Source organism: Pogoniulus pusillus, chromosome 23 (genome assembly GCF_015220805.1).
Source record: "Pogoniulus pusillus isolate bPogPus1 chromosome 23, bPogPus1.pri, whole genome shotgun sequence".
NCBI lineage: Eukaryota > Metazoa > Chordata > Aves > Piciformes > Lybiidae > Pogoniulus > Pogoniulus pusillus.
The window spans coordinates 22,572,437-22,851,124 of record NC_087286.1 but is presented as its reverse complement, the minus strand read 5'-3'; the positions used below and the strand labels follow the sequence as shown (position 1 = coordinate 22,851,124).

General features: G+C 50.0%; 6 protein-coding genes and 4 long non-coding RNA genes across 46 annotated transcripts; 5 read left to right on the top strand and 5 right to left on the bottom strand.

Annotated features, from left to right (window-relative positions):
* Nucleotides 1–4,556: 4,556 nt before the first annotated feature.
* On the bottom strand, nt 4,557–79,593 carry LOC135185778 (protein disulfide-isomerase TMX3-like). Of its 28 annotated transcripts, none has more exons than XR_010306598.1 (15): nt 78,011–79,592; nt 72,902–73,078; nt 47,413–47,568; nt 46,834–46,937; nt 45,929–46,107; nt 41,592–41,834; nt 40,294–40,406; nt 39,272–39,401; nt 38,416–38,484; nt 35,892–36,454; nt 31,795–35,135; nt 30,099–30,275; nt 5,889–6,044; nt 5,310–5,413; nt 4,557–4,572 (listed from the first exon to the last, which is right to left on the bottom strand). XR_010306598.1 is itself a non-coding variant. In XM_064162907.1 (7 exons), exons 1-7 carry the CDS (start codon nt 73,002–73,004, stop codon nt 5,398–5,400), a joined length of 798 nt encoding a protein of 265 aa, XP_064018977.1. In that variant the 5' UTR covers nt 73,005–73,078; the 3' UTR covers nt 5,180–5,397. The 28 variants fall into 28 exon arrangements, 10 of the variants coding, with proteins under 10 accessions (XP_064018984.1, XP_064018983.1, XP_064018977.1 ...); XR_010306601.1 differs by lacking the exon at nt 4,557–4,572 and having other exon boundaries at nt 5,179–5,413; nt 35,892–35,929; nt 36,342–36,454; nt 78,011–79,591; XR_010306603.1 differs by lacking the exon at nt 4,557–4,572 and having other exon boundaries at nt 5,179–5,413; nt 35,892–35,929; nt 36,354–36,454; nt 78,011–79,591.
* On the top strand, nt 42,559–43,222 carry LOC135185780 (uncharacterized). The gene is made up of 2 exons (XR_010306615.1): nt 42,559–42,943; nt 42,986–43,222. It is a non-coding gene; the product is annotated as an uncharacterized LOC135185780 (long non-coding RNA).
* A 4,977-nt stretch (nt 79,594–84,570) lies between the features above and the next one.
* On the top strand, nt 84,571–93,300 carry LOC135185777 (uncharacterized). Its single transcript, XR_010306596.1, has 2 exons — nt 84,571–85,326; nt 90,318–93,300. It is a non-coding gene; the product is annotated as an uncharacterized LOC135185777 (long non-coding RNA).
* A 4,569-nt stretch (nt 93,301–97,869) lies between these two features.
* Nucleotides 97,870–134,806, top strand: DLEC1 (DLEC1 cilia and flagella associated protein). The gene is given in 46 exon segments (XM_064162920.1): nt 97,870–97,943; nt 98,066–98,206; nt 98,358–98,514; nt 99,105–99,215; nt 100,002–100,186; nt 100,428–100,648; nt 100,877–100,958; nt 101,323–101,410; nt 102,199–102,372; nt 103,151–103,287; nt 104,213–104,305; nt 104,803–104,893; nt 105,822–105,984; nt 107,717–107,909; nt 109,739–109,797; nt 110,292–110,466; nt 111,454–111,547; nt 111,775–111,905; nt 112,194–112,352; nt 113,479–113,618; nt 113,843–113,996; nt 114,757–114,867; nt 116,307–116,437; nt 117,419–117,604; nt 118,118–118,185; nt 119,536–119,687; nt 120,237–120,340; nt 121,214–121,284; nt 122,069–122,286; nt 123,448–123,582; nt 124,083–124,169; nt 124,171–124,206; nt 124,808–124,832; nt 124,835–124,901; nt 124,988–125,048; nt 125,050–125,073; nt 125,515–125,694; nt 126,535–126,696; nt 127,694–127,781; nt 127,784–127,822; nt 127,825–127,845; nt 130,974–131,094; nt 133,835–133,859; nt 133,861–133,932; nt 133,935–133,981; nt 134,797–134,806. Coding segments are annotated over 46 exon segments (5,058 nt in total). The 5' UTR covers nt 97,870–97,874.
* Nucleotides 134,807–134,964: 158 nt separating this feature from the next.
* Nucleotides 134,965–135,950, bottom strand: LOC135185776 (uncharacterized). Its single transcript, XR_010306595.1, has 2 exons — nt 135,803–135,950; nt 134,965–135,466 (listed from the first exon to the last, which is right to left on the bottom strand). It is a non-coding gene; the product is annotated as an uncharacterized LOC135185776 (long non-coding RNA).
* A 1,815-nt stretch (nt 135,951–137,765) lies between these two features.
* On the bottom strand, nt 137,766–143,536 carry ACAA1 (acetyl-CoA acyltransferase 1). The gene is made up of 8 exons (XM_064162905.1): nt 143,308–143,536; nt 142,408–142,487; nt 141,944–141,986; nt 141,444–141,542; nt 140,987–141,067; nt 138,960–139,150; nt 138,694–138,873; nt 137,766–137,939 (listed from the first exon to the last, which is right to left on the bottom strand). Exons 1-8 carry the CDS (start codon nt 143,448–143,450, stop codon nt 137,815–137,817), a joined length of 942 nt encoding a protein of 313 aa, XP_064018975.1. The 5' UTR covers nt 143,451–143,536; the 3' UTR covers nt 137,766–137,814.
* A 2,219-nt stretch (nt 143,537–145,755) lies between these two features.
* On the bottom strand, nt 145,756–223,293 carry LOC135185774 (mitogen-activated protein kinase kinase kinase 3-like). 8 transcript variants are annotated; one of them, XM_064162899.1, is made up of 18 exons: nt 223,148–223,293; nt 201,309–201,388; nt 201,131–201,179; nt 186,937–187,046; nt 177,246–177,286; nt 176,154–176,253; nt 170,671–170,784; nt 169,058–169,172; nt 162,148–162,281; nt 159,394–159,467; nt 156,852–156,919; nt 155,524–155,616; nt 154,360–154,554; nt 153,391–153,539; nt 152,664–152,795; nt 150,027–150,156; nt 149,252–149,429; nt 145,756–148,438 (listed from the first exon to the last, which is right to left on the bottom strand). In XM_064162899.1, exons 4-18 carry the CDS (start codon nt 187,018–187,020, stop codon nt 148,210–148,212), a joined length of 1,836 nt encoding a protein of 611 aa, XP_064018969.1. In that variant the 5' UTR covers nt 187,021–187,046; nt 201,131–201,179; nt 201,309–201,388; nt 223,148–223,293; the 3' UTR covers nt 145,756–148,209. The 8 variants fall into 8 exon arrangements, with proteins under 8 accessions (XP_064018969.1, XP_064018966.1, XP_064018973.1 ...); XM_064162896.1 differs by lacking the exon at nt 201,131–201,179; XM_064162903.1 differs by lacking the exon at nt 201,131–201,179 and having other exon boundaries at nt 154,402–154,554.
* A 14,010-nt stretch (nt 223,294–237,303) lies between these two features.
* Nucleotides 237,304–255,404, top strand: LOC135185773 (cryptochrome DASH-like). 3 transcript variants are annotated; one of them, XM_064162892.1, is made up of 14 exons: nt 237,304–237,620; nt 237,744–237,916; nt 239,479–239,572; nt 240,589–240,719; nt 241,518–241,666; nt 242,041–242,129; nt 244,021–244,094; nt 245,746–245,835; nt 247,114–247,193; nt 248,473–248,532; nt 249,650–249,807; nt 252,530–252,649; nt 253,625–253,801; nt 254,783–255,404. In XM_064162892.1, the coding sequence occupies exons 1-14, from the start codon at nt 237,555–237,557 to the stop codon at nt 254,891–254,893; spliced, it is 1,572 nt and encodes a 523-aa protein (XP_064018962.1). In that variant the 5' UTR covers nt 237,304–237,554; the 3' UTR covers nt 254,894–255,404. The 3 variants fall into 3 exon arrangements, with proteins under 3 accessions (XP_064018962.1, XP_064018965.1, XP_064018963.1); XM_064162895.1 differs by lacking the exon at nt 237,744–237,916; XM_064162893.1 differs by lacking the exon at nt 253,625–253,801.
* A 1,397-nt stretch (nt 255,405–256,801) lies between these two features.
* Nucleotides 256,802–268,128, top strand: MYD88 (MYD88 innate immune signal transduction adaptor). Its single transcript, XM_064162891.1, has 5 exons — nt 256,802–257,561; nt 261,137–261,268; nt 263,658–263,838; nt 264,787–264,878; nt 267,706–268,128. The coding sequence occupies exons 1-5, from the start codon at nt 257,198–257,200 to the stop codon at nt 267,858–267,860; spliced, it is 924 nt and encodes a 307-aa protein (XP_064018961.1). The 5' UTR covers nt 256,802–257,197; the 3' UTR covers nt 267,861–268,128.
* Nucleotides 263,813–269,669, bottom strand: LOC135185772 (uncharacterized). The gene is made up of 3 exons (XR_010306594.1): nt 269,149–269,669; nt 267,378–267,986; nt 263,813–265,382 (listed from the first exon to the last, which is right to left on the bottom strand). It is a non-coding gene; the product is annotated as an uncharacterized LOC135185772 (long non-coding RNA).
* Between the last annotated feature and the right edge of the window lie 9,019 nt (nt 269,670–278,688).

The following is a 278,688-nucleotide window of genomic DNA, read 5'->3' as shown; positions in this document are numbered from 1 at the left end:
GGGATGTTCCTCAGCATCTGCTCCTCCCGCATGAGCTGGTGCTGGGCTGAACCCTCCTGCTGCCTGGGGAACGGCCATGCTGCTCCTGCTGCTCCTTCAGCTCATGCCGTGCTTGCTGGAGAGAGCTGCAGAACCCAACGGCAGCACAGATTGACACGGAGGGGCTCTGGCAGCAGCAGCTTGAGTGCAGGCAAATCCATCCCTGCACTGATCACAGTCATTGCTTTGGCCGAACAGAGCCGCCTCGCAGTGGCGCCTGGAGGACCTCGGAGGCCTAGAGCGGCTTTGACCAGCTGAGAGGAGCTAGCCCAGAGGTCGCCTGCGCCGGTGCACCGAAGTGGAACGGCACGGAGGCAAGATGGCGGCAGCGGCGCGAGCTAGGCTGCGGCTGTACCCAGCCCCGGGGGGTCATAGCGGAGTTGGGGGGTTCCCGGGGAGGGGTCCGAGAGGGCTCGGGGGGGGGGCGGGGGGAACGGGGCTGGGGGGTTTTGGAGAGCCCAGAGGGGCTTCGGGTGGGCCCCAGGGGGGTTTGAGGAGTCCCGGGGGGGGGATGAGGTGGCTGGGGGGGTGGGGGGGGATAGGGGGGGGGGGGGGGGGGGGGGGGGGAAGGCAGTGGGGGGAGGGTTCTGGGATGAGCAGGGTAGCCAGAGGGCAGCTTGGGGGGGTCCGCAGGGGGGATTTGGGGGGGGGCGAAGTGGCTGAAGGGGGTATGGGTAGGGTCTGGGGGTTGTTGTAGGCGGCCCCGGGGTTGGGGGGTATTGGGGGCGCCTTGGGAAGGGTCCGAGGTGGCTGGGGGGAGGGGCAGGTTGGAGCAGAAGGGAGGGTCATGGGGGTGTTCATAGGGGGTCCCCGGGTGAGGTTTTGACGGGGGGTCAGAGTTGGCTGGGGGGTAGGGGAAGGGTCCTGTGGGTGCCGTAGAGAGTCCCAGGGGTGCCTGGGGGGGACTGGGGGGACGCTGGGAGGTGCTGGAGTCCCTCCCCCGAGGCTCCTTGACCTGCCCTGCCAGGGAGGTGCTGCTGCCGCTGCCTGCTGGCCTGGCACAGGTGGCACTGAGGGCGCTGGGCCCAGGCCTGCAGCCCCCAGCCCGGCCCTGGGGGAGGCCTCAGCAGCGCCCCCAGGCCAGGCTGCAGTGCTGCGGGGACAAGCTGAGGGCCTGAGTGGGCACTGGGGGGCGCTGGGCGGGGACGGGGAGGGGCTGGGGGATTAGTGGGGGCATACAAGGAGGTGAGTGGGGGTCTCTGGGAGGCCAGTGGGGGGTCTGCGGGTCCCTGGGAGGTCCCTAGGAGGGTCTGGGGGTCCCAGGGTGGGTCTGAGGGTCCCTGAGAGATCCCTAGGAGGGTCTGGCGGTCCCTGGGAGGCCAGTGGGCGGGTCTGGGGGTCCCTGGGAGGTCCCGGAGAGGGTCTGGGGGTCCCTGAGCCCTCCCCCTGCAGGCTCTGGGTCTCCCGGGGGGCTGGAGGCCTGCGGGGGGAGGTCTCCTCCTTCCTGGAGCTGCTGGGGCTGTGCTGGAGACCATCGAGCGCTTCGGAGGGGCGGGGCAGGGGCAGGCCCCGCCCATGCCAGAGGCCGCACCAATCAGCTGCTGACCCCTCCCCGTCCTAACCAGTTCCCCCCCCCAATAAAGCACCAAACTCCACCAGGTGACCCTGCCTTCATATATGCAAATGAGGGGGGCGGGGCACAGGGTGACCATGCCCACAGCCCCCACAGGATCCACCAATCAGCTGCTGACCCTCCAGGTAACCCCTCCCCAATCCCCAACACATCTCCCAGGTATCACAGGCATAGCCTGATATTGAAATTATTGCAAATGAGGGAGGCAGAACAAGCGGCATACCACGCCCACCACAATCCACCAATCAGCAGCACCTACCTGAACTCCTCCTCCAAGGAAGCTCCAAATCTGTCACCATATTATTAGTTACTGGGGTGGGGGGCGGGGCCGAGGAGGCGGGCCAGGCACCGCAGGGGAGAGGGGGGGGGGGCGTGGCCTTGGAGGGGGCGGGACTAGACACAGCATGGGGAGAGGTGTGCCCATGGAGGGGGCGGGGACTAGACACAGCATGGGGGAGAGGGCGTGGCCAAGGAGAAGGGGCGGGGGAACCGAACACAGAACAGGGAAGGGGGCGTGGCTCAGAAAGGAAAGGGTGCGAGGGACTAGACAGGCAAGGGGACAGGGGGGTAGTGGCTAATGCAAATAAACAGGCAGCAACCAGAGCCAGGCAAGAAAGGCCAGGGAGTGGGCGCGTGGCTCCGCAGCCCCTCCTCCCGCAGCAGCAGAACCCCCTGCAGAGCACCAGTGCCTCTAGATACAGGCTCCAGACTCCTGCAAGCAGGACCTTAGACCTTTCCAAGGGCTCTGCAGACCCTTACAGACCCCTGCAAACACTTCACACCCCTAAGGACCCTCTAACACAGCCACAGCCTCCTCTGCAGAGCCCTTGCAGCCCCCTCACACCTTCAATGGATTCCTGCAGACTCTCTAACAGATGCCCTGCAGAGCTCCACAGACCCCTGCAGACCTTTACAAGATGCCTGCAGACACCTGCGGGCCCAGACCAGAAACCTCCACACACCTGCAGATGCTACAGACACTGCGCACACCCCTCCAGCCTCCTAGAGACCTCTAGGGACCCCTCCCGACCTTTCCATAGAGCCCTGCAGAGACCCCTGCATGTCTTTAAGAGGCCCCTAGAGACCCCCACAGACCTCTACAGACTGCCAGAGAACCCTGCAGACCCCTACAGACACCTCGAGACCTTTGCAAGGCACCTCAAGACCTTCACAGCCTTTTGAGACACCTACAGCACCACAGACACCTCTACCGACCCCTAACCACCTCCACAGACACCCAGAGAGCCCTCCAGGCCCCTAAGGGTACCTACAGATGCCTCCAGACCCCCGCACACCTCTGCACACTCAGAAAAGCCTCCAGGCCTTTTAGAAGACCCCTGCAGACACCTACAGACCTGGGCAGACTCCTACAGCTGCTTGCACAGCCCTGCAGACACCAACAGGCTCCTCCTGGCCTGCAAGCTCACACCATGTGCTCGCACTCAGCTTCTCCCCAGCACCCCCAGGGCTGCTCTTTATCGCCTCGCCCGCCAGGCCCGCAGGCACAGGCAGGCTTCCTCCCGCCCCACCAGCGGCAGCTCCCTGCCCTTGCTCTCGCTGGAACCCGGTCTCACAAGCGTCGCCTGGGCCCAGCTCGCCCTGCCTGCCCAGGTTTGGTTCCTGGATGCGCTCGGCGCCCTCGGCGTGCGCTCGCAGCACCACTCAGCTTGGGGCCACCTGCAAACACGCTGCAGTGCACCTCTATCTCATTTGGGACAGTCACACTTTAGGAGACACTGGACAAAAGGTGTCCTGGAGCCAAGAGAACTCCTTCACTGAATGCAGACACCTACAGGACCCTCCACACCTTTAAGCAGACCACTGCAGCCCACACTCCTGTAGAGCCCTCCGACCTCCACAGACCATTATAAAAGGCACCTCCCAGACCCAGCAGACCTCTACAGAGACCTAACAGAGCCCTGCAAATCCCTACAGGCATCTACGGACCCCTGCAGCTGCCTGCAAACACATACAGGACCCCTACAGAGCTCCCACACCCATCCAGACCTCTCCAGATATTTACTACAGACCCCTGCACACATCTACAGACCCCTCCAGAGCCTTCCACTGATGCCTGCAGCACCTACAGACCCACACAGAAACCTCCAAAACACCTACTCAACTCTACAGACCTCTGCAGACTCTCTCAGACCCTGACAAACAGCATACAGACCCCTTCACACCTCTGCAGACACCCACACTCACCTACACACCACCACAGACATGGACAAAGCTCAACAGGCACCTGCAGACCCCTCCACACCTTTAAAGCTGCCAGAGACTCCTACAGAACCCTGCCAAAATCTACAGACCCTGCCTGAGCTCTACAGACCCCCTCCAGACATTTGAAAGGTGCCTGCTGACCTCCCACCACCCCCCTAGAGACAGCTGCAGGCACCCACATTCCTCTACATAGCTCTAGAGACCTCTACAGACAGCTACAGACCCCCCTCCAGACATTTAAGAGGTGCCTGCAGACCCCCTGCAGCACCTAGAGACATCTACAGACAACTTCAGACCTTTCAAAGGGGTCTGCAGACCCTTAGAGATCCCTGCAAATTCTTCACACCCCTCCACTAACTCTAACCTGTCAGCACCTCCCAGCAGCAGGGAACAGAGAGAAGCACTCCACAACCCGTTTGCACGAGAGGCTTTCTGCTCATCCAGCTGCTCTGTTAGCATCTGCATTGGACAGAATCTTCGAGCTACTAGGTCAGAGCTCTGACTGAGCAATCTCCTTTTCAACCCTTCCCTCCTGGCAGACAACAGACAAACCCTACCTGGAGCCCACAGAGCCGAGCAAAGGAAGATCACCCTGCCAGGCTGCAGGGCCAGGCTGCAGCGGCACCAGCGTCTGTGCTGAACGGATTCACCGCAGCAGCTGGGGCCCTCGTGCCCATCCCGCTGCTGCTGCACATCTGGCTGGCTTGGCCAGTGGAGTGGAAAGCAAAAGTGCAAACCTGCCAAGAGTGAAACAACCAAGGACAAAGCTCAGTTACTCACACTGTGAAGGTGAGGGCACGCTCCTATGCCCCCCAGTAAAAACACCTGCCAAAGCATTTCATTTTCCACTGCCATGCACTGACCTTGCAGACCCTCTGAGCTGATCCCACTCCAACACTCCACCTCCAGTGCACACAGTCCAGCTCTGACTGCCAGCCGTGCTGCCATGTGGGCCATGCACACACCAGGAGGGATGCCTGGCCCCCAGCACTGAGCCCAGCAGACATGCTCCTGAGCTGCCAGGGACACGTACCAGTGACAGCCAGACAGAATAAAGCACGTCAGAGCACCCCACCAGAAGATGGGAAAGCAACCCCTGACACTTGGTTGCCTTTTTCACACACACAACAAATGAGCTGCTCCGAGAGCCCTAGACAAAGGCTTTGCTCTTTGGCAGTGGCTGCTCAAGCCATGCAGATCAGGGCTGGAAGTGACACTGACTGAACTTTTTTTGGTAAAGCTTCATTTATGACAGAAAAGGGATTAGTGAGAATCAGAGACGGCCCAGATGCTTTGGCACCTGGGAAAAAAACAACCAAACCCAAACCAACCAACCCAACACAAACCCACCCTCAAATTAGTCCTCAGTGCTGCAGTCCCCAGAGGAGCAGTGGATCTGAAACGTTTGGCCCCACTGGAGCACGGAGAGGAGCAGGTGCTGGTGACAGCTGCACTCTCACAGCCACGCCCTCACCTCTGAGCCGAGGCTGTGCTTAGCTCCGATGGGCAGCTGCTGAAATGCAGGCACTGCTGCGGGGCCTGTGCCTCTCCGTGGCAGGGTTTCAGACCTGCTCGGGCCTGTGGGAAGAGTGAGATTTGTCTCAGGGCCACTGCTTTGCATTTCCTCCCCTCTCTCGGCATGGCTCAGTTACTCCACTGGCATGACAAGTGCCAGGACAGCTGCCACATGGACGAAGCAGACAGGAGGAGGCTCCACGCTGCTCTCCCTGTGTCTGGGAGGCAGACACCATTTGATCCTCCTGCAGCAGCTCCAGCACGCTGCGGAGCTCTGAAAGCTGCTCTCTAGCACTGTGGACGAGCAGAGACAGCTGAGCTCTCCCTGTGCAGGCAGGCAGACCCCCAGCTCCCTTCACACCTCCCACAGATGCGCTCTACCAACCAACACCTTCCCAGGGCTGCAGAACGCAGCTGGATGGAAGATGCAGCACAAACCTTCCAGAGCTGCTTTCTCTACTTTAACTGCACCAACGCTGCAGGAAGACTCCAGATACTCACAGCAGCTGCTCTGAAAGGTGTCTCAGATCCATCTCACCTGCTCAGCTCACCTCCCGAATCCTTGCAGGCACCCCAGGGCTGCTCCCAACCCTTCCACACGCTGAGTCTTGGGCTCCCGGGCCGCGGCTGCCTGCAGCCACCACAGGCCATTGGAGCAGCACTGCAATCCAGGGACCTGTCCTCTGAGCGTGTGCTGGCAGGAGAAGCAGCAGCTCTGCAGTGACTTCGGCTGGACAGCCAGCACACACTGGACTGCACCCCAGAGCAAACCACACCTAAGCACACACACACAAGCAGCCTTGCACAGCAAGCACAGCCTCCACCTTTGCATCTCGCCAGACCCACTCTAGGTGCCCACGGACCCCTTTGCGAGGGTCCCTGACCCCTCTACATGGCCACAGGCCTCCTTTAGATACCCACAGACCCCCTTCAGCTCACCCCTGATGCCTTTAGATGCCCCCAAAGGCGCTTTCGATACCCCCAGACCCCTGGAGCCGTGGCTGGGGGGGCCGAGCCAAAGGGGACACCGAAACCCAGAGTGAGACCCCCCAGAGCCTGCCAGAGCGCAGAGGCTGAGCGCTTCCCGCCCAAACGCCGCTGGCCAATCAGAGCACGGCCTGGCTTTCCCGCTCTTTCCCCTCACGGCGCCGGGAGGGAGGGGGGAGGGAGACAAAACGGCCGCAGGGGGCTCCGTGGCGGCTCCCAGCGCCTCCAGGTATGGATCCCAGTACCTCCCAGTGCTCCAGGACAACGCACAGTGCTCACAGGATGGCTCCCAAGCTCTCCTCTGCTCCCAGGCCCACACAGATACCGCCCGGACCGGCCCAGTCCCTCCCAAACCCCTCCCAGTCGATCCCAGCCCCGTCCCTATCCCTCCCAGTCCCGCCCAGATCCCCGCCCGGTCCCTTTCGTTCCTCCCCATCCCTTCCAGTCCCTCCCAGTCGCTCCCAGATCCGATCCCTGTCCCTTTCGTTCCTCCCCGTCCCTTCCAGTCCCTCCCAGTCGCTCCCAGATCCGATCCCTGTCCCTTTCGTTCCTCCCCATCCCTTCCAGTCCCTCCCAGTCGCTCCCAGATCCGATCCCAGTCCCTTTTTCCTCCCCGTCCCTTCCAGCCCCTCTCAGTCTCTCCCAGATCCAATCCCAGTCCCTTCTGTTCCTCCCCGTCCCTTCCAGCCCCTCTCAGTCTCTCCCAGATCCGATCCCAGTACCTCCCAGATCCACTCACAGTCAATTCCAGTCTCTTGCGGATCCCCTCCCAGTCCCCGACCGTTTGCACCCCACACCCTGTCCCTGCCAATCGCACCCAGTTCCATCCCAGTCCTTCCCAGTTCAGTCCCAGTTCCTCCCAGTCCCTCTTAGTTCCCCTCCCTGTGAGTGACTGGCAGGGAAATGAGATGGAATCCGGAAGGACTGGGAACGACTGGGAGGTGACTGGGGGGAGCAGGGAGATAGTGGGATGGAAATGGGAGGGGACTGGGGGGAGCTGGGAGGTAGTGGGATGGAAATGGGAAGGGACTGGTAGAGACTGGGAGGCAGTGGGATGGAAATGGGAAGGGACTGGGGGGAGCTGGGAGGTAGTGGGATGGAAATGGGAGGGGACTGGGAGAGACTGGGAGGCAGTGGGATGGAAATGGGAAGGGACTGGGAGAGACTGGGAGGCAGTGGGATGGAAATGGGAGGGGACTGGTAGAGACTGGGAGGCAGTGGGATGGAAATGGGAAGGGACTGGGAGAGACTGGGAGGCAGTGGGATGGAAATGGGAGGGGACTGGGGGGAGCTGGGAGGCAGTGGGATGGAAATGGGAGGGGACTGGTAGAGACTGGGAGGCAGTGGGATGGAAATGGGAGGGGACTGGGTGGGCTTGGGAGGGAAGTGGTCCCAAACTGGGACAAACTGGGCCCAAACTGGTAGGAACTGGGCCCAAAGTGCACACCAAGTGGGGGAATTGGGCCCAGCGCAGCCAATGGGAGCGCTTCCCGCCTAAGCCCCGCTGGCCAATCAGAGCGCAGCCTGGCTTTCCCTTCTTTCCCCTCACAGCGTCAGGGAGGGAGGGAGGGAGACAAAATGGTGGCAGGGGACACAATGGCGGCGCCCCGTTCAGCTCCCAGTGCTTCCAGGATGGCTCCCAGTGCCTCCAGGTACGAATCCCAGTCTCAACAAGTCCCCTCCCAGGCCCATTTTAGACCTCTCTGAATCCTGCCCAGTCCCTCCCAATTCCCTTGCAGTCCCTTCCACTTCCCTCCCTCTGCATCCCAATTCCTCCGCAGTCCCTTCCAGTTTCCTCCCAATCCCTCTCAAATCCCTCCAGTCCCTCCCAGTCCTACCCAGTTCGCTCTCACATCCCTCCTGGCCCATCCCATTTCCATCTCAGTCCCTCCCAGTTCCCTCCCACATCTCCCAGCCTCTCACAAATCCCCTCCAAGTCCCTCCCAGTCTAATCCCAGTTCCTTCTGTTCCTCCTAGATCCCCTTCCAGTCTCTCCCAGTTCCGCTCCCCGTCCTGCCCAGTAACCCCCAGATCCTCTCCCAGTCCCTCCCAGTTGCCCCCAAGGGCCTTTCAGTTCCACTCAGTTCCTCCCAGTCTCTCCCAATCCCCAGGCAGTCCCAATCGGTTCCCTCCCTGTGCCTCCCAATTGCCTCACACTCCCTCCCAGTCACTCCCAGGTCCTCTCCAGTCCCCCTCAGTCTCTCCCAGTCCTACCCAGTTCCCTCTCACCTCCCTCTTGGTGCATCCCATTTCTATCCTAGTCCACCTCCAGCCCCTCCAAGTCCTTCCCACATCTCCTCCCAGTCTCGCCAAACCCCCTCCAAGTCCTTCCCAGTCCTGTCCAGTTCCCCTCCATTCTTCCCAGCATAGTCCAGTCCCCCTTCCAGTCCCTCCATCCCTTCCCAGTCCCTTCCAAATCCCCTCAGCAGACTCTTCCAGGCCCCTCTGAGTACCTTTCAGACGCTCCACTCAACTTCCCCTACCTCCCAGTCCATCCCAGTCACTTCCAATCCCCTCCACTCCATCCCATTCCCTCCAGCCGGAGCCCGTCCAGATGCCCTCCCAGTCTCCTCCCAATCCCTCCCAGTCCTATCCCAGTCTCTCCTATCCCCACACACGTCACAACCTGATCCTCCCAGTCTCTACCAATTACCCTCCCAGTCCCTTGACAATCCCTGACAGTTCTGCACCCCCTGTGCCCTATCCCTGCTGGTCAAACCCAGGTCCATCCCAGTCCCCTCCCAGTTCCACTCATGTCTCAGGCTCCCTAGGATTGACTGGGAGGGAATATGAGAAGGATTGGGATAGAAGTTGGAGGGCCTGGGGGCAGTGGGATGGAAACGGGAGGGAACTGGGTGGGCTTGGGAGGAAAGTGGTCCCATACTGGGACAAACTGTTCCCAAACTGGTAGGAACTGGGCCCAAAGTGGACACCAAGTGGGGAATTGGGCCCAGCGCAGCCAATGGGAGCGCTTCCCGCTTAAGCCCCGCTGGCCAATCAGAGCGCAGCCTGGCTTTCCCGCTCTTTCCCCTCACAGCGCCAGGGAGGGAGGGAGAGAGGGAGACAGACAGAATGGTGGCAGGGGACACAATGGTGCTCCCAGTTCAGCTCCCAGTGCTTCCAGGATGGCTCCCAGTGCTTCCCAGATGGCTCCCAGTGCCTTCAGGTATGGATCCCAGTCTCAACAAGTCCCCTCCCAGTCCCATTCTAGACCTATCCGAATCCCTCCAGTCCCTCCCAGTTCCCTTGCAGTCCCTTCCACTTCCCTCCCTCTGCATCCCAATTCCCTCCACTAACTCCCAAGCCCCTATCCCTCTCCTCCCAGGCCCTCCACATCCTCTCCCAGGCCCATCCCAGTCCCTCCCAATCCCTCCACTCCATCCCTCATCCTTTCCCCCTTCCCTCCCACGACCTCTCAGTCCCGCCAAGTCTCCGCCCACGCCTCACCAGTCCCGTCCAAGCGTCCCTTCCCACTTCCATTCAGTCCTCCCATTCCTCTCCCTGTCCCATCATCCAAGAGCCTCCCGAGGGCTCATGTCCCCTTGCCGTCTACACCTCTCAGGGGGGGCCCCTTACCAGTCTCACCCTTCCTTCCCAGTCCAACTCACGACGCGTCTCTCAGTCCCCTTCCCATCGTCCACCCTCCACTCCCGGAGTCCATCTCAATGCCCTCCAGTCTCCTCCAAGACTCCTTCCCAGTTCCTCTCAATCCCCTCAGTCCCTCCCAGACCTTCCCCAGTCCTTCCTGGCCTGCCTCCGTCAGTGGTCCGTCACAGTCCAGGCTCTAGTCCCCTCCCAGTCTCTCTCAGTTGCTCATCCCAGTCCAACTTCCAGTCCCTCAGTCCTCTATCGAGCTCCCTACCCAGCACCCTCCCAATCCTTCCTAGTCCATCCCACTAGCTCCCAGAATATCCCAGTCCCCTTCCAGTCACCTCCCACTCCCTCTCAATCCCCTCCAAGTCCCTTCCAGGCCCCTCCAACTACCTTCCCATTCCCCTCCCAGTATGCTCCCTCTGGCCCAGTCCCCTCCAGTCACTCACAATCCATTCCAGATCCCTTCCCATTTCCTCCCAATGCCCTCCTACTCCAGCCCCAGTGCATCCATTCTCTCCCAATTCCCAACAGTCCTCCATTACTCTCCCTGACCCATTCCCCTCTCTGTCACCCTCTCAGTCTCCCTTCCAGTCCCAACCACCCTCTCTCACTCCCCTCCTAGTCCCATCCCAGTTTCACATAATCCAATTCCACTCCTTTCCCAGTACATCCCACTCCCCTTCCAGTCCTTCTCTGTCCCTTCCAGTCCTCTCCCACTGCCCTCCCAGTCCTAATCCAGTCCTTTCCAGGTCCATTCCAGTCCCATCCCAGTCCCAGTCCTTCTCCCATTTCCTCTCAAGTTCCACTCCTCAGTCCCACCCAGCCTCACCCAATCCTTCCCAGTCCATGCCACATCAGCCCCAGTATATCCCACTCCGTCCAGTCACCTCCAAGTCCCTCCCAGTCCGCCAGTCTCTCTGCCACTCTGACCCAATCCCCTCCCAGTCCTTTCCAGGTCCATCCCAGTCCCTTTCCAGTCTCTCCCAGTCCCTAGTGCCATTCCCAGTCCTCTCCCAGTCACTTCACAATCCATTCAGGATCCCTCTCCCTTGCCCTCCCAATCCACTCCCAATCTCTTTCCACTATCTCCCAGTATATCCCAGTCCCCTCCACTAACTCCATGCCCCATGCCCCTATCCTCGCTCCCAGGCCCTCCACATCCCCTCCCAGGCCATCCCAGTCCCTCACAATCCCTCCACTCCATCCCCTCATCCTTTCCCACTTCCTCTCAGTCTTCTCCTACCACTCCTCCCCAGTCCCCTCCCAATCCCATCCCACTTCCCAGCTCTCCCTCCCATTCCCCTCCCTGCCTCTCCCACTCACAATCACCCTAGTCTGGAAGGGGACTGGGGCATACTGGGAGACACTGGGATGGACTGGGAAGGACTGGATTGGGACTGGGACGGTCTGGGAGAGGACTGGGAAGGAATGGGACAGGACTGGGAGGGACTGAGGACTGGGAGGGGACTGGGATGAGTCCTTTCCCAGTCCAACTCCAGTCCCTCACAGTCCTCTCCCATTTCCTCCCAGTCCTCTATCAGTCCCACCCAGCCCCCTCCCAATCCTTCCCAGACCATCCCACTGGCTCCCAGTATATCCCAGGCCCCTCCCACGCCACTCCAACCACCTTTCACACACTCCCCCTACCTGCCCAGTCCCCTCCCAGTCACTCACAATCCTTTCCAAATCCCCTCCCTGTCCCATCCCAGCACCTCCCAGTCCAATTCCCCTCCCTGACACCTCTCAGGCCCCTTCCCAGTCCTCTCCCAGTTCAGCTCAATCCTTCCCAGATCCCTTCCCAGCCCATCCTACTCCCTCCCACTCCATCCCCATTCCTCTGAATCCCACCCACTCCCTCCCAACCCCTTCCCAGTCTCTCACTATCCCATTACACTCCTTTCCCACTACATCTCACTGCCCTTCTAGTCCTTTTCAGTCCTTTCCAGTCCTCTCCCTGTCCCAATCCAGTCCTTTCCAGGTCCACCCCAGTCCCCTCCCACTCCCTCCTAGTCCCTTTCCATTGCCATTCCACTCACTCACAATCCATTCCAGATCCATTCCCAATCTCTCCCACTCCATCCCACTATATCCCAGTCCCCTCCACTAACTCCTGAGCCCTTGTCACTCTCTCTCAGGCCCTCCACATCCCCTCCCAGGCCATCCCTAGTCTCACAATCCCTCCACTCCATCCCTCATCCTTTCCCACTTCCCTCCCACTACCTCTCAGTCCTCCAAGTCTCCTCCCACCGCTCACCATTCCCTCCCAATCCCATCCACTTCCATCAGTCCCTCCATTCCCCTCCTGTCCCATCCCAAGGGCCCTCCAGGCCCATTCCTCCTCCTCACACCTCTCAGGGCCCCTTCCCAGTCTCACCCAATCCCTCCCAGCCCCACTCACTACCTTCCCAGATCCTTCCCATCCATCCCACTCCCTCCCAATCCCCTCCCAGTCTCTCACAATCCCATTCCAGTCCTACCCCAATCCCTCCGGTCTCCTTCCAGTCCTCCTCAGTCCTTTCCAGGCCTCTCCCAGTCCAAATCCAGTCCTTACCAGCCTCTTCCCACTCCCCTTCCCATCCCTTCCCCTTCCCCTCCCAATCCCCTCCCAGTTTCTCTCGTCCCTCCAGTCTCACCCAGCCCCCTTCCAATCCTTCCCAGTTCCATCCCACTAGCTCCCAGTACATCCCATCCCCTCCCAGTCCCTCCCAATGCCTTCCAGGCTCCCCAACTCACTTTCACATCCTGCCACTACCTTCCCAGTCCCCTTCCCATCCCGTCTCAGTCCACTCCCAGTCACTCACAATCCCTTCCAGTCCCTTCCCATTCCCTCCCAATGCCCCTCCCCAGTCCACTCTCCTCCCTGACACCTCTCAGGCCCCTTCCCACTCCTTCCCACTCCCACTCCATCCCAATGCCCTCCCCCGTCTCCTCCCAGTCCCTTCCCAGTCCCTTTCCTGGCCTCTCCCAGTTTCCCGCACAGTCCTCTTCCAGTCCCCAATCCAGATCTTACCAGGTCCATCTCAGTCCCCTTCCAGTCTCTCTCAGTCCCTCCTTGTCCCTTCCCCAGTCCAACTCCAGTCTCCCTCCCAGTCCCCCCCCCCCTCTCCCATTTCACCCCAGTCCTCTATCACTCCCAGCCAGTCCCCACCCAATCCTTCCCAGTCCATCCCACTAGCTCCCAGAATATCCCAGTCCCCCTTCCAGTCACCTCCCGCTCCCTTCTAATCCCCTCCCAGTCACTCACAATTCATTCCAGATCCCGTTCCATTCCCGCTCATTCCTCGCCCACTTCCCAGCAGTCCCTCCCATTCTCCTCCCTGTCCCAATCTCAGCACCTCCCAGTCCCATTCCCCTCCCTGACACCTCTAAGGCCCCTCCCACTTTAGCTCAGTCCTTCCCAGTTTCCCTTCCCAGTCCATCCTCACCTCCTCCCACTCCTTCCCGTTCCTCTGAATCCCACCCACATCCCTCCCAGTCCCATCCCACTCTCTCACAATCCCATTCCACTCCTTTCCCCCAGTACATCCCACTCCCCACCCCCAGACCTTTTCAGTCCCTTCCAATCCCTCTCCCATTTCCCTCCCAGTCCTCTCCCAGTCCCCAATCCAGTCCTTTCACACGTCCATCCCAGTCCCTTCCCAGTCTCTCTTAGTCTCTCCCCAGTCCCTAGTGCCATTCCAGTCCTCTCCCAGTCACTCACAATCCATTCCAGATCCCTCTCCATTCCCTCCCAATCCACTCCCACTCCATTCCACTATCTTCCAGTATATCCCAGTCCCCTCCACTAACTCCCAAGCCCCTACCCCTCTCTCCCTCCACATCCCCTCCCAGACCATCCCAGTCCCTCCCAATCCCTCCACTCCATCCCTGATCCCTGGGGGGCTGGTCCTGAACTGGGACGCACTGTTCCCAAACTGGGGGGGGCTGGTCCCGAACTGGGACGCACTGTTCCCAAACTGGGGGCCTGGTCCTGAACTGGGACACACTGTTCCCAAACTGGGGGGGCTGGGCCCGAACTGGGGCGCACTGTTCCCAAACTGGGGGGGACTGGTCCCGAACTGGGACGCACTGTTCCCAAACTGGGGGGGGCTGGTCCCGAACTGGGACACACTGTTCCCAAACTGGGGGGGACTGGTCCCGAACTGGGGCGCACTGTTCCCAAACTGGGGGGTCTGGTCCCGAACTGGGGCGCATTGGTTCCCAAGACTGGGGGGGACTGGTCCGGAACTGGGGTGAACCCTCTTGTTCCTAAACTGGGGGCCATAGGTCCTGAACTGGGACACACTGTTCCCAAACTGGGGGGGCTGGTCCTGAACTGGGACACACTGTTCCCAAACTAGGGGGGCTGGTCCCGAACTGGGACGCACTGTTCCCAAACTGGGGACCAGGTCTTGAACTGGGACGCACTGTTCCCAAACTGGGGGCCTGGTCCTGAACTGGGACACACTGTTCCCAAACTGGGGGGGCTGGGTCCTGAACTGGGGCGCACTGTCCCAAACTGAGGGGGACTGGTCCCGAACTGGGATGCACTGTTTCCCAAACGGGGGGGGCTGGTCCCGAACTGGGACACACTGTTCCCAAACTGGGGGGGACTGGTCCCGAACTGGGGCGCATTGTCCCAAACTGGGGGGGACTGATCCCGAACTGGGTGCTGCGCATTGTTCCCAAACCTGGGAGGGGCTGGTCCCCGAACTGGGGCGCACTATTCCCAAACTGGGGGACTGGTCCCAAACTGGGATGCACTGTTCCCAAACTGGGGGCTGGGGCCCAGCGCAGCCAATGGGAGCGCTGCTGCCCTGAGCCCCACTGGCCCAATCAGGAGCGTGGCTCTGGGCCCTCCTGCTCTGTCAGCGCCGGGAGGTGAGGGGAGGAGGGGGGAGGGAGACCAAACGGGCAGCAGGGGCACATTGGAGGCTCCACCAGCGCCCCCAGAGCAGCTCCCAGCGCCCTCCAGGTAAGATTCCCAGTCCCATCAAGCCCCCTCCCAGTCCCTCCCAGTTCCCTTCCAGACCTCTCCAAATCCTTCCAGTCCCTCCCAATTCCTCTGCAGTGCCTCCCAGTTCCCTCCCAGACCTCTCCCAGCCCCTCTCTAATCCCATCCCTGTCCCTGCCCAAACCTGCTCCAGTCTCTCCCAGACCCCCTCTCAATCCCTCCCAATCCATCCCAGTTCCTACTGGGATCGCTTTCAGTTCCCATCCAGGCCCTTTCCCATGCCCTCCCCTTCCAGTCCTTTCCCAGTACAACTCACAGTCCTCACCCAGTCCCAATCCAGGTCCTTACCCAGGTCCATTCCCAGTGCCTGCTCCATTCCCTCCCAATCCCCTATCAGTCCCATCCAGCCCCCTCCAAATCCTTCCCAGTCCATCCCACTAGCTCCCAGTACATCCCAGTCCCCTCCCAGTTCATTCCAGGCCCTTCCAACTACCTTTTAGACCCTCCCAGTCCCTTTTCATTCCCTTCCCAGTCCCTACTAAGTCTCCTCCCTCTCCCGCCCAGTCCCCTCCCACTCACTCACAATCCATTCCAGATCCCTTTCCATTCCCCTCCCTGTACCCCCCACTCCCTGTCAGTCAATCCCATTCCCCTCCCTGTCCCCTCCCACTCCCTGTCAGTCAATCCCATTCCCCTCCCTGTCCCCTCCCACTCCCTGTCAGTCAATCCCATTCCCCTCCCTGTCCCCTCCCACTCCCTGTCAGTCAATCCATTCCCCATCCCTAGTCCCCTCCCACTCCCTGTCAGTCAATCCCTTTCCCCCTCCCTGTTCCCCACCCCACTCCCTGTTCAGTCAATTCCCATCCCCCCTCCCGCCCCAGGTCCTGTCCCAGTTCCCTCCCATTTCTTCCTCAGCATATGCCCAGTCCCCTTCCAGTCCCTTCCATTCCCTTCCCACGTCCTTCCAAATTCCCCCCCCCTCACAGACTCTTCCAGGCCCTGCCGAGTACCTTTCAGAACGTTTCCACTCCCCTCCCCTACCTCCCAGTCCATCCCAGTCACTTCCAATCCCTCCACTCCATCCCTGATCCCTTCCCACTCCATCCAATTCCACTCCTTTCCCTGTACATCCCACCCCCCCTCCTAGTCCTTCTCTGTCCTTCCAGGTCCCTCCCATTGCCCTCCCAGTTCATTCCAGTACTTTCCAGGTCCATCCCAGTCCCAGTCCTCTCCCATTTCCTCTCATTCCACTCCCAGTCCCACCCAGCCTCACCCAATCCTTCCTAGTCCATCCCACTAGCTCCCAGTATGGCCCGCTCCCCTTCCACTCACCTCCCAAGTCCCTCCCAGTCCCCTCCCACTCCCTCCTAATCCCCTCCCAGTCCCCAGGCCCCTCCCAGTCACTCACAATCCATTCCAGATCCCTTCCCATTCCCTCCCAATCCCCTCCCACTCACTCCCATTCCTCTCCCACTTCCCACCAGTCCTTCCATTCCCCTCCCTGTCCCATCCCAGCACCTCTCAGTCCATTCCCAATCCTCTCCCACTTTTGCTCAGTCCTTACCAGATCCCTTCCAGTCCATCCTACTCCCTCCCACTCCATCCCTCCTCATTCCTCTGAATTCCACCCACTCCCTCCAAATCCCCTCCCAGTCTCTCACAATCTCATTCCTCTCCTTTCCCAGTACATACCACTCCCCACCCAGTCCTCTCTCAGTCCCTTCCAATCCTCTCCCATTTCCCTCCCAGTCCCAATCCAGTCCTTTCCAGTGTCTCCCAGTCTCTCCCAGTCCCTAGTGCCATTCCAGTCCTCTCCCAGTCACACACAATCCATTCCAAATCCCTCTCCATTCCCTCCCAATCCATTCCCAATCTATTCCACTATCTCCCAGCATATCCCAGTCCCCTCCACTAACTCCCATGCCCCTCTCCCTCTCTCCCAGGCCCTCCACATCCCCTCCCAGGCCATCCCAGTCCCCTCACAATCCCTCCACTCCATCCCTCATCCTTTCCCACTTCCCTCTCAGTCTCCTCCCACTCCTCCCCAGTCCCTCCCAATCCCATCCCACTTCCCAGCTCTCCCTCCCATTCCCCTCCCTGCCTCTCCCACTCACTCACAATCACCCCAGTCCTGGAAGGGGACTGGGGCATACTGGGAGAACACTGGGAGACACTGGGAAGGACTGGATTGGGACTGGGACGGTCTGGGAGAGGACTGGGAGATGAATGGGGACTGGACTGGAGGGACTGAGGACTGGGAGGGGACTGGGATGAGTCCTTCCCCAGTCCAACTCAGTCCCTCACAGTCCTCTCCCATTTCCTCCCAGTCCTCTATCAGTCCCACCCAGTCCCTCCCAATCCTTCCCAGACCATCCCACTGGCTCCCAGTATATCCCAGGCCCCCTCCCACGCCACTCCAACTACCTTTCACACACTCCCCCTACCTGCCCAGTCCCCTCCCAGTCACTCACAATCCTTTCCAAATCCCCTCCCTGTCCCATCCCAGTACCTCCCAGTCCAAGTCCCCTCCCTGGACACCTCTCAGGCTCCCTCCCATTCCTCTCCCAGTTCACCTCAGTCCTTCCCAGATCCCTTCCCAGCCCATCCTACTCCCTCCCACTCTATCCCACTCCCTTCCCGTTCCTCTGAATCCCACCCACTCACTCCCAACCCCTTCCCAGTCCCTCACTATCCCATTACACTCCTTTCCCACTACATCCCACTGCCCTCCTAGTCCTTTCCAGTCTTCTCCCAGTCCCAATCCAGTCCTTTCCAGCTCCATCCCAGTCCCCTCCCGCTCTGTCAGTCCCTCCTAGTCCCTTTCTATTGCCATTCCACTCACTCACAATCCATTCCAGATCCATTCCCAATCTCTCCCACTCCATCCCCCTATCTCCCAGTATATCCCAGTCCCCTCCACTAACTCCCGAGCCCCTATCACTCTCTCCCAGGCCCTCCACATCCCCTCCCAGTCCCTCCACTCCATCCCTCATCCTTTCCCACTTCCCTCCCACTACCTCTCAGTCCCTCCAAGTCTCCTCCCACGCCTCACCAGTCCCTCCCAATCCCATCCCACTTCCATCAGTCCCTCCCATTCCCCTCCCTGTCCCATCCCAAGACCTCCCAGGCCCATTCCTCTCCTTCACACCTCTCAGGCCCCTTCCCAGTCTCACCCAATCCCTCCCAGACCCACTCACTCCTTCCCAGATCCCTTCCCAGTCCATCCCACCCCCTCCCAATCCCCTCCCAGTCTCTCACAATCCCATTCCAGTCCTACCCAATCCCTCCTGGTCTCCTTCCAGTCCTCCTCAGTCCTTTCCAGGCCTCTCCCAATCCAAATCCAGTCCTTACCAGCCCCTTCCCACTCCCCTTCCCATCCCTCCCAATCCCCTCCCAGTCTCACCCAGCCCCCTTCCAATCCTTCCCAGTCCATCCCACTAGCTCCCAGTACATCCCAGTCCCCTCCCAGGCCACCCCAAAGACCTTTCACACCCTCCCACTACCTTCCCAGTCCCCTCCCAGTCACTCACAATTCATTCCAGATCCCTTCCCATTCCCTCTCAATGCCCTCCCAGGCCACTCTCCTCCCTGACACCGCTCAGGCCCCCTCCCACTCCATCCCAATGCCCTCCCAGTCTCCTCCAAGTCCTTCCCAGTTCCTCTCAATCCCTCCCAGTCCCTTCCTGGCCTCTCCCAGTTCCCTCACAGTCCTCTCCCAGTCCCAATCCAGTCCTTTCCAGGTCCATCCAAGTCCCCTCTCAGTCTCTCCCAGTCCCTAGTGCTACCAGTCACCTCCCACTCCCTACTAATCCCCTCCCTGTCCCCAGTCCTCTCCCAGTCACTCACAATCCATTCCAGATCCCTCTCCATTCCCTCCCAATCCTCACCCACTCCATTCCACTATCTCCCAGTATATCCCAGTCCCCTCCACTAACTCCCAAGCCCCTATCCCTCTCTCCCTCCACATCCCCTCCCAGGCCATCCCAGTCCCTCCCAATCCCTCCACTCCATCCCTGATCCCTTCCCGCTCCATCCCATTCCCTCCCAGTCCGTCCCAATGCCCTCCCAGCCTCCTCCCAATCCCTCCCAGTCTCTCCCAATCCCCACACAGTCACAACCAGTTCCCTCCCAGTCCCTGACAATCCCTCACAGGCTGCACCCTGTGCCCCATCCCTGCCCGTCACACCCAGTTCCATCCCAGTCCCTCCCAGTTCCTCCCAGTCAGGCTCCCTGGGAGGGGCTGGGAGGGAAATGAGAAGGATTGGGATAGAATTTGGAGGGCCTGGGAAGTTGTGGGATGGAAATGGGAGGGGACTGGGCGGGGGACTGGGAAGGAAGTGGGAGGCATTGGGAGGGAGTAGGAGAGAACTGTTAGGGACTGGGAGCGAGTTGGGAGGGAACTGGGAGGTACTGGAAAGGGATTTGGAGGGACTGGGAGGGGAGGGCTGGGGACTGGAACCGAAGTGGTAGGGACTGGGACAGACTGGGAGGGGACATGAAGGTGTGTTGGAGGTACTGGATGGAATTGGGAAGCACTGGGATGGGACTGGGCAGGAACTGCGAGGAAACTGGGAGGGTGTGGGAGGGAACTGGCAAAGACTGGGAGGGACTGGAGGGGACTGGGAAGAACTGGATGGGGAGTGGGAGGGACTGGAACAGAAGTGGGAGGGGAATGGAAGGGACTGGGAGGGAACTGGACCCCAACTGGGGCAAACTGGGCCCAAACGGGGACACACTCAACCCAAACTGCAGGGGAGTGGTCGCAGACTGGGGGGGTCTGGTCCCAAACTGGGGGCACACTGGAACAAAACTGGGGGGGGACTGGTCCCGAACTGGGACGCACTGGAACAAAACTGGGGGGGACTGGTCCCGAACTGGGGCACACTGGAACAAAACTGGGGGGGACTGGTCCCGAACAGGGATGCACTGTTCCCAAACTGGGGGGACTGGTCCCGAACTGGGACGCACTGTTCCCAAACTGGGGGGACTGGTCCCGAACTGGGACGCACTGTTCCCAAACTGGGGGGACTGGTCCCGAACTGGGACGCACTGTTCCCAAACTGGGGGGACTGGTCCCGAACTGGGACGCACTGTTCCCAAACTGGGGGGACTGGTCCCGAACTGGGATGCACTGTTCCCAAACTGGGGGGGGGCTGGTCCCAAACTGGGACGCACTGTTCCCAAACTGGGGGGGGGCTGGTCCCAAACTGGGACACACTGTTCCCGAACTGGGGGGGCAGGTCCCGAACTGGGGGGGCAGGTCCCGAACTGGGGGGGCAGGTCCCGACCTGGGACGCACTGTTCCCAAACTGGGGGGGCTGGTCCCGAACTGGGACGCACTGTTCCCAAACTGGGGGGGCTGGTCCCGAACTGGGACGCACTGTTCCAAAACTGGGGGGCTGGCCCAGCGCAGCCAATGGGAGCGCTGCTGCCCGAGCCCCGCTGGCCAATCAGAGCATGGCTCTGGCCCTCCTGCTCTGTCAGCGCCAGGAGGGAGGGGAGGGAGGGGGGAGGGAGACCAAACGGCGGCAGGGGCACAGTGGAGGCTCCCAGCGCCCCCAGAGCTGCTCCCAGTGCCTCCAGGTAAGATTCCCAGTCCCATCAAGCCCCCTCCCAGTCCCTCCCAGTTCCTTTCCAGACCTCTCCGAATCCTTCCCAGTCCCTCCCAGTTCCTCTGCAGTGCCTTCCAGTTCCCTCCCAGACCTCTCCCAGCCCCTCTCTAATCCCATCCCAGTCCCTGCCCAATCCTGCTCCAGTCTCTCCCAGACCACCTCCCAATCCCTCCCAGTCTGTCCCAGTGCTTCCTAGGATCACTTTCAGTTCCCATCCAGGCCCCTTCCAAGCCCTCTCATTCCAGTCCTTTCCCAGTACAACCCAGTCCTCACCCAGTCCCAATCCAGTCCTTACCAGGTCCATCCCAGTCTCCTTTCAGTCTCTCTCTGTCCCTCCCAGTCCCTTCCAACTACCTTTCAGACCCTCCCAATTCCTTCTCATTCCCTTCCCAGTCCCTTCTAAGTCCCCTCCCAGTCACCCACAATCCATTCCAGATCCCTTCCCATTCCCTCCAAGTCCCCTCCCACTCCATCTCAGTCAATCCCATTCCCCTCCCTGTCACATCCCAGCACCTCCCAGGCCCATTCCCCTCCCTGACACCTCTCAGGCCCCTGCCCAGTCCCACCCAATCCCTCCCAGTCCCCCCCCCCCGTTCCGCTTAATCCTTCCCAGTCCATCCCACTCCCTGCCACTCCGTCCCAATGCCCTCCCAGTCCTTCCCAGTCTCCCACAGTTCCTCTGAATCCCACCCACTCCCTCCCAAATCCCTCCCAGTCCCATCCCTGTCTCTCACAACCTCATTCCACTCCCTTCCCAGTACATCTCACTCCCACTCCTCTCCGATTGCCTCCCAGTCCCCTCCCAGTCACCTCCCAGTCACTCACAAACCATTCCAGATCCCTTCCCATTCTCTCCCAATCCCATCCCACTTCCATCAATCCCTCCCATTCTCTTCCCAGTCCCATTCCAGGACCTCCCAGTCCCATTCCCCTCCCTCACACCTCTCAGGCACCTTCCCAGCCTCACCCAATCCTTCCCAGTCACTTCAGTCATTCATAGATCCCTTCCCAGTCCATCCCACTCCTTCCCACTCCCAGTCCTCCCCAGCCCCTTCCAGGCCTCTCCCAGTTCCCTCGCACTCCTCTCCCAGTCCCAATCCAGTCCTTACAGGTCCATCCCAGTCACCTCCCAGTCTCTCTCAGTCCAACCCAGTCCCTTCCCAGCCCAACTCCAGTCCCCTCCCATTTCCTCCCAGTCCCTCACTATCCCATCACACTCCTTTCCCACTACATCCCACTGCCCTCCCAGTCCTTTTCAGTCCTTTCCAGCTCCATCCCAGTCCCCTCCCACTCCCTCCTAGTCCCTTTCTACTGCCATTCCACTCACTCACAACCATTCCAGATCCATTCCCAATCTCTCCCACTCCATCCCACTATCTCCCAGTCCCCTCCACTAACTCCAAGCCCCTATCCCTCTCTCCCAGGCCCTCCACATCCCCTCCCAGGCCATCCCAGTCCCTCCCAATCCCTCCACTCCATCCCTCATCCTTTCCCACTTCCCTCCCACTACCTCTCAGTCCCTCCAAGTCTCCTCCCATGCCTCACCAGTCCCTCCCAATCCCATCCCACTTCCATCACTCCCTCCCATTCCCCTCCCTGTCCCATCCCAAGACCTCCCAGGCCCATTCCCCTCCCTCACACCTCCCAGGCCCCTGCCCAGTCTCACCCAATCCCTCCCAGTCCCACTCACTCCTTCCCAGTCCCCTTCCCACTCCATCCCACTCCCACTCCATCCCAATGCCCTCCCAGTCTCCTCCAAGTCCTTCCCAGTTCCTCTCAATCCCTCCCACTCCCCTCCAAGTCCTTCCCAATCCCTTCCTGGCCTCTCCCAGTTCTCTCTCAGTCTTCTCCCAGTCCCAATCCAGTCCTTACCAGGTCCATCTCAGTCCCCTCCCAGTCTCTCTCAGTCCCACCCAGTTCCTTCCCAGTCCAACTCCAGTCCCCTCCCATTTCCTCCCAGTCCTCTATCACTCCCACCCAGCTCCCTCCCAGTCCTTCCCAGTCCATCCCACTAGCTCCCAGAATATCCCAGTCTCCTTCCAGTCACCTCCCTCTCAGTCCCCTCCAAGGCCCTTCCAGGCCCCTCCAACTACCTTCCCATTACCCTCCCAGTCTGCTCCCACTCTGGCCCAGTCCCCTCCAGTCACTCACAATCCATTCCAGATCCCTTCCCATTTCCTCCCAATGACCTCCTACTCCAGCCCAGTGCATCCCATTCCTCTCCCAGTTCCCAACAATCCCTCCCATTACCCTCCCAGACCCATTCCCCTCTCTGTCACCTCTCAGTCTCCTTCCCAGTCCCAACCACTCTCTCTCACTCCCCTCCCAGTCCCATCCCAGTCTCTCACAATCCCATTCCACTCCTTTCCCAGTACATCCCACTCCCCTCCCAGTCCCTTCCAGTCCTCTCCCATTTCCCTCCCAGCCCCAATCCAGTCCCCTCGCAGTCTCTCCCAGTCCCTAGTGCCATTCCAGTCCTCTCCCAGTCACTCACAATCCATTCCAGATCCCTCTCCATTCCCTCCCAATCCTCTCCCACTCCATTCCATCATCTTCCAGTATATCCAAGTCCTCTCCACTAACTCCCAAGCCTCTATCCCTCTCTCCCTCCACATCCCCTCCCAGGTCATCCCAGTCCCTCCCAATCCCTCCAGTCCATCCCTGATCCCTTCCCACTCCATCCCATTCCCTCCCAGTCTGCCCCAATGCCCTCCCAATCCCTCCCAGTCTATCCCAGTCTCTCCCAATCCCCACACAGCCACATTCAATTCCCCTCCCTGACACCTCTCAGGCCCCTTCCCAGTCCTCTCCCAGTTCAGCTCAGTCCTTCCCAGATCCCTTCCCAGCCCATCCTACTCCATCCCACTCCCTCCCCGTTCCTCTGAATCCCACCCACTCACTCCCAATCCCTTCCCAGTCCCTCACTATCCCATTACACTCCTTTCCCAGTACATCCCACTGCCCTCCCAGGCCTTTTCAGTCCTCTCCCAGTCCCCTCCCACTCCCTCCTAGTCCCTTTCTATTGCCATTCCACTCACAACCCATTCCAGATCCATTCCCAATCTCTCCCACTCCATCCCACTATATTCCAGTCCCCTCCACTAACTCCCGAGCCCCTATCCCTCTCTCCCAGGCCCTCCACATCCCCTCCCAGGCCATCCCAGTCCCTCACAATCCCTCCACTCCATCCCTCATCCTTTCCCACTTCCCTCCCACTACCTCTCAGTCCCTCCAAGTCACCTCCCACGCCTTGCTAGTCCCTCACAATCCCACCCCAGTCCTACCCAATCCCTCCTGGTCTCCTTCCAGTCCTCCTCAGTCCTTTCCAGGCCTCTCCCAATCCAAATCCAGTCCTTACCAGCCCCTTCCCACTCCCCTTCCCATCCCTTTCCCTTCCCTCCCAATCCCCTCCCAGTCTCACCCAGCCCCCTTCCAATCCTTCCCAGTCCATCCCACTAGCTCCCAGTACATCCCAGTCCCCTCCCAGTCCCTCACAATGCCTTCCAGGCCACCCCAAATACCTTTCACACCCTCCCACTACCTTCCCAGTCCCCTCCCACTCTGGCCCAGTCCCATCCCAGACACTCACAATCCATTCCAGATCCCGTCCCATTCCCTCCCAGGCCACTCTCCTCCCTGACACCTCTCATGCCCCTTCCCACTCCATCCCAATGCCCTCCCAGTCTCCTCTAAGTCCTTCCCAGTTCCTCTCAATCCCTCCCAGTCCTTCTCAGTCCCTTCCTGGCCTCTCCCAGTCCCCCCACGTCCCTTCCCAGTCCCATTCCAGTCCCTCCCAGTCCTCTATCACTCCCACCCAGCCCCCTCCCAATCATTCCCAGTTCCTCCCACCAGCTCCCACTATATCCCAGTCCCCTACCAGTCACCTCCCACTACCTTCCCAATCCCCTCACAGTTCCACTCACTCCCAGATCCCTTCCCAGTCCATCCCACTCCCTCCCAGTCCATTCCAATGCCCTCCCAGTCCTTCCCAGCTGCTCTGAATCCCATCCACTCCCTCCCAATCCTCTACCAGTCTCGCACAATCCCATTCCAGTCCTTTCCCAACACATCCCACTCCCCTCCCAGTCCTTTCCAATCTCCTCCCAATCCCCTATCAGTCCCACACAGCCCCACCCAATCCTTCCCACTCTATCCAACTAGCTCCCAGTATATCCCAGTCTCCTTCCAGTCCCCTCACACTCCCTCTCAATACTCTCCCAGGGCCTTCCAGGCCACCCCAACTACCTTTCACACCCTCACACTGCCTTCCCATTCCCCTCCCAGTATCTTCCCTGTCCACTCCCACTCTGGCCCAGTCCCCTCCAGTCACTCACAATCCATTCCAGATCCCTTCCCATTCCCTCCCAATGCCCTCCTACTCCAGCCCAGTGAATCCCATTCCTCCACCAGTTCCCACCCCTTCCTCCCATTACCATCCCTGTCCCTCCCAGACCCATTCTCCTCACTGCCACCTCTCAGTCTCCTTCCCAGTCTCTCATAATCCCATTCCAGACATTTCCCAGTACATCCCACTCCCCTCCCAGTCCTTCTCTGTCCCTTCCACTCCTCTGTCATTTTTCTCCCAGTCCTAATCCAGTCCTTAGCAGGTCCACCTCAGTCCCCTCCCAGTCTCAGTCCAACTCCAGTCCCTCCCAACCTCTCCCAGTTCCTCTCAATCCACTCCCAGTCCCACCCAGCCTCACCCAATCCTTCCCAGTCCATCCCACTAGCTCCCAGTACATCCCAATCCCTTCCAATCCCCTCCCATTCTGGCTCAGTGCCCTCCCAGTCACTCATAATCCATTCCAGACCCCATCACATTCCCTCCCAATCCCCTCCCACTCCCTCCAAGCCCAGCCCATTCCTTTCTAACTTCCCATCAGTCTCTCCCATTCCCCTCCCTGCCCCATCCCACTACCTCCCAGTCCCATTCCCCTCCCTGGCACCTCTCAGGCCCCTTCCCAGTCCCCTCCCAGTTCAGCTCAGTTGTTCCCAGTCCCACCCACTCTCAGCCCCCTCCCAGTCCCAGCCCAGTCTCTCACAATCCAATTCCACTCCTTTCCCAGGACATCCCACTCCCCTCCCTGTCCTTTTCAGTCCCTTCCAGATCTTTCCCAGTTCCCTCACAGTCATCTCCTAGTCCCTCCCAGTCTCAGTCCAATCGTTATCAGGTCCATCCCAGTCTCTCCCAGTCCCTCCCAAGCCCCTATCAGTCCCACCCAGCCCTCCCCCAATCCTTCCCAGTCCATCCCACAGTCTCCCAGTATATCCCAGTCCCCTTCCAGTCCTTTCCCATTCCCTCCCATTTCTCCACAAGTTCCCATGAGGCCCTTACAATCTCCTCCCTATCCCATCCCAGTACCTCCCAGTCCCACTTCCCTCCCTGCCACCTCTCAGGCCCCTTCCCAGTCCCATCCAATCCCTCACAGTCCCCTCCCAGTTCCACCCTCTCCTTCCCAGGTCTATTCCCAGTCCACCCCACTCCCAGTCTCCTCCCGGTCCTTCCCAGTTCCTCTGAATCCCACCCACTCCCTACAACCCCCTCCCAGTCCCACCCCAGTCTCTTTCAATCCCATCCCACTCCTTTCCCAGTCCATCCCAGTCCCCTCCCACTTCTTCTCAGTACCTTCCAGGCTTCTCCCAGTCCCAATCCAATCCTCACCAGTCCCTTCCCAGTCCATCCCAATCCCCTCCTAGTCCCTTCCAGTGCCCTCCAACTACCTTGCACACCCTCCCACTACCTTTCCACTCCCCTCCCACTCTGGCCCAGTCCCCTCCCAGTCCCAATCCATTCCAAACCCCTTCCCATTCCCCCCAATCCTCTCCCTGGCCCAGTCCCCTTCCTGCCACCTCTCAGTCCCCTCCCAGTCCTTCTCAGTCCCTTCCAGGCCTATCCCAGTTCCCTCACAGTCCTCTCCCAGTACCTCCCAGTCCAAATCCAGTCCTTACCAGGTCCATCCCAGTCCCTTCCCAGTCCCATTCCAGTCCTCTCCCATTTCCTTCCAATCCTCTATCACTCCCACCCAGCCCCCTCCCAATCCTTCCCAGTCCATCCCCCTAGCTCCCAGGCTATCCCAATCCCTTCCCAGTCCCCTCCCACTCTCTCACAATCCATTCCAGATCCCCTCCCAGGCCATCTCATTCCTCTCCCACTTCCCATCAGTCCCTCCCATTCCCCTCCCTGTCCCATACCAGTACCTCCCAGTCCCATTCCCCTCCCTGACAGCTCTCTGTCCTCTTCCCAATCCCTCCCAGTCCTCTCACTCCTTCCCAGATTCCTTCCCAGCCCAGCCCACTCTCAGTCCATCCCAGACTCTCCCAGTTCCTCTGAATCCCACTCACTCCCTCCCAATCCCCCCCCAGTTCCATCCCAGTCTCACAATCCCATTCCAGGCCTTTCCCAGTACATCCCAGTCCTTCTCAGACCCTTCCAGGCCTCTCCTAATACCCTCCCAGTCCTCTCCCAGTCCCAATCCAGTCTTTAACCAGGTCCAACCCATTCCCCTCCCATTCTCTCTCTGGCCTTCCCCCCCCTTCCCAGTTCCACACCAGTTCCTCCCAGTCCATCCCATTGCCCTCTCAGTCCCTTCGCAGTACCTCCCAGTCCCATACCCCTCCATGCCACCTCAGTCCCCTTCCCAGTCCATCCCAGTCCCCTCGAGTCTCTCCCAGATCCCTTCCCAGTCCATCCAACTCTCTCCCAGTTCCTCTGAATCCCACCCACTCCCTCCCAGTCCCTCACAATCCCATTCCACTCCTTTCCCAGTACTTTCACATTCCCAGTCCTTCCCAGTCCCTTCCAGGCCCATCCCAGTTCTCTCACAGTCCTCTCCCAGTCCCAATCCAGTTCTTGCCAGGTCCATCCCAGTCCCCTCCCAGTCTCCCAGTCCCTCCCAGGTCTCTATCACTCCCACCCAGTCCTCTCCCAATCCTTCCCAGTCTATCCTACTGGCTCCCAGTATATCCCAGTCCCCTTCCAGTCTCCTCCATCAGCTCCCAATCCCCTATGACTCTCTCCCAGTCCCTCCAAATCCCCTCCCAGTCTCCTCCCACTGCCTCCCAGTCCCTCCCAGTCCCTCATCCTTTCCCACTTCCCTCCCACTACCTCTCAGTCTCCTCTCACTCCTCGCCAGTCCCTCCCAATCCCATCCCACTCCCCATCTGCCCCTCCTGTTCCCCTCCATGGCTCTCCCAGTCACTCACAATCACTCCCAGTCCCTCATCAATCCCTTCCCACTCCATCCCACTCCCTCCCAGTCGCCTCCCAATCCCTCCCAGTTCCTCTGAATCCCCCCCCAGTCTAGCCTGGTCCCCTCTCAGCCCTTCTCAGTGTCTCCCAAACCCCTCCCAGTCTGGCTCAGTCTCTCCAAGTCCCTCCCAGACCATCCCATTCCTCTTCCAGTTCCAAGTAGTCCCTCGCAATCCCCTCCCAGTCTCTCCCAATCCCTCCCAGTCACTCATTTATTCCTTCCCAATCCACCCCAGTCCCTCCCAGTCTCTCTGAATTCCTCCCACTCTCTCCCAATCCCTTCCAGTCCCTCCCAATCTCTCCAAACTCATTCCACATCCCCTCCCACTCTCTCCCAATCCCTTCCAGTCCCTCCCAGTCTCTCCAAATTCATTCCACATCCCCTCCCACTCTCTCCCAATCCCTTCCAGTCCATCCCAGTCCCCTCCCATTTCCTCCCAGTCCCCATCAGTCCCACCCAGCTCCCTCCCAGTCCATTCCTCTACCTCCCAGTATATCCCATTCCCCTTCCAGTCCCCTCCAGGAACTCCCAATCCCCTATCACTCTCTCCCAGTCCCTCCAATTCCCCTCCCACTCCCTCCAAATCCCCTCCCATTCTCTCTCAGTTCCTCTGCAGGCTTCCCACTCCCTCCCAGTACTTCTCAGTGCCTCCCAAACCCCTCCCAGTCTGGCTCAGTCTCAGCCTCTCCAAGTCCTTTCCCAGTCCCTCCAAATCCATCCCATTCCTCTCCCTGTTCCCATCAGACCCTCCCATTCCCCTTTCTGTCCCATCCCAGGACCTCCCAGTCCCATTCCCCTCCCTCACACCTCTCACTCCCATTCCAGCCCATCCCACTCCTTCCCAGTCTCTTGCAATCCCTCCAGAGCCTTTCCCATGCCCTCCCATGCCAAATTCCCTCTCAGTCTCTTCCAATTCCTTCTGATCCCTTCCAGATGCCTTCCCACTCCCTCCCATTGCCAGTCCAGTCCCCTCTCAGTCCAGCCCAGTCTCTCTCAGTCCTTCCCAGTCCCCTTCCAGTCCCACCCAGCCCCTCACAATCCCTCCCTGTCCATTCCACTATCTCCCAGTATATCCCAGTCTCCTTCCAGTCCCCTCAGTAACTCCCAATCCCCTATCACTCTCTCCCAGTCCCTCCAATTCCCCTCCCAGCCCCTTCCCAGTCCCCTCCCACTACCTCCCAGGCCTTCCCCATCCCAATCCCTTCAGGCCATCCCTGATGCCTTCCCAGACCCCTCCCTCTCCTCCCAATCCCTCCCAGTCACTCTCAGTTCCACTGAATCCCTCTCACTGCCTCCCAAACACCTCCCAGTCTGGCTCAGTCTCTCTCAGCCTCTCCAAGTCCCTTCCCAGTCCCTCCCATTCCACTCCCAGTTCCCATCAGTCCCTCCAAATCCCCTCACAGGCCCTTCCCAGTCCATCCCACTCCTCCCACTCAATCCCAATGCCCTCCCAGTCTCCTCCCAATCCCAGTCTCTCCCACTTCCACTGAATCCATCCCAATCCCTCCCAGTCTGGCCCTGTCCTCTCCTAGTTCCCTCCCCATTGCCTTCATTCCCATTCCTGTCCTTTCCTCCTCCATCCCATTCCCCTCCCAGCCCCTCCCCAGTCCATCCCAGTCTCTCTCGGTCCCAGTCCCTTCCAGTCCTCTTCCATTTCCTCCCAACCCCCTTCAGCCCTACCCATTCCCCTCCCAGTCACTCACATTCCCTCCCAGTCCCTCATGCATCCCTTCCCACTCCCTCCCAATGCCCTCCCAGTCTCCTCCCAACCCCTCCTGGTGTCTCCCAGTCCCTCTGGACCCCTCCCAGCCGGGCAGCAGAAAGGCAGCAGCAGGAGCACATCCCAGCAGTAAAAGGATGTTAAATCCACCCCGACACAGGCACACAAAAGCCTCTGCAGGCAGCACAGCCTCGGCCCCTAGCCCAGCCCCTGCTGAGCTGCCCTGGCACCGCTGCCTCTGGGGCTCCACTGCCATCAGCCCAGAGCCAAGCAGCAAAGGCTGCACTGCGGCACAGGCTGCTGGCACAGCTGCCTCTCTGCCCAAGCACAGCCCTGAGCACCAAGTGGCACAGCTGCACAAGTGACCTGCTTTGGCCAGCACAGCAACGAGGCCCAGGCAGCTCTGCCTTCTGGCTGCCACCTCCTGCACAGTGCCCCCAGAGTGCCCCTGAGGGGAACAGCTCCCCGAGGGAGACCTTAGCTGCAGCAGCACTGCCCAGCAGTCTCTCCAGGGCAGAGGCCTCTCCCCACACCTGAACACCCCCTTCAGTTTTCACTCCCTCACACCCTGAGCTTCTCCTCTGCAACCATCAGCACACTGAAAGGCCTAAGAGAAGGCTTTAAGCAAGGCTGGCACTTGGCACCAACTCACCACAGAGACATTTCTGCCCCCACAGCCACAGGAAATCCATTTCTGAACCAGCTGCAAGCAGCAATTGCATTTCAAACAGCTCCACGGCCTGGTACCAAAGCATCCCACCCTGCCAGGGCTTGGGGCTGAGGCTGAGTGCAGATCTGCAGCTGGGCTGGGGCAAAGCAGTTCAGCTCCCTGCAAAAAGAGAGAACAAACACAGCAGAGAACTCTCACCCAGGCACAAACAACAGAGACAGAAAGAGGGAGGCAACCTCCAGAGGACCCCAGGCCAACTTAGATGCCCACAATGCCCCTTCTGATGCCCCTGAACCCTGCTGCATCACCCCAGGCCCATTTTACCTGTCCCCAGACCCTTTCGAGGGCCCCCAGGCTCACTGCAGATGAGCCCAGAAGCCTCTAGCACAGCCCCAGACCCTTCTAGAAACCCCTCCCAAATCTCTCCCAGGGGCCCCCCCATAAGGCCCCCCAAATCCTTCCCCAGGTTGTCCCCCCCAGGGACCCCCAAACTCCTCCCCAAGACCCCTCCAAAGACCCCCCCAGGGACCCCCAAATCCCTCCCCAAGACCCTCCCCCAAGGACCCCCCCCCCCCGAGACCCCCAAAGACCCCCCCAGGTCCCCCCCAAAGAGCCCTCCAGGGACCCCCATACTCCTCCCAAGGACCCCCCACAGAAACCCCCAAATCGCTCCCCAGGTCCCCCTCGAAGACCCCCCCCTGAGACCCCCAAACCCCTCCTCAGGTCCCCCCCAAAGAACCCCCCCCAGAGACCCCCAAATCCCTCCTCAGGTCCCCCCCAAAGACCCCCCCCAGATACCCCCAAATCCCTCCCCAGGTCCCCCTCGAAGACCCCCCCCAGAAACCCCCAAACCCCTCCCCAGGCTCCCCACCAAAACCCCCCCCCAGAGACCCCCAAATCCCTCCCCAGGTCCCCCCCAGGGACCCCCCCCAGAGACCCCCAAATCCCTTCCCCGGTCCCCCTCGAAGAACCCCCCCAGAGACCCCCAAACCCCTCCCCAAGTCCCCCCCAAAGACCTCCCCCAGAGACCCCCAAATCCCTCCTCAGGTCCCCCCCAAAGACCCCCCCCAGAGACCCCCAAATCCCTCCCCAGGTCCCCCCCAGGGACCCCCCCCAGAGACCCCCAAATCCCTTCCCAGGTCCCCCTCGAAGAACCCCCTCAGAGACCCCCAAAACCCTCCCCAGGTCCCCCCCAAAGACCTCCCCCAGAGACCCCCAAATCCCTCCTCAGGTCCCCCCCAAAGACCCCCCCCCAGACACCCCGAAATCCCTCCCCAGGTCCCCCTCGAAGACCCCCCTCAGAGACCCCCAAATCCCTCCCCAGGTCCCCCCCAGAGACCCCCAAATCCCTCCCCAGGTCCCCCCCAGGGACCCCCAAACCCCTCCCCGGCCTCTCCGCCCCCCCCCTCCTCCCAGCAGGCCTCAGCGAAGGGCCCAGGCCCAGGCCCCGCGGCCTCGCCCCCAACTTCCACCCCCCAAAACTCCCCCACGGCCTCCCGGACCCCCCCCCCGGGTATGTGTCCCGGCCCCTCCCCCTCCTCCCCTCCCTGTTCCCTCCAGGCTGCTGGGGACGCTCCAGGCCCTCCCCCCACTGCCCCCCACTGCCCACCGCCCCCCCCCCCAGCGGCGACCCCCACCCCACACAGACCTCTCCCCCCCCTCTCCGACCCCCCCTCACCACCTCCGGGGCCCAGACGCCCCCCGGGCAGCCTTCAGAGTGGCTCTGTCCCCTGCGCCCCTCCCTGCGGCCTGGCCTGAGCGCTCTGCGCAAGCGAGAGGGGAGGGGCGGCGGGAACCGCCCCCGGAGCCACCTTGGTGCGGTCAGCGTCGCAGGCGGGACGTCGGCGCCATCTTGGTGAGGTCACCGCCGAGCCTGCGCTGCCGGCGGCGCCGTCGTGGTGAGGGCACTGCCAGCCTAAGAGCGGGCAGCGCCAGCTCACGGGGGGCGGCGCCAGCTTGCAGAGGGTCACTGCCAGCCTGCGGCGAGCGGTGGCGACTCGGTGAGGGCATTGCCAGCTTGCTGCGGGCAGCGCCAGGACCGCGGCGTTGAGCGCCGTATTGGTGAGGTCGCTTCCAGTCCGTCGCGCTCGGCGCCATATTGATAAGGTCCCCTCTAACCCGTCGCGCTCAATGCCATCTTGGTGAGATCAGTGCCCACTCGGTGAGGGCAGTGCCAGCTTGCAGATGGCCACTGACAGGCTGCGGCGAGCGGTGGCGATTTGGTGAGGGCCTCAGCAGCGCCCCCAGGCCAGGCTGCAGTGCTGCGGGGACAAGCTGAGGGCCTGAGTGGGCACTGGGGGGCGCTGGGCGGGGACGGGGAGGGGCTGGGGGATTAGTGGGGGCATACAAGGAGGTGAGTGGGGGTCTCTGGGAGGCCAGTGGGCGGGTCTGGGGGTCCCTGGGAGGTCCCGGAGAGGGTCTGGGGGTCCCTGGGAGGGTCTGGGGGTCCCTGAGCCCTCCCCCCGCAGGCTCTGGGTCTCCCGGGGGGCTGGAGGCCTGCGGGGGGAGGTCTCCTCCTTCCTGGAGCTGCTGGGGCTGTGCTGGAGACCATCGAGCGCTTCGGAGGGGCGGGGCAGGGCAGGGGCAGGCCCCGCCCACGCCAGAGGACGCACCAATCAGCTGCTGACCCTCCCGATCCTAACCAGTTTCGCCCCCCAATAAAGCACCAAACTCCACCAGGTGGACCCTGCCTTCATTTATGCAAATGAGGGGGCGGGGCACAGGGGTGACCATGCCCACAGCCCCCCCAGGATCCACCAATCAGCTGCTGACCCTCCCGGTAACCCCTCCCCAACCCCAAACACATCTCCAAGGTACTCAAAGGCAGAGCCTGGTATTGAAATGTATGCAAATGAGGGAGGCAGAACAAGCGGCAAACCACGCCCACCACAATCCACCAATCAGCAGCCACCTCCTGAACTCCTCCTCCAAAGGAAGCTCCAAATCTGTCACCCCGAGCCGGCCCGAGCGCCGGACCGCCCCCCTGCCTGCCGCTTTTAACTCCTCACTCCAATACTTACAAATCCAAACCAGTTCTCAGCTCTCCCTCCCACCTCTCACCTTCCCCTCCTCTCCTCCCCTCCCCTCAGCTTTCAGCCACTTCAATCGTGCACGGCCTTTAGAGACGAGGCAGGAAAACGGGCGACCGCCGCGGCTGAGGAAATGCAGTGTGGACAAGCAAACACACGGTGGCAGCACTCAGCACCGGCGCCACACCGCAGCCGCTACACAACTGCAGTACCCACGAGCAAACACCGGAGGGCAGCACACACAACCGAGAGCGCCTCTGCGCCCGGCCGGGGGCAGCGCCTTCAGCCCAGCGCCGCTCTGCCTATTGCCTTTGCCAACAGCACACCGCACGCAAGGCACAGCCCACGCTCTGCCACTCCTACACACTCACTTTATAGGGACAGCTCTCAACTCCAGCTGGGGCTACTCAGCACTTCCTTGATCTACTCTGGAGGGATTTACAGACAGCAGAGGAGACACAGGGGGAGCTGCTGACACCAGAATTAAGGCCGTTCTGCAGGAGCTAGAGGAAAAACACAGCTCTTCTGCCAGATGAGGGCCACAAAGAGGAGCAGAGGACTGCAGCACCTCTCCTGGGAAGCAGGACTGAAAGAACTGGGGCTGTGGAGGCTGCAGAAGAGAAGGCAGAGCTTCGAGCTACGCTGCAGTATCTGAAAGGGACCTGCAGCAAAGCTGGAGGACTGTCTAAAAGGGCCTGTGCTGATACTCTGTGCATTTAAAAGGATTGCAGTGAAGCTGCTCCAAGAAAAACTTTAGAGACTGAAGAAATCAAAAACCAAACTGCCAGATTCCCTCACACAACTTCCTACATGACCTCAGCAAACCCCTTTCACTTCACATCGCTTCTGACACCCACTCTGGGAGCTGGACACTCCTTCTCTCCCTGAAGCCGGGAGAAAGATCTGGTGAACGTGGCAGCACGTGGCAGAGGGTCAAGACTTAAGCAGACACCTGATTGCTATCACAGCTCAGAAACGACTGAGACACATGCCCTCCTCCCAAACCTAGCAGTTAGGAAGTGCTACAGCTGCACCAGATCACACTGGGATCTGCTTCTTGCACAGGATGCAGCAGATTCTGGTCCATAGCTCAGAGAGGATTGCTTAGCTACTGCTGTTTATAAACACGAACCAAAAACAACCACAACAACAAAGGCTCAGAGCTGGAAACAGTTCTCAGCAGTGCAGCAAAATCCCTTTCTTTTATTCCATAGAGAGGTGCTGCAGTGACCTCAGGGGTTTTTAAGTCAAAAGCTGCTTGCTGGAATCACAGAATCAGTCAGGGTCAGAAGGGACCACAAGGACCTCGTTCCAGAGACACTTCACACTAGCCCGAGCCAAAACTAGAACGGTAGGAAAAAAGGCAAATCACAAAACACAGGACTGCCTTAACTGTCCTACATTGTAACTAGCAGCACCAAGTCCCAATCAATTCAGAGCCTTGGCACTGTTTCTCCTTGAAGATTTTAACCCTGGACACAAAGGAGTCCTGCTCTCAGCCATGGGATTACAATAAAAGTGACTCAAATGACTCAAAAGGGTAACACAAATGCCTTTTCCTGACCAATCTCTCTACATGTTCCTATGATGCTCCACTAACTCCCTCCTTCAGAGTGGCTAACAGTCTCCAACAGACACTGCACCAGCAGCTACCTTGAAGATCTGTAACCAGCTGAGGGAAGGGCTGTAAAACAAATTCACCTCCTTCAGAAAGCTTCTCATCAGTTACACAGAGCAGTCAGAGCCTGCTTCCATTCACATCTTTCTTTATCAGGTTCCACTGTGGAGTCAGAACACTTAAAGTTCACTTAGTCACAGGTTAAGTCGACTCTGCTGTTGGTATCCAACCCCATGCTGCTGGCTGAAGCAAAGTATTCCAGGGCTTGAAGGTGAGACTGCAACACGAGAGACCTCCTGTGCCAAGTGCTGCTTTGGGTTTCTGGGGTTGGGGTCAGGAGGGGATGGGTGGCAGGTGGCTGACTCCTGCTTTCTGCAAACAGAAACAGGCTAAGGTAATTGTGCACTGCAGGATCTCATTTTGTATTTACCTCTTGATCTCAACCCAGAGGGTTTTTCCTTGGCTGTGTTACTTTTGCCTCACTTCTGTGTTGGAGGGAAACAGGAGGCTAACCCATTACAGCACTGCAAGTTGTTCAGGCACTGGGAAAACAATTCAACAGGCCCCTGTGTTCCAGGAGGTTTATCAAGTAGCCTGCCAACATTTTCAGGTGCTAAAGAACTAATGAACATTCCATTTAGGAAACAGCTCCCTCAGCTCATAGCAAGCAAACATTCCCCACTGTCACTAATCCTAGGAGCTGACAAAAGACTTCATTGAATGGTTTAGGTTGGAAGGGACCTCAAGGATCATCCAGTCCCAACCCTCTGCTCTAGGCAGGGATACCTCCCACTGCAACAGGCTGCTCAGGGCCTCATCCAACCTCAATTCATATTCATTTACACCAAAGCTGAGAAAATAGAAAGGTCTGGGGCAGTTGTTTGGCTTTGGCATCAAACCAATGCACAACAGGTAGAATGGGACTTCTTGGGGAAACTAAACTGTCTTTAGCTATGAGGCTGAGAAAGACTTTTCCTATCTCTTCAGCCTTCATTTCACCTGACTCTGTGTTCAGCTGGGCTGTGTTAGGAGCAGTTCACCACATGCAGCAAGGCCAAGGGGCACTACCTTGATCTCGCTGGCAATGACCAATTCAAAACTCTCCAAACAGGGTCACAGAGTTGTTACCTGCAAAGCTCTTTCAGTCGCACTTGCTCTTTGTTTATCTGTTAAAGACAACCAAGAGAACATCCATGGGTTGGGGTTTTCCCCCCCCATCAATTTCTGAGGGGCCTGGAGTTACAGGCAAGCCCAAACCACCCTAACGCAAACCAAAAGGTCCTCTCTCGTGATGACAATGACCAACAAATGACTGCCTTCAATAAATAAGCGACTTGGGAAATTCCAGAGAGTACTTTTGCTAAACAAGTTAGTCTCTTTTCTTTTCCATCAGGTCTTTCTGTTGAAGCTCAGCACCTGAAAGCTCTGTACCTCTTCCCTGCCCTCCTGCCGCTGCCCTCCACCTTTCCCCGGGCAGCCCCTGCCGTCCTGCCCCCACTCTCTGCCTTCCCCCGGGCAGTCTCTGCTGCTTTCCTCCTCCTCCTCTCCACTCTACGTTACCAGCTTCTGCTCCATTACCAGTTCCATTACCAGCTGCTGCTGCTGGTCCGTTACCAGCTCCAGTTAGTGCTCCTGCTCCATCTTTGCCTCCATCGCAGAACCCAGAGCAAAACCTTCGAGGATCCAACCTCCTAGAGAAACCTCAGCCTCAGTAGCAACACAGACTTAGCACCCGTGAGCTAAGGTGGATGTTGCAGTGGGTCAGTAGCCCAGCCCTAAGGTGGCCCTAGCTAGCCAGGGGGCCAGCCAGGCCCCCCGGCCTTCGAAACCCTCCACCACGCACCCGGTGCTCACCCGTGCGCACTCACCTGGGATGCCAGGCGGAGGATCCCTTGGCCCGCAATGGGCCCAGCTTGGGGCTGGGCTCCTCCTGCTCTGCTTATAAAGGGCACTGAGCAGGGAGGGCAAAGTGGCCACAGCTGGGGTGGGAGGAGACTTCAATTGACCTCCCCTTTTTAAGCTGCCCCAGGAGAGGCAGAAGCCTTTGGCTGATCCCCTTTGCGGGGGTAGGTTGGCTGTGTCCTTTGTGGGGTGGTGTTTTGGCTGTGTCCTTTGTGGGGTGCTTTTGCTTTTCTCTAAGCCACTCCTCCCCTTTGCTCTGCTTGGGATTTCTGTTCCTCCTTGGTATGCTGTGCTTAAAACTGTGCTTGAAGTTGTGCTGTTTCCTTCATGAGATAGGTTTGCTTTTGTGCTTCCTGCCTTGCTCCTCTCTTGTTTTCACCTGTTGGGGGCCAGACTCTCCCTTCCTCTTGTTGCAGCCTGGCAGCAAGAGTCAGAGTCCCTACAGCATCTCGTTGCCTCCTTTGCCCTTTGCTTGCTGCGACAGCACAGCTCTGGCCTCTGGTGTGGCTCTGGTTATTGTGGGGGAGAGAGAAGAGAGGAGGTGGGGAGGGAGAGAAAAATGGGGGAGGGTGAAGAGAGGAGGGGTGGGAAAAGAGAGGAGGCGGGGGGGTGAAGAGAGGAGGGGTGGGAAAAGAGAGGAGGCGGGGGGGGTGAAGAGAGGAGGGGTGGGAAAAGAGAGGAGGCGGGGGGGTGAAGAGAGGAGGGGTGGGAAAAGAGAGGAGGCGGGGGGGTGAAGAGAGGAGGGGTGGGAAAAGAGAGGAGGCGGGGGGGTGAAGAGAGGAGGGGTGGGAAAAGAGAGGAGGCGGGGGGGTGAAGAGAGGAGGGGTGGGAAAAGAGAGGAGGCGGGGGGGTGAAGAGAGGAGGGGTGGGAAAAGAGAGGAGGCGGGGGGGTGAAGAGAGGAGGGGTGGGAAAAGAGAGGAGGCGGGGGGGGTGAAGAGAGGAGGGGTGGGAAAAGAGAGGAGGCGGGGGGGTGAAGAGAGGAGGGGTGGGAAAAGAGAGGAGGCGGGGGGGTGAAGAGAGGAGGGGTGGGAAAAGAGAGGAGGTGGGGGGGTGAAGAGAGGAGGTGGGGGGGTGAAGAGAGGAGGGGTGGGAAAAGGGAGGAGGTGGAGGGGGTGAAGAGAGGAGGTGGAGGGGGGGAAGAAAGGACTGGGGGAGGGGCAAGAGCGGGGGGGGGAGGGGGCTGGAAAGAAGAGAGAGAGGCCTGGGGATGTTTAGTCTGGGGAAGAGAAGGGATCTCCTTAACGTCTATACATTGCCGAGGGGCAGGGGTCAGCACCAAGGTGCCAGCTGCTGCTTGGTGGTGCTCAGCACTAGGACAAGTAACAACAGACAGAAGCTGCTCCGCCTCACCAGGAGCAGAGATTTCTTGGCTGGGAGGCTGACAGAGGACTGGGACAGACTGAAACCAAAACATTGCTCAGAACACAAAAGAACCTCTGAAGCGATGGCAAAAAGCTCAAGGAAAAGAGGTTGGATTTTCATGATTCTGTCCCTTAAAATACATCAGACTAACAGCAGAGTGAAAAATGTGACATTCCTGCAGGTGGAACAGTTAGAACTGTGGCAGACATGATTGGCTGTTTTAATCCAGAAGTTCATTTGGTTTAAGCCTAGTTCTAAATAGTGACAATAGATACACTAGGCACAGCATAGCAACAAGCTTACATCAAAGCATTTCTAAAGCCTCTGCAACTAAGTCCTTCTTGACTGACAAGAGCATCACCTCACTGAATAAGCAATGAACTCTACCATTACAGCAGCCTTGGCCTCATAGAGGACTCTCTTGCTTCGTTGCAGAAGTCCATCACCAGCCTGTGCCTGCAATGTCAAATGGAACCATGTCAAAACTGCTGACACTTTGCAGTTATGATCCCAACAGTTCATTCTTCAGACCTCCCAACCCTTAAGTCCCTTAAGAAGGAAGTGAAAAGCAATTGCTCTTGCATTTCATGCTGCCCAGACGCTCCCAGCTCCTCCAGTAAGGCTAAGCATTCCAACAGGCTCATGCCAAACTCTCCCACAGTTGTTTGAGACCATCACAGCAAACTAACAGCAAGTTGCTGCTCTGCTCTCAGACCACAGAGGCTGCCTAGGGAGTCGCCGTCCCTGCAGCTGCTCAAGAAAAGCCTGGATGAGGCACTTAGTGCCATGGCCTAGCTGACTGGAGAGGGCTGGGGCTAGGTTGGGCTGGATGAGCTTGGAGGTCTCTTCCAACCTGGCTGATTCCATGATTCTAAGTGTACAAATACCCCAGCTGTGTGCTTTGAACCTTGTCAATAAGCTTTCTGCAGAGACTGAATGATAAGAAACAGGTTGGTTGTAGTTATTAACAACCTTTGCCTGGATACCAACATTAATATTGGTTATTAATTGTGCATCACTCATAACGCACCCATTCCATGGCTCTTGGAGTTCCCACAGTGAGAACAGCAAAGGATGGCACACCCCAAGCACTCCTCACCACGTATTCACTGCCAGCACCCAGCACGGGAAGACAGCCAGGACAGGAAGATAAATCACACGGCGTAACAATCGGAGCCACCGCAGCTAAGGGGGGAAAAACCAAACACCAACCAATATATCTCAAGCCACAACAAAGACTTACTTCAGCAGCACCATCCAAGATATCCTTCATGAACTTAACCATGTCCTCTGTCTTCTCCAGGTGTCTGTCTGGCAGCAAACACTGCTGGTTGGAGGCATTCAAGGCGACGGTAGTACGGATGGTCAGCTCGCTGGCAATGGAAAGCAGATGGGTTACAGGTTTGAAGAGCCACAGTGTAAAACACTGCAAAGCAAAGAATTCCTACAGCATGTCAGAGGGCGCTCAGTGAGCTTCTCCCTGTGTGTGTTCCCTTAAAGGCAAGAGGGGAAGGGGGAAGAGAATGGTACAAAAAAGCTTCTCAGCAGTACTTTGTCCCCTCACATCCGTGCAGGCAACGCGATGGAAGCTTACTGCATTTCACACCCCCACAGGTAGCTCATGACTTCCCCAGCAGCAAGAGATCACAGACAGGAACCTTGCACATGAAACGTACTACTAAGGTAACACAGGAAGTCTTTCAGCATGCAAAGGCAAAAGCACAACCCAAAACATTCCACATGGCCACAGTCCAGCTGAAGAACGAAAAACTGCTGGAACCAGTTCAGAGCAGGACCACGAGGATGAGCCAAGGGCTGGAGCACTTCTAAGAGGATAGGCTGAGGGAGCTGGGGCTGCTCAGCCTGAAGGGGACAAGACTCCAGGGAGACTTTAAAGCTACCTCCCAGTACCTGAAGGGAACCTGCAGCAGGAAGGCTGCAGAGGGACTTTTTCCATAAGGGTGTCTAAAGACAGGGCAAGGGGAATGGTTTGAAGCTGAGGGAGAGCAGGGCTGCTCAGAGTGGATCTGAGGAAGAAGTTCTTCAGCATGAGAGTACTTTGGCTTGCAGAGACAGAAACACTGTAATGCCTGTTCATGAATTTACAGCCAAGGTCACAAGCGTGCTTCTGTCAGCAATTACTGCTTCTATGCCCACCAATCACACAGTAGTGTGTCCTTTGTGAACAAACAGCATCTGAGGCCAGCTGCACCAAGTATTCAGCGACAAAACAAAGCAAATCAACAAAACAAATCTCCTACTTACCCAGCCAAAAAAGCAAACACTTCTCTGCCAGAGAAACAGGCAGAAACATCTCAGCAGACAGACAGAAGAGCTTGCACAGGAGAAGCAGGTGAAGAAGGTCTCCTTTTTGGCACCTATAAAGCACCAGATCAGTCACATCACTTTAACTTCAAATGAGAGACAGCTGCTTTTAGATTCACTGCATTCAGGTGTTCATCTAGAGACAGCCCACAGAAATCCAGAACTTGTGCTCCCTGAGTCCCCGGGAAGCTCCTAGAATCTTCCAGAGCACAAGCACAGGATGTTGTGCATGCTTTGATCACCCAGAGAAAACTTACAGAGCTGACATCTTCAACTCTGGTTTTTCCCTTCCTTCACTCCAAAGGCCAGAGAAGAAGTAGTCAACTGCAAATGCCAAGCAACTTAACTCCCGAATGATGCATTTGAAGACAATGACCATTAAGGGCAAATGTCAAGCATCTTGTTAACCTACTCCCATGTGCCTTGTCTGTACTGAGTGCAGCCAGCATCCTTCATGCACTTCATGCTGCTTCTCTGAGGGAGCTCAGTTGTATGCCTCTCTTAAAGAAAGCATCAAGAATGAAATGGGACTCTCCTGAAATCAGAAGCACAGGCAATGCATAACCATTCTTTACAGCCCCAGTTACAAACTGGGCAGGCTGCAGAGGTGCGCCCAGGCCAACCTCATGGCATTCATCAAGGCCAAGTGCAAGGTCCTGCACCTGGGTGGGCACAATCCCAAGCACAACTCCAGGCTGGATGGGGAACGGCTGAGAGCAGCCCTGAGGAACAGGCCCTGGGGGTCTGGGCTGATGCAAAGCTCAAGAGGAGCCTGCAGTGTGAGTGCAGCCCAGACAGCAACCCTGTGCTGGGCTCCAGCAAGAGCAGTGTGGGCAGCAGGGCAAGGGAGGGGATTCTGCCCCTTGCCTCTGCTCTCCTCACACCCCATCTGCAGTCCTGGGGGCAGTTCTGGAGCCCCCAGCACAACCAGGACATGGAAGTGTTGGAGCCAGTGCAGAGGAGGCTACCAAGATGCTGAGAGGGCTGCAGCAGCTCTGCTCTGAGCACAGAGTCTGATCAGTGAGCTCACTGCTGGCTGCAGCTACCTGGAGGGAGGAAAAGTCCTACAGCTGTGCTGCTCAGGGACATGCTTTAGGGGTGACCTGGCAGTGCTGCCTTAAGGGCTGCCCTGGATGATTTGGAAGCTCTTCTCCAACAGCAACCACTCCATGCTTCTACTCCTCAGAACCGGTGCACCTGACTGCCAGAAGGAGCACAAACTCCACACAAAGCCTTACCTGACCCAGCCTCTTTGGCCACCTGCGTCTCGTGGGGGATGTTCCTCAGCATCTGCTCCTCCCGCATGAGCTGGTGCTGGGCTGAACCCTCCTGCTGCCTGGGGAACGGCCATGCTGCTCCTGCTGCTCCTTCAGCTCATGCCATGCTTGCTGGAGAGAGCTGCAGAACCCAACGGCAGCACAGATTGACACGGAGGGGCTCTGGCAGCAGCAGCTTGAGTGCAGGCAAATCCATCCCTGCAGCTGAGCACAGTCATTGCTTTGGCCCAGAGCCGCTCGCAGTGGCGCCTGGAGGACCTCGGAGGCCTAGAGCGGCTTTGACCAGCGAGAGGAGAGCCCAGAGCGTCGCCTGCCAGCCGGAAGTGACGGCACGGAGGCAAGATGGCGGCGCGGAGCGAGCTGCTGCGGCTGTACCCAGCCCCGGGGGGGTCTTAGGCGGAGTTGGGGGGTCCCGGGAGGGGTCCGAGAGGGCTCGGGGGGGGGCGGGGGAAGGGGCTGGGGGGTTTTGGAGAGTCCCAGAGGGGCTTCGGGGGGGCCCCAGGGGGGTTTGAGGAGTCCCGGGGGGGGGATGAGGTGGCTGGGGGGGGGGCGAGCAGTGGGGGGAGGGTCTGGGGATGAGTCAGTGGTTGCCAGGGGCGCTTGGGGGGGTCGCAGGGGGATTTGGGGGGGGGGGCGAAGTGGCTGAAGGGGGTATGGGGAGGGTCTGGGGGTGTTGTAGGCGGCCCCGGGGTTGGGGGGGTTTGGGGGCGCCTTGGGAAGGGTCCGAGGTGGCTGGGGGGAGGGGGCAGTGGAGCAGAGGGAGGGTCTGGGGGTGTCATGGGGGTCCCCGGGTGAGGTTTTGACGGGGGTCAGAGGTGGCTGGGGGTAGGGGAAGGGTCTGTGGGTGCCATAGAGAGTCCCAGGGGTGCCTGGGGGGGACTGGGAGCAGTGGGAGGGGACTGGGGGGACGCTGGGAGGTGCTGGGGTCCCTCCCCCGAGGCTCCTTGACCTGCCCTGCCAGGGAGGTGCTGCTGCCCCTGCCTGCTGGCCTGGCACAGGTGGCACTGAGGGCGCTGGGCCCAGGCCTGCAGCCCCCAGCCCGGCCCTGGGGGAGGCCTCAGCAGCGCCCCCAGGCCAGGCTGCAGTGCTGCGGGGACAAGCTGAGGGCCTGAGTGGGCACTGGGGGGCGCTGGGCGGGGACGGGGAGGGGCTGGGGGATTAGTGGGGGCATACAAGGAGGTGAGTGGGGGTCTCTGGGAGGCCAGTGGGTGGGTCTGCGGGTCCCTGGGAGGTCCCTAGGAGGGTCTGGGGGTCCCAGGGTGGGTCTGAGGGTCCCTGAGAGATCCCTAGGAGGGTCTGGGGGTCCCTGGGAGGTCCCTGGGTGGGTCTGGGGGTCCCTGGGAGGTCCTAAGGAGGGTCTGGGGGTCCCTGAGCCCTCCCCCTGCAGGCTCTGGGTCTCCCGGGGGGCTGGAGGCCTGCGGGGGGAGGTCTCCTCCTTCCTGGAGCTGCTGGGGCTGTGCTGGAGACCATCGAGCGCTTCGGAGGGGCGGGGCAGGGGCAGGCCCCGCCCATGCCAGAGGACGCACCAATCAGCTGCTGACCCTCCCCGTCCTAACCAGTTCCCCCCCCCCATAAAGCACCAAACTCCACCAGGTGGACCCTGCCTTCATGTATGCAAATGAGGGGGCGGGGCACAGGGGTGACCATGCCCACAGCCCCCACAGCATCCACCAATCAGCTGCTGACCCTTCCGGTAACCCCTCCCCAATCCCCAACACATCTCCAAGGTACTCAAAGGCAGAGCCTGATATTGAAATTTATGCAAATGAGGAAGGCAGAACAAGCGGCAAACCACGCCCACCACAATCCACCAATCAGCAGCCACCTCCTGAACTCCTCCTCCAAAGGAAGCTCCAAATCTGTCACCATATTATTAGTTACTGAGGGGTGGGGGCGGGGCCGAGGAGGCGGGGCCAGGCACAGCATGGGGAGAGGGCGTGGCCATGGAGGGGGCGGGGACTAGACACAGCATGGGGAGAGGGTGTGCCCATGGAGGGGGCGGGGACTAGACACAGCATGGGGAGAGGGCGTGGCCAAGGAGAAGGGGCGGGGACCAGACACAGAACAGGGAAGGGGGCGTGGCTCAGAAAGAAAGGGGCGGGGACTAGACAGCAAGGGGACAGGGGGTGTGGCTATGCAAATAAACAGGCAGCAACCAGAGCCAGGCAAGAAAGGCCAGGGAGGGGGCGTGGCTCCGCCAGCCCACTCCTCCCGCAGCAGCAGACCCCTGCAGTGCCCTAGAGACATCTCCAGACTCCTGCAGACAACTTCAGACCTTTCCAAGGGCTCTGCAGACCCTTACAGACCCCTGCAAACTCTTCACACCCCTAAGACCTCTACACACAGCCACAGCCTCCTCTGCAGAGCCCTGCAGCCCCCTCCACACCTTCAATGGATTCCTGCAGACACTTAACAGATGCCTGACAGAGCTCCACAGACCCCTGCAGACCTTTACAAGATGCCTGCAGACACCTGCGGGCCCAGAACAGAAACCTCCACACACCTGCTGAATGCTACAGACACTCGCACACCCCTCCAGCCTCCTAGAGACCTCTAGGGACCCCTCCCGACCTTTCCATAGAGCCCTGCAGACCCCTGCATGTCTTTAAGAGGCCCCTAGAGACCCCCACAGACCTCTACAGACTGCCAGAGAACCCTGCAGACCCCTACAGACACCTCGAGACCTTTGCAAGGCACCTCAAGACCTTCACAGCCTTTTGAGACACCTACAGCACCACAGACACCTCTACCGACCCCTAACCACCTCCACAGACACCCAGAGAGCCCTCCAGGCCCCTAAGGGTACCTACAGATGCCTCCAGACCCCCGCACACCTCTGCACACTCAGAAAAGCCTCCAGGCCTTTTAGAAGACCCCTGCAGACACCTACAGACCTGGGCAGACTCCTACAGCTGCTTGCACAGCCCTGCAGACACCGACAGGCTCCTCCTGGCCTGCAAGCTCACACCATGTGCTCGCACTCAGCTTCTCCCCAGCACCCCCAGGGCTGCTCTTTATCGCCTCCGCCCCCAGCCCGCAGGCACAGGCAGGCTTCCTCCCGCCCACACGCAGCACCCTGCCCTTGCTCTCCTGGAACCTCACAAGCTTCGCCTGGGCCCAGCTCCCCTGCCTGCCCAGGTGTTTCCTGGATGCCATCCTGCCCCTCTGCTTGCTCTCCAGCACCACTCAGCTTGGGGCCACCTGCAAACACGCTGCCAGTGCACCTCTATCTCATTTGGGACAGTCACACTTTAGAGACACTGGACAAAAGTGTCCTGGAGCCAAAGAACTCCTTCACTGAATGCAGACACCTACAGACCCCTCCACACCTTTAACAGACCACTGCAGCCCACTGCAGAACTCTGTAGAGCCCTCCAGACCTCCACAGACCCATTAAAAGGCACCTCCAGACCCAGGCAGACCTCTACAGAGAACTAACAGAGCCCTGCAAATCCCTACAGGCATCTACGGACCCCTGCAGGCTGCCTGCAAACACATACAGATCCCCTACAGAGCTCCCCACACCCATCCAGACCTCTCCAGATATTTAACAGACCCCTGCACACATCTACAGACCCCTCCAGAGCCTTCACTGATGCCTGCAGGCACCTACAGACCCACACAGAAACCTCCAAACACCTACTCAACTCTACAGACCTCTGCAGACTCTCTCAGACCCTGACAAATAGCTACAGACCCCTTCACACCTCTGCAGACACCCACACTCACCTACACACCACCACAGACATGGACAAAGCTCAACAGGCACCTGCAGACCCCTCCACACCTTTAAAAGCTGCCCAGAGACTCCTACAGAACCCTGCCAAAATCTACAGACCCTGCCTGAGCTCTACAGACCCCTCCAGACATTTGAAAGGTGCCTGCAGACCTCCACACCCCCCTAGAGACAGCTGCAGGCACCCACATTCCTCTACAAAGCTCTAGAGACCTCTACAGACAGCTACAGACCCCTCCAGACATTTAAGAGGTGCCTGCAGACCCCTGCAGCACCCTAGAGACATCTACAGACAACTTCAGACCTTTCAAAGGGGTCTGCAGACCCTTAGAGATCCCTGCAAATTCTTCACACCCCTCCACTAACTCTAACCTGTCAGCACCTCCCAGCAGCAGGGAACAGAGAGAAGCACTCCACAACCGTTTGCACGAGAGGCTTTCTGCTCATCCAGCTGCTCTGTTAGCATCTGCATTGGACAGAATCTTCAGCTACTAGGTCAGAGCTCTGACTGAGCAATCTCCTTTTCAACCCTTCCCTCCTGGCAGACACAGACAAACCCTACCTGGAGCCCACAGGAGCCGAGCCAAAGGAGATCACCCTGCCAGGCTGCAGGGCCAGGCTGCAGCGGCACCAGCGTCCGTGCTGACGGATTCACCGCAGCAGCTGGGGCCCTCGTGCCCATCCTGCTGCTGCTGCACATCTGGCTGGCTTGGCCAGTGGAGTGGAAAGCAAAGTGCAAACCTGCCAAGAGTGAAACAACCAAGGACAAAGCTCAGTTACTCACACTGTGAAGGTGAGGGCACGCTCCTATGCCCCCAGTAAAAACACTGCCAAAGCATTTCATTTTCCACTGCCATGCACTGACCTTGCAGAGCTCTGAGCTGATCCCACTCCAACACTCCACCTCCAGTGCACACAGTCAGCTCTGACTGCAGGGTGCTGCCATGTGGGCCATGCACACACAGGAGGGACGCCTGGCCCCCAGCACTGCCCAGCAGACATGCTCCTGAGCTGCCAGGGACACGTACCAGTGACAGCCAGACAGAAATAAAGCACGTCAGAGCACCCCACCAGAAGATGGGAAAGACAACCCCTGACACTTGGTTGCCTTTTTCACACACACAACAAACGAGCTGCTCCGAGAGCCCTGACAAAGGCTTTGCTCTTTGGCAGTGGCTGCTCAAGCCATGCAGATCAGGCTGGAAGTGACACGACTGTAACTTTTTTGGTAAAGCTTCATTTATGACAGAAAAGGGATCAGTGAGATCAGAGACGGCCCAGATGCTTTGGCACCTGGGAAAAAAACAACCAAAGCCAAACCAACCAACCCAACACAAACCCACCCTCAAATTAGTCCCCAGTGCTGCAGTCCCCAGAGGAGCAGTGGATCTGAAACGTTTGGCCCCACTGGAGCACGGAGAGGAGCAGGTGCTGGTGACAGCTGCACTCTCACAGCCATGCCCTCACCTCTGAGCCGAGGCTGTGCTTAGCTCCGATGGGCAGCTGCTGAAATGCAGGCACTGCTGCGGGGCCTGTGCCTCTCCGTGGCAGGGTTTCAGACCTGCTCGGGCCTGTGGGAAGAGTGAGATTTGTCTCAGGGCCACTGCTTTGCATTTCCTCCCCTCTCTCGGCATGGCTCAGTTACTTCACTGGCATGACAAGTGCCAGGACAGCTGCCACATGGACGAAGCAGACAGGAGGAGGCTCCACGCTGCTCTCCCTGTGTCTGGGAGGCAGACACCATTTGATCCTCCTGCAGCAGCTCCAGCACGCTGCGGAGCTCTGAAAGCTGCTCTCTAGCACTGTGACGAGCAGAGACAGCTGAGCTCTCCCTGTGCAGGCAGACAGACCCCCAGCTCCCTTCACACCTCCCACAGATGCGCTCTACCAACCAGCACCTTCCCAGGGGCTGCAGAACGCAGCTGGATGGAAGATGCAGCACAAACCTTCCAGAGCTGCTTTCTCTACTTTAACTGCACCAACGCTGCAGGAAGACTCCAGATACTCACAGCAGCTGCTCTGAAAGGTGTCTCAGATCCATCTCACCTGCTCAGCTCACCTCCCGAATCCTTGCAGGCACCCAGGGCTGCTCCCAACCCTTCCACACGCTGAGTCTTGGGCTCCCCGGGCCGCGGCTGCCTGCAGCCACCACAGGCCATTGGAGCAGCACTGCAATCCAGGGACCTGTCCTCTGAGCGTGTGCTGCAAGGAGAAGCAGCAGCTCTGCAGTGCTTCGGCTGGACAGCAGCACACACTGACTGCACCCCAGAGCAAACCACACCTAAAGCACACACACACAAGCAGCCTTGCACAGCAAGCACAGCCTCCACCTTTGCATCTCGCCAGACCCACTCTAGGTGCCCACGGACCCCTTTACGAGGGTCCCTGACCCCTCTACATGGCCACAGGCCTCCTTTAGATACCCGCAGACCCCCTCCAGCTCACCCCTGACGCCTTTAGATGCCCCCAAAGGCCCTTTCGATACCCCCAGACCCCTGGAGCCGTGGCTGGGGGGGCCGAGCCAAAGGGGACACCGAAACCCAGAGTGAGACCCCCCAGAGCCTGCCAGAGCGCAGAGGCTGAGCGCTTCCCGCCCAAACGCCGCTGGCCAATCAGAGCACGGCCTGGCTTTCCCGCTCTTTCCCCTCACGGCGCCGGGAGGGAGGGGGGAGGGAGACAAAACGGCCGCAGGGGGCTCCGTGGCGGCTCCCAGCGCTCCCAGCTCAGCTCCCAGCGCCTCCAGGTATGGATCCCAGTACCTCCCAGTGCTCCAGGACAACGCACAGTGCTCACAGGATGGCTCCCATGCTCTCCTCTGCTCCCAGGCCCACACAGATACCGCCCGGACCGGCCCAGTCCCTCCCAAACCCCTCCCAGTCGATCCCAGCCCCGTCCCCATCCCTTCCAGTCCCTCCCAGTCGCTCCCAGATCCGATCCCAGTCCCTTCTGTTCCTCCCCGTCCCTTCCAGCCCCTCTCAATCTCTCCCAGATCCGATCCCAGTCCCTTCTGTTCCTCCCCGTCCCTTCCAGTCCCTCCCAGTCTCTCCCAGATCCGATCCCAGTCCCTTCTGTTCCTCCCCGTCCCTTCCAGTCCCTCCCAGTCTCTCCTAGATCCAATCCCAGTCCCTTCTGTTCCTCCCCGTCCCTTCCAGCCCCTCTCAGTCTCTCCCAGATCCGATCCCAGTCCCTTCTGTTCCTCCCCGTCCCTTCCAGCCCCTCTCAGTCTCTCCCAGATCCGATCCCAGTCCCTTCTGTTCCTCCCCGTCCCTTCCAGCCCCTCTCAGTCTCTCCCAGATCCGATCCCAGTACCTCCCAGATCCACTCACAGTCAATTCCAGTCTCTTGCGGATCCCCTCCCAGTCCCCGACCGTCTGCACCCCACACCCTGTCCCTGCCAATCGCACTCAGTTCCATCCCAGTCCTTCCCAGTTCAGTCCCAGTTCCTCCCAGTCCCTCTTAGTTCCCCTCCCTGTGAGTGACTGGCAGGGAAATGGGATGGAATCCGGAAGGACTGGGAACGACTGGGAGGTGACTGGGGGGAGCAGGGAGATAGTGGGATGGAAATGGGAGGGGACTGGGGGGAGCTGGGAGGTAGTGGGATGGAAATGGGAAGGGACTGGTAGAGACTGGGAGGCAGTGGGATGGAAATGGGAGGGGACTGGGGGGAGCTGGGAGGTAGTGGGATGGAAATGGGAGGGGACTGGGAGAGACTGGGAGGCAGTGGGATGGAAATGGGAAGGGACTGGGAGAGACTGGGAGGCAGTGGGATGGAAATGGGAGGGGACTGGTAGAGACTGGGAGGCAGTGGGATGGAAATGGGAAGGGACTGGGAGAGACTGGGAGGCAGTGGGATGGAAATGGGAGGGGACTGGGGGGAGCTGGGAGGCAGTGGGATGGAAATGGGAGGGGACTGGGAGAGACTGGGAGGCAGTGGGATGGAAATGGGAGGGGACTGGGTGGGCTTGGGAGGGAAGTGGTCCCAAACTGGGACAAACTGGGCCCAAACTGGTAAGAACTGGGCCCAAAGTGCACACCAAGTGGGGGAATTGGGCCCAGCGCAGCCAATGGGAGCGCTTCCCGCCTAAGCCCCGCTGGCCAATCAGAGCGCAGCCTGGCTTTCCCGCTCTTTCCCCTCACAGCGCCAGGGAGGGAGGGAGGGAGACAAAATGGTGGCAGGGGACACAATGGCGGCTCCCAGTTCAGCTCCCAGTGCTTCCAGGATGGCTCCCAGTGCTTCCCAGATGGCTCCCAGTGCCTCCAGGTACGAATCCCAGTCTCAACAAGTCCCCTCCCAGGCCCATTTTAGACCTCTCTGAATCCTGCCCAGTCCCTCCCAATTCCCTTGCAGTCCCTTCCACTTCCCTCCCTCTGCATCCCAATTCCTCCGCAGTCCCTTCCAGTTTCCTCCCAATCCCTCTCAAATCCCTCCAGTCCCTCCCAGTCCTACCCAGTTCCCTCTCACATCCCTCCTGGCCCATCCCATTTCCATCTCAGTCCCTCCCAGTTCCCTCCCACATCTCCCAGCCTCTCACAAATCCCCTCCAAGTCCCTCCCAGTCTAATCCCAGTTCCTTCTGTTCCTCCTAGATCTCCTTCCAGTCTCTCCCAGTTCCGCTCCCCATCCTGCCCAGTAACCCCCAGATCCTCTCCCAGTCCCTCCCAGTTGCCCCCAAGGGCCTTTCAGTTCCACTCAGTTCCTCCCAGTCTCTCCCAATCCCCAGGCAGTCCCAATCGGTTCCCTCCCTGTGCCTCCCAATTGCCTCACACTCCCTCCCAGTCACTCCCAGTTCCTCTCCAGTCCCCCTCAGTCTCTCCCAGTCCTACCCAGTTCCCTCTCACCTCCCTCTTGGTGCATCCCATTTCTATCCTAGTCCACCTCCAGCCCCTCCAAGTCCTTCCCACATCTCCTCCCAGTCTCGCACAAATCCCCTCCAAGTCCTTCCCAGTCCTGTCCCAGTTCCCTCCATTCTTCCCAGCATATCCCAGTCCCCTTCCAGTCCCTTCCATTCCCTTCCCAGTCCTTCCAAATCCCCTCACAGACTCTTCCAGGCCCCTCTGAGTACCTTTCAGACGCTCCCACTCAACTCCCCCTACCTCCCAGTCCATCCCAGTCACTTCCAATCCCTCCACTCCATCCCATTCCCTCCGAGCCCGTCCCAATGCCCTCCCAGTCTCCTCCCAATCCCTCCCAGTCTATCCCAGTCTCTCCCTATCCCCACACAGTCACAACCAGTTCCCTCCCAGTCTCTACCAATTACCTCCCAGTCCCTGACAATCCCTGACAGTTTGCACCCTGTGCCCTATCCCTGCTGGTCAAACCCAGGTCCATCCCAGTCCCTCCCAGTTCCACTCAGTCAGGCTCCCTGGGAGTGACTGGGAGGGAAATGAGAAGGATTGGGATAGAATTTGGAGGGCCTGGGGGGCAGTGGGATGGAAACGGGAGGGAACTGGGTGGGCTTGGGAGGAAAGTGGTCCCATACTGGGACAAACTGTTCCCAAACTGGTAGGAACTGGGCCCAAAGTGGACACCAAGTGGGGGAATTGGGCCCAGTGCAGCCAATGGGAGCGCTTCCCGCCTAAGCCCCGCTGGCCAATCAGAGCGCAGCCTGGCTTTCCCGCTCTTTCCCCTCACAGCGCCAGGGAGGGAGGGAGAGAGGGAGACAGACAGAATGGTGGCAGGGGACACAATGGCGGCTCCCAGTTCAGCTCCCAGTGCTTCCAGGATGGCTCCCAGTGCCTTCAGGTATGGATCCCAGTCTCAACAAGTCCCCTCCCAGTCCCGTTCTAGACCTATCCGAATCCCTCCAGTCCCTCCCAATTCCCTTGCAGTCACTTCCACTTCCCTCCCTCTGCATCCCAATTCCCTCCACTAACTCCCAAGCCCCTATCCCTCTCTCCCAGGCCCTCCACATCCCCTCCCAGGCCATCCCAGTCCCTCACAATCCCTCCACTCCATCCCTCATCCTTTCCCACTTCCCTCCCACTACCTCTCAGTCCCTCCAAGTCTCCTCCCACGCCTCACCAGTCCCTCCCAATCCCATCCCACTTCCATCAGTCCCTCCCATTCCCCTCCCTGTCCCATCCCAAGACCTCCCAGGCCCATTCCCCTCCCTCACACCTCTCAGGCCCCTTACCAGTCTCACCCAATCCCTCCCAGTCCCACTCACTCCTTCCCAGTCCCCTTCCCACTCCACCCCACTCCCAGTCCATCTCAATGCCCTCCAGTCTCCTCCAAGTCCTTCCCAGTTCCTCTCAATCCCTCCCAGTCCCCTCCCAGACCTTCCCAGTCCCTTCCTGGCCTCTCCCAGTGTTCTCACCAGGTCCATCTCAGTCCCATCCCAGTCTCTCTCAGTCTCTCCCAGTCCAACTCCAGTCCCCTCCCAGTCCTCTATCACTCCCACCCAGCACCCTCCCAATCCTTCCTAGTCCATCCCACTAGCTCCCAAAATATCCCAGTCCCCTTCCAGTCACCTCCCACTCCCTCTCAATCCCCTCCAAGTCCCTTCCAGGTCCTCCAACTACCTTCCCATTCCCCTCCCTGTATGCTCCCTCTGGCCCAGTCCCCTCCAGTCACTCACAATCCATTCCAGATCCCTTCCCATTTCCTCCCAATGCCCTCCTACTCCAGCCCAGTGCATCCCATTCCTCTCCCAATTCCCAACAGTCCTTCCCATTACTCTCCCTGTCCCATTCCCCTCTCTGTCACCTCTCAGTCTCCTTCCCAGTCCCAACCACCCTCTCTCACTCCCCTCCTAGTCCCATCCCAGTTTCACATAATCCAATTCCACTCCTTTCCCAGTACATCCCACTCCCCTCCCAGTCCTTCTCTGTCCCTTCCAGTCCTCTCCCACTGCCCTCCCAGTCCTAATCCAGTCCTTTCCAGGTCCATTCCAGTCCCATCCCAGTCCCAGTCCTCTCCCATTTCCTCTCAATCCACTCCCAGTCCCACCCAGCCTCACCCAATCCTTCCCAGTCCATGCCACTAGCTCCCAGTATATACTACTCCGATTCCAGTCACCTCCCAAGTCCCTCCCAATCCCCAGTCCTCTGCCACTCTGACCCAATCCCCTCCCAGTCCTTTCCAGCTCCATCCCAGTCCCTTCCCAGTCTCTCCCAGTCCCTAGTGCCATTCCAGTCCTCTCCCAGTCACTCACAATCCATTCCAGATCCCTCTCCCTTCCCTCCCAATCCACTCCCACTCCATTCCACTATCTCCCAGTATATCCCAGTCCCCTCCACTAACTCCCATGCCCCTATCCCTCTCTCCCAGGCCCTCCACATCCCCTCCCAGGCCATCCCAGTCCCTCACAATCCCTCCACTCCATCCCTCATCCTTTCCCACTTCCCTCTCAGTCTCCTCCCACTCCTCCCCAGGCCCTCCCAATCCCATCCCACTTCCCAGCTCTCCCTCCCATTCCCCTCCCTGCCTCTCCCACTCACTCACAATCACCCTAGTCTGGAAGGGGACTGGGGCATACTGGGAGACACTGGGAAGGACTGGGAAGGACTGGATTGGGACTGGGACGGTCTGGGAGAGGACTGGGAAGGAATGAGACAGGACTGCGAGGGACTGAGGACTGGGAGGGGACTGGGATGAGTCCTTTCCCAGGCCAACTCCAGTCCCTCACAGTCCTCTCCCATTTCCTCCCAGTCCTCTATCAGTCCCACCCAGCCCCCTCCCAATCCTTCCCAGACCATCCCACTGGCTCCCAGTATATCCCAGGCCCCTCCCACGCCACTCCAACCACCTTTCACGCACTCCCCCTACCTGCCCAGTCCCCTCCCAGTCACTCACAATCCTTTCCAAATCCCCTCCCTGTCCCATCCCAGCACCTCCCAGTCCAATTCCCCTCCCTTGACACCTCTCAGGCCCCTTCCCAGTCCTCTCCCAGTTCAGCTCAATCCTTCCCAGATCCCTTCCCAGCCCATCCTACTCCCTCCCACTCCATCCCACTCCCTCCCCATTCCTCTGAATCCCACCCACTCCCTCCCAACCCCTTCCCAGTCCCTCACTATCCCATTACACTCCTTTCCCACTACATCTCACTGCCCTTCTAGTCCTTTTCAGTCCTTTCCAGTCCTCTCCCTGTCCCAATCCAGTCCTTTCCAGGTCCACCCCAGTCCCCTCCCACTCCCTCCTAGTCCCTTTCCATTGCCATTCCACTCACTCACAATCCATTCCAGATCCATTCCCAATCTCTCCCACTCCATCCCACTATATCCCAGTCCCCTCCACTAACTCCTGAGCCTTTGTCACTCTCTCTCAGGCCCTCCACATCCCCTCCCAGGCCATCCCAGTCCCTCACAATCCCTCCACTCCATCCCTCATCCTTTCCCACTTCCCTCCCACTACCTCTCAGTCCCTCCAAGTCTCCTCCCACGCCTCACCAGTCCCTCCCAATCCCATCCCACTTCCATCAGTCCCTCCCATTCCCCTCCCTGTCCCATCCCAGGGCCTCCCAGGCCCATTCCTCTCCCTCACACCTCTCAGGCCCCTTCCCAGTCTCACCCAATCCCTCCCAGTCCCACTCACTGCTTCCCAGATCCCTTCCCACTCCATCCCACTCCCTCCCAATCCCCTCCCAGTCTCTCACAATCCCATTCCAGTCCTACCCAATCCCTCCCGGTCTCCTTCCAGTCCAAATCAGTCCTTTCCAGGCCTCTCCCAGTCCAAATCCAGTCCTTACCAGCCCCTTCCCACTCCCCTTCCCATCCCTTCCCCTTCCCTCCCAATCCCCTCCCAGTTTCTCTCTGTCCCTCCCAGTCTCACCCAGCCCCCTTCCAATCCTTCCCAGTTCATCCCACTAGCTCCCAGTACATCCCAGTCCCCTCCCAGTCCCTCCCAATGCCTTCCAGGCCTCCCCAACTCACTTTCACATCCTGCCACTACCTTCCCAGTCCCCTCCCACTCCGGCTCAGTCCCCTCCCAGTCACTCACAATCCCTTCCAGATCCCTTCCCATTCCCTCCCAATGCCCTCCCAGTCCACTCTCCTCCCTGACACCTCTCAGGCCCCTTCCCACTCCATCCCACTCCCACTCCATCCCAATGCCCTCCCCGTCTCCTCCCAGTCCTTCCCAGTCCCTTCCTGGCCTCTCCCAGTTCCCGCACAGTCCTCTTCCAGTCCCAATCCAGTTCTTACCAGGTCCATCTCAGTCCCCTTCCAGTCTCTCTCAGTCCCTCCTTGTCCCTTCCCAGTCCAACTCCAGTCTCCTCCCAGTCCTCTCCCATTTCCTCCCAGTCCTCTATCACTCCCAGCCAGTCCCATCCCAATCCTTCCCAGTCCATCCCACTAGCTCCCAGAATATCCCAGTCCCCTTCCAGTCACCTCCCACTCCCTCCTAATCCCCTCCCAGTCACTCACAATTCATTCCAGATCCCGTTCCATTCCATCTCATTCCTCTCCCACTTCCCATCAGTCCCTCCCATTCCCCTCCCTGTCCCAATCTCAGCACCTCCCAGTCCCATTCCCCTCCCTGACACCTCTAAGGCCCCTCCCACTTTAGCTCAGTCCTTCCCAGATCCCTTCCCAGTCCATCTCACTCCCTCCCACTCCTTCCCCGTTCCTCTGAATCCCACCCACTCCCTCCCAGTCCCATCCCACTCTCTCACAATCCCATTCCACTCCTTTCCCAGTACATCCCACTCCACACCCAGACCTTTTCAGTCTCTTCCAATCCTCTCCCATTTCCCTCCCAGTCCTCTCCCAGTCCCAATCCAGTCCTTTCCACGTCCATCCCAGTCCCTTCCCAGTCTCTCTTAGTCTCTCCCAGTCCCTAGTGCCATTCCAGTCCTCTCCCAGTCACTCACAATCCATTCCAAACCCCTCTCCATTCCCTCCCAATCCACTCCCACTCCATTCCACTATCTTCCAGTATATCCCAGTCTCCTCCACTAACTCCCAAGCCCCTATCCCTCTCTCCCTCCACATCCCCTCCCAGGCCATCCCAGTCCCTCCCAATCCCTCCACTCCATCCCTGATCCCTGGGGGGCTGGTCCTGAACTGGGACACACTGTTCCCAAACTGGGGGGGCTGGTCCCAAACTGGGACGCACTGTTCCCAAACTGGGGGGGACTGGTCCCAAACTGGGGGGCCTGGTCCCAAACTGGGGGGGACTGGTCCCAAACTGGGGGGGACTGGTCCCAAACTGGGGGGCTGGCCCAGCGCAGCCAATGGGAGCGCTGCTGCCCGAGCCCCACTGGCCAATCAGAGCGTGGCCTGGCCCTCCTGCTCTGTCAGCGCCGGGAGGGAGGGAGGGAGGGGGGAGGGAGACCAAACGGCAGCAGGGGCACAGAGGAGGCTCCCAGCGCCCCCAGAGCAGCTCCCAGCGCCTCCAGGTAAGATTCCCAGTCCCATCAACCCCCCTCCCAGTCCCTCCCAGTTCCCTTCCAGACCTCTCCAAATCCTTCCCAGTCCCTCCCAATTCCTCTGCAGTGCCTCCCAGTTCCCTCCCAGACCTCTCCCAGCCCCTCTCTAATCCCATCCCTGTCCCTGCCCAATCCTGCTCCAGTCTCTCCCAGACCCCCTCTCAATCCCTCCCAATCCATCCCAGTTCCTACTGGGATCGCTTTCAGTTCCCATCCAGGCCCTTCCCATGCCCTCCCCTTCCAGTCCTTTCCCAGTACAACTCACAGTCCTCACCCAGTCCCAATCCAGTCCTTACCAGGTCCATCCCAGTCCTCTCCCATTTCCACCCAATCCCCTATCAGTCCCATCCAGCCCCCTCCAAATCCTTCCCAGTCCATCCCACTAGCTCCCAGTACATCCCAGTCCCCTCCCAGTTCATTCCAGGCCCTTCCAACTACCTTTCAGACCCTCCCAGTCCCTTTTCATTCCCTTCCCAGTCCCTACTAAGTCTCCTCCCTCTCCCGCCCAGTCCCCTCCCACTCACTCACAATCCATTCCAGATCCCTTTCCATTCCCCTCCCTGTCCCCTCCCACTCCCTGTCAGTCAATCCCATTCCCCTCCCTGTCCCCTCCCACTCCCTGTCAGTCAATCCCATTCCCCTCCCTGTCCGCTCCCACTCCCTGTCAGTCAATCCCATTCCCCTCCCTGTCCCCTCCCACTCCCTGTCAGTCAATCCCATTCCCCTCCCTGTCCCCACCCACTCCCTGTCAGTCAATCCCTTTCCCCTCCCTGTCCCCACCCACTCCCTGTCAGTCAATCCCTTTCCCCTCCCTGTCCCCACCCACTCCCTGTCAGTCAATCCCATTCCCACCCAGTCCTGTCCCAGTTCACTCCATTCTTCCCAGCATATGCCAGTCCCCTTCCAGTCCCTTCCATTCCCTTCCCAGTCCTTCCAAATCCCCTCACAGACTCTTCCAGGCCCCTCCGAGTACCTTTCAGACGTTTCCACTCCCCTCCCCCTACCTCCCAGTCCATCCCAGTCACTTCCAATCCCTCCACTCCATCCCTGATCCCTTCCCACTCCATCCAATTCCACTCCTTTCCCAGTACATCCCACCCCCCCCTCCTAGTCCTTCTCTGTCCCTTCCAGTCCTCTCCCATTGCCCTCCCAGTCCTAATCCAGTACTTTCCAGTCCCATCCCAGTCCCAGTCCTCTCCCATTTCCTCTCAATCCACTCCCAGTCCCACCCAGCCTCACCCAATCCTTCCTAGTCCATCCCACTAGCTCCCAGTATGTCCCGCTCCCCTTCCACTCACCTCCCAAGTCCCTCCCAGTCCCCAGGCCCCTCCCAGTCACTCACAATCCATTCCAGATCCCTTCCCATTCCCTCCCAATCACTCCCATTCCTCTCCCACTTCCCACCAGTCATTCCCATTCCCCTCCCTGTCCCATCCCAGCACCTCTCAGTCCCATTCCCAATCCTCTCCCACTTTTGCTCAGTCCTTACCAGATCCCTTCCCAGTCCATCCTACTCCCTCCCACTCCATCCCTCCTAATTCCTCTGAATTCCACCCACTCCCTCCAAATCCCCTCCCAGTCTCTCACAATCTCATTCCTCTCCTTTCCCAGTACATCCCACTCCCCACCCAGTCCTCTCTCAGTCCTTTCCAATCCTCTCCCATTTCGCTCCCAGTCCCAATCCAGTCCTTTCCAGGCCCATGCCACTCCTCTCCCAGTCTCTCCCAGTCCCCAGTGCCATTCCCAGTACATCCCAGTCCCCTCCCAATGCCTTCCAGGCCACCCCAAAGACCTTTCACATCCTCCCACTACCTTCCCAGGCCCCTCCCAGTCACTCACAATCCATTCCAGATCCCTCTCCATTCCCTCCCAATCCACACCCAATCTATTCCACTATCTCCCAGTATACCCCAGTCCCCTCCACTAACTCCCATGCCCCTATCCCTCTCTCCCAGGCCCTCCACATCCCCTCCCAGGCCATCCCAGTCCCTCACAATCCCTCCACTCCATCCCTCATCCTTTCCCACTTCCCTCTCAGTCTCCTCCCACTCCTCCCCAGGCCCTCCCAATCCCATCCCACTTCCCAGCTCTCCCTCCCATTCCCCTCCCTGCCTCTCCCACTCACTCACAATCACCCTAGTCTGGAAGGGGACTGGGGCATACTGGGAGACACTGGGAAGGACTGGATTGGGACTGGGACGGTCTGCGAGAGGACTGGGAAGGAATGGGACAGGACTGCGAGGGACTGAGGACTGGGAGGGGACTGGGATGAGTCCTTTCCCAGGCCAACTCCAGTCCCTCACAGTCCTCTCCCATTTCCTCCCAGTCCTCTATCAGTCCCACTCAGCCCCCTCCCAATCCTTCCCAGACCATCCCACTGGCTCCCAGTATATCCCAGGCCCCTCCCACGCCACTCCAACTACCTTTCACACACTCCCCCTACCTGCCCAGTCCCCTCCCAGTCACTCACAATCCTTTCCAAATCCCCTCCCTGTCCCATCCCAGCACCTCCCAGTCCAATTCCCCTCCCTGACACCTCTCAGGCCCCTTCCCAGTCCTCTCCCAGTTCAGCTCAGTCCTTCCCAGATCCCTTCCCACTCCCTCCCCGTTCCTCTGAATCCCACCCACTCACTCCCAATCCCTTCCCAGTCTCTCACAATCCCATTCCAGTCCGACCCAATCCCTCCTGGTCTCCTTCCAGTCTTCCTCAGTCCTTTCCAGGCCTCTCCCAATCCAAATCCAGTCCTTACCAGCCCCTTCCCACTCCCCTTCCCATCCCTTCCCCTTCCCTCCCAATCCCCTCCCAGTCTCTCTCTGTCCCTCCCAGTCTGATCCCATTTCCTCCCAATCCCCTCCCAGTCTCACCCAGCCCCCTTCCAATCCTTCCCAGTCCATCCCACTCGCTCCCAGTACATCCCAGTCCCCTCCCAATGCCTTCCAGGCCACCCCAAAGACCTTTCACATCCTCCCACTACCTTCCTAGGCCCCTCCCAGTCACTCACAATCCATTCCAGATCCCTTCCCATTCCCTCCCAATGCCCTCCCAGGTCACTCCTCCCTGACACCTCTCAGGCCCCTTCCCACTCCATCCCACTCCCACTCCATCCCAATGCCCTCCCAGTCTCCTCCAAGTCCTTCCCAGTTCCTCTCAATCCCTCCCACTCCCCCTCCCAGTCCCTTCCTGTCCTCTCCCAGTTCCCTCACAGTCCTCTCCCAGTCCCAATCCAGTCCTTATCAGATCCATCTCAGTCCCCTCCCAGTCTCTCTCAGTCCCTCCCGGTCCCGTCCCGTCCCAGTCCAACTCCAGTCCCGTCCCAGTCCTCTATCACTCCCACCCAGCCCCATCCCAATCCTTCCCAGTCCATCCCACTAGCTCCCACAATATCCCAGTCCCCTTCCAGTCACCTCCCACTCCCTCCTAATCCCCTCCCTGTCCCCAGTCCCCTCCCAGTCACTCACAATTCATTCCAGATCCCTTTCCCTTCCCTCCCAATCCCCTTCCACTCCCTCCCATTCCATTTCATTCCTCTCCCACTTCCCAGTAGTCCCTCCCATTCCCCTCCCTGTCCCATCCCAGCAACTCCCAGTCCAATTCCCCTCCCTGACACCTCTCAGGCCCCCTCCCATTCCTCTCCCAGTTCAGCTCAGTCCTTCCCAGATCTCTTCCCAGTCCATCTCACTCCCTCCCACTCATCCCACTCCTTCCCCGTGCCTCTGAATCCCACCCACTCCCTCCCAAACCCCTCCCAGTCCCATCCCACTCTCTCACAATCCCATTTCACTCCTTTCCCAGTACATACCACTCTGCACCCAGTTCTTTTCAGTCCCTTCCAATCCTCTCCCAGTTCCCTCCCAGTCCTCTCCCAGTCCCAATCCAATCTTTCCAGGTCCATCCCAGTCCCCTACCAGTCACCTCCCACTCCCTCCTAATCCCCTCCCTGTCCCCAGTCCTCTCCCAGTCACACACAATCCATTCCAGATCCCTCTCCATTCCCTCCCAATCCACTCCCAATCTATTCCACTATCTCCCAGTATACCCCAGTCCCCTCCACTAACTCCCATGCCCCTATCCCTCTCTCCCAGGCCCTCCACATCCCCTCCCAGGCCATCCCAGTCCCTCACAATCCCTCCACTCCATCCCTCATCCTTTCCCACTTCCCTCTCAGTCTCCTCCCACTCCTCCCCAGTCCCTCCCAATCCCATCCCACTTCCCAGCTCTCCCTCCCATTCCCCTCCCTGCCTCTCCCACTCACTCACAATCACCCTAGTCTGGAAGGGGACTGGGGCATACTGGGAGACACTGGGAAGGACTGGGAAGGACTGGATTAGGACGGTCTGGGAGAGGACTGGAAGGAATGGGACAGGACTGCGAGGGACTGAGGACTGGGAGGGGACTAGGATGAGTCCTTTCCCAGTCCAACTCCAGTCCCTCACAGTCCTCTCCCATTTCCTCCCAGTCCTCTATCAGTCCCACCCAGCCCCCTCCCAATCCTTCCCAGACCATCCCACTGGCTCCCAGTATATCCCAGGCCCCTCCCACGCCACTCCAACTACCTTTCACACACTCCCCCTACCTGCCCAGTCCCCTCCCAGTCACTCACAATCCTTTCCAAATCCCCTCCCTGTCCCATCCCAGTACCTCCCAGTCCAATTCCCCTCCCTGACACCTCTCAGGCTCCCTCCCATTCCTCTCCCAGTTCACCTCAGTCCTTCCCAGATCCCTTCCCAGCCCATCCTACTCCATCCCACTCCATCCCACTCCCTTCCCGTTCCTCTGAATCCCACCCACTCACTCCCAACCCCTTCCCAGTCCCTCACTATCCCATTACACTCCTTTCCCACTACATCCCACTGCCCTCCCAGTCCTTTTCAGTCTTCTCCCAGTCCCAATCCAGTCCTTTCCAGCTCCATCCCAGTCCCCTCCCGCTCTGTCAGTCCCTCCTAGTCCCTTTCTATTGCCATTCCACTCACTCACAATCCATTCCAGATCCATTCCCAATCTCTCCCACTCCATCCCCCTATCTCCCAGTATATCCCAGTCCCCTCCACTAACTCCCAAGCCCCTATCACTCTCTCCCAGGCCCTCCACATCCCCTCCCAGGCCATCCCAGTCCCTCACAATCCCTCCACTCCATCCCTCATCCTTTCCCACTTCCCTCCCACTACCTCTCAGTCCCTCCAAGTCTCCTCCCACGCCTCACCAGTCCCTCCCAATCCCATCCCACTTCCATCAGTCCCTCCCATTCCCCTCCCTGTCCCATCCCATGACCTCCCAGGCCCATTCCTCTCCCTCACACCTCTCAGGCCCCTTCCCAGTCTCACCCAATCCCTCCCAGACCCACTCACTCCTTCCCAGATCCCTTCCCACTCCATCCCACCCCCTCCCAATCCCCTCACAGTCTCTCACAATCCCATTCCAGTCCTACCCAATCCCTCCTGGTCTCCTTCCAGTCCTCCTCAGTCCTTTCCAGGCCTCTCCCAAACCAAATCCAGTCCTTACCAGCCCCTTCCCACTCCCCTTCCCATCCCTCCCAATCCCCTCCCAGTCTCACCCAGCCCCCTTCCAATCCTTCCCAGTCCATCCCACTCACTCCCAGTACATCCCAGTCCCCTCCCAGGCCACCCCAAAGACCTTTCACACCCTCCCACTACCTTCCCAGTCCCCTCCCAGTCACTCACAATTCATTCCAGATCCCTTCCCATTCCCTCTCAATGCCCTCCCAGGCCACTCTCCTCCCTGACACCGCTCAGGCCCCTTCCCACTCCATCCCAATGCCCTCCCAGTCTCCTCCAAGTCCTTCTCAGTTCCTCTCAATCCCTCCCAGTCCCTTCCTGGCCTCTCCCAGTTCCCTCACAGTCCTCTCCCAGTCCAGTACTTACCAGGTCCATCTCAGTCCCCTCCCAGTCTCTCTCAGTCCCGCCCAGTCCCTTCCCAGTCCAACTCCAGTCCTGTCCCAGTCCTCTATCATTCCCACCCAGCCCCATCCCAATCCTTCCCAGTCCATCCCACTAGCTCCCACAATATCCCAGTCCCCTTCCAGTCACCTCCCACTCCCTCCTAATCCCCTCCCTGTCCCCAGTCCCCTCCCAATCACTCACAATTCATTCCAGATCCCTTTCCCTTCCCTCCCAATCCCCTTCCACGCCCCTCCCATTCCATTTCATTCCTCTCCCACTTCCCAGCAGTCCCTCCCATTCCCCTCCCTGTCCCATCCCAGCAACTCCCAGTCCCATTCCCCTCCCTGACACCTCTCAGGCTCCTTCCCAGTCCTCTCCCAGTTCACCTCAGTCCTTCCCAGATCCCTTCCCAGTCCATCTCACTCCCTCCCACTCATCCCACTCCTTCCCCGTGCCTCTGAATCCCACCCACTCCCTCCCAAACCCCTCCCAGTCCCATCCCACTCTCTCACAATCCCATTCCACTCCTTTCCCAGTACATCCCACTCCGCACCCAGTTCTTTTCAGTCCCTTCCAATCCTCTCCCAGTTCCCTCCCAGTCCCAATCCAATCTTTCCAGGTCCATCCCAGTCCCCTACCAGTCACCTCCCACTCCCTCCTAATCCCCTCCCTGTCCCCAGTCCTCTCCCAGTCACACACAATCCATTCCAGATCCCTCTCCATTCCCTCCCAATCCACTCCCAATCTATTCCACTATCTCCCAGTATACCCCAGTCCCCTCCACTAACTCCCATGCCCCTATCCCTCTCTCCCAGGCCCTCCACATCCCCTCCCAGGCCATCCCAGTCCCTCACAATCCCTCCACTCCATCCCTCATCCTTTCCCACTTCCCTCTCAGTCTCCTCCCACTCCTCCCCAGTCCCTCCCAATCCCATCCCACTTCCCAGCTCTCCCTCCCATTCCCCTCCCTGCCTCTCCCACTCACTCACAATCACCCTAGTCTGGAAGGGGACTGGGGCATACTGGGAGACACTGGGAAGGACTGGATTGGGACTGGGACGGTCTGCGAGAGGACTGGGAAGGAATGGGACAGGACTGCGAGGGACTGAGGACTGGGAGGGGACTGGGATGAGTCCTTTCCCAGGCCAACTCCAGTCCCTCACAGTCCTCTCCCATTTCCTCCCAGTCCTCTATCAGTCCCACCCAGCCCCCTCCCAATCCTTCCCAGACCATCCCACTGGCTCCCAGTATATCCCAGGCCCCTCCCACGCCACTCCAACTACCTTTCACACACTCCCCCTACCTGCCCAGTCCCCTCCCAGTCACTCACAATCCTTTCCAAATCCCCTCCCTGTCCCATCCCAGCACCTCCCAGTCCAATTCCCCTCCCTGACACCTCTCAGGCCCCTTCCCAGTCCTCTCCCAGTTCAGCTCAGTCCTTCCCAGATCCCTTCCCACTCCCTCCCCGTTCCTCTGAATCCCACCCACTCACTCCCAATCCCTTCCCAGTCTCTCACAATCCCATTCCAGTCCGACCCAATCCCTCCTGGTCTCCTTCCAGTCTTCCTCAGTCCTTTCCAGGCCTCTCCCAATCCAAATCCAGTCCTTACCAGCCCCTTCCCACTCCCCTTCCCATCCCTTCCCCTTCCCTCCCAATCCCCTCCCAGTCTCTCTCTGTCCCTCCCAGTCTGATCCCATTTCCTCCCAATCCCCTCCCAGTCTCACCCAGCCCCCTTCCAATCCTTCCCAGTCCATCCCACTCGCTCCCAGTACATCCCAGTCCCCTCTCAATGCCTTCCAGGCCACCCCAAAGACCTTTCACACCCTCCCACTACCTTCCCAGTCCCCTCCCAGTCACTCACAATCCATTCCAGATCCCTTCCCATTCCCTCCCAATGCCCTCCCAGGTCACTCCTCCCTGACACCTCTCAGGCCCCTTCCCACTCCATCCCACTCCCACTCCATCCCAATGCCCTCCCAGTCTCCTCCAAGTCCTTCCCAGTTCCTCTCAATCCCTCCCACTCCCCCTCCCAGTCCCTTCCTGTCCTCTCCCAGTTCCCTCACAGTCCTCTCCCAGTCCCAATCCAGTCCTTATCAGATCCATCTCAGTCCCCTCCCAGTCTCTCTCAGTCCCTCCCGGTCCCGTCCCAGTCCAACTCCAGTCCCGTCCCAGTCCTCTATCACTCCCACCCAGCCCCATCCCAATCCTTCCCAGTCCATCCCACTAGCTCCCACAATATCCCAGTCCCCTTCCAGTCACCTCCCACTCCCTCCTAATCCTCTCCCTGTCCCCAGTCCCCTCCCAGTCACTCACAATTCATTCCAGATCCCTTTCCCTTCCCTCCCAATCCCCTTCCACTCCCTCCCATTCCATTTCATTCCTCTCCCACTTCCCAGTAGTCCCTCCCATTCCCCTCCCTGTCCCATCCCAGCAACTCCCAGTCCCATTCCCCTCCCTGACACCTCTCAGGCCCCCTCCCATTCCTCTCCCAGTTCAGCTCAGTCATTCCCAGATCCCTTCCCAGTCCATCTCACTCATCCCACTCCTTCCCCGTGCCTCTGAATCCCACCCACTCCCTCCCAGTCCCATCCCACTCTCTCACAATCCCATTCCACTCCTTTCCCAGTACATCCCACTCCACATCCAGTTCTTTTCAGTCCCTTCCAATCCACTCCCATTTCCCTCCCAGTCCCAATCCAGTCCTTTCCAGGTCCATCCAAGTCCCCTCTCAGTCTCTCCCAGCCCCTAGTGCTACCAGTCACCTCCCACTCCCTACTAATCCCCTCCCTGTCCCCAGTCCTCTCCCAGTCACTCACAATCCATTCCAGATCCCTCTCCATTCCCTCCCAATCCTCACCCACTCCATTCCACTATCTCCCAGTATATCCCAGTTCCCTCCACTAACTCCCAAGCCTCTATCGCTCTCTCCCTCCACATCCCCTCCCAGGCCATCCCAGTCCCTCCCAATCCCTCCACTCCATCCCTGATCCCTTCCCGCTCCATCCCATTCCCTCCCAGTCCATCCCAATGCCCTCCCAGCCTCCTCCCAATCCCTCCCAGTCTCTCCCAATCCCCACACAGTCACAACGAGTTCCCTCCCAGTCCCTGACAATCCCTCACAGTCTGCACCCTGTGCCCCATCCCTGCCCGTCACACCCAGTTCCATCCCAGTCCCTCCCAGTTCCTCCCAGTCAGGCTCCCTGGGAGGGGCTGGGAGGGAAATGAGAAGGATTGGGATAGAATTTGGAGGGCCTGGGAAGTTGTGGGATGGAAATGGGAGGGGACTGGGCGGGGGACTGGGAAGGAAGTGGGAGGCATTGGGAGGGAGTAGGAGAGAACTGTTAGGGACTGGGAGCGAGTTGGGAGGGAACTGGGAGGTACTGGAAAGGGATTTGGAGGGACTGGGAGGGGAGGGCTGGGGACTGGAACAGAAGTGGTAGGGACTGGGACAGACTGGGAGGGGACATGAAGGTGTGTTGGGGGTACTGGATGGAATTGGGAAGCACTGGGATGGGACTGGGCAGGAACTGCGAGGAAACTGGGAGGGTGTGGGAGGGAACCGGCAAAGACTGGGAGGGACTGGAGGGGACTGGGAAGAACTGGATGGGGAGTGGGAGGGACTGGAACAGAAGTGGGAGGGGAATGGAAGGGACTGGGAGGGAACTGGACCCCAACTGGGGCAAACTGGGCCCAAACTGGGACACACTCAACCCAAACTGCAGGGGAGCGGTCGCAGACTGGGGGGGTCTGGTCCCAAACTGGGGCACACTGGAACAAAACTGGGGGGGGACTGGTCCCGAACTGGGACGCACTGTTCCCAAATTGGGGGGGGGCTGGTCCCAAACTGGGACGCACTGTTCCTAAACTGGGGGGGACTGGTCCCGAACTGGGATGCACTGTTCCCAAACTGGGGGGACTGGTCCCAAACCGGGACACACTGGAACAAAAACTGGGGGGGGCTGGTCCCGAACTGGGACGCACTGTTCCCAAATTGGGGGGGGGCTGGTCCCAAACTGGGACGCACTGTTCCTAAACTGGGGGGGACTGGTCCCGAACTGGGATGCACTGGTCCCGAACTGGGGCGCACTGGTCCCGAACTGGGGCGCACTGGTCCCGAACTGGGGCGCACTGGTCCCGAACTGGGAGGGGCTGGGCCCGAACTGGGAGGGGCTGGGCCCGAACTGGGAGGGGCTGGGCCCGAACTGGGGCGGGCTGGTCCCAAACTGGGGGGGGCTGGTCCCAAACTGGGGGGGGCTGGTCCCAAACTGGAGGGGCTGGTCCCAAACTGGGGCACACTGTTCCCAAACTGGGGGGGCTGGTCCCAAACTGGGGCACACTGTTCCCAAACTGGGGGGGCTGGTCCCGAACTGGGGCACACTGGTCCCAAACTGGGGGACTGGTCCCAAACTGGGACGCACTGTTCCCAAACTGGGGGGGACTGGTCCCGAACTGGGACGCACTGTTCCCAAACTGGGGGGCTGGCCCAGCGCAGCCAATGGGAGCGCTGCTGCCCGAGCCCCACTGGCCAATCAGAGCGTGGCTCTGGCCCTCCTGCTCTGTCAGCGCCGGGAGGGAGGGAGGGAGGGGGGAGGGAGACCAAACGGCAGCAAGGGCACAGAGGAGGCTCCCAGCGCCCCCAGAGCAGCTCCCAGCGCCTCCAGGTAAGATTCCCAGTCCCATCAAGCCCCCTCCCAGTCCCTCCCAATTCCTCTGCAGTGCCTTCCAGTTCCCTCCCAGACCTCTCCCAGCCCCTCTCTAATCCCATCCCAGTCCCTGCCCAATCCTGCTCCAGTCTCTCCCAGACCACCTCCCAATCCCTCCAAGTCTGTCCCAGTTCTTCCTAGGAGCACTTTCAGTTCCCATCCAGACCCCTTCCAAGCCCTCCCATTCCAGTACAACCCAGTCCTCACCCAGTCCCAATCCAGTCCTTACCAGGTCCATCCCAGTCTCCTTTCAGTCTCTCTCTGTCCCTTCCAGTCCCTTCCAACTACCTTTCAGACCCTCCCAGTTCCTTTTCATTCCCTTCCCAGTCCCTTCTAAGTCCCCTCCCAGTCACCCACAATCCATTCCAGATCCCTTCCCATTCCCTCCAAGTCCCCTCCCACTCCATCTCAGTCAATCCCATTCCCCTCCCTGTCCCATCCCAGCACCTCCCAGGCCCATTCCCCTCCCTGACACCTCTCAGGCCCCTGCCCAGTCCCACCCAATCCCTCCCAGTCCCCTCCCCAGTTCCGCTTAATCCTTCCCAGTCCATCCCACTCCCTGCCACTCCATCCCAATGCCCTCCCAGTCCTTCCCAGTCTCCCACAGTTCCTCTGAATCCCACCCACTCCCTCCCAAATCCCTCCCAGTCCCATCCCTGTCTCTCACAACCTCATTCCACTCCTTTCCCACTACATCTCACTCCCACTCCTCTCCGATTGCCTCCCAGTCCCCTCCCAGTCACTCACAAACCATTCCAGATCCCTTCCCATTCTCTCTCAATCCCATCCCACTTCCATCAATCCCTCCCATTCTCTTCCCAGTCCCATTCCAGGACCTCCCAGACCCATTCCCCTCCCTCACACCTCTCAGGCACCTTCCCAGCCTCACCCAATCCTTCCCAGTCACTTCAGTCATTCATAGATCCCTCCCCAGTCCATCCCACTCCTTCCCACTCCCAGTCCTCCCCAGCCCCTTCCAGGCCTCTCCCAGTTCCCTCGCACTCCTCTCCCAGTCCCAATCCAGTCCCCTTCCCATCCCTTCCCCTTCCCTCCCAATCCCCTCCCAGTCTCTCTCTGTCCCTCCCAGTCTGATCCCATTTCCTCCCAATCCCCTCCCAGTCTCACCCAGCCCCCTTCCAATCCTTCCCAGTCCATCCCAGCACCTCCCAGTCCCACCCAATCCCCGCCCAGTCCCCTCACAGGTCCACTCACTTTTTCCCAGATCCCTTCCCAGTCCATCCCAATGCCCTCCTGGTCTCCTCTCAGTCTTTCCTAGTCTCTCCCAGTTCCTCTGAATCCTACCCACTCCCTCCCAATGCCTTCCCAGTCCCTTCCAGGCCACCCCAACTACCTTTCACCTTCTCACACTACCTTTCCACTCCCCTGCCAGTCTCTTCCCAGTCCCCTCCCAGGCGCTCACAATCCATTCCAGATCCCTTCCCATTCCTTTCCAATCCCCTCCCACTCTACCTCCTTCTTCTTCTTCTTCTTCCCATCAGTCCCTCCCATTCCCTTCCCTGCCATCTCTCAGGCCCCTTCCCAGTCCCACCCAATCCCCCACAGTCCCCTCCCACTTCTGCTCCTTCCCAGGTCCCTTCAGATCCCTTCCCACACCATCCCACTCCCTCCCAGTCCATTCCAATGCCCTCTCAGGCTCCTCCTGGTCCTTCCCCGTTCCTCTCAATTCCACCCACTCTCTCCAATCCTCTCCCAGTCCCTCCCAGTCTCTCACAATCCCACTCCAGTCCTACCCAATCCCTCCTGGTCCCCTCCCAGTCTCTCACAATCCCATTCCAGTCCTTTCCCAACACATCCCACTCCCCTCCCAGCCCTTTCCAATCTCCTCCCAATCCCCTATCAGTCCCACACAGCCCCACCCAATCCTTCCCAGTCCATCCCACTAGCTCCCAGTACATCCCAATCCCTTCCAATCCCCTCCCATTCTGGCTCAGTGCCCTCCCAGTCACTCATAATCCATTCCAGACCCCATCACATCCCTCCCAATCCCCTCCCACTCCCTGCAAGTCCAGCCCATTCCTTTCTAACTTCCCATCAGTCTCTCCCATTCCCCTCCCTGCCCCATCCCACTACCTCCCAGTCCCATTCCCCTCCCTGGCACCTCTCAGGCCCCTTCCCAGTCCCCTCCCAGTTCAGCTCAGTTGTTCCCAGTCCCACCCACTCTCTCTCAGTCCCCTCCCAGTCCCAGCCCAGTCTCTCACAATCCAATTCCACTCCTTTCCCAGGACATCCCACTCCCCTCCCTGTCCTTTTCAGTCCCTTCCAGATCTTTCCCAGTTCCCTCACAGTCATCTCCTAGTCCCTCCCAGTCTCAGTCCAGTCGTCATCAGGTCCATCCCAGTCTCTCCCAGTCCCTCCCAAGCCCCTATCAGTCCCACCCAGCCCTCCCCCAATCCTTCCCAGTCCATCCCACAGTCTCCCAGTATATCCCAGTCCCCTTCCAGTCCCTTCCCATTCCCTCCCATTTCTCCACAAGTTCCCATGAGTCCCTCACAATCTCCTCCCTATCCCATCCCAGTACCTCCCAGTCCCACTTCCCTCCCTGCCACCTCTCAGGCCCCTTCCCAGTCCCATCCAATCCCTCACAGTCCCCTCCCAGTTCCACTATTCCCAGTCCACCCCACTCCCAGTCTCCTCCCGGTCCTTCCCAGTTCCTTTGAATCCCACCCACTCCCTACAACCCCCTCCCAGTCCCACCCCAGTCTCTTTCAATCCCATCCCACTCCTTTCCCAGTACATCCCAGTCCCCTCCCAGTTCTTCTCAGTACCCTCCAGGCCTCTCCCAATCCAATCCTCACCAGTCCCTTCCCAGTCCATCCCAATCCCCTCCTAGTCCCTTCCAGTGCCCTCCAACTACCTTGCACACCCTCCCACTACCTTTCCACTCCCCTCCCACTCTAGCCCAGTCCCCTCCCAGTCCCAATCCATTCCAAACCCCTTCCCATTCCCCCCAATCCTCTCCCTGGCCCAGTCCCCTCCCTGCCACCTCTCAGTCCCCTCTCAGTCCTCCTCAGTCCCTTCCAGGCCTATCCCAGTTCCCTCACAGTCCTCTCCCAGTACCTCCCAGTCCAAATCCAGTCCTTACCAGGTCCATCCCGGTCCCTTCCCAGTCCCATTCCAGTCCTCTCCCATTTCCTTCCAATCCTCTATCACTCCCACCCAGCCCCCTCCCAATCCTTCCCAGTCCATCCCCCTAGCTCCCAGTCTATCCCAATCCCTTCCCAGTCCCCTCCCACTCTCTCACAATCCATTCCAGATCCCCTCCCAGGCCATCTCATTCCTCTCCCACTTCCCATCAGTCCCTCCCATTCCCCTCCCTGTCCCATCCCAGTACATCCCAGTACCTCCCAGTCCCATTCCCCTCCCTGACAGCTCTCTGTCCCCTTCCCAATCCCTCCCAGTCCCCTCACTCCTTCCCAGATCCCTTCCCAGCCCAGCCCACTCTCAGTCCATCCCAGACTCTTCCAGTTCCTCTGAATCCCACTCACTCCCTCCCAATCCCCTCTCAGTTCCATCCCAGTCTCACAATCCCATTCCAGGCCTTTCCCAGTACATCCCAGTCCTTCTCAGACCCTTCCAGGCCTCTCCTAATACCCTCCCAGTCCTCTCCCAGTCCCAATCCAGTCTTTAACCAGGTCCAACCCATTCCCCTCCCATTCTCTCTCTGGCCTTCCCCCCCCTTCCCAGTTCCACACCAGTTCCTCCCAGTCCATCCCATTGCCCTCTCAGTCCCTTCGCAGTACCTCCCAGTCCCATACCCCTCCATGCCACCTCAGTCCCCTTCCCAGTCCATCCCAGTCCCCTCGAGTCTCTCCCAGATCCCTTCCCAGTCCATCCAACTCTCTCCCAGTTCCTCTGAATCCCACCCACTCCCTCCCAGTCCCTCACAATCCCATTCCACTCCTTTACCAGTACTTTCACATTCCCAGTCCTTCCCAGTCCCTTCCAGGCCCATCCCAGTTCTCTCAAAGTCCTAATCCAGTTCTTGCCAGGTCCATCCCAGTCCCCTCCCAGTCTCTCCCAGTCCTTTCCCAGTTCTCTATCACTCCCACCCAGTCCTCTCCCAATCCTTCCCAGTCTATCCTACTGGCTCCCAGTATACCCCAGTCCCCTTCCAGTCCCCTCCATCAGCTCCCAATCCCCATCACTCTCTCCCAGTCCCTCCAAATCCCCTCCCAGTGCCTTCCCACTGCCTCCCAGTCCCTCATCCTTTCCCACTTCCCTCCCACTACCTCTCAGTCTCCTCCCACTCCTCACCAGTCCCTCCCAATCCCATCCCACTCCCCATCTGCCCCTCCTGTTCCCCTCCATGGCTCTCCCAGTCACTCACAATCACTCCCAGTCCCTCATCAATCCCTTCCCACTCCATCCCACTCCCTCCCAGTCTCCTCCCAATCCCTCCCAGTTCCTCTGAATCCCCCCCCAGTCTAGCCTGGTCCCCTCCTAGTCCTTCTCAGTGTCTCCCAAACCCCTCCCAGTCTGGCCCAGTCTGGCTCAGTCTCTCCAAGTCCCTCCCAGACCATCCCATTCCTCTTCCAGTTCCAAGTAGTCCCTCGCAATCCCCTCCCAGTCTCTCCCAATCCCTCCCAGTCACTCATTTATTCCTTCCCACTCCACCCCAGTCCCTCCCAGTCTCTCTGAATTCCTCCCACTCTCTCCCAATCCCTTCCAGTCCCTCCCAGTCTCTCCAAACTCATTCCACATCCCCTCCCACTCTCTCCCAATCCCTTCCAGTCCCTCCCAGTCTCTCCAAACTCATTCCACATCCCCTCTCACTCTCTCCCAATCCCTTCCAGTCCCTCCCAGTCTCTCCAAACTCATTCCACATCCCCTCTCACTCTCTCCCAATCCCTTCCAGTCCCTCCCAGTCTCTCCAAACTCATTCCACATCCCCTCTCACTCTCTCCCAATCCCTTCCAGTCCATCCCAGTCCCCTCCCATTTCCTCCCAGTCCCCATCAGTCCCACCCAGCTCCCTCCCAATCCATTCCTCTACCTCCCAGTATATCCCATTCCCCTTCCAGTCCCCTCCAGGAACTCCCAATCCCCTATCACTCTCTCTCAGTTCCTCTGCAGGCTTCCCACTCCCTCCCAGTACTTCTCAGTGCCTCCCAAACCCCTCCCAGCCTGGCTCAGTCTCAGCCTCTCCAAGTCCTTTCCCAGTCCCTCCAAGTCCATCCCATTCCTCTCCCTGTTCCCATCAGTCCCTCCCATTCCCCTTCCTGTCCCATCCCAGGACCTCCCAGTCCCATTCCCCTCCCTCACACCTCTCACTCCCATTCCAGTCCATCCCACTCCCTCCCAGTCCATCCCAGTCTCTTGCAATCCCCCCAGAGCCTTTCCCAATGCCCTCCCATGCCAAATTCCCTCTCAGTCTCTTCCAATTCCTTCTGATCCCTTCCAGATGCCTTCCCACTCCCTCCCATTGCCAGTCCAGTCCCCTCTCAGTCCAGCCCAGTCTCTCTCAGTCCTTCCCAGTCCCCTTCCAGTCCCACCCAGCCCCTCACAATCCCTCCCTGTCCATTCCACTATCTCCCAGTATATCCCAGTCTCCTTCCAGTCCCCTCAGTAACTCCCAATCCCCTATCACTCTCTCCCAGTCCCTCCAATTCCCCTCCCAGCCCCTTCCCAGTCCCCTCCCACTACCTCCCAGGCCTTCCCCATCCCAATCCCTTCAGGCCATCCCTGATGCCTTCCCAGACCCCTCCCTCTCCTCCCAATCCCTCCCAGTCACTCTCAGTTCCACTGAATCCATCTCACTGCCTCCCAAACACCTCCCAGTCTGGCTCAGTCTCTCTCAGCCTCTCCAAGTCCCTTCCCAGTCCCTCCCATTCCACTCCCAGTTCCCATCAGTACCTCCAAATCCCCTCACAGGCCCTTCCCAGTCCATCCCACTCAATCCCAATGCCCTCCCAGACTCCTCCCAACCCCTCCTGGTGTCTCCCAGTCCCTCTGGACCCCTCCCAGCCGGGCAGCAGAAAGGCAGCAGCAGGAGCACATCCCAGCAGTAAAAGGATGTTAAATCCACCCCGACACAGGCACACAAAAGCCTCTGCAGGCAGCACAGCCTCGGCCCCTAGCCCAGCCCCTGCTCAGCTGCCCTGGCACCGCTGCCTCTGGGGCTCCACTGCCATCAGCCCAGAGCCAAGCAGCAAAGGCTGCACTGCACCAGCACCAACTGCACTGTGGCACAGGCTGCTGGCACAGCTGCCTCTCTGCCCAAACACAGCCCTGAGCAGCAAGTGGCACAGCTGCACAAGTGACCTGCTTTGGCCAGCACAGCAACGAGGCCCAGGCAGCTCTGCCTTCTGGCTGCCACCTCCTGCACAGTGCCCCCAGAGTGCCCCTGAGGGGAACAGCTCCCCGAGGGAGACCTTAGCTGCAGCAGCACTGCCCAGCAGCCTCTCCAGGGCAGAGGCCTCTCCCCACACCTGAACACCCCCTTCAGTTTTCACTCCCTCACACCCTGAGCTTCTCCTCTGCAACCATCAGCACACTGAAAGGCCTAAGAGAAGGCTTTAAGCAAGGCTGGCACTTGGCACCAACTCACCACAGAGACATTTCTGCCCCCACAGCCACTGGAAATCCATTTCTGAACCAGCTGCAAGCAGCAATTGCATTTCAAACAGCTCCACGGCCTGGTACCAAAGCATCCCACCCTGCCAGGGCTTGGGGCTGAGGCTGAGTGCAGATCTGCAGCTGGGCTGGGGCAAAGCAGTTCAGCTCCCTGCAAAAAGAGAGAACAAACACAGCAGAGAACTCTCACCCAGGCACAAACAACAGAGACAGAAAGAGGGAGGCAACCTCCAGAGGACCCTAGGCCAACTTAGATGCCCACAATGCCCCTTCTGATGCCCCTGAACCCTGCTGCATGACCCCAGGCCCATTTTACCTGTCCTCAGACCCTTTTGAGGGCCCCCAGGCTCACTGCAGATGAGCCCAGAAGCCTCTAGCACAGCCCCAGACCTTTTTAGAGACCCCAGAACCTCTCTACACACTCACAGATCTCCCTTAGATGCCTCCAGACCCACTTTAGATCCAGCCCCACCGCTTTAGATGCCCCCAGGCCACTTCACATGTCCCCAAAAGACCTCTTGATACTCACAGACCCATTTTAGATACCCCCAGATCCCCTTTGGCCCCCTCAGAATCCCCTTAGGAGCCCCCAGATGGCCTTTAGCTGCCTCCAAAGCCCCTTCAGACGCCACTCAAGCCCCTCAGCAGCACCTGGCAGCAAGCAGCACCTTGCCAGGTCCCTCTCAACTCCTTCAGGACCCTGCAGAGGTACCCTTGGAGCACCAAAGGGCTTCCCCCAGAGACCCCCAGACACCTCTGCATGACCCCAGAACCCTTTAGATGCCCCCAGATCCCACTTTGATACCCCCACACTCACCTCACATGTACACAGACCCCTGCACAGGCTTACAGACCCTTTTTGGGGAGCCCAGAACCCCTCCAGATGCTCCCAGACTCCCTACACAAGCACCCAGATCCTCTGTGTCACCCCCAAAGGCCTCTGCACACCCCCAGACTGCCCTGACACCCCGCAGGGGGCATGGCTGCAGGTCCCAGGCCCTCAGGGGACACTGAAACACAGAGCAAGACCTCCCTAAACCCTGGGGCACCCCAAACTCGACACCTCACAGCTCCACAGATGAGCCCAGACACTGTGAGGGCTTTGCAGAGAGCCCCAAACCTCACTGAGAGCATCCCCAGCTCCTCTGGGATCCTCCAGACACCCCCAGGAGCCCCCAGGGGAAGACTGAGAGGCCTCACAGCCCCCTCGGGTACCCACAAACCCCATTCTGATGCCCCCAGACCCCTTCAGATGCCCCCAAAAGGCCTTTCGATAGCCCCCAGACCCCCCTGTCGCTCCCAAAACCCCTTCAGACGCCCCCGGATCACCTGCAGGGGCCGGCAGGGCAGTGGCTGCCAGGTCCAGGCTTGGACACTGAACACCAGAGGGGCACAGCCCCAAATCCTCAGCTCCCCAAGCCCCGAGACTGCACAGCAGAGCCCACGGACTGTGGGGACCCCACAGAGACCCCTAAAGAGCTCACCGAGAGCCACTCAGATCCCGCCCGAATCCTGCGGCGCCCACAGAGGCCACACAGCTCCAGAGACACTGCCCAGCTCCTCTGGGACCATCGGAGCCCACAGGGGACACCCAGAGGCTTACAGGCGCCTCCATGCGCCCCGCAGCCCTCGGGACGCTGCCAGACCCACTCCAGGGGCCCGCACAGCCCCTCCCGAGGGGCGGCAACGCTGAGCGGCCTGGGAAGCAGCTCCGCCGGGCCCCGCTCAGAGAGACACAGAAAACTCACCACGCACTAAGGACAATCCCTGCGGCACTGCTACCGACACTCACCGGCACTGCAAAGCCCTCCTCGGCCCGGCCCGGCCCGGCCCCGCTGCCGCTCCACGCCGCTGCCGCCGCAGCCTTCCCCCCGCAGGCCTCTCAGCACGGCCCCGGCCCCGCATGCGTAACGAGGCGGCAGAGCAGGACGCATGCGCCAGCTCCGCACCCCGCACAGCGACCCAACGCATGCGCGCAGCGCTCACTGCTGCCACCCTGTGCTTAACTGCCGGCACTGCAACTCCCTGGGGACCGTGCTCGCTGCTGCCACCCTGTGCTTAATTGTCGGCACTGCAGCTCCCTGGGGACCGTGCTTGCTGCTGCCACCCTGTGCTTAACTGCCGGCACTGCAGCTCCCTGGGGACCGTGCTCGCTGCTGCCACCCTGTGCTTAACTGCCGGCACTGCAGCTCCCTGGGGACCGTGCTCGCTGCTGCCACCCTGTGTTTAATTATCGGCACTGCAGCTCCCTGGGGACCGTGCTCGCTGCTGCCACCCTCTGTTTAATTGTCGGCACTGCAGTTCGCTGTGGACCGTGCTCCATAGCAACGAGCCGCGGCACGGCGCATGCGCGAATCTCTATAGCAACGGGGGGCGGGGCCGCAAACCCCCATAGCAACGGGGGGCGGGGCCGCGGCACGGCGCATGCGCGAAACTCCATAGCAACCGGGGGCGGCGCCGCGAACCCCCATAGCCCTTGTGCTCAGCACTGCTCAGGCCACACTTTGAGTACTGTGTCCAGTTGTGGGCTCCTCAATTCAGGAGAAATGTTGAGGTGCTGGAAGGTGTCCAGAGAAGGGCAGCAAGGCTGGGGAGGGGCCTGGAACACAAACCCTATGAGGAGAGGCTGAGGGAGCTGGGGGGGTGCAGCCTGCAGAAGAGGAGGCTCAGGGCAGAGCTCATTGCTATCTGCAGCTCCCTGCAGGGAGGCTGTAGCCAGCTGGGGTTGGGCTCTGCTGCCAGGCAGCCAGCACCAGAACAAGGGGACACAGTCTCAAGTTGTGCCAGGGCACCCAGGAAAGGGAAGAGCTCTTCATCATACTGTTTTCAGTTCATTAACACCAGATACAAGAGCAGAAAGAATATTCAACCAAGGATTTACTCACTCCATTAGCAAACTGTTCATGTGGTCATTCCCATCCATGTGGCCAAACTGGAAATCCCTGCAAGAGAAGCAGTGAAAGACAGAATGGTGGACAAGAAAACTGAACAATCATTTCCAGTGAAGGGTCTTTCTTAAACACTTTTCCTGTAACTAAGGAGATACTAAGCAATACAACCAGAAACCAGACAGTGTACAGGACAGTCAGCACCTCAGAACACATTCAGTTAATGGAATAGTCTTGTTAAATTTCAGCATATGAATACTAAAACAGGCACTGTAGCATTTGTCATGCAGAAAACAAACCAATTCCTGCTGGTTTAGGCAGGCTAATGCAGAATGTTACTGACCATGGTACCATGCTGTGCCTACCTGTGAAAACTATCCCCATAATCTCTGGCAACTTCCTGAGTGACAGATTTTAGTCTGGAGGGAACAGAAAGTTAGCTCTGAAAAACTGCTATATTCTCTCTCAAAACACAAAGAATAAACACTACAGTAAGCAGCACACAGTAACTCCTCAGCAAGATGGACCAAAAAACACCTTGCTTGGTGTCTAAGGGTTGAAAGGCTGACTCCTAGAGTCTCAGACATTCAGGCTGCTTCGCTCCGTCCACTGACTCCTCAAGAGGCAGCACTGCGGCTGAAGACAATCCAAAGCAGCCTGGGAAAACAGCCTACACTGCACTGAAAATCCTTTCTTAGTCCAAGTGTGCAGTCAGAAAGGGACAGAAGAAGGTCTTCTTCCTCTCAGTCTCTTCAGCAAACTACAGTCCGACTGAAATGCCCCTCCTTAATATAAGTTCCATAGACAGTGAATATGTAAGGCATCACTCAAGTTGTTTTTAATGCAACTGAGCTGAGGAACAGTCACTTCCTTAAGCTCACTGAGCTCATCTCAAAGTCATCAGAACTCCTTTGCTCCTGTTTGTGCTTTAAAGGTGACCCAGAGGCTTTAGAAAGCCACGTGATCATTGTTTGCTCCTGTGACCTCATTACCAAATGGCAGAGGAGCAACACAGGAGCTCCCATCACCTCCTTCAGCTTGCAGTGTGCTACAACAGAGTCACAGGCTGAAGTTCTAAGCCAGGCAACATCCACAAGTCATAAGCCAGGGAACATCCACAAGTCCACTCACTCACCCTGGCATCTCTTCAGATCTAACAAACTTCCCCAAGTTCTCTACATCATATCAGCAAACTTCTCCCACACTGTCACCAACACTCAGTTCTGTTCCTGGTATGTTCCACTGAAGAGTTTTTATCATCAATGACTGCAATAGCCACAAGTTTTCCTAAAATAAGGAATAAAATACTTGAAACCATTTAAAAAGGAAACATGCATTCCCAGCTGGAAAGTATTCCGACTTAGAAGATGAGCCTGCAGTGTGAGTGCAGCCCAGACAGCAGCCCTGTGCTGGGCTCCAGCAAGAGCAGTGTGGGCAGCAGGGCAAGGGAGGGGATTCTGCCCCTTGCCTCTGCTCTTCTCACACCCCACCTGCAGTCCTGGGGGCAGTTCTGGAGCCCCCAGCACAAGAAGGACATGGAAGTGTTGGAGCCAGTGCAGAGGAGGCCACCAAGATGCTGAGAGGGCTGCAGCAGCTCTGCTCTGAGGACAGGCTGAGAGAGCAGGAGCTCTGCAGCCTGGAGAAGGAAACCTTGGTGTGGCCTTCCAGTATCTGAAGGGGACCTACAGGAAGACTGGGGAAGGACTATTGACAGGGTCTTGTAATGACAGGGTAAGGGAGAATGGGTTTAAACTGGCAGAGGGGAGATTCAAACTAGATGTTAGGAAAGGGCTCTTTCCAGCGAGGGGGGGTCAAACACTGGTGCAGGTTGCCCAGGGAGCTTGTGGATGCTCCATCCATGGAGGTGTTCAAGGCCAGGTTGGACGAGGCCTTGAGCAGCCTGTCCTAGTGGGAGGTGTCCCTGCCTATGGCTGGGGCTTGGAACTGGATGGGCTTTGAGGTCCCTTCCAACCTAAACCATTCTGTGATTCCATGATAAAAACTACAGAGCAGATCCACTTCAAAGTTACCTGAACCCATCAGATACAAGACATAAACCCATCCAGACTTAAGACTTCTCAGTTCCCTGTAGGCACTGCAGGAGTTGATAGGTAGTTTATGCAAATCCTAAACTGCTCTCAAATTAAAAGGCCTACTCATTTTTTTGTGTGTGACTACTACAGGGTTAGACATACTCATTTTTTCTGTTGAGGAAAGGACTGGTGCAGGCTTTGGATGAGGCTTCTGTCAGTAGAGCAGGTCTCACCAACACCAAACACAGACTGGCACTGTCCATCTTAACTGTAAATAATTTCAGGGGCTTGAAAAGTTACTTCTTAGTGCTCCTCAGTTGTTACTCCTGTTCCGTAGAAGAGATGGCAAAGACTTTAGTGGCAGCAGCAGCTCACCTCTGTCTCCAAGTTCATGAAGTGTAAAGCCATCCACATGAAGATACCCTTGAAATCTTGCTCTGTTTATCCAGGATGACAAATCACCATCTTCACACTCTGACAACAAAAGAGAAAGCAAGCAAGCAAGCAGAATGTGTTCTTCTGTTGCTGCTGTGAGGTGGGCAATAACATTTATTTCAGCCTAGAGAAGCCTATTTTTAACCCTCTACTGTTTCCAGACAAGGTCTCTCACCTTTCCAGAAATGTCACTCCTAAGCTGCTAAAGCAATTTGCAGCTGTTGAACAAAAAGTGTATTAGAGCACAGCATGCAGTGCTGATTGGCTGATTAGTTTCACCCAAAGCAAGGACAAACAATCCTCTCCCAGAAGGGAATGTGACATGGGAAGGGAACTGTGACTGACAGCACTTTCCTGCCCAATGGTAAGCTGCACATAAAACAATATCCAGTCTCTTGCAGGGCCTCTGCACTGACTGGTTTACAAAAACCCTTCTAATACATTTTAAGAGAGTAAGATTTGGGCAAAGTGAATTAGGAGCCTGGATTGAAACAAGGCTTGTGTGTTTTGACAGGGGTGGCAAAAGCAGACAGGTCACACCACAAAACAGCAGTTTAAAATTGTTTCTCTTTGACAAAATTTCCTTCTCCAGGCCGCTTCAAAAGTAAAACTAAATCAAATGCAGATCAAGGAGGTCACTGAGTGAACTTTTCTTTGGTGGGTGACTGGTTGCAAGGCAATAGAGCGAAGAGGAAGGCAAGCACAGCCCTTCCATGACAGCTCAAAGAATACCCTTGAGGGCCCACCTGGAGTATTTTGCTGTGGCACCACAGAGTCACCGTGTCTGGAAGCGCTCAGGAACAGCCTGGGTGAGGCACTTAGTGCCATGGTCTAGTTGAGTGCACAGGGCTGGGGGCTAGATTGGACTGGATGAGCTTGGAGCTCTCTTCCAACCTGCTTGACTCTGAGTCTATGAGTCTGCCCTGCTCTGGTGAGACCTACCTGGAGTACTGCACACAGCTACAGAACCTCCAACAGAAGAGACAAGGACCTGCTGGAGCAGGTCCAGAGGAGGGCTGCAGTGCACAGGAGCAGTGCAGTAGCCAGCTAGGGTTGGGCTCTGCTGCCAGGCAACCAGCAACAGAACAAGGGGACACAGTCTCAAGTTGTGCCAAGAGAGGTACAGGCTGGTTGTTAGGCACTTAGTGCCAGGGTCCAGTTGATTGGTTAGGGCTGGGTGCTAGGTTGGACTGGGTGATCTTGGAGGTCTCTTCCAGCCTGGCTGATTCCATGATATGGCCAATATCCACTTTTACTTACCATCAGAAACAAAGGAAGCTCCATCTTTGAAGATCACAACAGCAGGCAACTCAGGCAAGGTCACATACTGAAAGAGGGGTTTTCAGTTAGTCCAGGGAAGATGAAAAGACTCTGAAAGACACCAGCAATATTCCCATGTGGAAATGTCATTCATTCCAGTGCAGTTCTCCTGGTTATTTTCTGTTATTCTTATTGTGACCTTCCAGTAGCTGAAGGGGGCCTGCAAAAGAGCTGGGCAGAGACTTTTCAGGCTACCAGGTAGGGACAGGACCAGGGGGAATGGAGCAAAGCTGGAAGCGGGGAAGATTCAGACTGGACGTGAGGAAGAAGTTGCTCAGCAGGAGAGTGGTGAGAGCCTGGAATGGGTTGCCCAGGGAGGTGGTTGAGGCCTCATCCCTGGAGGTGTTTAAGGCCAGGCTGGATGAGGCTCTGGACAGCCTGCTCTAGGGCAGGGTGTCTCTGCCCATCGCAGAGGGGTTGGAACTAGATGATCCCTGTGGTCCCTTCCAACCCTGACTGATTCTAGCATTCTAGAGGTGGTTGGTGGGAAGCTCTAGTTGGCATGAAAACCAGCTTGCTGCTTACATGACTGTGATCAAAGACTCTTAAAGGGGTCCAGCCTCCTTCCACTGCACCACTGAACAGTACTTTTGCTCAGCTGGGGCTCAAGTGCAAAAGGCAATACTCAAATTGATACAAGGCTTCTGGAAATCCAACAGTGCACTACTTGTGATGGAGCAAATTGAGATGGGAAAATGCAGGTGCCTAAAAAATAACTGATGCTAGTTCTCAAAGTCATGCATTGTCAGGCATGGAGGAGACTTTTATCTGTCCCACTTGGAGACAACAATACATGGAGAGACCTGCAGAATTCAACAGCAGCAAAGATTTACATGGAGTGGCTCTGGAAGCACCAGCTGCACGTTCCATGGGGTGGCCGTGCCTGGAGGTGTTGAAGCCAAGCCTGGCTGGGGCACTTAGTGCCATGGGCTGGGTGATTGGCCAGGGCTGGGCCCTAGGCTGGGCTGGCTGAGCTTGGAAGTCTCCTCCAGCCTGTTGGATTCTAAGTTATGCATGCTTATTGTAATAAACATACAACTCCTAATGAGATAAATGAGCACTCTGTGCACTCACTGCCTGACAAAGCTGATCCCCTGCTGTGCACTCATCCTTTATGTACCCACTTCAAACAAAGGTAAGAAGTTAGCTGCAGACAACAGCAGCAAGGCTGTGTGCAGAACTTGCCTCGATCAGTGCAAAGGGAAGAAAAGCTGAATTAGCTTATCCACCCCCTGCCAGCAGAGTCAAACTTCTCCTTGGAACAGCTTTCTTAGCCCACAGGCAGCAGCAGCAGTGGTTTCCCTCTCCAGGTTTACTCCAGGTAGCTGAGGGCTTTCTTTCAGGAAGCTACTCTAAGCGATGCTAAGCAGCAAGCTGGAGTTGCAGAGCAAGCAGCTTGTTTGCTTGGGGGGGAAATGACAAACTGGCTGTGCTCAGAAGAGTCACATCTCACTTGAGCAACATTTATTGCAGCTCCACACTGAGATCAGTTCCTTGGTACAAAGAAGGGAAGGGAGAAACCATAGAATCACAGAATCAAGCAGGTTGGATTGGTTGATTCCATGATCCTCACCTGGTTGATTCTGTGATTCTATGATTCCAACCTGGTTAATTCTCTGATTCCAACCTGGTTAATTCTCTGATTCTATGATTCCACCCTGGTTAATTCTATTATTCTGTTATTCCAACCTGGTTAATTCTCTGATTCTGTTTTTCCAACCTGGTTAATTCTCTGATTCTGTAATTCCAACCTGGTTAATTCTATGATTCTATGATTCCACCCTGGTTAATTCTATGATTCTATGATTCCAACCTGGTTAATTCAATGATTCTATGATTCCAACCTCTTTGATTCTACACACAACTACCCGAAGGGAGGCTGTAGCCAGGTGGGGTTGGGCTCTGCTGCCAGGCAGCCAGCACCAGAAGAAGGGGACACAGCCTCAAGCTGTGCCAGGACAGGTCTGGGCTGGATGTTAGGAGGAAGTTGTTGGCAGAGAGAGTGATTGGCATTGGAATGGGCTGCCCAGGGAGGTGGTGGAGTTGCTGTGCCTGCAGGTGTTGAAGCCAAGCCTGGCTGGGGCACTTAGTGCCATGGTCTGGGTGATTGGGCAGGGCTGGGTGCTAGGCTGGGCTGGATGAGCTTGGAGCTCTCTGCCAACCTGCTTGATTCTGTGCTTCTCTGATAACAGCCCCACATCTCTCACAACCATCTCCAGCACCTAAGTGATGCTAGCTGAGGAAGCTGGAGAGTTCTGATGAGAAGCTAACAGGATCCTGCTGGCCTTTATCTGAAGGAAGCAAAGTGCTGAGGCCAGCAGGCTCGAGGAGATAAATTGCCAGGGTTTTTTTTTCATTCCCATTTCTTTGCTGCAGGGCTGCAGAGGTGACTTTGAGCAGGAACTTCTCTGCATGCACTTGGTTATAATAAAGGGGAAACAGTGTAAAAGGTCATATCCAAGCATGACAAAAGATTGAGGTGCACTGGGAGTAAGGTTAACAAACTATTTTCATTCAATTCTGGTTTGGATGTCCTAGCAATTCTAAGGGACACTTCAGGTCATGAGTGGCAGCAGGTGAGAGAGCACTGAATTAAGGCTCAGAAACATTGAAGTCTCACTCCAGTTGTGGCACTGAGGCATCTTAACAGCAAGAGAGGTCACTGAATGAACTGGGAATGGTTTAATCCTACAATCATAGTATCATAAAATCAAAGAATCATAGAAGCATAAAATCACAGAAGCATAGAATCATAGAATCAACCAGGTTGGAAGAGACCTCCAAGATCAGCTCTATCCAATCACAGGAGCATAGAAACATAGAATCAACCAGGTTGGAAGAGACCTCCAAGATCAGCCCTATCCAATCACAGGAGCATAGAAACATAGCATCAACCAGGTTGGAAGAGACCTCCAAGAGCAGCCCTATCAAAGTGCAGAAACATAGAATCATAGGGTCACAGAATCAACCAGGTTGGAAGAGACTTCCAAGATCAGCTCTATCCAGTCACAGAATGATAGAATCACAGAATCATGGAATCAGTCAGGGTTGGAAAGGACCACAAGGATCAGTCAGTTCCAAGCCCCCTGCCATGCCCAGAGACACCTCACACTAGATCAGAGTGGCTAAAGCCACATCCAGCCTGGCCTTAAACACCTCCTGGGATGAGGCTTCCACCACCTCACTGGGCAACCCCTTCCAGGCTCTCACCACCCTCATGCTGAACAACTTCTTCCTAACCTCCAGCCTGAATCTCCCCATTTCCAGCTTGGTTCCATTGCCCCCAGTCCTATCGCTGCCTGACAGCCTAAAAAGTCCCTCCCCAGCTTTCTTGTAGACCCCTTGAAGGTACTGAAAGCTCACACTGGGAGCCTTCTCCTTTCCAAACTGAACAGCCCCGAGTCCCTCAGCTTCTCCTCACAGCAGAGGTGCTCCAGCCCTCTGCTCATCCTCATGGCCCTGCCCTGCACACATTCAACTGCAGCCCATTTCAGACCTGATCCCTGATTCCTCTCCCCTGCTCTTCCAGGCTGGCAGGGTCACGTTCTAAGCTATTTTTTGTGCCCATAGAAGTTTCTCACTGCTTTGAAGATTGTGCAAGTCAGATGATTAAAGGTAATCCATCAAACATCTACTCCTCCTTTAAAAGAGGCACAGCTCCAAGGTCCTGACCACTTGGAGTGCTTAAGCCCCAGGACTCCAAGGGCTTAGCCAGAGTTTAGCCAAGCTCTGCCCAGTGATTTCAGTGAGATGAGGTGGCTGCAAGAGATGGCAGAATTTGTCTGCTGCTTCTCTGGCCTCCTTCCAAACTGGGTAATTGCAGTCAACACAGCTACAGTTATGGTACAGGTTCAGTTCAGCTCAGTGATTTTCATTCCCTGCCTTGCAAAGCAGCCCCCATTTTCGAGGAGCCTCTCTCTGTGCTGTGTGGGTTGCAGAGACAGCACTTTGCTCTAGTTAAACAGAGATTGCTTATGTGTAACAGTGCAGCATGCTCATGGCATTGCTCAGCATCTGCCTGCACAGCAGCAAACATGGTGCTGGGCTTGAGGAGCACAGAGTCTGATCAGTGAGCTCACTGCTGGCTGCAGCTACCTGGAGGGAGGAAAAGTCCTACAGCTGTGCTGCTCAGGGACATGCTTTAGGGGTGACCTGGCAGTGCTGCCTTAAGGGCTGCCCTGGATGATTTGGAAGCTCTTCTCCAACAGCAACCACTCCATGCTTCTACTCCTCAGAACCGGTGCACCTGACTGCCAGAAGGAGCACAAACTCCACACAAAGCCTTACCTGACCCAGCCTCTTTGGCCACCTGCGTCTCGTGGGGGATGTTCCTCAGCATCTGCTCCTCCCGCATGAGCTGGTGCTGGGCTGAACCCTCCTGCTGCCTGGGGAACGGCCATGCTGCTCCTGCTGCTCCTTCAGCTCATGCCATGCTTGCTGGAGAGAGCTGCAGAACCCAACGGCAGCACAGATTGACACGGAGGGGCTCTGGCAGCAGCAGCTTGAGTGCAGGCAAATCCATCCCTGCAGCTGAGCACAGTCATTGCTTTGGCCCGGAGCCGCTCGCAGTGGCGCCTGGAGGACCTCGGAGGCCTAGAGCGGCTTTGACCAGCGAGAGGAGCGGCCCAGAGCGTCGCCTGCCAGCCGGAAGTGACGGCACGGAGGCAAGATGGCGGCGCGGAGCGAGCTGCTGCGGCTGTACCCAGCCCCGGGGGGGTCTTAGGCGGAGTTGGGGGATCCCGGGAGGGGTCCGAGATGGCTCGGGGGGGAGCGGGGGAAGGGGCTGGGGGGTTTTGGAGAGTCCCAGAGGGGCTTCGGGGGGGCCTCAGGGGGGTTTGAGGAGTCCCGGGGGGGGGATGAGGTGGCTGGGGGGGGCGAGCAGTGGGGGGAGGGTCTGGGGATGAGTCAGTGGTTGCCAGGGGCGCTTGGGGCGGTCGCAGGGGGATTTGGGGGGGGTCCGAAGTGGCTGAAGGGGGTAGGGGGAGGGTCTGGGGGTGTTGTAGGCGGCCCCGGGGTTGGGGGGGGTTTGGGGGTGCCTTGGGAAGGGTCCGAGGTGGCTGGGGGGAGGGGCAGTGGAGCAGAGGGAGGGTCTGTGTGATAGAACAGAATGTGTTTTGTTCACAAAAGAAGAACAGGAAGTTAACCACCCAGATCGAGATGGAAACCGCATGTAAATATGTTCTTGCTTAATATGTGCTTGCCCAATAAGTTTCACGTTCCAGGAACCCAGGCAAGCAAGATCCTCGAGGAAGACTGCTAGCCTTCATCATGGCGACCACCAGGAGGCAGAGAAAGGCCCCCTAGCAACACATCGCACATGCGCAGAGTACTACAGGAAGGACACGTCAGCGGGAAAGGACGTACTATAAAAGGAAGAACTGGGACTTGCTTGGGCGCGGCCGTTGGCAGAGCGGAGACTCCCCTGTCGCCCAGCGCTGATATTTGCCTATACCTTGCTATAATTAATAAAATTCTTGATTTGGTTATAGCGATTTAGCATGTTCAAAATTTATCACAATTGGTGCCATGACTCGGATGCAGCAGGCATGATAGAATTCTTGGTTCTACTTGGGAGGCGCCCCGCCTATTAATTTTTGGCAGCCCTGGTAGACCAATTTCTGCCCCAGTTGCACCGACGAACCCAAATTCAAGGTAGTAGGCAAAGGAGGCCGGCAGACCCTATAAACTTTGTGCACAAAGGTCCGGACGAAGACGCAGGACACGTGAGTATCTGTGGGGTGATCCACCCGGTCTGGGTCGGGGATCCTGGAAGCGCAGTGATTGTGTGTGTGAATGAGAGGGGGGCCGGCAGCTCGGATTCCCCAAGCGAGTGCGGACCCTCAGTAGTGCGGTTCTCATTGCCCGTGAGGGTGTGAGCCACGAACCAGGGGAAGCAAGTGAACACAACACGGTTGATTGAGGGCGCTCCAGAAGATGGGACAAGGGAAGAGCAAGGCCCAAACTCCCATGAAACTTCCACCAGTGCCCAGGGATAGTCCACTGGGGTTCATGTTAGATAATTGGGAATATTATCCCACCACAGGGGATAAGGACAAAGCAAAGATGATTCATTATTGTGTGGTGGTGTGGGGAGGAAAGAAGATTTCCAGGAGTGTTTTCTGGCCAATGTTTGGGGCATTAGAAGACTGGGTAAGGCAGAAGTTGAATATATGAGTAAATAATAAAACCCCTTTCTGTCAGGAAGAGAGTGATTATGCCAGTATATGGGTAACTAGACCTGCCAATAACGCGTTCCTATTCCTCCTAAATGAAAAACATGAAAAACAAAAGGAAAAGAGTAGGGAGGAAGACCTTCCATTAGTTCCTCCCCCGTACATACCCCCTCAAGACCAACCATCCCCTAATGCACCGCCACCAGAAGAGCACCCTGAGCCTGCAGATGAAATACAAGCACCTATAACTCGGAGACACCATGATTTATACCCTCTCCGAGAGATGCCTGTCGGGGGTCCAGGTCCAAATCCAGTTACAGGGTTCGTGTAGGTTCCCCTAAACTCAGAGGACGTACGGGATTTTAAGAAAGAAATGAGGAGCCTTTTGGAAGACCCGCTAGGGGTGGCGGAAAGATTAGATCAGTTTTTGGGACCCAGTATCTACACATGGGGAGAACTGCAATCTATATTGAACATCCTGTTTACAGCCGAAGAAAGAAATATGATCAGGCGAGCTGGGATGCGAATTTGGGACGCCCAACATGCTCAGGGACCCTTAGCAGATACCAGGTGGCCATTACAAGATCCACACTGGAATCATCAGCAACAGGATCACCGAACTAATATGCAGGACTTGAGGGTAATAATAGTGCAGGGAATTAGGGAGGCAGTACCTCGGGGGCAAAATATCAACAAAGCATTTAATGAGAGGCAAAAGAAGGATGAAACACCCACTGAGTGGCTAGAACGCCTGAGAAAGAATTTGCAAATGTACTTGGGATTAGATCCCGAGACTCAGTTGGGACAAGCCTTATTAAAAACACAGTTTGTGGCTAAATCATGGGAAGATATCCAAAGGAAGCTAGAAAAGATAAATAACTGGCAAGACAGGGGCCTGGATGAGTTGTTAAGAGAAGCACAGAAAGTGTATGTTAGAAGAGATGAAGAAAGACATCGAAGACAAGTAAGGATGATGGTGGCAGCGGTCAGGGAAACTGGGAGGTCTGAGAACCCTCCAAAGGCAGGGCCGACGGTCCAGAGAAATGGGGAAAGGGCCCCTCGGGTGGAGAGAAAGGAAGCGAATGTGTGTTTTTACTGTGGTGGTAAGGGGCATTTTCGGAGGGAATGTAGAAAGAGACTGAGAGATGAAAAGGCCTTCAAGGAAGATTAGAGGGGTCAGGGGCTCTATTTGCTGGGCACGCGGAAACATCCGGAGCCCTTGATAAAGTTGAAAATAGATCCCCACCAACAAGAATTTGAGTTTTTAATAGATACAGGGGCAGAACGATCCACTGTTCAGAAATTGCCAAGGGGCTGCAAAATATCTAGGGAAACCGCCCAAGTAGTAGGGGCTAAAGGGGAACCATTTGGGGTCTCAGTAATTAAAGATGTATTAGTGGAGACTAAATCTAAAATAGGAATGGGTGACTTTTTGTTAGTCCCAGAGGCTAACTTGTTAGGGAGGGACTTAATTATTGAATTAGGCATCAATATAGAAGTGGTAGACAAAGAAATGAGGATAAAACTCTGTCCCTTGACAATAGAAGATGAAGCAAAACTTGATCCGGAGGTTTGGTACACCCCCAATAGTGTTGGGAAACTTGATATAACTCCCTTTTCGGTCATTATTAGAAACCCTGAGGTGCCAGTAAGGGTTAAACAATATCCCATCTCCCCTGAAGGGAAGGAGGGATTAAAGCCGGAGATAGAAAGGCTATTAAGCAAAGGGCTGTTAGAACCCTGTATGTCCCCTTTTAACACTCCCATTTTGCCTGTAAAGAAGGCAGACGGGTCATACCGGCTGGTACATGACCTGAGGGAAATAAATAAAAGAACAGTGGCTCGCTTCCCCGTGGTAGTGAACCCCCACACTTTGCTTAGCAGATTGGGTCCAGAAAAACAGTACTATAGCGTAATTGATCTTAAGGATGCATTTTGGGCACGTCCCTTAGATGAAAAGAGTAGGGATTACTCTGCATTTGAATGGGAAGACCCAGCCACACATAGGAGACAGCAGCTGAGGTGGACCGTACTTCCCCAGGGGTTTACCGAATCTCCAAATTTGTTTGGGCAGGCCTTAGAACAAATCTTGCAGGAATACCAGATAGGGGAGAGGGTAACTCTCCTCCAATATGTGGATGACCTCCTCGTCGCGGGGGAAACAGAGGATGGGGTGTGAACTGAAAGCATTAGGTTACTAAACTTCTTAAGTGCTAAAGGATTAAAGGTGTCTAAGGCAAAGCTACAATTTGTAGAAGAAGAAGTGAAATATTTAGGGCATTACTTGCGAAAAGGGAAAAAGAAAATAGACCCAGAAAGGGTAAAGGGGATCCTTTCCATGCCACCTCTGAGAAGTAAGAAACAGGTTAGACAATTATTGGGCCTTGTCGGATATTGCCGGCAGTGGATAGAAAATTACAGTGCAAAGGTTAAATTTTTGTATGACAAATTGGGTCAGGATGGGTTGATGAAGTGGAATGAGGAAGACGATAAGCAGTTAGAAAAGTTACAACAGGACCTAGTCAAGGCTCCAGTTCTCAGCCTTCCAGATTTAAAAAGACCCTTCTACCTATTTATAAACACAGGCAGTGGCAAAGCTTATGGGGTGTTAACCCAGGAGTGGGCCGGGAAAAAGAAACCTGTGGGATACCTATCCAAATTATTAGACCCTGTGAGCAGGGGATGGCCCACCTGCCTGCAAGCGATAGTGGCTTGTGCCTTACTCGTAGAAAAAGCCAATAAAATCACTTTTAGTGGAGAATTGAGGGTACTATCCCCTCATAACATCCGGGGAATCTTACAGCAGAAAGCAGAGAAGTGGATAACAGATGCTAGGCTCTTAAAATATGAAGGGATCTTACTAGACTCTTCGAAGCTAACCCTGGAAGTCACTGGCTTGAAAAATCTGGCCCAATTTCTGTATGGAGAGCCAGACGAGGGCAAATTAATACATGAATGTTTATCAGTCATAGAAGAACAAACAAAAATAAGACCTGATCTGGAGGAAGAGGAGCTAGAGGATGGAGAGTGGCTGTTTGTAGATGGCTCATCACGAGTGATCGATGGAAAAAGAGTTTCTGGATATGCAATAATTAGGGGGGAGGGACTGGCAGTTGTAGAATCGGGCCCCCTCAGTAGATCCTGGTCAGCACAGGCTTGTGAACTCTATGCTGTGTTACGGACATTACAGTTGCTGCAGAACAAATCAGGCACCATTTACACTGATTCAAAATATGCCTATGGAATTGTACATACCTTTGGGAAAATATGGGAAGAGAGGGGATTGATAAACTCCCAAGGGAAAGGGTTGGTTCATCAAGAATTAATTAATGAATTACTGAGGGCTCTAAGAGGACCTAGGAAAATTGCTGTAGTACATCTGAAAGGACACCAAAGAGGGATAGATTTCAAGAGTAGAGGAAATAATGCAGCAGATCAAGAAGCAAAAAGAGCTGCATTATTGGCAGTACATTCTGTCCCTAAGAAAGACTCAGAGGTCAGGAACCATGAAGAACCATGGAAAATAGATAGTTTTACTACACAAGAAAAAGAGAAAATGCAGAAAATGGGATTGAGGGAAGACTCCCGAGGGGAATGGAGACTCCCAGAGGATAATAGAACCATTTTGTCTAAATCAGTAGCTTTAGAAATAATGAAAAGAATGCATAGTAAAACACACTGGGGAGCACAAGCGCTGGTAGATCAATTTGCTACAAATCATATGTGTATTGGGGTAGATGATTTAGCAAAGCAAGTAGTGCGGGGATGTGTCATATGCCTAAGAGTGAATAGAGCCCATCTGAGAAAGCCTCTAGAAGGGGGGCGACCTACAGCATGGAGACCATTCGCAAATATTCAGCTGGATTTTACTGAATTACCTAAGGTTGGGAGATATAGACATTTATTAGTAATAGTAGATCATTTAACTCACTATGTAGAGGCCTTCCCTACAGCAAGGGCCACAGCGCAGGTAGTAGTTAAAACCCCTCTGGAACAAATAATTCCCCAGTACGGGGTCACAGAAACCATTGATTTGGATAGAGGCCCTCACTTTGTGTCTAAGATTATCACGGAAACCATGGCAGCAATGGGAATTCGGTGGGATCACCATACCCCCTGGCACCCCCAGAGCTCAGGACAAGTAGAAAGAATGAATGGGGAAATTAAGAAACAGCTAACAAAACTTATGATTGAAACCAAATTATCATGGGTAAAGTGCTTGCCCTTGGCCTTATTAAATATTAGAACACAACCTAGAACTGATATGGGAATATCTCCGTTTGAAATGCTGTATGGAATGCCCTACAATATGGGGGAGCCTCAGGATCACCCAGTCTTGAGGGACCAGAACATGAATATATATATAACAAATTTAATGAAGCACAGGGAAAACCTAGCACAGGAAAAACTAGCACAGAGACCTCCACTGGATCTAAAACTGCATCGTGTGCAACCAGGAGATTGGGTAATGATAAAAACATGGAAAGAAGCAACTCTAAACCCACAGTGGGAGGGCCCTTACCTTGTATTGCTTACTACAGAAACTGCAGTCCGGACAGCTGAAAAGGGATGGACCCATGCCAGCCGTATTAAAGGACCAGTGGAAGGGCCAGCTCCTGAGTGGCAAGTAGTTGGAGACCCAGGGGACTTAAAGCTGAAAATACAAAGAAGAAAAGAAACTGTAAACTGAGTAGATACCAGACTCGGGCTACACAAAGGAGGGGGAGGGGTTGATCTGTAACTTAAATGTCACGATAGGACAACCCGGGTGTGATTGTTATCCTTGTAAAATTTGTGGAGACAAGTGGTAGAAGCGTTGCAGGCGGGGGATCCCAACTAGGGGAGTTTGTGGTTCTGGCTGGAATTTTTAGCGTGACATATCCAATTGAGCTGAATTCTTTAATAACAAAAGCCATTGGTGTCGAACTCGCTTGGGAAAAGTCCAGTGCAGTATACCTCCCATTAAACGACAGAATCGGAATTCTTATGTTAAGAGGCAACATACGTTGTCCCAGTGGGCTCCTGAAGAATATCCCTGCTGCCGAGAAGATGGTATCCCTCGTGGCTCAAAGCAACCAAGTCGACGAGCGAGGCAGAGGGGTAAAAGACTGTGGAAAAAAGAAACCCCAAACTGGGACACTAAAGGAATGTTTACAGAACTGCCTCGAGAATGGGATTAAAGACAGGAATCCCAGTGGGGGGGACAGGGTGCGACTTGGGAAAATGGAAAACTCCGGGGCTTTCCTCATCCACCGCGCCAATGGTTATCACTTGACTCTGCAAATTATTGTTTCATGTTTTATGCTGTTAGTAAGGAAGGGGGTAGAAGCAGATGAACACCTGCCCCACCAGCCATTTAAATGGTCCTTAATACGATGGGAAGATCAACAAGTACTGCAAACCAAGATTACCCCTGGTGCCCCTAGCTTCACCTGTTATTTATGTGACATTATACCTACTAAGCCCTGCTTAAATTTATATGGCTTTTACTTCTGTCCAAGCTCAAACCCAGGGAAAGGGTATTGTAATTACCCCGGACATTATTATTGTGCTTACTGGGGTTGTGAAACCATTGCTTTGGATTGGAAAGTTAGTAATCCAGACAACTATTTAAAGGTGGGATGGGGACCCTATGGTTGTGAACCCCCAGAACATTCAGGTGGAGGTTTTACAAAAGTAGGGACTTGTAGTTGGATTTATATCAATATTACCCAACCAGAGGACCAAGCATGGTTAATAGGAAAGATCTGGGGGGCTAGGTTGTGGGAACCAGGGACGGATAGAGGCGGACATTTTCTCATTAGAAAAGAACCAGTTCATCAAGGTTCGGAACTCATAGGCTCTAATGAAGTTTTGGAGGAAGCCAATTCCGATGTAAGAACAGGGAACCACTCGACCTGGGAATTAAAAAAATGAGAATAGCACCTCCCTCATGAATCATGAAAATATTACTACTAATACACACCCAGAATATGGCACAATGTGGAAAATAATGCAAGCCAGTTATGGTATTTTAAATAAAACTAACCCTGGCTTGGCAAAAGAGTGCTGGCTTTGTTACAATATCCGGCCCCCCCTTCTAGGAAGCTATTGGGGTAACAGCAAAAGCAAAGGGAACAAATGAAGCTAACCCAAGGGAATGCCTCTGGAAAAAGACCAAGGAAAGTACTCGGGGAATAACCCTCTCCCGGCTAACAGGGCAGGGACAACGTGTGGGTACTGTTCCCCCGACAAGAAACATCTATGTAACATCACAGTGGAAAATCCAGGGCAAAAACAGAAGGCAGACTGGTTGCTTCCAGCCTTCAACACCCGATGGGTTTGTCAGAATATAGGAGTCACTCCCTGTCTATCTTTAAAAATCTTGAATTATACCTCTGACTATTGTATTCAAGTGGCCATTATACCAAAAATTACTTACCATTCAAGGAGCTATGTCCGTGAACAACACACGACTCTGGAACATCATCTCCAGAAAAGAGAACCTTTCACTGCTCTAACCATAGCAACTCTCTTAACTATAGGAGGGGTGGGAGCTGGAACCGGGATAACCTCACTAGTGAACCAGCAAAAAGAGTTTAGAGCATTGAAGCTTTCTGTGGATGAAGATTTAAGCAAAATAGAACAACAGATTGATGGGCTAGTGGAATCAGTAAGATCACTATCAGAGGTAGCATTGCAAAATCGTAGAGGTTTGGACTTGCTATTTTTACAACAAAGGGGTCTTTGTGTTGCACTAAAAGAAGAATGTTGTTCTTAGGCAGACCATACGGGAATGGTAGTCGATTCTGTGAATGAGCTGAAGAAACAGATAGACCAGCGAAAAAAGGAAGGAGAGGTACATCAGAGTTGGTACGAAAATTGGTTTAGTTACTCTCCTTGGTTGACCACACTGCTTTCAACCATCGCAGGGCCAGTAATTTTGTTGGTACTGGGACTTACCTTTGGGCCATGTATATTCAATAAATTGATTTCTATAGTAAAGAGTCGCTTAGAAGCTGCACATCTTATGCTTATTAGAGCTAAATATGAGCAGGTACCTGAAGATGAGACACTGGAGACCCTAGAATTAGCCAGACAGGAATTGCAAAGATTTAGTGAACAAAAATGATTAAGAGAAATGGAGGATTGTGATAGAACAGAATGTGTTTTGTTCACAAAAGAAGAACAGGAAGTTAACCACCCAGATCGAGATGGAAACCGCATGTAAATATGTTCTTGCTTAATATGTGCTTGCCCAATAAGTTTCAAGTTCCAGCAACCCAGGCAAGCAAGATCCTCGAGGAAGACTGCTAGCCTTCATCATGGCGACCACCAGGAGGCAGAGAAAGGCCCCCTAGCAACACATCGCACATGCGCAGAGTACTACAGGAAGGACACGTCAGCGGGAAAGGACGTACTATAAAAGGAAGAACTGGGACTTGCTTGGGCGCGGCCGTTGGCAGAGCGGAGACTCCCCTGTCGCCCAGCGCTGATATTTGCCTATACCTTGCTATAATTAATAAAATTCTTGATTTGGTTATAGCGATTTAGCATGTTCAAAATTTATCACAGTCTGGGGGTGTCATGGGGGTCCCCGGGTGAGGTTTTGCCTGGGGTCAGAGGTGGCTGGGGGGAGGGGAAGGGTGTGGGTGCCGTAGAGAGTCCCAGGGGTGCCTGGGGGGGACTGGGAGCAGTGGGAGGGGACTGGGGGGACGCTGGGGTCCCTCCCCCGAGGCTCCTTGACCTGCCCTGCCAGGGAGGTGCTGCTGCCGCTGCCTGCTGGCCTGGCACAGGTGGCACTGAAGGTGCTGGGCCCAGGCCTGCAGCCCCCAGCCCGGCCCGGGGGAGGCCTCAGCAGCGCCCCCAGGCCAGGCTGCAGTGCTACGGGGACAAGCTGAGGGCCTGAGTGGGCACTGGGGGGCGCTGGGCGGGGACGGGGAGGGGCTGGGGGATTAGTGAGGGCATACAAGGAGGTGAGTGGGGGTCTCTGGGAGGCCAGTGGGTGGGTCTGCGGGTCCCTGGGAGGTCCCTAGGAGGGTCTGGGGGTCCCTGGGTGGGCCTGAGGGTCCCTGAGAGGTCCCTAGGAGGGTCCCTGTGAGGGTCTGGGGGTCCCTGAGCCCTCCCCCTGCAGGCTCTGGGTCTCCCGGGGGGCTGGAGGCCTGCGGGGGGAGGTCTCCTCCTTCCTGGAGCTGCTGGGGCTGCACTGGAGACCATCGAGCGCTTCGGAGGGGCAGGGCAGGGGCAGGCCCCGCCCACGCAAGAGGACGCACCAATCAGCTGCTGACCCTCCCCGTCCTAACCAGTTCCCCCCCCCAACAAAGCACCAAACTCTGCCAGGTGGACCCTGCCTTCATTTATGCAAATGAGGGGGCGGGGCACAGGGGTGACCATGCCCACAGCCCCCACAGGATCCACCAATCAGCTGCTGACCCTTCCGGTAACCCCTCCCCAACCCCCAACACATCTCCGAGGTACTCAAAGGCAGAGCCTGATATTGAAATGTATGCAAATGAGTGAGGCAGAACAAGTGGCAGACCACGCCCACCACAATCCACCAATCAGCAGCCACCTCCTGAACTCCTCCTCCAAAGGAAGCTCCAAATCTGTCACCATATAATTAGTTACTGTGGGGCGGGGGTGGAGCCGAGGGGGCGGGGCCAGGCGCAGCATGGGGAGAGGGCGTGGCTACGGAAAGGGCGGGGATTAGGCATTGCACTGAGGGGGCGTGGCTAAGGAAAAGGGGCGGGGACCAGACACAGAACAGGGAAGGGGGCGTGGCTCGGAAAGAAAGGGGCGGGGACTAGACAGCAAGGGGGCAGGGGGTGTGGCTATGCAAATAAAGAGGCAGCAACCAGAGCCAGGCAAGCAAGCCCAGGGAGGGGGCGTGGCTCCGCAGCCCGGGGGGCGTGGCTCCGCCAGCCCACTCCTCCCGCAGCAGCAGACCCCTGCAGAGCCCTGCAGTGCCCTAGAGACATCTCCAGACTCCTACAGACAACTTCAGACCTTTCCAAGGGCTCTGCAGACCCTTACAGACCCCTGCAAACTCTTCACACCCCTAAGACCTCTACACACAGCCACAGCCTCCTCTGCAGAGCCCTGCAGCCCCCTCCACACCTTCAATGGATTCCTGCAGACACTTAACAGATGCCTGACAGAGCTCCACAGACCCCTGCAGACCTTTACAAGATGCCTGCAGACACCTGCGGGCCCAGAACAGAAACCTCCACACACCTGCTGAATGCTACAGACACTTGCACACCCCTCCAGCCTCCTAGAGACCTCTAGGGACCCCTCCCGACCTTTCCATAGAGCCCTGCAGACCCCTGCATGTCTTTAAGAGGCCCCTAGAGACCCCCACAGACCTCTACAGACTGCCAGAGAACCCTGCAGACCCCTACAGACACCTCGAGACCTTTGCAAGGCACCTCAAGACCTTCACAGCCTTTTGAGACACCTACAGCACCACAGACACCTCTACAGACCCCTAACCACCTCCACAGACACCCAGAGAGCCCTCCAGGCCCCTAAGGGTACCTACAGATGCCTCCAGACCCCCGCACACCTCTGCACACTCAGAAAAGCCTCCAGGCCTTTTAGAAGACCCCTGCAGACACCTACAGACCTGGGCAAACTTCTACAGCTGCTTGCACAGCCCTGCAGACACCGACAGGCTCCTCCTGGCCTGCAAGCTCACACCATGTGCTCGCACTCAGCTTCTCCCCAGCACCCCCAGGGCTGCTCTTTATCGCCTCCGCCCCCAGCCCGCAGGCACAGGCAGGCTTCCTCCCGCCCACACGCAGCACCCTGCCCTTGCTCTCCTGGAACCTCACAAGCTTCGCCTGGGCCCAGCTCCCCTGCCTGCCCAGGTGTTTCCTGGATGCCATCCTGCCCCTCGGCTTGCTCTCCAGCACCACTCGGCTTGGGGCCATCTGCAAACCTCCATCTCGCTGCTTGGACGCCTCCAGGCACGGAGACTCCACCACCTCCCGGGGCAGCCTTGTGCAGATTCCTTGAGTGTAATAAAGAGCCATGAAGTAAATCAGGAAATACTAAGTGACACGCAGTTACTGACACTAACTGCCCTCTCCTGACTGTCATTTCAGAATCATGGAACCACAGCTCTGTTGAGGCTGGAAGAGACCTTTGAGTTCACCAAGACCAAATCCCTTCAAAAGTTTCAGGCCAACATTTTATTTCTTTTCTTATTAATTCATGCAGGACCTCTGCTTTAAAAGAACACTTAAAGTACAACGACAGAGCAGAAACTGGGTATGAGCCTCACAAAGACATGAGGTGCTCCCATCAGCACCAGCACAATGGCGACGAAGCGGCAAGGGGCTGTGTGAGGGGCGAAGAAGCCAGGGAAGTGGGGAGGCTGTCCTCTTAAGCTCGACGAGACGGGACCGAGCCTAACCCAGAGTGCATCTGCTCCGCCTCCGGGCCGCCCCCACAGGCCCTGCCCAGCGGACAGGCGCTGCCCACCCGCGCGGTCGCTCAGCAACGGCCGACGCGGCCGGGCTGAGGCGAGAGGCTGCGCTGAGCCGGAGCGACCCCCAGCTCCAAGCCTGCCATGGCCCAGCGGAGCCTCTGCACACAGGTAACGCGGAGGGGCTGTGGCCCGCGGGCATCCACAGCCCTGCACAGGCACCCCCCCTGCAACAGCCCTGCACAGACATCCCCCCTGCAACAGCCCTGCACACAGACACTCCCCCTGCAACAGCCCTGCACAGGCACCCCCCCTGCAACAGCCCTGCACAGACACCCCCCCTGCAACAGCCCTGCACAGGCACCCCCCCTGCAACAGCCCTGCACAGACATCCCCCCTGCAACAGCCCTGCACAGGCACTCCCCCTGCAACAGCCCTGCACAGGCACCCCCCCTGCAACAGCCCTGCACAGACACCCCCCCTGCAACAGCCCTGCACACAGACACTCACCCTGCAACAGCCCTGCACAGGCACCCCCCCTGCAACAGCCCGGCACAGGCACCCCCCCTGCAACAGCCCTGCACACAGACACTCCCCCTGCAACAGCCCTGCACAGGCACCCCCCCTGCAACAGCCCTGCACAGGCACCCACCCTGCAACAGCCCTGCACAGACACCCCCCCTGCAACAGCCTTGCACACAGACACCCCCCCTGCAACAGCCCTGCACAGGCACTCCCCCTGCAACAGCCCTGCACAGGCACCCCCCCTGCAACAGCCTTGCACACAGACACCCCCCCTGCAACAGTGCTGCACAGACACCCCCCCTGCAACAGCCCTGCACAGACACCCACCCTGCAACAGTGCTGCACACAGACACCCACCCTGCAACAGCGCTGCACAGACACCCTCCCTGCAACAGTGCTGCACACAGACACCCACCCTGCAAACATCCTCACACCCACTCCTGCATACAGCCAGGCACAAACATATCCCCTGTTGTACTGGTTTGGGCTGGGATAGCTCATTTTCTTCACAGTACCTGTTTTGAACTGTGTTTGGGTTTGTCCTGTTGATAAGAGAGAGACGTTTTAGTTATTGTTGAGTGGTGTTTACACGGAGTCAAGGTTTTTTCTGCTCCTCACATCATCAGTGAGTAAGCTGGGAGTGCACAAGAAGCTGGAAGGGAACACAACTAGAATGGATGATCCAAACTGACCAAAGGGATATTCTATACCCTATAATGTCATGCTTAGCATATAAATCTCAGGGAAGAATAAGGAAGGGGTGAGTGTGTTCGGAGTAATGGTGTTTGCCTTTTCTTGTTATGCATTATGGAGCCCTGCTTTCGTGGGGATGGCTGAACACCTGTCTGCTGATGGGAAGTAGTGAATGAGTTTATTTTGCTTTGCTTATGTATGTGGCTTTTGCTTTACCTAGTAAACTGTCTATTTCAGCTCACAAGTTTTCTCGCTCTTCCAGCTCTCTCCATCCCATCAAGGAGCAATGAGGGAGTGGCTGTGTGGGGCTGAGCTGCTAGCTGGGGTTAAACCACAACACCTGCACCGCACTTGTATGCCCTTCACACACACAGCTCATACAGCCCCAAGCAGGCACACCTCTGCATAACCCATGACATGCTCTCTGTGCGTGCATGGCCTCGTGAACACACACACACACACACATCCTTGCATGAATATCCTAACACCTCACTGTTCACACACACACACAGAGCATGTCCCCTTTCACGGTCCTTTCCAGGTACCTTTCCCAGCCCTTTCCCCCAGCTTTTCCTCTATGTGCTAATTCTAGACATTTGTGCAGTCCAGGAATCTCTCCTATCTCAGGCTTTAAGCACTAACTTCCTTATTATCCTTTCTCAGGACATCTCTCACTTGCTGGGTAGCATCCTTGAGGACCGGTACACTGGAGATGTTATTGGAGCAGACTTGGAGACGAACTGGATCAAATCCCAAGGAGGAGATGATGTTTGTCATGAGAGTTTTACAGAGGAGCTAGAGAAGGTACAGAAGTCAGAGTTTGGAGCTCTGTTCAGCTTTCATTGCTACTTCTTATTTTATAGATCTTCTGTAAAATAAAAAGGTGGGGGTGGTAGAGATCCTAGAATAGATCTTTATTTACACTCATTTATCTACCCACCCATGTCCATGACAGCTTCTTTCCGAGTACCAGCAACAACTGAAAGCAGCTGACACGGTAGAAGAGAATATCATTCAATCCCAACATCGAGCAAAAGCTGAAGAAGAAAGGGCCCTAAACGTGCTGAAGGCAGATGTGGTGAAAGATTTTCACAAAATAGGATTGCCACCAGGTGAGGATTCTGGAAATACTGTCTCTCCCCAGTACATGCTTCTGGTACCCAGAGACCAAGGTGACATTTGTCTAAATTGCTGTTAGGACTGACACCCGTCAGTGAGCTTCTGGGCTGGCTTTATATCAACAGAGCAACTTTGAAGTATTTTGTGCAGGGATTCAAACAAAGCAACATCTGTTTGGCGCTGAAATAAACTAAAAATACAGGTCATTTTCAAAGCATTAGATTCACAGTCAACGACTTATGACCTAACTTTTTTGAAGCTTACGTACCTGGATATATGACAGCAGCAAGCGAAGATTAAACGTTTCTCTGATAGACACATAGTTGGGTTTGAATTGAATTTAGAATTGTGGAGATGTATGTCCAAGCTTTGGCATTAAACTACCAGACTGTATCTCTATCCAAAAGTATTACCTGAGAGGAAATCATAAAATCTAGAAGAATGGCTTATAAAAATAGCATTACTTTGGTTTGATTAAAGGGCTACACTTGAGGAGGGGTTGGGGGTTTTGTTGTTGTGGGAGTTGGGGTTTTGGGTTTTTTGTTGTTTTGTTGTTGTTATTTATTTCATTTTACTGTTGCAGTGGCATCCTCTTTTAGGTGGATTGTGGATAATGAACTCCTTAGAAAAAATCATTTAACTTGCCCTGATGATTACATCACTGATAAAATACCTGTTACTAGACAACTGAAAGGTAACTTAAAACTGGGAATAATTTAGACTGTTTACAACACTCTGAGAATCAAAGCACTGAAGAATATAGCAGATCTGAGTATATTGTTATAGCTTTCTACCCATGCAGAACAGACCATAGTTTTGCAGCATAAAATCCACTAAAGAGACATTGTCAAAACAAAATGGATAAATTAACAATTATTGAGGTTAAATATGCTTAAATATGGAATTTAATGGTGGTCACACATTTGTTTGCATTTCTTTCATCTGACACAAAATTTACATTAATTGTGACTGTTCTTGCATTCAACTTCATTAGCACAAAGATTCAATATACAGAGAAGTGATTACATTAAAAAAACCTCCATGTATTTTCAGTGAAATAAAATCATACTATTTGAGGTTTAAAATTTTCCAGTTCTGGAAATATGTCAGTTTAATTTACAAAGAAAGATCAGGAAGAAAAAATTGGCAGTGTCGAGACATCTTCACTTATTTTTTTAGTGGAGTCAGTGTTTGTGAAAGAGTCCAAGAAACATGTAGACCTGGCACCTTGGGGCATGGCTTAGTGGCCATGGCAGCCTAAGGTTGACAGTTGGACTTGATGATCTTAGACATCTTTTCCAACCAAAACAATGCTATGGTTTTATGAAAATAAATAATAAACTTAAATTTCATTCTAGAAGACTTTAAGTGTACTTTTATCATCAATGTGACCAAAATTAGTTCGTCCACCTATGCTTAGACCAAATGCTTATCATTTGTGGTTTTCTCATACAGAAATAAATTTGTCTTTGAGTTGCAGGAAAATTGGCACCTGATTATGTCAAAGGGACCTTTAATGTTAGACAGCATGTTTCCTCAGTCTCACAGAACCAGCTGCCTGCATACCTGCAGAAAATAATTGAGAAACTGCCAGATGTGTCCTTAAGCACATTATCTCTGCCTTCAACTGCAGCCTATAGCCATTACATTACAAAGATAACAAAGGTACATTTTACAGATGTATTAGCTTCAGTCTGTCAGAACTGCATGGTTGTTCCTGTAACTAAGGGTGAATATCAATGTACTGTTGATTTAGATCCAGTACTGATCTTACTTGTGCTGCTAAGAGAAGAACAGTATTTCTATCTGAATTGTCAGTGCTTTAATCAGGCATGTAGAGATGCTTTTATCATTATCCTTAGAAACACTGTTTAATTTTGTACCGTGGTCTGACTGCTTTTCAAAGAAAACAAGTACCTCAGAGAAGCTAGCCTGGAAAGACAGAAAGTGCAAAGCAGAGGAAGAAAGTGAGCATGCTTACCTTGCCAGACTCGAAAGAAGGCAGAATTACTTGAAGAACCCTCGCTTTTTCCCACCAAAGTCTTCTTGTGGTGGCAAATCTCTTGTTGTTTCTCAAGAAAAGGTGGAACAAGTCATAGCCAGAGGAAAATCAGAAGATAATAATGGGTATGCACTGTATACAGTTTCTTGATTCTGAGCACACAGAGAGATCCACTATAGGATTACTGTGCATGTACACCTAGATATTTTGAGCTATATGTCTGTATAGCCTCTTAGGAAACACAGCATATCTGCATGAAAGTTTGATGTTGCAGTTTCTTTTTTTATCAGTATTCAAAGAACTAGGCAGCAAGAGACTGTCTCCATTTTTTAAAGTTATTTTTTATTTTTCAGTGATACCTCCTTTGTTCCTGTGTTTCTTGCCAATCCATCTACTGTTTTGTTTTCTGATTATGAAGTTGGACAGGCTTATGAGGTGAGAACTTCTTTGTATGGAGTTAATTCCACCACTGAGAAGCATTATGTACTGCCCTGATCTACATACTTCACCCAGTCTTTTGGCTTTCTGCACCCTAACAACAGCCTAAGTTTCTTCTTTGTACTGAATTACTGACCCTTTACCTTCCTTACTCTTTCACACATGCCACCAACACGTTAACCAGTGAAAACCAAAAGGGGACCCTTTTCAGTCTCTGTTTTGGGTGTATCTGATTCAGCCTTTATCAAATGAACTGATTTTTTTTTAATTAGATGCATTTAGTTCCTACTATCAGAGTACTAACATTATAATGAATGATAATAGTTGCAATGGAATATTTTGTTTTCTTTTTTAAATGAAGATGACTATAGAGTTGCTAAACATCACTTCAACATGTCATCATGTAAGACTTATCCCTCCCTCTACTTCAGCATTTGCCATTAGGCCAGGTAAGGGCTCTTTTTATTGGCTTTAGGATGTTAACATGTAAGAGATCTAATTTATCAGCTTGAACAAAGAGTTTTCAGACATGTGCTGTTTGGTTCTGCTATCCATAGTGCTCAGTTCTTTAGAAACTGAAAAATTACTTCTATCTGTAGGACTATTCACATGCAACTAAAAAGCAAATTTGCACGATCTAATGAGGAATTTAAGAAGATTAACATTAAAGTGTTTGAAGTTAGAGTGAAATATGGAATACTCAGATTGAGTCTTACCCAAAATTCCTCACATGTAGTTTCTACTGATATCACCAGATGGAGAGGACAAGAAACAATTTACTTCAATTGCAGCAAGGAATATTAGGTTAGGGGGAAATTAAGTGATTTAAGGAAATTAAGAAAATTAAGTAATCTTTCCAGGCACTGGGATAAGTTGCCTAAGGAGAGTATGATATCTCAATCACAGCTTTGGAGGAGTGTTTAGAAGAAGTTAGGATACCCCTATGTAAGCCTTGCTGTGTTGTTGTAGAGAAAAAATGTTTCCCTTTGCTCTGTTTTCTCTATTTGTGAGAGGCACATTTCAGATGAAAACCTTTTGAGTTCCATGGAAGATATGCACATACACAGCTTACACTGGCTGGCCTTTCGTGATCATCTGTTTTTATCAGCTTGACGTAGGCAATAAATGGGGAGAGTTTACAGGCAGGCACCTTTCCAGAGGCAGATGTGATCATAAATACATATGCCAGCGTTGGGAGGTTTTACATTTTTAATTCCCTGCATTCTTTTTTTCCAAGGAAAATTTCCAGGAAAGGGAGGAATGATTGCTCCTGGGATGACATGCCAGTACACAGTCCAATTTATTCCTGAAAATGTAGGAGATTATGAAGATTGTATATTAGTGGAGTTTCCAGCATCAAAACCTCTTCCGATCCCTATCCAAGCTAGAAGACCACCTCCAGTGTTAACATGTCAGTAATGTCCAATGTTTGAGTTTCTCTAAACTTAATGGACATGGGTAGTTTTTCACTTGATTGTCTCCAGTTTTGTGTTACACAACAAATACAGGCAAACTTGGCAGTGCACTTTCTGCATGTTTCTATCTGTCTAGTTTTCACTCCTAATAGATTTATTAGTTGTTAAAATGTAATCCTGTTAAATTTTTCCTCAATTTTATGGTCTTTCCATGTCACGCTCTTATTAATTTTCTGTTTCACTCTATTAGAGAAATGAGCAGCAACCACTCTTTTGGGTTTGTGTCTTGTCAGTTCCTGAACTCCTAATTGTAGTACTAACCCCGAATACTAAGGAATTATTATTTAATCAACTATTTTAGTACTATTAATATAATTATACATTAATTATATATGGATATGACAAAGGATTGTCATAGCCATAGGTCATGACATATAGGAGTTTCTGATATCTAGCCTCAGCTATAACAGCAAAGATTACTTTTGCAGAAACTTGCTTTAATTTTTATGTATTTTTATGTTATACTGAGCTTTAAAAAATCATCTTACTTTTTTTCATCGTTCAATAGAGTCTTTAAGGAAGAAGTAACATTACAATGTAAGATGAATGCACCTCATACTTTATACCTTTCAAATAGAAAGAATTGGACTGCGGCACTGAGAATATTCTGGTGCAGTACTGCTGTCTGTAAGAGCTATTTAGGAAGAAGCTGGCTTTGCCAGCTGCTGGCCTGCACTCTCTGTGCAGTCTGATTTTCTGTGCTGTTCGTTGCAGTGCCTGACATTATAGACTGTGGTTCCTGCCTTGTTGGAGGAGTAAAATCAATGAACCTTTTGTGCAGAAATGAAGGAATAAATGCTGGGATGTTCTGTATAATGCCAAAGCATGCCTGGCCACCTCCTAATTCCAGGGTGAGTGATTAGAAGTGGAATACTGAATATGGTATGATGTAGGTGCTCTGACGTAAGGCCTTTTGGGCTAGTCAGGGTATGTTAGCACAGACATCATAAGGCCTTGATGAGGACATCTGTACCATGCCATTCCCTCAGGGATTCAGATTTATCCTCAAGGCCAATCTGCATGAATGTCTGAAGCTTCTGCTTGTGCTCTGGCTTGCCTCTGGAAGGAACTGTCTTGCTTGGTGGTGAGGTAAACTCAAGTATAGATCAGGATAAGGACAACTGGCTTGAACATCAACCTTACCTTTAAAGCAAATAGAAATACAAGCAGTTCAAGTGTTGCTTGAGCTAATTTCCTTCTCTTCTTCACCAAAGACATTACTTACTGACCTTGCTGTACCTGTAGACCTTAAAAATCTACTCCAGTACAGCTCTGTATTTAGCTTTCCATCACTGAGCAGGGTCTCAGTGAAATAGACAAAGATGTGACTGGGCAATTGGTATTTCATGTGCTGGAGGAAAAGCTAATGGATAGCTGCTGTGCCAGGTTGACCCTTCTGAACACTTTACATTTCTAGCTCAGAGTGGGTCAGAAAAATGGAGGAACAGACAAAACTCCTATGCTCAGGCATAGCTGTTCTTCTGTGAACATGAATATTAAGGCTCATGACACTATCATCTGTCTTTGGAGACAGCATCTTCCCTCCTGCTTTCACCAAGGTAATTATAAAGTATGGAGGATTCCTTCTAATTAAGCTGTATTCATAAGCTACATGCTTTTGAGGTGTGTGACAAAAATTACAGTAAGAAGTATGACAATGATGCTGTAATACACCGCCCGTTTTTTGTAACCTTGTATTTTGAAAACAACTTGATTCATTTAGTTTATCATTTGGTGGTGGTGGTGGTTTTGTTGTGTTTTGTTTTAACATGTTAGGCTGCTGCCACTGTTGGTTTTGTGATACAAGATCCTTTTGGAATCCATCCTGATGCTTTTGAGCTCGTTCCAGGGCAGAGTACAACAGTAGAGGTTAGTACCAACAGCTGTAGAAGGTATTTATACTTTACCAAATGCATTAGCAAGCAAAATCATTTTAGAAGATCTTGGCTGGGCCTTGCAAGGGTGAATTTGTGTGAGCAAAAATGCTCAGATCCTTTTGCTCAATTATACTGGAGGAATTTCAGTGATGAGTCTTACTGGAGAGTTTGTCATTGCAACGTTGTCAAAGTCTTGCTTAGCCACCCAGAGACCAGTCAGGTTCCGAGAGAGCCTTCTATAAAGCTAACTCAGTCGACTGCTCACATCTCCAGTGACTACAAAGGCAGCTTCTGGTGTAGGTTTAGTGACACAGAAAACACCTATTTCTTCCTGGCTTCTTCTAAGGGGATGTGACACTGTCTGTTTCCTGCAAATGTAAGATTTAAATACTGATTAAATGTCCTTTAGTGAACATTTACAAATTGAAGTTTATTACTTCCTATAGAGAAATCAGTTACAGACATTGCTGTTTCACTCCTCTCTTTCAGGTAGTGTTTTTCCCTTCTTTTCTGGGGGTCTCACAGCAAACATACACCGTTTTTTGTGACAATTATGAAGTCAAGGATGTTACAGTCACAGGTTTGTTTCTAACAACTTTCAGAGATCTCATTCCTGTCATATATTCAGTTAGTGTGAATGGTGGTCGATGGCTTGAAGTGACAGAAGCGTTTTATGTCGTTGGATTAAGCAAATACTTTGTCCCCTGGTGATGTTAAATCCTAAGTATTTTTATTGTTATTACTGCTCCCAGTGCATGAAATACATGGGACCCAGAAAGTACTGAGCTCTTAACTTGCTGTAGCCAGAAATTCAAATGTAGCATGTCAACAAGTAGCAGAAGACAAAACCTGTTGTTAGGTGCAGTTCCTTAGACTTTTGTACCATTAAGATAACATGACAAGCTATAAAACATCAGTTTGAGCAGAGCAGAGTTACATTTGGATATGAAGCAAGTTTGGGGCACATGCTTGGGTCAGGGCATTCAGGCAAGGCAGGCAGTCTTTGGATTAGCTAATGAAACCACTTGAAATTCCTGTAGATATTAGTGCTTGTCCTGTACGGTAGTTATGCTATAACATTAGGCCTGACTCATAGTCTATTTAATCACTTCATTAGAGGTATTGCCTTTGGAAATTTTTAGCAGTGCATTTGCTGATGGTTTTTATTTTTATATTCTGATGAAAACGTCTGGGAGCCACATTATCAGCCATTGCAAACACTCTGCGCACTTCAGTGAAATTATGCTGATGTGAGCTGAGTTTGTGACCCCCACAACACCCTGAAATCCAAATCTGTTAAATTAGCGAAGAGAAGATCTCTGTTGACATCTATTAATAAACAAAGAACATCAAGAAGTTATTGTACAATTAGTACATTGGAGTTCTGACTCTTGAGGAAACACCAGATGTAATCATGAACAGCCATGGTTAGCGTTTGCTGTTAATGAGTAATAGTGATGATGTTGGTAGCCAGATGGTAAGCAATGATACCTGCTTCTGTCTTCAAGGGGTTGGAGAGCTGATAGATCTGGAACTTGTGTTCATCACGGGTGGAGAAAGCAAACCTGAACCTGGCGAAGTCACTGATGTAACAGCACAGCATCTCATATGGTTTGAGCCACAAAACCCACACACCACTGAGGAGAAGAAATTGCTTATAAGAAACAATCTGTATGTAGCTACTGTTAATAGAGTAATGCTCTGCACATGCTGGTAGGGATCTCATTTGTGATACCACACCCTCTCAAGCTGGAGAGATCTTCATGCAGCTGATAAACTCTGTGCAGAAACCTCACTTCTTTTTGCTCCATTGTTTTAGTAATTATGCTTCAAGGATACACTTTAAAGAGCTGAAACACAATACATAGATGAAGTGTTACAGCAAACACTAGGTTCATGCACTGCTAAGGTCAATATATTTGCTTCAGTTTAGATAAATCTACAACTCAAAAAGATTTGTAATTATGGGTGGCTGCAGAAAATAATTAACAGGATCACCCAGATGAGATTTGTCTAATTTTATATGTCTGCAACATATACTTGTGCAGCTGAGCTAAGCACCCCATACACTTTTCCCTCCGTAGTGCAGGCAAATAGATGCTTCTAAAGACACAGTTCTGACTGCAGAGATCTCCCATAGAACAAGTCATAATGTGTCCTGGACTTCACTGGATCTCTACTGAGTAAAACAACAGCCCAGTATAACTAAATCATATTAAAACGTTCTCATGAGTTCTGCTGTTGCATCCTAGCTATAAGCTTTATTTAAAGTCAAGGCAGATGTCCCTGTATACAGTTGCATTGCACCAAACATAGTGGCATCCTGATTTTGCTCAATATCAGTCAGGCAGCAGAAGTACATTAAGGTGCATGACTGCAGTATTCAGAGGCTGCAGGTCCTCCAACCACTGAAGAGGTCGGCACTGTTCTAAGATAGATTAATATAAGCTGCTGCTTGCTACAGTGAATTTCTGGGGGGGTGTTTTGTGTCCGTGCACAATACCAGGACAGAATTTTGTTTGAGTAAAGTGAGTGTGATTCAGGGAACTGGATTTTGTAAACTGAAAAGGATGGACTATGTCAATTTCCACGTTTTCTCTGTTTTTTAAGCATGACAGCAGTCCTGCACCTCTGATGTCAGCATTTGTATGAAACAAGGTTGGACAGGCTGAGACTGAACTCCAGAGAAGCAGGAAAGAGAAAACTTTCTACTGCTAGAGAAAGTGATACAAGAATTGTTTGTGTTCAGATTTGTCATTGATACTCACTTTCAAATTCCAATGTCTTTTCTCCCTTTAGTAAGGCAAAGTTTTTGAGGTCAGCACAAGCAAGGTTTCAAAATCCATTAAGATATTCCACTGGATACACTTCAGCTGGAGTAACCTAGGTTAAGCAATCTTTTCTGGATTACAGTGACTACTGCAGAGCCATTGCTATGATCTTGGCTGGAGCCACTGTGTTTGTTGACATGTTAAAAACCGCATCTTGCACTTGGATTAAATTCAGGACATTATGTAAACCTCCAGCAGTGATCTAATACAAACACACTGATATCAGCAGGAATGGCCCTGTTGATCTCAGATTCTTAAAGGAAGCATTGTAGAGTTTCCCGAAAGCTGTGTGATTTGACAAGTTAAATAAGAGAAGAAAGTGTTAATATATCTCACACATCTATAGCACTTATTTCCATATTAGCACGTTCTTTGTACAGTTTACACATTCTGACCTTACATTGCCTCTTTAGCTTGGTAGCTCACAGAGACTGGCAAGTCTAACCCCTTTAATGTACACAGAAATGAGTTCCGTACATGTAAAAAGGAATTGCAGTTTTCCTCCATGGTATTTTACTCAAATAGAACTCACCTTTTTAATCATGGTTTTTCTTTTATCGATCTCTTTGCAGCCACGTAGAACTTCCTTTTTGCTGGCAGAAAATGAAGCCTAATCTGAAACCATTAATATCAGAAGAAACTGCAGACTTTATGAAGCTCAAATGCAAGCCAGACACAGAATCTGCCTTTTCTGTGAATCCTGAGCAGGGAGTTTTGCTCCCACACGCAGATCATGAATTTACTCTCACTTACACTCCACAGGAGGTATGACTTTTATTGCTTCCTATCTACAAACTCCAGCTGTGTACTTTCATGCAAGTCATAAAGTCCTTGCTGTGCTGCTTCCTAAATTAAATTTAGTAAGCCAGTAGTACGCTCTGATAAACAGCACTCAGAATGCAGAAAGTTTGTTTTGCTAGAAGAAAGCATGTTTTGGCTACAAAATGCGAGACAGTTTCTGATCTTACCTCATTTTTTATACTGACAGGACACAATAAATTTTGCACTGAAACTGTGGACACATCCCCAGAGCTGCAGCTATGCTGACTGGTAGAGCTGCCACCCTCACCACAATATCAGCTCCTCCACAATCTCCTGGCTCTTCCCTTTCTGCTGAGTGAGTGGCTCTGGAGATGTGCCCCGTATCTGCTGCAGCCTGTGATGGTTTGGGTGTTACCCACCACCCACACGCTTAAGAAAAATCACCCAGACTAGACTCAGTGGCTGTAAATTAAAGAATGAAGCTATATTTACATCTCAGCAGGATATACAAGCAGATATTTACAATGTATACAACTATATACAGTAATATACAAGTTAAAAAAATAATACAGAAACCAGAGTCCCCAAAGGGGGCTCCCAACTATCCTTCCGCCCCCTTTCCACCCCTGTACCTTATCCCAGACTTTGCCTTACATTCGAGTTTGGAGAATCAGCCAGGGCAATTAGAAAGCAGACAGATGAGTTAGATGGATGGCAGGTTAGGGAGAGAAGGGAGGCAGCCAAAGCCAAAGAGCAACTGTGTTATCTATGTTTGCGTTCTTGTTTTCGTACGTCTCGGCAAGCCTAAGAGTGAGGTAGACATCACCACTGTTTCCTTTTCACAGCCTAGCATCTAATTCCTCTCATGAAAAAATCCCGGCTAGGCTCAAACTAGCACACAGCCTAAAAATGTTTGCTTAGCAAATAGATTTTTTTTTCCCAGCTTTTAAGCTTTTTCCGGTTCTTTGGGGCTGAAATGTGTTCTGTGAAGAGCTGTGTGGAAAATTAGGGGGATGGATAGTTAGTAGCCTTTGGCAGAGAAATAAGGGTACACAGCTGTGAGGCATAAAGAAGAGTTCAGTGATGTTTGAATGCATCTGTACCGGTGACTGTTGTTGCAGTTTCTGCTCACTGAACCTCTCACTGTAGCTAAAGAAATTCAAACCAAAGTAAGCCTAAGAATGGAAAAAAACCCATAGTGTGATGGTTGACAGACAGACGTAGGAATATCTCAAGTGACTATGGAAGAGAAACTGAGTTTTAAAATATTTTAGTGGGTTAATAGGCAACTATATTGAATTGACGTTAATATATCTCTACAAACAGATGAATCTTTTTCAAAGCCCTTCAAATTTAAGGCCTACTTCTGTGCGTCCTTCCCCACTCTCCATTAGAAAGTAGAAGGCAACCTCTTCTGATGGAAAAACAGGGTTTCTTGCTCAAAATCAGATGGACAGTAAATTAAGGTAAATACTCTGGAGTGGTTAGAAGAAAGTTCATGTTAGTACAGCAGTACTGAGTTTAATTTGGGCAGTGTTTGCAGATGCTTGTGTGTAGTATGCAATATACTAGGGAAATAATAACAGGCATGTCAAAAATGAGTATTTTCCTTGGCATCATATTCCATGAGATCAGAATCTGGCTTAGTATTTTGCCATCAAATATGTTTTCTTTTAGTAACTCTAGAGTTTAGTTGCTGTTTATCAGAGCTTAGCACTCTGCTGATGATCATTCATCCCTTACATGTAAACTACTTTTCCATCATTTTTTTTTTAATTCCCAAACATGATTGATTATTCGACATTAAAATCCTTTTCTTCTTTACTGTGTAGCTGAAGAGTTATCACAGTGTGATTCATATGGTACTGAGGGATGTCCCAGAATCACCTTGGTAAGCTGAGAAATTGCTGGTGAGATCTGTAGCCAGGTTGTAGCTATGCTATTGCATTAATTTACTGGATTTCCTCTTACTGGTGTTGATGGACAAACAATTATAAAGGATTTTATCTGCACAACTAATTGTGTTATAAAGAGGATCTCTATGATCTTCCCTCATGTTTGAAGAGATGCCTTAGCCCTACCTAAGGCCCTTGGAAAAAGACAAAACTGTCATTTTCTGTTATTTTCCAGGCTTTCTGCTGAGATTTCCAACAGGTTTCCCTGATATTACTTTTTGTCACAGCAGTCTGTGACTTACACACTTGTTCATGAACAGACTGGGACAACTGGAGTACCTTACTGAACTACTGTAATTTTCCCAGTCTTTAATGGTCCCCAGCCTAAGCTAACTGCCCACAGACTGGAGACACTTGTGATCAGGATACTGAAAGATGAGATCCAGTTTAAACACTAGTTTAAGATGTTTAATAGTTTTTCTTCCCAAAGCTTGATAAAGGAGAGGACACTTCAAAACATTCCAGAATGCAAAACAGAGGATGTAATAGCACTGGAAATAGCAGTTAAGGGATCAACAGAACCATTTCAAATTCTTCTGGAACCATATGCTGTTATCATCCCTGGAGAAATCTTTATTGGTGTAAACATCAGGAAAAGATTTAAGGTTAGTTTGCTTTTGACTTTGTTGCTATCTTGTGCTTTGTGTCACAAGATTTCATAGGTGTTATAGAAGACATCAGGCAATCTGACGATACCGGACAGTCCACGTTAGTTTAGTTCTCCTTACATATTTTTAAAGGAGGCTCTGACTCCCAGAGAGTTTGTTGAAATCCCTAGCAAGCCTCCTTAGCCCCACACTCCAGGCAGCAGGCTTTGCTCTTTTTTTTCATCTCAAGATGAAAGATCAGAAGTTTAAGTTTAGAATTTTGAAAATTGGGGGGAAAGCTTAAAAGGCTTCAAATACAATAACATTCTTGGAAAGATTGGTTAATGGATTTTCTTCAAGTTCCAGAAAGCACCTTCAGCTGTGTGAAGATAGTCACTGTGTTCAATATAGTGCTTCTGTCATCTGACTAAATACAGGGCTTTCAGCAAAGATCTCCACGTCTGAGCTACCTGCACTAAGCTTTCCATATAGACCTCAAAGACATCACTGGCAGCGTCCAGGGGCTGATTAATCTCACCTTACCGGCTAACTGATGTGGGAGGAATTGCTCCACCGCTCCCTACTTGGCTTTATTTTTCATAAAGAGAGGCCTAGGAGATAAGGCCAGATGTAGCTCCTGCATATGTTTTGCAGACATCTAAAATACAAACAGGTGAATCCCACTTGTTGTTCTTGTTTTACATCACAGAGGAGAACAGGAGGATACAGCATTTTCATGAAAATAACAGTACTTAGTACATGGCACTGGGTTAGTGCTGCCCAAGTTGGAGGTTAGATGAAGGATGAAGCTATGTGCCTTTCCACTCTCCCTGTGATCAGTTTATGGCATGACTCAGGTGAAGTATGGTGCACTTAGACTAGTGTAATAGTAGGTTGTAATGTTCAGTGGTGATCAGGATACGGTCAGGTGTAAAACTTGCAGGGTCTGGTTTGCTGTGAAAGCATAAGGTGAATTAATGGTCTCATTGATTTTAATTGGTTTAGATGTGGAATAACAGCAAATCATCGATCAAGTACACATGGGAGAAAATCCTGTCCTGTGACATCATAGAAGTTGAACCCCATACTGGCCTCATAGGTAAAGTTTCTTCTTGCAAGCATCAATTAATGACAGAAATATTTAAATTGCTATGAGTGGAAAAGTCACAGAGCACTATAATGCAAGTTGCAAAGCAAGGCCTGATCCCCAGCCCGCTGGTGCCAGCTGGAGACTTCATTTGCTCACAAGAGCTTAAACAGCAGGCTTGCAGGAGCAGGTTTCTTTGCAAAAGGGTGAGGCAGGATCCTGATTTTTTTCTCTCCTAGATTCTAGTTCATGCTGTGAATTTGAACTGGCAGTTACTGGAAGCAAACCTGGGTGCGTCAGCCATAATGTGCAGTGTAAGATTGAACACTGTCCAGAGCCAGTTGTGCTGCATGTTGAGGCTGCTTTTAAGGTAAGGAATAATTCAGTGTTGCAAGATGACTGACTGTTGGGTCTGGCCACTGTCCAAATGGAGCTAAAGGTATGTCACTTCTGAAGCAGTTATAGATAGGAGCTGGGTTTGCTGTCCAGTAACTGTTGAGGCAGTGATGATAATAAGAATTTTCCTGTGTTATGTGTGAAGCGTTTGCTTTCTGCTGTCCTCTGAAACACTGAATGTAAATCTCACATAATGTATGCTTCTTAATTAGGCAGTTCTGGCAAAAGTGTCCATTCTGACATTTGTTTCCTGGTGTCCTAGGGTCCACTTCTTTGTATTGATGTCCCATCAATCCAGTTAGGTTTGACTAAGCAGGGTGAGAGCGTGTTAAGAACTTTTGAGATCATTAATCTGAGTTGTCTGCCAGCACAGTGGAGAATGCAGGAAAGCCAGGTTTGTCTAGCTGAAAGGAACGAAGAGGTAAGTTGCTTCTAGAGTTGGCTGTGCTCCCTCTTTAGCCATTCCTTCCTTATGCTTAGATGTAATGTTCCCTCCAGAATGCAAAAGTTCTAGTTTATTAGACTTCTTACAAAGTTGGTTCTGTATATATCCATAACAGCTCAAGTTCTTCAGAGATCAAATGCTTCCTTGCATTTTTTTCCTATTTCCATTTATCACACACCCTCTGCCAGCCTGATCCAAACAGACAAGGAATATTCCCTTTATGACAGTGATTTCAGCTGGTGCTGGTAGTAAGAAAGTAAAACTTAAACAGGACTGAGGCTGCTAACCACTCTCCCCCACATCAGCATCATGAACAAGAATCTCATCGCCTACTGAACTGGGCCTCTTGGCTTTAAACAATCACTTTGAAACACACAGGTGTGTCCCAAAACAACTTTTTACCACAATGAATGTTAAAGATATTTTTTAGTATTATCTAGCCTGTGGCGTGTCAAATGAAGTCCACTCCAGTCTTGGTCATTCCACCATTTCATTTGAAAGACTAAAAGTGGCTTGGAAGTCATACTGGTGACAAAGAATTAAGTGGGAGATGCAGACCATCAAATATTCCTACAATTGAAGAAAAAAAATAAAAAGAAGAAACAAACAACAACGACAACAAAAAACTACAAAAAAGGACAAATACTGAGACCCTGGAAATGTACTGAGAACCTGTTCATATCCCTGTGAAGATCACAGGACAAGTGTTCTGTTCCTGCTTTCCTGAAACTCTCCAGTGCCCACCCCACATTGCTTTTCCTGTTTCCATCTCTTTTTCCTTGACCTTCCGTCCAAGAATCTCCCCAGCTTGTGGCACCTCGCATAACTGCTGCTCAGCCTCTCCACTTGGGAGGACACACTGCTGCTGTCTTTTCCCTCCTGATTAGCTCTCTCCATAGAAGCAAAACCCTGCCTCCTCAGCTAGCCAGGTTTTCACACAGCTAGAACTGTGCTTGCTGAAACTGGTGTGGGACTACAGGAACAGAAAGAACATGTCTGAGGGACAAACAAGACACATGCAAGGCCTAATCAGATTGTGTGGCTTCAGCATTTTTCACTTGCTTTGCAGACATCAAAGAAATTTGTGATTCTTCTCTTCTAGGTATCTCCCTTCACTATTCAACCATCTGCTGGAGAAATCCCTCCTTTGGGTATATGCACTGTGTCAGTTCAGTTCACATCATTGCTGTGCCAGCGTCTCCAGACAGTGTTAGAATTAGAGGTAGAAAATGGAGAAGGAAGGTAAGGGGGAAAGTGATGGTCTGCTTTGTTTTTTCCCCTGAAATTCTCATGTGACTTTACCAAAGAAATAAGTAGCAGGAACTCAGAGTGGAGTTGTGTAACCTATCAATGAACCATCCAATCACTAATATTGCTAAATAAACATAATCCTCGTTCTTTCCAGCATGCTGTTGTATGTCTAGCACATTTCATTAACAACAAATCATCTGTGTGTTTATTTCCAGTCATCTTCCTGTTGTTGTTGAAGTTCAGACTCCCCAAGCATGCCTGATATCTAGTCATCTAGTATTCCCTGAAATGTATACTGGAGTTCCTGCCAAAGCAACCAGCAAACTTTTTAATCAGACACTGCTGCCAGCAAGATACTTATGGGGGAAGGTAAATGAAATGCACTTCTAAGGGGTGACACATACAGCAGGGATGCAAATTGCAACTTCTATCAAAATACAAAACTGCTCTTAATGCTTTTCTGATGGATCTTTTGAGCAGTGATTGCTGTTTACCAGCCTATCAGCAGAACTTCAGCTTGAGACCAGCCTTTATTAACTAACAGTTGGTATTAATGTGCTCTTACTGTCCATGGATCATCCCCAGGACGATGGGTGGGCAGAGATGTGAGAGGAAATAGGATGCAAGCTACCAGAGTATTGAACAAGGTACCATGGCAGTTAGGGGTCTGCATTTAATTTAGTAGAGCAGAGAAGTAATGATGTCTTGTGTCAAGGAAAACCTTCTGGAACAGCTGGAGCCTAGGCGTTACATCTGCAGCATTTTGCATGATACCTGGTACTTGTTTTTATTCACGCCCTGTGCAGTTAGTGACTTAGAGAAGGTGCCATCTCCAGGATTGTCTCTGTAGCCCACTTCCCTAGTCAGCAGAAAGAGATGTGACACCTGTAGGATCCTGCTCCAGTATCAGAAAGGTTGACTTCACCCTAGAAAGATTTATGACTGTGAGAGGGATGACAGTGGCTCAGCTGCCAGCACAGGTGGCTCAGCTGAGCACCTGAAGCCATCTGGAGTGAATGCAGGCACGAGCATCTTTTCAGCCTTTGAGGAATTATAAGCCTCAACAAACTATTTGTTGCTACCTGAAAGTGTCCTAGGTCTGAGGATAACTGTCCTTCCCGTTTGGCAGCTCATTGGATGCCAGGCAGCTTTCTGCTCCATTGCTGTCTCCCCATCCAGGGGCACCTTAGGCCCAAATGAGGAAAAAGAATTCTGCATAGAGCTGTCAGCTAATATTGTGGTAAGTTTGGTAACTGCTGCAATTTTACCAGAAGAGCAACATTGGCATTCTCATCTCACTTCCACCTGGCAAAAGAAAGGTGCTCTATATACAAAATATAGTGGTCTGGGTTTTGAATAGCATCTCTGCTTTGCTTTACAGGTACATGATTGAATGAAAGTACTAGACAGTCCACAATTTTTCTAGCCTGCCTTTCAGTTTCTCAGCTATTCTTGTTTTCTTTCTCTCTTGAAAGCCTATTCAATTACTCTTAGTGCTGATTACTTTTCTTGCAGCTTTAATATCCTCACTTTGGATTATCCCAATGAAATAGAGCAGACTGGCATATACAGAATACATTTGGGTTTCTGATTGCAACTGGTCTCATTACATTTTGGTATTTCAAAACTTAAAAGGGGCTGATGGGAGTGAGAGTCTGCAAAATAGAGTGGAGATTGCAGAGGTTACAAACTTCAGGAATGCAGCCATAGAGATCATAGGGGCATTGAAACAACTGATTTAATGCAGCTAAACAAGGGAGCTTCCTATCAGTATGGTTTATTGGCTCCTGTTACAGTCTCTGGAGACCTAAGTTTCAGTTATTCAAATAAATGTAGGTTTTCATTACTATCAGAGATGCCCTAGCAGACCTTACATACCCATGAATGCCTTGCACATGTGGCACAGGATCCCAATAAACCTGAAACTTCTTCATGGAAAGCTGGAGGCTCAACAGGAGACTCTGGGGATCTGAAAAACGCTTTTGCTTATGGCTGGGCAACTGAATGCCACACAAGCCACCTGCAGGGAAGGTGAGCTAGATGCGTAATTACCATGAACGGATCAGTGGAGACACAGAACTCCTATCTGGAGTTCACTTTTTCATGTGAGCTCACAAGGGCTCACATTTAGGGAAGTTACATTTAGGAAACTGAATAGGCAGCTGAATCCCAGTCTATTATTTTATGTAGGATGCACCAATTCATACACCGATAAGGCAAAAAAGTATCAATAATCTTGAATTAGCCAGAACACTGATGTGATTGGGGCACACAATTCATCCTGTAAGTCCTGCTTTAAACCTAGGCAGATATAAAACCTTGGTTTGGGAAGATTACCTAAGCATGACTAGAAGTGATTAATGCTTGGAGCTTTAACATTTGTAATATAGGAAATATGCCAGAAATCACTACAGGTGCTGTTTCAGGCTTGTGGACTGATGTGGGCACAAAGCCAAGAAACAGACACAAATTTTCACATTGGTACTGCCTGCTAAGCAAATCTGATGGTAGCAGAAAATATGCTTGAAACAACTCAGAAAAATTTTACACAGTTGCATTGTCGCTCTAGATTTGGCCCAGTGAAGTTCGTAAGTGTTTCCTAAATACATTCCTTAACGAAGCTCCCTTTCCTCTGACGTTTGCTCCATTCGCAAGGAAACTTGACTGTTCTCCTTTCAGGGTGAGCTGAAAGACCTCGTCCTTTCCTGTAGCATAGAAGACATGGCTGAGCCCCTCTTTCTGAGTCTTTCTGGAGAAGTGAAAGGACTGCACGTCACCTACTCAGTACCTTGTGAAAGTGCAGTTGCCAGGTAAATCAAGGGGTTTCCCCTAGCTGAACAAAAACTATTTCTTACCAAAAGAAAAACATAGTAGAAAGGGGAGAAAATCCACTTATCTTTGTAAACTTCATTCCTCCTCCTGCTGTAGACAGCAAGGACAGTAAAATGTGCTGGAACAGTTCACTGCAGCTGCCTATGTGAAGAAAAATACTGGCTTTACTCCCTAGCCAAGTTCAGCATCTTCATAAGCCCAAGAGAAAACTGGGGAAGACCACTACTTCACCACTGTTTAGCAGAAACAAATGAATGACTGTGAATTCATTCGTTCATGAATAATAAATTGGTGTGAATTTAACTGCATCTTAGTGAAACTCATGTTATGCCTGGTCTCCTTTTCCCTCTTGGCACTTGCAAACTGTCAGTTGCCTTCACACTTTTGTTTAAAGAGAGCATAAAATGTCACCTTTTTCTCTGGTAATCAAAGTGTGGAACCTCTGTAGTCTCTCACATGTTTACGTGTAACAGTTTTTTTCTGGAATGCCAAAAAATTTGCAAATTCAACTCTTAGATGGAATTCAGAATTACAGAATTATACCCGAGATCCTTTTTTTGAACCATTACATTTTATAGTTACACTGTGAGACATGATACTAAAGAAAGATGAGCACACTCCTTTCAGACTTGGTATATTTGACTGATTTTGATGTCGTGTTTCTGATGTGTAGCAGGATTACTCTGATATGTACAGGATGGGTATGCTCATCTTTATATGAGTAAAACTGGCTTTAATTTGGTTGGTTGGCATGTTAGACATGATAACAGTTTTTACCCAAAATGAATCATTACATGGGTAGAAGCAGTAAATGCTGATGACAAATCACAGGCTGTATGGTCCTCTCAACTGATCACCACAAACACATTGATACTGCACATTCAAAAATCTCTTGGAATGACCTGTGGCATAAGAAATTAAGCTCAGTGTTTTGATATTGCTGTCATCTTCCCTGACAGCCATGAAAGGCAAAGGCCACAAGGCTTGTGTGATCTTCTTTTGGACTTTGGATCTGAAGTGGCAGTCAATGACATAGTAAAGCGCCAGCTAATTCTTACCAACCACACTGGGATCAGTGCTCCCTTCAAGCTGGAAGCTGAGTATTTTACTGGGTGTTTACTTGCTCCAGAACAAGGAATCTGTCTGTAAGTTGCTTTTCTGCATAATGACTCAAATGCTAATGTAGGTCTAGGTTGAATCTGAAGTCAGGACAGAGTGCTGTTGCCTCTGTCATAAGATGCACTTTTCAGTGCTCTGGTGGGCTTTTCCTCAAGCTCTTACACTGACCGTGGTAATGAAACCTGCTGGTGAACTTTCCTGCAGGAACAGCTCTCAGTGCAAGGACGAAAGATTTAACTGGTGTAAATGGCAAAACACTCTTGTAGCCAACAGTCATAAGCTGGTTTACATCAGCCAAGGCTCTGCTGTGTTAGATTGTACACAGAGTCTTAGAACTCCCAAGCTGATTCACTCATAAGGATGCTACTTTCAAACAGTGCTTTGTAGGCAGCCCTTCTTTAGGTTACAATAGCATATAACTGATGTAGGGATCAGGCAGAGCTATTACTGTAGCAGAGTCCTCATTTAACAGAATTATTGTGATTGTTTGTTTGTGTTTTAGTCTCGGGTGGTTTTGTTGTTTGTTTGTTTTTTTAAAGCTCCTCAAGCAACCTGTTGAAAAGAAGAGGACCTGTCACAAGACACACAGCCAGAAGAGCACAGTCACGTATGAGAAGATCTATTATCACAGAATCACCAAGTGATAGGAGTTAGAAGGGATCTCTGGACTAGATAGTTCAACTTCCCCTGCCAGAGCAGGTTTACCTTGAGCAGATTGCACAGGAGTGTATTCAGACAGGTTTTCAATCACTCTAGAGAAGAAGATTCCACCACTTCTCGGGCAGCCTGGTCCCAGTGGTCTACCACCCTCAAAGTAAAGAAGTTCCTCCTTATGTGTAGATGGAAGCCTTCAGTGGAGAAAAGGCAAAAGCCAGCTGAGTAATACATGCAGCACTTGGTGTACTGGTCAGGGTCAGCATTTTGTTCTCAGAGTATCTGGCTAAGACTTCACTGTTAAGTGACTTGATTTTCAGCTCGTTTCTGAGTTTGACGCGTTGTATAAGCATGAAGTCAGTCTCTCTTCCCCTCACTGCTTCTTCTTTCCCTCTCCCTCAACTTTTCCATATCTCTATTTCTTCTTGAAAACTTCCTATGGAAACAAAGATGGGTGATTCTGATTCACTCACAGGATCATTCCCAGCACACAGTGCAGACAACATGTATAGTATTTGGCTATTTCCCTCCTACACAATTGTCCGATATCGTTGCATCAGGCTTTTGTCTCTCAAACCCTTTTACCTACCTTCCCCACTCTGCTACAGCAGAGCCTATCTATCATTTCTGATGCATTGTACTGAAAAATGCAGCCCCACGAGACCCGGGGGGGGGGGGGGGGGGAGAAATGGGGAGTAAAACACTATAAAGTGTTGGATGAATCTTCTGTATCCAAATAGAACTTAGACACATTGGTACCTTGCCATAATATTTGTTATCTGTTGTAAAGACAGAGCTTTTCAGCTGTTCAATTAGTGCTTAAGACTGGAGAAATGCTGTCCTGACAGATTTCATGCAAGCTTACTGCTTTAGAAGGCCAGGTGACTCAGTGTGGAACAGCTCTGCTCTTTGTAACACATTCTCTGTGTTGGAGAGTGCACAGAGATAAACGGTCAACTGCTAATGAAACCATAACCAGTTGCACAGATTCCAGCTTATTTTTCTCAAATATGTGTTTCATGCAACCATTTTAGTGCCTTGCACAGGCCTAAGAGTCCTGGATCAGGTTATCATAAGGGAGTCCTGTGAAATAACCTCTGCAAAAATGATCTCTCTCTCAGATGAAGACCCACTGCAGAAGGGAACTGTGGATTGGGTGAATGATCCCAGGGTTTTTTAAGTCATCGAGGATAGGCTATGATGAAAGTCAGCTGAAAAACATGGCCCTATATATTCTTTGAAAGATTAACTTTGTTGCATTTCCTTCAAATTCACCAAATGCTTCTTTGCTGTGCTTCTTCAGAGTTTGCAGCAGCACTGCTGTCTCATGGGAAGGGAGTAGCTTTCCATATACAGCCTTCCACAGGAACTCTGAAAGCCTTCCAGGAGCTAATCATAGAAATAACAGCTTACAACAACATGTGGGGAGAGTACCAGGATGATCTTGTCTGTAAGGTACGTGAGGCTTCAGTTTTAAGTGAAGTGCCATCTCCTATGGCAGATCTTACACCAATGATTTTTCCCAGCTTCCTGTCTGTTTAAAAGCACTTTTGCAGTTTGTTAGGGCTTGTGTAAGAATTCAGGGTAGATATTGCTATGCCACTGCCTCCAAACCATGTGTAAGGAACAATCATTCACTCTTGCAGTGCATGATTTAGTTTTGGGGTAGCGTTTACCCTTGGGAGGTATTCATGTGCCTTTAAAATTACTGGAGCAGTTATGATTTGTAAAAGTGCTTGTTAGCTGGCCAGTACCACTCTGTTCTACCAATACAATATATTGAGTGGCATGGAGAAGTCCTAAGGAGGCTGATGAATATATGAGATACTGCATTCTACTGCTGAGAAGAGCTTTTGTGAGCTGTGTTCATTAGCATGAATTAGATTGTTCTCAAAACCAGCCAGAAAAATATTTGAAAACCCAATCACTTTTCAAAATACAGTTTTGTAACACAGAACTAAAGTTTTGTCTTGATTCTAACAGCAAAAAATTCATTTTTAATAGGTGGGAATCTTACCAACTAAATTAATTCCTATGCAAATGACTGTGAAAGGCTGTCCAATCTTCCTGCAGATGACAGGACCACAAACAGAGCAACCCATAATCAGGTATAGCACAGAACACTGTCAGAGAATTAAATAGCACTGGAGTACAGCCAACATACACACCTGTTTCCATCATTTTATGATATAATGAGAAGACAAGCAATGTGGCTGTCTATCTGCAGTCTGTGCTTCTATAACACCAATCTCTGGCAGTATAATAAGAAAAGAATCTGCATACAAGAGTTCACCCAATCCAGCCTTATTCTGATCCTGAGGTGATGGAAAATGCTGCGTGGTGGCAGTTCTTGTCATCATCCACATCTCATTTCTCCCAGCTCATTTCTCCCAGTCCCTTTTCCTGGACTGGGAGAAATGCAGCCCCAAGGTACATACAGGCAGAGAAAGGCTTAAGCTCTCTCTACCGCAAGTTGCATCTGCACATCTGGCAAAGGTTGTTTTATAGGGCCTCGGGCACTAATGAGCCAGCTGCTGTACGGCAAGACTGCTGCTCTGACTTCAGAGGAGTTAGCATTAGAATGTAACATACTACAGCCAAGAGTATTTGCAATGTCACAAGCTACAGAAAACTGATGTAGCTACAAAAAAGCCAAACCCTTATGCACCTGGAAATTGTCTGACACAGGTCACCCCACTGTTGCATTGCCATTTGTAGCTGCTGTCAGAGTCTTTCTACAAAAGCCGACTTTACATGCTTGCCCTGAAACACCCGGGACAAGTAAGAAAACCAGAAAAGAGACTGATTGAATAAAGCAACTGTGTATTTGACGGTGCCCAGCCACACCTTACCTGACAGCCACTTGTACCAGGCTACCAGTGAAGCCAGATAATGTTTCCACTTCCAAACAAATCTTTAATTATTTCAGTCATTCGCTGCTATTTTCTGCATGTGGTGACAGCAAGGTTCTCCCACCCCAGGTTTGGCACTCACATCTCTGGAGCACCTCCTGTCTTCCGGAGGATGCAGCTCAACAACCCCGCTCCCTTCGGTAAGGATGACTTTTGTACTGCAACCAACAACACTTGCACTGCACTTCTTCTGACAATGAAAATAGAAGAGCCTATTAACATATTAATTCACTATTGGTTTACCAATTAGTTTAGTTCTTCCAAAAGTCATAATGACATACAAGAGAGTGCCTAAGCTGTTTTCTGTTGCAGCTAGTCCAGAACAGAATATATATTGTCAGGGCTTTATGTGCACACAGTAGCATTCTGGCATCACTGCTGTGAGTGTTGGTTTGCTTCCCATGACAGTAGAGCAGCCAGAGCATAGGAGGCTCAGAGTGTGGTTGCTGTGAAACTGTGCATCCCATCCTGTTGTGTTTGCCTATCAAAATTATGGGAATCCAGGCTCTTCCATTTTGTCTTCGTAAATCCAGTCACCTGCTTGTTAGTGGTATCTTCTGGCTCTTCTGTGCTTAGTCTTTTTATCTTGCATGAGGTTTTAGCTCTTCAGAACAAAAGTCAGTCATTTTCAGATTTCTGAATGCCACCAAACATATTTGCTTTAAAACAAAGTGTTCATAATTTATTTTATTGTTACTAAAAGTATAGTTTAGGGCTTAGAGAGCGACCAAGCTACGATAAGAGCATATCACACATGATCTTCAATCATTTTTGCTTGAAGCAAACATGAAAAGCTTAAGATGTGCTCTAATACAATCCGTCTGCTAAACACAAATCCATTGATTGATGTTCTGGTTCTCCGATACTAAGCTGTGAGTCTTCTCAGTGACCAGAAGTAATTGTGCTTTCTCATTTTCAATTCAGACATCCGCCTGGACTGGCAAATTTACAACCAAGAGCAAGATGATAAGAAGCTGGTGGACCTGCTGATGTTCTTTGGAGACCCCTTTCCTCTTCAGGACATGGATGAAAATGAGACTGCATCAACTGGTAGCACCTTGGAGTCAGAGATCATGTTAAAGTTGGATCAAGCTGTTATTCCTTGTGGAAGCATTCATCTAGCTCCACAAACCACAGATGAGGTCAGCTGTTAGTCTGGTTTTTGTACTGCAGCTGAGATACTGATGGGTTTCTTGGCACGGGAGCTTGAAAATAATAACACATCATATACCTTGTAACTAAGAGCTGGGTTGTTAAAAGAAATGTCAGCTCTTCACACAAAAAGGTGGTAATGGGTAGATTGCTGTTGGTATCAGCCATCTGATTCCAGAATAGGCCATGAGCAAATATCTCTTCTGATAGTTGAAGAAGCTGATAGATACTTTATAAATAATGTCATTGGAAAAGTAATGCCATTTTACATCCAAGTGTTGCCATAACTAAACCTTCTTATTTGAGTCTACTATTCTAATGGTACTTTACAGTGTCAATGTGTGCTGTAGCCAGGGACCAGAATCTAGCCTGTGAAGCTCAAATTGTAGCTCACAATCTGGAGGTGTTTATCCCAGTGCTGAGGTTAGATTTGCTCTGTTACTCCATTAGATTATGGTAACATCTATGACATGTGAAGTTTGATTGTAATATGGCAATTTAAAGTCAGAGATTCATAGAATATCAGGCTGGAAGGATCACTAGTCCCAATCTTTCGGGTAGGAATACAGTCTAAATGAGATGGGACCAGCACCCTGTCAAGCTGGGCCTTGAAACTGCCTAATGTAGGGGATTTCACCATCTCCTTTGGGAGTTTCTTCCAATGTCTCATAGTTTAAATGGTGTCTTGAAGGGTTGGTAGTGACCGGGAGAAGCTATCATGCAGGATATGTCTATTTCTCACACAAATGGTTTACAGAAAATATACTGAAATCACATTTTTCTCTGAATCAGGTCAAAAGACATATTTTTTTTCTATACCTCTAACCTTTTCTTGTGTAAACAAAGGAAACAATATTGCCCTAGAGTGCTAGTTTCTCTGATGGGCCAAAGATGTCACTGCTGAGTGATCCTCCTGTAGGAACAGGACCTAGGCATGCATTTTCCCAAGGAGCTCACGGGGCAGTTTCAGGAGAGCAAACCAGTGCATGAGAAAGTTACTGTACAGGACACTTCCACATGCCCAGCTTTTGTGCCAGGAAGAAGGAATGGAGCTGGCCATCCAGTGCAGCAGGTCCCCCTGCATGCTGCACCCACATTCCCCCCCTATAGTGTAACAGTTTTAACCATTCCCCACCCTTGTGTCCCTGTAGTCTTCAAGCTCTGACAGCCAAGAGAAGGAAACAACCACTCAAGAATCTACAACACAGGAAAACATCACTATACTTATTCGTCCTCATGAAGGGATTCCTGCAGACAACCCCTACTCCATTACCCCACGACAGATCGTAAGCATTTGCATTTCCTTTGTGCTTAGTTTTAGCATGTTTTCTGTAGGATAATGGAGATGGAAAAAGAGGAGGTGAATTTGGTTTGAGGTACAGACAGCTGTACAGTGAAAGACTAGGTTGGGCACTGGGGTCTTGATGGTGGTTATCAGGAGTTTGTAAAGTCAACAGAAAAGTGTCCCACTTACATTCGAGCAATTACCTGATGACTGGAATTAAGTGGTCAGTTGTACTGGGCTCTTCAGAGTGGCGTCTATGGAGTTGTCATGGTGGAATGTGTGGCATGAGGCGAATGGCATCAATCTGAAGCTTTGGAAGCATGTGCTTAACCAGGGTAGGTTGCTAAGTAGCCCTGGCAGAACTGGGAGAGCAAGCCTGAGCATAGCCCATCCCCAGGAGACTTCATGCTGCCTGTGCAACTTGTTTTAGCAGCTGAAGGGTGCTTGTGCAATCCCAAAGCAGCTCCCTGCGCTGCTGAACTGTTGTCTCCCCCACTGCAGGTGGTTCCAGGAGGTGGCAGCGTCTGCGTTTGCATCTCTTTCACCCCATGCATCCTCCCAGAGACCGTGACTGAAGTGCAGTGTGAGGGGCTTGATGCTGGGCTTCGTGAGCCTGGACGACAAGGTAAGCTGTCTATTGCGGCAAGACTAGAGGCGAATGAAAAACAGTGCGTTCCCTTTCTGCAATTTACTACAGGATTCCTGGCTGGTCTGCACCAGCAGTCCTGTTCTGTTGCCCTGTACAATCTTCCCTAACTGGAGTGGTTCATTGTTGTGTTTGTCTTTAGCTTGGAAGCGTTCTGAGCGAGAGTGTCACCATAGTTTGAAAGGCTGTCACAACATCGGGTTTTATTGGTAACAGGGAGTTTACAATGGGACTGAAACTCAGCACTGCTGAGTCCTGTGCTTAGCTCTGCATCCACCTTCCTGTGTGGATTTGGACAGCATGTCCCTCCCCTGGGGAAAATTCAACAACTGCAAGTGCAGGTCACAGACTAAAGTGAGGGCTGAGCACTGTTTCATGAGTTGTTCTCTTGACATGAATCATTGCAAGCCCAGCTGTGCTTAGCTTTTGCTGTTCCTTGCACATTGCCACCGTGTCTTACACACAAGCAACAAATCAACAAGCAGACTCTTGTTTTGGCCAACAGCTTAGGCTGAAGGCAGGGTTTCAGTGCTAGAGCTATCGTTTCATACATCATTTCTGTTTCCCATTTTCTTGTCAGCTTGCACAGACAGTGCCCCACCAAGTGATCGCAGCCATGGCTATAAAGCTCCACCGTTACGAGTCTCCTTGCAAGCTTTTGTAGCACAAGCTCTGTGAGTACCATTGCTGACAGCCACTGTGCCCACAGAGCAAGTCAGCTTGAGAGCAGGCTCTGACCAGCTCTAATTCTTTCACTCAGGTTAAAAGTAGATATGGATCACAGCAGAGGGATGGTGTTTTATTCAGCAGCAAGTGATCTCCCTACCAGATCAACCCCCATCAGGAGTAAGTACTTCACGCACTGATGTGTTCAGCTGAGTTTGTGCTGCTGCAAAGATTTCAGAGCTGTGCATGTGGCAGCTTTCTATATTGAGCATAACAAGACAGGTCTTTATTAGACATAAGCAAGATGATCTTAGACAATACTGCTTTATATGTCTTTTGCTTTGTAAGTAGAGAAATAAGTACTTAATTTCAGAACGCAGAGGTCTGAGAGCAGAGGGGATCACTCAGAACAGCCTGATCACTCATTCACCCTAAACACTCAAGACTCCTTAAACATTATTACATTGTTTGTATTTTAGTTTTACTCAAGAAATTTGAAAAGCACAAGTAGGAAATATTGGGCTACAGGCCTTCAGATCTCAGTAATGCTGAATGACCAGACTAGCACAAACCTCTCAAGGGAGTCAAAATTGACCCTGTTTTGAATCATTTCTCCACCAGGTTTTGACAGATTCAGTAATGACTCAGAGTTTGAAACTCACAAATCACACTAAGGCTTCCTCTGTACTTCAAGCTCTTTGGCTACACCCTTTCAGCCTGTCCAGCACCAATAACACCTCACCGCAAGAAAGAGGAAATGAACAGCAACCACAACTGTACTTTACCACAGCAAACATGCTGGTTAGGCTCAGAAATAATAATCCTCTGCCAGAATAGATAGTTCAGTAATTGGTGTGTTCACATGGCCAGAAGAAACCACAAGAAAAACACATCAGTCCAGAAATCTCTTGGTTTCAGGGGAAATAGTGCCATACTAGCAAAGGCTATGAATGCAATTTTTCTGCTATATTTTGGGTACAAAATGTTTTTCCTACAGTGACCCCACTGTGCTTTTTCTTATCAACTCTGACCATTGTAAACTCCTGTAGAAAACCCTGTGGTTTCTGGAGCTCACCTAAATCAACAGCCTATGGAAACTGGGCAAATGGAAAGATTTCCCAAGACTGCAGTGCCTTGGTTCTTTAAATTAAATACAGGCAGTGCGAACGCAGGGGGAAAAAAATGGGTTACTTTTGAGTGCATACAGTGACATTGAAGGAAATGAAGTCCTGGAGTCAAGAATAGCTAGGGTGCAAAGAACAAGTAAGCAGTCGCATGTTTTGAAGCATGTTTCCTATTTGTCAGTGTTCATTTTGAAACAGAGACACATGTCTTAAATCTATCTGTGCAGAAGTCTTGCATGTCTAAGCCAGCTTTGGGGAAAGTTTAACCTAGGGAATTTAGAACCTTTGTCTTGCTAGAGGCTGTTTGTCCCCTGTGGTTCAGAGATTAGCTGTTCACCTTTACACTCCATCTCTGTGTATTGGATTCATAGAAATAGCTGTGTTTTTGTTCCAGTGGGAATTTGGTTTCTGGCATGACACCTTTGGGTTCAGTGGAAAAATGTGTGCCTGGGCCTTTGAGCGTTGTTTATTTTGGATTTCCTGCACAGAATCTTCTTATGTGATGGTTTTCTCACAGGTGAAAGTGTCATTCCACACAACTCTGGAGCTGCTTACATATCAGCATCTGCCAGATACCCAGCTGCTTCCTGGAATGCAAATGCTCCAGTTGAGAATGGAGAGAAAAAGCTTGCAGTTTAATCAAAATCTAGTCATTGAACATAGTAACAGCACGTGCCAGGTATGAGCAGAAGAAGGTCTCTGGGCCATGAGAAAGGGCTGTGTTTCATCAGCATCTCTGCCCCAAAATGCACATGCCTTAGGCTCTGAGAAGCAGCCACCCTCTAGAGTGTGTTGTGTCATGCAGCAGTAGTGGTAGGATTGTGAGCTGCAGGAGAATAGTTGGACTTGATCTCAAAGTTCTCTTCCAACCTCAGTAGTTCTGTGCTTCTATCTAAGTAAAAGTGGATTTACAAAAGGAGATGGCTCTTTGTTGAGACCACAGGTGACTCTTAGGTGTGGGGATAGCACCCTGGTGCTCATGCCAGCGATCTTCGACCAGCCTGGATCATCTGGCTAAAAAGTGAAGCACACTCAGAGACAGTGTGACTCTTACCATCCTTCTGTGAGATGGGGTCAGGCCTCTCTCAGGGAACATGCCAGTGCCTGAGTCCCTGAGCACTGCCTCCTGCAGTACCCAAGTGCTTCTCAGAAAGTCTCAGCAGTCTAACTCATGTGGAGGGGTACAGCCCACATGCATTTAATGAGCAATCTCTTCCAGATGGAAACCTATAAACCCCTCCCCCAAGCCTGCAGCCCATCCAGCACACTGCAGGCATGTATTTCTCATAGCAGATATTTCTGGAGGCTGACAAAGTCAATTTATAATAATCTTGGGAAAATCTGCAAAAAACTGAATGACTCACAGCAGGCCATGTACAGTTCCAAGGGGGCGAGATGCTGTAATGCCTGCATCTCCACAGAAAACCCTAATAACAAAGGAGAACCTTTGCTCATGTTAATTTGTTAAGACCACAGTGCCTGGTTGGAAAACCTTTCCTAAAACAGTAAACCAGCAACAGCTCAGTTCGCTCAAAGCTGTAGAATGGAGCTGATGCGATGGCAAAAGAACACAGGACAACTGCTCTTGATTCTCTACTTGAGGGTGAGAGTAATGGGGCTGCAGCACATTATTTAAAGGTGGGGGTTGTCTTCTTTCCCTTCCCTCTGTTTTGCAGCTGATCCCAGTGACTGCTTATCTCACCGTTCCAGCTCTGGAGCTATCTTGTGACACAATTGATTTCAAGACCTGCTTTGTTGCACAGACCAGACTGAACATGTCTTCCTGTGCAACAGGAGTGGCTGCAGAGTTACTGGACTGCTCTGCTAGGTATGCTGGTTTTGCAGTTGGATTTCCTTATTACAGTTCACTAGGGAGTCTTGTTAGTCAAAAAGACTGCACACACTCAGTATGTCATAGAATCACAGAGCTGTTTAGGTTGGAAGGGGGCCTCAAGGATCACCCCAGTTCCAAGCCCACAGCCATAGTCAGGGACACCTCCCAACTAGAACAGGTCACTCAAGGCCTCATCCAAACTGGCCTTGAGCACCTCCAGGGAGGGAGCAGCCACAGACCTCCCTGGCAACCTGTGCCAGGTCTCACCACCCTCACTGCTAAGAACTTCTTCTTAACATCCCCCTCTGCCAGTTTAAACCCATTACCCTTGTGCTGTCGTTACAAGACTTTATCAATAGTCCCCTCCCCAGCATTCATGTAAGCCCCCTTCAGATACTGCAAGGCCACTCCAAGGTCTCCTCCTCAAAAGCCTTCTCTTCTCCATCCTGCACCGCCCCAACTCTCTCAGCTTTGTCCTCACAGCAGAGCTGCTGCAGCCCTCTCAGCATCCTCGTGGCCCTCCCCTAGAATGGCTCCAACACTTCATGTCCTGGTTGCTGCTGGGGGCTCCAGAAACTGCCCCCCGGACTGCAGGTGGGGTCTGAGGAGAGCAGAGCAAGGGGGCAGAATCCCCTCCCTTGCCCTGCCTACCCACACTGCTCTGGCTGCAGCCCAGCACAGGGTTGCTGTCTGGGCTGCACTCACACTGCAGGCTCTCTGGAGCATTGCCACAGACCCCCCAGGTCCCTGTTCCTCAGGGCTGCTCTCAGCCATTCCCCACCCAGCCTGGAGCTGCGCTTGGGCTTGCACCCCCAGGTGCAGGACCTTACACTTGGTCTTGTTGAATGTCATGAGGTTGGCCTGAGCACACCCTCTGCAGCCTGTCCAGGTCCTTCTGGATGGATCCCTGCCCTCTAGCTTGGTGCCATCTGCACACTTGCTGAGAGGAACGCAATTCTTCTGTCCATGTCACTGACAAAGATGGCAAACAGCATTAGTGCCAGCACTGACACCTGAGGAATGCCACTTGCACTGGTCTCCAGGTGGACATTGTGCCCTTGATCACCACTGTCTGCATGCCACCACCCAGGCAATTCCTTATCCAGCAGTGCTCCACCATCCAGTCCGTGTTTTTCCAGTTTGGTGACAGGATGTCACATGGGAGAGCAGGTCAAAGCCTTACTCAGGTCCAGGTAGATGACGTCAGTTGCCCTTCCCTTGTCCACTTTTACTGTGACTTCATCTTAAATAGCCACCCAAATTTGTCAGGCATGATCTGCACTTGGTGCAGCCATTGCTGCTGACCACAAATCACCTCTGCTTTGTTTTCCACTTGCCTTAGCAGAGCCTTAAGGAGGATCTTCTCCATGACCTTGCCAGGCACAGAGGTGAGACTGACTGCTCTGTAGTTTCCCAGGGTCATCCTTTTTCCCCCTTCTTGAAGCTGGGCCTTATGTTTTCCCTTTTCTAGTCAGCAGAACTTCATGGTTCTGACAGGACCTTTCAAATAGGATGGACAGTGGTTTAGCCAACTTCCCCTGCCAGTGCCCTCAGGGTGGATCTTGTCAGGCGCCATGGACTTGTTCAGATTACTTAGGTGCTCACAACCATGATCTTCAATAGATGTGGGCACAGATCTTCCTTTTCAGACCTTACTTTTGCCCTCTGTGCTCAAACATCTGTAGGCTGGGAACCCCTGCCATTGAAAACTGAGGCAAAAGAAGTCAATTGAGTACCTCGGCCTTATCCCATATCTTTGCCCACCAGCTCTCATGGTTCCCTTCTGGAAGGGTCCCACCAATCTCTTCCAGGTCACTCCTTCCTCACTAATATACCCAAGAAGAAGTTCTTGTTCCCGCTTCTGTACCTAGCTAGATTCATTTACCAGCTGGTCTTTACCTTTCACCTAACCTGAGCTCTGGTTTGCCACAAAACCAATTCTTTGTATTTGCCCCAGGTTCCCTGTCATTGCTTCCCCTCGCACTGTAGGCTATTCATATCATTGCATCTAAGTGTGTCCAGGAGATCTCTAGTCATCTCTGCAGGCCTCCTGGCTTCCTTCTACCCCCAGCCTGGCCCTCCTGAAGAGTCTATAACAATCTATCCTCAAGCTCCAATTGTGAGATTCATCCCACTGTGTCTCCAGCAGATTGCCAATGACATCATAACCCTGCAGACTTGCACAGATTTGCAGTTCTTCCTCTTTGTTCCTCATGCTCTTTGCGTTAGTGTAGAGGCATTTCAGTGGTACCTTTTTTGGAGCTGGCTGCTGACTGATTTTCCTTACCTGATCTTTGGGAACCTCTTTTCTCGTCTGTACTCCAATCCTAGGGTCAGATTCCTACCTGTCCATACTCAGGCACCTCTGTAGCTATCAAACCTCTCTCTGCCCCTCCTGTCACCACTACCACGTGATGTTTTCCTGTTGGCAGCTACTACCCGCAGGGGATCTGGCTCATCTCTGCAAGACTGCATTATTTTGTCCTCAGCATGCTTCTGGGCAGCAGGTTGAGAGCCCTTACTAGTCCCCCATTGCTCCCACACTGGTGCATCCTCCCACGCCTTGCCACATGGAAGCCTGATGACTTTTTCCCCCTCCCTGTTCACATCCTGTTTAAAGCCCAGTATTTCCCCATCATATATGCTGCTTCTGTCTCACTTATGTGGGCCTTTTTTTCTTTTTTCATTTTTTCTTTTTTTGACATCAGTTTATCTCCACTGATTTCAAGCAGTTACCCAAATGCAACTAAAATATTTTAAACACATGCCTCAGAAGCAGTGGACATGTTTTGCTCATTTATAACATAAGCCTAAGACTCAAGAAGAGGCAGTTAGCTTCTTATGAGTTCTCTTAGAGCTTGTGCCTAATGATGTGGAAACAGATAGGCTTTGAAGGGAAAAAGATCAAGGCATTATTATTTTGATGAGGAGGCCCCTGATCACTGCTCTTGATTAGAGGATGAAAACACAAAGTGCCTACATGCACAGGAAACCTCTGACAGTGCAAGATGTGATGTCTTAGCTGGCTGGCCAGCGGGCAGGTTGGTTTGAATGCTGTGTTCTGCACAGTGTGCGCGGGTGCCCGATGGGACTTTGTTTGATACCTGTCCCTTTCACTGCAGGTGGCCAGGAAAAGAGGAAGAACGTGGAAGTATTTTCTGTCTTCCCTCCCCATGGCATTTTGGAGGCACGTGAAGGGGACTCACCAACTAAGGAGATTTTACAGATCAGCTTTACTGCCAGGTACAGTGAGCAGGACTGAAATCTTGCTGTCATTCCCTGCCAGGCCCAGAGCAGTCACTGAAAGTAAAGAGCCAGTTCTGCTCTGTTCCTGTAGCACCTGCCTGCTCCTTTCACCTCTGATGCTTACCAGTCCTGGGCTTCCAGCTGGTACTTTTCCCATATAACCCTGTTGCCTATGCTGCTCCCATGCATGAGATTTCTTCTGGATTTGGCATCCAGGATGCTCAAAACCATGTTAACAGCTGGCACGAGCACTAGAAAAAAAAAGCCCTTTCTTTAGGGTAATGCCACTGGTGTGGAGGGCAGGCTGGATATTAGGAAGCACTTCCTCACAGAAAGGATGATTAGGCCCTGGAATGACTGCCCAGGAAGGTGGTGGAGTCACCATGCCTGGAGGTATTTAAGAAAAGATTGAATCACAGTATCAGACAGTATTATCAGGGTTGGAAAAGACCTCACAGATCATCAAGTCCAACCCTTTACCACAGAGCTCAAGGCTAGACCATGGCACCAAGTGCCACATCCAGTCCTGCCTTGAACAGCTCCAGGGATGGCGACTCCACCACCTCCCCGGGCAGCCCATTCCAGTGTCCAATGACTCTCTCAGGGAAGAACTTTCTCCTCACCTCCAGCCTAAATCTCCCCTGGCACAGCCTGAGGCTGTGTCCTCTCGTTCTGGTGCTGGCCACCTCAGAGAAGAGAGCAACCTCCTCCTGGCCACAACCTCCCCTCAGGTAGTTGTAGACAGCACTAAGGTCTCCCCTGAGCCTCCTCTTCTCCAGGCTCCCTCAGCCTCTCCTCATAGGGCTGTGCTCAAGGCCTCTCCCCAGCCTCGCGCCCTTCTCTGGACACTTGGTGGCATGGTTTAGCTGATGTCGTGGTGTTAGGTCATTAGGCTGGGCTTGATGATCTCAGGTCTTTTCCAGCCTCGATGATTCTGTCATTCAAAAAATCTCAAGCCTGTAATCCAGTGCCGAGGCAGGTAAAAACAGCTGAGTCCTTTTATGCACCCAGCACTTTGTAGGACAGAGGAAGAAATGTCTCTAGAGTAAGCTCACAATTCCAGTAAAGCATCTTTTCATCATGCAGGAAAGTGCAGTGCCTTTTGCAGTCAGTCTTGGGGATCCTTCCCCTAATTTAGGTGACCTCACCAAAGAATCTTCTTTTTCCTACATACATCCAGACCACACTCCTGATGATACAAATAGAATAAAAACTTTCTAAGCAAGCAAAAAGGATGTTTGAACCCTTGCTTAGCCTGCTGCGCAATGTCTTGTCTTGCAGTCCTGTCGTTGGTTGTTTGATGAGAGGGGGGGAAAAAAAATTCAATGGTGATTTTATTGCTTCTAGTCTAAACAGGTTTTTTGGACACAACAAAGTGTGCTGCAGGCAAATGACACCAGGAGTGCAGATGACCATTACATTTAATATTGTTCTAATGATGTCTACAGGCATTTTATCCTAGCTTCCATCAAAGCTAGAGATTAGTTGGGAACAGCAGAAGTAGTGACCCAAAAACTTTCTCTTTGCTTAATTAGTGGAGATAAACTCCTGTAAGAACAATTCAGCTTCCATTACAAATTCTTTTTTGGCAAGTTACCACATTGATGGCAGAATTTTTAAGACAAGTCTAGCCTTGCTATTAGCACTGTAATAGGAGTGTCAAGCAGCAAACTTCAGGGTGACACTATATTACTGTCACAACTTCCATCTCCTTGGAACTCACTGCAAGACCTCTGTCACCAGAACCACTGAATTCTCACTGGGATGAAGCCTTGAGCAACTGCTCTAAGCTGTCCCTGCTCTGAGCAGTGTGGTGAACGACTCCTGGCAGGCTCCTGACTGCCAAATTTTTTCTGGAGTGCTTCTGAATATGCCTGAAGTGTTGCTGCTTGTGCAACAACAGACAAGACTGATCAGCATGCCTGAAAGCAAAAAACTGTGCTAGTACAGCAGCCAGCTCCAAAGAATTCCCAGTAAAGCAGAGCTCAGGACCAGTGTGGCATTAGTAATAATTATTTGCATTATATGCTTAGTGATTTTAATAATCCACATCCCCAGGTCACTGAGCTTCCTGCCGGGGAATTATATATGAGAAGGGAAAAAATGAAAGCTATCTGGCAGCACAGGCTCTTGCCTCAGGTCTTTACAAGAGCTGCCTCTTAGGTGCAGAGAAGTCCTTCAGATGAACAGTCCCCGGACTGTAGGGTACACCAGCCCTAGCTGAGTTATGCACAAGACTGCCACTTAGCACAGTGCACTTGCTGTGAGGTTTTTGATGTTCACTTAGAAACTGGACTCCACTGCTGACCCCCTTGCATTGGGGCCGGGGGGGGCTGACAAAAAACTTTTCCATTTCAAACTCTGGTCATAGGGATAGTGGTTTTCACATGCAGGCAGTGCCACACATGCTGCAAATACTGGCTACCAGCTGAGCTTTGTCTCTTGGTTTAGTGGTCGCAAGTAGGAAGATACTAAAATTCTTCTTTCAACACCAAGTTAATAATCCAAGGTCTTTACTCAGGTACAGGCTGGATCCATTCTTTTCAAGCATTGCTATATGTAGCCACGAAGTGAGATTAACACCAGCAGACCAAACACAAGCATAGAGACCAGTTACTGCTTGTGACTAGAGGCAGTTTGTGTCCTAGGTTTCCCTCAGCAGTGTAAACTAGTCTCCTTGTTCCACACAGAACTGCACCTGCCTCTGACTGAACCATCTTCTTGCTCTGTGCTTTAGGAGTGACACTGAATATAAGACTGTGGGTGGCCATTACTGGAATGCTGGGAGAGAGGCCCTGCATGCTGCAGCTCAGAGGACGAGGCACATACAATGAGGGAAGTATGAAGACCTCAATGGTTTAATTCAAGCAAGACAAGTGTCAAGGTAATGGGTGTGGCTACTGGAGGGTTGTTTTAGAACGGGCTGGACTTTTAGCAGAATAAACTTCAAAGTTATGAGGAAAAAAACACGAGGGTACTCTAGGAAAACAGGCATAATCTCATTTGGTGCTATTGTCTTTATAGCTGTGGTAAGTTTACCATCACCCAGAGAACCAGGCTTTGCAAAAATAATCAGCTTACACTGCAACACAGCTCTGGCAACAAACCCCTCTGCATATCACGGCATGTCCCAAATACACTTAAGCCTGTTCATACTTTAAAAGCAGCTTTTGTTTTGCCTCGTGTATTAGTTTGACATGAGAATGGACACTGGCATGTAATAAAAGCAGGAATTAGTGAAACAAGCCAGCATCCCCCTGGGCTGTTTTTTTGTTGCCTCTACACAGAAAGGGAAGAGCCAACTTTCCCTGGACTCCCTGGCAAATTCCCAACGTGCATGTTTTCATTGTGATGGGGTATTGAGGAACACCCCCTTTAGCTAAAGAGGGAGGAACTTTTCCCCTCCCACGTGGTTTCCATTTACACTTCTCTTTAAATGTCTTTACCATTACTTTAGCTAAAGGTCACTGAAATTCCCACTTCTGAGCCTGTGAAGTTTTCCACTCCCAACATATAAAAAATGTTTTTTAAGGGCAGTATGTGTGGGAAAGGAGGGAGCAGCAGTCCACACTGGAGGAGAACAAAGATGCACAATAGCTGCTTTCTGTCTAGATTAAAACGACTATACTGCTGAGACAGAAACCACAGTGTACTAATGCCTCCTGTCCCCTCCCAATAACTGCATCTGTTTGCTTGCAGAACTGACTGAGTGGGTAGACAGGGCCACAGCACAGGAATGTAAGAATATCAGAGGGCTCTGGTGATCTAATCTTAAACCAACAATCATCACAAAAAGCAAACAAATCTATTGCAAAAGAACCCAAATGTATTACTAAGTGCAAAAAACGTGATGCCAGGACACAAAACTTCAGACTCTGTGATTAAGCCTTTCTAGCATGTCAAAGATGATGAGTATGTTTTTTTTAAATTGTTAACTCCAAGTTTCAGTGATCTTTCTGCTTGTAAGAGAGAGAGCAGAGAATGCAGAACTTTCCAGGATGAAATACATGCTTGTAGCATCACTGAAGTAGAGTTGTCGCTGACAGTCTTGGAGTACTGGCAGGAGAAGCAATGCTGAAATGTGCTTTATGTCAGGTACATATTATTAATCTTAAACTTGTCCTCTAAGTTAGAGTCACACATGCTATTTAGACATGAGCTATAGAAGGTGGAATGGCCACTTGCAAATTCCTGGCTTCCAGCAATTCAATAGAACCATTCTATTCAGGCATCTCCTGTGGAAATCAGTCTGGTCCCTCTGACAGAAGCTTCACAGCAACTTGGTTAGAAGGAGAGTGTCACAGCACATCCTCCAGCGCAGTGGCAAGTTAAGACAGAGCCAGCTTATGCTGGGATAGGCCACACACAGCTGTAAAGGAAATGAGGGCAAGATTTTGCACTGCTTTCAAAAGCAAAAGCTGCTCTAGACTCGGGCAAGGTAGAGAAATCTTAAGGTAAACCATGGAGAGGCCTTTTCACATGCACTAATGATTTTGAGTGACTCATTTAGACAGTTTGTCATGCAACAATACTGCACCACCAACTACTTCTCTGATAATATTCACAGAATAAAGGAATCAACTAAATTAGAAAAAACTATCCATCATCACCATACAAGGGCTTGCAGCTGAACTTCAGCTGAACTAAATTATCCTGCCAGGATGCTTTTTAACTCTGCAGCAAATGCCAGGTCTGCATCTCCTACCTGCTTAGGTGATCTGTGTGACTTATTCTAGTTCTCAATTTGTGCCTAATTTTGCAGATTTAGTAACAACCCCCGGAATTCACTTGATTGTACTGTGTAAATCATTTTCTTCTACTACAGAAGGCACGGAATAAGCTGTTGTTTCAGCAGCACGGCTGGAACACTAGTTCCCTGGGTACTCAAATACTGCTGCTGCGCCCGTGCCGCGTTCCACACCATGCAATCGATGCCAACCACCGTAACGCCCTGAAACCAAGCAAAACAAAACCACACTCTGATTCACTCTGGGGGGAAAAACACCAGCACATTAAATTCGAGTACCACCCCCACCCTGCTCTCACAGCATCACCAGGAGATTCTAATTATGGAGCAGGCTCTGGTTCTTACAGGGTGTTGTATGCAGAGCACGTGGACATGTTTCTCTGTTTTGTGGAGAGAAGCAGTGTGCCAGAAACAAGCTTCCAGCCACCTGCCCAGGCATACCAGCAGCAAGGTCGAGAATAGAACTGCTTGAGTCAGATGGATTGAAACTCTTCCTCTGCTGCCTCTTACCACTGCTTCCTTCTTGTGACTTCACGATGTAAGGTTCAAGACAAATTTGGACAGTCAGATGATGTGCAGTAGGATTTGTGAAAAGCCTCATTTTCAGCTCAAGCTCTCCACTTCAGACTGAGGTGATTTAGTGGCTTTGCTTGATTTGCTTGGCATTCAACAGCCTGCAGTACACTCTTTCTCTTCCTATTGGGCTTGGGCACAGCTCACCCCTCAGGTGCAGCCCAGAGTGACACTGCATGTGCCAGCACCCAGAGGAGCCATTGACAAAGCCAGCCCACAGCAGCCAGGAAAATCCCAAGTCCTGAGCAGTGGGCTGGGACCAGACTGTCACAAAGCATGACACAGGTGCAGGACAGCCTCACAGATCCTTAGTCTACAACCGCTGCCTTGCTGCTCTAACTGCAGTGATGATGCTCTACTCCAGGGTCCTGCACCACCCTCCTGGACCAGAAGAGACATCTGAATGCCCATGGGCAGCAACAGATTACCCAGGCCTCCCCCAAAAAAAAACGTTGGGACTTGTGTTCAAAAGCTATCAAAGGGTATGAACAAAGGTTACACCCAACCTGCCAGCTGCCTCTGAGCCCAAGCTACTCAGGCACAAGGCATTAAGGCCCCAGCAGTGTTCCACTGTGCTCACCTTCTCCCTCTGCGTTTCTAACTCATTGAGCAAAGTCACAAACTTGACGAGCACCCAGTACAGCCAGTGGGTGCCCCAGTGCTAATGCTCCTTCCCAGGCGGGTTGACCTTCTCCATAGGAATGCCCCAGCTTTTCAACACCGTACACAGCCTAAGAATGAGAGAGGGAATTGTTTCAAAGATGCTTAGTAGTTCTCAGCAAAGAGGACTGTAGAGAAGACTGCTGATACACATACACAGGAGGGACAGCAAACACCTGGCAGACCACCTCAGGCAGCTCTAGAGGCTTCAAAAGATTTGTGCCTCAAAAGGTAATTTAGGCTCAAGCTACAGTTGTTTACTGCACACCAACCCATTGTGCTATGTGCTCTATGAAGTCTTAAACAGGTCATACTCAAGAGGCCTGACCTCGGTCAGATCATCTTTCCCAGTGGAAAAGAGTGGGGACTGCATGACAAATCCAAAGATAACAGGCTAAGCCTGTCAACTTCATCTCAGACTGAGCCCACACACCAACAGGCATGTCATAGATAAGTAGAAGACACAGTAGCACACATCTGGCCTTTCGCTAAGGACCTCCAAATTGCTGACAGCTTCAAATTCACCCTAACACCTCCAAGTAACAAATTATAGGCCTTGTGAAACAGACTTTGCAAGTCAGTATGAGAATACAACAATAAAACTGACCCTTGTATTTGGTGGATATATTTTTCTGTTTGTTTAATACTCAGTTGTATCAGCAATGCCCTGCTTAGTTTTCTTTGAAGGAAAAGGAAAATAGTCTGCACCGCTATTAACATTTGGCTGTGGAACAAGTTCAAATCTTCCAAGCTGAAGAGCACTCAGCTACCAAGCAACGCAGCAACTCAACAGGAAGGTAACTCACCTGGCTTGCAAAGGCTTCGTTAATTTCATAGATGTCGATGTCATTCAGAGTCAGACCTACGGTTCAGAAAAGCCAGGGTTTAAAAGGAGATTATTTTTGCCTTGTGAACATATCAAAGAGCCTTGTGAAGATTCACTCAGACCCTCACGTTATGAATTCTAGCTCTGCTCCACTAATGCTCCACGGAGAGTTATCTACCTTCAGGAATGCTTTTAGGTACAGCAGTGTCTGATGACCACAGCTCACAGTACTGTGTTGCAGTTTGCCAAGCTTCCTTGGATGCAATGTGGCTTCTCTGCAGAGATTACAGACTGAAGGGTATTTCAAGACTGCGAAGTAAAGTCTAGGTAAGCATGTGGCCACAGTAATGACAGGTGGACACAACAATTTCCAGCTGTAAAAGCTATTCAACCTGTTGAGGGTGATAAGAACGCTGAGCAAAGTCTATTCCACTGGTCATGTGCCAAAGTTGTAAGGAAAAGAAACCCAACAAACCAAACATAATCCTCACAGGCTGGTCATATTAAGGAATTAAAATCAGCAGTGCATGAACATTAAATCATTTGACAAATGTTAACTGTTTGTTGAGCCTGAGTAGGGATTTCATCCTGAGTTGCTCCAAGGTGACAACTCACACACAAACGAGTATGACAATACCCCAAGGCAGAATCTCTTGTAAGGTTTTGGATTTATGTTTGCTGTTTCGATGGCTGATACTGCACATAATAGAAGAATCTCATCTCAAATTCCAGTCCACAAAACCTGCTCTGCCTTGTGCCAAAGAGTGGCTGAACAACAGGTGGTTCTTACCTGCTTTCTCCACAGCTACTGGGATTGCGTAGGCTGGTCCTATGCCCATAACATCAGGTGGGACTCCAACCACAGCAAAGGACCTTAGCACGCCCAGGACTGGCAGCCCCAGCTGTGCTGCTTTTGAGCGTTTTGCCAGCAGAAGAGCAGCTGCTCCATCACTGACCTGGCTGGCATTGCCTGTTGAAAGAGCTTTAATTAGCACCCCTTTTTCTCCTAAGGCAGGTAAACCACAGAACACCATGAATTTAAACAGCAGGGCTGACCTGCTGTTGTGCTACCATCCTCTTTGAAAGCAGGCTTCAGCTTTGCCAAGCCCTCCAGGGTCGTGGAGGGCCTAATCCCTTCATCTTGGTGTACAGTGATTGTTTTTTGGTTGCCCTGATCATCTCGAACAGTGGTCTTCACTGGAACAATCTCAGTTTTAAACAGTCCCATCTGCTGAGCTTTTGCTGCTCTGTGAAGGAAGAGTACTAAAGGTTGAATTGCAGAAGAACTAACATCCAGGAAATCAGTTAGTAAGAGAATGAACTAAGGTGTGAGTTGATGCAAGGATATGTCATGGCTGAGTACTGGATGACAGGAAAATACTCACTTCCATTCATGGGAAAAAGAACTAGCCACCTCTAACATTGCAAGAAATACTTCTCTAACATTATGGACATTATGCCCAGAGGTGGGTCACAGGGCCACACACTTCTGAGCAAGATCCCCATTCTGTCACCTTCAGCAACTCTGTAACTGACCGACCACCACCAGCCCATGGCACAACCTTGAGCCTGCCCAGAACAACTGTCCAGTGGTACCACTGAAAGAAAATACATGAACCCTGATGTCCAAACATATCAACCCCTATTTCTGAGAGTTTAAAGCAAGGCAAGTGGGCTAAGCCTCCACACAATCCTCATCATTTCTGACAAGTTAAGCAACGGATGAAATTTTGCTCATTCGTGGCTTGCCTACGAAGGACAAGCTGAGCTTTAGACCATAACCTCCAGCTGCAATCTTCTGGCACGTAAATGTAACCTTTCAACCCCAGATGACTGCAGTGTATATTGTATAGTTCAGAGTGACTGCATGGATGGGTATCACTTAACTTAGTGGTAAAGGTGTGGTGAAGATAGGAGCTGGTCTCTGAGACAGCAACATTCAGAGTGGGGAACAAATAACGTGCCCAGAACGATATAAGTAGGCAGAAAGCAATTAACTAAATTAGACATAGCTCAGAGCATGCAATTTTTATCTTTCATATCATATTTAAAAGCCTCCACAGCAGAGGTGATTCAGATTTACCTTCCAGCAGCAGAGCACCCCTTACAGGGAATATGAGCTGGAGGCTGAAGGCTTGTTTCACCTCTAATTACTCCACACTGTTACTGATCAAATAGAAATATTTAATATTCCCACCTAAGTGATAGCTAGAGCAAAGGGCTCTGCAGCCATCCTGAGAGCAAGGCCAGAAAATCAGCCCCTCCCTCATGTAAGGTGAGAACAGAGCTCCTACAGCCTCTGTGCTACCAGCTCAGTGTCAGTGAGAAGGGTTGGCATGCCAAGTTCCCTGCAAAGAGTAGCCAGAACAGAAAGGTTCCCAGGCTTGTGCAGTGGCTTCCAGCATTAGATAAATGACTGGACCAGGGAGATGCTTAAACAGATCTCTGAACCTCAGTTTAACTCTTTGCTGGCAACAACCTTAATATACCACATGCCACTAGGCTGTCAGTATGGCCCTGTGGGCCTGGAGTCAGTTGACTGTGGCAGTAATTGAACCCAAGAGGAAGGTTATTAGAGGTAGGGTTGGACTCATTTGGAGCCAAACACTTGCAGTAAAGACAAGCCACTCTTTTCATAGGCTTGACAGCTCTCTAGAAACAGCTACATTTAAACATTCCCCTCTTAGCAAAGGTTCCTTCTGCTACTAGTCCCACATTCAGATTCAGGTGATACTGAGCCAAAGTCCCTAAGAAAATGCTACACCATATATTCATCTCAGAAACCTCAGAGAGGTTTGTGTCCTTTGGACGCTGGAAACCGGTGGGGCACTCACTACTAAAGGCCAGTATGCCTGGTGATACATGCACAAGATTGGTCACACAAGCCCCAGTACAGCTCTGAGCTCAACTTCCCCTGTCACAACACCCAGGACACACATTGCCCTTTACCCTGACCACCTCGAGCTCACTGTTAAGGTTTGGAAGACAACATGGAGGCTGCATTTAAGCACTCCTGGGAAGCATCTTCTATCTGTACATATTACTTAATCAAAAGATTAAAAAACACAACTCGAAACATTTACTTTTGTTGGGAAGCCAAGGCAAAGGCGTCTTGCTTCTTTCGGGAAACTCCAAACTTCTCTGCCACATTTTCTGAGGTAATTCTGGGGAAAACAACATCAAAGAATTAATGCAATGACATCTAATGGAGATGCAGTTGGGTTCTACTACGGCAACACAAGGCACAAGCAGTGGCTTCTGCCTTCTCCTTGGCAGAAGTAGATGCTGAATCAAATCTAGAAGCAAAATGAGGTTCAAATCCATTTTCCTTGCTCAATAACCTTAAGGCATAAGGAAATCCTTCACCAGAGTCACTGATCTTCCCTCATTTCACACAAGAAATCTTCTACCCCCACCCAAGAAGGATCCTGACACAAACAGATGCAGGCTTATCATGTTCAGGTTGATTTGAAGCAGTATAGTCACAAGGGGACAGATCATCTAGAAAACCTTTCAGCTCTGCGAAGAGGAAAGACTTACCCCATAGGAATAAGGCAATCTCGAGCCTTGCTGTTCTCCATCATGCTGGAACTGATATCACCAGGGTTATTTGTGCTTCGGAGGGACATCGTTTCAACACTAAACACAGAAGATATGAATTTGCAACCCATGTGTTTTATGCTACATTTATGGTTATTACTCCATTAAGGCTGACCAAAACTTGCTACCTTGACAACACGGTTTGCTGTTGTCCTACAGAAACACAGCAAGCTAGAGAGAACTGGATGAGGCAGAAGCTTGTCAGTCACCAGTATAAGTACTATAAATTACTAACGATTTATTAAACTAAAATGGTCCTTTTTCCACTATAACAGGACCCAATGCCAACAAGCACCTTCCTTCAGACCCTTTCAGATGACTTAATCTTCTACAAAAGCACTCAACAGCCTTAGGAAACAGACTGACATCAGAACTATTGCAGAGGGACAGTGTCGCCTTCAGGACACCTAAGGGAGTACTATATAAAAAGTCTTCCTCACCCACAGGCCAAGCCAATGTCATACGATCCATTCCGGATGCCACCTGTAACAGCAGTGCATAAACACTTTCAGTATTGTTAGGAGCAAAAGCACTTCCATTCCAGCAGTGCTTTCACAAACACTCGAGGAACCCACTGCAGCCACACCGCATGCTCCATCTGCCCTGACACACTGTTGGCAGGCAGGAGGTTAAGGAGCATGACATGACATGCAATCAGAGAGAAGAGGAAGGACCCTTCTAGAAGCCAGCTGATGTGTGAGTGGTGGTAGAATTCATCCTCAGAAAACCGAGCTACTTCTCTAGAGGTAAATTTGGCCACTCAAGAATATTAAAGTACTCAACTAACAGTGAAAATTCCTAATGGCAGAAGACATTTTTATTGCTCAGAGATTGAAGAATAGAAGAAATGAGCACTTGAAGTGGGGCAGGCATCAGCACTGATCTGAGGGCCCATAACACTCACCAGCTATATTGATAATGGCCTGCAGCCCTGAGGAGCACTGCCGGTTCACACTCGAGCATGGCACCGTCTCTGGGATACCACTAAAAAACCAGACGGTGTTGAAAAAGGCTTAGTGATGAAAGCCTCCAGCAAACCAAGCCGCTAAAGACAGCACTAAACCACTTGATTAAACTTTAACCCTCAAGTTCAAGACAGATCTCTTTATAGGATTTGTTGACACCATTTGGTCCTGTGCCAAAAGAAAGCAAAGTTCACAGATTATTTCCAACATGAGTTGGAGGCTTCAGAAGCTCCTCTGTAAGTGGGGCTCGCTTGTAGTGCCTAGTTCCTGAGCTCTCATGGGGACCAGAAATACTGGAAGGCCTGCCATGTTCATATCTGCCAGCAGGCTGGGTCTGTGCCTCTCCAATAAGTGTTGTTTGTATGCTGATTTACAGAAGCAATAGGACACTGGTGTGAAATATTAGAAACCAGGATCCCAGCTCAATCTAAACCATCAACAACCACCACCACCACCAGGAAACGAACATATAAAACTTGAGGCTGCCTACGGTTTCAGACCCTTTGCAGAGCAGAGAGAAGCACAGCTTTGCAGTATGAGAGAAGCAGCAGGTACATCTGGGAGCCCACAAAACAGGTTTTCCGTTTCAGAGGGCTCTACACAAGTAGCCCAAACAGATGAATCAGCCTCTTCTCTGCCTCCCTGTCCTTTGCCAGCAGAACTCTCAAAACCCTGTACAACTCTCCAAGTGCAGGATCAAAGTCTTAATTCCAGGCAAAGGTGATCTAATGTAAACTTCCTAGGAGCACATGAGCCTCATCGCAACCTCTGGCCCAGTGCTGCTCCTATAGCCAAGGCCTGAGAGGGGAAGAGGAACCCAGGTCTGGCTGAGAGTTTACCTCAGAAACTGTGCAACTCTTGCAATCAAAGCACCAGCTCCAGGCTGCAGCACATTTCTGAGTGCAAAGATACAATTCCAGTCAGTCGGTTGCTTTTCCCTTGCTCCTTGCCGCAGGCATTGAAGGGATGTTGACATCACCATGGCTTGGTACCATCCAGCACCCAGATCAGAACCCCACCACTTGACAGAACAGCCACAAAGGACATGCTGATTTAATAAAGCTAATGCCAGGCCACTGAACCCCTTCCAACCCCACAACACTTTGTAGTATCCATGGAACACCAGAAGGTCACCCATCCAGAGAGCTATTCTGCCTGGAAGTGTCAGGTCTGGACAGAAATTGTTCACTCACCCACACAGCTAGTCTCCCAGGGAACCTCAGCCTGAAGACTGACATCTTGAAGGACAAGCCGTCATAAACAGCAGACAGCAGTTCATCAGGTGTATGTTATCCTACAATCACTGAGGATTAGCACTGCTCATGTGCAGCTGGGAGCCCACAAAACAGGTTTTCCTGTTCAGAGACTCTACACAAGTAAGCCCAAGCAGACGAATCTGGTAACCTGCCCCTGTCTTCAGCACACCTCCAGACTGCTGAGCAAGGGTGCAATGCTTAGGCAGATTTACTCTGCTTCTCATCTCATGATCATTGTCCTTTTCCTACAAAAGCCAGGTGACTCTGCGTGGGTTTTACCCCAGGGCTCTTTCCAGCACTGCAACCCACGCTGCTTTCTTCTCTAGCTCGGTTTGACAGTGGCATGCTTTGCAGGCGGCTTCAGAACCGAATGCCTCTAGTTATCTGTGACAAGCCTTAGTAGGCAGAGCCCTTCAGTTTGAGAACTGATTTATGCTGACCCCTGAACGGGTGGGAACAACCACCAGCAAGAGGGGACCTGTGCTGAAGGACCAGCACACATACACTGGGGCCATGCAGGCACGACGCTGTTGCCTCTATCAGGACAGCGCTGAGTGGCTGTAACCGGCACTGGGTGAGACGAAGAGCTGCGCCAGGAGGAGGGCGTCTGATGAGTACGGGTCCCATGAGTACTGTGGGTGCTTAAGGGAAGGAAACACTACTTTTCCAACGGGCTCCTCTACCTGACTAAAGCAGACAAAGCAGAACGGTAGAGACCCACCGTGGCCTCAAGGGGAGCCGGGAAACTCACCGGTACATTGCCGGTTTTGGGGTGCCGGTGGGCTGCCGTACCTGGACCACGTACCCCCTGCACTAAAACCATCCGAAAAAGTTGCTGGGTGTTGCGAGCAGCCGGGTGTGTACCGAGACGAGGCAGGCAGCAGGAGCACAACGGCCCGGGGTGCGGACAGCAGTTGTGGTGAGCCTCAACCTCGATCCAGCACCGGGAGGGGTGACAGGAGGGCAGGGTACTCCCGGGACGTACCTTGAAGCCGCCGCGCTTGGCGCGGCCGATGGCAGTCCTCCGCCCGTGCACCACCACCACATCATCGGGGCTGGCTGCCCGCGGCGAGCCTCCGGCGCGGGTCCCGCACGGCGCTGCCCGAATCACGGTCCCGGGCCCCGCAGGTGTCCCGGAGAGGTGCCCCAGCACCAGCTGCACCCGTCGCACCGCCCCGCCAGCAGCGCCCGCAGCCATCTTGCCACCACCGCCCCCGAGTAAGGGCACGGCACCGAGCTGATTTGCATGGCCCCACCCCTGAGTGTAGCCACTCCCCTTCATTTGCATGCCTCCGCCCCACGGTCAGCCCGTGCCTTGGCGCCATGCCGGCGGCAACTGGGACTGCAAAGAGGGGAAGCAAAAGCGGCAAAGGAAAGCAGGTGATGGAAAGTGAACAACGCCGTGCTAAAATCAACGACGAATTTGAAAACAAGTAAATGAAGAAAAATGGGAAAATTTAAACAAAATGAAAAGGGAAAATACGAGAAATGCGGGAGGTAGGAGGGTGGTGGTGGGGAGGAATAAAAGAATAAGGATAAATGACGAAAAGGAAAAAAAGGGAACCAAAAAAAGCGAAGACTTTCAAACCTGCCTGGATGCATTCCTGTGCGGACTACCCTAGGTGATCCTAGGCAAGGGGTTGGTCTCGATCTTTGGACGTCCTTTCCCACTTCTAATGTTCTGTGATTCTGTGCCAGGCAGAGCCCGTTGGCTCTGAAAAACTGCACAGATTCATTATTTCGAGGGTAAACCCCGGGAACCATCAATTCCACCCTGCCTTTCCACCCCTGCTGCCACCCAGGGGACAGTCACACCAGGCATTCTCCTTGTGCCTCTCACCCACGGCTGCTGCCTGCTGGGATCCATCCTACTGACAAGGGACTACATTGGTGTGCAGGGGAGATGACCTGCTCCAGCCTCCTGCCAAGGGAAAACCATTCCTCGCTGGATACATAATGACGCAGCGCAGAGGGAAAGCCACCAGGCCTCACTGCAGGCAAAGTAACATAAAATAAGAGAAAACCCCAACAGACAAAAGAAAAAACAACTTTACATGGCATAATATTACATCATCTTCTAGTTTCATTCTGTACATCAGAACACTGCAAGGGTTTTAAAAACAAACAGGCAAAGGCACTGAGGAGTGAGTCACAAACACACATACAGGTTGTGTCCACATACATGCCAGCACATCACACCCCACAGACACGCCAACACATCATACACACGTGCCCACACACACACATCACACACACAAGCCGCATCCATCCATGGGAGGATTTGGGCTGTTTGAGGGCCCTGGGAGCATTTTGGGGCAGTCCCAGCCCGGGAGCCCTGTTTTGCTCTCTAGGCTTTGGGAAGGAGAGCACCCACCCACCAATGAATGGGTGAGAAAATCAAAGCTCAGTGGGTTAAATGACGGAGAAAACAGCTTTCAAATTGGTTTGGGGTTTGTTTCTTTTTCTCAGTGTTGGTGAAAACACACTTTGTTACCCTCTTCTGATAAAAATCCTTCCCAGCCTACAATAATTATTTTTATTTGTCTTATAGCTCTTTCCATCCATGCCATATTAATGCACAGGCTGATGGATTTGGTCCTATTCACAGAATATAATTCTTCATTCCCCCTCAGAGAAAGGAGACAACTTTAACTCCTGTGCTGGAGGAGATCTGCCCATCACTGCTGTGCTCAGCTGGAACAAAACACTGGTGCTGCCTCACCACAGACCTCCAGCTTCACTGGAGCACAGCTTGGGCAGTAATAGGCCTTGGCAACTTCACACCTGAATTTACAGGAAATCCTTTTTAGCTATCACTTTTAATTTGCCCATGTTTCTTTTTTTTTTTTTAAGTGAAAGAATTTCCATCTTAGCTTCTCCTTCCTGAGCTGTGGACAAGGAAGCACTCCCACCACCACCCCAGCAGTGCAAAGTCTTGATCTCTTCCACTAGGAAGAATTCACGGATATGTGAAGTCACATGAAAAACCGATTTCTCAATTTCCTCTTCAGTCAAAGCAACATTTCTCATTTTCAATTAAAAGCAGTATTAAGACAGCAACCTCCCCGTAACTGCTTATTTAACCCTTTGCTGAGCCAGGCGGAAACAGCTAAGGCAGCAGGGAAGGGGGAGGTGGGATGATGCAATTAATGTGCTCAAAGATCTGATTAATTAGCTTCAGGATCTCTGTGCATGCTCCCTTCTCAAGGTTTCTAGCAAATTAGTACTGGCCAAAGAGGCCCGAGACTGCTGTCTCTTTTTTTCCTAGAACTTCCAATATACTGCAAGGAGAAGCCTGGTTCCAGATGCCCTTGACCTTCACAGCTCTGCTCTCCTGATCTGAGACTCGTGGTCCAGCAGCTGCTCCCTCGGGCAATACCTTGGAGATGATGTCCTCCTTCCCCTCACCAGGGGCTGATTCCATGAGGCACAGAGAAGGCGGCACTGAGCCCTTGGCAGCCCAGATCTGCAGGCACTATTCTCTGCCACTTGGGGTTTACGGAGACCAACAGGGCTCTTCCTGCAGCTCCACTTCCAGAATGCACTGGCATCCCTCCAGCCTCAGCATAACAGCAGAGGCACAGGATAGCAGGGTAACAACTATGAGCAGAGAGCCACCCTCTCCAAGGCCCCCTCCAGCCCCACCTGAACCCTGAGGGCTCCCAGCACAAACTGGTGCTCAACCCTGCCCACTGCAGGGACCAACAGCATTGAAACGTCCCTCTGCACAGCCTGTGGCAAAGGTCCCAGGCATTTGTTCACGAGTGCACCCCACAGAGACCTCCTGTGCCCCGAGAAGACCTCTTCTGCCACACCTCGCACACACACACGTGCACACACACAGGCAAAGCCATCACGGCTGCACCATGGCGCCCGACCCCGTGCTCTGGGCCCAGCCAAGCATTGCTCCTGGACCATAACTGCTTAAGGCACAAACAGCATTGAACACCGCTCGTTAGAGGTGCCAGTTAGTCCCATGGCCTCCAGCAGAGTTTGGTCCCCTTGTGAATAGGGACACTCGGGTCCCCCCCCAACTCTGCAGTCTGAGGATCATCTCCTCCAGTGTGGCTGAGGCCCCTGTCTGTTCCCCTGTGAGAGGTGGAGATCATCAATGAGCATCTTATTCCTCCGCCTGTCCCGAGGATGCTGCCAGCATCACTGTCATGGTGGAGGGGGCACAGATCCCATTTTTGGTTGAACCTGCCCCAAGAGATAAGCAACACAGCAAGGCAGGGACAACCCTGGTATTGCTGGCAGCAAGGAAGTTTCTTGGTTCAAAGCCAGCACCCGCACATTCTGGGAAATCCCTCACTCCGAACACCAACAGTCCTGAGCACAGCTTGGAGATCCAGTGGCATGGCAGGTGCTGAGCCAGCAAGAAGGAACCTGTGGGGGCCACTGCCGGGACAGTCCAGGGCCAGGGTCTGAACCACAGAGCACAAAAGGCCACAGGTCTGTCGGCTGTCCCCCTCCCGCTGGCAGGGCTCAGAGCCCACAGTTGACAAAGGGATGTCTCAGCAGGTCCTCGGCTGTCGGCCTCCGCTTCTCCTCCACAAAGATCTGCTTGAGGAAGTTGCGGCAGGAGCTGGAGACACCATCAGGGAGCTGGGGGTTGGTTGGCTGAGTGGCAATTTTAAAAATAGCTGCCATGGCTTCGAACTCTGCCCACGGTGGCTTCTCCGTTAACATCTCCACCACGGTGCAGGCCACACTCCTGCAACAAGGCCGAGGACACAGGGGTGAGAGAGGGAGTAAGGGACCAGGGTGGTGGCTGTGCATTTGAAAGCCTAATGGGCTCTAGGACCAGACTGTGCAGGGAGCAAACCCACTTGAGAGATGGGCACACACCTCTGCTATGTGTGGCCCTCTGAACCCTTGGGGCTGGGCTCTGCAGTTCCACTAGGAGTGAACTTGCAAGCCGTGCCTTAATGCTGGTGGGATTTCTGCCTATGTTAACTGGCAGATACTAAGCTTTGCAAAACTGTGAGAGTCCTTACTGGAGTGTCCCCTGAGAGGAAACTGTAGCACGAGCCTAGACACCAGTTTCAGTGACAGCCTGTAGCTCCCCAGGAAGCTTAGCCAGAATGAAAGGTGTTTGCCTACATCTGACTTCACCTCTGACATGCGTCTCAGAAGGAGCACATCAGATGAGCAGCAAAGACCCTGAGAAGTTTCCCTGTGCTTGCTCAGGAGGTCACATATCAGCAGGTACCCTTTCTGCCATCTCCATTCCTAGCTGACCCTAATCCTTTCCATCAGCCAGAGCTAGAGATGGCAGGGTTCCTGGCTGCCTGCTAAGGACTCCCTAGGCTTCCTTCTCAAGCAGGGCTCTGTTGGAGGGACAAGTTTTTGTTGACCCTACTTGCTTGGGCACCCAGTGGAAAGCACACTGTGGAGACTGTGCTTCCTATCGCCATCCTTTGCAACACTCCACCTTTTGGCTGTTGTCTATATCTGATGTTACCATCACAACTTCCCAATGGGTCTGTTTAAGCAGCAGTGGTGGGATTTCTACTGTATTCCTTACCACACATCAGCTTTCCTTCCATAGCCCTCTCCACTGATGACCTCTGGGCTCATCCAGTATGGTGTTCCCGTGACAGATTTAATCCCAGTCCCAGACATGCAGATGGTCTGGATGCGTTTACTGGCCCCAAAATCTCCAAGTTTCACGTTTCCAGCAGAATCTCTCAAAATATTGGCACCTGAGGTAAAAAAGAAAAGCAAAAACCCTAAGAGATGAAGCAGCAGCCTGAACTAAAGTGGCTACAGTGAGCAGAGCAGGAAGGGCACAAGTGAAGAGCTGGACATGAGGGAATCTAAAGGGATTTGGTGGGGCTGGTTTCAGCATTACATAAAATCCCTCTCTCCCAGCAGCAGGCAGCTGCTCTCCGAGAGGGCTGACTCCCACTAGCACCTCCTCATTCAGTAAGTTTCCTAAAAGTGAGCAGTGAACAGGAGATGAAAGAACATCCTCCTCACCTGCATACAGGAGAATAGAGCCTAAGATCTCTCTGAGTTCCAACGTCTCTCAGTTCTTGGGTATGTTACACGGGGTTTTGGATGTGTAAAAGCAGTAAACAAACAATAATCTCTCTCAAGAGTGCTTCCCAAGAAGTAAGACAGCACAAGATTTCGGTTTCAGCTGCTGGTTCAAGAGCCTGGTCAAGGTCAGCAGCAAAAATACTTTAAATACCAGAGCCCAGTACTATGTTTTGCACAAGAATTGATTTTGGGGTAGGGGGAAGTTGCATTGAACAAACTCAGGCAAGCCAGAAGCCTTCTCTGCATTACCTACTCACCTTTAATGTCCCTGTGGACAATCATATTGCTGTGTAAGTAGAAGACTCCCTGCAGTATCTGCCTGGTGTACTTCCGAGTGACGTTCTCGGTCAGAGCACCGTAAGCTTTTAGCTGGTCCTTTATTGAGCCCTGTTGCAAAGAAACAACAGGCACCGACCATAAAGACCTGCAGAACCACCACCTCACAGTGCATTTGTAAACTTCCCTGGCCACTCTCTTTCAGCTCAACTTCCTCTCCGCTTTGCTGTGGAAACAGCAAGATAAACGCGAACGGAGGCACGGTCCCTGGCGTGCACCTGGTGTGCCACCTTTCACCAGCGCTACAGACCTCTTTCCCCCTCTAGTGGCTGGATGCCGTCAGGAAGTCACAGTGAAGGACCCAAGGAGGGGATCTACTCAACCTTCACTCTTTTACAAAGCCTCACCCCACAACTTCTCACATCAAGGCCCCACTGCCACGATGGACACGATCAGCCCCCCCTAGAACTGCTTCAACACCACCACCCAGGCCAGATGATCTGCAAGTACTTTAAATTCTGACCCAGGATGCAGTCTCCTTCTGGTTTGAGTTTATTTATCAAAGAGGAAAGGAAGCAGGGGTGCAGACATCTCTCACCTGCAACACGTTTAGCTATAGTTTCTGCTCACTTGGATGTCCCTCATTGTGCCAAAGATGGCTTTTAGCAGGCAGGAACCAGAGGCAGATGTGGGGTTTGAACAGAGAAGCTGCACCCAGCTTTATGTCAGGTTAGCTAGAAAGCAGGAGGGGAAACTCATCCTATTTCTGCCTGTCCTGTAGCTCTGGGGATGACTCAAGATTGCTACAGTCCTTCTGTTCTGGGAACTGTCAGCTGCTCGACGTCAGTCACTCAAACAGTATTAGCTTTTCCACATCAACCCACCTCTGCTGTTGCCCTGCCCAGCCACTGTTCTGGCCTTATTTTGGGGCTGGTGACCCTGTGGATGGACCTTTCCTTTCACAGCACTGCAGAAGTAACTCGAGCTTCTCTGAAATTAGACCCTCCAACAACTTGTATGCAGGACATTGTGTCTCCTCACCCAGTACCAAACAAGCTTTCTTATCTTGGTCTCCCTCACCCCACTGGGGGGATATTAAACAAGAAGGGGAAATAGGGTCTTCAAGGTCTGCAGTCAAATAGATCATCTTGGTTTTCAACCATAAATGAAAAAAAAAGTTATGGGCAGTAAACAGAGTCAGCTACTTAATGAGGGCAGTTGTAAGAATGCCAGGCTAATGGAGCACCTAAGCTTGGCCCCATGAAGAATTTTTCCAAGCTGTGGGTGCATTAAGTCAGCTTGGCCAGGCCCAGCATTGCAGAGCTGCTGTCCTGTAAGGTTTGGGAACTCATTCACTTCCACCAGCATTGGGAACCACAGCCCCGAACTGCTTTTGTGAAATGAGCTGTTGTTGCAGCACAAAAAGTCAATCTGTATTTAGTCAGAGCTCTGGTTTATCATTAAAAAAAACAAACATTCAACTTCCAGCCCTGCTGGACCCTGCCCCAGCATCAAATGGTGGCTTCCTGGCTGCTAAAAACACAGGCATGCTGCAGAGTAAGCACAGCATCAAATGGTGGCTTCCTGGCTGCTAAAAACACAGGCATGCTGCAGAGTAAGCAGGAAGAGGACTGCTGAAACTCCTGGGGTTTACTCCTTTGGGTCCATGTCTTGTGGCAAGGTCTGGAAGTCAGAAGCATGTCCAGAGGGAGAGAAGTGGCACCGAGATTGGAAGGGACTTTGCATGGATGTCCACCTGACCACTCACATGCAAGATGTGTTAGAAGAGCTTCTAGCACACTTACTAATGACCATGATTATTTGCAACCAGATGGCTTAGTTCCTTCTGACCTTACAAATCTCTGTATAAAGAAGGGTTTAATCTCCCACACTCTGAGGAATGAATCCAGCTGGAGAGGCAGGATTTAGGAGAACAGATCCTCTGGCAATGTAAATACCACGATGTTGATTTATACCAGCTTTGTCAGGACAGCAGATTTAATTCACATGCTTGCAAATAGAGAAAGATGTTCAGCTCATCTGTGTGCCTTCTCCAGCCCCTGCTTCGACTCTCTCAAAGCTTTCTGATCTACTTCTTCCCCTGGTCTATTTGTCCTCTATCAGCAAACTCACAAACCATCGCCACTCTTGCATGAGAGGATAATGCTACCAACAAAAAGTTCTGTCCTAAACAGAAGATTTACAGCTACCACTGTTTTAATACACATGTGCTGCAACCCATAAATAATTCGTGACAGCTGTGGCTGGACAGTTGTACTATTAGCTTTTCCTGCAAGGATTTGCAATAAATACAAAGATGGGCTCAAGCCACTGTGTTTGGAGACAGATATGGATCGTGTCCAACATTTGCCAAGTTCACATTGCAGACTGTGAACACACCCTGCTTCAGGGTTCAAACTTAAAACCTACCTTCCATGCTGAGGGGCTTTGCCATAACAGAACCCAAGCTTTTCCATGGCATCCACTGTTTTGATTTGGCTCACGAGATAAAGAGCAGTCTAGCAGTTTAACTCCCGATCCTAATTTTACCAAAGGCTAGGGCAATCTAAATCTCTTCTCTGCCACCCAGGACAATCTTCAGCAGGACCTGCACTTACCCCTGGCATGTATTCAACAAAGATAGATAGCTTCTTCTCTTCAGGATCCCGCAAGCACCCGTAGTACTGCACTATCCTGTCATGACGAAGGGTCTTCAACAGCTGAATCTCACATTCCAAGGCATTCACCTCCTGCAACAGACCAGGCACACTTCATGATGAAAGGGAATGGTTACTCTGGGAGCATCACCCAAATACTGCTCGATGCTGAGCATTCTTCCTAGCACCTGTGAAATGGTCCCCCAAGGACAACAGCCACGTGAGGCTTGGAAATGAAGATCAGTGCCCTACAAAAACAGTAATGATAAAGACAAATGGGAAACATGAGGGCTGGCTTTGAGACAGGTTTGCTCATTATCACTACTTGTGCTTGAGGAGTTTTGCTGGAAAGGTGTGAAGGAAGACACTAGCAAAGCTAATGCAGTGCCCAAACATGGAAGAAAGTGAAGGGAGCAAGAAGGTCAAAACCAAGGAAGAGCAGAGACAGAGTTGCAATAGATGATACCCAAGACAGAGCAGGCCAACTTAATCAAGAGTATTAGAGAATTAGAGTGTGCAATCTGCTGCTACAAAGTCATTTAGGATCACAGTGCAGAGTGCAAACCACATATTACCTCCACACACTGTCTTCCACCAGGGACACAGACTCCTATGCCACCTTCACCCTCAGCCTCCAGCCCATAATTCCCCAATGTGCTGCAGAACACAGTTCTGCCCTCCTACTCACTTTGCTTGTCTCCTGACTGTCGGGGTCAAAAGGCACCTGCTTCACTGACAGCTCCCGGCCAGTGTCCGCATCGTAGCAGAGATAAACCTCCCCAAAAGCTCCTCTTCCAAGCAGCTTCCCCAGCCTCCAGTTCACAGGTGCCTGCAGGGCTACACAAGAGAAGAGAGGATTGAACAAAATGCAGGACAGGGAGACTTCAGCATCAGGGTCCATATGATCCTATACAGGGTAGGGATCTGGCTCAGAATTTGCTCACCAGGGCAGGCAGTGAGCCACCCTCTCACAGGAGCACTGTGACAAATCAGTTTGAATTGCACTAGCACTACTGGTGTGGCTGTGTGGGATGTCTCACAGTCTGTACTAGTATGAAGTAGAAACCAGTCCCAGAAAATTCAGGTTTCTTTAATAGTCTTTCCTCCATAAGCTGCTTTTTTAGCCAGTGTTGGACTTTCTCTCCTCTGCTACATGAGTACATAGCAGGATACAACATGGCTGACCCAGAAACCCCTGCAAAGACCAGTAAAAGGTTTTGTCTCACTGGTCATTTCTGGGTTGTTATCCATCACTGCACAGACCCAGGATGCACCCATTTCTGTAGCATAGGCAGTCTTACAATACCAGAGCAGCCTGCAACATCATTTTTGGGTGCTGGAATGATAGCACCCAAAGCCAAGGAATGGAGCCTCTGGATGTATTTGCTCCCACCTCCTAAGTCTCTTGGAAGCTTCTGCTGCAGGAGCACACAGACACTGCAGTACGCAATCCACTTTCTGCACCTCAGCAAGTGATGAACACCAGCTGAGCTCACACATGCCCTCAGCTCCAGGCCCGGGTAAGATACAGTGTGTGTAACTCACACATGGTTAGATTAACCAATGGCCAGGAACCCAGCAGGTCACAGAAACTCAATTTTGTGTCAAGACCCAGGTGCACTGAGACCTCAGACATGAGCAGATTTGATTCACTCACAGTTCCTAGCTTTCGTAGGGGAGGTGCTGAACACCTGCAGACCTTTTTCACAATTGTTCCACCATTTGGGTGTGCACTCCTCGTACTGTAAGGTGCTGAGTTTGCTGTCTCCATTAAAGCTCTTGGTTCTGCTAGAAGGGACAAGCTGAAACAAGTTCTCCTGTGGAAAGTAGCTCCTAGGGAAAGTCCTTCGGCCTGTAAGAGAAAAGGTGAAGAGTTACTGCAAGAACACACAGCTTGGATCTACCTAACACTGCGTTCTTGCCACCCAGATCCAGAGATGCATCTCTTCAAAGTAAACAAAATGAGTTTAAACTGAAGCAGAGCCCTTGAATGTTTTGAACTCAATTTATGAGTTGTTAACAGCAGGCATTACATCTAAGGCAGACGTTTTTAGAGGGGTACACAGCAGCTTAATTACGTCAGGGGTTTTGTTGATCATTAATCACAATTAAACTCTGAACTGCACATAAGGCCTGCCATCCTCTAAGTCCACCATCCAAATGGCTATACAAGCAGCACCAGATGCTGTGATAACAGCTTTCACAAGAGTGGCATCAGTGAGAGATGAAGTTCTTTCTGGAAGGCTCAGTGTGCTGTCTGCATGTCCTCAGTGGTTTTCTTCTCAAGGGAATTTGATTCTTATTCAATTTTGGCTCCCATTACTTGCAGTTTCATACAGTAAAAGAAGCAGCAGCAAAAAGGTGATGGAGTGGTCCCCAAAGCTCAGATCTCACCAGCTTAAAACAGATATGTGAATAGACACTGCTACTCTGAAATTACTTCTCTATGAGAAACCTGCTGTAAAGGTCACAAGTCAGGGTGCTCAATTCCAAGCAGTTTAGGGGAACAGAAAGGCTGATATTACCAGGAATGAGAAACGCCAGTCACCCACGTGGCTAAGTTAAACTAACAGTTGTAAGCAGAGAAGCTGAGCACTGACTTGCACACATGCTGTAGGTGCTCAGCACTTTCCAAGAGCAGACCCCCAAGGTCTCAGAGAGGATGCTCTTCAGGACATACAGGTGAATCCCAAATTACTTGGTGGCTCTCCCTTTACTGTAAACCTCTTCTTTCCAGTTCTCTCTAATCCTAGTCATTGTCACAAGCCACGGAGATCCTAGACGAAGCACCTCCCTCCCCAGCTCTCCATTGTTCTCTTACCATCACTGTAGTCCTTGCGACTTTGGGAGAGGTGGTACTGCCTTGGGAAGGTGCCCCCTTTCCCAAACCTCTCGCAGAAGGGGATGTCAAAATCTGACAGGAGGAAAGGAGATGTGTTTGAGATCAGCACAGGAGACCATTGCTGATAGCACTGAATAATTTGAGATTAAAATATCTGTCATTCCCTCCCTATCTTTCACCTCCTGTTTTTCCTCCATCCAGCTCTAATGACACAGTCTGTTCCGATTTGTTTGTCTTAGACTGGGGCCAGCAGTTGCTCCCTGGAGACCGTTCCCGGCCTCTGCTGCATTTGAGCATGATTTCCCTATTACAGCACTGCACAAGAAGACCACATAATGGCTGCAATATGGTCAGCAAGAAAAGCAACAAGGACAGGTCAAGAAGTTTTTGGTTACCCATGTGTGAGCATGCAGGCAGGTGTCTCAAAGCAAAATGCTTCCCTTGCCATGAGGGATGCATTAAAACCTTCAGCGATGTAGACTGACCACAGCTCAATCTGGATCCTGCCTCAGGCCAGATAATGAGTTATTGCCACAGGCTGACTGCCATGTGGCAGTGTAATAGTGAAAGTCTTACAGCATTACCAGACTTTCCATGATTTAACAGACGGATGTTTATGTGAGTTTAAGCAGTAACCTATCCTTTTGAGTTACCAATGCCACTTTTCTCTAACAGCATTTGCAGTGTTGCAGGTTGTTACTATCAATGCAAGTGGGAAGGAGGTGTTAAATCCCTAGAGAGCCTGGACAGGGCTTTTGCTATGGGGGAAATGTCAGGATACTGGAAAGCAGCTCACAGGTACTAAGAGACAAAAGACAATCCCACTAGGCTGTTTCCCTGCTGGCCAGCACCTTGAAGGTGTTTACCAATACAAAAGCAAGGCTCTCTCAGCAACTTCTCCCAACACAGAACTTGTCCTTCCTCTTTCAACAGCTTCACTTGCTTGCATCCATTTACCTCAGGGCCCCTGCTACTTCGTTTGAACAGTTGTGTTGCAAATCGATTCCTGATCCAGGCCCAAAGGTCCTTCAGTGCTGCCACTACTGCTGCAGAGCCAAGAAGGGTTAACAATGATGAGAGCAACCCTGCCTGTGTTTGATGCTCTGGATCTTTTGATTTTAAAAGAACATTCATGTTTGATCACTGCAGGGTCATTTTTTGAAGTCTAACCTAAGCAATGGAGTTGGTTTGCTCGATTTGTTTAATTACTTTTCACGTGGTTTCATCTCTCTAATAGCCATTATCCAGTCTCTTTACTACATGCTTTTTATACTTTTAAGCAAACACAAACCTCAAAGAGTGCTTACCCATGCAATCAAGACTGTCTTTGGGATGGGTCTTCCTTCCAGGAACAGGGGTTTGGGTAAAGGGAGGGCTGCAAAGGCATGAAAAAAGAAATGTTTTTTAAAAAGCAAACACTTGATTATATCTGAAAGGCCATGAAATAAATTAGGAAGTGATTACAAGCAGAAAGGACTGGCTGTGCCACAAGATGCACTGAGCAGCCCCAGCTGAGCTCCCACCCTCAACCAGCACAAGGATTAAGATTGAAGGATTATTGCTGGATCGTGGCTCGTTCCCTGTGGACAACAAAAGGGATGCTGCAAAATACAGTCATCAGACTGAAACCACACAGCCACAGCCCATGGCACAGAACCACAAAATCATGGAATAGCAGGGGTTGGAAGGGACCTCTGGAGATCATCCTGTCCAACCCCAAGCTAACATAGGTTCACCCAGAGCAGGTTGCACAGAAACACATGGGCTTTGAAAGTGTCCACAACCTGTCTGGGCAGCCTGTTCCACTGTTTTATCACTTCAGAGTAGCTTCTTTTCCCTCCACATCAGCTGTTCAACCTTGCAGCTCCGCGTTTTATGAGCACTGCTTGTTTGCTGCAGATGTACACATTAGACTGCTTCAGTCACACCTGATTCATGCAGGATTTCTCTTCTCTCAAGCATCATCCTCACCATCCTCACACAGATGGTGTGCCACTGGACGCACACAGTCCCAGGAGATCAGGAGGTAAAACTTAAGATTAGTGCTTCAAGGCTCAAGGTCTTAAAACTACACTGAGAGGATGCTAAAGCCTAATTTCACCCCAGCCTCTGTAAGGGTCAATAAAAGCTAAGCAATTGGTCGTTGGAACTGGCTGCTAAGAGGAGTGGTGGAGCCACCACTCCTGGAGGTGTTCAAAAAGTGTGCAGACGTGGCACTTCAGGATGTAGTTTAGTGGGCATGGTGATGTTGGGTTGACAGTTGGACTTGATGATCTTAGAGGTCTTTTCTTCTATTGTTAATGATTCTTCATGAACAGATGATTTGGACAGATGGCTTTTATTCTCTTAACAAAATGGCACAGTAGTAGGACTCTGCTTTGTAAAGCACTCTGAAATCTCTTGTAGTCAAAGCTGACCATGGCAGGTTTGCTACAGCAAGGTGGACTTTGTTGTGTTATTTTCTTAGCATCGGACTGGTCACCGTGCTAGTGACTAACCTGCCCTCTTCAGGCCTAATGCCATCTCACACAATCGGATGCAAGGGCTCAGTTACATCTTTGCAGGACCTAGTCATACTCCTTTTTCTGTCTCTGAAGATTACAGCCCTCCTTGTGGCCCTCTTCCAGCTCCTATTGGTCCATGGCTGAAACACACTCCCTGCTTCTTCACATGCAATAATCAAAGCCATGCTACCCTCTCACAAACCTGCCCAGCACTTTCCATCTCAGCTCCCATTGATTGCATTACAACAGGCCATGACTCCTTCCTGTGGTTCTTCCTAACTAAGTCCATGCAAAGAAAAGGCTAGGAGCACAAGGAATCCGCTCCCGATAGGGCTGTTAACAATGAGTGAAATACATCACAGGAAACTATTAAAAAGCCACAAAAAGGAAATGGACCCTAGATGCTAAGACAGATCCAAAGCACACATAGCCTGCAAACCCAAAGCCATGCCACACAATGAAAACCAACACCATGCAGGAACCCAGCCTTGACGCTGCATGGCAAAAGCAGCAGGGACAAAAGAAAGGAAAATCTTAGTGCAGATGGAAAAAAAACACATATATATACACATACATATTGCTTCCCCAAAGGACATAGTGTCTTGCTCACAGCATCAAGCACACAGTCACCACATACATGTGTGAGCTTGGACCAACCAGCAGCACCAACTACTGAACTGGCAGCTATGTTTAGTACAGTGTGTCGCAGCTGCTTCCTGCTGAGAAGCTAAACTTAGCTTTCTTCCTTGTCTGGTGTCCTCAGCACCTTGACTGACACATCTATGGGCTGCTGGCAGTGTACAGGGGCTGCTGAATGTACAAGTGGTCAATGAAGAGCAAACAGCAGGGCTCAGAGGCATGGAGAGGCTAACAGAGTATTGGACCTAGTGACTGCAGAAAGTCAGAGAAGTAGGAGAGACCCAAAGAGAAAATCTGGGCACACAAAAGCCAGGCTGTATGTGGCTTTGTGCATCTCAGATCACTGCATTTCAAATCATACCAAAGATGTCCTGTGCCAGGATCTGTTTTTTAGCATTCAGGATAAATCTGGTCTTCTCAGGTGCATCCTCGTCTCAACAGAAACCCTTAAGGGATGTCACTGGCTCCACTCTCCCACCACAGGGCAGGAGCTGCATTTCAGCTTGTGAACACACAATCACAGAATGATTTGGGTTGGAAAGGACCTTAAAGATCATCTAGTTCCAACACCCTAGGCATGCACACCTTTCGCTAGACCATGCTGCTCAAAGTCCCACCCAATCTGGCTTTGAACATTTCCAGGTAGGGGGCAACGATGAATTCCCTGAGAAACCTGCTGCAGAATGATGTGACATGTGCAACTCACCTGTCCACAGATCTGTCCAGTGACTGGCAGCTCCCAGACAGCGAGTCATCAGGGCTGATGAAAGCTTCAAGCATCTGACATTGAAAATAAAGGGAAAACAATAAAACTACAGACTGTAGCTCTTCAGAGTCCAGTGCTAGCAGAGCTCTGCAGGGTCGAAAAGGCTCCACCAAAGCCACCTGATCTACACCTGCTGATGACAGCCTCAGTGAAGATGAGCTCCAGTCTAACAAAAGTTTTCTTCCCAGTTGAAATCCATTTATAATGCCCCCTCTGGATTGTTCTTTCCAACTGCTATCTGGTAGGAGGGAGATCGAGGCAAAGACAATTAGCACCCTGATGTTCACAGTGTGCTGAGAAGTCAGTGACATACAAAATGCTCAAAGTATTTGTGGGAAATGAAAATACAACACTAAATCAGGACACAAATGATGCACCCAAGGCCGAGTGCATATTGTGTGTGCCACAGCCCTGGACTCCTGACTTCCCCAGCACACACCACCAGCCTTCCTCTCCAGTGATAAGCAAAGCATCATCAAGGCTTTTGGCTGGAGCAACCGACTTGGCTCTCACTAGATCAGTGAGTCAAAAGCTGCATTTGTGTTGCTTCCTGGATGAGACATTGTACTGGATGGGGTTATTTATAGCTGGTTAGTAACAATAGAGGTTTTGTATCAAGTGGCAAACCTAGGGCCTATGTGCACTTCTACAGGCCCTGCTCAGGGCCATGCTGTGCTGCAGTTGGTATGATGCTTCCTCCTGCCCACAGACCCACTGTGTCTTTCCTAACCCCTACTCCACAGCCAGCCCCAAGTCCATCTCATTCCTGGGAGAGCTGAGCAACAAGGGTTCAGCATCACATGGAGTCGCCCTTCACTGGCTCCTGGACCCACACTGCTTCTCCATCCCCATGTACAGCAGCAGCCTCCCTTCCCATGCACTGCTCCTGTGCTGGACCTCCCCAGCTGGTTGCCATAACAGCTTGCATTGTTTTGGCAGAACAGACCCAGCTGGAAAGTGTGGGGTTTTTTTTTTGCTTCCCTGTTTTTAACCCCAAAGCATTAATCTTCAAAATGGACCAGCTGAAGAGGAGCAAGACCTCTGCTGGACCCACTCTCCATCACTACAAGCCATGCCAGGTCTCTCCCAGCAGTTAAAATAATGCTCAACAGATTCATTTCTCAATAGCATAAAACTGGGAATCTGAGCTGGCTCCAGACTCAACCTCTGTTACATCACAGGCTTCCACAGGGGCATCCCCCAAAAGCATTAAGCATCAACTTGTAAGTGGTTTTCCACAAGGCACACACAGAAGCTGCAGCACAAAAACATTCTCCAGGCAAAGCCCACAGGAGGAAAAGCACAGCTTCTCAGGGACATGGGGTAAACAAGTCCCATCCCCAAATCTCTTTTTTTTCCCTCCATTTAATATGCCAGAGAAGGGCAGCAGGCCACCGACAGTGTGATGCTGGGGAAAAATGAGGCAAGCATCTAGGAACTTTCATCAGAAGCAAGCTCAGACCTCAGCCACTGCTAATGGAGCTCCTCTCACAGACAGTGGAGCTGCACTGATTTACACCCAAGGGGGGTTTATAGGACCTCCCTCTGTGGACACACACACACACACTTCATTTTAAACCTACCAAACGTGTTTGGAAGGCATGTGAAACTGATGGAAAGCCAACTTTTGGCTGCAAGGAGCACAAGACACATCTGTACTGTGACGTTGCCAGGACTCACCCAAAGTGACTTCTTATTTTATTAATGGCTGTATAATAAACCATTGAAAACATATATTTGCCATGGAAACACTGAAAGAGCCTGCACACAAAAGCAGAGCTATTTGAGTGTAGCAAATGCACATGTTCTCAGGCAAGACTCTTGGGGGCCATCACAACAGCCTGCTGGAGTGAGCTTAGTGCCTTCTGGATGCCTATCCATGTTCCTCCTGCAAAGCCAGCCCTCCTGAAAACTGTAGATCCCGGTCCTGCCCTTCCAAGAGCTTTGCAAGAGTGCACTGCATGCCAAATTGATTTCTGCAGACCTATACTATACTCCTCTTTGGATCTACAGCTTGAGCAGAGATACAAATGGAGGGAGAGGTGTAAGCTTCTCCCCCACTGAGCCTTTGACAATGCAGAGTCTTCCCCACTGGGGGTTCAAAATGACTGGAGGAAGAGATACTGCTCATCACTGTGCAGATGAAATAGTTGGTCTTTCAGTACTGACGGATGGAACATGCAAAGTCCTTATTAAGGGAGGAAAATATATGGAGGAGGGGCAGAGATGAAACCAGAGAAAGGCTGAGGGCAGAGCCAAAAACTGTAACTGGAGCTGAGGCAGAAACAGCACAGGGGAAGCAGCAAAAACTGCTGACATCCCCAGGCTGTTGCAATCACAGGCAATCATTGCTTGGCAAGCTCCCTCCTCATCCCAGCATCCAGGAAGGCTGTGGCCACAAGGGCCTGGCAGCTGGCACGCACATGTGTCCCAGACCTACACTCCTCCAGAGCTACCTGAGGTGCCTGAGCACACAGCCGCTACCACTGCAGCTGGCGTTTAGGGTTCTGGGAAACTGGGCTTGCTGTTTCTTGAGCATGTCAAACCCAGGGGCACCCATTCCTGGAAAAAAATGGCCTGAGTCCCATGCAGAGGGCCCACTGGGGGTTCAGTGGCAGGAACGGCACTCCCAGCGCAGTTGCTCTCATGCCTGATGCTGTCTCAGTTTAACCCAAGTGCTCCAGCCCCACTTACATTCTGATCCATGGTCTCAGGGATGAACTCTCCCTCGCTGTTGATGCTGGTGTAGGATCCTTGACGAGCAATTTGCTGCTGCTCTTCAGGAACACTCCCTGGGGGTGGAGAGCTCCGGCCAGTGTGCAGAGAGCCTAGGACAAGGGAAAAGAATGGGTGAAGGGGAGGACTTGCCACATCCAAGTTGTTCAAGCAACACTCTTCCAGTGATCACAGACCTTCTGGAGATGCTGCTGGGTTTGAATCTGTGTGGAAGGTAATGCAGAAGCTAGAGATGTGACACTTTATGGGGACCTTGCAAATGTTCTGCAGCAGTGACAGTTTGTTACTGTGGGACTACCACAGCATCTAGAAGACTTGGCCTTCAACCTATCCTGGATCTTAAGAGCTGTATGCTGGATCCAGATGCTGGATGATGCCAGGAAGAAAAGGGCTCCAGAGTTTTCTTGTGCTGCAATCAATCACTATGCAAAACACAAAATCCAAACCTACCTCCCCTCTTTGACCTCTGGGGTTTCCTCCCTGGATCACATCACTACCTTGTTCAGCAATCTGGGAAACAGCCCAGGTGAACTTGCTGCAACACCACTGAAACACTTTTTCACTCAGATACTCCTCTCCTCCTTCCCTATAAAGAGGTAGGAAAACCAGCCCTCAAAACCCAGAGCCACAGGGCAGTGAAGAACCAATAAGATCAGCTTGCCCCCATCTCCTGCCAAGGGAGGGTTGTCTCCTTGGTCTGTAGCCCCAGAATCTCCATGACTGCAGCTGGCAGAGTCTCCACACCAGGCAGTGCCATCTGGATATCCCTGGGGCTTTGAAGAGTGCCCTGTGTACCTCCGCACAGAAAGGCTTTCACAGGCTCCCCCAGGGCTTGTTTAGTAGAAGAGGATTTTGGTTTAGTACTTGGGAGAGAATGTCAGAGTTTCCTCACATAGATATCCCATTCATGCCTCTTATTCCCCCAAATCTATCCTAACCAATTCCTTGTGCCTTCTCAGGCTTTAGGGAGCATTGCCCTCACTTGGCTTGGCTTCACTGATCTTTCTGCAGTCCCTCCCCTCCAATCCAGGACTGTCATCAGTTCATGGCAAGGAACTGCTGACAGAGGTCTGTGCTGCTCCGTGTTGGAGCATTAAGCAGCCGGCATTGTGCAATGCCAGCCCGCACTCAACACAACTTGTTTCTAAGCAGTCTTTTAAAAGGTACACATCCCTGAAGAGTCAGAAGGCACATGGAGATACATTTGCTTGCACTTTGCATCCATTTCTGCTGCACTCTTGCCAACTCCTTGGTTCCTCACTGCCACTGGGTGACAATATGTCCAGGCTAAGCATAGTATTTTAAGAGAAAGGTACTGGGAAGGACCTATCCCTTTGTGAACAGTCAACACTGATCAACAAACACAACACTTCTGCCTTTTCTGCTGCTATCTGCATCACAGTTACCGTGCCAGATTGATTTCTGGCACAAATCCATCGTCGTGATCAACACCACAAGTCTGAGTCCCCACCTTTCATTAATCTGATATACATCAGGAGCTTCTAACATTAACAGTATCACGCCAGCATTGAAGATCACTACATCAGGCTTCCTGGACTTATACCAAATACAGAGAGAGATCTGTCCCTTGGTACATCATCCTCCAGACTCCTTGTTTGGATTGTAAAATAAAAGTCATATGGCTTTGAGTTACTTTTTTCTTCTTTCTATTTTCTCCTTCACAGATTTCCTGCAGGATAAGAGCAGAGTGAAAAAAAAAAAGTTCAACTGAAGTAACGCCAAGATCAAGGGGAGAGAATCTCTTGAGTGCTGCAGCACTCATAATGAACTGGCTTTCCACCAGCCCTAAAAACAAAACCAGTTGGGAAGTACAGCATCCTCTCCTTGAAGATAAACAAAACAAATGTTTAACCATTTCAGAGTTCAGGCACCCTGAATAAATCACTGCACTATCATCCCCTTATTTGCTTAGCAGATGTCACTCCAGAATGCAGCATAAGGCCTTTTGGGTGGCTCTTGCTCTAAAAAGCTGCTTGAGGATTTGCTGTGGTGTAACTGCTGTATCTTACTGTTACTGCTACAAGGAGGTGTGCATCTGCTTGTGCAGTGCTGGGATCTTTTGCTGCAACAACCCATCCACTGTCCAGAATAGCTCTGACTGAGATTTTATAGTCTTGTTTGATTTTGAACCCAGAGAGTTAAATGAGATTTATCACAAGTGTAAAGACTTTGCATGATCTCATATTAAGCCCTTGCCTATAACAACTACTCTCAGTAATCAGGTCAGTTGCGTTTGACCTTCAAGAGTCACATTTCCTGCCAAACACTGTATAAAAGGGTAAGACACTAGACATTTCCCAGCAGGCAAGGAAGTTAAACAGAATGCTTAGGCTTTTGCATGCCTGGAAACTGCTAGACTGAACCAGATCTCCTTTGGCCAGGCTGTTTGGGTAGGAGAGCCATTCTGAGTAATATATGCAGCTTCACACTTTCACAAGCACTGGTTGCTGCTGCTTCGTACTCATGCGTGGGCAGCTGCCCTGGAGGAATGTGGGGAGGTGGTGGAAGCAGAGCCATGGAGCCAAGACTCTTCCTCACCTCCAGCCATATCCTGTCCCCTTAACAAAACCTCTGGCAAGCTCAGTGCCGTAGGTGGAGGGCAATGGAAAAGAGGGGTCAGAGAAAGGGAGCAATGGCAGTACTCAACAGCAAGCCTAACTCATAGTGAGGCAACACACAGCATATTGCATGTAATAACTAACGCTGCTTTACCTTCCCAAAGGCAGATAAAGGAATGGACTGACATGCCCAGATGTGCCCGTTTGACATGTCAGATGCTCTTCACACCTGACCTAACTCAAGAAACTGCAGCAGTGCCAGGTACAGAAAGCAGACCCCCAAAGGACTGTCCTTCTGAGCCTACAGGATTACATGTCAGCTCCAGTCCTCAGACCCAGTAGGGATGGGGCAGGTTCTGAGGCACTTCTTTATATAGCCAAATGCTGGACAGATGTCAGCACCTGTGCTCTGGGTTCCTGAACTAAGAGAAGCTCTGCAGGCTGGCACTGGTTGAGCATCTGACCTCAGTTACCCTTTGGACCAAGGTGCATTGGGAAGGGATTTCTGCTTCATGTTGTGAGCACTAATGTAAAGCCATATTTTTGAGACTGGAGCACAACATGTCCTGCACAGGGTGAACCAGGCCAGCACAGAGACCTACAGTTGCTGCTGGCATCTACTGGGGTCTTTCATGTTGCCTTCTGTTATTTTTATTTAAGAATTCTTTCACATAGTATGTGCAGAGTCTGGTGCTGCATGTACAGCCAGCTCCCCTGTGCCAGTTTTGCTATCCCTCTGCCTCCATCTATTCTGGCTTGATCCTTTCCCTGCCTCCCGAGGTCCTTCACAAAACTTCATCCATCACTGGTCAGCATTGAGTGATGGGCCCAGTGAAGAAGAGAAGCCCCTTAAATGTCAGAGCTGGGGAGGGTTTGCTGGCAGCTGTCTACACTCAACAGCTGCAGCCATGGACAGCCCAGCCCTGGGATGACATCACTGCAGAGCTGAATGAGGGACATGATGTCAAGATGTGCTGGTCCTCTGAGCCCTGGCAGACATAACAGGCTTAGGATGCAGTGGCACAAGATGAGAGACACCTGCAGGAAATTTCTTACTCTGTGACTGTCAAGGAGAGGTGTGAGCAGAGGGACCAAATCTCCCTCCATTTCTAGATTTAAGGCAAACTTCAGGGGTCTTCTATACTAATAAACAAAATGGAGTCCATTTTCTAGACCTAAAGCAACTAATGTTATGCACACAGACAGATTTTCCTCCTCTTCTCAAAACAGAGGGGTTCTCATCCATCCCAACTTCTGCAACAGCTCCCTAGCCCATGCTATCCCAGTTTGTACACGGGCACTGCTGTTCGGCTGAGCAGGGAACATGCTAATGATTAAGCAATCTCATCAACAGCCAGCCAGTGCTTGTGCCCTATCCCTATGACCTTAACAGTGCAAGTATCACTTCCAGACCTTTCTTCCTCAGCCATCTGGCCAGCCCATGCACCAGCAAAGTCTTTGCACTATCTCTCTCCAAAGATCTGCAATCTAATTCCTCCCAGTGTACTAGCAGGGGTTAGATGCTGTTGCACATGTCCAGACACCCATGAAACCCTGGGCAGCACAACTGCAGTGTCAGTTCTCCAGGGCAAATGTCCTGCTGTTCCCAAGGCAGGTCCATGTTTGTTAGTCCAAACCCAGACAGTACTCATGCCTGTTGTGATGCCATGGCTCAGCAGCCTGGGTGAAAAAAAAAGAGCTTTTAGCAAATGTTTCTAGTGAAATGGTGAGTCTGGAATGAGGCTCTTGAATGATTTGTGGATAACGTTCTGAAATATGTATTTCCTCAAAGTAAATAAAATCAACCTTCAGCTATCTGAAAATTCAGAACCCCAATAGATTTTAGCCAACGTTTCCTGGCACACAGCTGAACACTTGCAGATGCTAGTCACCAACAGACTGGAACATTTTCCCCTTCCTCCTCCTCCAAAAAAATACAAAAAAGAAAAAGAAAAAGAGGAGAGGGATTTCCACTGGAAACGTTTATTGGGCAAAAAATTGACTTTGCATAAGGTTTTTCAGGGACATGGGTTGAAGACATTTTTGTGTTCAGTAGAGGCAAAAATAGCCAGACGTTCCCCAGAACACCTACCCCCCCCTTCCAAAAGGCTTGTGCCAACAACAGGCAGTTTTATTATTTGTTGCTGCTGCTAACACATGGCAGAGTCAGCAGAAAAACAGAGACATTTCAGAAAACACTGAGAACATGACCTAAAGCACCTTTTTTTATAGTCACTTGAAATCCCTTTAAATATGGTTTTGAGAGAAAAGACAAACTGAGCTAAGAGCCTCTCTTGACAGCAGCAGTGAACACTGGAATACCTTGCCACTGCAAGTGAAGAATTGGTTTTCTTACAGAAACCCCAGCTTCTTAGGCTGCCTTTTGACTATTCACCAAGTTCAGTGAAATCTCTGGTTCAGGGAACCACAACACGGGATCATCTCTGTTTACTTCCTGACATTCAGATTTATCCTCCACTTAAATACTGCTCTCCCTTTCAGCTTGCTGGAGTTTCTGTCCAACTGCTAGATTGATTACCCAGTTCTTATTCAGGAGGTCAAGAAAATTAATGTGCTGGTCTGTGAACACCTCCTAAGCAAAGCTGTGGCAGCTCCATGAAGAACCCAGATAACTCCAAAGTGAAGTCCGCTGTGGTGTTGGCATGTAAAGAGTTTGCTGTAAACTCTTTTCTGACAGTCTGCATGGAAAAAAAAGGAGGAGTGTCTGCAACATAGCCTGGTTACCTTTGCTACCTAACTGTATAGCAGTGCTGAGGACCCTGGGTTTGGTGCATTAGCAGTCAGGACGCAGATCCTGTTAGTACATGGTGCATCCTGCACCTGGTGATGCGCAGTCCTCCACTCTGCTATTGAGGCATTCCCTCAAAATCCATCTGTACCTGAGGTTCTCACCCTTGCAGAGCTGCTGCATCTTCTTTCATCTACTTAAGTCTTATCTACAGGATGCTTTTCAAGGCAGTGACACATCAGTCAGTGGTGCAAAACTGGCCAGGATACTACAACGGTTCTGGCTTCAGTAGGAGTTGGGCATGGCTGCACAAGAGGCTATACTGAACCTGCCTTAAAAGACCATTTCCTATGTATCAGTAACTGAGAAGCAGCAAACCACAGGATATGTTATCAAGGCAGCACAGGCTACAAGCCAGAGAAAGGGAAAATCCTTGAAGAAAAATATTCTTTTGTCACACAGAGAAAAGAGCTTGGAAGAGGTTACTGCCATGTAAGCACAGAGGCTCTTTGGGGGATGAAGTCTATCTTCATGCACATTTGCATAGGAGGGCCCCACTTTATTCAAGGCCTCTGATGCTGTCATGCCTATAGCTGCTGAATAATTGTACAACAACAGGGATCTCCAGAATAGACATGGCAGAGGGCACAGAACTGCATGACAAAATTGTCAATCCTGCCTATATGTTGTAATATGAAGAATTATGCCCCTGCTATACAGCCCTGCGTTACCAGTTCTGCACAAGGCACTCTGATCTTGACAAGGTTCTTCTCACAAAAGCTCCTGCAGACAGAATATCAAGAGGCTCAGAGGACTTTAGAAAGTAAGCACAAACTAAGGCACAGAAAACCAAAGAAAACCACAGGAGGCTAGGCACAAACTCCACTTCCTGCAGGGCTGCAAGAAGCATTTGCTGTCCTGGCTTCCCAGGCTGCAGGTCTGAAGAAAAAGGATGCTCCCCTTCATCTGAAACATGACCACTGCAAAACACCTGTGCACATCCCTTCTCCTCAGAAACCACTAAACCAGCTACCACAAACTTCATTTCACCCCCAAGAACAAATTGGTGGTGCAGAAACATCTATTTGGTCCTTACGTGGCAAAGCTGGTCCCAGCTCAGGAGCCAAGCTCATTCATCTATGTTATTCCCTTCACTGGGAAAACAGGAGAGACAGAACAGTAGCAGATGGCTAAAAGGAGTATGTCAAGGTTTCAAAACGCCTTGGCTTTCTATAGATCCTCTTTCCACAGTGATGAAGCTCAGCAGCACTGAATTCCCTAGAGACTTTTACCAACATCACACCTCAGATCTGCCGTTCTAAGTTTTGATGCCCAATGGGACTCTGCTCACCACAACCTCATCCAACCTACGCAACCTGCAGTCTCTTCTTCAGGCTGAGGATAAGCAGCAACTGGTGGGAGACATCAGAGTGGTCATCCAGACTGCAGCAACTTCAGGGTTGTGACAGGAAAGAGAAAGGGGATGGCAGCCAGCTTGTAACAGCAGAAAAAGTCCAGCAGAGTGCTGCATTTCACTGACCTGTTGAATACTTCCTTGTCCTCTCAGAGTCTTTGTACAGGGATCCCATGATATCACCCATGGACCTGGAGATCCTCATTTCATGCTGTTTACTGTTGTTTGGCTGGAGAAGCTGCTAATCAGACAAGGGGGAAGATCAGACTCAGACAGAGCTACTGTGGGCACACCATGTGAAACCCTGTCTTTGGTTCCCCATGACTATATTGCCTAAGAACTACTTTAAAAAAAACAAGAGAAGGTGTGCACATAACCTAGAGTGATCCAAAAATCATTCACCAATAATATATGTCTGGTATTAAAATACTCTAACAAAATTAAGCTCCAGTTGACAATGGTAAATACAGACATTTGACATAAAAGACTGATTCTGCATTGCATTATCTCTACCTACACACAGACACTGATCCCTGGCCTGAGCCCAAGTCTACAATCCCAAAATCAGAGCCTTTCCTCCATGCTCCCTAGACTTCCATGGCAGCCTAGGCACTGCAGAGAAACAGAGAGGAGGATCAGGCTCTGTTAGAGAAGATAGAGAAGGAGGAGAGCAAATAAATGCATACTCAGCTGGTAACTTCAATGGTTGTGGCCAAGACATGTGCTACAGTGCCATGTCAGAGTGCACAGCAATCCTCTGATGATTTCATGTATAACCTTAGGACTGTATGCTCTTACATGCAGCATGCATGGTTCTGTGTTTCAGGAAGAGAAGGACCTCCTCTCAAAGGTATGTGTGAATCCATCCCATTCCCCTGCTCTTGGTAGCTGACTTGGAATGATTCTGTGCTCCCACAGCTGCTAGAGAAGATTGTTCCATTTCTGCCCTAGATTTAAGAAACCTCAACTGATGGCTGAGTACTCCCCTAGGACTCTGGTCCTGGCCCTCTAATTGCCTCTCAAAAGGAACAGAGAAGTTTCAGGACCTGCAAGCACCAGCATTAGTATAAGGACATGCAACTCTGTGATTCAAGAGTCCTAGTCTCTCCAGGACTTCTAGGAAACATAAGTTAGAAACAGAGTTGCAACATCTGCAAATCCCTTGCTTTGCAGCCCGTGCTTGGGGCAGCACAACATGTGCTTGGCAAGACATTCTGTGCAGTCGAGGTCAAGCTAACAGGCTTAGCTGCAAAACCACTGAGCTCAGGAGAACCAAAAAAATAAACACGCAACGACAGTCCTGCATGAGACTGAAGGATTCTCCAGTTTGCTCTTCCTGGCTTTAGTACTGCAGCACCACATGGAGGCAACAGCCCCCACACTGCCACTCAGCATGGCAAGAGCCAGAGCATGACCCTAAATATAAAGGAGAGGCTACAGAAACTCCTCTGCAGAAAGGAACCATCCTTAGGCAAAAAGCAAAGGGGTTCTCTTGGGGTTTAACCTTGTCTGAGGATCAGTGCAGTATTTAACCCTACAAGGGATGCAGGAGCTAGAGAAAGCTGAGCACAGTCTAATGACTGGAGGGTTTTTGAGCAGCTGAGCCAGAGCAGGGCTAATCTCTTTTATGGCCACCTTGCCCTCTGCCTTCACCATCAGGAGACTCATTTCCAGTCCCCAGCACAATAACAAGACATCTTTCCCCAGACACAAAAGAGCAGAGAAGGTGAAAGACTCACACTCGATTTCTTTGGAGCGCTCACAAGGATCCGCAGGCTCTTCAGGGAAGGGCTCAGCTCCAACTGTTCCATCGCTCTGTCCAAATCTTCCTGGGATTTCAGAGGGATCAGGAGCTGGAAGGGATAGAAAAACACCGGAGCACAGTTGTGTCACACTTCTGAGTAAACAGAGGAAGCCAGACCTTTGCAGTGAGCAGCTTGGGAATCAGGACATGAGGGAGGAACCCAAGAAGGTGGATGGAAAACAAAGACCCCATGCCCTCTAGCTTGCTGAGCTACAGCAATGTCTTTCAAGCTCTCATCTCATCTGTTCTCAAGGAACAGATGTAAAAAATCACAACAAAAAACATCTGCAAGCAGACAGCTTAAAGGTCACATCACCAATTCAGCTAGTGAGAAGAGGTGAAGGCTGAGATGAAACCTTAGGCTTGCTGTCTGTTTTTGTGGGGCTGCTCTGATCTTGGGAGTTTGTAGCCAAGACCAGCTGCTACCAAGCCCAAAACGACCCCACACACTTTTCCTGGGAAGATGGTCGTGCAATGGCACTCCAAGGAAGCAGTGAGCTGCTCTCAAAGATTTATTCTGATAACTTATCAGTGGCCTTCCCTGCTGCTGCAGCCTGTGCTCCTGAGAACCAACACAGTCCCCCCAGTGTTTGGGCATCGGGTAAAATGAGGGAACACCTCACAAACAAGAGCCTCTTCCCTTCTGATGTGAAAGGTGTGCACTACTCTCCCTACAGGGACCACTTTTGTGACTCCCAGGAGACAAATTTACCTCCTGTACTTTGTAAGGCAAATAGAACAGAGAGTTACAGTGCTGTGTCTACCAGGCAGCTAACAGTTCTAGTGTTTTCCTAGTGAGGGGCAGATCACTGCCCTCATATCTCCAGAAGGAATTTGACCCTGGCATTGCATGTGTGGATGCATCCACGTCCTGCAGATGGCCTGCAAAGCTTCCAACACCCACACACCTGCACTTCAGAGGAGCTTTTATGGTCTTCTGCTGCTCTGGGCTAAGATTAAAACTACAGTTTTTGCCCCCCACACAGGGGCATTCTGCCCAATCTCATAAATTCAAGCCTCAGCCTCTGTACGTTGTCTGAGGATTGGCACTGAGTCCAGCCAGCACAGCACACATTTACATTCATGCCTGCGCCAAAGTAGACAAACTATTTACCTACTGAAGGGACCAGCTTGCCCACAGCTCTTGTAGGCTCTCACTGGATCCACAGCTGCCCAGAACTCCTGAAAGGCAGCTCAGCCCTCTGGGTGATCAGTGTTCATGTGACCAGCCAGAGCAAAAATGCTTCAGATCAACTGCCAGAGAAGATGACACTAAAGTTTTGGCTACTGGCCTGTAGGCAAACACACCTCAGACTGTGTGCAGTGAAGCTAGGACTTCAGGAATGACCAGGTCAAGGGAAAACTGTGGACCTTGGCTAAATGGAGATGAAGTTTCACCCTCAGAAAACTCCTACAGTCACCTCCTCTACCCAAGGACCACATTCTGAGCTTGCCAAGCTCAATCTTGAGACATCTGTCTGGCTGCTGTTTCCACAGTGTGAGCACCTCAAAGTTTTGACTGAGTTTCATCTAAAGAATGAACCTCAGGTGGAGCTAAAAGTGCTCTGCTCTTCTGGTGTAAAGTATGCAAAGCTGGCTCTGAAATTTCTACCAAAAAAACACAAAGAGACTCTAGAGCAGAGCATTTAGCACACTCAGTCAGGAAGAGGGATAATGACAGGGTGTGCACCCTTTGTCTGAAATCTGGTTACTTACTCGTGGGTAGGAAAAATATTCCAAGAGGAACTCTTCAGAAAGCCTTGCCTAAGTATATCCTATAGGCTGTAAGGACTTGTGTTCTCCACCAAACCACACAGTACATAGTTCAGGAAAATGTCCCTGACCTTCCAAGCAAGGGACCAAACCACCTGGTGCAGGGATTGGATGTGAATGAAAGTACTGACCACATAGTATCAACCACTCAGGGCTTTCAGTAGATCCACACATTAAATGGTTAGACCACGGTCAAACTTTGGGTTCAGAATGAATCACCCATGTTCACAGCAGATACCAGACAAAGATAGCATTGAATATGCCTCCCAAGCACTGTGTAGCTGGTCTCAGTCTGCCTCCTTATACAAGAAAGAGACCTGAAGAGATTTCTCTTGGTACAATGCTTAACCGTCTTGAAGTTCACGAGAGCTCCACAGGTGCATCAAGCTGACAAGCCTTCTCTCCTAAGCTCACCCAACAGAATGGTGGAGAGTTGCTCCCCTTTCTTTCACCATCAAGCAGAATCTGACTCCAAACTGTAGGCATAGTCCCAATGCTCACCCATCCCTTTGCTGAGCTCTACACAAGTGTTCAGAGAAATCATCAGCTGCTGCTTTGAACAGAATGTTCTGCAGATCACTCCACCTCACTCCAGTATCACAACATTAATGCTTTTGCATGTCTACTTCAGAGAAGCCAAAACCATCAGGCGGAAAACTGCCCTCCTCTGAAAGGCCTGGAGCCAGTATTTAGCTTGGCTTTACCCATTGCCCACATCTGGCAACAAGATTTTGACTCAATTCGTTCCAGACTTCAGCACATATGGATATCCAGAACAGGTATCTACCAGGCATGAAACTAAACACAGACTCACACAGAACCACAGATGTAATTGCCAGGATGGATTTCAGTAACTGAGTTTGTTCTGTCTACAGAGGGAGTAGCCATAATTAATGCAAGTTTGCCTACACAGAAGTTTCACTAAATACAACTTGTTGGATGTTCTTGCTCCTCTGGAGCCCACTGGTTTAGTATGGCACCTTGATATTCAATCTACTGCAGCTATAAGAAAGTGAATGCAAAGGGTGAGATTTCTCTGACCACAACAGTACTGCATGAACCTCTGTAAGACACTGCAGAAAGCACAGAATAGTAGGAAGCAGGGTTGGGGAAAAATCTGAGAGGTCAATTAGTTCATCTTCCTGCCCAGTGCAGGACCAACTGGCATCAACAATCCTCAACAAACATTTGTTAAACATGCTTTTCCCTCCTCCCCCTCTCCATAATGGAGCTTCTACCACTTCCCTAGGGTTTAACTCTCCCTAACCTCCAGAAATAATGCTGAGGAGCAGTCTCAGAGGAAACAAGCAAGGAGGGTAAGAAGGGAACTTGTGGCACACTGAGGTTCAGAGTTCTGGCCAAACTCAAATCTCAGGTTAGTCACAGAGATAGGACAAACAAGGCAAACACCTGGAGCAGCTGTTTTGCAGAGCAAGCAGATCAGAGAGAGCACCTGCCAACTTTCCAATCCATCCCACAGTTGATGTCTAACACCATGTCATGCTGTCTATGGCCAGACTGAATTTTGCTGCCCCACTCACCAGAAAGATGAGCCAAACTCAGCACTATCACACAGATATGCCCTATGTGGTACACCCATGGCCAGGCCCTGCTCTTATCTCTACCAGCCCAAGCCCGCTGATTCCATGGTCCCACCAGGATGTGATTCATGTGTGCCCTTGCTCCACCCAGCCAGCACTGATCTTGGCTTCAGGACTTCTACTTCACTGGGACAGGGACTGACATTTAGTGAGATTTTATAGGGGCAAGTTGACTTCAGTGTAACTTTTGTCTACAAGGTGCTACTGCAAGAGAAACACTGGATGCAACCAAGAATTACTGCACAGTTCCCTTTGAGCATGAAGGAAGTTTGAAACATTTAATTGTAATGTCTGTGGTCAGGCTACCTCTTGAGAGTCTTCCAGTCATGAGACTCAAAAACCTGACCCAGAAGATGCTAGGAGCCAGATGCTAAGGTATCACGTGGAGGTATAGGCTATCTCCCTGAAGGTCACTTTTGTCTGGTTTTAGTGTTTCAGCAATAGCAATCCTGAATTACTACTGATCAGACCTCTGCCCAAAGGTGTGGGTACTCACAAGGAGAAATTTTTATGTATAGAAAAATACAACACTGAAAGTTGTTCTCAGCTCTAAGAAGACAGCAGTACCCAAAGGCCTGCTCTTGGCTCCATGCGTGCTGTGCACATGCCCAGGGAGACCGTCTTTAACATGAGATAAAATGCGTTACTCAGGCTTCTGTTCGCTGCTGCTGGAAAAAATTCCTCTTCCAGTGGAAAGAAACCTGGAATGAAATGAGTCATTCCTGGAGAATTCAATGGCAGGCTTTTCCTGGGAGGGCTGTCAGAGTATGCCCAAGATTAGAAACCTGAATGCATTCAAAGCCAATACCCCAGTGGACAATTTGGTATCATGAGGTACCTATTATAAAAGAATAGCAACGGTTTTGTGATCAACCTCCACTGAAACAGAGGGAGGGGGAAAAAAAGAGGGGGGAGTGGAGGAGGAAGAGAAAAAGCTCTCCTGACAGCCTCTCTCTCTTTTCATGCTTTGGGCTGTTAGCTACTTGTAATTAATACTCAAAGCGGCAAGCTGACAGGACAGATCCAAAAGAAATTGTGTTTTAAAAGCCCATCTGTTTGTTACCTGTCCATCTCCTTCTTCCCAAAGCCAAATCCACTTTGAGTCTGACCAGCTCTCATGGCAAGACATCTCACAAGAAAACCCTGAGCACACCAAAACAGATGCCAAGAATTGTCCCCTTTTAGGGCAAGGCTCTTATCAGTACTCTCCTCTCAGGCACAATGGTGGGCTCAGAGGAGAAGTGAAAAAACATAGTGAAGGTGGAGAAGAAATGTCTTCAATCCTTAAAACGCAAGGATCACAGAGGGAGGGTTTCTTGGTTGCTTGATTGTGGCCACATGACCTGCCAGAGGAACCTCCAATGGTGCAGATTTCACTCGTAGACCAACCGTAAGAATTCGCACATGGCTCTGGGGGTTTGACATGAGACAAAGTCAGTGCTAAATGGATTTACACTGTGTTTGCTACCAGCACTGTCTCTCACTCTCTGGACTTCATCATGCTCCTGTAATTTGCCCCAAGATGGGAAGGCTTTGCATCCTACCTAAGCATGCAGTAGCCTACCGTCATTTCGCACGGCCCTCAGGAAAACCATTTGGTCTCAGCCATTCTCCTCTTTGCCCTGTGTGTGCTCTCACCAACCAGACACTCCAACAGCTGGTCCTACTGTCCCAAGAGTGTTAAGAAGAAAGCATATACTGCCGCTGACTGTGCAGATGAACTGACAATGTCTCCATCATCTCAGTCACTCAGTTCATCACCCTGTTTGTATTGAAGGGACTTTTTGTTCTGGGCAGTGTTCCTAGGTCACCGTTTCATGGGCTTTAATTGAATTAATTTTGAGAAATCAGAAGTTGGCTTGGAGTCCAAGACTCCAACTGAGCTGTGTCCAGACAATCACTCTTACATGCTTGCTAGATGGCAACCACAATATACATTTATTTTTCTCCATACACATATGCAACACTAAATTAGGCCATTTAGAACAAAGCTCAATTCCGAAGGCACCCTAAACCTCCCCTTTTGCAATAACGAGAAGAGTACCTCATTGTTCACACAGACTAAGTCCATGGTCTGTCCAAAAGCATCTGTGACCTTCTGCACCACTTCTTTGAACCTGACTGGTCTTGGAAACTGGATAATCCTGTACACACAAACAAACACAACAATAGTCTCCATTTACTTGAAGCATGCTGGAACTTGGGGTTAGACTGACAGTTCAAAAGGAAGGATCTGTATTCTTCAGCAAAGCAGAAAGCTTGCTCCTTGCTTTTACACTCATAGAAATGTTGCTTATCTTTATGCCCAAGGGGGGACTTCACCTACCCTGCAAGAATAGCTACCAAAAATCTTAGTGCTGATCCCCTATATGTGAGGTACAGCTGGAAAAGAATGTCCAGGAGCCCTTCACCGGAGAAGACTCAGGATCAGGCACCAGGTAGTGATTTATCATCTTATTTAGCAAATGGCTCTGACAGGGAGGAAGGATGGAAGGTAGAATAATGCATTTTGGCCTCCTGTGACTCCTCTGTGCCATCACATACAGCAAGCTCTACAGGCACCTATCAGTAGGTACACTCTAACCACACAATAGTATTACTTAAATTTTCCTTGACTTTAACACACAACTTGGACCATCAGCCTGTGAGTTTCCAGCCCTGTGTCCTGTCCTGCTACAGCCACCAAGCACTAAGCAGAGGCGATTCCATGAAAATGTCAGGCAGGGAAGGGTGGGCAAGCTTTAACTCCCAGCTCTATTTGTGTGGGATTCACGCCCAAAATCTGGTTATCTTAAGCAGGCTGCTAATCAAAGGACACATTTCTGCAGAGCTGCAGCTCAGCTGTGTTTCAGTAGGGCTCAAGAATCAAAATGAGGAAAATATTCCAGAATGTCCCTGGTAAGAAGCATTTCATGGCTTCCAGCTTGGAACCACATGGCTTGTGTGCAAATCCCAGGAGGTATTTATGTCAAACAGGATGACAAGGCAATCCTCTTGTGTGTAAAGCTGTACTTGGTTTTAGGGGAATAAATCCTCCTGGGAGCTCATCCGTGGCTGGTTGAAGTCAGTAGGATGATGCCGGACAAAAACATGCAGTTCTTCCCTGTCCATGTGGGGAAATGGGCTGAGTACATACCTTTTCTCTCCTTCATATTCAAACTTGATCCTGACATTTCGCTGTTGAAAGAAAAAAGCAGAAAACACGGTGAGGCGGCCCAAAACGTATCCCAGACTGACTCACAGAATCCAAAGCTGGAAGAGTTCTCAGGAAGACTCCCCTCACTCCAGGTGGATATCTGGTCTTCTTGGGCCAAGCTGCCTGTTACACCTGTGGACTGTGGGAAAAATTCTACACTGTTGATAAATGACTTGTCAAAAAATCTAAGGGCTTCTGTACACAAGACACTTGGTCATCTGGGCCAACGGTGAAGCTTTGATAAAATGCATCAATGAAAGTGGAAAATTCTGAATGGTCTGAACTTGGTTGGGAACAAGGCAGTATTATCAAACAATTAAACATCTTAAGTGTCTGATGTCTGTCCATCTTCTGAACTTCCCATGGTTTCACTACAGCACTTTTCTGTTGGAAACTCAGAAAGCAAAGCTCTGAAGATGTTTAATAGAATGCAAGAATATCTGGGAAAAAGAAGTGGAGAAGCAGTCTTGGATTTTAAAAGCCAGCAGTGCTGGGGTGATTTTTGGAGGGATGGTATTTTGTCAAGACCTACAAAATGCAAAGTATAGGAGGCATCACTACACTGTACACAGTAAATGCCCACCCTGAACTGACCCACTGCTCACTTCTAGAGAAATCATTAAATTTGGCCAAAGAAGAGCCAGCAGACTGAGTGTACAATTGTGCAGGGTCTGGTAAAAGCTGTTTCTCCCACCCTCTCTTTATGCATATTTAACAGTGATAGTGACCACAAGGAGCATTTTCATTTCTTCAGCTTCTCAGAGTGAGATTGTGCCAACAGCCATCCCTCTAGCACTCCCATTGGCTACATTCCAGGACTCTGAGATCAGAACCACTCTTTACTTCTCAGACGAGGTTAGTCATCCAAGTTAACCAGGTCTCTGCCATCCCTAGTGCACCAACAAGACAAAAAAAGTGCCTCACCCCCTCCCTCCAAGCTGTAGGCACCAGGAGGGCTCGGTCCTGCCATCTCCTGCATCTCACAGGGATGATCCCCAAATGTGTAGGTGACAGCCCTTACCTAGCAAGGGTCTTCCACTCCAATCCTGGACTGCCAGCTCTCAAGGAGAAAGCAGAGCTACAGTGAAACAGCTTTGTCTCTAACGAAGAAAATGAACTAGATGGGCATCTTTGGGTTTAGTTTTAAAGTGACAGTTCCTCAAGTTCTGCAAACCCCCACTGAAGTTCAGGAAGTTAAGGCTGGAGGCAATTCATTGAAAAGCTTTAAAAAAACCCCAGCAGATTCAGAGTAAACACGTGGGACACCCATAACACATCCTTTTTATCTCTGCTTGTGACATCTGCTCTGCTTCCATAAAGGCTGGGAAGAGCCAGTGCTGGGACAGTCACCAAATGGGGCACTCCAGTGCTAGAGGCCTCTGCTTAACAGGCATTTATACCACCTCGGTGCCTGCAGCCCCACAGCCTTTGGACAGACTCCAGCCCACTTCTACAACCAGGCTCAACTCGTACAAATATCAAACCACATCTAAACTAGTCCAAAATTCAGAAGGGAGAGAGACAACCACATACAAGCTAGTGCGGAAAGTCCAAATCATTCTACAAAGGCAGTCAAATGCAGGTGGGCTTGCCCCCTTGGAACATCCCCCTTGGAACATCTCTGCAGACAAAGGGAGCGAGATACGGTCTCTCTCCTGCCGACTTCTACTTGCATATGCCCCCTGATCAGGCTGATTCATTCCTCTGGCATGCTGGCAGTAAATCAGCTGCTGTGGTTCACTGCAAGTAGCTCTGCAAAGCCCTTCTCTAAAATCAGAGAGCAATAAAACCCCCAAAACTCAGAGCGAGGAACCTTGGAAGCTTCTCCTTAGAAAGGAGCAGGTCGTGCCAGGGGAAAGCTCAGGCGGCTCCAGGCGCGCCGCAGAAGCCCCTCAGAGCGCAGGTTCCACTGCCAGCACGGCTCCGGAGGCTGCGGCCAGCTGCGCCGTAGCACACGCTGCCCCTTCGCGGCGGAGCAGCACGCACCGCCCGGGCTCTGCGACACAGCCTGCGGATGGGAAACGGCAAAACACTCCGCGAAAGCTCCAGAGAGAGAAGGAAAGGGGGGGAAGGGGAAACAAAAAACTAGCCACGACCCTGCTGCATCCTTTTCTTCCACATCAACAACAGGGCTGATGTGCCATGGCTCGAAGCCAACAGAAGTAAGCCAGCTGCCCCACACTGCTCTGCTTCTGGGCAAACACACAATTGCTGCAACGGGGAAAGCAAAATTCACTCCATTGGTTTGTTTTTTCTGGTATAAACCACACTTGCCTCCCTCAAAGAAGCTAAGACTTTAAGTTACCAAGCATTCGCTAGAGGGATTGATCAATATTCATCTATAGCCTGAGAAGTTGATCACAGTTTTTCAGTCTTTCCTTGGCTTGCTCATGTTTCTGACCCACAGCTGCAGCTGAATTCATCACTGCTAGCATCAGCAAGTACTTTTTTTCCTTTTTTCTTAATAAAAACAAGTGGGCAGTGCCCAAAGCACTAGGAAGTCCCAAGGGATGCAAAGCACTTGCTAAATGCTGGAGCAGGCTGTGATTTTTTACACCCATGGAAATCTGGTTTGGAGCAACTGGCTTGAGGTTACAGGGAGCCTGAGGCACTGCCAAGTGCTGGAGCAAAATCTCACACAAGCCTGCATCCAGCATCTGAAGTGCATGATCAAGGGGATGGCAGAATCACCATTTTCTCCATAAGCACCTCAACACAACATGCAAATGCTAGAGGGTAAGTCACAGAAGCGCAGAGGGTGGAGGCTGCTGGGTCCTAGTCACTTTTGTAATTCTGTGAGGAATGAAGACAACAGCAACTCCTTGCAAAATCCAAGTCGTGCTATTTACCCTCCCTGCCATCATCAGATGTACAATGAGGTTAATGGCGCAGCCTTGGTACCCCACACAATCAAGAGGTCATTAGTTGGTGTAGGAGCAACCGAAGCTGAGAGATTCAGGGACATGTGTTAAATACAGTAGAGGGCACCAGCCTTAAATGCTGAGCTCTGGCACAGGATTTCAGAGATGGCTTCATAGAGCCCTGTGAAAGCTGAGACAGGGACTGGAGCAAGCAGGTGAAACCTGGGCATGGAAGTGTGAGGTGCTTTACCTAAGGGTATGAAGAAAAAGCCCAGTGTGTAGTAAGACAAGGCTCCAGGGAGACCTATCTGCAGCCATTCAGTAGAAAAAGGAGGCATTATAAGATGGAAAGATGCCTTTACTGGGTCCTGTAATGATGGGACAAAGGACAAGGCTTTTAAACTACAAGAGAATCAAGGTCTTCTAATGACAGCACAAGGGGTAATGGGTTTAACTGGCAGAGGGGAGATTTAAACTAGATGATAGGAAGAAGCTCTTTGCAGTGAGGGTGGTGAGACACTGGCACAGGTTGTTCAGGGAGGCTGTGGATGCTCCCTCCCTGGAGGTGTTCAAGGCCAGGTTGGATGAGGCCTTGAGTGACCTGTTCTAGTGGGAGGTGTCCCTGCCTGTGGCAGGGGGTTGGAACTGGATGAGATTTGAGGTCCCTTCTCACCTAATTCATTCTATGATTCTATGTCCCTGCCCACAGCAGAGGAGTCGGACTAGCTGGTCTTTAAAGGTTCCTCCAACCCAAAGCATTCGATGACTTTATGCTCCAAAGCAGAGCAGCAGAATCAAGCACAAAATGTAGATGTTGATCCCTTGGGCTGCACACACCAACCTACTTTCCCTTTCCACGTGCATTTCCATTCGGCATGGGGCATGGAGAAGCCCACGTCTCAGCTGGCGCCTCTGGGCCCTGCTGTGACACAAACAAAATAAGGGACAACCCTGACAGGAAAATACCACAGTCATTCCCTTCGTTTCTGGAATAACTTCTTCTCAAGATACTTTTATTGGCATTTCCTCCAGCCCCGCTAGCAACAGGATTGTACTCCTTCATCTATCCGCCTTGAAAGAAAAAAGCAAGCCCCTGCAGGGGGCCACAAACTCATCACCATCTCTACAGGCTTTCCTTGAAGTATTTTTTAGCTCCTTCCCTCAAAACTTCTAATTTCACAAAAAGACTACAACTGCCAAGCTCCAGAGGAAGTGCTGACAAGAATCTGTGGGGGGAGAAGGGGCAAACTGTTTCTGCCCACCTGGCTGAGGACCTTGCACCCTAATGGGCTCAGTCCAGCTCAGTCCCTGGAGCTGCAGCAAAGCAGCCCTGCATGCTGTTTTTGATTACGGAAAATGTTGGGGAAAAACCCAGAAAAAGTGTTTCCAAATGAAATGAATCATGATCTTCTGCAGAGATCCCTGAAGAGCTGCCTGCTGTCTTGTAATAAAAGCACCCACGGATAGCAGGAAAACACACTTAGGCTTAAAAGGGAAATGGCTTTGGCGGAACAGAAGGTGCTGAGTTGACCCTTGTGGCTGAAACACCCAAAAGGCTGATCAGATTAGTGTACAGGACCAAGATGAGCAAGTCATGCCTGTGGAGAAGGGTGTCTGATGGCACAGGGGCACCCTGGCTAGATTGCCTCAATGCTACCAGCTGTAGGTAGGGACACAGCAGAGGAGACAGCTCCACATCTCCACATCTGCTGAAGCACCTAAAATTGCCAGGTTGCAAAGTCCCAGATGAGTGACAAGTTCAAAGACTCCCACCTCCCACACCCTCTCCTCCCAGAACCAGCTGCCATCAGGAACAATATTATGGTCAGACTCCACCTCTGGGGTTTCCTTCTAAGGCTGCCTCCTGTCACACCTAACAAGGGGACAGCTTTGCCCATGCTGAGACACTACAGGGACAGGGCTTTTGTATTATTTCTTCCATTCAAATCCACAGTTGCCTCACTAACCACTTGGGACCGAACTTCTGACTCCAGCATTAACCCTTCTGAGGGTCAAGAGAGGCAGAAATAAACACCATCATAAGGTGCCTCCTCTTCCCTTCAGCACTGCACCAAGAAGGGCTCACTCCAGCTTTGCTCTTCTCCACCCACAAGAACTTGGGCACCTACTCTGCTTCAGTTTCTCCTTGGGTAAAACAGAGGCAATGAAGGAGACCCACTTCTGCAAGCTGTAGAGTAAGCAGAGAGTTTATATGCACTCCTCTCATCTCCTGCTCCCTGGCTTAGGAACCATGGAGAAAAGCCTGGTCACCAGTGAAATGTTCCAGCACTAGTGCTGCAGAGACTCCTGGGCAAAGGCATGAAGCAATGGGATTTCTCCTCAACTTCTGGCTTTGGACAGGAGAAATCCACAGCACAGGGCCCAGCTGAGGGGACTTCTGCAGCTCCCTGATGTGCACGTTGTTTGCATTAGCGCTGCACTTTTCCCTGCTTGTAGCAACAGGACAATGGTTACAAGGCAGACAGCTGGAGCGCGTCCCTGGACCTCAGTCGGAGATGACTAATGCGCATCAATGGGTATTATCTGCACAGAACCCCCACGCGCCCCGGGTTATTCAGCAAGCAGACAGAAAGGAGTTTGTCTGGGATGGCCCCTTCTGCTCTCAGGGGGTGCAAGTTATGAGATCCTGGTCCCCTTGGATCCTTACCGCTCTTTTCCTCTGAAAAAGCAAACCCAGCATGTGAGCAGCTCAGAGGCCAGCTGATGGCTAGGAGGCTCGCTGCTCCCTGCTGCAGACATCTTTGGTTTATACAGCAGCAGCAATCACAGGATTCAAGAGATTTACCCAAAACCACCCACCTGGCAGGAAATAACTTTTTCTGGATTTCTTCTTGGTGTTACTCTCTTAGCACCCAAGTTAGCTCCTCCACCTCCAGACAAGGTAAAGAAAGTCTCTTCCTCAAATTTTTGGGACTCCATTGCCTTTTCCATTTGCAGCCAAGGCTTTACCAGCTGGTGCTGTTCCCTTGCTTTTGGTCCAAAAGCAGGGCAAATCCCTGCAGATCTCATAGCATCTCGCATGTTTAAGGTGGTGTTTATAAACCCCTGTCATATTTCCCAAAGGCATAACAGATGTGATAAAGCCAAACTCCTTTTAAGCTGTTTAAAGACCTATGAACAGAGAGCTGCAGAACATGAGCTGTATTTTATTCTAGTTATGAGCAAGCCTTGTCCTACATCCAACTTGCCAAAGAAAAGAGAGTCCAGAGGTAATTTACTAAAAGAACAACTTTCAGGTCAGTCTGACATTTGTGCTCCTCACAAATATTAGGTTTTATTGCAGTGGGAGAACTTGCCATCAGAACTAATCTGCCAGAGGACCTGCTAGCTGTCACCAGCTGTGAGAGAGGCTCATGCCAATGCCTTGTCATTGGACCCAAGTGCAGCACTGACAACCAGCTTCATACTGCAAGTTGCCAAGTACTACTTACATAAACAAATGAATGTGCACATAAATAGACAGATACAAAATAAATGTTCATGTCATTGCTCCATTCTCCTCCAAGCTTCTGCTTGGGATGTCTTCATTCTTTGCAGTTTCCCTTCTTACCCCACTCGTCTTTGGTGATCACAATGCAGATCATTACTCTGCCGTTTCCTCCTTCCCCTCTTAAGAGACAATGCTATAAACAAATGGCATTGCCTGTTCAGTCCAGGAGATGGCCTGAAGGGATCCTTTCCAGCTATACCTCGAGGAGTAATGAAGTGATAAAATTAATAATAGTGCAGAGGAAGCACTTGGAATAACATTAGGACGATCTTGCTGTTCCTCAAACCAGCTCCTTTTCAAAGATTGTGAGGAAAGGGTGTCCATATCTATCCTTCTGCCATGTTTTCTCACCAGGCAGAAAGACAGCATCATGTAGTGGCTGACACACCTGACCAGGACTCAGAAGATCCAAGCTCAGCCATCACAGCTGCTGCCTGGGCAACCTAAGGGAAGAAGCATCTAGCACTGCTGTTTTCATGTTCAGCTTGCTCCACCATGAGGCATCCTTAGTCCTAAACTCGTTTGTAAGGAAAGCAAACTAAAAAAAGCAAGCTTTTTCTAAAATTTGCCAAAGGATGTTCAATTCATAAGATGATCTGAAGCACAACTATTGATATTTTGGGGAAGAAATATTGTGCAGCACATACCAGCACAGACTGCTTTCTTGTGTGGCCCAGGCCTACCAGGAATACTCTCTGGCAGGCTCCAAATTTCAACTTCTGTCAAGAGAGCACTAAGGAACCCCTCCAGGAGACAGAGATGAGAGAGCACTTTGGTTATGTTTCTCTGTGGAGCAAAAAACTGCTACAAGCCATAAAGGGACAGGCTAGTTAGTCAACACATTCTTGTTTAAAATGATTTGGGGTTTTTTTGGGGTGGAAACTTGGAACACTGACTAAAGGATTCTCATGCCTCAAGAAAGCATTTTTTTCCACAGAAAATGAGGGTCTTTTTCTTTAAACAATTGAACTTTCAGATCCAAGTATTCTAATGTGAGCATCTTGCTGCAGGGCCTCATAAGACACCTACAATAGGAAGAAATGTTCCTACCCAGGGGAAGATTTAGCATCTAAATGCCCCATTCCTCCCTCTCTCTCTCCCTACAAGAAGGGAGACTGTGCAGGACATCCTTCAGCCCAACTAGCCAAACTGATCACAAAAGTGAATTAAAAAGAAGAAAGACAGACAGAGGGAACACCAAGTACCAAAGGACCAACAAATAACAGGCATGACAACAGCACTTCCAAAGCAATCTTCTCTCCTGTCCATCAACTTATGTGCTAAAAATCAAGGCAAAAAACCCATAAGTGAGCAAACAAGTTGACTAAAAGTTTCTGAACTACAAACATGAACCAAGTACCCATTCATTCCAACTACTTTAGCCACTCCCCACCGCACAGACTAGACTCCAGTAATTCCACAAGTCAGACTCATTTCAGCTAGTCCAATTAGTCAAGCAACAATCCAACACACTCAAACACCCTTCATCTGCTGGGGGGATGTTTGTCTGAATCCTCAACCTACAGTGCATGAGGGGAGTGGGATGCTGACTATGTGCATCTCCTCCATCAGAGAGCTGAGTAGCAATGAGCACACAGTTTATGGATATTTCTTTTAATAAATCATGCAGGAGGTAAGGTTTTTCCAAGCATCAATGTTGTACGGGAAGGGAACTTTCATTTCTAAGATAATAAAAGGCAAGTGGCAGCCAACAATTCTAAAACTGGAACCAGAACACAATATAACTCTAGTGGTGACTTACAAATGAAGGTACAGTGCGCACAGGAATTTGGCTGTGGATATGAATTTCACTGCAACAGGTCAACTCTATAAAACTTTTTCAGATAACTACTCAACCTATGAAGACTGATTTTCAACAAACGTTCTGTATTTGCAGCATTTACAGCAACAGACCTCTAAAGTGACAGCCGAGATCATCTCTCATTCTGAGAAAACAGGCATGTTTTTTAAGAGAAGTTTAAAAATCAGGGCTACCCTGAAAGCAACCCAAGATGCCTTGGTATGGTCCCCACCCAGCGACTTGCAGAAAATGCTAGCCCTGGAGCCATCCAAGGCTGTGCTGGATTGTCTGCTTTGCCTGCAGCTGCAGAGAGGCAGCTCTGAATTTCTCTGGTCAGTTTTGTAAGCATCTTGGACTTATTTCAGCATGAGCTGAACACAAATCCAGTGATTCAGCTTGGACAGCTGCTACCACCAGGATACACTTTAGTACAGACATGGTACGTGTGCACGTGTTTGCGTCTGCATGTGTCTGGGAAGTCCAGAGGGATTTGGGGAAGGATTTTTTTCCCCCTCTGCATCCAGAGTTCTTTCTCGGTAGCACAAGTGCCACTATGTATGCATGACGACAGTAAATGACAATTTGTTTTCCTCTCTGCTAGACATTCTGCAATTGCAAGGCTGGTGCTACTAGAAGCAGAATTCCAAGTAGATATGTTTGCATGCCTCTCCAGCAACCTCCCCGTCCTCTGAATTGTTTTTCTGATAACTGAATTCTCTCTTCGTGTCTTTGTGTCCATATAATATTTGGTCCATACACAAACAGGCTGTTTAATCTGTTTTAACTATTCTGTCAATGTCAGCAAGTAATTTCTGACATTGCTCAAAGGACAATGTCTTTGCTCACTAATCAACTCTGTGCAACAGGGCCAAAATGTTTGGGTTTAGAAGTATAAACACCAGTAATTAATATTTAAATACTTTTATATGAGAATGACATTATTTCTCCCAAAAGACCCTGGGTGTCTCCAGCTCAAAATTGGCAGTCTGTCTTTCAAATGTCTGAAGTGAAACACGCACACAACAGATTTTATATTTCATCACTGCTGTCCATAGAAAACATTCCACTAAGCCAAATCTTAAAGCTGCACAGCTTGAAACAAGTTGTATTGCTTTCAATGTGTCCTTGTGTCAGCTAGGATACAGTTAAGTGCTAAGCAAGAGAAAGAAAGTGCCTGAGGATGGGATTTGGGACTTAAGGCTAGCTTCAGGCTCTGCTGCCATGTCTGTGAATGGTTTGGGCTACCACTCCTCCATTGGTCCTCTGCGATACAGAGATGTCTATAGCTCCTTTTCAGCTTTCCAAAAAGGCCTTAAAGTTTATGCCTTGATAAAATGATGTCATTTCTAACATGCTGAGCTCCTGCAGTGCTTCTTCACTTCAGGGCTAACATTTAAAATCTGTTCTCCCATCTCTTTGGTCTACTGGAGTTTGGGGTGGACTCAAGCAATGCCTTACCTGCTTGCCAGAGTGGACACTGTTCTTATTCCTGTTGTTGTCCAGCAGCCCCCCACACTTGCCCAACGCTGCCAAATCCTTCATAATAGAGTTCAGAGCTTCTTCTTCATCTGAAAAAGAATGAGTGACAACTGAAGTAAGGAAGGCAGCCTCCTGGAGGTGCAGAGTGAAAATGCAGCACTGCAAATACATTTTTGAACCCACGTGGGTCAAAAGACACACTGCCTGTCCTTCCCAGTGAGAGGGGCATTCAGCAATTACACCACAGTCCCTTCCAGCCCATCACATCTTGGAAATACAGGTTTCTTCATCACAGGTGAGAGAGATACTCAGAAAAGCCAGAGGCCAAGTACGAGTGACCACTGCTTGTCCAGCTCAGAGCTCCTGCTGGCTGCCCATGAGACCCTTTGGAGGGAGACCCATAGGCCAGATGCATTGTCTGGGGGGATGGATCCAGTTTGTGAGGTACAGAATGGTGCTTTACAAGTGGCACCTTACAGATGCATTTCAGGACACAGAAAGCTCACATAGCAGATGATGTACCCCACAGTTTTTCATCTCTTCCCTCCCTCCTCTCTGAAGATGTGTGAGAGCCACAACTTATTTTCAAAACCAAAGCTAGTGAGAAATCATGGGAGAGGGCAAGAAATTCTTTGAAGTAACAAACTGAACTACGCTGGATAGAAGAGAGACATCAGTGAGAACCCATGTGGTAGTTCTGATTTACGCAGTAACTAGAGAACTTTGAATCAGCCATTGATCTGAAACCAATCTCCTTCTTTTCACCACTGTTAAATCTATAGTTGTGGTCTCTTAAATCAACTCTAAATGAAACCTATCAGGATCTGGAGCACAGCATACTCATTAGGAGGGTGTGAGGCCCTGCTGCACGTTCCATGTTCACGATACAGTCAAGACAAGCAGGTATTAGGCATATGCAGCTACTGCTCTAATGACACAAATACAGCTACAACATTTTGTGTGCCATTGAGTGTCTGCAGGGACAGAGCCACCCCTATGCCAAGCCAGCCTGCAGATTTAACTCAAAGTCCACAAAGATGTGAAAGATGACAGAACTACAGGCAATCATGCAGGACCGGACCCAAACACTGAGGTTCTTGCCTCAGGAAGGTACATGTCCTAGATCCTCATGATGAAACACACTAACTCTTATTTTTCTTCTCCTGCTGCTGTGTTGTATCAGGACTGAAGCCATGAAAAAACAAAGATGTGAGGAAAAGACTTCTCATGTGCTGTGCACCCAGAGCCATCTCACTGAAGAAACAGTGGGGAAAATGTTTAAAATCCAGTGTCTCATTTATTTTAGAGCTCAGAAATGAGCTCTAATACCTACATCAGGAATTAGGAAAATACTTACATTTTCCTGTAGGCAATGTGTGTGCATATTTAAATATATCAAATATATATAATTAATAAAATAAGAACATTCTTATTAAGCAACATGAAAAAGTGCAATTTCTCTTCCCTTTCACATTTCCCTACCCACAAAAGACACCGATTTGTTTCCAGATGCATAGCAGGGAGCATAACCCAAAACACTACAAGAAAACAGAAGAAAATGTTAAATTTAAATTCTAGTTCAAGAAAAAAAAGGCCACTAAAAGCCTCAAAAAGCCAAAATCCCACAACAAGAATGTTTGCATAGTCTGGGTTTTGAGGTTTTTGGGTCTGGAAGGGTTTTTTGGTTGTTGTTAAAAGGAACCTCTGGAGACAAGCATAGTTTTCCAGGCAGACTGTTGTAGTAGGGGAAAAGAAAAAGGGAAGAAAAAAAAAAGCCTTGTTTTGCTGTTTGTTTAAATATAGGTGGGGAGGGAGAAGTTTAAAAAAAACCCCACAAAGCCAACCCCTCCCCATCGCCCTCCAGGAATTTTCCACCAAAGCTATAATCTCTACAACGCCTTTCACTCCCCCCTTTTTTTTCCCAACCTGAGTAGCAAAAGTTCCCTGAACTCACTGACACAAGGTGCAGTCCCTAATGTCACAAGCAAGCATGGCTACAACAGGCAACAGCAGAGCTGGGCTTTCACTGGCAAAAATTATCTGGTTTTCCACTGCTCTCCCACCTCCAAAGCTTCCCAGACAAGCCTGAGCCCATTTTCAGCGGGCTGCATCTCTGGTGAACCCAGCAGTGCCCTGCAAGGATACTGCAGACCTCCGATGCCTCAGCACCCGAGAAGGGACAGCAGAGCTTGCTGGGCTCAGCAGCAATCATGAAAAACAATGATAAACAAAGTGGGCCAGAGTAACTTCAAAGTTTTTTAGAGTGACTTTAAGCTTCTCCCTCTATTCTTCCCAAGCAAAAGACCTGGCATTCCCCAAGAACTGATCACAGAAAGTTAGGAGCTGGAAGGGATCTTGAAAGCTCATCCAGTCCAACCCCCCTGCCAGAGCAGGATCACCCAGAGCAGATCACACAGGAATGTGTCCAGGCAGGTCTTGAATCTCTCCAGAGAGGGGAGACTCCACAACGCCCCTGGGCAGCCTGTTCCAGTGTTCCATCACCCTCGCGTTGGAAAACTCTCTCACATTTCCATGGAACTTCCTATGCCTTCCACCCACTGCCCCTTATCCTGTTTCTGGCCATCACTGAGCAGAGCCTGGCTCCCTCCTCATGGCACCAGCCCTTTTACATATTTATAATCATTCATGAGGTACCCTTTAGTCTTCTCTTCTCCAAGCTAAAGAGACCCAGCTTTCACAGTGGAAGATGTTCCACTCCTTTAATCATCCAAGCACCATAGACAACATCCCAGATAGCTCCCACCACATCCTATTATGGGCACTCACAAGCATGAACCATGCAGCTCAGAGCATGAATCACACCTTTGCTAGGGATCTGACAAGCATATAGCATCACTGAAGACATCAAAAAAGAGAAATCTCTGCCCTCAAGTTGATCTTACCACTAGAGATGAGTGTTCAGGGTCACCACTGCAGTATTACTCCTATGGGTAAGTTCCTTTGTCACTCACAGATAGTAGTCACAAGAGATTGCACGGTAATTTACTAAAAGAAACCAGGAAATTAACAACCCTGCAAAACACAGAGACTGTGACTGGAAATCATCTCATAGGGTCTACAGAAGGCCTGGAGAATGTCTTTGGCTGTCCATCCTACCACACACGGGCTTAAGCTGGCCCACCAAGTCAGGGTATTCAAACTTCTGTCTTCTTAAACTCCAAGGAGTTTCCAATGTTCAGGAAAAGGTTGGATCTGTATTACATTGCCCTCCAAGCAATAGCAGAGTCTTCCTCCTCTACACACCCATCAGATTTATCAAAAACCTTTTTGCAACAGTCTTCTGTGTCTCCATCAAATACACCTTTAAAAATTACTGGTGCTGCAACTTCATCTGCACGGCTATGGAAAACTGGGCCACATGGAAGGTGTCCCGAGAAGGGCCAAGAGGATAAGCAGAGGGCTGGAGCTGCTCTGCTGTGAGAAGAGACCGGGGCAGTTGGGGCTGTTCAGTCTGGAGAGGTGGAGGCTCCAAGCTGACCCTATTGTGACCTTTCAGTATCTTACGGGGGCCTACAAAAGAGCTGGGGAAGGACTTTTTAGGATGTCAAGTAGTGATAGGACTGGGGGCAATGGAACAAAGCTGGAAATGGATAGATTCAGACTGGATGCGAGGAAGAAGTTGTTCAGCGTGAGAGTGGTGAGACCTTAGAACAGGTTGCCCAGGGAGGTGGTGGAAGCCCCATCCCTGGAAGTGTTTAAGGCCAGGCTGGATGAGGCTCTGGACAGCCTGATTTAGTGTGATGTGTCCCTGCCCATGGCAGGGGCAGAACTAGATGATCCTTGTGGTCCCTTCCAACTCTGACTGATTCTATGATTCTATGTCTCTGCCAGAAGCATCCTTTTGCATGTCCCACAACATAGCAAAGCAAGAAGCATCCACTCATCTTCAGTAACTGCTTCAAATTTAGCCCATTTTCAGAAATACTCAACCACTAACCTCATCAGCCTAGGATCAGTGGTACAAAACTGGGCTCTAGCTGTCCTGAATCAGGGGCTAGAAGGAAAGAAAAAAGGAGGGGAAAAAATTAAAAGAGGTTTTTTTTTGTGTTTAGGCTGTCAACTCAAGCTTTTTTGTTCCTCCATTCACTAAAAAGCCAAAGAGCATTTTGAAGAGCATCTGAGAATTTGTTGTTATAAAATAGCAACAAATTTGTTGTTACTTATCAAAAAAAGCCAAAATACAAATCCATGCCATCACTGCTACAAAAGGAAGTTAAGGAAACTTCTCCCTGTACAAGAAGAAAAGGTTGTTTTCTGCTGCTGGACTGTGAAAGAACATTACTTAAGCACAAGCAACCTATGTTATTTCCACAAAATAATGAACTTTTATTTACTTAAGTAGCTTTTAAACTACTTTTCAAGTGTACTTTTAGTCCAAGAGAGCTGTGGTTTCAGAGGGACTATGAGCAAAGCCTCAACTGTTCAAAATAAAGAAAATAACACCCCACAAAATAAAGAAAAAAACACCCCACACACCACACTCTGAAGCAGGAGCACAATTTGCATCATCGGTTTCAAAACTGACACTTTCCAGTCCTCTCCATGACAGTTTTGCACAGGGACTGATGCTTTCCAGACTAAGCCTCTTGCCCATCCTAATTACTGCTCTTGGGGTCTCCAAGCTGACTCCCAAGAAGGGTGGAGAACTTTCTTCCATGGAAACAAGAAAGTTGTTTGGTCAGCTCAGCCAAAATTCGAACAAGCACTGAAGCTTACTGGATAATTAAATCCAAATGCCACTCACAAGCCTCTCTGGCAAAAGGGGTGTCAGAGGCTGCTCACTCTCTGCTTGGCTTGGTTTGAGCAAACCGAGAGAGCAGGATGTGTGGCTTTCTCCTGGAGAAAACACCAGGCAATCAATAGGAACCCCACACCAAACAGACATGCAAGATTGGGTTCTCCTGATCTAGCACTGTCAGGACCCAAATATACTTAAACCTTGCAAGAACCTTGCAAGAAGGCAGCAGTGAGACTACACAGCAAACATCTTCCAAGGCTTTGCCACAGCCCCAGAACATAACAGCTGCAAGTTGCACAATAGCAATGGAATATCCACAGAGCTCAGATGGCCTCAAAGACTCATGGAAACCACTAACTTCATGCATCATGTGCAGGTTCTTGCTCCTGAACAACCTTCTGGCCCAGCTTCACCCTTACCCCGTCCTGTACAAATTCACTTAAGGTATTAGGTTGACAGGATTAAATGCTCAGTGAAGCCTGCTGTCTTCCCTGTGCAAGAGGAATATTTCTGCAATGGAAGACTGGGTCAAAGAAAAGCTGGCTACACAGACAGTAAACACAAATTTAAAAATCAATTGTGTTTAGCACTGTTCTTTTGTCTCCAGTGTCTCTTCCTTCATTCTCAGCTCTTTATTTTTCAGCTATTTTCCTCAGAAGGAAACTAATTTCTTTGCCCCCTACTTCCCACCATCACTCCAATTTTGTGCTTTTAAAATGAGCTTCTTGTGACAAGTCTCACTGGATCACATTGCTAGTCCAACCAAGAACCACTTCAAATTGAATATAATAAAGGTCTCAAAGAATTTCCCAAAGGTTTTTGGGTGGGGGAAAACATTCACAGTCAGAGAATAAGAACACACAGAAGTAAGCCAAGAGCAGTCCCAGGAAACAATGATCAGTGGAGCTACAGTGGACATAGGAAGGCTGATTTTCTATTTTTACTGAAATACACTGATACATTTTGGCAGGATTTTACACTCAAACTAAAATACCTCTTTCACCAAGGCTGAGGTTCTGTGAAATAGGACTCACAGGTCCCAGGTGTTCTAGGCATTCAGCGAAGTCAGTTAGGAAATGAAATCAAAAAGCCACAAGATGACACATCTCTCTGCCCTTCACGTATAAGTTTCCAGCACTGCTGCATGGCTTGTGTCCAGCATGCCTGCAGGAGAGAGGAACCTGGAGTTTCAGTCTCAGTACAGCAAGCTGAACTTGAAGAAAAAAAAAAGCAAGGGAGACATATTGAGCCTGAAGGTCAAAATGGACCATCCAAACCAAGTCAACAGGCAGGAGAGAAAGCAAATGAAGGAACAAAGAAAGAATTTAGCTGTGTTCAGATGGTCTAGACAGGGCTGTTATTGTTGGCTTCACTAATAGGTCATTGCTAAGAGGCAGCTTATGGTAGTTCCATGATGCTGCTTCTACCAACACTGAAAAAAAAAAGAGGCACTATCTGGATGAACTACACAGAAAAGTCTGCAGAAGTAATCGAGTCCTGTAAAACATGGCAGGATCTGATTTCAGCCTCTCACACACATCAGGCAGAAGAGCTGGGGCTAGGAAAAAGTCCTGGACGCTGTAGAAGGGTAGAATACTGTGCTTTGAGTCATTGCAGAGCAAGGATGGAGCCTGTAGCTAAAGGACCACAGGCTGTCTCTTACACTTCCACTTGGATCCAAAGTAAAACCACAGACGTGACCACTTCTGGTCACTGAAGATCCCACTGTGCTTTTCACAGCTGTGATACTGATAGCCCATTTCAGTGCTTGTGCCTGTGTAAATTCCAAAGGCATCCACCTCCCATCGTTAGCATCCCACCTCTCTGGAAGGTGATGCAATCACTGGGTATATCCCCAGGCAGAGGTAAGAGTTCCGTGAAGGCTAAGAGAGGGTGGGAAGCCTCACAGAGACATTGTCACCTTCAGTAAAAGCCCTTTCAAAAGGCAACGCTTTGAGCATGCAGAGACAAAAAATATGGACATGTAATAAAACATAGGGAAAAGAAATATGGACCCATGTGACTGTGACACTGGCAATTTAAACCTGTCCTGATGGCTTGTCAGCTAAACTGGCACATGGAAAGAGAGACAAGCTGGGTTTTACACCTCATTTCATAGCCAGGAATCTGAGACAGACAAAAGTCTTGGTCAAGACTACACAACCCTGGAGCCAGAGCTAAAAACATTTACAGAGCTTACAGAAAGGACTTAACTTGTCTAGCCCCCCTGGCTGTATGCAAAAGCCACTCAAAGTCATTTAGCAGCCTGTGCTTCATAGTCCTGCTCTAGAATCACGCAGGGCAACTGTTTCAGAAAGCTGTCCAAAAGTCTCAGTCTGAAGAGCTCACACAGTTATCCCAACGGCCTTTTAGTAACTCTCAAGTCCAGTTTGAGTATGGCTCTCTTCTTATTCTAGTCATTAGATCACGACGCATTTTACTTCAGAAACCCCACCAGGAACAGAAATACCGCTTATGTCCCGCAGGTATTCACACCTGGCTCTAGCCTCTGTTTTAACTAAATGCAAACATGGCTTCTTACACTGATCCTTGACTCACTTCTACAGCTCTTGCTAGCCGTTGTCTTTTGTCCTTTATGAAGAGCAGAGCAAACATCTCAATAGCATACCATGTTCAATGGCCACACCACTTTTCCATTTCTATTTGCAGTGTAGTGTGGTGTAACAGCAAATCTGGCCCATGTTACAGTGAAAGTTCACATTGGCTGGACCCACAGCAACCTCGACTGCCCACTGTCTTCATCAGAATGCCAGTGTCAGTGCTGGGTTTCCCTTCCTGGTCCAGGGAACCAGACAACACTTATCTATGTGCAAGAAGGTGTCAAAGAACTTGCTTATGAAGACAAATGCTGCCTCTTCTCCAAAAGCCAGAGGGGGGAAAGTTTGGAGACTGAGAATTCTGAACACAAGATTTTTGTGTTTCTTCAGTGCCTGCAAACACTATCAACAGACCTGGACTGCCACCAGGATTCAGGACATACACAAAATGTCTCAATGATCTTAAGAGTCTCTTCCAACCTAAATGATTCTGTGATTCTAAACAGCAAAAGGGATCAGTTAGTAATTAAATATCCTCATAGTGACTTCCCCAGTCAATACTAGGAAAGAGACCAGTGAGCTAGAAGATCAAGAACTTAACTTGGACCCTAACAAAAATCCCTAAATAAGTAAAGAAGGGACCCAGTCACTCTCACAGGCAGGTACAAATAGTTCGGCAGCTCATCCCACTGCCTGTGAATGACCCATGGCAAAACAGACTGCTGCTTGCACCCATCTAGTGAGAGATGCAAATAAACATCAACAAATAATTTTGCCACTGTCTGGAGGACTGTCCAGTATCTGATAAAGAGAAAAATTATCCAATTACTCTCCCCCAGTCCAGATTACTGTGCACTGCAGCAGACACCAGCAGAGCATGTTTCCTTTGCAAGTCAGCAAAGGCTCACCAGCAGCTGGATCCTGCTGTTGCTCACCCTGCTCCAACCCCACCCAAGAGATGGCAAGGTCACCCCTGTGCAGGACTCAAGGGCAAAGCACAGCTCAGCAGGTCAAACAGAGCAATTATACATGAGGAAGTGAGGAAAGACCCTTCTGATATGCAGCATTTCTTGGCAGGAGTTTGCTTGCTGATGTCTTCAGCTTGGGGCGCAGTTACTGCTTTGTGCAAAGAATCAAACCCAAACATCAGAGGTTTTTGTTTTCTCAGGGGTAAAGCTCATTTTTAGAGTTCTTGCCTTCTATTTCCCTTCTACCCTATGCTATACTCTCAGGTGACTGGTAAAACTGCATAGTCAACAGATCAGAGAATTTGTTTAGACCAAAACCAACCCTTCCCTTTACATCCCCTTGCCAAGTGGGACAGAAATTGGTGCTTAGGACTTAAGGGAAAGTGAAGAATCAGTTTTTAAACAGCTAAACCAGTTATTTAGAAAATTATTATTAATAAAGCTTTATATCACAGATACAACTAATTCTGATCACCACAAGACCAAATCAGTCCCCAAAATGCTCATGTACACCAATAAATTACCTCCAATGTAATATTAAATGATCAAGCTCTTAGAACGTCTTTAAGAGCATTGAAAAAACAGGAGCGAATAAACTGGTAGCAAATATGTATTTGACATCCGGGGTGTGAGAACTTGAACTGCTCTCAATTTCCCCACGGAAAACCCAAAGGCAAGATAACACTACTGAGACTGCATCCCCGTTTAGTACGGCAAGAACAACATCCCTAAAACATCAGCTGATCAGTATTTCACAATCACCAAGCCAAAGAACTTTTCAAGAGCACTGCAAGGCAAGTTTTATCACTTAGGTAAGACTTCGAGTAGCTAAGCCACAAATCATACACAAAGTTTCTCTTAATGAACATAAAGATGCAGCTTGAGACCGACATACCCTCACCCTAGAGATTTACTAGGGAATTTTGCAATGGAAAAGGACTCGGGATACAAAAGGTGTTTGACTCAGCTTAGCATGGAGGGAAAGTAGGATTAACTTTGTGGCTCACTACAACTCTCCACTCCCAAAATAGCCATCCCTACAGCATCGCACAGAGTAAAACTCCACAGGATCAGAGATGTTGGCAGAGCTCTCCCATGCTTTCCAACATGCTGCCCTCCTTCATAGCCTCATCCCTGTGCATGCTCATCACCACATGTTCCCCACACATACCTGCGCACATTGGGTCTCCAGCATGGAGCTCACAACACAGGTCAGGGACTCATCTAAAGAACTGTACATTCCTTAGACTACTTCTATATTTAGTCAACTAAGCAAGATCAGCACTCAAATCCTGCCTGTGATCTCTCATAGCTAATTGCCAGCTTGCAGCCTGCTTTGTTCTTGCCACCTGATGGGCACCAAGCTGCTTCCCTACCCCCAGGCTGCTCCCGACGAGGCATGCATCCCAGGGGAGAAATTTGGTTATACCTGCAGAAGCAGTGCTGAAGTACAGGCTACAACACGTTTCCTTGGCTAATGAAGGTATAACTGGGCAAGCCACTTCACCTCCAAGTGCATCTAAGCTTGACCGTGAAGTAGGCAAATCCATTTGAGGTGTGCAACACACATTGGTCCCCTGCTACCGATGCTCATGAAGAGACCTAAAGCAGGGCAAAGATTAAACAAGCATATTTCTATTAGCCAAAGAGCAAGCATTTACCCAATGGAGCACCAAAGAGAAACTTAACCCAGCCTTGACTGTTCCAGCTGCCAAGGGCTTCTTAGCCCTGAACTGGCTTGTGCATTGGGTGGCTCCTAGTTGCGGCCCTACAGAAGACAGTAAGCAGAGACAGGAATACAGCAACCAGAGTCAGGGTTTTCCTATAAACACACAGAGTGCTGCAAGATGAGCCATGCTAAATCTGCGTCAGTCATTTAGGTTGGGAAAAAACCCTCTCTTAAGATCATCAAGTTCAAGTGTAAACCTAACACTGCTCTTTTCGCTTTTGTACATTCAAGAGTATAGGAGAACTGCAAGCAGAGACTATCCCCTCAAAACCCAAAATTAACCACAGTTAAGAGAATGTTGTATGCCTGTGGCTCCAGAGAACATCCAAAAAAGATGGGCTGCTTGGTGTTATGGCAGGATGCTTTTTCCCCTCCCAGCACCTCCTTACCACTTCAAAGGTACCAGGTACTGGCTTCTCTCTCTCATCCCACAACAAACTTTCATAGCTTTTTTGCTAACCCTGCCCTTTACTCCAGACTTTTCCTTTAATGGATTAACAGAATTAAATTAAACCTGGGGCAATTTTTCCATCCTGTTTTCCTGCTAAGCTTAAAATTTGCTGTTTCTGAAGAAAGGCAGTCTGTTTTTTTCCACCTCTATCAGTTTGGTCTAATAAAAGATATTACCTCTCCCTACAACCTCTATCTCTCTCTTGAGCACACTTGAAAGGAGAAAAATGTTTATCCAGCAAAAAATGAAGATGGGAACTTATTTCCCCTGATTGCCTTCAAAACCTCTGAATGTTATTTGTGGGCTCATAAAGACCTCTTTCTCCCTCCCAGTCCAGCTACTTCCAGTGCTCAAAGCCACAACCCAGAGCCCGTGAACTCCTAAACTGTTGCTGCAACAAGGACTGTAATGTCTCAAATAGAGTGAGGCAGGTCCAGTCCTGCATTCCCAGGTGCCCAAAGCACCTGGCATGACCCTACACAGGAGCCCCTGGGTGCAATGGGAACATTGCCGAGAAAGTGAGGAGATATGGACACCTCTTGATTTGGACACCTCGAGAAGGGAAAAAAATGAGCTAGAAAGCCTGATGTGCCCTTTGACAAGATAAACTACTGCAATTCAAGCTGATTTTATGGAGGTTTATGAGTGTATTATTCTTCTGACCAGCAGGAACTGCAGTACCAACAGCAAATAAAGACTTCAGCTCCTGAAGCAGTCACTGAACACCTACAGCATGGCCACACCTCTCCTTACAGAAGTCACAAAGTCCTTCCAACGCCATTTTCACCTACAAACTGTCCCACCTTCCTTCTCCATACAAAGAAAGAATCAAATGCTTCAGCATAAATATAACCATTACACACCTGGAGTAAAGTGTCCCAGGACAATCCTAAATGGAAGCCCAAGTCATTTACTGAAGACCAAAGCATGAAGCTAAATCAGAACAATTCTGTCCTGAGATCCCATGCAATATCCAGTTGCTCTTCCATCAAAATTCAGCCCTCTTACCTATCCTGCAGAGACAGATACAGATCCTTGAGAAGCAGAGTAAGTGCTAGTGGTGCATAGTGATCTATGCATCATCATCAGATCTAGTGCCAACGACCTCTGCTTAGACTGACCCCAAACTGGCATATGTAGATTGTCTTGGATTTGTAACAGCAAGCCAACCAACTTGCAGCATCAGGATGGCATTGGTGCAGAGGGCTTGTCCAAGCACCACATGAAACAACTTAACTATGTCAAAGGGGAAGCTGACAGAGATGCCAGAAGTCTCTATTTCCATCTTGTGGTCTCAATAAGAGGTTATTTACCTTCCCTACAATATGTCCCGGAATGAACAGTTCTGTGCAGAACTCACTGTGCACATTGTAAATAGGAGCCTAGGAAGACAGGTAAACCTGGAATGGATCTCCAAAGATCACTTCATTCAATATATCTCCCCTGTGGTATAACAGAAGGAAATCAGTGACAATTACAAATCCCTGCTCTTCCCTTGAAAATGCTGCCTAGAGGAAGCAAACACACATATGAAAGGAGGGGAAATAAAAATATTGAAACTTCAAAATTTAGCCAAAATTTCTGTGCAACAAAGCTGCTGCAACAACCCTTTAACCAACAAACACCACTCTGTAGCGCTGACCCAGACACATACCACTTCATTCATCCTGCCCCAATTGTCAAGGCAGAGACTAGATTCAGGACAACACACACCGTGGCACTGTCTGAACGAAGCCTGACAGATCTATCTAGTCTCTACACAGGCACTGATGCTGTTGGTGATGAGGTATGGCAGTGCTTCAAGCAATGACATTTAGGGAAGGGGATATGCACAGCACCTTCCACCCAGCACAAACGTAGGCAGAACTACCAGTCTGTACAAGACTCCTACCAACTCCTCTCACCTTTCCAACAGTCACAGTGCCTTGCAGAAGGGTGCTCTCTACAGCCTTGTGCAGTATTCCCACAATCACTGCTTCCCCACTGCATCCAGATTATGCCTACAGCTGATGGCCTGAAGACATCTTGAGCAGTTTACATCAAGGGCACTCTCTCCAAAAGAAGCCATCAAACTGACTATTGCCTAAAAACTGGGCCAGAACCAGCAACTCATTCCCTGACGATGCTCAGAGCAAGTCTGAACTTTCCTTCTTGAAAAAAAAAGAAGAAAAGAAATCAAACCAGGAAACATTCATCAGGGAGTGGCCTTCAAAGTGAAAATATCTGTAAAAAAATCTTGGGGCTTTTCACTAAGATTTTAAACTGAAATTTGTCATTCTTTACATTGAAGAAGTAGGTCTGGACTTTCTCTTCGGAGTTTTTTGGGGTTTGGTTGGTTGGGTTTTTTGGTTGTTTTTTTGGGGAGGGTTTGGTTGGTTGTTTTTTTCTTGGCATTAAATGAGCCCTCTCTCCACAAAAAATGTCTTTTTATGTAACAGAGAGAGAGCAAAAAAGCAGAATGGTTAAGTCAGGATGGGATAAACATCACTTTTCTCCTTTCTCTGTGAGGGAAGACAAACAGTTGAGGTGCAGTAGTGGCATCCCATTCTTCATTTTTGAAATTCAAACCAAAATCAAACTCTGATCACTCTCCCACAAGGTTTGCAATGACAATCTCTACATTTACTAGTATCCTCCCTCCTCTTTTTTTATTTTAAGCACCATCTCAACAAGTCCTGAAAAGTTTTAGGTGAACTCATGTAAATGCTATAACTGTAAAAGCTAAGTGGCTCAACCTGGACTCCTCTAGGATCTCCTCTCCTTTCTTGGGTCACCAGGTCAGGAAGTCATTTCAGAGGATGAATTTAAGCTGCTCTGTAAGCTGCCTCTCTGCGTGAAGAGAACAGGATAAACCCAAGCTCATTTAGCTCCACCTGTCAACTGGGCACTGACCTATGTGAGGCAGAACCTAACTTTGTCCTCCAAACTGCTGAGCTTCCTCTTCAGCAAAACTGAAGAAGTGCAGAACCCCTTGCAGCTGCTGGAAATGCTACTGGCTGGCAAAATAGCTTGTAGGCTACTCTGGAACTGGTTTTGTGGTCACTGTTCATACTGCAAAGAGTTTTCTCATACTTTGCCATGCTCACAAACACATGGAATGCTGCCTAAATCCCAGACTCTGCAGTGCTGCTGTCAGTAAGGCATGTCTCTCCTGCAAAGCCCTTTAGTGAGGATGGGAAGAGACCAGTCAATCCCTCCAACTGTGTCCCACCTGTGTGAAAAGTTACAAGCACAGCAGCAAAGCATGGACATCTTCCTGCAAGTAAGAGTAAGGTATGTTTTTGCAAGACTAACATGGTAAGCTTGATGGCCAATGGCATGAGAAGCTGATGGAGGCCTGGGCCTTTCACACTGATCTGATTATTCACATGCTAAAACTGAGAGTCCAGCACTTGCAAGTGGTCTCAATTTCTGTCATCACGAATTTTCTTTAGCAGCAGAAATGATTATGATTATTACATGCCTACAGAACTATGTATAATTTCCACTTTAAGCAAGTCTCCCCCAGCACCACAGAGCAACTGATACTCACCTATTCCAGAGAAAGAGGAAAAAGGTGCAAGTGATCTAGGTCAACAATTAGAAAAGCAATATGCTCAGGTTCTGTTTGAAACAGAAGCTTCCTTGGGAGAAGAGACGGTGAATTAAGATGCTTTGCCCAGATACACAAGGCAGACTTGGGAAGACTCCGTGTAGAACATGACTCACCAGATCACACTGATGGTAAGAAAAAAAAACTTATCCCATTTTGGCACCACTGGAGAGCAAAAAAACATAGAAAGCAATGCAGTATTCAGACCTTTCTGGCAATGTCTCCCACTCTGTTATCATGCTTAGTAGCCCAAACTAAAATCAGCAGGCTAAAGAAAATGAATCCACTTCTTACCCATCTTTCCATCTACATCAGGCCTCCATTCCACTGGTCCCAGACACTTGCACCTTATCCTGCACTCTCAAGCATCCACCCTGAAATAACAAACATATACAGAGTTACAGATTAATTTTAACATGTCAATGGAGACAGAGACTGAGCAGGACCACTCTTTGCAACGTATTTCCTCCAGGAAAGAGGAGCATGACTCAGGTGGGAACTGAGACCAGGAATCTGCCCTCCTCTACACACCCCAGAAGTAACACACTACAAGCTTGGTATTTTACAGAATTAGATCTTGGAGGAAACAATTTATACTTGTGTCATAGGTCTTCTTTTGTTAAGATCTTTAATGCATTATACTTCTAATACACTTTTGCATTATTTATGTAACCTTAAAGCAGTACCACCTTTAATGCAGTACATTTTGCAGCATCCTTATGGGTTAAGTCTTATTTGGGGAACAGACCAATAGCATGACACAGAAAGTTAATCCCAGAAGCAGCTTGTATCAAAGCAGTAATCTGAATTTAGGCAACTCAAATTCCAGCCAAGGTTCCTAAAAGACCACATGGGACAAAGCCCTGAGTCTGGGTAGCTTTCAGCAGTAATGTATGCTTCATACATCACTCACGCAGCCGTGTCCCTGCCCGCCCTGCCAGAGTCCCTGCCTGTTGCCAAGTGTCACTCATGGCTATCTGCTAATCTGCCCAAAACCAATGCAGAAATGGGTTTGGTTACCTGGCACACTGTGTTTAGTCAAAGCTCTGTGCCCAGCAAGGGGTGGGGTTTTATTGCTTGAAAAGAACTTAAGACTGTAAATCCAAGTCTGTTGGAGTCAGTCTTGCTCAGTAGTGAAAACATAACAATTTAGACTCAACAAAAGCACAAAAGAGCAGTGTGATAGAAGTGATCAGCAAAGACCACTTTAGCTGACTAATAGCACACATTTCTATGTTGTAAACCTGGTGTGATAGCACAAGTAACTAGAGAGACATCTTAACTGCTTTGTCCAACGTAAGAGGAGAAAGACATTCCTGTTCTGCAGTCACTGCAGGCCACATTGCCTCAGAGTCAATGACAACTGTGCACACGACACAGGCATGAATTTCGGAGTGTTAATGCACCACGTGTTGGGCAGAAGCAGTAGAAAAAGGCCCTTTGAAAATCCCCTAGCTCAGTCAAATCGATTTAAATGCAATAACAAATTTGAAGTGCACCAGAAATGATCGCAAGCATGAGTTAGGATGATTTTCTGCAGCTCCAGCATCTTGGTGCTGACAAGCCAGAGAATATTTATCCAACTGTTTTGAGAGGGACAAGCAGGAAGGGAAAGCGATAAGAAAGGAGCAGAGGCAGAGACGTCCATGTGTTTCAAAGTGCATCGTTCCTTCTGCTGCTGCAGCTTCCACTCAGCACAACACCATTCAGCCTAAGAGCCCATGGCCACCAGGAACTCTGCCTTCTCCATTTTCAAGACAGAAGCACCAAGGAAGCAACTAATAGTCTTTGAGAGGTTGAAAATCCCACCTTGAGAAGGAACTGATCAGTCTATGCAACACCAAATCGAGAGAAAGCAGAAAACCACCAAGAAAGCCATGTTAAAATTCCATCTAAGTATAACAAGAGCAGGCAACAGCCCAAATCTTCAACACTTTTGCTTTCATGATTGATGCAACACTTCCAGCAATTAAGCTGTGTGCAGAGTTTGCACAGAGGGCCACAAGCAAGTAGTCTGGATTAACCCTAAATTCCTGGGATAAGCCAGGCTGACCCTCCTATCAGTGTGACAGACTTTTCCAGTGGCTTTGTGAAGACCTTCCAGACCTTTGCAACCCGTATCTAGCCAAAGACATGCACCTACAGGAACTATGCAAGTGAACCCAGGAAAAACCAGGTGACCTTTCCAGAAGTACAGTCCTGTCCTGTGGTCTTCTCCATCACCTCAGTCATAGGCAGCCCCATAAACCCTACTTCGTATCTTGTGAGCAAATCAGCTCCCACAGATGGTGCAGGAAATCTCCACAGACAGACAAGAGAAGAAAGCTTTTCTATTTCAGCAGATCACTTCAATTCTGAGGACAGACAGCTTTCAAATGGGATTGCAAACACTAGCCATTTCCATGGCTTCCCAAAAATACATACCAGAGGCTTCCTGTTAGAGAAGGACAAATTCCTGATTCTGGTACAAATTTTGTCCTTTTATTATCTCCCTTAAAAAACAGGGGGCAAAAATGAGAGGTTAAAAAAAAAGAACCCACAACAACTAAACACACACACACACACACTAAGTGTGTGTGGAATACCTTTTCTGCTCCAATGCACTTCAAAGTGCATTCTCCCACTAAGCTCCCTCAGAGCCTTCAAAGTATTGGCAGCTTACAATACAAACCAGTGAGCATCTGAAACAGGGCTCCCACTTCACACTCTGCTGCTCCCACAGGTAGCAGAACCAGCTTCTGCTGTAAATCTGCTCCAAATCTCCACTGTCAATCTGCAAACTCCTACCCTGGCAACCTCACCATACAAAAACAGCTCCCACCAAACAATGAAAGCAAGACCTCAGCAAAACGTTGGCTCCCAGGGATGCTGAGGCGATGCGGTACTCATATTCCAGGCTTGTGTCACGTATTGAAGAGACTTCATTTGCACTTGTCTGCTCAGGAAGCTGCTGGAGGTTTCTGAACCTGCAGGAAAGCCCAGCAGAGATGTTCTCATCTAGAATAAATGCAGGTATGATTTGACTGAGTCAAATTCAGTTCTGCAGCTAAAGTGATTTGATTTTACTACAGCTACATGAGTGCTAAGTATGAATATCCACACCAGAGCTACATCATAGAACGAAAGAATAGCAGGGATTGGAAGGGACTACTGGAGACCATCTAGTGCCACTCCCTGCTAACCCAGGTATATCTAGATAATGTAAGGTTATTAATCTATTTTAGAACTTAATCTCAATTCTTTCCTATTATCATCATAGGACGGAATTAAGCAAAACAGAGTTCAAGGAAGATGACAGCAATACATTTGCCACATACACAACTCCAGCCTCTATGCAGCTAAGCTGTAGCAAGCAAAGAAGCAGAGATGGACAAGAACAGATTTTCCCTGGATATGAGGGGAGATAAGTGGCTGGAAGAGACTTTATGAGAGGAAGACTGTAGGATGTGGGTCAGAAAAGTAGGAAGAGTACAACACTGGCAGCTAGAGTCACCAGCAGTTTGTTACTGCAAATCCCCAAATGGGCTGTTCTTATACCACAGAGACTCAGCATCCAACATAAAACATGGCTCCAAGCTGACATATCTGCCCCCTACTGCAGCACAAGCAAGTGGCATCTCCCTCTGCAGCTCATCATCCCCAGGCTTCCAGAGAAAGCAGAACCGAGTTATTCCTGCCTGAGTACCACTTAGCACTTCGGTTTGAAGGTGTAGGGACACACCACTGTAAATAAAAAAATAAGCCACAGTTGCCCCTGAAATGTAGCTCAGCTGGAAAGCTACTCAAATGAGCACTGCTAAAATTGGGACTTTCCTTGTTTTTTCAAGCAGCAGGGAACAACATGTTGGGCTCAGAGAGTTTAACAAGCAAGAGTCAAGCGGAAAAAATCTCTCCTTTTTAAGAGTTGACCACATTAACTTTCAGCAAGTTTCCGGGAGTCCTGCCAGGGCACTGGAGGTTTGTATACTACGGAACTGTTAAAAATATTATTGTCAATGTTATTTTCAAAACGCTCCAGAGGCCAGGGCCGGGGTAGTGTTAAAGCAATGAGATTGTTCCAAGGGTGAAAACGCAAACGTATGCGTGCTGATAGCTCACACAGCCTGCAGGCTTGGCAAAGATGGAGTCAAATGTGGAGAGAGAGTGGATGAAATATCACAGGTTTCCTCAGATCATCTCATCTTTACAGGTTTGACTAGACATCATAGAACATTTGACTTTGTGCACACAGAACCGCTCTGGAAGCAGATTCTGTATTCCAGGGCTACAGAAAAGAATAGCTAAGGTCTGGAGACACCTCAGACATATAAAACTCTATTTTCATGGCATTTCCCACTCAGGTTATCCAAAGGATGCACCACACAGCGGCAGCCAAAAAGCAGCCATTTAAGACGAGGTATCTATGTAGATGTGGCACTTCAGGACATGGTTTAATAGTGAACTTGGCAGCTTTATGTTTACAGTTGGAGTTGGTCTTAAAGGTCTTTTCCAATCTAAATGACTCTATGATTCTATGTTCGTGAGGATACAAGGGATGGACGTTTTGCAAATGCGTGCAACCAGGCCTGGTTTGCAGGTGTATCTCCCAAGTGAGCTCAAGGCACGAACTTCAGAAATCAAGATGAGGACAGAAATAAAACCAACTTTCTTATGCACACACAGATCAGGCTGCTAAACAAGAAGTGCTTAGCACAGGTATCAACACAGCTCACGTAAAAAGCAAGCCTCTGGGAGCGATAATAACACAGCTGGAAACAGGCTGCCCAGGGAGGTTGTGGATGCCTCCTCTCTGGAGGTGTCCAAGGCCTTCAGCAGCTGAGTCTCATTGTGAGGTGTCCCTGCCCACAGCAGGGAGGCTGGAGTAGATGGGAATCTCTGAGGTCCCTTCCAACATAAACCCTTCTATGATGTGCCCAACAGGCACATTCAGTATGAATACTCGTTAGCTGAGGTTTCTTCTCTTCATTTTTGGGTGCAGCACCCCAAAACTGCGTAAGAATCTTTTCTGCAACATATGTTGCTGGAAGAACAGGTCTGTGCTTAAGAACCATTGTGCATGATGAAAAGCTCAAGAGGAGCCTGCAGTGTGAGTGCAGCCCAGACAGCAACCCTGCGCTGGGCAGCAGCAAGAGCAGTGTGGGCAGCAGGGCAAGGGAGGGGATTCTGCTCCTTTACTCTGCTCTCCTGAGACCTCACCTGGGTCACTTCTGGAGGCCCCAGCACAAGCAGGGCATGGAGCCAGCACAGAGGAGGCCACAAAGATGTTCACAGGGCTACAGCAGCTCTGCTACAAGGACAGGCTACAAGAGTTGGGGCTCTGCAGCCTGGAGAAGAGAGGGCTTCCCGGAGACCTCATAGTGGCCTTCCAGTATCTGAAGCCCCCCTACAGGAGGGCTGGGGAGAGACTATGGACAAGGTCTTGTAATGACAGGACAAGGAGTAATGGGTTTAAACTGAAAGAGGGGAGATTTAAACTAGATGTTAGGAAAGGGTTCTTTGCAGTAAGGGTGGTGAAACATTGGAGCAGGTTGCCCAGGGAAGCTATGGATGCTCCCTCCTTGGAGGTGTTCAAGGCTAGGTTGGATGAGGCCTCAAGTGACCTGTTCTAATGGGAGATGTCTCAGCCTGTGATGGGGGCTTGAAAGTGGATGAGCTTTGAGGTCCCTTCCAACCTAAACCATCCTATGATGGAAGATACCTGTGACAAACGACCCAGCCGAGGCAGCTGTACTCAACAGCTGCTTCTAAAGAAAAATCTCCTGAGCCATCCAGTAGATTCCAACATAGTATGTTGATAGAATAAGAGCTTTAAAACATGCATAACTCCTGATATTAACATCCACAACAGCCCTTTCAAATAGCTATTGAAACCTTAAAGCCTCTCCCCTTTCAACACTCCATCTTCTTGCAAATGACTTTAAAAATCACATGTTGCAGCAGCATGATTCAGTAAATTAGTTTGTTCAGTTAGTTTCTTTTCCTGCTTTAGAGTAATAATGCTTTTAGCAAATTCAATGAAATAATTGGTAATATACAATGGCCCATAAAATGGCGTTGCTTTTGCATACAGATCATAAGACAAGGAAGGGATTAAGGAGGACTCTTCTATCAGCAAAAAATCAGACAACGTGGTCCTATCTGGTCAGAGTTCATGTATTTACATATTTTATATATAGAACAGGCAAGCCAAGTAAAGCAGACCTGCAGAGAACACACATGGTCCCCACACATTTGGCTTTCCACTTGCATCAAAACCTGCACAGCACAGAACTGCAGCTGAATTGAACTCACTTTTTAGAGAAACTGTCTCCTCCAGCAACTGGTAGAGTCAAAATGATTTGCAGACACTGAGTATGCCCCAAAGTCCACCTCAGTCTCACCATGCTCTGTGCCTAAAAGCAAACTTTAGAATCAGGCACTGATATGGCAAAGTCTAAACAATCTTCACCTCCTGCAATCCAGCACATTCATCCCCCTGGAAGCCAGCAGAACCAGGATTAAACATAGCCCTGCCTACTAAGGATGAAGCTCTGAAGCTAGAGGAAAGCACTGCTCTGCATCATTTTCTCTTTTACAGGGTAAAATCCTGTTCTCAGATAGTCATGTGTGCACTTCTAAAGCACAGAAAAAGCTTGATGCAAGTTACAACTGCAAAACCCCTTTTATTTGAATGAATGTAGCCTCCTACATGAGCACAGCAAAGGGGAAGGTCTTTCTCTACATGCAGGATAGAATCCAACACTGAAGAGTGTTGTAACTTTTTCTTCCTACAACTATTCATGACTTTATTGTTGTGCTTCTTCTCAACTGACTGAAGGGTTTCTGGGAAATACATTAAAAATAATTGTATCTGGAAAAATTATGTTTCAGGCCTCTTTTTTCTGAGTCCCTGGAGAAAAACTGGGAGGAGGAAAAAGAGAAACAACAAAGGAGAAATAGATACTAAAACCTTCAGATGAAATACATTCTCAGAAAAGCATTTGTTTCAGCACAAAAATCTTTCCTGGAAAAAGCAACTGGGAGAAAAGTATCTCTGCAGCACCAATCTGCACCAGAAGCATCTGAAATGAAGAGTCTCCATGAACAAAGCTTTACACCAATCAGCTGCAGAGTCAGTGCTGTGCAATGGAGAACCTGGCCCAAGAGTTAGCATCTGTGCCAGACACTGGGATACCCAGTTCTCCACAAGGGTAATGGCAGGCAAGAACCCATCTCTGAAGCTTTTTGGCCTCTGAGAGCATCAGACATAGTTCAAACTTTATGACTGGTCCAACATCCTCAACAGGGAGGTCAGTGGTAAGAGACCAAGCTTCAGACCATGAGGGAGGGAGGTCCATCCAACTTCTAGGCATGCAGCAAGACCCTGTGGCAGATTTAGGGCTTTGAAGCCACTGTGCCATCTTCCATGCTCTTCCTACCTCCTAGCTGACTCACTTTCTCTCACCTTGCAACATCCTGCTGACAGCATAGTGGATAACTCCCCTACCTCCTGTCAGCTGTCCTAACAGCCTCTTGTATGCCACCATCTACTCTTAAGCAGCTATGATCGATTGTCTCTCTCAGAGCCATCCCACTGCACAGCTTCTTTAGCAAGCCACAGCCTCAGCCCTGCAGCCTGTCTAGATTTGATTGATCACAACATAACCTTCGGATCGACTGTGGAGCTGAGGGCTTAAGACTAATTGACTGCTTTCTGCTCTCTCAGCAGCTACCTCATGGGCGAGAAGCGTGAGCTCTGCTGCACGTGGGGACCCAAGAACTGGCAGGATTTGCAAGGTCCTCTTCTTGCTCATGCCACCTCTACCATGCAGCTCTGGATTGACAGCAGACCAGGGGGCAGAAGCAGAGCTCACCAAGCACTTAGTGGCAGACAAAGATTAAAAGACAAGTTATGCTTTGGGGCAGAAGGACCGTGTTCTACACAGCCCCAGAACACTGCTATCCTCGTAAGCTGCTGGTTTATGTGCGCTGTTGGTGGAGTGGTGATGGGATTGTGAAACAGAAACACGCAGCTCTGCCTTCACAGAGGTTTTGTTCTCCTTGTCCTCTTCGCCCGTAATACCACATGAACTGAAGTACACCTGCCCTCGTGTGTGACTGAACACAACAAAAACCAAGCCATCAGAAGAACCAGGCTGGGCAGCACATAGCCATAGGCTCTCACAGCCGTACAGATCTGTGGAGCACATGCACTGGCCAGACCTCAAAGAGATCAGGGCCTACCCTGCCTCTCTTGCCCACCCTGAACCATCCAATTTTCACACAGCTGTGGCTCAGCAGAGCCCGTACGTAGGCAGTTGGTTGCTCCAGTGCACACAAGGCAGCTTCTTCTGGAGAAGCAGCAGCAAACTCTAGTTGCCCAAACTGTGCTACCCATAGCTGTCATGTAATGGTGACCTGCTCCATCCACCAAGAGCAAGGCAGCCAAGGCAGCAGGTCATGGCTGCTGCAGACGCTCCTTCATTCCCCAAGCCCGGTGGATGGGAGAAAAGATGAGGGAAATGAGTAAAAGGCAAGATCCTGAGTCTAAATTCAGCTTAGGACATTGCAAATTGTGAGGCTGAGAGCATGACAGCTCACCAAGGCCAAGAGCAGTGCACAAGGGAGGCAGTGATGAGTAATTTCCTCTCCTAAGGCATCCAGCCTGGTGCAGTGCAGTGGAAAGTCACAGACAGCAGAAGGCTGTGGGCTTTTTCAGCCATCTCAGAGGAAATCTGACCTGAAGATTTTCAGAAGACAGAAGTCCATCACCCTTGAGAGACAGTGGACCAACCCTGAACTGTCATGGCAGTCACACAGTACCTCTGAACTGGAACACCAGCTGCTCAGCTACTCCAAAATCAGGTCACTTATTAGGCACAGTAGGGAAACAGTCAACTACTTTTAGAAGAAAGCTCTGGAGAAATACAGTTCAGCTCAATATTGATTCCCACAGCCCTGCTGCAGAGAGAATTAATTTCCAGGATGGAAAGAAACATACACCTGCATATCAAAACAGAAGACAGAAGCCTTTCCAGTTCTTCAGCGGTATGTCAATGGAAACCAGAAGGCTGTCATGATGGAAAATTTTCAGTTTTCTAATGAATCCTTCCTGCTGAACATTTAATGCTGCTAACTGATGAGAAAAGGCAGTGTCCAGACACTATTTGCAATTGCTTTTTACATCTTTAGAGCAAGTTTTCTCTAAATTAAATAATAAGGCAGATTTGCACCCTGCATGCAGAGCACCCTGCTCCAACACCCTTCTCCCTAGAAGATGCCCAGTTGAGGGAAGGGAGGCAAAGCCCATCTCAGAGCTCATTTGCAAGTGCTGGAAGTTTTCCTGGAAAACATCATTTGTGGTACTGTCACTTCCACACAACGTGCCAAGAGAAAGACCAGCGGTGCCAGACACAGTCTGTACCAGGAAGCTGCCAGCACCAACCCTTCACTCATCTAGGAGCTTTCTTCTCCCGGTTCAACAAAGAAATCACTCAACCATGAGATGTCCCACAGCACCTCCAGAAAACTACACAAAATGCCCTGTAGTGTGACAAAACAGCTCATTAGGCCCCACAGCGCAGCCCCAAGCACCCAACATAGTATCACTACCAACAAAAGCATCCCACTTGTGGCAGAGCAGGCTTTGCTGCTCACCTGCCACACAGCACAGTGCTTGGCCTCCAGTCCTAAGTATTAACCTCACATTGGTGTTAACCAGGAGACACCTTTGGAGCTAGTGCAATAATCCTACATGCAACAATCCTGAAATGAGAAGGCAGTTCAGCACATGCCTGGGTATGAAGGTTCTGCTCCCATACCCTACTTGTGTTGAGCACACGCTCCAGCTCTTCCCCAAATCAGTTAAGAACAGGATCTGCCCCTTATCCTCAACACTCAGCAATTCCAGTCTGAAGAGGCTAAGTGCTCTGAGCTGCAAATGGAACTGGGAAGCACAAAATGAAAATTAAAAAAATACATTCATGAATCTGTGCTGTGGTTACTGAGGAGCAATAAACAAAGCAGTGCTGATGGTCCCCAAGCTCAGGCCTGAAACTCCAGCACTGATCTGTGTGTCAGAGCAATAACAATTCAACCTGCATCTTTCTGCCATCTCCTCTGGGAGTCTTCACATGCTGCTGCTGCTGCTGTCACAGATCACAGCCAAGAGAGCCCAGTCCAGCAGCGCAGATGTCTAGCTGGCATGCCTGTCCCTACCGACTGGCTTCCATTCCCCACCTCCACTACTTTCAAACCACCTACTCCATTATAACTGAAAGGTAAAATTACCTTGTTCCTAGAACAATGCTTGCACAAACTGAGTCCCAGCAAGTCAGTGCAAAAGCTCCAAGCACGCAAAGAATGTCAAATCTAAAACTTTGGGTCCTTTTACTACAAAATCCTCCTGCTGCAAATAGCCTGTGCAGGTGCAAGTCAAGTCACATGCATGCAGAGTCCCTCACCTGCACTGGCTGGCTGCTACTCTTCCATAGTACCCCAAGTAAATTACTCCTGTCTAACCAACAGCCTATTAATAAATACACACCAGGGAGAAAAGTTGCATGCCAGCAGGGAGGTGGACAAGATGATCTAATAGGACCTTTTCCATCTCTTAGCTTTTATGCTTAGTCACAGTATAAATATCTCCCACGTTGAAGAGAAACATGCTGGCTTTGCTTGCCTGCTTATGTTGGGAGAGTGTTGCCCTCTGAAGACATGTCATTTGCCAGCTGTTAATCCACTCACACTAACAGGACTTAGTGAAGGAGCGTTAGGCAAAGGAGGACTTGCATTTGCCTGGCTTTTGGCTTCAGTGAGCTCTGAGGCATCCAGGGTAGCCCTGCCATTTCCCTTCCCAGCAGCCACAAGCAGCATAGGAACCTCATTTCTGTACTATCAGAGTACTTGTGTTTGTCTGAGCACACAAGCCTGATCCACTCCAACATAGAGAGGCACTTACTTTGCCTTTGCAGAAAGAGGTTGGCAAAAGGACAGAAAGAAAGCATCCCCTCTGTCAACCAGTCAGGTCAAGCCTCCCACGACTGACTGCCAGAAAACAGCTCAAAAAAAACCCATATACATCACCCACAAAAGGAAATGCAAGTAATCAAAGGGTCAGAGTAGAATAGAATCCAATGCAGTTTGGACAGCATAGAATAGGATAGTATTGTTTGTGTTGGAGGGGACCACTAAAAGTCACCTAGTCCAACTCCCTGCAGCAAACACAGACATCTTCAATTAGACTGGGTTGCTCAGTCAAATCTGACCTGGAATGTTTCCAAGAACAGGGAATTTAACACCTTTCTGAACAACCTGTGCCAGTGTTTCTCCACTCTCAAAAAAATTCCTCTTTATATCCAGTTCAAATCTCCCCTCTGAATTTAAAGCCAGCACCCCTTGTCCTGTTGCTACAGACATTTTAGTAAAGCCTGTCCCCAGCTTTCTTATAAGGCCCATTAAGCACTGAAAGCTTATGTGACAATTTGCATTGGCATCAATTCACAGCACTAGCAGCAGCAGGGCCCTTGCTTAGTTTTAAATCACAAAAGAAATATCATTATGCAGAGAAAGGTCCAGAGGCTGCATTACTGCTGCAATACCGCAGCATCTGCAAAGTGTATTCAAAGCATGCACCAGTATGCAAGGTTTCTACAAGAGACCATCAGGATCTGCCAATCTCACTACCTAAGGGAAAAAAAACATACAAATTATTAAAAAGCCAACACACCATAAAAAAAACCACAACAAATCACAATCTAGATCTCTTACAGCATGACAGACACCAAGGAATGGAGAAGCAGTGCTGGAAAGGGAGTCAGAAGTAAAAAGTTTTGCTTCATTTTCTAGTTCAGCTGCTGGGCCAGCTCTCCTAGAAGTCAGTGCTTTTCACATGCAGCCAGTTTGTGGAGTCACATGATTACATTCGAACCCATACTTCCTTTTTTATGTTAAAAAGAAATGTTTGTAGATGTCAAAAGCTGAAGAAAGAAGTGTAAGTCATGAAGTTTCAAATGCCCAAAAAAAATAATTTCCGTGATTTTTTGGGAGGAAATAATGTGATTCTGGATTCTTTTCCCCCAGTACTATACACTTGAAACCTTTGACTGGGTGGGGAATGACTTGGTTTAGAAGGGGTTGCAACATCCCCATCCATAAGTTACAGATGAGAAAGGGCGCCATCTTTCACAGCGCCTAGAAAGCAGGCAGCTCCTTTAGGTACCCTGATACTAGCCTCCCTGCTGAAAAGAGCAGTAGGCACTGAGAGGATGATATTAAGGCATAGCAGTTTAAAAAAAAAAAAAAACACCAAAACAGAGCAACCTTCCAAATTTTCCTTCCACTTCTTTTTGCCCAGCACCAAGCGAAGTAAAGCTCTGGAAATCAGCTATGTGCCGGCATCCTCTGCTCACCAGAACTCCCTGATGTACAGCCACTGGTGGGTCTTGCCCAACAGAAATACCTTGTGGCAATAACTAGTCTGCAAATAAGGACCTGGCCTTCCCAAAAAGCCTGGGCTGGCTCTCATGGAGCTCATCTCATACTGCTGCTGAGCCCTGGGGCAGTTCTTCAGCCCACTGTGGTAGCCACCACCGCACTCCAGGCACATGGGCTGCAGCTAGCCACCTAGGAGTAATGAACTTTGGACTGGCATTCAAATATTCACCAGCACCATGAAGAACAGAAGAAATGAATGTAACCTGCAGTGTTATTTTTGCACGGAAGAAAACTATTAAGATCTAGATGTGGTCTGAGGTGTGCTATGCTATGTACTGAATGCATTATATCCATGGAAAATGTGGGTAAACACTGCACTTAGATTGAATCCAATGGTCTTCACCTACTCTGCCCAAAGCTCACTAGGTAAGGTGAAGAGAAATTTGGAGGAGGAGAACAAACATCTGAGAAACCAACAGTTCCTGACACAGGATGCTTGTACAGGCAACGACCCCAGAGCCAAGCCCAGGGCGCAGCATCCCTCCTGCTGACTCGAGCTCAGCTGTGCCTTTTCTCCAGCCCCTCATCAGCGGTGCGGAGGCAGCGCAAGGCAGCCGCTCCCGCCTCGCAGGACACACGCGGGCAGAAGGGAAAAGGGGGGGAAGGAAGCCTGGCTGTTCTCCCTGGCAAACGTTCCTGGGTTTCTGTATTATCTCATCTTGGAGATTACAAGGAAGTGAGCACAAACCTGTTCAGGCCCATTGTTCCAGCTCACCCCTGGCCAGCAGCCGCGCTGCTACTCTTCGGTGCTCCTACCGTTCCCAGGACAGAGCCGCTGCCCTTCTGCGGCCCTCAGACAGCTCTAACCCGCTCCCGCAGCACCCCAGGACACGCCTCTGCTTGCCCGGGGGTGGAATTCACAGCCAAGCGCGGGCAGAGAACATGCACTGCACCAGGTCGGTCCACACCTGCTCAGCTGCTGAAGAGAGCTGACACTGCTGCTTACAGCGCTTAACGAGCCTAACCCTCGCTCCTGCACCAGCTGCAGAGCACGGGCACCCTAAATCCAGTGCTCCACGCTGCTACACTGCTCTCCTCCTTACCCAAACAATTACATTTTGCCTAGCCAGGATTTCCCCTTCCTTCTCTCTGCCTGCTCTCAGGTGCCTGCAAAGGGAGGGCAGAGTTGGGAAAGTTACTACAGAGGCTGCCACAACCTGGCTGCAGAGGTGCCGAAACACTTGGGGACCTCCTGCTATCTGCGGTTACCACACAGCTATCAGCACTGTTTCTCCGACAGTTAATGCTCACCTTGCTGCCCTTGGTTCTCAGGGATGCAGCTGCTGCTCCCTTTAGACTGCATAGACAGAATTATGAAGTGAATCAAGGGTCTACAAATAAAAAAATATGCTTCTAAAACAGTCTAAAGAAATAATCGAATTGACCAAACATTGAAACACCTTTTACTAATACTCTGCCTTGCTGCATTGCTACAGATTAATTCCTCCATTTGAGCTTTTTTTTTTTAATAAAAGAAAAAAAGATGCAATTACGAGCTTGTTTGCAGAATTTTCTCTGCACCTTTTTCTCCTTCCCCAGAAGGACTGGTTTTAAGAGAACAATACCTCCCAAAATGTTCCTATGCTTGCTCATTTAAAAGGAAATAAACAGCATACAGGTCTGTAACATTACTAGCACCTTTCCCCTTTTCACAACAGAACACCAAGAAATGAGACATGCTATGAAAACTAATCAGACTTGGAAGGCACAGGTCTTACTTTGCCCCACTTTTTCAAATGAAGTATTTTATTAGGCAAGCTCAAAAAAAACAGATCATGTTCAAATAAACGAGTTTGGAAATCCCCTTCCCTCCACCTCCACTGCTATTTGCTAAGGAAACCAGATGTCCAAACCCAGCCAAAAATTATCTCAGCCATTCTTAAGAGAGCCTACAGTGAATTTTCATGAGTCATGGAAAGCAACAACTTGTTGCTTTGGTAATGCTTGGTAGGCAACTGATGGTCATTCATCCACAACCAGACTTCGAGCTGTAAGTCAAAGAGGAGATAATTTCTTGACAGATTACACCAGGGACTGCCCCAAAATAGAGCCTTGCAGTAAGTTTAACCTTGCAGGAGGTTTTATAAGACAAGTCACAAAGCATGTCCTACAATAGCATTCAGTAGCTGGGATCCCCTCTGCTCCTGATCCCTGTACAGCTGAGGTGTTGCCCATCTCCTGCTCTCAGAGCAGGCAGAGAAGCCCACTATGGGCAGCAAATGGAGGGGCAAGCAACAGGCCTGGTGAGAAGGTAGCAAGTCCATTACCCACACTGTTCCCACAAGCTGGAGCAAACGGAAACCTGCTTCCTGCCAGTTCAAAACCCAATACTGGAGGACGGAAGCATCTAGCAAGAACTGAAGGATGCTTCATCCACCGGGCCCCTTCCAGCGCATAGTCCCACACAGGACTTGATGCATATATGTACAGAGGCACAAGAAGCACATTTAAGCTTTCATCAATCCCTGACTGAATTGTTTGGTCTTCATTTCACAAGGGCTACAAACTGATAAGCAGAAGACCACTGTGTCTACTATCACCTCAAGATTTGTGCAATAAATGTACAGAGAATTTATCCAAGCACTGCATAGTGAAAAACAGGCTTCCAAAATACACACCCAGGGTTAAGGTTTTGAAAATCTAGCCCAAGACATGTCAGCTAGGTGAGAGATTCCTCCTGCAGCAATGGGGGATCCTTTCCAAGGAATCCCAGTTTCTTCCACAACCACCTCCCACCTTCATGACTTCTTGGTAACTCACAGCAAACAATCACCACTGCCCAAGAAGGTCCTGCGGAGGTGAGGCACCAAACTGCACCTCTCTGGAAATGCATGCTATGAAAGGCTAATCAGCTTCTCATGTAGTGATGAGATGGGTACTGAAGTCTTGCTCCATCTCATGCAAGTCCCAGATAGCTTTAGAACTCTGTATGGTGGTCCAGAGTGAAAGCACAGTGTGTGCCACATCACCTCTCAGAGTCCAACTGGCTTCCTGAAAGGGAAGTTCTCCTGCACAGGATTTCCTGGACATAGACCAAGACTTGGACTACCTCATTCCCTGCTCTCCCGACAGAGATGAAGACAGTCACAAACTTCAGAGCCTTTTGTGCTGCAGGTAAAATACTGCAGTGATTAAAGGTTTTCCCTTTTACCTGCCTGATGACTCAAGAAACAAGTGACACGCATCATACACATATTTAACAGTGCAATGCCTTGGGGAGAGAGCATCACAGAGAGCTCTAGCAAGCATCCCCACCCAAAAAAAAAAAAACAGGCAAGAGGGGGCATGGTTCCTCAAATCCTTCATGCTCCTGAGATTATTTCAGTCAAGCAAGGTGAAGCCAAGCCAGTCTTCACATAGAGGCCATCATCAGGATATGTAGAAAAAAGAATTGCCCTTTCACTGGAGTCATCCATCACTCAAACCAGCATCCAGGAACACTTTCTACTTCCCAGGTAATGTAGCTGAAATTGACCATATCACATGAAAGGAAGCAAGCAGACATCAGCTCAGGCCACCAATGAAGCAGACGGTCATGGCCAGCAAAGCCAATGTAAGTCATCTGCACAGAAACCCAAGGATGAGGAGTGGGAGAGTGCACTGGATTGTGTAGCCAGCTCTCAACACCCTTGGCTGCCACCATCAGAGATGCAGTTTGTGGGAGTTAACAGAAGCCAACCAAGTACAAGAGTTTTCCAGTAAAACTTCAAGAAATAAGCATGAAAGGATTTGTCCCATCATTTTTCCAAGGCACATCGGCCACCCTTCAGAAGGCTATAGTGAGAGCACTAGAACAGCACTTTCCCGACCCTTTTCCCTCTGGCAAATCATGGCACAGCTTGGGAGAAGCTCGAATCCATCCTGCCACTGAGTTTATCCCAGGCAGCAGCAACGTTCAGAGACGGACCTTGAACCTCCCAATAAAACCAACGATGCAATAAGCCAAGTACAGCTCAGTGCAGGTTCTGTTTATCCCTTTTCTTGCTACCAACGCTATCCAAGGAGAAATAACTGACATATCTTGCATACTTCTCTAATGACTCTCGGTTAGCACCAGCACTGAGGGACTAAGATCAAGGAGCAGTAAACGCATTCCATCAGTTTATTAACAGGGTGCTCAGGTTTCCCGAAAGCCACTCTGCAAGCAGGAAGCCAGCAGGACTGCTGCAGAGGGACCAGTGCCGTAATTTCAGTGCTGAAAAGCAAACAGAAAGCATCGAGGCTACGGTATGAGCACCTTGCATCAGCAAGGAAGGCTTTCCAGGAGCTCAGCTCAGTCTAGCTACCTTCATCAGTTCATCAGAAGAAGCCTTTCTCCACAACTTCACACTGTTTCAATGGGCCCACCAACCTCACCAGAAGCAAGTCCAATCATGATACCATGTTGGAAAACAGCTAAAGCATCATCTGGTCCAACCTTCCTTGGCAAAAGCATGGTCTAGACAAGATGGCCCAGCACCCTGTCCAGATGAATCTTAAAAGTGTCCAATGCTGTAGCACAAAAGCACCAAGCAATCCAAGTAAGCCATCACAACAGACTTAAACATACACATTGCATCCTTATTATGATGGACTTAAATGTACAAGGACAGATCTCAACAGATAACTCCAAAGCCTTTCTCCAAACCTCTGCAATGAAACAGCATCAGCAGACCTTGTAGCACAATACAAAGTTCATTTGCATGTGATGTTTGGGCTAACAACTGTTACACACGTATTTTTTAACAGTCCTTGGGAACGTGTGGGCACTTGGAAGCTGCTGTGCAAGAGACACCTTCATGTGGACAAGGCAAACGCAATCACTGCAGGACAGCCCAGGTACTACAGGAACACTCAATGCATTGCAGAGGCCAGAAGGATCCTTCAGCAGTGTTGTATTTAAGACCTTCCTACCTCTGTCACAGAGGCTTCTTAAACCACAAACTGTTTTCTCAAAGCAACGGTAGAGACTCCTTTCTTCAAGACACCTGGCCATCAAGCAGATTAATTCTTCTTATGTAGTACACAAGCTCCTGGCCATAGGAGGTTTGCAGAGTGCCCCTACTACACCTACCTAGGGCTATTTTATCCAGCAATTTGGTTATTAATCACTACTTGAACACTTAACCTGCCCCACTCCAAGGATCTGGCCTGCACGCATACTCCTCACACAGCAGCCCACGCAGGACCTAGGCTGGCTCCTCCCAGGATCTTGTCCATGCTACTCAGTACAGCACATATTCCCAACTGGACTTTGTCCCATGCAGCTTCTACATTGTCCAGCCCAAAGGCGGTTCAGCTCCACCCTGGGCTTGCTTAGATCACCTTGCAGAGTGCAGAGTGCAAGATTAAGGGAGCTTTCACAGAAGTGACAATTAGTTTAGCATAAAATGGTGTCAAACCTGGGGTTTAGCTCAGGAAAGCAGGACAAGCTCCAGCCCATTACAGACTCTCAATAAATTCAAAGTTCCTTGGTCTCCACTAACATTTATATTAGCATCTTCTAAGGCAGGAAGAAGCATTTGGGGAATGTATTTGGGAGCTAAATTCCCCTCATTTAGGGAGTACAGGTACACCTTTAATTCTTGACTTCTAAAAGCCTCAGAAAGCCCAGCTCAAACCTCTGTGTAGCCTTCACAGGTGTCCCAGGTGCTATGCCACCTGACATAATGATGACATACAATAGCATACTCTAAGCTCTCAGTGGAAGAGCTGCAAGACTCAACTATGAACCCACATACCCTCTACACACAACTGCTGTGGAACCAGATGAGCTAGCTTTGGGCCAAACTGCTCCAAGAGTTCCCTCTCTAGCCCATGCTAATGCTGCATCTTCCACCATCCTGGGCTCAGCAGCCTGATCCCAAGCTCCAGGGAGAGCTCCTGGAGCAATAGTCTCAGCACTAAAACATAACAGGCAGCTGTGTACCCCCAACTTGCAGCCCTGAAGCTCTCCTCTAGCATTCTTCTCCTGCTCTCCTTTCCTGTGTAGTCTTCTGCATGGAACAGCTTTCCTTGTGTCTTTGAAGAGCATCTGTTTTAAAGGAGATCTTTGCTTTTTCTTTCTTGCACCATTACAGATGAGGTAGGGCAGACTGATTCAGTAGGACTCTGGTGGCATTTTAGTGACTAATGGGAAGATTACTCTGCCAAACTAGATCAGAACTGCAGGGACAGACAGAAAACAAACAGGAATGCCCACATATCCAAGCTCATGCATACTCCCTTGGGCCTTCACAGACAGAAGAGCACTCATCCACCTGATGCTCACCACAGTGCTCACCACATCAGACAAGGACTCACATCACACAGGGTACAGGGCAAGACCACAGAGACACCATGGTTCAGGCTCAAATGAGATGACATTTGTCATCTCTGCATCTCATACCACACTCAAAGGTAAATGTGGTCCTGACCTGCTGCAAATTCCTGGTGATCCAGTTCCCCTTGTGGAACTTAAATAGGAAAATAAAGCCTGGGGATTGAGGGTGCATCCACCAGGTTCAGGATCAGTGGGCCACTTATAGTTTCTCTGAAAAGTGTCTAATTAAAAAAAACAGACAAGCAAAAAAACACACAACCCTTAAATTCCATGTTCTTCTTCTTACGGCTCCATAATGCATTTTCCATCCCCCAGTGCACAGCTGACATTCTGCACATTTCTGTGCACATTGAACTTGGCCTCTGATACATGCAGAGAAGGGAGTGGAAGCACCTGAGCCCTGCAGCCTTCTCCTGCTGTCAGGCATCAGCAAATCCCAGCCCCATCACCTGCAGCTCCCCTTCCTGTGAGGCAAGCTGCAAAGGACCTGAGATGCATGTCCTCTTCTGTGCTGAGCCTCAGGATCTAAAGAGTGCAGAGATTTGAAAAGACAGAGAAAATGTGTTTCTTCAGACCAGATGAACTGTACAAATTGAACTGCAGCTGAATATATCTTTTTTTTTTTTTTCTTTTAGATGCTTTCCTCAAGTAGAAACGCCAAGGTAAGCTCAGACTGCTTCCTCCTAATTCTTATCTCTGAGGTTTGCTGCTTCAGTATGTAGACAGGCTTGTATGCTCCAAAGCCAGTCTGTGTTCACCAAACAGTCTAACGAAAGATATCTCTTCTAACAGCAAACCCTGACTCACTTCTCTCTTGCCTCAAACAGCAGGTCTCTGACAGCAGGGCCAGATCGACCACAGTAGAATCATAAAACAGACTGGGTTGGAAAATATCTTAAAGATCATCTAGTTCAAATTCTTCTTCCATGGGCAAGGATAACTTCCATTAGACCAAGTTCCTCAAAGCCTCATCCAGTCTGGCCTTGCACATTTCCAGAGATGGGGCATTCACAATTACTCTGGATAACCTGTTCCAGTGCCTTACGATGCCCACAGTAAAAAGCTCCTTCCTAAAATCTAATCTAAATCCACCCTCTTTCAGTTTAAAGCCATCACATCTTATCCTACCATTACATGCCCTCGTTAAAAGTTCCTCCCCAGTTTTCTTGCAGGCCCCTTTAGGAATTGAAAGGCTGCTATAAGGTCTCCTGGAAATCTTTTTTCCAGGCTGAACAATCCCAGCTCTTTCTATATTCATAGGAGAGATGCTCCAGCCCCTTTTCTGGAGGCCTCCTCTGGCAGAGGATCCTGCCAACTTTTGCACTGGCTCCCACATCCATCTGGGGAGAGCACAGCTGTAAGCACACCACCTTCCATTCTTCAGCAGCATGCTCCATCCCACTGCTCTGCCAGGGAGTCAGACACATCATGAGATCCTTGCTGGCATCTTCCCAGTGAAAATTCAGAAAGCACGTCAAGTCCAAACTGCACACTAACATTACACAGCACCATTAAGCGACAACATTTCAGGGGGGATGGAGACAACTGTGCTCCTCCAGCTGCCATAATTGCTGGCTCTTTGAGATGCAGTCTCCATCCTGGATGAAAATCCAGACTACATCTCTGCACCAGCACGCTTCCCTCACAGCCTCTTACAGCAGAAACACATTACCCAGCACGCACTGAGAGGGCAGAGCTGTGGGCTTCTGACAGAGAATTAAGACCCATGGAAAAACATGTGGTACCAAAACCAGTTTATAGAGAGAATGTATAAAAGAGCCTTTAAATCCACATCCTACCAGGCTGGCAGCCCATCCACCCTTACATCCTGCCTCCAACAGAGGAGCTTTTACAAGCTGCAAAACCTCCCTAGTGCAAAGGCTGTGCCCAGCTGTGGAGGTCCACTCTGAATCTGGAGGAAACCATGAACTCCTGTTTATAACTACTGTCAAACTAGGGGTTCTGGAAACTGCACCAACAGCAATAGGCACAGACAAGCCCCCACATGCAGCTGACCTCCTGCACATCTGACAGCTTCCAAGCACTGTGCTCTGGACACAAATCCTGGACAGAGCTACATCAGACTGCAATGCCAACCTAGAAGTAATATCATGAGGTGCCACAGAAGAAAACTGCCCCAAACTGCTTGCATTCACTGAAGATAAAAAGCTTGACCCCAGAAATTCCAGGGATCACTTAAACTGCACAAATCCCAAGCCTCCAAAACCCACGTGAGCCCCATGGTTGGAATCCACACACCAGCAACACATCCAGACCCTGCATCGAACGAGGAGCGGGTCTGCTTCCAAAAGCCACCGGATTACAACACAGGAACTGAAGAGGACAAATGCAGCAGCCGAGAAGGAAATTGCTCTCCAGGCAGCATGGGGCCAGCAAGACGCACTTGGCCGCCGCACTCTGCCTGGCGAGCCTGCTGTCGCCCACCCACTCACGCTGGCACACGGTTCCCACCTCTGCTCCACTTTCTGTCTAGCCACGGAGGGTGAGGTTTGGTGCTGGCAGAATAAACACTCCCAGAGCATCAGCCTGACTTGTGGCACAGCTTCTCTCGTGCGGTATCTCCGTTCAGGTGGAAATCCAGCTTTCCAGCTTCGATCACTCACGCCACACCGTTACTGGCTTCCCCCTCACGGTAGTGCGTGCCCGCCGCTGAGCCTTCCCCTCACCGCTCCATCGTCATCGCTCGGTACAGACTGTGCAGGCTGGGAAGTGAGGGTCAGCTGGGCACTCCCGCAGTTCCCTGGCATGGACCTGACGCTTCCCACCGCAGCAGGACCGAAGTGACTACAGCCAGCGACATACCCGCTGGCTCCGGAGTTTAATGCACTCCCATAATAGGACTTTATCGATTAGGGTCTAATCCCGGCGCTCGCTGTCGGATCGCTGCAGCGGGCAGCTGACTCATGGCACAGAAAATAACCTGGGAAAAGTCTTTACCCATGAGCGGTGACACACGGCGAGAGATGAGCCGGAGCCGGCAAATCCCCAAAGGGGAGCCAGGTCCCGCCCGTGCTCCGCAGCCACGCACACGAACCCCCAACACCTTCCTCTTGGGGAGTCGCTCCAACCCCCTCCTCACTCCCCAAACCTTCCCGAACCCGTTCGAGCTACTTCCCCGAGGAACAAGCTCCCGGTTGCAATACTAGAAGTGGAGGAAACAAAAGCTTCCGAAGCGCCATACCCGGCTGCAAAACACTCGCTCACCACTGCGAAAAAGACCATTCAAACAAGCTAAAAGAGCGAAACAAACCCGCGCACCGCAGCCCAGCGCGGCCGCAGGGACACATTACCCACGGAGCGCCCCGTCCCCCGACTGCAGGGAAGCGGAGAGACTCACCGGTCCGGCGGTGCAGCTACTCGCGGAGGGCCATTCCCTGAGCCCTGCGATCCCAGCGCTCGGCACGGCACGGTACGATGAGGCTAAAGCTCGATGCTGCTCGGCTGGACTCGGCACTGCCGGCAGCGGCAGCCCCGGCAGCGGCAGCTCCGGCAGCGACACGCGGGGCGGTGCGGAGCGGCGCACAAAAGCCGGAGGAAGCGGTGACGCGCAGTGCGCCGCGGCCAATGGCGGGCCGAGGAGAGGGCCCCGGACTGGCCTGGCCGCCGCCCCCCGGGCGAGTGGCGGAACGGTCAGAGCAGGGAGTTTTCGCCGCGCCGCACCACAGGGGGGCGTCCCCGAGCCGGGGGTGGAACACGGCCTCGGGGCAGCGCTCACGCCAAGCCTCTCTCCCCAGCCCCGCCGTCCCAGGCAAGCAGCGGGGCGCCAACACCAGCACCAGTGCAGGCACGGCGAGCACGGCCAACGGCACCCGTCGGGCCAGAGGATGCAAACATAGACACAGTCAGGTGAAGGGCTGGCGCTGGGTGGCGCTGGAGGAGGGGGCGGGGGGGGGTGTCTCTGCCAGACGCCATCGACCCAGGCCGGGTTTGGGGTGCAGGAGCCAAATACAGAATTACCGCGGTCACAGCTTGCTGCAGTCAGGACAGAGGTACCGCTGTGGGCAGGGTGTGCGACCAGGAATGACAGGGAGAGACTCTTCATCGGAATCAGAGACGGGTTTGGGTTGGAAGCAACCGTTACAGATTAAAGGTCATCTAGTCCAGACTCCCCAGTGAAGGGACATCTTCAGCTAGATTGGGTTGCTGTCCAATGTGACCTGGAATGCTTCCAGGGATGGAGCATCTGTCACCTCTCTGGACAACCTGAGCCAGTTTCTCAAGCCTCAGTGTATATAATTTCTTCCTAATATCTACTCTAACGTCCTTATATCTGAGGCACATAGTCCCTTATCAGGGAGTGTAGGGTAAGGGGCAAAGGCTAGCAGTTCCAAACTGAGAGAAGGTAGATGTAGATGAGCTATAACAAAGAAATTCTTTGCTGGAAAGCTAGTGAGACACTGGAACGCATGGTCCAGAGAAGTGGATGCTCCCTCCCTGGAAGTATTCAAGGCCAGGTTGTATAGGACTTTGAGCAATGTGATGTAGTGGAAAGTGTCCCTGGCAACTGCAGGAATGATCTTTAAGGTTCCTTCCAACCCAAACCATTACATGATTCTATGACTCGCAGCCCAGTTGGCATTTTGGATGATGCCCTGTCCTGAAGCCCCCACTCAGTGCTATGAGGCTGTCCTGGTCTCACAGCTCACATTTGCCCCAGTTAGACAACATGAGATCTATTAAATTGCTTTCAAGAAGAACACAATCTGACCTGTGAACTCCAGCTGGGACTTTCTGAGACCTTCGGAAACAGGGGAATGGAATCCAAACTGTCCTGCTTAGGGTTAACTGGAAAAAACATGAGATGATGAAAAAGTGTTTAATCTTCCTGACTGCATGAGAATGGGGCTTCATGAGTTGAAGCCTTGGAGAAGCTGGTGATACCTTGCCACGGGGTACCTTCATGTCCAGGATGTGGAGATGGGCTGAAGGAGTTGCTCTCTGATAATGTGTTTTGGTTTTTGTCCAATTTGTGGGAAACTGAAACAAAAGCAAGCCACAGTTAAAGACCAAAGGGTGTGGTAGGTTTCTGGCTGTTTCCAAGATCTAGCCCATTGTCACAGCTTGCTTTACAGATAGTTCAGAGCTCCTTGGGCAGCTCTGTGTGTGAGACAGAATAGAGTCTTGGCTGCTCTGTTTTACACTCACTTGTCCAAAGCATCATTTGTTTGTCCAAAGCATCTTTTGTTTGTCCAAAGCACTTTGGGCTTTGCTGTCTATATGAGGAGAGACGACAATGACACAAAGGCAAAACTCACCCCTGAGCAAAGGGCCAATGGGAGCCTCATGCTTCAAAGATAGATCAATGTGGGACCTGAGTTTTATACCAAATATCACTCAGACTGGTGGGAAAGAGAGAAAATTCATGCAGGCAATGGAAAAACTAAGTAAGAATATTTCTGTGATTATTTCCTTGTTTCCCCATTTAGTGAATGTGTTGTGGAGAGGGACAGAAAAAAAGTTAGTGCAAGATTTTGGAAAGAGAGTGAGAAAAAATGTGCAGAATCCCATTCTTCTCAAGTTTTTAAGTGCTTGCTCCTGCAAGAAAGTTGGAACCGTTGCCTATAAAGGCAATAGAAACCCCAAGCAGGGACCTCTCCTGGGAGATTCAGATCTCACATCCTCATATGCAATCGCGTGACCTGTTAGCGAAATCCATAGAAACCGATTCTGTATATACCAAATAACAGCAGATGGCTGCAGCCCAGAGTGCTCCGGCTCCCCTCGCTCCATAAATGATTGTACACAGGCCAGTTGTGATCTTAATGTAACTGAATAGCTCTCACTCTTTTCTCCTACCCTCCCCCTCCCCAGAATATTTGTGCAGCTCACAGAGAGACATCCAGAGGGACGGAGCTGTTGCTGGAAGGAACCTCTGACTCCAGCTTGCCTCATCCGTTTGGGAAGCGGTGTAAGTATATCCTAAGCCACCTGGCTTTGGGAAGGAGGTTGCCTTTCTCTGCATCTTCCCTGTAACTCTTAACAGCTTTTAATAAAATTCTGATAACTTGGCACCTTTGAAATGTTTGGCTGCTGCCCACAAGGGATGTATGTAATAAATTCTTGTGCTGCAGATGCCTTTCTAAAATAAATCACAGGTAGTTTACCTTGGGAACCAGGCACAAGACCCCAGGACTTCGGGTTCTGTATTCTATGGCACCAAGTGACAAACAGCTCCTTTCAGACCTCCTGGGTTTAATGGGAATCTGTTAGACAAACACCAGTTGCTGCTGAAAATTCCTTCCAAGTGGCTGCTTTTTTTTCTGCTTGTGTTTGATGCTCCAGGAATCTGGCTATGGGGATTTCAGTTCTGAACAATGTAAGGATTGTCATGTCAACAGCTTTCTGCTGATAGGTGTGCTCAGGATCTGCTCTTGGATTCTCCATCCTTGAGTTGCTCTTGAAAACATTCACAAAGCCTGGCAGAAGAATGAAAGGATGTGTATGGCTCTGCATGTAGTTTCATTTGTTCTGCTGACAGCCTTCTCCACGTTTCTGGAGAGGAATGAGAACCTGGTAGAGTGCTGAGTGGAGAGCATTGGTGAAGTGACTGTGTTGCAGACAGTGATTCTAGAGGTTCTGTGTGGAAAACAGAATAAACATGGTCTGTTCTCTGTCCCTGAGGGCAACAGGTGCTGCATATCTTGTACCCACACAGACAGATTCTCCCTTCTTTACCAAAACAGTGTCCAAACTGCCATTAGGAAACATTTTTGGTGCATACTGACCCATGCCATGTTGGTATATGTGCCAATCACATAGGTGTGTGCTGTGGTTCTTCTTAGTTGATGGCTGTACATGCTGGGCTGGATATGAAGGACTATATCATCCTGATAATATCTTCAGTGAAAAGTTTGATGGCAAAGCGAGTAATATCTCTAAGAAAAAAGCTGATGGTTCATCCACAGACCAAGAGCTTTGCAAATCACAGCCCCAGGCTATTCTATTTATGCTTCTCCTTTAATGATGTAAGCATTAGTATTTGCTGTGGGGAGAAAAAGGGGAAGATACTTGGCTTTTACCTAACTGCTACTATTCTGGGCTATGTTAGGGTTCCTGCAGGAAGTGAACACAGGTCCCGGAGCACCGATCCAATTCTTCTCTGACTAGTATGCTCTGCCTAACCTGAAATTCTCCCATGCCTTCTGTTTGATACAATATCCTTTCTTGTTTCCTGTCCTAAATGGCAGCATAAAGCTGTTGTGTGCTGTGAGAGGTCTGTCAGGCTTTCTCTCCCATCTAGGTGGCCATGTATCAGCAGTGAGGTGAAATCATTCCTATAGTTAGTGTGCAAAATTGTACAGGAATTATGCTTTCTCAGTGTAAGAAGAAACCAATTATGCACCTAGAAAAGCTGTACTGCTTTACAGTTGAAGGCTGGAGCTGGTAATGAGGTTGAGTGATATTTCAGCAAATAGGCCCAAGCCTGTGATGGTGAAACTTCTGTGTGGAAGTGCCTGGGCTTGGCAGGCCTGCCTCAGCTGCGGCTCCTCCTCACTCAAGATTAATTATAGGCCTGCTGTTTGCTGTGGAAAAGCAGGTGGGAAAAGAGGGCTAGAGATGTCCTGTGTCCCTTTTAATAGTATAACCTGCAGAGAAGCCACACTTGTTTTGCTTAAATATTCTCCCATTTCCCATGTGTCCCATGTGCTGGAAAGCTGAGCAATTTGGGGACTACCTACCAGATAAACCTGTTCAGGACCCACAGACCACACAGGTGTCAGTCTTCCTGAGGGGTTTGTGCTGTTTCCAGAACATGCCTGGATGTACACAGCGGTTTGCTGGGGACGTCATTTCATCTCCACCTCTGCTTCTGTTTTACAAGAACCACACTGTGGTTGAGAAGGGTGAGGGACAGGGTTAGATCCCTGTTGCTGAAGGGCTTCATGCTTTCCAGCTACCTTTTTCTTCCTCTTACAGTATATTAAATGCTTCCTGGCTCTGCAGGGCAATATGCTTTGCAGGGCAAGCACTGAGATCTGCAATATGAAAGCCCTCACAACCAGGCAAGAGCAACAAGTGATCTCTCCAGCTCCATGGGTTTTGAAACTTTGTGCCTGCCGTGGCAGAAAAATGTTTCTCACAAACAGCAGACAACGCCTCCTGCCCACACAACAGATAAACCTTGTGGGTTAGACCCTGGGTTTATACCCCCTCAGGCTGGCGGGGGATACCCTGGGCTCCCTCCCGGGCTCCTTCCCAGGCTGGAGGTAGGGGATTTTTCTAGCACCACTGCAATGTGAATGGTAGGTGGCGGCAGCAGCAGCTGTATTTTAAAAGGAAAGGGTGTCTACCGCCCTTGAAGATGAAGTGCAGTGGTCTTGTCCTAGAGGAAGGGGTTCAGAGCAGAAAGACTCAAGCGCAGAGGAGCCCTCTGTGCACTGTTGCCCACTGACCACTCAAGAATACTGCAGCACTCCATCTTGGGGGGCTAGGAAGTTGCTCTGTGAAGTGGTCAGAGCAAAGGGTGTCCCCCCCAGCCCTCTCTGAGGCAGCATTTTTGTCCATCCACCTATCTGTAAGCAGCCAACAGGAGAGAGATTTCAAGTCTTACAAAACAGATATCAAAACCTAAGTGTGACACACAAAGGAAGGTAGCAGCCAGCAGCAGCCAGGAGCAGCCAGCAGTGTCAATCGACCACAAGGACAGGTTTTAACTCGTATTTCTTCTGTTTCTTCTGAGCTGGGTGTGACTACAGTGAGATCAAGTTTTGTGGATGATTTTTTGTTTCTGGTAGTCATCACATGGACTTTCATAGCTGAATGTAAGTTTCCACACTGCCTTTGTTCCATGACTCACCTCCTCTACCCAAACAGAGGGAAAAATATCTTCAAAAAGGATAAAGTGAAAGTGAAGAGAATCCGGTCTCTTGGTGAGTTGTTAGGCAAACGTTGTGGGGGAGCATTTCTCTGTGATGCCTTTTCACATGTGCACAGAGTGTAGAACTTCTTTCAGTCAAACTGTACTTGCACAGTGACTCTGTATGTAATACTGGTGAAATGTGTGGAACTGAAAGCCTTGGAGAGTTATACTACCTGTCTGCAGACAGACCCAGTTTAGGCTTTCTCAGGTCATGTTAGAGCTATTCCAGAATATTTATGGACTCATCCAGAACCTGTTATATGTTGTGGAAAACTACTCAAGAAGTAGTCTCTTGGTGGCATTTGGAGCTTAAACTGGAAGAAAGCAAAAAATCACAGGGATATCCTTTGTTTTCATCCCTCCTTCCCAGAAAGTTCAGAGAAGATCTTGATGCTGATCCTGAAAAGAACTAAGATTCTCCACTCTGCAACTGGCTCCTATCATGAAGAGTCTAAGGCATAAGAGAAGGACTGAAATAACATGGTCCACATATAGATTTAGCTATGTGTATGCAGCCTGTCGTGTTCTTTGTTTCCATGGACTTCAATAGGATTTTGCTCCTTGAGAATGTGACACTCTATGATTCTATACTTGTACTCCTAGACCTGAATGTAAACCATGTATGAGCTGCCACTGAGCTTGAGTTTCTTTGTATTTCTTCCAATCCACCCATATATTTCAGGTGACAGAAATCGAGGGAAGTAGAGACTGATTTACCACAACAGGGATCTCTCCCGTTGGACATAACCTTATCTGCACACATCAAGTGGAAACTACAGTTTTTCCTTTACATCTGTCACGAGGGGAAGAAATCACTGAAACAATCAACATCTGACTGTTTACACATGTTTTGTTTTATAAATGGACTTGTATAGAAACTTGCAGCACTGTTGCACAGACAGCTCACATAAATCTCTTATCACAAAAGCCATATGTCCTCATTTCCTCATCTGTGGTAAAATACAAGCAGCAGCACTTTGATAATTAGAAAGCTGGAGGTGAACCACTCAGCATCCAGCAGCATGGGTGAAGGCTGCAAAACACAAACCAGAGCAGTTTGGTCATTCATCCACACAACTTTCCACTGCATAACAAGCCAGTTCCTCCACTAAGGAGATCCTGGAGAAACTGGAAAGGTCTGAGAAGCATCTGATTTCCCTCATTTGGTTTGCTCTGAGCTGGCAGCCTGGTTGCTCACCTCTGACAAGCATTTATCTTTGCCTTGAAAAGGACTCAAAATCAGACCTCGAAATGCAATTAACTGACCTGCTTCCATGTAAGCACCTTTGATACAACCTCCAGACATGTATTCAGGAAGAAGAGTATCTATGGCTGGTCCTGCAAACAGTTTTCCTGTCACATAGATGGCAGAGTGAGGAATCTCTTGTTCCTTGGATGAAGCCAGTACACTTCCCCCCAAGCAGATGGGTCCCACAGGACCACTCAGACATTTTTTGACTTCTTCCTTTCTAAAAACTCAGACAACTGTCATCTGTGGCCCTTGTTAAGCACTGAGGAGCCAAGACAGTGTCACTCACTAATTTTAACTTCATCCACATTTCCATAAAGCTACTCTGAGACAGATTAAAATTAAAATTAACTGAATGAGATTTAATAAGGCCAAGTGCAGGGTTCTACACTTTGGCCACAACAACCCCAAGCAGTGCTACAGGCTGGGGATAGCGCGGCTGAGAGCAGCCAGGCAGAAAGGGAGCTGGGGGTGCTGATAGATAGTAGCTGAACATGGGGCAGCAGTGTGCCCAGGTGGGCAGGAGAGCCAATGGCATCCTGGGCTGGCTCAGGAGCAGTGTGGCCAGCAGGACAAGGGAGGTTATTCTGCCCCTGTGCTCAGCACTGCTCAGGCCACACTTTGAGTGCTGTGTCCAGTTCTGGGCTCCTCAATTCAAGAGAGATGTTGAGGTGCTAGAAGGTGCCCAGAGAAGGGCAGCAAGGCTGGGGAGGGGCCTGGAGCACAGCCCTGTGAGGAGAGGCTGAGAGAGCTGGAGGTGTGCAGCCTGCAGAAGAGGAGGCTCAGGGCAGAGCTCATTGCTGCCTGCAGCTCCCTGCAGGGAGGCTGTAGCCAGGTGGGGTTGGGCTCTGCTGCCAGGCAAGCAGCAACAGAACAAGGAGACACAGCCTCAAGTTGTGCCAGGGGAGGTCTAGGCTGGATGTTAGGAGGAAGTTGTTGCCAGAGAGAGTGATTGGCATTGGAATGGGCTGCCCAGGGAGGCGGTGGAGTCGCTTTTTCTGGAGCTGTTGAAGCAAAGCCTGGATGGGGCACTTAGTGCCATGGTCTGGGTGATTGGCTAGGGCTGGATGAGCTTGGAGGTCTCTTCCAACCTGGTTGATTCTATGATTTCTATGATCTAATTAGCACAGCTGCCATTATGACATGACTGAGTCCTTCCAATATATATTTTTTTTCCAAAATGGAGACATTTCCTAAGTTTCAGATCAGCCAGCAATGGTGAAATGCCCTTTTGCCCAGCTTAGTGTGCTTTGTGTAAGGGGTATTTTTTTTACTGCATCTGAAACTACATGAGAAAGGAGAGAAATACCCCAGTGGTGAGATAAGATGATTATCTTCCTGGAAAACAATAGGAACATGGTCAAAATTAAAAATAATTTGATTGCAAATAGGAAGCCTAGTAAAGCAGCAGGACTAAAGGAAACATGACTAATTTTTTTTTGCTTGTCTGAACTCACACAGCAAAGCTTTGCAAGAGCCATAACTTTGAAATATAGATCTGTAGAAAACCCATGGGGGGAGGGTGGCAACAGTCCAACTGCAGTAGTACAATAGGAACAAGTTAATGCAGCTGGTAAGTCTGACCTATGTGGCTAAATAGCAGCAGCCAAAAGCTATTTTAGGTATAATTTGGTGGGGACTACAAAAAATATGATTTGGGGAGGAGTGGACAAAGTGAGGCTTTTTCTCAACTCTTTTTTTTTTTTTCTGTTCACTTGCCATTTCCCTTGCCAACATGTGGCCAAACCGTGGTGCCAGCACCAAGCTCACTATACTGAGCCTGCAGGCCAAAGCTTCACATCCTTGGTTAATGCTGGTCCTTGCCATCTCCAACAAAGAACTTTACTTTCTGCAGAGGAAACATGAGCTGGCTGTAGGACCACAACGACCTTGTGGTTTGTTTCAAAAAGAATAGTCCAATATGTGTGAAACCTATACAGGGCTATCATAAGAGCATTTGCTTCTCATAATGATTACGCAGCAAAAGTGTTTATAGGTTCCCAGAAATGCTTTGTACTAAACTACTGCTTCCTTAGAACAAAACTCATAATGAATCAATCTCTCTCCAGTAGGGCTGTAAAGAAAAAATGCCATACAGGATACCTATTGCTCAGCGTCCCTGTCAGGACTCTAACACCTTCCTCTGTCCCAAAGAGTGCTTGTATCTGCTGTAGACAAGCTGTTGAGCCGGTTGGACACTGAGACTCATCTAGGCTGCAGCTCTTGTCCTTTCACCACAGCCTGCAGGTCAGAAATGTCCTGGTGACTGTTGATTTAACCCAGTGGACAGCAACATTTGGATCTGTGCTTTCAAATGTCTGTATCCTTCTATAGATATTCTTGTCCAGAATGTTCTGTGCTTTTATGAGCATTGTTAGAGATAGGTCACTAATATGAAGGCAGTCAATACTCAAAAAGCCTTGTGCAAGAGGGAAGTGATGTTACATCTATTTTACAGCAGAAGAAATTCAGCTATAGAGGGTTGAAATGAACCATTCCAAGAAGGTAGGAAGTGTGGATCAGAACACAACAAAGAGATGATGTTCTCAAGTCTAATTGTGACCACAAAACCACAAATTCTTTTTTTGTCTTTCTCTTTTTTTTAATGGCTTTTTAAACCAAGATTTTTAGTCAATGAAGGGTTGAAGCAAACCCATGCTTAGGTCTGTTGAAGCCATGTTGAACTGCATCAGCTAAGGCTGTGAGTACACTTAACTGATATTAAGGTACATCAGTGACAGTGATGCATGTCTGATCCTTTACCTGGGTAGGTATTTTGAGGACATAATGCAAGTCAGGTGGAAGTGTGCTGCCAACCCATATGACAGCCATAAGCAGTAGCTGACACTAAATGCTAAATAGTATTTAAGCCACTTGGCAAGCATAGACAAGTCCAGTAATTGTAGGTGGATGAGAGCCTGCAGAGGGTCATTAGGTTCCTGACAGAGGAAATGCTGCTGAAAGGCAGAAGAGGAAATGACACATTTAATGAAGAGTGGTCACAAGCTGAACTACAAAGAGCAATTGGTCTGGATGTTCTCCTATGAAAACAATCACAGAATCAAAGCCTGATGGTCCCTGAACCACAGCTGATGGCAAGGTCCTTCCAAACCAGAAGGCATGACAAATGACACCAGGGAAAAGTCTCTGACCAGTAAGAACAGTGACTGAACTGATGTGAACAGTGAACTGAACTCTTTGAGCACTGGCTACATCCTTCTGCTTCCACCACTAAAGAGAGTGCCAAATGTTTAGCAGCCAAAAAAACATCAAAGCATTGTCGCTGGAATGGGAGCTCTTGGTATTAAAGGCAGGTTGCCACTGTTGCTAAGTGTTCAAAAAGCTGAAAGATAGGTCTAGATGGATCGGATATGCATGAAATAAAGAGATGTTCCATACTGGTGTACAGGATTTAGCATGCTGCTGAAACCCACAAAAATGAGACTCTACTTGTCAAAGAAACATTACAGCATATGCTTGCATGAGGCAGGACTGGCAGCAGAATCATCACAGTCTGCCTCTGAACAGTCCCATGCTAGATGTTGATCGTGGAGGTTCTGTGCTTTATAAAGACAGTTTATGATGACATGATTCAAGATTCTGTAAAGGGCTCAGAGGGAGCCTCAGTAAAACATCAAATTATGATGTCAAATGTTTCATGTATGACAAGCTAAATGCAAAAGTGTCATTCTCACAGAGACTTAAAGGAAGCAAGAGCTGAGATTTGCTTCCATAATGAAAGAGGAAATTATTCAGGACTATTCGTTACTTTAGACCCATGAAACACCATCTGAATGAAGATGGTGGTTTGTCTCATGAACAGAGTTTGGCACAGATGCTTATGAACAGGGACATCAATGGATGACATGTCAAAGACAGTGATGCAAAGGCCCAGAAGTGCTAGAAGCAGACTGTCCAGTGGATGAAAGCTTTGTTGTCATGGGGGAAGGTCATCAAGCATCAGCCTTTAACATACTCAAAACTTCTCAAAAGAATAAACAGCTAATGTAGGATAGTCACCTTATTGTCTGCAGTGCTGCTCAGTTCAGGGGTGGACCTGCTGCTGTGTCTGCTGTCTTAAACACTGCTCCTCTGTTAAGAAGGCTGCCCCTGGTGAGGAAGACTTCTGCTTTCTCTTCCATCAGTGCTTCATTGCAGCCTGTTTCTGTTCAGGAAAACAAAGTGTTGTTGGTTTGTATTGCTGAACTTCATCACAAGAAGCTAGATACAGAAAGAGGAAAGAGAGAGGAGACTAAATAGGATGAATCCATGAATAAATAGGAGACAACAAATGGCTTTAGTGAGTGAAAAAGGACACCCAAATCACTTTGGAGTTGAGATCTGTCCGTGACCTGGTATCCCATCATTGTCTCTAAGAAACAAAGGGATCATATGCTGCCATTCATATTGCAAGAAGCAACTGCTAAATACTGTCTAGCCTGGTCCCTCGGTATCCCCTAGGTTTGGATGCTCCATGGCTAGACAATTCTTTTATCGTAGGTCTCCTGACTAACGTCTTCAAAGTTCACAGACTTTCTCCCGTGTCCTGTGAATTAACCTAACAATGTAAAGGCTCCAGGATGGAAGCTGTTTCTTGGAGGAAACTTGAGAAAAACAATGGTCAGAAGCTTGCTCCTCTCCAAACTGGCATAGATTGCTGGTATTGCCACACCTGTTGCCAAGACTTCTCTGCTTCCCAAAGGGAGAATGGAAAGCTGGAACAGCATCTTAGAGCAGAGAGATATGTGTCAGTAGAAAAAAACTCAAGAGTTTGGTTCTCATTTACTGCGTTCATCTGAATGGAAAATCCAAACAAAGAGGCTGGAGAGCCCACATTTCACAGTGCCAAGTCTCCTGGTTTCTAATTCTAGAACAAAGTCCTCCTCGGCACCGCTTTTCCCAAACAGCTCTTTACACTTATTTTCAGAGAATGATTTCATAGAGTCTCACAGAAACAGGGACATACATTCACAATCTAAGGAGGAGAAACAACTCTGTAAGTGAAAGCTACAGAGTGGATGTAATCAGCACTATTTTGGAAAGCACTGGCTTGATCATGCAACAGGATTTGTACTGTCCTGCAATGGAAATAAAATTGACCTCCAGCCAAGTGAGAGAAAGGATAGAGTGTTGGACCTGAGGAGGCCTGGGTTCTGGGTCTCAGCAAACTGTTTTTCCCTAACGGATCTCGCTGCCTAGATTATCACATTTAACAACTGTTGGAGCAGTCTGTCCTGGTGCTCTTGCCACTACCACAGTGTTGGTCATATTGTGTCCTTTGAAACTATACAAATACAAAGTTGACAGAAACTCACTGGCTTGTAAACTCACTTTGGTTTCCTCTTTGGCATTTCAAGAGTTTCAAATCTTCTCTCTTTATTCATGCTGCAGAGGTTTCCATTTAGTGGAAACCAGCCTTCCCAGCCAATGGGAAATAAACCCTTTTCAGGCAGTAGGCACCTCTCTTTTGCACACCCATTAACTAAGACCTCTTGAAGCTGCAATGCAAGTGGGTGGCTGTCTAGCAGCTATGAGTAAGCCTATGAGGATATCATCATTGCCAGACTTGGCCCAGCTTAATGTCAACCAAGACATTGTGGGAGAAAAACTGACTGCAAACAAAAGAAAAGCCAACTGCACTGTTTGTCCTTGTCCAAATGAAAGCAAAGACAAACAGAAGATTTATAAACTGGATTTGTAAAATCTCTTCACTTCTGATATGATAAAGAACAGCACTGGTTTCTGTGGCATACTCATTGCAAGCCAACAACACTGTTTTTCCTGGGCATGAGCCAAAGTTTTGGCTCTGCTTTTCTTTCACCAAACATGAGCCCTGTGGGATGAGTCACTGGTTCTTTCAGTGGGCTGCAGTCTGCTGAGCCAGGAAAAGGAGCCCTTGTTTCACAGAAAAGAAATCAGGAGATGATGTGTCATGTGGGTCATATGGGGAATCGCCATCACTTCCCACAGCCAGATGAAGCACACTGCATGTGGAGGACCTGCAGGATTGGAGAAGCGGGAATATAGCTACTGGGGTTTGGGTACCACATTCAGTCTCAAGTAAGCATCTAAAAGTCTGTGTGGCTCCACCGAAAGCTCCACTTCAGCAATTCAGGTACTTGAATGAGCTACAGCAGTCCATCTCTGTAAGCCTGGGTTCTCAAGCATTACCATTTCCTGGCTTTCAACATAGTAATCCCTTCTCCATCCTTTTCCACCCTAGGAGAACCAGTGAAGTAACACGAAAGGGGCATGTGCTGTGCCCAGCTCTGGAGCCCTCAGCACAGGAAGGACATGGACCTGTTGGAGCAGGTCCAGAGGAGAGCTACAATCATCTCTGTAGAAAGGCTGAGTTGGGCTGTTCAGCCTGGTGAAGGCTCCAGAGAGACCTTATTGTGGCCTTTGGTAGCTAAAGAGGGGCTACGGAGTAAATGGGGACAGACTTTTAGCAGGGCCTGTTGCAACGGGACAAGGGGTGATGGCTTTAAACAAAAAGAGTGGAGATTTAGACTAGACATAAGGGAGTTTTATACAGTGAGGGTGGTAAAGCACAGGAACAGGTTGCCCTGGAGTCATTCAATATTAGGTTGAATTAGGTTCTGAACAGCCTGATAGAACTGGAAATATCCCTGCTGACTGCAGGATGGTTGGACAAGATGACCCCTAAAAGTACCTTCCAACCCAAAACTTTCTGTGTTTCTGTGATTCTATGTGGCCTGGAGGCAGACCTCTGAGCCAAGCAGGTTGTTGTTCCATTTTGCATCCCCTCTTCTTATGAGGGCTGTTGAATGAAAAAAACCAAAGAGAGGATTCTGAGGGACAGTTCAGTGAGTAACAGATGTGTCATCATTGGTGTCTGATGCTGACTTACAGAAGCTGTAGGATGGAAGCAAACCTTTTCACTTGGGCCATTGCTGTCAGCGCTGGAAGTCACAGACATTAACTGTCATTTATGTGCAGCTCACCTGTGAACCAGCTGCCTGCGAAGCTGGCTTGCACTTGAGCGGGCAACAGTGTGCTTAAGTCACGGCCTGGCACTTAAAGGGTAAATCCTGGCCAAACTAGTTGCCAGAGCTGGGTGAGCAGTGCTGCTTGCAGGGAGTTAGCTTTACCATGGCTATACCTCAACACCACGGGCCCACGCTTCTGCGTGAGGTGATTGCCAGCTGCTATGTGGAAGATAAGGAGATAACCAAGGCAAACCACGCATTCAGCAGTAAGTGTGACCGACCGGGGCAGGGCTCTGCTGAGAGGCTGCCACGGAAAGGTGTCCAGACCAGGAGAAACGGGTGCCCGACCCCGCCGCTGTCTCTGCGCACGCACAGGCCCGCCCGCACGGCCGGCGGCGAGGGAGGCGCGGCGGGACCCGCGGTCCCACGGGCTGGCGGGGAGGCGGCGGCGGCCGCCGGGAGCCGGGGCAGGGACGGCTCCGCCCCGGCAGGCAGCGGCGGCAGCCGCCGGGAGCCGGGGCAGGGACGGCTCCGCCCCGGCAGGCAGCGGGGCCGTCGGGCGACAGCTGGCCGAAGGGGAGGCGTGCCGGCGGAGCGAGATGGGATGAGGAGGAGCCGCGGCAGTGAGGAGGGGACAGAGTGGGCTGAGGGGATTTAGCCGCCGTGCAAGGCGGGGCGCGGTACGATGTCGGGGACGGGGAGGACGGCTGTCTGCCTGCTGCGCTGCGACCTGCGCGTCCATGATAACGAGGTAGGGCCCGGCCAGCGGCCTCCCGGGTCTGTCTTTACAAATAGCCCCGTTCTTGGGTAGTCCGGGGGGAGGAGTGTGCTGCACCTTCCCTGAGAGCTGCCGTGGCCCTCTCTGTGTTGCCAGATGCTGCACTGGGCTCAGAGCAACGCAGATTTCGTTATTCCCCTCTACTGCTTCGACCCGCGGCATTACCTGGGCACCCACTGCTACGGCTTCCCGAAGACAGGGCCACATCGGCTTCGGTTTTTGCTGGAAAGTGTGACGGATCTAAGGGAGACACTCAAGAAAAAAGGAAGGTAGTTGAGAAAGCACTGTGCAAACACCGTGTCTGGCTTTTTCTTTTTCCTGCTCACTTTCAACACGCGTCTGTGCTGCGAGTCAGGTCATATCAGATACTCTGGGCTCTGATGATGGCTCGTTTTAGAGCCCCAGCACTTCTGTTAGGTACCATAGGGTCCCTTGCATAAGCCCTATCCAGATGAGCTGCTGTGGCACCTGCAAAGGTGCAAAGAGCCATCCAGACTGCTAGTTTTGCTTTCTTGAGCTGGAGATGCTTCAGATGGGTGTCAGCCTTCAGCTCTTTGCCCAAAGCCCTGCTGATTGGAGATGTGAAGATGCAGGCAGTGACACAAGGCGCTGTGGCCTGCATCCTTCCTTGTACCTAGTGAATGTTTTGTAGGACTTGGCCCTGGTTGACGTTGGTCTTCTTCTGTGAGAGATGTGGTTGTGAAGAGCCAAGCAGAAGCTTTGACCCCATTTCAACCATAAAGTACCTTCTTAATGTAGTGGTAGCTAGAAATCTCTCCATGTCCATTCTGTGGTGTTCCTGTAGGCAGCTAGACCTTTGCTTTTTGTGTGGGAAGGGCTCTCCCAGCAGCACCCTTGCTCCTGCTTTTTTCACACCCAGCCCATCTTTGAAGAAACTTTTCAGTTGTGCTTTAAATTATTCTGGCAAAACCAATGTATTACCCTTTCAAGAAATTCTTCATCAGAGGCCTTTGTTTGATGACAAAGTTGTGTGTGTGTGTGTGGTACACGTAGAATCAGAATCAACCAGGTTGGAAGAGACCTCCAAGATCATCCAGTCCATCAACCAGTCCTATCCAGTCACCTAGACCATGGCACTAAGTTTCTCATCCAGTCTTTTCTTGAACACCTCCAGGGATGGCGACTCCACCACCTCCCTGGGCGGCCCATTCCAATGCCAATCACTCTGTGAAGAACTTCCTCCTAACATCCAGCTTATGCTTCCCTCAGCACAACTTGAGACTCTGTCCCCTTATTCTGTTGCTGGTTGTCTCGAAGTCGTGTATGAGACATCTCACAGAACTCTGCACCTGCCTGTGACCAACTTTTTCACCACAGCTTCACTTTTGATCTAGTGCCATGGGTACACTGCTGTGCAGTTGGTGAGGTCACTAGGTGGAAGTTTTGTTGACTGTTAGGAACACAGAACATTCAGAGGAAAGAACTCTTTTGAATAGTCCCACAGGAAAGTGGAGAGTCTAAAGGGGATTGAAAGAGGAATCAGTTCTTGAATCTCAGCCTTAGTGTTCTAAAGATGAACAGATTTGATTTGGTTTTAGGTAGTAGTCTGGCTTTCTGCCCAGCCATCCTTTCTAAGACATCCGGGGTGGAATAATGTGTTCGACACAAACTCAGCCCCAGAGGCTTAGAAACTGTGTTCAGTGGGTCCTAAAAAATGTAGGCTAGTCAAATCCTGTCTGTCTTCCTCTGCATACTGTCAATGTTCCATGGAGAACTATTACATGGGGGATTGGGCCAGGACTATGACCCCCTGTACACACAAGTAACAATAACACCACACCTAATTCAGAATGATGTTTTCTGTTCACAGTACCCTGGTTGTGAGGAAGGGGAAGCCAGAAGATGTGGTCAGTGATCTGATTACTCAGCTGGGCTCTGTCAGTGCTGTGGCTTTCCATGAAGAGGTAGGGGAAATATTACAGTAACATTGTTAAAAGATGAAATTAGGTAATGAAGATTCCTTCCACAACAAATGGTGATGCAGATCCTGTGTGTTCAGAGCCTTTCTCGCATGTGGTAGTGTTATCCTTGGGGAGAGTGGCCAGCTCCTGGGGTGAGTATGGTGTGGGTGTCTGGGTGAGAGCCCTTGCTGCATGACAGCAGCTATTTGTCACTGATCACTTGCATGTGCTGTGTCTGGAGAAAGAGGAGTTTCCTGGAGTTGACATTTTAGGTCAGCTGAGTTAATTCCTCCTGCTGTTTGCATCAAGCTGCCTTTTCCTGTCACCTTCCCTGCACAGGGAGCTAGCTGCCAGCAGCGTATTGCATATAGAGTAGAAAAGGCCCATGGTGAGTTGACAGCACCCATATTATGGCAGATGCCCACCAGAATGTTGAAGAACAGAAGATGGGACTGGTCCTGCACTGCTGAAGTGGATGGTGTGTCACTGACCTGCTGTGATGGTTTGGGGGTTACCCCGCCCCCCCACACTTTTGTATTTGCCCCAGCTAACTCAGACGGACCCTGGGAATATAGATGAAGCAATTTATTTACAGCTAGCAGAATTTACAAGCAGCTATTTACAATATATACAGTTATATACAACTATATACAGAAATATACAAAGGATAAACAATACAGAAGCACAACTCCCCTCCCAGAAACCAAGGTCCCCAGGAGGGGCTCTCAAACCCCTTCAAACTAGCACACCTGCCTTCACTGTGATTTGAATCTGCAGTGGATTTCTTTCATGTATGTTTGTCCAGCCACACAGTGTCCCACATGAAAGGCTCTCCTTGTTCTGATTTTGGCACTACTAGTGGAGAGTGAAAACGCAGGTTTGGCAGAGGGAAATAGAGATTTTTTCTCTCTTAAAGGATGATGCTAAATGTGGAGATGAGGGAGAAGAGCAAGACCAGGGACCAAGGTCTGTGTGCATGCAGGATCGTAGTCTCACTGCATTGCATTTTGTCCTCACAGGCCACACAAGAGGAGCTGGATGTAGAGAAGGGGCTGTGCCAGGTGTGTAGTCAGCACGGGGTGAAGATTCACATGTTCTGGGCTTCCACGCTGTACCATCGGGATGACCTTCCCTTCAGGCCTATTGCCAGGTGGGCTGCTCCATGGTATCACTCCTTCTCTGTCCTATCTGTTTCTCACTCCAGTGAACTGCTCAGGAGGACTCTTAGTCATCTAGCCCAACAGGAAAGGGACTTACTAGTCCATCTGCATTTACAAACAGTGCTGCACATCAAGGGCAGTAGGATTTATAGTTCAGTATGCATAAAGCTGAGGGGTTTGTTTGACCATGTAGTGAGGGACTGATTTCTGCTTGTCCACCACTACAGGTTGGATACTTAGTCTGCAATGCCTGAAGTCCTTGTGGGATTCCTCCATTACCCCATCTGGCTACATACAGTAGCACTTTACTTGTGGACTCTTTGTGCTCCCTCAGCAGTCATTTGGGGTGTAGTCGGTGGGGTGAGTGATTCATGGTGTCATGCAGAAAATGTATGAAACAGGGCAGAAGACTTAGTTTCTCTTAATTGACTGAAAAGGCAGCAGAGAGATGCAAATTTAGACTACGGTCAGCCTTATTCTAAAGTTAGGTGAGATAAATCTGACCCTCGTGGATTGCCCCATCGGGACACACCTCAGATTAAAACAGCAGCATTTACATCAGAAGGAGAAACAAATTAAGTGAAGGACTGAGTTTCTGATTGCTGCTAGCCACAAGGGCATCTGCCTCAGTTGTGCCAGCTACTGTATGAACATGCAGCACAAATTTGCACTCTGCCTGGGGAGAGCACAGCCTAGAAAGCCATCCCAACCCTTCATCTACAGAAGCTGAAGTGTGGAGGCCCCAGAGGAGGCTTCCTGTGGAGATGTGACTGCTGTAATCTGTGCAGGTTGCCTGATGTCTACACCCATTTCCGAAAAGTGGTGGAATCTGAGGCAAAGGTGCGGCCAACCCTGTGGATGGGAGATCAGCTAAAGCCTCTGGCTCCAGGGCTGGAAGAAGGGTGCATCCCTACAATGGAGGAGTTGGGACAGAAGGGTAAGAAAACTTAATTTGGCAGTTGCTCCCACAAAATCCTGCTTAGAGATGTCTTGCTGAGAATCAAATCGTGGAGGCCTCCTAAAGGCAGTGGTGGCCCTTCGAGTTGTAACTAAGCCTCTATTCACTCATACAGTACATGAAGGTCAATTCCCTGTGTGGAGGAGCTGCCCCACAGCTGAGTAGTGAACATCCTCTTAGTCAGTATTTTTTACTATGTTTGATGTGACCCTTGCTTAAAGGTAAGGCCAGGGCACAGTCATTTATGTCCCCAAAGCAGACATCCCTGCTGCTGAACATCCCTAGATTTTAAGCTCCCAGCTTTTGAAATTCTTTTCCAAGGCTTAAAAAGGTAATGGTGTTTTCTGTGGCAGATCCTGTGACTGACCCACGAACAGCCTTCCCTTGCAGTGGAGGAGAGACCCAGGCTTTAATGAGGCTGCAGTATTATTTTTGGGACACGGTAACTCTCACATTTCCTTGTCTGCATCCTTCCTCCCCCTTGTACAGATGGCTTTGCAAGAGGGTGAGGCTGCAATTTCACTTCCTAATAATATTTCCCTAGCTCCTGTATAACGCTTCACAGAGGGGGAATTAGCATTGTTTCAGTTTTTGAGAGAGAAGTCATCTAGGAACTGGGATTATAAGCCAAGTACTTAGGAACCTAGTTTGATGGTCATCCCTCTTTAGGGTTTTTTCCTTTTGGGAACTGGAATTTTTTTTTAAGCTCCTTTACCTTCATTTGCCCTTTCTACTCACCTGTCCCACATCATCAGCAATGCAATTCCTCATTCTGGAGGTGTGAAAAGTGGCCTGAAGGGCTGCAGTTTCAATTGGGAACAACCAACCCAAGCTGCTGCCCCCAGTAAAAAACAGCAGGTTCCTGGCAGTCTGGTTAAAAAAAATGCAGCAAATAATTACAGCTACTTCTTGCTCCCTTACTTTGGTAGCGTGAAGCTTCTTCTGACTGTATTTTGCCTCTGTATCTTGGCCATTTTTTAATTTTTTCCTGGTCTAGTTTGAGGAACTGCCTTAAATTTGCCTTGTGTGAATTCAGACAAAGATGTGCATGCTGATTTCCAACAGCAACAGATCCTACACAGCTTTGGGGATAAAGGGGGTAGCATCTCTCCATCTGAGATAGGTCAAGAAGTGTGTTGTGCTCAGAGTCCTCACTGGGTCAGTCCCCAGGGGATTCCTTCTGCCTTGCTACAGAAGTTCCCTCCATTCCTTTGCTGTTGTGGATCAACCGTAGCTAGCAGCTCAGACCCACATAGCCACTCCCACTCCCTCGTTCCCCACCAGTGGGATGGGGAAAATAATTGGAAGGGTAGAAGTGAGAGAACTTATGTTTGAGATAAAGACATTTCATGTGTAATAGTTACTTGGGAAGGCAAACACCATCATTCTGAACATGCCTCCTTCCTTCTTCTTCCACCAGCTTTGTATGCTGAGCATGACATTACATGGTATGGAATGTCCCTTTGGTCAGCTAGAGTCAGTTGTTCTTGCTGTGTTCCCTCCCAACTCCTTGTGCACCCCCAGCCTACCCACTGATGGAGTGATGTGAGGAGCAGAAAAGGCCTTGACTCTGTGTGAGCACTGCTCAGCAGTAACTAAAACATCCCTGTGTTACCAATGCTATTTTCAGCACAACCCCAAACTATAGCCCATACCAGGTACTGTGAAGGAAAATAACTGTCCCAGCCCTGGCCAGTACAATGCATAGCTTGGTCGAGCATTAATGCAATCAGTGCTGGAAAACCTGTTTCTTCTCTTTTGTTATGCAAATATTGTCATCCCTGGGTGACCTAGAACGGTCCTTTAGCAGCTGTAACTGTGCAGTGAAGAAGAGATAAGGCTGCCCTGCGTCCTCTGTGTTGTCACTGAAGTGCTCAAAAAATGGGAGCTCTGCACCCTGCTGTAAATGTGGGTAGGCCAGAAATAACAATCAGGAATCCTGCAGATGAGTGCTGGTTGCTGTCAGGCGTGGTGGTTCTCAGACCCGAACAAGCAGCCACACAGACAAGAGAACCTGCCCCTAGTCCCACTGGTGCAGAGGCAGGTGGGTGTGGACAAGGAGAGTCACAGAGAGATTCTTGGTGCTTGTGGAGAAAAATGTGCTACAGGCTGAAGCGGGGAGCGTAGCTTGTGACACACATCCCAGAGCTGTAATGAAAACTGCTGGTGTGATTAATTCCTGTGCACTGGAGGCAGTAATTTGGCAACTCTGTAATCCCTGCAGGCAGCTATCAGAGGGAGCCCAGCCCTGCCAGATTGCCCAGGCTCCAGCATGGAAGAAAACCCCTTTTCCACTTTGCACGTCAAGTTCCTTTGTTCTTTTGCTCACACAGAACTTGGTTGCATCCTACAAGGAGACTCGGAATGGACTGGTGGGAATGGATTACTCAACCAAATTTTCACCGTGGTAAAGACTTTTGTTGTGAAATGGAAGCTCCTCTCTGTTCCCATCCCAAACTGATGTTACTTGTCTGCTGAGTGCTTACTGGCCATGGGTAGGGGTGTGACTCCTGTTGCCCTCTTTGGTGGGGTACATCAGCCTCAGAGCTACTCTTTATTGTACTTCCAGGCAGTGCTTCCCTGGAAACGTTCCTGCAGTTAGGAATTGCTGAAGTGTAGCAGTACTGTGCCAAGAGCCCAGTGTGCTGGGAGCTGCAATGTGGACAGGGAAGTGGGCAGACACACTGCTTGTCTTTGGCTGTTTTGTGCATCTGGGGTTGTTGAGAGTAGCCAATGTGTTGATAGAGCTGTAGCAGGACTCAATCCAGTCCTGGCTTGCAGAATACTGTGAGGCAGCTCACTCATTTGATGGCCATTCCCTTTTTGTGTGGGGTGAAGAGATAGTTCTGATAATTCCTGCTCCAAAAGGATCTCTTGTTTGGGTAAATATGATGGCTTTTAAATAAGGGGTTTGGTCTTCAGTGCTTAAAAGGGGCAAACTTAATTCTGAACTGAAACTGCAGCAGCAGAACCCTGTGCTGGCTAATGCTTAGAGAACTTAGAGAGTTTTCCTGACAGAATTGTGACTTGAGACAATTTTCTGAGGCTGTTGCAGGCCAGGATTTTGTATACTCAGCAGGATTTGTGCTTCGGTGGTTGCAGTGAATGGCTCCACCTCGTGGCACTTTGGGATCTCAGGACCACTAGCACTGCAGCATTTTATTTGTGGCCTCCACTCGAGTTTTCCCAAGCTGTCCATTTGGTCAGAACAGGTAGTCTTGATCTGCATGCCGCAAAGTATTCCTCTCTCAGATAATCAAAATCAGAGCAGTTCAGGTTGCAGCCACTCATTCGTACCTCAAACTGTCCATTTCTAAGTGTTCAGTGACTAAGGAAAAACGCTTCAGGCTCGCTCCTCCTGGTTTTTTTTCCAAATTCATCAGAGCATCACAGGTTTCTATGAGTCCTAGTGGGAAACTGCAATAAAACACAGTTCTACAAAAATCAAGGTACACGCTGTTCCTTAGCACCCTTTGTGATGGGGTTGGGGTGGACAAGCTCTTTTCTATCTTGCACTGATTTGGAACAAACAGGTGGGCTGAAATGCCAGAGCTGGGATTGAGTCCCTAATTTTCTGACCCTGCCTGAGTTGTTCAGCAGGTCTTTGCCTTCTGTGGTGGCTCAAATGAGGCACTAAGACACTGCAGGAAAAGACAGCCTGGGCATATGATAAGTAAGTTTGTGGCTAAAGGAGGACTGTAGACAGCTAAGGCAGATGATGTAGAGATTGACGTTTGAGACCCATGTTTGGGGTTGTTATGGTGCACTGAGTCACCAGCTGATCAAATTCTTTCAGGCAAAAACTTGTCAAACTTGTGTAGAATGATTTGTCTCAACAGGTTGGAAATTCCTCTAAGAGCCACATGCTGGGAAGGGGGTGGATTTTCATTCTGAGATTGCAGAGATGCAAAGTCGTGCAACCTGGGCTTTGGGAAGCTATCTTGGGCAGTCAGTGGCAGAAGTGCAACATGATAAAACTTGTCAGACGACAGCTGTAGACTCAGAACTGCCTCTGCACTCCCTGCACTGTGTTCAGGATCTCATTCCTCTGCTTGCAGGCTGGCACTGGGCTGCATTTCACCTCGATACATCTATGAGCAGATCCAGAAGTATGAAAAAGAGAGGACAGCAAATCAGAGCACATACTGGTGGGTCCCTGCATGATCAGCGTGAAAAGGAAACCAGCATCTCATGCACAGGAGAGAGTGATTTCTTAACTTCCTTCTTAACAAACGTTTGTTTTTCCTGTGACTGCTGTTTGGTTCATCTGGCTTGCACTGCATTTCTGTTTCAATAGGGATTTATTAGTCTACCTTTGACATCCAGAGGCTTTAGGCACTTATAAGTAGAGATTGTTAATGGTAGTTGTCACTAGTATTGATGGGGAACTGTGGTTCATGATTTTTAAAACCCATCTCTGTAAAGCAGCACCATCCTTCTCTCTAGCAATATTATGGACTAGATGAGAAGGAAGAAGAATGACTTACAAATAAAACCCAAGGAGTTTGAGGAGGGTCTCACCTAAAAAGGTTCAGTAACTGTGCAGCTCGTACACATCATGTTGTGTCAGAAAGATCTCTGGCCACAGTCCAGTAGATGGCCCCCTGCTTGCTCGGCTGCCTGGCCATGACCGTGTCACCATAGCAAAGGGGGAGAGGACTGGGAAGAGGGTCTAAGGCACCCCACCTTGTCATCCATGCTCTTTCTCACTTCATCTTGTTTGAAGAATGAACTCATGTTTTTCCATCTAGTGGCCAGCCACCTCACCTGCAGCCGGGGCGCTGTGGTGATCCGAGTATTTGAAAGTGACAAGCAATGGTAAAAACGAAGTTGTCAAGCTCCCAGGTGCTGAAGTAAAAATTTCAGTGAAGTACAGGTTTTGATGTCTGCACAGGAGGGATTTATTGAACCTCAGTATCCTGATACTAGTTCTTAGCATTTGGGCTTTTCCCTTTTGTAGTCAAGTTTCCCATAAAAATCTATCAAGCCTAAACATCAGTTTTGCAAGGTGCCTTTAAGTCCCTTTCAAAGGTTGTTGCCAAAATTGATGCAGAGCTCTCAGGAATGTGCTGACATGGTTGCACCTGCGGAAGGGTGAAGCTGAATCATGTCCTCACCCTGCTCTTTGGGCAATTATATCCCAGTAGGGACAGATGAGAAGCAGGTTGCCTGAAATTCTTCCATTCTTGTGCTGGAGTTAAGCAAAGCTTCCCATGTGATTCATGCAAAATTTGCTCTCACTGTAGTCATCCAGGTACTAGATGCTGCTAGATAAGTAGGGTTTGGGGCAAGAACTGGAAGGAACATGAAATTGCTCACTATAAATAAACTTCATGTTGATAATGATGGGTGCTATGAAAGCAAAGTCCTGCTTCAGTGATTTTGTCTGTCCCACAGTGAAATACAGTCATAGCTTTGTGTTTTAGGGTTCTGTTTGAACTGCTCTGGAGGGATTACTTCCGATTTGTGGCCCTGAAATATGGCACAAGGATTTTCTCCTTAAGAGGTATGTATGGACCACCATATTTGGAGAGGGAAGGTGCAGTCTTACCATAGGGTGAAAAAAAGAGAAGAGGCATTGTGTTGTAGAATGTTCTTCTGACAGTGCTTGTGTCACCACTCTGGGATGTTGCTGGGGAAACAGTGCTGTTACCAGAAGTGCCTTAACACCACAGTGCTGGACACTGTGTAGACACTGAGACTTCTGCCCCAAATCTGATTAGATGCAGGCAGTATTATTAACACTTGTCAGTGGGAAACAGCAGTACAATAAAAGATGCTGTTTCTGGAGACACTCCACCTTTGGAGAGAATCCAGGCTTCAGACCTGTTCAAGTTTATGGGAGAATCTGGGACAGAGCAGGGATTGACCCAGCAGTGTGAATCTCAAAGCACCAGATATTCTTTCTGCCTTGTGCTGCACAGGAATCAGAGTGAGATTTAGCTCCAGACCCAGTCACTTAAGTGCAGGTGTCTACACGTGACATGGGATCTGAACTCTCAGTGTCAAATTCATCTATCTAGTCCATATGGTCAGGGAGCCTACAGTTGCTGCTGTGCTGGGCGAGCTGTCTCCATGTGATGTAGCTGCCCATACCTAAGCACACAGCACTGGTTTAGGTGCCCCAGGGCAGGCTGACTGGCATCCAGCTGTAACTGTGGAGGAACACATCTCCTTCAGGGCCTGTGTCACATCTGTCAGGTGTGACTGTCTCAAATATCCTAGGCCATCTCAGATGGCACTGGATGCCAGTGATGGACATAACCTTAGGTGTCTGGAGGCAGAGCTGAGCTGCCTCTGCTGCTTCCATTACACTGTATAGACTGTAATTGCCACCAGGCCCTGCAGCCATAAAGCCATCCTCCTTGTCTGTTCCTACCTCAGTGCAGGAGCAAAATGCTACTGGGGACTGCTATGAGGTAATTCTGTGTTTGGTATTGGCTGTGGAAATGAATTTTACATAAACCTTATCCCACAGTAAAACAGAACAAGAAACTCTGGCTTGGGCCACAGCCCATCTCTGGCCACAAAACAAATAATCAAAATCTGTTTGGGCCTGAGCATTCAAGTGGTGCACAAGACACCCCTCTGCACCACTTGAAAGGAGAAACACATCCTCTCTAAACCTTTGCAGGGGGTGTGTGGCTTGTTTGTGACACTGGGGAGGGGACTAGCTTCATCCTAATGTCTTTTATCAGCCAGGTGCTTCTGGCTGTTACTGTTTTATTGACAGCTGCCTGTGTTGGCATTTGTCTTCATTAGAAATTCATTTTCATCCTCAACAGGGCTTCAAATCAAAGAGGTGCCCTGGAAGAAGGATCTTAGACTCTTTAACTTTTGGAAGGGTCAGTAGAAACCACAGCTTTGGCTAAGTATGCTTTTGGTCTCCCTATGCCTGCCTGCTAAGGTGTGCCCTAAGGCTAACTAATGTTTAGACAGGAGTGGTCAGCGTGCTTGAGGCCTGTCTTTCAAACTGTCACAGCAAACAGGAGCCCAGCCCCTGGGCTCAGGGCAACTGCAGGATACATGGCTCCCCTCTGAGGCTGAGTACTATGCAGGACCAGGCCCACAGGCTGTCATAAGTGGCCAGGCTCTTTCTGGCTGCTGCTTGCTGTGTGAGAGACACTGCAGTTAGGTTCTCCTGCCCAGGCTGAAATATTTAAGACCTGTTGGGCCCTTCTGTTTAGCTACACAGAGGCTGAGCAGCCATTCTTATCAATGCCACATTGCCACATCTGCTACCTTTTGTTCTGATTGGTTTTAAGTTAAAACTTGTTAAAATAAACCACACCTTTTGTTATGCCACAGCCTTTTAATGTCCTTGCTTTTATAACTTTGCTGTCATGTGAATAGCAAACATAATATCTCAAAACTTGGAGGGAGTTGGCATGGGGGTTGGAATTAGAGGGTCTTTAAGGTCTCTACTAACCCAAACCATATGATGATTCTGTGATGAATAAGAGCTAGAGTATCAGACTCAGTGAAATACAAACCTATGTATCTTCCCTCACGTTAAAGCCATGTGTGTCTATTTGCACATAAGTGCAATAAATCCTTTCCTTAACCACAGACAAGGCTCTCTGCTTTTCAGGAACTCACTGTGGGGCACTTGTCCAATACACTCCTCTCTGCTATTAGTCACCTGTCAAGAATCCTTCTGTTCTTGGCCCATCTCACTATTGTCTATATATTTATTTTCCTCTGCAAAATTCCCTGCTTTCCACTTGATTGTTTTCTCCAGCCTAAGATTTTTCTGTACCTTGGGGTTTATTCTTGCAAGAAATTATTCTTACTTTCATGTCCACTGGGTTTAAGTGACTGCACAACACTGAAATCTCTCCCTGCTTCTGCGTTACTGGCACTGTCTTACCTGCTTGAATGGCTGTGAATACACAACCGCAGCTTGGTTTATGAGTGCCCCAAATTATCGTCAGGTCCCAGCACTGTCTCTTGTCCCTGCAGATGGCAAAACAGGGGTTCCTTTTGTTGATGCCAACATGCGGGAGCTGGCTGTGACTGGCTTCATGTCTAACAGAGGGAGGCAGAATGTTGCCAGCTTTCTCACCAAGGACCTGAGGCTGGACTGGAGGATGGGGGCAGAATGGTTTGAATACCTGCTGGTAAGGTGGAACCCTTTGTGTGTCTGAAGTTGCTTGTGCTCCCTGCCCCAGTGATGGACAGAAGGACACCTCTGTCTGAGAAGACAGGATACAGAAGGTGCTCCATCATTTTCAGTCTGATCCAGTGCGTGCATTTACTGCTTGCATGGTGTGGAGTTCTCAAAGCTTACATAAGAAAAGGGAGTCTTGCCACGGTGAAGCTGCCATCAGCCAAGATGTAGCTAAGAAGTTTGCAATGGCAGCTTTGACCCTCCATTGCAGGGTTTTAGCCAAAGATCTGTCACACTTGAGAAAACTTTCAAACCTACATCATATTCAGCATTGCTCCAATTTGGTCACCCCAGAGGCTGGGGAGGAGGATAACCCAGAAAGAGAATGTAAAAGGAGATAATGTTCTGGTCACTGCAGCCAGCATTGGCACAGCGACCTTGCATTGATCGCTGTGGACAGGGAAGCAATCCAGTCAAGAACATGCAAGTGTGGACAGTAGCTGGATCAACCTTCAGAGAGCTCCACCCTGACTGAGGGCATCCTTCATTCTAGTGAGTCCCAGGCCTCCCTGGTAACTGGAGCACCAGTTCATTTCTCATATGCCAATGAGCAGCCATGCAAGCTCAATTGGTTTACTTCCCTGTCCTCAGTTTCCACAGCTTCTTCCCAGGAAGGTCTGAACAGGCTGAGGTTACCTAGCTGGGCTCTGTGCTTGGTTGCCATTATCTCTGATAATAGAACATCCATTGTACCATGTTGAGAAAATTGAGTTTGAGGAGGTGAATCTCCATTTGTTCTTCACCAGGCTGGACACTAGCAACTGAAAAAGGCCAAATACTAATATCAGCCTCACAATAAAGATCTTGTCTGTGGGATACAAAAGGTTTTGCTTACTAGGATGGCTGGAGGTACAGAGCAAGCTCGCTATCCTCACCATTATCTGCAGTTAAAAGAGCCTTTTTGTGAATGCAGCTTATTTTGTGAGCTTCCTTGGAGCTGGACTCTGACATGGCTTTGACCACAGAGATCTACAGGAAAGTCTGAGTGTTCTTCACATTGCTGTGTCTCAAACCAGTGTTGTGAGCACACTAATACAGTGCTGGACTTCTGCAGGATCCTGGCATTTTCCATCCAAACCAGATGGGCAGAGAGGCTAAGGCAAGCTCTCTGAAACCTTCTGGAGCCAGAGGCAAGGCCAGAGACTTCTGGTGTCAACAGCAAATATCTCAGCTATGATTTCATTCACAGGGTTAGGCCCCAAGAAAATAAGAGAAACAACCAGAAGAGAATGCCAGGAAGAGGCAAGGCTGAGGGGGAAATGAGCCTGCCTCCTCCAGTCCCCCTTGGATTTGCTCTCACTTCCCACATATGCTTTCCTGCATGCTAATCACACAAGCCTCTGATGGCATCTTTCTTCCTTATCTCACTGGCTGGAGGAAGGGGAAGCCTAGGGCACAGTGAGCACAACTGGCTATTGATGACCCTGACCCCATCTTTTGCAGAGAAGGTGGAAGGGACCTCCTTGGCAGAGCCTATTCCTTTCTGCCTCCTGCCATCTGAGTGCGTTCTGCACCCCCACCCCCCCCCCCAATTTAAGTAGTGGCTGAGATTCTGGAAGCACCACTGTGTGGCCTAGCTGTCACTGTGGCTGCATAAAGGGTAGAAGAGAACAGCACTCACCAGAACTGCTGCTTAGTGAGGTGTCAGTGAGAACAGCACTGATCCTGCGCAGCAAGGTGTCAGTGAGAACAGTACTGGACCTGCTCTGTGAGGTGTCCTTGCATCCTCTTTCCAGCACAGCTGCCAGTGCTGGGCTTTTGCAATGCAGGCACCACTCCTAGGAATGCTCAGAGATCCCACACCCAGTTTGCTATCACTGCCACTCCTCTCCTCAGCTAGTTTTGAGTAGTCATACAACTGGAAAGCTTCTCATGCTGGATTTAAGCCACCATGCCCAGCCGAAGAGCACTCATGTTCTGCTCTCATTTATGCTCCATTTCACATAAGCATCCTTGAGAGCTTTCTGTTTGTTTAGATGTAGAATAACTTGACGATATGAAGCCTGCTGGGTATGTCACAGGAGCTCCAGTGTTTCCTGTAGCAAAGAACTTGTCTGCCAAGTCCCTGTGAGCTGAGGCTTATCGCCTGACAAAGGCTAGGTATGGCAGAGAAAAACAGTAGTGTTAGCATGGATTGTTTCTTCACACACTCGGTGTGGTCACTCCATACAGTCTGAGTTATTAAACACTTCTCTGCTCTGCCTGATAGGATCAGTAGAGATGATTTTGCTAATCTCTGATCTCTGGATAAATGGCCATGACAAATTTCCTCTCATACTCGAAATGTACTGGGCTGCTGTTTCTGGGCATATGAGCACTCAAAAGCTAGGGCTGATTGTCATGAAGTCTGTCGGAGAGTGGCAGAAAGAGAAGGAGTTTTTTTGAAAAAGGCAGCTGAGAGAGGGACCTTGATTGGACTTTACTTTAGGGCTCATTGACCTAAGGACCATGAAGTGAAGTAGTCCAGACAGCTGATCCCAGCAGTACAAAACAGCCATGCAGTATGGCCCTCTTCAGTGCCAGGTGGCTATACCTACATGGGAGAGCTCTGACTACCCCAGTATGACCACACTGAGTCCTGTGCAAGGAATTCTCCCCTTGAGATAAGAGGTGGATCGAGAGAGGAGTCACCAAGGGTTGGCCCAGCTCTTACTATTTTCTTTGTTCTCAAGGTGGATTATGATGTTTGCAGCAATTATGGCAACTGGCTGTACAGTGCTGGTCTTGGCAACGACCCTCGGGACAACAGGAAGTTCAACGTGATTAAACAAGGCCTGGACTACGATGGCAATGTAAGTCTTGCTTGTCTGTCTTACAACGAAAAGTGCAGCAACACAATTGTGATAGTTCCAGGGAACAAAGAAGATCAATATGCTGTGTGGTTACTGCCATAAAATCAGTTCTGTGATCTCCTTGCCAACAGTTAGGAAGATCTGACATTTACAGTCTGCTGCTGTCCCCAGAGAGGCTGGTGCTCAGTGTGTCCTCCCTGCCCTGCCCTTGGACTGTGTGTTTCATCATTATTTCTTCTGGGTAACAGCCACATCCCATCAGTAGCTCACACAGCAATTTCCTTGAGCACAGAGCAGCTTCTTGGAGAACTCAGAAGTGACAAGAGAGAGGGAGCTGCTCACACGGCACCTCAAGAGGTCCTGGAGAGTAAATTAAACCTATGACTCCTCTGACCATGCTCTGTAAGTGGTGGGAGCACATAAATTACCCTTTCCATGTGCTTACCCAGTGTCCACATACTGGATTACCTGTTTCCACACTGTTCCTTAGCCTTGTGGCAAGCTCTGCTATGGCCTTTCAGCACCATGCCTATCAGGACTTAACAAGGAGCTACAAATCAGTCTCAAGAGGGGACACAGCAGTGGAGGAGATAGGAGAGACTCCGGGGAAAGGGGGGTTCATTGTGCCACTTCCAGAGGGGTGTGCAGCTGAGCTGGTCACTTCAGCCACTGGACAGAAGAAATTTCTTGGGAGTCGGCAGGTGAACTGTACTTAAAAAGCACCTCTGTCTCCTGCCTCTGCCTGCAGAGTGAGCCTGGGAGGAGAGCTCCAGCATCCAGGCCTCTGTGTTCAGGCACTAATTCTGGGTAGAGAGGTTAGCGAGAGGGACTAAGACTGGGCAAAGGTAAGTGATGCTGTAATGTACCAGCTTCTTTGCCTGGAAATCAAATTTCTTCATGTTACAAAAGAGCCTATCTGGGAAGCACTTACAGGTGGTTACTGAATGGATCCTGCACTGTTGTTTCTGTTTACAGGGGGATTATGTCCGGCTGTGGGTCCCAGAACTACAGGGCATAAAGAGAGCAGATATCCACACCCCTTGGGTACTGAGCAGTGCTGATCTCTCCCAGGCAGGAGTGACTCTAGGTGAGACCTACCCACAGCCAGTAGTGACGGCCCCAGAGTGGAGCCAACACATCAGACAGAGGCCTGTGAGTGCTTGGAAGGCTCAAATATGGGGGGAGAAGGGGGAAGGCTCCAGGCAGCTGCTCTGCATCTGTGAATTCTGCTTTCATTTCTCAGTTATAAAGGGAAATTGCAAATGCAATTTGTTAACGCAAATGTTACCTTAGGGCAGGGACTGTGCTGCCAGGGTTATTTATCTGTACCTGTCTTAGCAAACTAAAGAGGCACAAGCTCGAGCCCTGACCTCCTGTCAGCCAGGCAGTTAAATTGTCAGTGTATGCCCCAGCACTGTTTGGCTAGGGACAGCAAACACCTCCTAGAATCTCCTCCATTTATGGATTGAAGGTACCACATGCTAAGAACTGTCACAAAGCAGAGTCTTGACAATGCCACCATACATCATATGGATAAAATCTATGCCAGACTAGTTGGCTTTAAAGGCTGAAGTATGAATCCATGCATGTGTTGCTTATTATTTTCTAGGCAGCTTTTCTTATTCAGGCTTTTTTATTTCTGGACATACATAGTGCTCTTCCAAAGAGTGCATCTGAGATCAGAGAAGGGATCCTGCAAAGGAACCTCTCAGTGAGACACTGGTTTGAGGCAGTGAGGAACCCAGGAAACTCCTCCATCAAGCAGGAACTCCGTTTTGAGCAACTTTCCATCTCCCCTGTGGGCCAGCAGGGCCTCACTATGCTTGTGAAATTAAAGTAACACTGGGAGGGACAGTTGGCCCAACATTACTAAGGCCTGTAGCAGAACCTCTCCCTTCAGCCATCCCAAACTGAGTATCAAAATACGTTTGAAAATACAAGTCCAGACCTTACCAGAAACCCCATTTTAGCATGTCCAGTGCCAGAACTATGCCAGTCAGGTCTCCTTGCCTTTCTAGTGAACCCGAGAGTAGAAGTGTGACATGCATGTTTTTCCTGCATGTCAAGGCTGCTTTGGGATCAGATTCACTCTGTGGCATCAGCAAATGTCCCACTGTTATCTTTCCTTTGCAGCAGGGAAGAAGTCCGCATCCCCGGGGCAGGAGAGGACCTACACACAGGCCAGTGCAGCACAAGGACAGAGGGATAGATTTTTACTTTTCTGGCAAGAAAGATGCAAGATGAAGGCTGTCCAGGTACCTGCTGGGGAAGTGCTCAGTGGGAGGTTAATTGCCTTGAACCAAGCCAAGGACAGAAGCCTAGATACAGTGACTGGGGATCTGCTGTTCAGCGTTCCCAGAAACATGAGCTGGATGTGGATACCCTGAGGCTCTGTATTCATGCTGACTCTGGTGGTGGGATCTTGTGCTGAGGCTGGTCCACCTGCTGATCTCTGGGAGTGCCAAGGGACAGCATATGACTGAGCTCCGAGGTTCTTTGGCTGGAAGGAGCTCTTTAACTGATAGTAATTAACCAAAATGGCACAGCCTTTTTGTTTAGAGGTGTGGCTGCTTTTGCTGTGCCTCATGCTTTGTACTGGCGCTTACAGCTTGGTTTCTTTTCCTCTTTAAGACTGGAGCAGATGGTTGATGCAGCAGGTGTGCAGGTGTCTAATGAACTTTCTCATGCTAACATTTCATGGTTTAAAGCTTTAAAACTACCAATCATTGTGCAATTAAAAGTTTTGCTGCTGGAATATTGTATCTCCCTGCGTGATAGTTTGGGAGTTACCTGCACCACAATTTAGCACAATATACAAGCAGATATGTACAATATTTGCAGCTATATACAGAAATATACAAGTTATAAGCAATACAGAAACAGAACACCCCTCCCAGAAACCAGAGTGCCCAGGAGGGGCTCCCAACCACCCTTCCACCTTCTTTTCACCCCTCTACCTTATCCTAGAGTATACCTTATGCACAAGGTGAGTTTGGAGGATTGGCCAGGGGGGTTAGAAGCAGAAGGATCAGTTATACAGAAGCAGCCCAGGGAGAAAAGCACAGACACCAACTGTGACAGAGACCCACACACTCTGTCTCTCCCGCTCTGTCTTGTCCATGTTTTGTGTTCTTGTTTTTATACATCTCAGCAAGCCTATGAGTGAAGTGGACATCACTATTGTTTCCTTTTTCACAGCCTATAATCTACATTTTCTTGTTAAAATATTCCAATTAGCCTCAAACCAGCACACACTCATTTCCTCAGAGATCGAAAGACAAAGTGAGACATCAGAGGATGGTAAGCTGGAGATACAGGAAGTTCCTCTGAGAATGGCCCTGGTGTGCTTGCAGCACCTAGGCTGCTTTTGGTACCAGTCAGGAAGCTGGAAACTCTTCAGTTCTGTTCATAGCTGAGAACTCTGTTTTGTATTTGGCAGCAAAAAACCAGTCTGAAATGGTTCCCTGGCCATTTTAAGCATTATGCAGAATGCAGTACTCACTGGAAGAGTCTGGGAATTTGGAGTTAGCCATGTTTGAGCTGTTAGGGAGCACTGTTATCTGATGGAGAGCCCGGGTTTGAACTTCTCCATCTCAAAAGCTGCCTTCTGTCAGTATATGAGACATGGCTCTGGATTTATTACCACCAGGGATCCATTTGGGCCTGTTTCCTAAAGCATACTTCCATAATTCTGTTACATCTCTTTGGACACTTAGTGGGTAAACAGGTACGGGACTGAACTGAGAGAACTGAGATGGAACACTAAAAGCAAGTTTTCTGCCAACATCATAGATGAATATGTTTAGCACAGTTGTGATTTAGCAATAATTCCAGGTTTATTAACAGTATGAGTTGTAATCAAACAGTGATGTAATGGACGATCTGAGGATGACTAGCTTGACACTAACTTGTGGCACAGGGCCTTGCACAGCCCATACCCAACTTTCTGTGTCTTGTTGTATGGCCCAGAGAGCGAGAGTTGCACCAAGGCGTGGGGGGGGGGGATTTGCCACCACAACCAAAAGGAAACAGGGATTTTAAAGACTTCATAGGGTCACATTAATAATCCCACTGTGGCATTAGGGGGCTGGGCAGGAATGTAGCATCAGGGATGATTCTGGGGAGGAACAGAGGAAAACTGGCAGCCCACAGAGGTTGTGGAATCTATCTCTGGAGTCACTGCAAAACCGCCTGGATGTGTTCGTGTGTGATTTACCCTAAGTGGTGCCGCTCTCGCAGAGGCTTTGGACCAGATCATCTTCAGAGGTCCATTCCAACCCCTACCACTGTGATTCCGTGAAAACACCCTCGGGGCCAGCTCTGTCCCCTCTGGCAGAAGCGCCTCCCCCAGCCCAGACCACCCCGCGGTTTCCCTAAGGGCGGCGCGCAGCCGGAGGCCGGGGCTGTTCGCGAGCACCGGAGGCCCGCGGCCGGGGCAGGCCGGAGGCCGCGCAGAGCCCGGGCGGCGGCAGCGCCGTGGGGCGGCGGCGAGGCGGGGCGAGGTGGGGGCGAAAGGCGACGAGACGGAAGTTGCGAGAGCGGCGCACCATGGCCACGGTGCCGGCGGGCCCCGATCCCGGCCTCAAGGCCTCTCCCGGCTCTGTCGCCGTTTCGTCGCCGCTTGACCTCCACGCCGTGCCCATGGTAGCGCTGAACTACGGCGTGCGGCGCCGGCTCGGCCTCTACCTCAACCCGCGGGCGGCGGCGGCCGCCGACTGGACGGCGCTGGCGGAGCAGATGGGCTGCGATTACCTGGAGATCCGTCGGCTGGAGGGGCAGTCCGACCCTACCGCCGCCCTTCTGGAGGACTGGCAGTGCCGCTGCCCCGGCGGAGCCACCGTCGGCCACCTCCTCGACCTCCTTCGCGGCCTGGGCCGCCACGACGTCCTTCTGGACCTGCGCGACAGCGTGGGTGAGGCAGGGCTGCTCTCCCTATTGCTTCCCGGCTGGCTCCTGCCCTCGGAGCGGCCCCGTCCCTGCAGCGGCCTGAGGGACGGCGCGGGCGGAGCCGTGTCCCTTGGGCACCGAGGGTCTGCGGCGGCCCAAGGCCGCGACCAGCCCTGCCCCTGGCGCGCTGTGGGGCTGCTGCGGGGCGGACGGGAGGCGCCGTAGCTTTGCCGGGGCCTGGGGTTCCCCTGCGGACGCGGCAGGAGGCTCTGTCCGCCCTCTGCGACGGCAGGGCCTAGCTAACCTCGGGGCTTCCTCGAAGCCTGGGAGGGCTGGTGGGCTGGTGGGCTGTCTGTGTTGGGTTTGCGCTCAGTCCGGGGCGGTGGTGCTACGAAAAAAATCCCACACGGGCAGCAAAGCCCATGCCGGGCCGCAGCATGCCCGCGGTGTTTTTCAGAGGAGTCTCGCAGAGTTTCCAGGAGAGAAGGGAGAAACACGCTGTAATTTCTGCTAACCATAAGGCCTGCAGAGTAACCAGGGACCCTGTCATAACCCAGACCTTCAGTAGTAATGTTTCTGCCTGTCAAAGGATGATTTGGGCCAGATCAGCCAAGAGACAACTTTGCACCTACATGGGACAGCATGAAAGTTACGATGTGTGAGTCTGGTGCGATAGGAGGGTAATTACAGAACTGCAGGGAGAGATGAGGCTGGATAGTGGAAGTGAAAACGTTTCCTTGCCAACTGAATGAAAACTGGAATAGGTCAGTGAGAAATGTGAAGGTCCTAGTGCTGCTTTGATGACTTGTTGTCTTCTGGATGCTTCCTATTCTTCATAGTCAGAAATTCAGAGGGCAGCCAGCTGCCAGCAGAAGGAGAAATTCCTTGCTGCAGACCTGTGTTGTATAATATAACTTACTGGGTTACTGGTGAAGAAATAATAAATCCCATTTCCTGTTACTGAAGATGTAGAAATTCATCTATGTAGAGAACATGACCAAAGAGCAATGGAGGACTTCCCCATGCTCCTGCAGTTCTTCCTACTTAAGAACACACTCCAAAGACTCGCTTTTGGAAGAGACAAAAATCAGTGGTTCATAACAGATAGGAGAAGCTGCATGAGGTAGCTCGAGATTTTCGGGAACACTGGGCATCGCCTAGACTTATTGCCCTGAATTCAGGAGCTGGCCCACTGGAAAGGAGTGTGGTGAACAGTCAGAGCCTGAATAGACAACAGCAGAGTGCGTGGGAGAAACCTGAGCATCAGGAAGGTCACAAGTTTAGCTTAGTGGTAGGTCATGCTGACAAGAGGAGATGGATAGATCCTTGGAAGAAAGATTCACTGAGGGCTATTCAACACAAAAATACTGCCTCTGGCTCAGGAAATGCCTTAACTGCAAGTTGTCCAAAAGATAGATTATGAAAATAGATTGTAGAGTATACCTAAAAGATGGATTATTTTAGGACAATGTCAGTACACACTTACATTTCATAGAATCACAGAATCAGTCAGGGTTGGAAGGGACCACAAGGATCATCTAGTTCACCCCTGCTGCCATGGACAGAGACACCCTACACTAGATCAGCCTGGCCAGAGCCTCATCCAGCCTGGCCTTAAACACCTCCAGGAACCGGGCCTCAACCACCTCCCTGGGCAACCTATTCCAGGGTCTCACCACCCTCATGGGTGATGCCTATTTTCCCCTAAGTATCCGTTTCTGACTAGTACTGAAGACAGGATGCCAGGGTAGATGGACCCTCAGCCAGCCCCATCATGGCCGTTCTTTTTTGTTATTTTTGGCTGAGGATTGCAGCTGGGTCTTGTGACCTGTCTCTGGCACTGTGAGCTCTAGCAGGAGTCAGAGATACTTAGACTTGCAAGAGGGAAGGAAAGGATCGATTGTGTGCATGGCACTTCCTGGTACCATGGGCATCTTTGTGTACGCCATTAGGACTCCTGTAGTGGGATTTAGCTCAGGAAACTTCGGTGCTGAGGTTTTTGTAGTGTGTGCTTTCATCATAGGAGGTGCAGATCTGTGGCCTGTGTCTCTTGATGGACAGAGGTCATTTGTAGTTCCATTGTCATATCTGCTAGCCCATAACAGATTTCTTAGACACAGGTCTGTCAAATGGCAACTGATGCCGTTGCGTGTGCGTCCCAAGCTCTTTTGAGACAGCATCCTGGTTAAACGCGACTCATTGGTGTGCACAGCTCCAGAGGATGCTTGGTTTGTCATTTCTGCTGCAGAATCAGTTTCTTGTCCTCTTGCTGCATGCTCTGTTCTTGGCTGTGCTTAGGATGCTAAAAACTCATGTTTCTTGTGGCCTTGCATAGCTCACTTCTGGCTGCTCTCTGCAGTGGTGCTGTATTGAAGACCTCTCTGTTACACTGCCTGCACTGTCTGGTAAAGAGTGAAGCTGATTCTTCCCTCTGTTGCAGGACTGGGAAGGAAGAGGGAGGAGAAAGGCAGTTTGGGAGTGCTTCAGCCTCAGGAAAAGCTTTAATCAGCTCCGACGCTTTATTAGACTGAGGATAAACCAGTCACGAGATGACAAACTACTAAGGTGTGAGCAGAGGATGAGACTTAGGAGCTGGGCCTGCTGCAGGCCTGCTTGTTTCTCACCAGGGCTGGGTTACAGCAGGGCTCACCTGGCTCCCACCCAGATCCTGAGATCCTTTACCCTGCTGCTGCTATTGTACCAGTCATGCCTAGCTGTGCCAGCCTAACCCTCTGGATGATCGGTACTTTTCTGATTGATACTTGCTGGGGATGTTTTAAATCTTAAGAGAGTTTTAATCTTTTTGTTAATTCCAAGTTTCAAATATCCTTTTACTTTCAAGTTCTTCTGTAACTGGACATTGCAGAGTGGAAGAGGCTGCAGGGTTTCTTGTCATTCTCCAAAGATGAGACATTTCAATTTATCATTCATTTTTAAACAAAATCTATTTATAATAGATCTGTGTCCATTACTGTCTGGTTTGGGAAGTTATCTCGGAATAGAAGTGCTCACCCACTGTGCCTGAGATCTAGAGGGTCTCCACTCACTGTTGTACAACATAAGTAGAATTCCGTAGAATTTTTGTATGGTTCTCCTGTATGTGGTCAGTGTCACCTGCAGGTCTGGCTGATGAAGGCTGGTGGTGGAAATCAGCCAGTGTGTGTCTACATTTATTAGTGAAAGATAACATGAAGAATTCTAGTTGAGAATTTGCTCTCAATTTATGATTTAGAATCCTTCCAAATGCATAGCAATAGGATCAGATGGAAGAGTTAAGAGCTATTGCACACATTGGTGCATGCTGTTAAAAGTGTACTGGGATATGCTAAGGATAACAGAGTACTTGTACTTAGAACAAGTACAAATACTTCCTTGCACAGCAAGAGTGAGTGTCAGGAATTAATTCCTAGAGGAAATGGTGGAGGCAGCATCGAGAGGTTCAAAAAGGGGTACCACAAAAAACAGACAGGTAGACCCGATCGATGAAATTCTCTTGCAGTTTGGGTCCCTAACCCTTGACAAACAGCTGTTCTGTTCTGAGGAGCTCCAGCAGTGTAAAACTGCAGTCACCAGAGCCTCTTGCTTTGGTTATTTTTGCAGAGGAGGACTGCAAGAAGTACCTGCAGAAGAAGCAGGAGCGGGCTGATCAGCCGCTGCAAGTGCCTGCTGTGGACAGCAGCATGCCAAAGACATCAGAACTGATGGGCATCACCACCAGGGATGATCCCTATGGTAAGTGTCCATCATTGCACTGCTTCCTGATACGTGTTATTGGAATGGCCAGTGGTTCTATCAGAGCCCCATGGGGAGTGCAGGTAACCTGCTTGCTCACTGTGACGTTTCATAGCCTAGGCCAGAGTGCTGTAGCTGGTGGTCATCAGGCATTTTCATTGTGACTGTTTCCTCAGGCAGAGAGGAGGAATAACTCTGAGGAACACTGTGCCCTGAAGAGACTGGCACAGAACCCACAGGATGCAAATAGGATGAGACTTCCCAGAAATGTGTCCCTTAGTATAGTCTGGCGCAGAGCACAGGGGCTTTAGTCAAGGGGGAAGGATGTCAGAGCTGAGTGCCTTGGCTACACTGCCTTATTCTCAGCGGATTTAACCACCTTGAATAAAAAGTAAGCAGGGTTTTGAAGTATGTCTGGGTGTGATGTGGGGGGGGAGAGGAAACACAGTTCTGTGCCTGTGTTCCATTCTGGGTTGTGTGGGCAGCTCAGCTTTATGTGTGTGCAGCTGTGTGATGGGGAAGTGGGCATCCTGTAAAGTCCTGGGACACTGAACAGCAACTGAGGCTGAACAAGATGAGTCAGCTCCCCTCTTCAGATGCTCTCCTGGCTCCTCTGACTATAACAACCTCTTGCAGTGCTCCAGGCCTGGGGCAGAGGTTCTGGAAAGCTGCCTGGTGGAAAAGCATCTGTGAGTGCTGGTTGACAGTGGCTGAAGATGAGCTAGCAATATGTTCACATGGCCAGGAAGGCGAACTTCATCCTGGTTTGGGTCAGAAATAGTGTGAGCAGCAGAAAGGAAATACTAGGGCTCCATACTCAGCACTTGTGAGGCTGCACTTTGAGCATTGTCGTTTTTGGGCCACTCACCACAAGAAAAGATGTTGAATTGCACATCATAGGGAAATGAAGCTGGCAGGGGGTCCTGAGCACAGGTCTTGTGAGGAGCAGCTGAGGGAGCTGGGGTTGTTTAGTCTGAAAAAAGAGGCTGCAGGGAGACCTCATTGTTCTGTACAACTGCCTGAAAGGAGGTTGTAGCAAGGTGGGTGTCAGTCTGTTCTCCCAAGTAACAAGCAATAAGACAAGAGGAAAGAGCCTCGAGTCACACCAGGGGTCATTTACACTGGAGATTAACAAAAATTTCTTCCCTGAAAGGGTTGTCAAACCCTGGGACAGGCTGTCCAGGGAAATGGTGGAGTCACTATCCATAGAGGTATTTAAATGCTGTGTAGATGTGGTGCTGAGGGACATGATTTAGTGGTGGAGTTGGCAGTGCTGGCTAATGGTTGGACCTGATGATCTTAAAGGTCTTTTCCAACCTAAAACAATTCTTTGATTTTATGGCTTTGGGTGTCCACGTGTGCTGTACGTGGGGACATCATTAACCCTCCTCAAAAGTCCATAGACGAATATGCTGGTGTTGGTACATGGCAGCTTTGCCTGGTGTGACCCCCAGGTCAGCTCCTTGTCCCTAAGTCAGCACCCTCAGTTTGATTGACCTGGCAGTTACCCTTCTGCTTGACTGGATACTTCCTAGACTGGATCTGCCTGCTGGCTTCCTACTTTCCCAGCAGCTTTTGGAGCCTGACCTACTTTCTCATTGTGAAAGGCTTTAACTGGCATCAAAACTTGATTATATATGTAGTGACATTGAGAGGAAAAAAAACCCTACACAGTAGGAAAATATCCGGCGTTATTAAGGCACGTAATTACGAGAGATGTTGTCCTTAAAACAGAGCACGTTAGGTAAATAAACAAGAGCTGCCAGCCATTAGCATCTTGGGAAACAGGGCCATTTGCTCGGGCTATGATTTTAGTTTGGAACTTCTTTGCCATGAAAATGGTAGGTTGCAAATTTCATGGCCTTCCTCAAAGCCCAGTAGATTTTGCTTGATGAAAGGCCTGTAGAGAGGTTTTGCTTCTATATGACCTGAACTAGAGAACAAGTTCCCACAGCCACAGGGATATTTTAGGTCCATAACTAACTCCAGTGAAATCTTGGAACATCAGGATTCTTGTTGCATCCTCTGTGGGTATTCTGCTCCCTCCAGCATTTCCCAGTCTCTCTCTCCCTATCCCCTGTGCCTGATGTTCTTGCCTCTGCAGATACTGTGTGACTGGATCTCAGCAACTGTTGCCTAACCACTGCCAGGAAGCGAAGTTTTGTGAATAGCCAGTACTGTGAAACAAAGCTGACTAGCACAGACCTGTTACCTTCTGCCAGCCTGTTGTGGCAGGACCCTGGGCTGAGAAGTAGCTTAGCTTGTAAAATGTTAAATTTACCTTCACAAGTTTGGCCAGAGCTTGTCTGAGAGCCTCTGATGCTGAGTCAAAGCCTGGGAGCCAGTGAAATTTAACTACAGGATTTACTTCATTTGTTAATGGTTTCAGGAAGTGGAAAAGAGATGTTTGATGCCTTCATCTGCTACTGTCAGAAAGACCTTCAGTTTGTGCAGGAGATGATCAGGGAGCTGGAACAAACAGAGTTCAAACTGAAGCTCTGTGTATTTGATCGGGATGTCTTGCCAGGAACGTGTGTGTGGTCCATCAGTGGAGAACTTATAGAAAGGAGGTAAGTGACCCGTGTCTGTCTGGGACAGCTGGGTGTGATGGAGCATTGAGTCCATTTTAGCACGGTTTCTGCAGTGTGCTGCCAGCCAAGCAGTAAAAATCCACAAAGATGTCTTTATGGGCTTTGTTTTATGTTCAAGAAGGAAGACTCGAGTGCTCCCAAACATGTTGCAGTGTTGTGTTCACAAGGAAGATGCCACTGTAGTGATGCTGCTAATATCTGATCCTTTTGCTTTGGCTGGAATGTCTTGCAGTCTTATCTGGAAATGAATACAGACCCAGATTAAGTTAGCTCCACCCCACAGCCTAGAGTTGGAAGGGACAGCACAGGTGCCAGCTCTGGCACTGACTTCAGGGATCCTTCAGACCTATATGGGGCCCAGGCATGGTAGGAGCTGTGGGACATAAAAGCACCTGCCTAGATAGGGAATGAAAAATCCCAGGGCAGGCATTTTGGGAAGAAGGTAGCTTGACGTTAACAGACACCCTGGCTGTCATACAGCCTAAAGAGCCCAGTATGTAGTTTACTACAACAAATTGGAGAATAAAGCTCAACTTTCTGAAACCAGGTGATTTCACAGTACAGCAAAGCTCTGTCCAGTTTATTCTAATGTTAAAACCTACTGGTCATACTCAGTCAATAAAGGCAGCATGTAAGCAGCTAATTAAGTGGTCATTGTAATAGCTAGGCAGAGGATCAGATGCACAAGCAGTGTGGGCCGTTTCCTCTTTTTTGAGTATAGGAGTGTGTGTGTGTCTGTAGGCAGGTTTCTGTGTGTACTGTAGCTCTCTGTCTGCCAGCAGTGCTTGCTCTGTAGGTGATTCCTGCTGGCACACAGCTGGCAGGTTCATTTCCCCTCTGGAGCAGTTCAGACACTTTGGCCAGTGAGGACAAGAAGTGTCTCTGCTGACATTTAATTTTTTTTCTCCCTGACTGCTTTGCCTTCAGGTGTCGGAGGATGGTGGTTGTCATTTCAGATGATTACCTGGAAAGTGATGAATGTGATTTTCAGACTAAATTTGCTCTTAGTCTTTCCCCAGGTAAGACCACAGAGACCCCATCTAAAATTCTGTATTGGTGTTATAATTTTTGTTTCTAACATCTCCCATCTGAGATCAGTGCTGTCCCATTTGGCACTGCACAAGGGCAGAATGAGGAATTGTCTCAAATCTGAACTCTCCTATGTACTCCAGACCCTGGATGAAGGAGAGGAAGCCTGGAGGAGGGAATGCTCCCCACTGGTCAGTGCAGACTGGGTTAGGGATCTGTTACACAAATTAAACATTAACAAATCCATGGGCCCTGATGAGATGCACCCAAGGGTGCTGAGAGAACTGGCTGATATTATTGCTCTACCACTCTCCATCATCTTTGCCAAATTGTGGCAGACAGAAGAGGTGCCTAAGGACTGGAGCAGAGCCAGTGGCACTGCAGTCTTCAAAAAGGGCAAGAAAGAGGTTCCAGGAAACTGTAGACCAGTCAGCATCACCTCCATCCCTGGAAAAATGATGGAGCAGCTCCTGCTGGAGGGCATCTCAAGGCACCTGGAAGAGAAGAAGGTTATCAGGAGTAGTCAGCATGGATTTACCAAGGGGGAAGTTGTGCTTACCTAAGCTGAGAGCATTTTATGATGCCATAACTGAATGGGTAGATTTCAGGGAGAGCAGTGGATGTAGTCTACCTTGACCTTAGCAAGACCTTTGACACCATCTCCCATGACATTCTAGTGAGCAAGCTGAGGCAGTGTGGGATGGAAGAGCTGACAGTGAGGTGGGTTAGGAACTAGTTGCAAGATAGAGTTCAGAGGGTGGTGATCAATGGTGCTAGGTCCAGCTGTAGAGCTGTCACTAGTGGTGTCCCCCAGGGATCAGTGCTGGGGCCAGTCCTGTTCAACATCTTCATCAATGACATTGATGAGGGCACAGAGAGTCTGCTCAGCAAGTTTGCTGAGGACACCAAGCTGGGAGGCTTGGCTGAGACAGCTGCAGGCTGTGCTGCCATACAGAGAGACCTGGACAGACTGGAGAGCTGGGCACAGAGGAACCAGATGGAGTTCAACAAGGACAAGTGCAGAGTCCTGCATCTGGGGAGGAATAACAAACTGCAGCAGTACAGGCTGGGAGGTGATCTGCTGGAGAGCAGCCCTGTGGAGAGGGACCTGGGGGTGCTGGTGGCTAACAGGTTACCCATGGCACAGCAATGTGCCCTTGTGGCCAAGAAGGCCAATGGGATCCTGGGGTGTATTAGGCAGAGTGTGTCCAGCAGATCAAGGGAGGTTCTCCTCTCTCTCTACTCTGCCCTGCTGAGACCTCATCTTGAATACTGTGTTCAGTTTTGGGCTCCCCAGTTGAAGAGGGACAGGGATCTGCTGGAGAGGGTCCAGCAGAGGACTAGGAGGATGATGAGGGGACTGGAGGGCATGGCTTATGGGGAGAGGCTGAGGGACCTGGGGCTGCTTAGTCTGGAGAGGAGAAGACTTAGAGGGGATTTGATAAATGTTTATCTGAGGGCTGCCAGGAGTGGGGGACAGGCTCTGCTCACTGCTCTCTGGGATATGACAAGGAGCAGTGGGTGTAAGTTGCAGCACAGGAGGTTCCGCCTCAACACAAGGGGGAATTTCTTTACTGTAAGGGTCCCAGAGCACTGGCACAGGCTTCCCAGAGAGGTTGTGGAGTCTCCTTCTCTGGAGACTTTCAGTCCCTGTCTGGATGTGTTCCTCTGTGATCTGTGTTAGATAGTATTGTCCTGCTCTGGCAGGGGGGTTGGACTGGATGATCTCCTTGGGTCCCTAATATCCTGTGATCTGTTTAAACAGATAAATACAGGCGAGAGAGGAGAAAATCAATGGTAGTTACAGGACAGAGCTTGGTCTCAAACCTGGCTTGTCACCACTGACCGGCATTTCACATGTGTGAAAGTCCACCCAGGTACAGGCCTGCACTGCGTCTAATGCCCTTCACTAAGCACAGAGATTTAGTGCTCTTAGCAGCAGCCATTAAAGGCTGTGTAATTTCATGGTGCAGGTAAGGACCTGGGAGTGGTTCCTTGCCCTGCTGCTGACCTTTGCATGACCACAAGCAAGAAGCTGAGCTGTCTGTGCTGCAGAGCTCCAGCTGTCAGGAGGGGCTAACGCTGCCTGTTGCAGAAGGGTCTGGTGGCAAGTTCTGGGAGCTCCACAGATACTTAAGTATCTTCTGCAGTTATGACATCTTCATTATTTGTCTCATCCAGGTCTCAGTGTCATCACTTCAGCTTTGTAGCCAGTTTACCAGATTAGCTTGTAGCAGGTGTCCTTATGAATAATTAATAGGGTAGAGGCTTCTCTTTAGCAGCAGTAGCTGTCACAAGGGAGAGTTGTGTCTCCTTGTGTGTGCCTCAGAAAAGCTGCTCATGGTAGTGGAGGGATTCCTTATAGCCCCACCTTGGGTAACATCTGTAGGCTGAGTAAATCAGAGTAGGAGGAAAAAGAACTGGGGGTAACCCAGCAGAGTTAAGCATCCAGAAACAGCTTATTCTCAAGATTTTATCCTCATACCTACCTGTATATGTTGATTTGTGTTCCACAAGAAACTCTGCTCTCTTCTTTCACAACTGCAGTTCCTTAGGCCTTAGCACTCCCAGCTGGGACCAGCACAAGCTGCCCTGTGTGTGCAGGACAGGGCCCTGCTCTGGATCTGAGCAAAATATTCTTAGCAGATGGCTTGGACTTCAGAAACTTGATCTCCAGGGTAGGAGCTAGTTGCATTTTAACAGGAAGACACAAAGTCAGGAACAAACCTGGATCTTTTGTAGTGTGTGCTGCTGTGGGGAGGAAGTGTGTAGCTGATCCAACTGTGGCTCTGTGCAATCCTCTGCCTTGTCTTTCAGGTGCTCGTCTCAAGCGGCTGATTCCAGTCAAGTGCAAAACCATGAAGAACGAGTTTCCAAGTATCCTGCGGTTCATTACAATCTGTGATTACACCAACCCGTGCACGAAAAAGTGGTTCTGGACCAGACTGGCAAAATCCCTCCTGCTGCCGTGATGCAGAGTCATCAGAGCTGGTTGCTCTTTTGTCATCTGGCCTGGCTGTGCCTTCACACCATGGTGTCCTTCACACAGGGTCTTTTACCACTTCACAACCTGGATCCTTGCAATCAGTGTTTAGAGCCTGTGACCAAGAGCAAAGAATTTCTCCAGCACTTCCTCAGAAGGGGAAATCAAATGCTTGTGTGGGAGCTCCTGTTCAAGTCATGAGCAGCAGCATCCAGCATTTTGGGTAGTAAGCACTTGCACTGAAAAGAGGGAAACTACACATTTCAAGACAGGGTTTAATACAGAAAAGCTCAATTGTAAACATGGAATAAGACCTCTGAGCCTCACACTGCAGCCTTTTAAAACATTTCCTATTCTTTTAAAAGCTGTTTAATGGTTGTAGTAACATCTAGGGTCGATGGGTTTTTAAAATCCAGTGAAATCCCATGGCTGCCTGAGATCTGCAGGAACAGAGGTTTCAGACTGAGTTTCCTGCTTTGTTCATGTCCAGTGCCATGAGAATGACCGATTTTGGCAGCCCTGTGAGAAGGCCCAGCTGCACTGCCAGGGACCCTGTCCACTGCCCTGTGCTGCAGCACAGGGGAGTAGCTACGAGCTGTCCCTGGCCCAGGCTTGTTCTGAGGGCAGACAATTGCCTTTGGTCCTTGTTTGGAGAAAAGCAGAAGCATGTTTTAATCATTAAAGCGCTGCAGAGAATTGAGTGGTTCTCCTGTTAGCAGTATCTGCTAAATTAGAACAATTACCCATGTGATTATAACTAATGCAGAATTGCTGAGGATGTTTTCCTCCCCAGGTTATACCATGACTTGTCCTGTGTTCATATACAGGGTAAATCCCTTCTTGCTGCTATTTGTTTTGAAGTGGCCCCTTAGATTTGCTTGTTGAAAGCAAGAAGAGTAAGGGAGAAGAGATTCTTGTACGATCTTGGCCATGTCTGTTCTCTCATCAGGTCACACTTGACAAAGTGGCCTTATACTGAAATTTTATATTCCCAGATCTTATAACAGAGCCTTCCTTTCTTGGAAATTCAGTCTTAAAATGTGTATTTTCAGTGAAAGTCATTCCCACACAAAGAGCGGGCTGCTCATTGACTTGACCAGGACCAGAGCTTCAGATCTTAAACTGCTTCACCTTTAAAAGCCTTCCAAAACTTTAGGATGCCTCAAAGGTACAGGGATAAGTATAGCATAGAGAGTGTATTAAATCGTCAGTTGGGCCGTTTAAAATGTCACGGCTCGTGTTACTGTAATAGGAAAGAGCACAGTTTAATTACCCACCATGGTCATTGCTGCATTTCTGTGACTAAGGCCAGGAGCAACATTGATGTGCTCTGCTCGTTAGCCTGGAACCCTGCAGTGCAGCGCTGGATCTCGGCAGTTCCCAGTGCTCAGAGGTGGAGTCTTCTGCCAAAGTAGCCTTCTAAAGCCACCTGAGGGTGTATTAAACAGAATTAGAGTTAATAATTCCTAAGTCAGGAAGAGAGGGACCTTATTTTTGTATCCGCAGTTGCCACTTTGTTCTTTACTTCAGCCACTGACTCCTGCTGATATTACAGCTCCATGTTTTGCTAATTTACATTTTTAAGGCTACATCTGGATGTGATTTTTGGGGGAGAGATTTGTTTTAAAGCATTCGCAGAGCTAAGGTGCAGTCAGAAATGTGTGCTCCTGCATTTCCCTCACCCTGTAAGTGAGCAGCACTTTCCAGGGGGAGCTTCAAGGTTCTGTCCACATGCTGCAGGTTCCTCCTGGCTGACAGCAGCAAGTCTTGAACCTCAGCATGGCGCAGCTCCTTCATTGACATCCTGGTAGTGTCAAGGCTGGCTTTAGACAGGCCCATGAGCTGGGTGGTTTGCAGTGCCTCCTATAAATGTAACTGCTGCCCTCCTGGCAAAGTGATGTTCGCACCTCTCTCTCTTGCTAGAACAAATGAGAAGTCTGTGGGTATGGGAGAAGAAAAGGTGAGTTGATGAAGGGTTTCTAAATAGTTTGGTTTCGTGTCCTGGGGCCCTTAGGCTTCTGCAGGAGCAGAGGCAGCTGCTTGCCTCGGGGTTCTGCATAATTGTAAATGTTAATTAGAAGAGTTTCTGGAGGCTGCTGGATCCCCGGGCGCTCCCGGGGCTCGGTGAATTCACACACTCGGGAGTGGCTTTAAGCATTAATTACGGGTCATTACTCAGAGGACCAAATCAGATTCCTCTCGTTTAGAGAGCTGAAAGGACTCTGGTCACTAATTAGGGAGCAGAGGCTGTGCCGGTCGTGCTGCAGACACTAGAGGGAGGCAATGGCCGATCTTGGTACCCTGTGAGGGATCCTGCCTGGTGCCTGGGATGGAGCAGAGACCGGCAAGGATGGCCCAGCTGTGGGGTAACCCCCTGCCATGCTTGGGGTCTGGGATGGAGATGCCTCTTGCATCATCTCCTGAAGGTTATACCAAAACCGGTGAGAATTTTGGCAGATTCAACTTTGTACAATGTACAAGTCCTGGCAGGTGGTCTGGTACTTGGGATGCTGCAAATTAGAAAACAAAAGCAGCAGCAAAAATGTTTGTAGTAGATAATTGTATGATTGGCCAACAAGGAAATGCTGCTTCTGAAAGGGAAAGCACAAATGAGAGCTGAATTTATAAATCTTTGGGCTTCCAGTGGATAAACACAATATTCGTTTTGAATTAATTGTGACAGATGTTGATATGTTGAAGGGATTTCCTCCTTACCCTGCTCCCTATGCCCTAGCCCTGCTCTTTGCCTGGCTCCAGTGCCAGGCCAAAGTAAGTATTGGGGGTAAAGTGAGGCAACAGCCTTAAAATGTAAAATACTTGCCTTAAATATGTATCCTCTTAACATGTAAAAAACAGTTTCTGCACTTCAGACATTTCTCTATCTCTCTTGTCACAGTAACCAGATGAAGTGTGACATCTGTGAGTGACATAAAACCTAATTACTGCAGCATGTCTCAGTGGCAGTTGTGCTTCCCCTCCCCTCTTTCACGCTCTGTGGAAGGTCAAAAGTTTGAACACCTTTAAAAAAGGGATTTACAAAATTGTGATGTTAATTTTTTTCTATACCGTTTCTTTCCCCACTGAAATCATTGTTGAATCCTTTATTACCAAATCATTTATTTTTATATATATATACTTACATATTTATACCACTTTCTATTCTGATACCAGCCTGTGGGAAAAAAACATACGCATTGTATGGCTCTGCTGAAAGCAGGCAGCGATGCTGTGGGGTTTACTCCTCAAAACCCAAACTTTTGCTACTTGTCAATGTGTTTTAAAATAAAGAATTAAAACCCAGCAGGCTGAATCTCCTTGGGCATCAGAGGATAAGTAGTAGATCTCAGAATGAAGTGTTAGTGAGATATGATATAGGCTGCTTCTTGTTTTTCATGTTTTGCCTCAGCAGCTTCCTCAGAAGAGGTTTTTGGGCATGCCTGGAAGAGGTAGAGTTGTGTCACACCAGGAGGAAAATCATCAAGGACTCATAGTTCAGCCACGTGTGGTTCTTCTCCAGGTCTCATTTTTGGCTTTGTGGTCTGTTACTGTCCTGGACCCGGTGCTGCCTTGGTACCCAGCAGGCTGGAGCTTCCAGTGCCAGAGCTTCTGCTACTCACCCTGCTCAAGCAGGGATGCTGGGCACTGAGCTCCTGCTCTGCATCCTTTCCAGAGGCTCCACAGGAGGTATATCATGGTGGATTTTGCCAGCTCTGTTTCCTTTGTCTCAGAGTCAGCCCAAGCCAGGGAAATAATGTACAAACCCAGCAGCTGTCAGGCCAAGGCCCTGCCACAGGAAAAGACAAAGGATCACTGAATCATGGAAGCGTTGGCTGGAAGGAATCTCTGGAGGTCAAGGACGAGCTGCACCCCGCAACAGGAGGGGCTGTACACTAAGCTGCTTGCAGCATAATATTGTATATAAAAGTCATGAAGTAATGGCTTAGCTATGGCTACTATGAGTGACCATATGGGCAGTGGTATAAAAAGCCATCTCTGACGGTATTATTCTAGATAGAAATGGCTGTCAAGAGTAGCCTGCCAGGAGAATCCCACTTCCAGAAGTGCTGGCATCCTGTCACCTTTAGCACAGCTTTTCACCACTCGCCTGCCCATGTGGTTTTGAGCAGTTCATGAGTTTTGCCTGTATTTGGCAGTAGCTCAGACTCTGGTGGGGCCAGGGGGGTCTGGCTGCGGTTGCTCTTTTCGGTCTGTTATACTTCCTGTGCCAGAAGAAATATTCCCAGTTCTCTGTTTCGCTTCAACGTTGGAACATTGGCACCATTTCCTTGTTTACTGGAGAACAGTGTTTACCTGGTAAAATCCAGCACCGGAATGTTCTCAGCCTCAGATATGGAGGGTGAGAGGTGAAAGTATTGCCTCTTGATGGATCAAATTCTGTCCTTCATCACGCTGACAGAACAAGAGTTGCTTTATCATGATGGAGACTCTGCTTGGTCCAGAGGGCACATTTGAGGAATAGTAGCACAGGGATAAAAATGTAATCATGCCTAAAAACCAACTGCTAACAATGAAACACTTTTTACTAAGGCAGTAAAAATAAACAAACCCCACGGGGTTCACGTTGCTGGAACGTGTGCTAATAGAGCTTATTAAAGAGCACCTCTGTCAGATCTGCTGGGGTTTTACCCAACAACAAGACACATGCTGTGTACAAATATTTCTCTAAAGGTAATTTTCTCTGGGTGCTGTGTTAGAACCAGCTTCGTTTCAGCTAATCCTCACTAGGATTTTGGGATGACTTTGAACATGACCCAGCTTTTTGATAAACACTATCAAGCCCAGCCTGGAACATTTGTTTATTTTGTAGCAACATCTGTAGTCAGGAGAATGAACATGGTTGTACCCACTCTGGAGCTGTGTTGCTCTGCATAGCTGTACTTAACTGAAGGTGTATTTAAGCTGTTCCAAAGTCTGATTTACAAACAATGCCTTTTCTGTTCCTGCAGCAGAGCCTGGTGCAGCAATGTGCCTTTTCCTCCTCCTGTTTTGCTAATCGAGCTGCTCATGCATTGGCAGAGACTGTGTTGTCCATGCCCACCAGACAGAGGTTTCTTCTGTGTCAGGTGGGTAAGGTAATTTCCACAAAGGCATGTTGGTGCAACAGCACCAGCTGTGTCCTGCTATCCTGCACAGGATACATTCCTTCAGAGCATCAGATGCATCTGCAGGCTGCCCAGGGAAGTGGTGGAGTCACCATCCCTGAAGATAATTAAAAGTTGTGTAGATGTGATGCTGAGAGACATGGTTTAATGGTGGAGCTGACAGTGCTGGGTTAGCAGTTGGACTTGATGATCTTAAAGGTCTTTTCCAACCAAAACGACTCTAAGATTCTACCATTCTGTGAAGAGCAGCACCCTTGCTCCAAGCCCAGTGAGACTGTGCAGGCTTGATGTCACAAATCTCATCTAGTTTGTTAATGGCATCAAACCCACAAGACAATGGAATGGGTCTTTATCTACTGTTTGGGATACTAAAGTTAGGAAAAGGATGGACTCACAGAAAATATGTTCAGGCAGAGGGGGGGGTTATGACAAAGTGAACTTTGACAAAGTTTCTGGAGCACTTTTCTAGCTCTAATCTTCAGTTGTGCTCACCTTCTATTTGTGTCAGCAGAACTAAATGCAAGAGCCACAAATCCTAAGGTGCTTAACTGCTTCTGTGCCAGTTGCCTCAGAAACAAAAAACACCATTTTGGAGGGAAAAACTGTGTATGTGGTCAGGGAGGTCCACATGCCAGTCTGTCCTGCTGCAGCCATGGCATACTCTGCCACTGCTTTAGTCTTTGAAACTGTTGAGAAACTCGAGGGGCTGATTTAAAACTACCAAATGATGGAAGAGCTGGTGTTTGATTTTTGGCAGCACTTGGCAGAAATACCCCCAACCCCCCAGTAGAAAGGAGATTTAAAGTGCTTTGAGCTGGGGACTGAAATGGACATTGGCCTTAAAATGTCAGTATCTTGGCATCTCTGTAAGCTCATGTGTGTGTGCAAAGAACAATTTTTCAGTATCAGTAAAGGGATTTTGTGATCTTCACAAGGAAAGGCAAAGAAAAGAAGCATTAAATTTTCTACTCTAAGGCTATTTAGTCTAAAAAGAAATATTCCCTGGGTTTCCTATCAGTTATTCTTTAGCCTCCTTGGCGACGTAACCTCTCCTAGTGCCGTGTCTGACATCTGCTTGGCTGCAGTGTTTTATTGAGCATCGGGAATGGAAGCTTTCAAGATTTCCCTCTGAGCTCTCGGAAATCTCCCCTCATCAGTATGCTGCTCTCGGCAGACGGGCTTTTCCTCAGCTCCAAGACATGCATATTGATCAGTCATTTTCTTTTGTTACCTAGCATCCTGTCATCGATTTTAATTGTTGGGTATAGAGGAGGCAGCATTCAGCACACGGAGAATTACCGCTCTGGAATTCTGCTTTCCACACCTTTCGCCAGACCATGCCTGCAGCAAGGCCCTCGGGAGTGGTGTATCTCTCTCGCTCTCTCTCTTTCTTCACCAGCAATCTGCAAAAATTATGCAGCAGACGATTTTTCTCTATTAAATCAATTTTTGGTTCTCTGTGACAGCTTTCCCTGCCACATGATTTCACACTTCAGCAGTTTGCTTCTGAGGTGCCATGTTGGGTTTTTTCCCTTTTCCAGAGGGGTGGTGGTAACTCACAGATATCTTGCTTATATCTTCCCAGTTCCCTTTTGCCACCACTGTCCTTAGGAAATTTGTAGGACTTCAAATGACTCCTAGTGAGTGTCCTTCTCTCATGGATCCTCTTTGGCTCCTCATCAGCCTACAGGGCTGCTCCTGCACTGTTCCCTGAAGATTCCCGTCCTGCTGCTGAAGGGGGTAGCTTCTCCAAGATCAAACTGTAGCTTGGTCCTACATTCGAGATTAATTTTCCCATCCTCATACTGCAAAGTGCCAAAGCTGAGAACGGGTGGTTCATTAACTCTTCTTCCTGCAGATTGTGCCCATCTTTTGAAAACCTTCTTGCGCTCTCAGGGGTCTTTCATTACACATATTTCCTGAAGGCTTTGTATGCCAGGCCCTAGGTCCTCTCCTACTGTCTCTCCTTTACTTCAGATACACCAAAAAGCTCCTATTTTTAGCAGCCAGCACTCAATGACACAGGAATTCATGAGCAGGGAGGAAAGGATGTGAACTATTCTAACAGATTTTTTTTCAGATGGGATTTCTTTACATTCCTATCGCCATAGTAATCAGCTATGAGTCACTGTTACACTGAACTATTAGACTATTATTGTAAACTCATGTCATTAGGATCTGCTAATGTGAACTACAAACCTTGCCTGACCTCAGCTTAGCTGGGTTTGGGAAGATACTGGCCATTTAGAAGGAGAAAAAAATATTCCCTCACTAATCTTATTCACAGATAGCAAGGAATGAATGAAATCTAATTCCACCCTATCTACTCCTGGGGTTTCTCTTCTCACTGTGCTTTAACAGAATTCACCTTGGCTCATGCGAATGAGTAAGAAGAAAAAAAATTTGTCTTGGTCATAAGCTCTCTACTTGTTTCCTGGAGCTTAAATTCTGGGAGATGTTTTTGGTGGAGGATGCAGGAGAACAGGGCAGTGTTTCTGCTGAGAGGCAGTGGTGGTGGTGGAGTAAGTGCTTGCAGAATAAGAGCTGTTTTCAGTAAACATATTGTGAGAACCGGAATTTACCTGCTAAAACCAGGCCTTCAGCTGCTTGACTTCAAAGTGCCCTCAAAGGTGAATTTGAAATGACTTAGCACAGTGGCATTCAGTGATGGGGTGGAGATACACGGTAGTGCACAGAATCACTCAGGGAAATCTGCCTGTTTGGTTTAGACTGGCACTGGCTTGTGTTTTGAAAACAACTGTTATCAAACACTTGCTCCAGTTGGAGAAATTTAAATCACTGTTCCTTCCTCCACTGTGTGGTCCTTGCCTTAAAACTTGTAGCAAAGCTTCCAGGAGAACTAGCTGGAGATAAAATGCAGTGCCCACCTTTGCTGGCTGGAGAGGAGAGTGCCCTGTACTCTGTTAAATCCCAGCTGCTCTTTGAAAGACTCCCTTCAATAAACCTGGAAGTGGTTCCATAAAGAAGAATAGCGGGCAAATTTTGTACTGAAAGAAGGTTCTGCTTGCCCAGTGCTGACAGCACTAAGCCTGGCATTGTTGGCCTCCCCCTAGTTTAGCAAGCCATGCCTGTACCAAGCAGTTCAATAGCACATTAACATCTGCTGTTTGCAAGCACCATGGTAATCAGTGCACAGCACTTACAGACAGCAGTTTGTGATGCCTTCAAAAGCCTTCAACTAGAAACAGGGCAACAAACATTGTGGCCCCAAACACTGCTGACAGCAAATGCCACTGCACAGATGTTCTGAAAGAGTAACTTTGAGTTTATCAAGAAGGAAATTATTTATCTGAGAATTTACATGGATAGAAAGATAAAATCTGCAGTGCCTCAAGAGGCAACTGAGTTGATACTGGTTCTCTACAACCCAAGTGTAAATGAAGGCCAGAAAAGAGAAGATTGAGATGGGATCTTATTAATATCTATAAATATCTGAAGGTGGGTGTCAAGAGGAAGGTATCAATCTCTTTGCAGTAGTGTCCTGTAACAGGACAAGGGGCAATGGATACAAACTAGAACACAGGAAGTTCCACCTCCACATGAGGACAGACTTCACTGTGAGTGGTCCTGCTTTGCAGGGGATCTGGACTTGATGATCTCTGGAGGTGCCTTCCAACCCCTAGCATTCTGTGATTCTGTGATTCAGTAAGGGTGACAGGGCACTGGAACAGGCTGCCCAGAGAGGTTGTGGAGTCTCTTTCTCTAGAGATTTTCAATACTCATCTGGATATGTTCTTGAGTGACCTGAACTAGGTGATCGTGCTTTAGCAGGGTGCTTGGACTTGATGATCTCTGGAGGTTCCTTCCCACCCCAGTCATGTGCCTTATGAGGAGAGCATTTTGTGGGAAGGCCTGTAGTGTTGGGCAAAGGCTCTCAGCCCTTCACTGGGGAATGTGAGATCTGGGGATGTGGGTGAAATTCAGGTGTCAGAGGAAGCCTTTATTCTGCAGCAGCACCAGTGAGAGGAGGGCATTGCCTGCTCTAATCACTGTGATGTTTCACTGGAAGTCAAAAAATACAGGAAACCAGCCCCAGGACTATTTCTCAGACTGCAGCCTTCCTATCTGAAAGATGTTGGGAGTGTTCCTACTTCTTAGTCTCCCTAAAGCTTGGTCTGGAGTGGAGATGGATACACCAGGAAACTGCTTTTCCACTTCAAGTTTCTACTAACATTTCTTGTTATTACAACAAACCACTTGATTTAGCAGCACCACTTCACAGGCTTTTTTATAGAGGCACTGCCCTGATCTTTGTAGGTGCTAATCTCACTTTTTCATCCCTCATTGGACTTTGGTTGAAACAACTTGCTGAATGAATGTAATAGCAATGTCTGACTTTTGAGGAACCCAAAATTAACAAAACAATGCAAAAGTTGTGGGACCCAGATTCTATGTGAATGAGAGACTTTGGTTTTAAAATGTGGAAACAATTTCTCACTGCAGAGCTGGAAAGCTGAAACACAGCATTCACCTGTGTGTGCTCATGTGGCTGCTGGTGGTCTTGTGAACATTTTAAACTGAAATTTCAGAGGCTGAGCTAATTCTTAAGGAACAAGGTTCATTGTGAACATAACCCTGCTCCATTGGTCTAAATTAATAGAATTGTAGCATTGCCTTCAGGGGGAGGATTTTCAGCCCAAAGTAAGAGAATTCAAAATATGATTCTGACTTTAAAAACATTGTGGTAAAAGTTATGCATATGTAAGTCCTCTATTTGCTGTTCATGCCTGGCTCAGATCCATTTCTAACATGCTGTTAGCTAGCAAAAATATGACACTGGCTACCAGAGTGCATGCTCTGGGGTAAAACCTGTTTTTAATTGCTATATAAGCTCCTTTTGTAACACGGTTAAAAGATCACAGAGACAATGCTGAGTGGTAATTAAAGAATATGTAGCAAATATTAAATATTGCCCAGCAGAGGAACATTTAAGAGAGACAAGAAAGAAAAACAAACAGCTTTTCAGCTGCAAGCTCTGCCTTATGACCAAGAGCATCACAGTTGAGTACCTGCACAACAACAAGGGAGATGGACTCTGGGCCTTTTATTTCTGCAGGGCAGGAAAAAAAAGGAAAACAAAATAGAGTTAAGTGTCCTGCACTAAGTAGGACAAGTGAAAATATATGGAGTCAGAACATGCATTGGGTAGGGTACAGAGGCCCTCTACAAAGCCTGGTTCATCAGAAGCATCTGAGGAATTTATCCTAATAAGCTAAAAATATGTGGAACTGATGTTCTTTGATTCATAGCACTGCCTGACATCAAGCTACAAGAAGAATAGTGACTAGCAAAGAAAAATGAAACCTGATACAGAAATTCCCAATCAGTTCTCCCAGTGGTTAGTGTTGTGTCCAATGAGAGCAAGAGTGTCAGAAAAAAAGATTCCTAAACTGCAAATACTTTCAAACTGGACACACAGGCAGCAGTTTTGGTGGGTTTGCTATACATTTGCCTCACATTCTTTTAATTGGTTTTGGTTTTTTCCTCCCACTGACCACCTCTGAGTGCATCCAGATCAGCAATGTTGCAGCTACAGTCCAGAATAAGGGTGTTGGACATAACCATGAATGTTGAATTTGCAGTGTGGAGCATGCAGAAGCATCTAGCAGCTGGGAAACTAGAGAACTGTATTCTTCAGAGACAGTGAAGGGCTAAGCAGACCTGATCCCTCCA

Coding starts and splice junctions, on each gene's coding strand:
- LOC135185778 (XM_064162906.1), bottom strand. CDS start 74,861: ATGCGTCCTGCTCTGCCGCCTCGTTACGCATGCGGGGCCGGGGCCGTG. Junction 46,938..47,425: donor TGCCTGCAAGGATTCGGGAG/GTGAGCTGAGCA, acceptor CTCTTCCCACAG/GCCCGAGCAGGTCTGAAACC. Junction 46,108..46,231: donor TCAGCTCAGAGCTCTGCAAG/GTCAGTGCATGG, acceptor CACTCTTGGCAG/GTTTGCACTTTGCTTTCCAC.
- LOC135185774 (XM_064162896.1), bottom strand. Junction 156,920..159,393: donor CTGGACAGATCTGTGGACAG/GTGAGTTGCACA, acceptor ATGCCTTTGCAG/CCCTCCCTTTACCCAAACCC. Junction 155,617..156,851: donor AGACAGTCTTGATTGCATGG/GTAAGCACTCTT, acceptor TCCTCCTGTCAG/ATTTTGACATCCCCTTCTGC.
- ACAA1 (XM_064162905.1), bottom strand. CDS start 143,450: ATGGTGATGTCAACATCCCTTCAATGCCTGCGGCAAGGAGCAAGGGAA. Junction 142,488..143,307: donor AGAGTTGCACAGTTTCTGAG/GTAAACTCTCAG, acceptor CTGGTTTTTTAG/TGGTATCCCAGAGACGGTGC. Junction 141,543..141,943: donor GACATTGGCTTGGCCTGTGG/GTGAGGAAGACT, acceptor TTCTGTGTTTAG/TGTTGAAACGATGTCCCTCC.
- LOC135185773 (XM_064162892.1), top strand. CDS start 237,555: ATGTCGGGGACGGGGAGGACGGCTGTCTGCCTGCTGCGCTGCGACCTG. Junction 252,650..253,624: donor GCCTGGACTACGATGGCAAT/GTAAGTCTTGCT, acceptor TTCTGTTTACAG/GGGGATTATGTCCGGCTGTG. Junction 253,802..254,782: donor AACACATCAGACAGAGGCCT/GTGAGTGCTTGG, acceptor TTTCCTTTGCAG/CAGGGAAGAAGTCCGCATCC.
- MYD88 (XM_064162891.1), top strand. CDS start 257,198: ATGGCCACGGTGCCGGCGGGCCCCGATCCCGGCCTCAAGGCCTCTCCC. Junction 257,562..261,136: donor GGACCTGCGCGACAGCGTGG/GTGAGGCAGGGC, acceptor TTATTTTTGCAG/AGGAGGACTGCAAGAAGTAC. Junction 264,879..267,705: donor TGCTCTTAGTCTTTCCCCAG/GTAAGACCACAG, acceptor CTTGTCTTTCAG/GTGCTCGTCTCAAGCGGCTG.